Source organism: Oncorhynchus gorbuscha, linkage group LG09, assembly GCF_021184085.1.
Source record: "Oncorhynchus gorbuscha isolate QuinsamMale2020 ecotype Even-year linkage group LG09, OgorEven_v1.0, whole genome shotgun sequence".
Classification (NCBI taxonomy): domain Eukaryota; kingdom Metazoa; phylum Chordata; class Actinopteri; order Salmoniformes; family Salmonidae; genus Oncorhynchus; species Oncorhynchus gorbuscha.
In genome coordinates, this window is record NC_060181.1 from 46,150,572 (window position 1) to 46,417,855 (window position 267,284).

The 267,284-nt window shown below is 43.6% G+C and overlaps 1 protein-coding gene and 1 pseudogene across 1 annotated transcript; both read right to left on the reverse strand.

Moving 5' to 3' along the window:
• Positions 1-34,784: 34,784 nt before the first annotated feature.
• eppk1 (epiplakin 1) lies at positions 34,785-58,668 on the reverse strand. The gene is given in 6 exon segments (XM_046364044.1): positions 34,785-37,149; positions 37,152-39,266; positions 39,269-39,356; positions 39,359-40,326; positions 40,329-57,158; positions 58,659-58,668. Coding segments are annotated over 6 exon segments (22,233 nt in total). The 3' UTR covers positions 34,785-34,927.
• Positions 58,669-83,653: 24,985 nt separating this feature from the next.
• LOC124044395 lies at positions 83,654-201,117 on the reverse strand (annotated as a pseudogene).
• Between the last annotated feature and the right edge of the window lie 66,167 nt (positions 201,118-267,284).

Sequence of the window (267,284 nt, forward strand, 5' to 3'; positions counted from 1 at the left end):
ATTCTCTCCCGGGAGGTTCCTTCAGATGTGGACTCTTTGATTGCTCTCGCCATCCGCATAGAACGACGGGTAGATCTTCGTCACCGGGCTCGTGGAAGAGAGCTCGCATCAACGGTGTTTCCCTGCTCCGCATCGCAACCATCTCCCTCCTCTGGCTTTGAGACTGAGCCCATGCAGCTGGGAGGGATTCGCATCTCGACTAAGGAGAGGGAACGGAGGATCACCAACCGCCTGTGCCTCTATTGCGGAGTTGCTGGACATTTTGTTAATTCATGTCCAGTAAAAGCCAGAGCTCATCTGTAAGCGGAGGGCTACAGGTGAGCGCAACTACTCAAGTCTCTCCATCAAAATCCTGTACTACTTTGTCGGTCCATCTACGCTGGACCGGTTCGGGTGCTACATGTAGTGCCTTGATAGACTCTGGGGCTGAGGGTTGTTTCATGGACGAAGCATGGGTTCGGAAACATGACATTCCTTTCAGAGAGTTAGAGAAGCCTACGCCCATGTTCGCCTTAGATGGTAGTCATCTTCCCAGTATCAGATTTGAGACACTACCTTTAACCCTCACAGTATCTGGTAACCACAGTGAGACTATTTCTTTTTTGATTTTCCGTTCACCGTTTACACCTGTTGTTTTGGGTCATCCCTGGCTAGTATGTCATAATCCTTCTATTAATTGGTCTAGTAATTCTATCCTATCCTGGAACGTTTCTTGTCATGTGAAGTGTTTAATGTCTGCCATCCCTCCCGTTTCTTCTGTCCCTACTTCTCAGGAGGAACCTGGCGATTTGACAGGAGTGCCGGAGGAATATCATGATCTGCGCACGGTCTTCAGTCGGTCCCGAGCCAACTCCCTTCCTCCTCACCGGTCGTATGATTGTAGTATTGATCTCCTTCCGGGGACCACTCCTCCTCGAGGTAGACTATACTCTCTGTCGGCTCCCGAACGTAAGGCTCTCGAGGATTATTTGTCTGTGTCTCTTGACGCCGGTACCATAGTGCCTTCTTCGTCTCCGGCCGGGCGGGGTTCTTTTTGTTAAGAAGAAGGACGGTACTCTGCGCCCCTGCGTGGATTATCGAGGGCTGAATGACATAACGGTTAAGAATCGTTATCCGCTTCCCCTTATGTCATCAGCCTTCGAGATTCTGCAGGGAGCCAGGTGCTTTACTAAGTTGGACCTTCGTAACGCTTACCATCTCGTGCGCATCAGAGAGGGGGACGAGTGGAAAACGGCGTTTAACACTCCGTTAGGGCATTTTGAGTACCGGGTTCTGCCGTTCGGTCTCGCCAATGCGCCAGCTGTTTTTCAGGCATTAGTTAATGATGTTCTGAGAGACATGCTGAACATCTTTGTTTTTGTCTATCTTGACGATATCCTGATTTTTTCTCCGTCACTCGAGATTCATGTTCAGCACGTTCGACGTGTTCTACAGCGCCTTTTAGAGAATTGTCTCTACGTAAAGGCTGAGAAGTGCTCTTTTCATGTCTCCTCCGTTACTTTTCTCGGTTCCGTTATTTCCGCTGAAGGCATTCAGATGGATTCCGCTAAGGTCCAAGCTGTCAGTGATTGGCCCGTTCCAAGGTCACGTGTCGAGTTGCAGCGCTTTTTAGGTTTCGCTAATTTCTATCGGCGTTTCATTCGTAATTTCGGTCAAGTTGCTGCCCCTCTCACAGCTCTTACTTCTGTCAAGACGTGTTTTAAGTGGTCCGGTTCCGCCCAGGGAGCTTTTGATCTTCTAAAAGAACGTTTTACGTCCGCTCCTATCCTCGTTACTCCTGACGTCACTAGACAATTCATTGTCGAGGTTGACGCTTCAGAGGTAGGCGTGGGAGCCATTCTATCCCAGCGCTTCCAGTCTGACGATAAGGTTCATCCTTGCGCTTATTTTTCTCATCGCCTGTCGCCATCTGAGCGCAACTATGATGTGGGTAACCGTGAACTGCTCGCCATCCGCTTAGCCCTAGGCGAATGGCGACAGTGGTTGGAGGGGGCGACCGTTCCTTTTGTCGTTTGGACAGACCATAAGAACCTTGAGTACATCCGTTCTGCCAAACGACTTAATGCCCGTCAAGCTCGTTGGGCGTTGTTTTTCGCTCGTTTCGAGTTTGTGATTTCTTACCGTCCGGGTAGCAAGAACACCAAGCCTGATGCCTTATCCCGTCTGTTTAGTTCTTCTGTGGCTTCTACTGATCCCGAGGGGATTCTTCCTTATGGGCGTGTTGTCGGGTTAACAGTCTGGGGAATTGAAAGACAGGTTAAGCAAGCACTCACGCACACTGCGTCGCCGCGCTTGTCCTAGTAACCTCCTTTTCGTTCCTGTTTCCACTCGTCTGGCTGTTCTTCAGTGGGCTCACTCTGCCAAGTTAGCTGGTCATCCCGGTGTTCGAGGCACTCTTGCGTCTATTCGCCAGCGCTTTTGGTGGCCGACTCAGGAGCGTGACACGCGCCGTTTCGTGGCTGCTTGTTCGGACTGCGCGCAGACTAAGTCGGGTAACTCTCCTCCTGCCGGTCGTCTCAGACCGCTCCCCATTCCTTCTCGACCATGGTCTCACATCGCCTTAGACTTCATTACCGGTCTGCCTTTGTCTGCGGGGAAGACTGTGATTCTTACGGTTGTCGATAGGTTCTCTAAGGCGGCACATTTCATTCCCCTCGCTAAACTTCCTTCCGCTAAGGAGACGGCACAAATCATTATTGAGAATGTATTCAGAATTCATGGCCTCCCGTTAGACGCCGTTTCAGACAGAGGCCCGCAATTCACGTCACAGTTTTGGAGGGAGTTCTGTCGTTTGATTGGTGCGTCCGTCAGTCTCTCTTCCGGGTTTCATCCCCAGTCTAACGGTCAAGCAGAGAGGGCCAATCAGACGATTGGTCGCATACTACGCAGCCTTTCTTTCAGAAACCCTGCGTCTTGGGCAGAACAGCTCCCCTGGGCAGAATACGCTCACAATTCGCTTCCTTCGTCTGCTACCGGGTTATCTCCGTTTCAGAGTAGTCTGGGTTACCAGCCTCCTCTGTTCTCATCCCAGCTTGCCGAGTCCAGCGTTCCCTCCGCTCAAGCGTTTGTCCAACGTTGTGAGCGCACCTGGAGGAGGGTGAGGTCTGCACTTTGCCGTTACAGGGCACAGACTGTGAGAGCCGCCAATAAACGCAGGATTAAGAGTCCAAGGTATTGTTGCGGCCAGAGAGTGTGGCTTTCCACTCGCAACCTTCCTCTTACGACAGCTTCTCGTAAGTTGACTCCGCGGTTCATTGGTCCGTTCCGTGTCTCCCAGGTCGTCAATCCTGTCGCTGTGCGACTGCTTCTTCCGCGACATCTTCGTCGCGTCCATCCTGTCTTCCATGTCTCCTGTGTTAAGCCCTTTCTTCGCACCCCGTTCGTCTTCCCTCCCCCCTCCCGTCCTTGTCGAGAGCGCACCTATTTACAAGGTACATAAGATCATGGACATGCGTTCTCGGGACGGGGTCACCAATACTTAGTGGATTGGGAGGGTTACGGTCCTGAGGAGAGGAGTTGGGTTCCGTCTCGGGACGTGCTGGACCGTTCACTCATTGATGATTTCCTCCGTTGCCGCCAGGATTCCTCCTCGAGTGCGCCAGGAGGCGCTCGGTGAGTGGGGGGGTACTGTCATGTTTGTCAATTATTATCATGTCTTGTCCCTGTGCTCCCCATTCTATTCGTTTCCCTCTGCTGGTCTTATTAGGTTCTTTCCCTCTTTCTATCCCTCTCTCTCCCCCTCCCTCTCTCACTCTCTCGCTCTCTCTTCTCTCTATCGTTCCGTTCCTGCTCCCAGCTGTTCCTATTCCCCTAATCAATCATTTAGTCTTCCCACACCTGTTCCCGATCCTTTCCCCTGATTAGAGTCCCTATTTCTTCCTTTGTGTTCCGTTCCTGTCCTGTCGGTTCCTTGTTTAGAATTCACCGTGCTGTGATTGTGTATCGCCCTGTCGTGTCGTGTTTTCCTCAGATGCTGCGTGGTGAGCAGGTGTCTGAGTCTGTCTGGTTCAAGTGCCTTCCCGAGGCAACCTGCTGTTCACCTGCTGTTCAAGATCGAGTCTCCAGTTTGTCCTCGTCATTTCGAGTGAAAGTTGTTTTTTTTGTTTGTATTTACTTTACTGGATTAAAGACTCTGTTTTCGCCAAGTCGCTTTTGGGTCCTCTTTCACCTGCATGACAATAACGGATTATTCTATTGAGTTTCGCACTCTTGCTGCCTCTAGTGAGTGGAACGAGCCGGCGCTGCTCGCTCGTTTTCTGGAGGGACTCCACGCAGTGGTTAAGGATGAGATTCTCTCCCGGGAGGTTCCTTCAGATGTGGACTCTTTGATTGCTCTCGCCATCCGCATAGAACGACGGGTAGATCTTCGTCACCGGGCTCGTGGAAGAGAGCTCGCATCAACGGTGTTTCCCTGCTCCGCATCGCAACCATCTCCCTCCTCTGGCTCAGAGACTGAGCCCATGCAGCTGGGAGGGATTCGCATCTCGACTAAGGAGAGAGAACGGAGGATCACCAACCGCCTGTGCCTCTATTGCGGAGTTGCTGGACATTTTGTTAATTCATGTCCAGTAAAAGCCAGAGCTCATCTGTAAGCGGAGGGCTACAGGTGAGCGCAACTACTCAAGTCTCTCCATCAAAATCCTGTACTACTTTGTCGGTCCATCTACGCTGGACCGGTTCGGGTGCTACATGTAGTGCCTTGATAGACTCTGGGGCTGAGGGTTGTTTCATGGACGAAGCATGGGTTCGGAAACATGACATTCCTTTCAGAGAGTTAGAGAAGCCTACGCCCATGTTCGCCTTAGATGGTAGTCATCTTCCCAGTATCAGATTTGAGACACTACCTTTAACCCTCACAGTATCTGGTAACCACAGTGAGACTATTTCTTTTTTGATTTTCCGTTCACCGTTTACACCTGTTGTTTTGGGTCATCCCTGGCTAGTATGTCATAATCCTTCTATTAATTGGTCTAGTAATTCTATCCTATCCTGGAACGTTTCTTGTCATGTGAAGTGTTTAATGTCTGCCATCCCTCCCGTTTCTTCTGTCCCTACTTCTCAGGAGGAACCTGGCGATTTGACAGGAGTGCCGGAGGAATATCATGATCTGCGCACGGTCTTCAGTCGGTCCCGAGCCAACTCCCTTCCTCCTCACCGGTCGTATGATTGTAGTATTGATCTCCTTCCGGGGACCACTCCTCCTCGGGGTAGACTATACTCTCTGTCGGCTCCCGAACGTAAGGCTCTCGAGGATTATTTGTCTGTGTCTCTTGACGCCGGTACCATAGTGCCTTCTTCCTCTCCGGCCGGGGCGGGGTTCTTTTTGTTAAAAAGAAGGACGGTACTCTGCGCCCCTGCGTGATTATCGAGGGCTGAATGACATAACGGTTAAGAATCGTTATCCGCTTCCCCTTATGTCATCAGCCTTCGAGATTCTGCAGGGAGCCAGGTGCTTTACTAAGTTGGACCTTCGTAACGCTTACCATCTCGTGCGCATCAGAGAGGGGGACGAGTGGAAAACGGCGTTTTACACTCCGTTAGGGCATTTTGAGTACCGGGTTCTGCCGTTCGGTCTCGCCAATGCGCCAGCTGTTTTTCAGGCATTAGTTAATGATGTTCTGAGAGACATGCTGAACATCTTTGTTTTTGTCTATCTTGACGATATCCTGATTTTTTCTCCGTCACTCGAGATTCATGTTCAGCACGTTCGACGTGTTCTACAGCGCCTTTTAGAGAATTGTCTCTACGTAAAGGCTGAGAAGTGCTCTTTTCATGTCTCCTCCGTTACTTTTCTCGGTTCCGTTATTTCCGCTGAAGGCATTCAGATGGATTCCGCTAAGGTCCAAGCTGTCAGTGATTGGCCCGTTCCAAGGTCACGTGTCGAGTTGCAGCGCTTTTTAGGTTTCGCTAATTTCTATCGGCGTTTCATTCGTAATTTCGGTCAAGTTGCTGCCCCTCTCACAGCTCTTACTTCTGTCAAGACGTGTTTTAAGTGGTCCGGTTCCGCCCAGGGAGCTTTTGATCTTCTAAAAGAACGTTTTACGTCCGCTCCTATCCTCGTTACTCCTGACGTCACTAGACAATTCATTGTCGAGGTTGACGCTTCAGAGGTAGGCGTGGGAGCCATTCTATCCCAGCGCTTCCAGTCTGACGATAAGGTTCATCCTTGCGCTTATTTTTCTCATCGCCTGTCGCCATCTGAGCGCAACTATGATGTGGGTAACCGTGAACTGCTCGCCATCCGCTTAGCCCTAGGCGAATGGCGACAGTGGTTGGAGGGGGCGACCGTTCCTTTTGTCGTTTGGACAGACCATAAGAACCTTGAGTACATCCGTTCTGCCAAACGACTTAATGCCCGTCAAGCTCGTTGGGCGTTGTTTTTCGCTCGTTTCGAGTTTGTGATTTCTTACCGTCCGGGTAGCAAGAACACCAAGCCTGATGCCTTATCCCGTCTGTTTAGTTCTTCTGTGGCTTCTACTGATCCCGAGGGGATTCTTCCTTATGGGCGTGTTGTCGGGTTAACAGTCTGGGGAATTGAAAGACAGGTTAAGCAAGCACTCACGCACACTGCGTCGCCGCGCGCTTGTCCTAGTAACCTCCTTTTCGTTCCTGTTTCCACTCGTCTGGCTGTTCTTCAGTGGGCTCACTCTGCCAAGTTAGCTGGTCATCCCGGTGTTCGAGGCACTCTTGCGTCTATTCGCCAGCGCTTTTGGTGGCCGACTCAGGAGCGTGACACGCGCCGTTTCGTGGCTGCTTGTTCGGACTGCGCGCAGACTAAGTCGGGTAACTCTCCTCCTGCCGGTCGTCTCAGACCGCTCCCCATTCCTTCTCGACCATGGTCTCACATCGCCTTAGACTTCATTACCGGTCTGCCTTTGTCTGCGGGGAAGACTGTGATTCTTACGGTTGTCGATAGGTTCTCTAAGGCGGCACATTTCATTCCCCTCGCTAAACTTCCTTCCGCTAAGGAGACGGCACAAATCATTATCGAGAATGTATTCAGAATTCATGGCCTCCCGTTAGACGCCGTTTCAGACAGAGGCCCGCAATTCACGTCACAGTTTTGGAGGGAGTTCTGTCGTTTGATTGGTGCGTCCGTCAGTCTCTCTTCCGGGTTTCATCCCCAGTCTAACGGTCAAGCAGAGAGGGCCAATCAGACGATTGGTCGCATACTACGCAGCCTTTCTTTCAGAAACCCTGCGTCTTGGGCAGAACAGCTCCCCTGGGCAGAATACGCTCACAATTCGCTTCCTTCGTCTGCTACCGGGTTATCTCCGTTTCAGAGTAGTCTGGGTTACCAGCCTCTCTGTTCTCATCCCAGCTTGCCGAGTCCAGCGTTCCCTCCGCTCAAGCGTTTGTCCAACGTTGTGAGCGCACCTGGAGGAGGGTGAGGTCTGCACTTTGCCGTTACAGGGCACAGACTGTGAGAGCCGCCAATAAACGCAGGATTAAGAGTCCAAGGTATTGTTGCGGCCAGAGAGTGTGGCTTTCCACTCGCAACCTTCCTCTTACGACAGCTTCTCGTAAGTTGACTCCGCGGTTCATTGGTCCGTTCCGTGTCTCCCAGGTCGTCAATCCTGTCGCTGTGCGACTGCTTCTTCCGCGACATCTTCGTCGCGTCCATCCTGTCTTCCATGTCTCCTGTGTTAAGCCCTTTCTTCGCACCCCCGTTCGTCTTCCCTCCCCCCTCCCGTCCTTGTCGAGAGCGCACCTATTTACAAGGTACATAAGATCATGGACATGCGTTCTCGGGGACGGGGTCACCAATACTTAGTGGATTGGGAGGGTTACGGTCCTGAGGAGAGGAGTTGGGTTCCGTCTCGGGACGTGCTGGACCGTTCACTCATTGATGATTTCCTCCGTTGCCGCCAGGATTCCTCCTCGAGTGCGCCAGGAGGCGCTCGGTGAGTGGGGGGTACTGTCATGTTTTGTCATTTATTATCATGTCTTGTCCCTGTGCTCCCCATTCTATTCGTTTCCCTCTGCTGGTCTTATTAGGTTCTTTCCCTCTTTCTATCCCTCTCTCTCCCCCTCCCTCTCTCACTCTCTCGCTCTCTCTTCTCTCTATCGTTCCGTTCCTGCTCCCAGCTGTTCCTATTCCCCTAATCATCATTTAGCCTTCCCACACCTGTTCCCGATCCTTTTCCCTGATTAGAGTCCCTATTTCTCTCCTTGTTATTCGTTTCTGCCCCGTCGGTTCCTTGTCTAGAATTCACCGTGCTGTGTTTGTGTATCGCCCTGTCGTGTCGTGTTTTCCTCAGATGCTGCGTGGTGAGCAGGTGTCTGAGTCTGTTTGGTTCAAGTGCCTTCCCGAGGCAACCTGCTGTTCACCTGCTGTTCAAGATCGAGTCTCCAGTTTGTCCTCGTCATTTCGAGTGAAAGTTGTGTTTTTTTGATTGTATTTACTTAACTGGATTAAAGACTCTGTTTTCGCCAAGTCGCTTTTGGGTCCTCTTTCACCAGCATGACAGCACTATAGCTAGACTGGATACATTAAACTTTTTCTTTTTGCTTTATACTTCCAGCTTTGATTGTATCTTTAGCTAGCACAAGTTCCCTTATTAGAACTGCATATGTTTATGTGTATTTATTTTAAGTCTTAATCCACAAACTTAAAAGCCATAGAGCCATGTTTACTGAAAAATGTATTATATTATTCAGATATGTAGATGAATTGTTCAAAGCTTTTTTTTGTGGGCTCCTATTCTGCTTCATGTACTGTCAATAAATTGTATTTTTTTAATTATACGACTATAGACTCAATTATTTGCATCAAATAATGTGCATTCGTGTAGTTTAGCTTTTACAAAGTTATATTTAGGTAATTCATTATGCACTCATAGTCATATTTAGTATACAGTACCAGTCAAAAGTTTGGACACACCTACTCATTCAAGGATTGTTCTTTATTTGTACTTTTTTCTACATTGTAGAATAATAATGAAGACATCAAACCTATGCAATAACACATATGGAATCATGTAGTAACCAAAAAAGTGAAATTGTACCTGCAAAACACAAGTCTCAATGTCAACAGTGAAGAGGCGACTCCGGGATGCTGGCCTTCTTGGCAAAGTTCCTCTGTCCAGTGTCTGTGTTCTTTTGCCCATCTTAATCTTTTATTTTTATTGGCCAGTCTGAGATATGTCTTTTTCTTTGCAACTCTACCTAGAAGGCCAGCATCCCGGAGTCGCCTCTTCACTGTTGACGTTGAGACTGGTGTTTTGCATGTACTATTTAATGAAGCTGCCAGTTGAGGACTTTTGAGGACAGTTGAGGGCATTTGTTTCTCAAACTAAACACTCTAGTGTACTTGTCCTCTTGCTCAATTGTGCAACGGGGCCTCCAACTCCTCTTTCTATACTACACAATGTTGCACGAGATCTTCAGTTTCTTGGAAATTTCTCGCATGGAAATGGCCATTTCTCAAAACAAGAATAGAAGGCCGTTTCTGGCCATTTTGAGCCTGAACCCACAAATGCTGATGCTCTAGATACTCTAAAGAATGCCAGTTTTATTGCTTCTTTAATCAGAACAACAGTTTTCAGCTGTTTTAACATAATTACCCCAAAGAATTCTAATGATTAATTAGTCTTTTTTAAATGATAAACTTTGATTAGCTAACACAACATGCTGTTGGAACAGGGAGTAATGGTTGCTGATAATGGGCATCTGTATGCCTTTGTACAGTAGATATCCCATAAAAATCAGATGTTTCCAGCTACAATAGTAATTTAGAACATTATCAATACACTGTATTTCTGATCAATTTGCTGTTGTTTAAATGTAGATTTTTTTTGTGCCTTTCTTTAAATAATAAGGAGATTTCTAAGTGACCCCAAACTTTTAAAGTGGGTTCGATCCCCGGGACCACCCATACGTAGAATGTATGCACACATGACTGTAAGTCGCTTTGGATAAAAGCGTCTGCTAAATGGCATATATTATTATTATTATTATTAAAAAGTTTGGACATCTGTTGCCTTGATGACAGCTTTGCACGCTCTTGGAATTCTCTCAACCAGATTTCCCAATAGTCTTGAATGAGTTCCCACATATGCTGAGCACTTTGGCTGTTGGCTGCTTTTCTTTCACTCTGTGGTCCAAGTCATCCCAAACCATCTCAATTGGGTTGAGGTCAGGTGTATGTGGAGGCCAGGTCATCTCATCCAGCACTCCACTCTCCTTGGTCAAATAGCCTTTACACAGCCTGGAGGTCTGTTTTGGTTCATTGTCCTGTTGAAAAACAAATGATAGTTGGACTAAGTGCAAACCAGATGGGATGGCGTATCGCTGCAGAATTCTGTTTAAGTGTGCCTTGAATTCAAAATAAATCACTTACAGTATCACCAACAAAGCACACCCACACTTTCACACCTCCTCCATGCTTCATGGTGTGAACCACACATGTGAAGATCATCCATTCACCTACTCTGCGTCTCACAAAGACACGGCCGTTGGAACCAAAGATCTCAAATTCAGGCTCCAAAGGACAGATGGTCCTCATAAGAGTCAGTTTCATCATAGCACTTGCTGTTTTTTGCCACTGCACTTGAATAAACTTTAAAAGCTCTTGAATTGTTCAGTATTGACTGACCTTCGTGTCTTAAAGTAATGATGGACTGTCGTTTCTCTTTGCTTATTTGAGCTGTTCTTGCCATAATAAGGACTTTGCCCTATTTGGTAAAAGACATCCAGTGGTGTAAAGTATTTAAAAATACTTTAAAGAACTTGTCATGCTGGCGAATGAGGACCCAAAAGCGACTTGGCGAAAACAGAGTATTTAATCCAGAATAAACTTTACAAAACAAAAAGCATAATACTACACGTAAAGACGAGAACAGACTGGAGACTTGATCGAGAACTGCAGGTTGCCTCGGGAAGGCACTTGAACCTAGCAGACTCAGACACCTGCTCACCACGCAGCATCTGAGGGAAACACGACACGACAGGGCAAAACATAGACACAGCACGGTGAATTATAAATGAGGATCCGACAGGGCAGGTACGGGAAACAAGGAGTGAAATAGGGACTCTAATCAGGGAAAAGGATCGGGAACAGGTGTGGGAAGACTAAATGATGATTAGGGGAATAGGAACAGCTGGGAGCAGGAACGGAACGATAGAGAGAAGAGAGAGCGAGAGAGTGAGAGAGGGAGGGGGAGAGAGAGGGATAGAAAGAGGGAAAGAACCTAATAAGACCAGCAGAGGGAAACGAATAGAATGGGAAGCACAGGGACAAGACAAGATAATAAATGACAAAACATGACAGAACTACTTAAGTAGTTTTTTGTGGCAGCTCTACTTTACTATTTAGATATTTTTATTTTTTATTTTACTCCGCTACATTCCCGAAGAAAATAATGTACTTTTTACTCCATACATTTTCACTGACACCCAAAAGTACTCGTTACATTTCGAATGCTTAGTAGGACAGGAAAATAGTAATTCACACACTTATCAAGAGAGCACCCCTGTTCATCCCTACTGGCTCTGATCTGGCGGACTTACTAAACACAAATGCTTCGCTTGGAAATTATGTCAGTGTTGCAATGTGTCCCTGGCTATCTGTACATTTAGAAAACAAGAAAAATGTTAAGTCTGGACTGCATATAAGGAATGAGAAAGTGTTTATTTTTGTACTTTTACTGTTCTGTATTGACTGACCTTCATGTCTTAAAGGGACCTTCATGACTGTTGTGTCTCTTTGCTCATTTGAGCTGTTCTTGACAGAATATGGACTTGGTCTTTTACCAAATAGGGCTATTTCTTGTACACACCCCTAGCTTGTCACAACACAACATATTGGCTCAAAAGCTTTAAGGAGGAAAGAAATTCCACAAATTAGCACATGCATTTCAAGGTGTCCTTCCAGGTGACTACCTCATGAATCTGTTTGAGAGGATGTCAAGAGTGTGCATGTGCAAAGCTGTCAAGGCAGTTTCATATTTTTTGGTTACTACGTGATTCCATATGTATTATTTCATAGTTTTGATGTATTCACTATTATTTTACAATGTAGAAAAATATAAAAAATATATAAAAACCATTGTGTCCAAAGTTGACTGGTACTGCATATAATATGTAGGCTATATTATCATGACACAAGGCGAGACCCAGATGCAGACACAGGAGGCAGATGGTTAGTCTTACAATATTTATTAATCCAATAGGGTAAAGCAAGAGAATGGTCGTAGACAGGCAAAAGTGTCAAATCCAGTACAGATACAAAAGGTACCGACAGGGCAGGCAGAATCAAGGTCAGAGTAGGCAGGATGATCAGGCAGGCAGGAAAGTATTTCAGAGTCATGCAGGGGTCAAAACCGGGAATTCTATCAAAAAGAGAACAGCAAAAGGAGTATGGGAAAAACACACTGGTTGACTTGACTAACATACAAGACGAACTGGCACAGAGAGACAGGAAACACAGGGAAAAATACACTGGGGAAAATAAGCGACACCTGGAGGGGTGGAGACAGTCAAAGGAACAGGTGAAACAGATCAGGGCGTGACATATATATATATATACAATTGAAGTCGAAAGTGACCATACACTTAGGTTGGAGTCATTAACTTCTTGATGCTACCCATCCCTTAAGCGGGATAATTGTCATCAGCAACCGCTGAATAGCATAGCGCTTCAGTCAAATAATATTACTAAAAATATTAATATTCATGAAATCACAAGTGCAATATTGCAAAACACAGCTTAGCCTTTTGTTAATCCACCTGTCGTCTCAGATTTTGAAATTATGCTTTACAGCGAAAGCAATCCAAGCGTTTGTGTAACTTTATCGATCGCATAACCAAACATTAAGTACACTTAGCATCACGTAGCTTGGTCATGAATATCAGAAAAGCAATCAAATTAATCGTTTACCTTTGATGATCTTCGGATGTTTTCACTCACGAGACTCCCAGTTACACAACAAATGTTCCTTTTGTTCCATAAAGATTATTTTTATATCCAAAATACCTCCGTTTGTTTGGCGCATTATGTTCAGAAATCCACAGGAAAGAGCGGTCACGACAACGCAGACAAATTCCAAATAATATCCGTAATGTCCACAGAAACATCTCAACTGTTTTTTATAATCAATCCTCAGGTTGTTTTTAAAATATTTAATCAATAATATATCAACCGCATATGTCTTTCACAGTAGGAGAGGGAAAAGCGATACCTATCCAACTCTGTTGCGCAAGCAAAACTCATGTGACCACTTGACGCGATGTTATCGTTCTGGCTCATTTTTCAAAATAAAAGCCTGAAACTATGTCTGAAGACTGTTGACACCTTGAGGAAGCGATAGGACAAGGAATCTTTAGTGCTTTAGTGGAAATCACTTTGAAATCATGCTTCTAATCCCGAAAGACATGCCCAAAATACTTTGTGGCTTAAAAGGATCCGTCTCTTTTTTTACATTTCACCTGAAATGACATATCCACATCTAACTGCATGTAACTCAGGACCTAAAGCAAGAATATGTATATTCTTGATACCATTTAAAAGGAAATGTTAAATGAATGTAGAAAAACATAACACATTTGAACTGGTAAAAGATAATACAAAGGAAAAAAAGTTTTTTGTTTTTGTTTTTGTTTGTACCATCATCTTTGAAATGCAAGAGATAGGCCATAACGTATTATTCCAGCCCAGGCACAATTTAGATTTTGGCCACTAGATGGCATCAGTGTATGTCTACAATTGTAGACTGAACCAATGAACCATTGCATTTCTGTTCAAAATGTTGTATCAAGACTGCCCAAATGTGCCGATTTGGTTTATTAATACATTTTCAAGTTCATAACTGTGCACTCATGGTAACCTTTCACTGTAATAGCTACTGGAAATTGGACAGTGCAGTTAGATTAACAATAATTTAAGCTTTCTGCCATTATCAGATATGTCTATGTCCTTGGAAATGTTCTTGTTACTTTCAACCTCATGCTAATCACATTAATAATAATAATAATAATATATGCCATTTAGCAGACGCTTTTATCCAAAGCGACTTACAGTCATGTGTGCATACATTCTACGATAACAACATTAGACCATTAGACCATAACAACATTAGACCATAACAACATTAGACCATTAGACCATAACAGCATTAGACCATTAGATCATAACAACATTAGATCATAACAACATTAGATCATAACAACATTAGACCATTAGACCATAACAACATTAGACCATAACAACATTAGACCATAACAACATTAGACCATTAGATCATAACAACATTAGACCATTAGACCATAACAACATTAGACAATTAGATCATAACAACATTAGATCGTAACAACATTAGATCATAACAGCATTAGACCATTAGATCATAACAGCATTAGACCATTAGACCATAACAACATTAGACCATAACAACATTAGACCATAACAACATTAGACCATAACAACATTAGACCATAACAACATTAGATCATAACAACATTAGACCATTAGACCATAACAACATTAGACCATTAGACCATAACAACATTAGATCATAACAACATTAGACCATAACAACATTAGACCATAACAACATTAGACCATAACAACATTAGACCATAACAACATTAGACCATTAGACCATAACACCATTAGACCATTAGACCATAACACCATTAGACCATTAGACCATAACAACATTAGACCATAACAACATTAGACCATTAGATCATAACAACATTAGACCATAACAACATTAGACCATTAGACCATAACAACATTAGAACATAACAACATTAGACCATAACAACATTAGACCATTAGACCATAACAACATTAGACCATTAGACCATAACAACATTAGACCATAACAACATTAGACCATTAGACCATAACAACATTAGACCATTAGACCATAACAACATTAGACCATTAGACCATAACAACATTAGACCATTAGATCATAACAACATTAGACCATAACAACATTAGACCATTAGACCATAACAACATTAGACCATTAGACCATAACAACATTAGAACATAACAACATTAGAACATAACAACATTAGACCATAACAACATTAGACCATTAGACCATTAGATCATAACAACATTAGACCATAACAACATTAGACCATTAGACCATAACAACATTAGAACATAACAACATTAGAACATAACAACATTAGAACATAACAACATTAGACCATTAGAACATTAGACCATTAGACCATAACAACATTAGACCATTAGACCATAACAACATTAGAACATAACAACATTAGACCATAACAATATTAGACCATTAGACCATAACAACATTAGACCATAACAACATTAGACCATAACAACATTAGACCATAACAACATTAGACCATTAGATCATAACAACATTAGACCATAACACCATTAGACCATAACAACATTAGACCATTAGACCATAACAACATTAGACCATTAGACCATTAGATCATAACAACATTAGACCATTAGACCATAACAACATTAGACCATTAGATCATAACAACATTAGACCATAACACCATTAGACCATAACAACATTAGACCATTAGACCATAACAACATTAGACCATTAGATCATAACAACATTAGACCATAACACCATTAGACCATAACAACATTAGACCATTAGACCATAACAACATTAGACCATTAGACCATTAGATCATAACAACATTAGATCATAACAACATTAGACCATAACAACATTAGACCATTAGACCATAACAACATTAGACCATAACAACATTAGACCATTAGACCATTAGATCATAACAACATTAGACCATAACAACATTAGACCATTAGACCATAACAACATTAGAACATAACAACATTAGAACATAACAACATTAGAACATAACAACATTAGACCATTAGAACATTAGACCATTAGACCATAACAACATTAGACCATAACAACATTAGACCATAACAACATTAGACCATAACAACATTAGACCATTAGACCATAACAACATTAGAACATAACAACATTAGAACATAACAACATTAGAACATAACACCATTAGACCATAACAACATTAGACCATTAGACCATAACAACATTAGACCATTAGACCATTAGATCATAACAACATTAGACCATTAGACCATAACAACATTAGACCATTAGATCATAACAACATTAGACCATAACACCATTAGACCATAACAACATTAGACCATTAGACCATAACAACATTAGACCATTAGATCATAACAACATTAGACCATAACACCATTAGACCATAACAACATTAGACCATTAGACCATAACAACATTAGACCATTAGACCATTAGATCATAACAACATTAGATCATAACAACATTAGACCATAACAACATTAGACCATTAGACCATAACAACATTAGACCATAACAACATTAGACCATTAGACCATTAGATCATAACAACATTAGACCATAACAACATTAGACCATTAGACCATAACAACATTAGAACATAACAACATTAGAACATAACAACATTAGAACATAACAACATTAGACCATTAGAACATTAGACCATTAGACCATAACAACATTAGACCATAACAACATTAGACCATAACAACATTAGACCATAACAACATTAGACCATTAGACCATAACAACATTAGAACATAACAACATTAGAACATAACAACATTAGAACATAACAACATTAGACCATAACAATATTAGACCATTAGACCATAACAACATTAGACCATAACAACATTAGACCATAACAACATTAGACCATAACAACATAACATTAGCCAACGTTAGCTCAACCATCCCACGGGGGACCCACCAAGCCTGTAGAGGTTCAAGTTAATTGTACACTGTCAGGGTTGCATTTCCTTACTTTACTTAAAATGTAACCATGAAGCTGCCAAAAGGCAACATTGGTTACTTATATAAGTATTGTATAACTACTATGAAAACATCTTAGCAGGATATTGTTCTTGCCAAGGAATCCAGTTTGCCGCAGAATGTCTGATCTGGAAAAAAACATTTATGGAAAACAATAGAAAATTCTACTCAAAAGTACAAAAAAACTACATCACACATATCGTATACGAAAAAGGACTTGACCATATGCATATATCATAATCAAAAATAAAAATACGTATTTCTAAATATATTCCATCTCTTTGAATTATATTTCACACCTTTGCATTGTGCTCAAAATAAATCATAAGAAAATAGATTGTGCACTTATTTTTTAAATTAACAGTAAGAAGAGGATAGCATGCATCTGTGCACATAGATGCATGCTGTGCACATAGACAGCAGGGAGTTCAGGTTCCGCAGAGCAGAGACACCAAAGTCCTATGTATGAGTCTTGCGGAGAGGGATTATTCTAAGGAAACCTGGGGATTATAGCCCCATGCCTTGATGGGTGTGCAATTGATAACCAACCAAGGCACATATTTCATCCACAGTGAATATGCACATTTGCGGACATCACATGTAATTCACAAGAATCACAACACCAACAATTTAAATGTTTCATTTCAACTTGTTATAGCTCAATCAACACATTCTTGTATGTAAACATCTCTGTAATTCTATCTAATGAGCTAAAGGGGACTAGCTAAACTGGAAGACTGACATTTAGTTTAGTTTTTCCATTCATTTCTCCAGAGCTCAAATTCGTTTTTTAAGTGGTTTGATCTTTAACTTTTGTTGAGGTAATACTTAATTACTTTACTCATTTCACTTTTTCTTTAGTTCACAAACTGCTTTGCAGAGGAAGTTCAATTGGTGATGGATCTTGAAATGTAATTCATAAACACATGTGAAAAATGTACCAAATCAATAAAGCAAGCCAGGCAGTGCTTTAACTTTATCTATATAGCGCTATCTCCTGGAATGTTGACTAAACTACACTAAGGACTAGGCAAAACTTTCCTGAATGTAGTAACAAAAGATCTAGAAAAGAAAATTCTTAGGAAAACATTATACATAGTGAATGACTCAAAGAAATATCATCAAGGAAAAAATACCATCCTGCTTAACTTGCACATGCAACATTTCATTCATATGATATCTTGATAACAACTCATCTGTAACATTTCCTAAGAATGCATAGCAACAACATAGTGAGACCTGTGCTTCGCATTAGGGCTTTGTTCACTCATGTCTAAGAAACAACAATGCAACTTTAGATCATAGAAGGAAACTCCTGTGGTGAGGAGTAATAATGAGTCTCAAGAAGCAACAGAAAGCCTGCTACCTCCACCCTTCCTGTCATCTGAGCCAAGTAATAACTACCATGCCATATGGTCAAAGCTTACAAAACAAGTAGCTACCGTAATTTCCGGACTATAAGCCGCTACTTTTTTTCCACGCTTTGAACCTCGCGTTTAGACAATGACGTGGCTAATTTATGGATTTTTCCCGCTTTCACAAGATTTATGCCGCCAAAAAACTGAGCACCATCACATAATGTGACGTAAAACGACCTCGCTCAAGCTTCTCATCATTCTGATTAAGGTAGTCATTTGGCAAAGACACAGAGAAATGCATATGATCCAGCTTTCAAGTTGAAGGCGATCAATCTGACTGTTGGAAAAGGAAATAGAGCTGCTGACAGCGTGGAGCATTGTCAAAAAATCCACTATCATCAATGGGTTTTGAAAGGCTGGACTGCTGCGTGTTAAAGAGGGCAGCAATTCTGAGGCTATTCAACTCCGACACCGAAGGAGATGGATAACTTCAGTGGTTTCAGTGCACAGGAGGAGGAAGATAGTGACCAATGACTTTCTTGGTAGGCTACTGTTTTCTGCAATTTTTAAACATTTTTTGTTGCAAGCCGTGTTTCGTTTAAAAGCCTATTTATTTTTGTTACAAGCCGTGTATCGTTTAAAGGCTGTGTAAAGGTCATTTGTTTCAATGTACCGGTAGGCACCTGCGGTTTATAGACATGTGCGGCTTATTTATGTACAAAAGACATATATTTTTTTAATTCAGTGGGTGCGGTTTATATTCAGGTGCGCTTAATAGTCCAGAAATTACGGTATTTATTGCAAGTTTCATAGAGAATGGGTGCAAATCTCATAGAAAAATAAACTAACCCCGATTATTCAATCTCAGAGTAGGTGACTTGCATTACAAGTGGTGATTCAACATCATATTTTGAGGAATAATAAGTAAAAATATAGATTTTGACACTCCTATCTTTTATGGGTTTTCCAAACATCCCAAACTTTTGATGTCAATTGATTTTGAATCACCATATCATTGGGAAAATATGGTTATTTAAAAAAAATCCTGAAATGTTTCTGTTTTGGAGATGAGGTCATCGTCAGACAGTGACAATATTAAACATGAGTAGAAAAAGTCCATTGAGCAGCACATTTTCCAATATGACAGTCACTGTAGGATGTACTAAGGCGTAGGACGAAAAAATATATTTTCCTTTATTCCCTCCAAAGATATATTTCTCGGTAATGATGCGTTTAATAGGCAAAGTTAGGTCGCATTTCCATGATCAGACTTTGCACCGGTGTTTGGCCTAAAAGACGCAGGCTTCAACATTACCAAAATGTAGTGCTGTTAAGAAGGTAGAGCAGCATTTTATTACGAACAGAATTCTCCCCATCTTAGCTACCGTGGTATCAATATCTTTTGACCATGACAGTTTACAATCCAGGGTGACTCCAAGCAGTTTAGTCACCTCAACTTACTCAATTTTCACATTATTTATTACAATATTTAGTTGAGGTTTAGGGGTTAGTGAATGATTTGTCCCAAATACAATGCATTTAGTTTTAGAAATATTTAGGGCTAACTTTTTGCAGTCATTTCAGTTACTGTAGTAGCTGATGTGTACAGTGTTGAGTCATCTGCATACATAGACACTGGCTTTCCTCAGAGCCAGTGGCATGTTGTTTGTAAAGCTTGAAAAAACTAAGGGGCCTAGACAGCTGCCCTGGGGAATTCCTGATTCTACCTGGATTATGTTGGAGAGGCTTCCATTAAAGAACAACCTCTGTGTTCTGTTAGACAGGTAACTCTTTATCCACAATATAACCGGGAGTGTAAAGCCATAACACGTTTTACCAGCAGCACACACATAATGTCAAAAGTCGCACTGAAGTCTAACAAAACAGCCCCCACAATATTTGATCATCCATTTCAATCAGTCAATCATCAGTCATTTGTCTAAGTATTTGTTGAATGTCTTTCACTATAAGCGTGAAAGTCTGTTGTCAATTTGTTACTGTAAAATATATCTGGTCAAACACCATTTTTCCCCAAAGTTTACTAAGGGTTGGTAACAGGATGATTGGTCGGCTATTTGAGCCAGTAAAGGGGGCATTATTTTAGCAGAATAAGGGGGCACACAATTTCCAGTTGGCTTAAATTGAAAATATGTCAAATAGGAGTTGCAATATTGTCCACTATTATCCTCAGTAATTTTCTATCCACGTTGTCAAACCCCACCTCTTCCACACTCACTTTACAGAATTGTCACGCCCTGGTCTAAGTATTTTGTGTTTTCTTTATTATTTTGGTCAGGCCAGGGTGTGACATGGGTTTATTATGTGGTGTGTTTTGTCTTGGGGTTTTAGTAGGTATTGGGATTGAGGTATAGTGGGGTTGTCTAGAAAAGTCTATGGTTGCCTGGAGTGGTTCTCAATCAGAGGCAGGTGTTTATCGTTGTCTCTGATTGGGAACCATATTTAGGCAGCCATATTCTTTGAGTGTTTTGTGGGTGATTGTTCCTGTCTCTGTGTTAGTTGTCACCAGATAGGCTCAGTCACTTTGGTTTTTATTTTTTCCTTGTTTTGGAAGAGAAGAGAACGAGCGCCATTCTCCTTGCGGAGATGGTGCAAAATACATCAACACGGTCGGTCCCTGGGATTGGGCTGGCCAACACGATTCGGTTTGCTTGGAAGGAAAAGGAGTTGGAGCCTTTAGGACGGGAAACTTTTGGAAGGTTAATATTGATGGGGATTCTAAAGCTGACGGTGAAGGACGTGTTTTGTTTCCAAGGCAACTCGTTGGAGGGAGCATACGACGTGGCACTATATACAGAGGAAAAACACGATGATATCCTGAGAAGGGCAAGAGCAGTGGGATGTGAGAGGCCGATGAGCCACTATGAAATAACAAGCCTGGCGAAGAATAACTTTAGGGTTGTAACTGTCAACATTTACAACCCTTACGTTAAGGACGAAGAGGTGAGGGCTTTTCTGGGGAGATACATGGATAACGTCTCCTCAGCAAGGCACCTCAAAGACTCCCTTGGGTTTTGGAATGGGAGGAGAGGCTTCCAGGCCCTCCTCAGAGAGGACCCAAAGGGACATGATGGCTACCTCCATCCTCTTGCTATGTTCTCCCTAGGGGCTGACAGGGGGGACGTTGTTTTATGCACGTCAGCCCCCATTTTGCAGGCGCTGTATGGCCTACGGACACAAAGTTATTCATTTCGCTACACTCGCATTTAACATCTGCTAACCATGTGTATGTGACAAATAAAATTTGATTTGATTTTGATATTCGCCTCGTGCAGCACAAGAAAATGCAGATTTTGTGGATCTGAGGAACACGAGGCGAGGGATTGTGACAAGCCTAAGGCGTGCCACGGGTGTGGCTCGTCAGCACACCTGTGGCGGGGGTGCCTGGCTCGTCTGAGGTCATATGTGTCTGCGGCTGGGGGGGAGAGCAGGAGCGGGGGATGGGGGAAGAAGAGGAGGGGAAGGAAGCACACCTCATGACCAGAGTACAGGTCCAGAGGGGAAGGCCGCAAGGAAGGAGGGGGAGCAAGAAGCGGTGGATGGAAACGGAAGGCACGGGAGTACGAGAACCAGGAAAAGCGGTGGAAGAAGGCAACCGAGTGGAGGAGCATGAGAGAGAAGAAAGCGAGGGAGGAGTGGTGGAGAAGGAGATGGTGGAAGAGCAAGTGGACTGGTGGGAAAGTGCCCTGGTGGAAGAGATGAGGGGTATGGTGGGAGAGCTGGCGGGGGGGGGGGGTGGTATCTCTCCACTGCCGCCATCACCAAAGAAGAGAATGAAGAGGAGGGTGCGATTGGCCGACAGTGAGAGGGAGGGGATGGCCAAGAGAGTGATGGGGGTGGGAGAAACCTCTGGGTTGCTGCTGGTTTCCCCAGGCCCTCAACTTCTGTTGGTTGGGGACACACCTAACAAGACTCAGGACTGGGTACAGGAGGAGGTGGGGAGTTTTTTGTTTGGGGACTCAGCCTCCCCGATTTTTTTTCCAAACCAGCTGCAGCACTGGGGAGGGGGGAGGAGTGTGGGGGTAGACCCAGGGTGCAGGGCACCCCGGAGCCAAACACTATTCCTGCATCCTGGGTTGGTGAGATGGAGGAAGAGGGGGGGGGGATGTCGGGAGTACAGATGGTGTTCTCATCGGTAGATATGGAGCAGGGGAGCATCGGGTGAGTCTCCTGTTTTTCTTTCTGTCTGGGTTTAGAATTTGAGTGTAATACATGTTTTTATTTTATTCTTTCGTGGTGTCTAATTTTACTTTTGTTAGTTTAAATGTAAGGGGTTTAAGGGATTTTGTTAAGAGGAGGGCGGTTTTTAGTTATTTGGAGGGTGTGGGGTTTGATTTTTGTTTTTTACAGGAGGTTCACCTGAGGGATGGAGGGGATGTTAGTAGGTTTAAGAGGGAGTGGGACAAGGGGGAGTTGGTTTGGGGTATTGAGGTGGTGCACTCATCGGGGGTAGGGATTTTGTGTGGGCACAGGGAGGTAAAAGTGGAGGATTCTTTTGTGGTAATGCAGGGGAGGGTTATAGGGGTGGATGTCACGATAAGGGATTGTAAATATAGATTAGTGGTGGTGTATGGGCCACAGGTGGTGGCAGACAGGAGGGAGATGGTGGACTGTCTGACACCCCTGTGTGTCACAAATAGGAAATTAGTGATAGGGGAGATTTTAATACAGATTTAGGAATAGGGGGGATAGCAGTGTTGTCACTCATATAAGAAGGGGGAAGTAACAGATCTTGGCAACTGGCGGCCGTTGACTGGCGGCCGTTGTAATCTACATATGCTGTGTGTAGATTACAAGCTACTTGCAAAGGTTTTAGCAGACCGGTTGCGCACAGCCCTTCCCTACGTCATCCATGAGGATCAGACGTGCGGGGTAGAGGGCCGCTCTATTCGATGGAACCTACAGTTAATCAGGGACTCCATCGCTTGGGTTGAGGATAGATCAGGCGAAAGCCTTTGATCGCGTGAATATATCCTTTTTATTCAGAGTGTTAGGTCGATTAGGATTTGGGGAGAAGTTCATAGGATGCATTCATACATTATATGTCGGAGTTGGGTGCCGAGTTAGTGTAAATAGTCACTTGGGTGATGTTTTTGACCTCTCGTCTGGGGTCAGGCAGGGGTGCCCACTCTCGGCTCTCCTCTTCGTTCTGTACATGGAGCCTCTGGGGGCTGCCATTAGGGCAGACACAGGGGTGGAAGGCTTGTTGATCCCTGGAAGTGGTGGGCTGCGTGTTAAGATGATGCAGTATGCCGACGACACTTCCTTGCTGCTGTGCAAGGACACGTGCCTGACAAGGTCCCTTGCCATCTTTGGGGATTTCACCCGAGCTTCGGGAGCAGTTCTGAACCAAGTCTTCCGTCAAGTTTTTCGGAAAATGGCGCGGTAGAACGGATTTGCCTGGGGGGGTATCTCTCTGTGAGGGGGCCCTGAGGATTCTCAGGGTCCATTTTGAGACCTCCGGCTCAGCGACGCTAAACTGGAACATGCGTATCGCAGTGGTACAGAGGAAGCTAGCAATGTGGAAGGCTAGGTATTTGTCTTTTATGGGCAAAGTCCTGGTCCTAAAGGTGGGTGTGTTGGCGTCTCTTTTGTATTTGGCATACATCTACCCATTGCCGGCTTGTCTGAGGAGGCCTCTAGGTGAGGCTTGTGTTTCAGTTTATGTGGAGTGGCTGGTACGATTGGGTCGCCAGGGCACGCATGATCTGTCCCATCGGGGACGGAGGTAGGGGGGTACCACATTTCCCCCTCAAGCTGGACACAATTTTTGTTTCTTTCTTGTTAACAGAGCTTGCTCAGCCAGTGATACACCCGTCCGGTTACCTCCTGCGGGTGTTCTTCTCGTATCAGGCGAGAAGCGTAATGGTGTGGTCTAACACGGGTCCTCGTGCGGAACATCTGCCGTGGCACTTTGGTCATGCGGCCAAGTGGCTGCGTGCGCACCCTGAGGTTGACGTTGCCTGAGTAGGTTTAGATCACAGGCACCTGTACGAGGAGGTCAGAAAGGCAGGGAGTCCGGCGCCTGTAGTGGCCATCTCGGAAGTGGTCTGGGAGGGAGTGCAGGCGCGGGGTCTGGACAACAGGCTCAAGGACCTGAATTGGTTGAGCCTCCATAAGTGCTTGCCGGTACATTCCATCATGTACCGGTATAGTTTGGTGCAATCCCCCACCTGTCCAAGATCCTCTTGTGGCAGGGAGGAGACTGTGCGCCATGTCATTTGGGACTGTGCCTTTGCCGGAGTAGTATGGGCTAGGGCACGGGTGTTGTTAGGTCTGGTAAGGGGGGATTTTGTATTGACGTGGGCCAGGTTAGAGAGAGGTGTAGGGAGAGCGAGAGGGACGGATAGGGACAGGTTTCTGCTCTGGCTTCTCATGAGTCTCTTTAAACGGGGGCTGTGGGAAGCAAGGCAGAACATGGTGAAGACAGGGAGAGATTGGGGGGTGGAAGGGATAGTGAGGAGGGTGGAAGGAGATTTGAGGGGGAGGATGAAGAGGGAGGAGAGGAAGTGGGGGCAGCATGCTGCTCGGGAGAGGTGGAAGGGGGGTTTAGGACTGGGTGTCATTTAGATTTGTAAGGGGATAGATTAGGGACGGGGAGATAGGGAAAGGTATTTTGTAGGGTGACGGGGAGGGAAGATGCTCCCCTGAGGTTTTGTTTGGGGTTTATGTTCAGTTAAATTAGTTTAATTAAAATACCATTATTTGAGTATGTATGAAAATTATGAGTTGTAAAGAATGAATGGTATTGAAGATAATAAATTATTTTTTATTTAAAAAAATAGGCTGGTTAGGTTTTCACGTTACGTTTATTGTTTTGTATTGTTTGTGTTTATCGTTTATGAAAGATGTATCGAAATAACCACGCTGAATTTTCGTCCTCCTCTCCTTCGACAAAAGAAAACCTTAACAAGAATTCAAAATTACAACGCTTGTCTTTCATAATCATAAATTGGTCAGATATATTTTGATGTGTAGTGTCATTTGTTGCTGGCAGAACATGCCTAAATTTGCTAATCTTGCATATAAAAAAAACATTAAATTAGTTGGCAGTTTTTTCAGTCGGTTTTGTGATGAATGAGCCATGTGATTCAATGAATGATGGAGCCTTTATTCCAAAAATGTCATTTAAGGTGCTTCAAAGTTTTTCACAATTTGTTTTACGTAATTTATCTTTGTTTCATAGTGTAGTGTCTTCTTTTTATTCAGTTTAGTCACATGATTTCTCAATTTGCAATATGTTTGCCAATCGGTTGTGTAACCAGACTTATTTGCCATTCCTTTTGCCTCATCCCTCTCAACCACACAATTTTCTCAATTTTCTCATCAATCCACGGGGATTTAATATACTTTGACATATGACAATGTTATGAGGTTGACTTAAAAATAATCTTTTAATGAAATATCTCCTACTGTAGATGTACATGTGGTGTCAGTTGACACAAGTTACTTCCCAAGTCACTTAACGACGTTGAAATGAGAGGGGCCCCTGAATATCTAATGACATGTCGGTAGGTGTCCACTAACAAAGTATACAAAATTCCAGACAATACTTCTTTAAAAAAAACTATTTTTTAAAACTATCACAATAGATAGGGAAACAAAATCACAGCAATAAGCTCACAAAACAAGTCAGTAAAAACATCAACACTGCACTCCAATCAAGAAGTGTAAAACTGCTTGAAGCTAAAAGTTAACTATGTAATGTTTATTCAGGCACTGCTGCTGCTCCGTCCTCATCCACAGTCGCTTCATCGAATTGCTCCCGGAAGTCACAAAAGCACAAATTGTTCACTATTTTCAGGAAACAAATAATCAAAATGCCAGTTTAACATACTGCATTCCTTTTGTACCAGCACAATAATTTATACTGACCGACTGAATTAAAGTGAAGTAAAAAAATGTATAAAGTCTTATTTTTAATCATACTCTTGAGCCGAGCTTGTACAAGTTTGAGAGTGTCTGCTATTTTGTCATCTAGCCTTGTGGTGTGCTTTCAGGAACGCTCCTATGTTGTGAATTGTTTTTTGACATGGTATATTCCATGTCATATCACTACTTTTCCACCTATGCTGTCTGAGACCGAGGTTGGGTATTGTCCTGCTCTTCCCTCATAGGCAGTTTTGGCCATGAGATCTCTCTCCTTTGTCCTCTCTCCGATCTTAACAGGTGGTAGGATTTCACATTTAGTTAGTAACTGCCTTGTTACTGATTTAATTCATTTGAAATTGTAATAAGTTCACATTTGACTTACCATCACTTGACCAATAATACTATGTACTAAATAATAATAAATAACTATCTAAACCTGTGCATTTACTTACTTTGATGGTTCGTCACATGGCATAGCAGGTGTCTTCACTGACATTTTCAACATGTGCCTGATTGAGTCTGTAATACCAACATGTTTCAAGCAGACCATCATAGTCCCTGTGCCCAAGAACACGAAGGCAACCTGTCTAAATGACTAAAGACACGTAGCACTCACGTCTGTAGATTTGCCTACTGCCAAAACAGATCCACAACCGCCCAAACCGCCCAAACAACCACCCAAACAGATGATGCAATCTCTATTGCACTCCACATTGCCCTTTCCCACCTGGACAAAATAAACACTTATGTGAGAATGCTATTCATTGACTACAGCTCAGCGTTCAACACCATAGTCCCCTCAAAGCTCATCACTAAGCTAAGGATCCTGGAACTAAACACCTAACCTCTGCAACTGGATCCTGGACTTCCTGGCAGGCCGCCCCCAGGTGGTGAGGGTCGGTAGCAACACATCTGCCACGCTAATCCTCAACACTGGAGCTCCCCAGGGGTGCGTGCTCAGTGCCCTCCTGTACTCCTGTTCACACACGACTGCATGGCCAGGCATTACTCGAACACCATCTTTAACATTTACATTTACATTTAAGTCATTTAGCAGACGCTCTTATCCAGAGCGACTTACAAATTGGTGCATTCACCTTATGACATCCAGTGGAACAGTCACTTTACAATAGTGCATCTAAATCTTAATGGGGGGGGGGGGGGGAATACTTATCCTATCCTAGGTATTCCTTAAAGAGGTGGGGTTTCAGGTGTCTCCGGAAGGTGGTGATTGACTCCGCTGTCCTGGCGTCGTGAGGGAGTTTGTTCCACCATTGGGGGGGCCAGAGCAGCGAACAGTTTTGACTGGGCTGAGCGGGAGCTGTACTCCTCAGTGGTAGGGAGGCGAGCAGGCCAGAGGTGGATGAACGCAGTGCCCTTGTTTGGATGTAGGGCCTGATCAGAGCCTGGAGGTACTGAGGTGCCGTTCCCCTCACAGCTCCGTAGGCAAGCACCATGGTCTTGTAGCGGATGCGGGCTTCAACTGGAAGCCAGTGGAGAGAACGGAGGAGCGGGGTGACGTGAGAGAACTTGGGAAGGTTGAACACCAGACGGGCTGCGGCGTTCTGGATGAGTTGAAGGGGTTTAATGGCACAGGCAGGGAGCCCAGCCAACAGCGAGTTGCAGTAATCCAGACGGGAGATGACAAGTGCCTGGATTAGGACCTGCGCCGCTTCCTGTGTGAGGCAGGGTCGTACTCTGCGGATGTTGTAGAGCATGAACCTACAGGAACGGGCCACCGCCTTGATGTTGGTTGAGAACGACAGGGTGTTGTCCAGGATCACGCCAAGGTTCTTAGCGCTCTGGGAGGAGGACACAATGGAGTTGTCAACCGTGATGGCGAGATCATGGAACGGGCAGTCCTTCCCCGGGAGGAAGAGCAGCTCCGTCTTGCCGAGGTTCAGCTTGAGGTGGTGATCCGTCATCCACACTGATATGTCTGCCAGACATGCAGAGATGCGATTCGCCACCTGGTCGTCAGAAGGGGGAAAGGAGAAGATTAGTTGTGTGTCGTCTGCATAGCAATGATAGGAGAGACCATGTGAGGTTATGACAGAGCCAAGTGACTTGGTGTATAGCGAGAATAGGAGAGGGCCTAGAACAGAGCCCTGGGGGACACCAGTGGTGAGAGCGCGTGGTGAGGAGACAGATTCTCGCCACGCCACCTGGTAGGAGCGACCTGTCAGGTAGGACGCAATCCAAGCGTGAGCCGCGCCGGAGATGCCCAACTCGGAGAGGGTGGAGAGGAGGACGACACAGACGACACAACAGTGGTAGGCCTGGTCACCGACAACAACAACGAGACAGGGGGGAGGTCAAAGACCTGGCCAGGTGGTGCCAGAATAACAACCTATTCCTCAACGTAACCAAGACTATGGAGATGATTGTGGACTACAGGAAAAGGAGGACCGAGCACACCCCCATTCTCACTGTAGTGGAGCAGGTTGAGAGCTTGAAGTTCTTTGGTGTCCACATCAACAACAAACTAGAATGGTCCAAACACACCAAGACAGCCGTGAAGAGGGTGCAACAAAGCCTATTACTCCTCAGGAAACAAAACTTTGGCATGGGTCCTGAGATCCTCAAAAGTTTCTACAGCTGCAACATCAAGATGATTGGTTGCATCACTGCCTGGTATGGCAATGCTCAGCCTCTGACCGCAAGGCACTACAGAGGGTAGTGCGTACGCCCCAGTACACCACTGGGGCTTAGCTGCCTGCCATCCAGGACCTCTACACTAGGCGGTGTCAGAGGAAGGTCCTAAAAATGGTCAAAGACCCCAGTCACTCCAGTCATAGACTGTTCTCTCTACTATCGCATGGCAAGCGCTACCGGAGTGCCAAGTCTAAGGACAAAAAGGTTTCTCAACAGTTTTTACCCCAAAGCCATAAGACTCCTGAACAGGTATTCAAATGGCTAACCAGACTATTTTAATTGTGTGTGTCCCTAACCCACCCATCCCCTCTTTTTACTCTGCTGCTACTCTCTGTTTATCATATAAGCATAGTCACTTTAACTATAGATTCATGTACATTCTACCTTAATTCGGCTGACCAACCAGTGCTCCCGCACATTGGCTAACCGGGCTATCTGCATTGTGTCCCACCCCCTCTTTTACGCTACTTTGTTATATATGCATAGTCACTTTAACCATATCTACATGTACATACTACCTTAATCAGCCTGACTAACCGTTGTACTGATAACAACAGGTGACATGAATACAGGTAACGAGTGGAGGACAGAGGAGCCTCTTAAAGGTCTTAAAGGACTCTTACAGGTCTGTGAGAGCCAGAAATCTTGCTTGTTTGTAGGTGACCAAATACTTATTTTCAACCATAATTTGCAAATAAATTCATAAAAAATCCTACAATGTGATTTTCTGGATTTTTTCCCCTCATTTTATCTGTCATGGTTGAAGTGCACCTTATGATGAAAATTACAGGCCTCGCTCATCTTTTTAAATGGGAGAACTGTCACAATTGGTGGCTGACTAAATACTTTTTTGCCCCACTGTATGTGATATACTGTAGATTTAAAAACAAATACAAACATTTTAAATGGCTATCCCAACCATTTTCTTTCGATAGTGGGAGTATTTTTATAATATAATGTATTATTTATTTTTATTTCACCTCTATTTAACCATGTAGGGCAGTTGAGGACAAGTTCTCATTTACAACTGCAACATGGCCAAGCACAGCAGTTTGACACATACAACAACACAGAGTTACATATGGAATAAACAAACAACACACAATAGAAGAAGTCTATATACAGTGAGTGCAAATGAGGTACGATGTGGGAGGTAAGGGAATAAATAGGCCATAGTGGCAAAATAATACAATATAGCAATTAAACACTGGAGTGATATATGTGCAGAAGATGAATGTGCAAGTAGAGATACTGGGGTGCAAAGGAGCAAAAAAAATAAAATTAACAGTATGAGAATGAGGTAGTTGGATGGGCTATTTACAGATGGGCTACGTACAGGTGCAGTAATATGTGAGCTTCTCTGACAGCTGGTGCTTAAAGGTAGAGAGAGAGAGATATGAGTCTCCAGCTTCAATGGTTTTTGCAATTTGTTCCAGTCATTGGCAGCAGAGAACTGGAAGGAAAGGCGGCCAAAAGAGGAATTAGTTTTGTGGGTGACCAGTGAAATGTACCTACTGGAGCGCGTGCTATGGGGAGTTGCTGCTATCGTGACCAGTGAGCTGAGATAAGGCGGGGCTTTACCTAGCAGAGACTTGTAAATGACCTGGAACCAATGGGTTTGTTGACAAATATGAAGCGAGGGCCAGACAATGAGAGCATACAGGTCGCAGTGGTGGGTAGTATATTGGGATTTGGTGACAAAACAGATGGCACAGCATCCAATGTGCTGAGTAGAGTGTGCTATTTTGTAAATGACATCGCAGAAGTCAAGGATTGCTAGGATAGTCAGTTTTACGAGGGGATTTTTGGCAGCATGAGTGTAGGATGCTGTTGCGAAATAGGAAGCCGATTCTAGATTTAATTTTGGATTGGAGATGCTTAATGTGAGTCTGGAAAGACAGTTAACAATCTAACCAGACACCTATGTATTTGTAGTTGTCCACATATTCTAAGTCAGAACTGTCCAGAGTAATGATGCTGGATGGGCAGGCAGGTGCTGGCAGCAATCGAGCACACATTTAGTTTAACTTGAATTTAAGAGCAGTTGGAGGCCACAGAAGGAGAGTTGAATGGCATTGAAGCTCATCTTGACATTAGTTAACAGAGTGTCCAAAGAAGGTACAAGGGCAGCAGGATAGCCTGGATTTGGGTGAATGAGAAATGGGGAGGCTTGGGCAATTTGCTGTGGGGGGTGCAGGACTGCTGACCTGGGGTAAGCCGTAAAAAAATTCTTACTGAAATTCACAATAATCGTGGAATTATCGGTGGTGACAGTGTTCCCTATTCTCAGTGCAGTTGGGAGGAGGTGCTCTCATTCTCCATGGACTTTACAATGTCCCAGAACCTTTTGGGGTTTTTGCTACAGGATGCAAATATCTGTTTGAAAAACTGCCTGTGTATATTGGTTCCTAACTTCCCTGAAAAGTTGCATATCGCAGGGGCTATTCAATGCTAATGCAATACACCACAGGATGTATTTGTGCTGGTCAATGCCAGTCAAGTCTGGAGTGAACCAAGGGCTATATCTGTTCCTGGTTCTAAATTTTTCTTGCTTATTTAAGATGGTGAGGACAGCACTTTTAAAGAATAACCAGGCATCCTCTACTGACGGAATTGAGGTCAATATCCTTCCAGGATACCCGGGCCAGGTTGATTAGAAAGGCCTGCTCTCTCAAGTCTTTTAGGGAGCGTTTGACCGTGATGAGAGGTGGACGTTTGACCGCAGACCCATTATTGACGCAGGCAATAAGGCAATGATCGCTGAGATCCTGGTTGAAGACAGCAGAGGTGTATTTGGAGGGCAGGTTGGTTAGGATGATATCTATGAGGGTGCCCGTGTTTACGGGTTTGGGGTTGCACCTGGTAGGTTCATTGATAATTTGTGTGAGATTGAGGGCATCTAGTTTAGATTGTAGGACGGCCGGAGTGTTAAGCATGTCCCAGTTCAGGTCACCTAACAGTACGAGCTTTGATGATAGATGGGGGGCAATCAATTCACATGTGGTTTCCAGGGCACAGCTGGGGGAAGAAGGTGGTCTACAGCAAGTGGCAACGGTTAGAGACTTGTTTCTGGAAAGGTGGATTTTTAAAAGTGTACGCTCAAATTGTTTGGGCACACACCTGGATAGTATGAAGGAACTTTTCAGGCAATCTCTGCTGTAGATTGCAACTTTTGGTGGCCTTCCTAAGCCAGGATTCAGACAAGGTCTAGGTCTAGGACATCCGGGTTGGCAGAGTGTGCTAAAACAGTAAATAAAACAAACTTAGGGAGGAGGCTTCTCTTGTTAACATACATGAAACCAAGGTTTTTACTGTTAACAGAAGTCAACAAACAAGAGCACCTGGAGAATGGAATTGGAGATAGGTGCTGCAGGGCCTTGATTCACCTCTACATCACCAGAGGAACAACGGATGAGTAGGGTATTGATGGGATTGATTGGAGCAGTGGCTATTGAAGCAGTGGCTTCTTCCTTGCTGAGCGGCCTTTCTGGTTATGTCGATATAGGGCTCGTTTTACTGTGGAAATAGATACTTTCATACCTGTTTCCTCCAGCATCTTCACAAGGTCCTTTGCTGTTGTTCTGCGATGGATTTTCACTTTTCACACCAAAGTACGTTTATCTCTAGGAGACAGCACGCGTCTCCTTCCTGAGCGGCATGACGGCTGCGTGGTCCCATGGTGTCTATACTTGCGTACTATTGTTTGTACAGATGAACGTGGTACCTTCAGGCGTTTGGAAATTGCTCCCAAGGATGAACCAGACTTGTGGACGTCTACAAATTTTTGCTTGGCTGATATCTTTTGATTTTCCCATGATGTCAAACAAAGAGGCACTGAGTTTGAAGGTTGGCCTTGAAATACATCCACAGGTACACCTCCAATTGACTCAAATGTTGTCAATTATCCTACCAGAAGCTTCTAAAGCCATGACAAAATTTTCTGGAATTATTCCAAGCTGTTTAAAGGCACATTCAACTTAGTGTATGTAAACTTCTGACCCACTGGAATTATGATACAGTGAAATAATCTGTCTGTTTACAATTGTTGGAAAAATTACTTGTGTCATGCTTTAAGTAGATGTCCTAACTGACTTGCCTTCAGAAATTTTTCCACATTTTGTTTTGTTATGCCTGAATTTAATATAGATTAAATTGAGATTATTTGTCACACAATACCTCATCATGTCAAAGTGCAATTTGGGTTTTAGAAATGCATAAACATTTATACAAAATTAAAAGCCGAAATGTCTGGAGTCAATAACAATTCACAACAATACACAAATCTAAAAGTCAAAGAATAGATTTAATAAATATATAAATATTAGGACGAGCAATGTCAGAGTCCGGAGTATAAATATAAATATACTGTATATCTATCTGTGATGGGATGTGTATAGATTGTCTATACATAGAATATTTATTATATCTGGAGGATAGAATATCATATATACAGCAATAGTTGAATAGGATGGCATTGACAAGAATACAGTATACAGTGCCTTCAGAAAGTAGTCAGACTTTTTGTTATGTTACAGCCTTATTCTAAAATTGATTAAATATGTTTTTTGGCAACAATCTACACATAATACCCCATAATGACAAGGCAAAAAAATATAAACAGAAATACCTTATTTACATAAATATTCAGACCCTTTGATAGAGATTCAAAATTGAGCTCAGATTCATACTGTTACCATTAATAATCCTTGTTTCTACAAATTGATTGGAGACCACATGTGGTATATCCAATTGATTGGACATGATTTGGAAAGGCACACACCTGTTTATATAAGGTCCCACAGTTGACAGTGCATGTCAGAGCAAAAACCAAGCAATGAGGTTCGAAGGAATTGTCCGTAGAGCTCCGAGACAGGATTGTGTAGAGGTACAGATCTGGGAAAGGGTACCAAAACATATCTGCAGCATTGAAAGTCGACGAGAACAAAGGGGCCTCCATCATTCTTAAATGGAAGAAGTTTGGAACCACCAAGACTCTTCCAAGAGCTGCCACCTAGCCAAACTGAGCAATCATGGGACTTGGGAGGTGACCAAGAACCCGAGGGTCACACTGACAGAGCTCTAGAGTTCCTCTGTGGAGATGGGAGAACCTTCCAGAATGACAACCATCTCTGCAGCACTCCACCAATCAGGCCTTTATGGTGGAGTGTCCAGACGGAAACCACTCCTCAGTAAAAGGCACATGACAGCCCGCTTGGAGTTTGCCAAAAGGCACCTAAAGACTCTAAGACCATGAGAAACAAGATTCGCTGGTCTAATAAAACCAAGATTGAGCACTTTGGCCTGAATGCCAAGCGTCACGTCTAGAGGACACCTGGCATCATTTCTACGGTGAAGCATGGTGGTGGCAGCATCATGATGTGGGGATGTTCTTCAGTGGCAGGGACTGGGAGACGAGTCAGGATCAAGGCGATGATGAACGGAGCATAGTATAGAGAGCTCCTTGATGAAAACCTGCTCCAGTTTGCTCAGGACCTCAGACTGGGGTGACGGTTCACCTTCCAACAGGACAACAACCCTAAGCACATACCCAGGCAACTCAGGAGTGGCTTCGGGAAAAATCTTTGAATGTCCTTGAGTTGCCCAGCCAGAACCTGGACTTGAACCCATTCGAACGTCTTTGGAGAGACCTGAAAATAGCTGTGAAGCAACGCTCGCCATCCAACCTTACAGATCTTGAGAAGATTTAAAGAGAAGAATGGGAGACACTCCCTAAATACATATGTGCCAAGCTTGTAGCGTCATAACAAAAAAGACTGAAGGTTACAATCGCTGACAAAAGATCTTCAAAAAAGTATTGAGTATAGGGTCTGAAAATTTATTGAAATGTTATTTTTAAGTTTTATGTTATTTTTAAGATGTAAAAAAATATTTTTGGCTATATTGGGTATTGGGTATATTGTGTATATATTTATGAGGGGAAAAATATTTAATACATTGTAGAATAAGCGTCAAGAGGTGTGAAAACTTTCCGAAGGCACTGTACAATATAATTGTTGATAACTTCACAATAACAAAATTCACTTAAAAAAATGGCTTTTTATTATATTCAATTCAGAATAATTCGCCAAACATCAACAAAGAAAGCATTTATATGTGATAAAATAAAGATAAAATATCTGCACATCTTTGATAACAATTTTAAAACAAATCCGTATAAGCTCATTTATTCAGAGACAGAAAGCTAAGACCAGTGTCTGGGTCCCTCACACACCTCTCCAGAAGCTGCAAGTAGGTGAGGTTCTCTTGTGTGTTGGGGTCAAAAAAGCCCTTGGTGTCATCATCAGGGTCTTTGAGGATATGGTTCATTTCCTCATCAAGGTATCCTCTCTGGTACGCCACCTCTACTGGCACTCTATGACTGTACACTGGATCGATGATTCCACCAGTTGCAATCTGAGCCTCAAGAAGGCGAATTCCATGGTCCTTGACAATTAGATCCTTTTTCAAGGCCTGGAACAAGGAAATTGTGTTTCCTGTGTAGGGATCTTTGTATCCAGTGACTGCCCTCTCTGCTGAAAGCAGTTTGTTCTTCCACTCGTTCCCAACCACACCTTGAGCGGCTGCCTCTTCTACAGAGAGCTTCTTGTTCTTCACTGGGTCAATGACAAATCCAGTGGCAGCTTGAGCCTCCAGCAGAACCAGAGAGGTTCCAGGAGTTAGAAGACCTTTGGATTTGGCCTCATAGATGCTCATGGTCTGTTTGGTGGACTGAACATATACACCTGCAATGCTATTAGTTCCCTCCAAGTACTTGTGTACTGAGTCCATTTCACTCACTTGGTTCACTGTGACTTTTCCTGTGTTGAGGTCTTCATAGAGTTTCTTGTCAATAATTTTTGAGGCAAGCAGCTCGCCAGCGGTGACATTCTTCCTGATACCATGGAAGCTTGTCTCTGTGGTTGTTGTGGTGATGGTTGTTTTCTCTGACTTTGTCTCAGGTGGTGGTGTGCATGTTGACACTGAAGATGTTGTGGTTATTGTGGTGGAAGTCTTTTGTTGAATACTGGCTAGGATAATCTCCATGAAGCGTTCAATAGTGATTGCTCCAGATTTATACTGCTGCACAAGCTCTCTCCTTCTCTCCTCTGTGATGTATTTTGAGTAGAGGAGATCCCATAGAGACACTTTCTGTCCTTGAAATTTGCCTCCGGCCTTAGTTGTTGTCATAGCCTTTAGAGTGTTCTTGGTTTGCTCATCAATGAAGAAGTAAAATTCTCCTTTTTTGACAATTACGAGTAAGCTAAGGCCAGTATCTGGGTCTGTCACACACCTCTCCACAAGCTGCAGGTAGGTGAGGTTTTCTTGTGTGTTGGGGTCAAAAAATCCCTTTGTGTCATCATCAGGGTCATCGAGGATCTGGTTCATTTCCTCATCAAAGTATCCTCTCTGGTACGCCACCTCTACTGGCACTCTATGACTGTACACTGGATCTATGATTCCACCAGTTGCAATCTGTGCCTCAAGAAGGCGAATTCCATGGTCCTTGACAATTAGATCCTTTTTCAAGGCCTGGAACAAGGAAATTGTGTTTCCTGTGTAGGGATCTTTGTATCCAGTGACTGCCCTCTCTGCTGAAAGCAGTTTGTTCTTCCACTCGTTCCCAACCACACCTTGAGCGGCTGCCTCTTCTACAGAGAGCTTCTTGTTCTTCACTGGGTCAATGACAAATCCAGTGGCAGCTTGAGCCTCCAGCAGAACCAGAGAGGTTCCAGGAGTTAGAAGACCTTTGGATTTGGCCTCGTAGATGCTCATGGTCTGTTTGGTGGACTGAACATATACACCTGCAATGCTATTAGTTCCCTCCAAGTACTTGTGTACTGAGTCCATTTCACTCACTTGGTTCACTGTGACTTTTCCTGTGTTGAGGTCTTCATAGAGTTTCTTGTCAATAATTTTTGAGGCAAGCAGCTCGCCAGCGGTGACATTCTTCCTGATACCATGGAAGCTTGTCTCTGTGGTTGTTGTGGTAATGGTTGTTTTCTCTGACTTTGTGTCAGGTGGTGGTGTGCATGTTGACACTGAAGATGTTGTGGTTATTGTGGTGGAAGTCTTTTGTTGAATACTGGCTAGGATAATCTCCATGAAGCGTTCAATAGTGATTGCTCCAGATTTATACTGCTGCACAAGCTCTCTCCTTCTCTCCTCTGTGATGTATTTTGAGTAGAGGAGATCCCATAGAGACACTTTCTGTCCTTGAAATTTGCCTCCGGCCTTAGTTGTTGTCATAGCCTTTAGAGTGTTCTTGGTTTGCTCATCAATGAAGAAGTAAAATTCTCCTTTTTTGACAATTACGAGTAAGCTAAGGCCAGTATCTGGGTCTGTCACACACCTCTCCACAAGCTGCAGGTAGGTGAGGTTTTCTTGTGTGTTGGGGTCAAAAAGCCCTTGGTGTCATCATCAGGGTCATCGAGGATCTGGTTCATTTCCTCATCAAAGTATCCTCTCTGGTACGCCACCTCTACTGGCACTCTATGACTGTACACTGGATCGATGATTCCACCAGTTGCAATCTGTGCCTCAAGAAGGCGAATTCCATGGTCCTTGACAATTAGATCCTTTTTCAAGGCCTGGAACAAGGAAATTGTGTTTCCTGTGTAGGGATCTTTGTATCCAGTGACTGCCCTCTCTGCTGAAAGCAGTTTGTTCTTCCACTCGTTCCCAACCACACCTTGAGCGGCTGCCTCTTCTACAGAGAGCTTCTTGTTCTTCACTGGGTCAATGACAAATCCAGTGGCAGCTTGAGCCTCCAGCAGAACCAGAGAGGTTCCAGGAGTTAGAAGACCTTTGGATTTGGCCTCATAGATGCTCATGGTCTGTTTGGTGGACTGAACATATACACCTGCAATGCTATTAGTTCCCTCCAAGTACTTGTGTACTGAGTCCATTTCACTCACTTGGTTCACTGTGACTTTTCCTGTGTTGAGGTCTTCATAAAGTTTCATGTCAATGATTTTTGAGGCAAGCAGCTCACCAGCGGTGACATTCTTCCTGATACCATGGAAGCTTGTCTCTGTGGTTGTTGTGGTAATGGTTGTTTTCTCTGACTTTGTCTCAGGTGGTGGTGTGCATGTTGACACTGAAGATGTTGTGGTTATTGTGGTGGAAGTCTTTTGTTGAATACTGGCTAGGATAATCTCCATGAAGCGTTCAATAGTGATTGCTCCAGATTTATACTGCTGCACAAGCTCTCTCCTTCTCTCCTCTGTGATGTATTTTGAGTAGAGGAGATCCCATAGAGACACTTTCTGTCCTTGAAATTTGCCTCCGGCCTTAGTTGTTGTCATAGCCTTTAGAGTATTCTTGGTTTGCTCATCAATGAAGAAGTAAAATTCTCCTTTTTTGACAATTACGAGTAAGCTAAGGCCAGTATCTGGGTCTGTCACACACCTCTCCACAAGCTGCAGGTAGGTGAGGTTTTCTTGTGTGTTGGGGTCAAAAAAGCCCTTGGTGTCATCATCAGGGTCATCGAGGATCTGGTTCATTTCCTCATCAAAGTATCCTCTCTGGTACGCCACCTCTACTGGCACTCTATGACTGTACACTGGATCGATGATTCCACCAGTTGCAATCTGTGCCTCAAGAAGGCGAATTCCATGGTCCTTGACAATTAGATCCTTTTTCAAGGCCTGGAACAAGGAAATTGTGTTTCCTGTGTAGGGATCTTTGTATCCAGTGACTGCCCTCTCTGCTGAAAGCAGTTTGTTCTTCCACTCGTTCCCAACCACACCTTGAGAGGCTGCCTCTTCTACAGAGAGCTTCTTGTTCTTCACTGGGTCAATGACAAATCCAGTGGCAGCTTGAGCCTCCAGCAGAACCAGAGAGGTTCCAGGAGTTAGAAGACCTTTGGATTTGGCCTCGTAGATGCTCATGGTCTGTTTGGTGGACTGAACATATATACCTGCAATGCTATTAGTTCCCTCCAAGTACTTGTGTACTGAGTCCATTTCACTCACTTGGTTGACTGTGACTTTTCCTGTGTTGAGGTCTTCATAGAGTTTCTTGTCAATAATTTTTGAGGCAAGCAGCTCGCCAGCGGTGACATTCTTCCTGATACCATGGAAGCTTGTCTCTGTGGTTGTTGTGGTGATGGTTGTTTTCTCTGACTTTGTCTCAGGTGGTGGGTTGTATGTTGACACTGAAGATGTTGTGGTTATTGTGGTGGAAGTCTTTTGTTGAATACTTGCTAGGATAATCTCCATGAAGCGTTCAATAGTGATTGCTCCAGATTTATACTGCTGCACAAGCTCTCTCCTTCTCTCCTCTGTGATGTATTTTGAGTAGAGGAGATCCCATAGAGACACTTTCTGTCCTTGAAATTTGCCTCCGGCCTTAGTTGTTGTCATAGCCTTTAGAGTGTTCTTGGTTTGCTCATCAATGAAGAAGTAAAATTCTCCTTTTTTGACAATTACGAGTAAGCTAAGGCCAGTGTCTGGGTCTGTCACACACCTCTCCACAAGCTGCAGGTAGGTGAGGTTTTCTTGTGTGTTGGGGTCAAAAAGCCCTTGGTGTCATCATCAGGGTCATCGAGGATCTGGTTCATTTCCTCATCAAAGTATCCTCTCTGGTACGCCACCTCTACTGGCACTCTCTATGACTGTACACTGGATCGATGATTCCACCAGTTGCAATCTGTGCCTCAAGAAGGCGAATTCCATGGTCCTTGACAATTAGATCCTTTTTCAAGGCCTGGAACAAGGAAATTGTGTTTCCTGTGTAGGGATCTTTGTATCCAGTGACTGCCCTCTCTGCTGAAAGCAGTTTGTTCTTCCACTCGTTCCCAACCACACCTTGAGAGGCTGCCTCTTCTACAGAGAGCTTCTTGTTCTTCACTGGGTCAATGACAAATCCAGTGGCAGCTTGAGCCTCCAGCAGAACCAGAGAGGTTCCAGGAGTTAGAAGACCTTTGGATTTGGCCTCGTAGATGCTCATGGTCTGTTTGGTGGACTGAACATATACACCTGCAATGCTATTAGTTCCCTCCAAGTACTTGTGTACGGAGTCCATTTCACTCACTTGGTTCACTGTGACTTTTCCTGTGTTGAGGTCTTCATAGAGTTTATTGTCAATAATTTTTGAGGCAAGCAGCTCGCCAGCGGTGACATTCTTCCTGATACCATGGAAGCTTGTCTCTGTGGTTGTTGTGGTAATGGTTGTTTTCTCTGACTTTATGTCAGGTGGTGGTGTGCATGTTGACACTGAAGATGTTGTGGTTATTGTGGTGGTAGTCTTTTGTTGAATACTTGCTAGGATAATCTCCATGAAGCATTCAATAGTGATTGCTCCAGATTTATACTGCTGCACAAGCTCTCTCCTTCTCTCCTCTGTGATGTATTTTGAGTAGAGGAGATCCCATAGAGACAATGTCTGTCCTTGAAATTTGCCTCCGGGCTTAGTTGTTGTCATAGCCTTTAGAGTGTTCTTGGTTTGCTCATCAATGAAGAAGTAAAATTCTCCTTTTTTGACAATTACGAGTAAGCTAAGGCCAGTATCTGGGTCTGTCACACACCTCTCCACAAGCTGCAGGTAGGTGAGGTTTTCTTGTGTGTTGGGGTCAAAAAGCCCTTGGTGTCATCATCAGGGTCATCGAGGATCTGGTTCATTTCCTCATCAAAGTATCCTCTCTGGTACGCCACCTCTACTGGCACTCTATGACTGTACACTGGATCGATGATTCCACCAGTTGCAATCTGTGCCTCAAGAAGGCGAATTCCATGGTCCTTGACAATTAGATCCTTTTTCAAGGCCTGGAACAAGGAAATTGTGTTTCCTGTGTAGGGATCTTTGTATCCAGTGACTGCCCTCTCTGCTGAAAGCAGTTTGTTCTTCCACTCGTTCCCAACCACACCTTGAGAGGCTGCCTCTTCTACAGAGAGCTTCTTGTTCTTCACTGGGTCAATGACAAATCCAGTGGCAGCTTGAGCCTCCAGCAGAACCAGAGAGGTTCCAGGAGTTAGAAGACCTTTGGATTTGGCCTCGTAGATGCTCATGGTCTGTTTGGTGGACTGAACATATACACCTGCAATGCTATTAGTTCCCTCCAAGTACTTGTGTACGGAGTCCATTTCACTCACTTGGTTCACTGTGACTTTTCCTGTGTTGAGGTCTTCATAGAGTTTATTGTCAATAATTTTTGAGGCAAGCAGCTCGCCAGCGGTGACATTCTTCCTGATACCATGGAAGCTTGTCTCTGTGGTTGTTGTGGTAATGGTTGTTTTCTCTGACTTTGTGTCAGGTGGTGGTGTGCATGTTGACACTGAAGATGTTGTGGTTATTGTGGTGGTAGTCTTTTGTTGAATACTTGCTAGGATAATCTCCATGAAGCGTTCAATAGTGATTGCTCCAGATTTATACTGCTGCACAAGCTCTCTCCTTCTCTCCTCTGTGATGTATTTTGAGTAGAGGAGATCCCATAGAGACACTTTCTGTCCTTGAAATTTGCCTCCGGCCTTAGTTGTTGTCATAGCCTTTAGAGTGTTCTTGGTTTGCTCATCAATGAAGAAGTAAAATTCTCCTTTTTTGACAATTACGAGTAAGCTAAGGCCAGTATCTGGGTCTGTCACACACCTCTCCACAAGCTGCAGGTAGGTGAGGTTTTCTTGTGTGTTGGGGTCAAAAAATCCCTTTGTGTCATCATCAGGGTCATCGAGGATCTGGTTCATTTCCTCATCAAAGTATCCTCTCTGGTACGCCACCTCTACTGGCACTCTATGACTGTACACTGGATCTATGATTCCACCAGTTGCAATCTGTGCCTCAAGAAGGCGAATTCCATGGTCCTTGACAATTAGATCCTTTTTCAAGGCCTGGAACAAGGAAATTGTGTTTCCTGTGTAGGGATCTTTGTATCCAGTGACTGCCCTCTCTGCTGAAAGCAGTTTGTTCTTCCACTCGTTCCCAACCACACCTTGAGAGGCTGCCTCTTCTACAGAGAGCTTCTTGTTCTTCACTGGGTCAATGACAAATCCAGTGGCAGCTTGAGCCTCCAGCAGAACCAGAGAGGTTCCAGGAGTTAGAAGACCTTTGGATTTGGCCTCATAGATGCTCATGGTCTGTTTGGTGGACTGAACATATATACCTGCAATGCTATTAGTTCCCTCCAAGTACTTGTGTACTGAGTCCATTTCACTCACTTGGTTGACTGTGACTTTTCCTGTGTTGAGGTCTTCATAGAGTTTCTTGTCAATAATTTTTGAGGCAAGCAGCTCACCAGCGGTGACATTCTTCCTGATACCATGGAAGCTTGTCTCTGTGGTTGTTGTGGTGATGGTTGTTTTCTCTGACTTTGTCTCAGGTGGTGGGTTGTATGTTGACACTGAAGATGTTGTGGTTATTGTGGTGGAAGTCTTTTGTTGAATACTTGCTAGGATAATCTCCATGAAGCGTTCAATAGTGATTGCTCCAGATTTATACTGCTGCACAAGCTCTCTCCTTCTCTCCTCTGTGATGTATTTTGAGTAGAGGAGATCCCATAGAGACACTTTCTGTCCTTGAAATTTGCCTCCGGCCTTAGTTGTTGTCATAGCCTTTAGAGTGTTCTTGGTTTGCTCATCAATGAAGAAGTAAAATTCTCCTTTTTTGACAATTACGAGTAAGCTAAGGCCAGTGTCTGGGTCTGTCACACACCTCTCCACAAGCTGCAGGTAGGTGAGGTTTTCTTGTGTGTTGGGGTCAAAAAAGCCCTTGGTGTCATCATCAGGGTCATCGAGGATCTGGTTCATTTCCTCATCAAAGTATCCTCTCTGGTACGCCACCTCTACTGGCACTCTATGACTGTACACTGGATCGATGATTCCACCAGTTGCAATCTGTGCCTCAAGAAGGCGAATTCCATGGTCCTTGACAATTAGATCCTTTTTCAAGGCCTGGAACAAGGAAATTGTGTTTCCTGTGTAGGGATCTTTGTATCCAGTGACTGCCCTCTCTGCTGAAAGCAGTTTGTTCTTCCACTCGTTCCCAACCACACCTTGAGAGGCTGCCTCTTCTACAGAGAGCTTCTTGTTCTTCACTGGGTCAATGACAAATCCAGTGGCAGCTTGAGCCTCCAGCAGAACCAGAGAGGTTCCAGGAGTTAGAAGACCTTTGGATTTGGCCTCGTAGATGCTCATGGTCTGTTTGGTGGACTGAACATATACACCTGCAATGCTATTAGTTCCCTCCAAGTACTTGTGTACGGAGTCCATTTCACTCACTTGGTTCACTGTGACTTTTCCTGTGTTGAGGTCTTCATAGAGTTTATTGTCAATAATTTTTGAGGCAAGCAGCTCGCCAGCGGTGACATTCTTCCTGATACCATGGAAGCTTGTCTCTGTGGTTGTTGTGGTAATGGTTGTTTTCTCTGACTTTATGTCAGGTGGTGGTGTGCATGTTGACACTGAAGATGTTGTGGTTATTGTGGTGGTAGTCTTTTGTTGAATACTTGCTAGGATAATCTCCATGAAGCATTCAATAGTGATTGCTCCAGATTTATACTGCTGCACAAGCTCTCTCCTTCTCTCCTCTGTGATGTATTTTGAGTAGAGGAGATCCCATAGAGACAATGTCTGTCCTTGAAATTTGCCTCCGGGCTTAGTTGTTGTCATAGCCTTTAGAGTGTTCTTGGTTTGCTCATCAATGAAGAAGTAAAATTCTCCTTTTTTGACAATTACGAGTAAGCTAAGGCCAGTATCTGGGTCTGTCACACACCTCTCCACAAGCTGCAGGTAGGTGAGGTTTTCTTGTGTGTTGGGGTCAAAAAAGCCCTTGGTGTCATCATCAGGGTCATCGAGGATCTGGTTCATTTCCTCATCAAAGTATCCTCTCTGGTACGCCACCTCTACTGGCACTCTATGACTGTACACTGGATCGATGATTCCACCAGTTGCAATCTGTGCCTCAAGAAGGCGAATTCCATGGTCCTTGACAATTAGATCCTTTTTCAAGGCCTGGAACAAGGAAATTGTGTTTCCTGTGTAGGGATCTTTGTATCCAGTGACTGCCCTCTCTGCTGAAAGCAGTTTGTTCTTCCACTCGTTCCCAACCACACCTTGAGAGGCTGCCTCTTCTACAGAGAGCTTCTTGTTCTTCACTGGGTCAATGACAAATCCAGTGGCAGCTTGAGCCTCCAGCAGAACCAGAGAGGTTCCAGGAGTTAGAAGACCTTTGGATTTGGCCTCGTAGATGCTCATGGTCTGTTTGGTGGACTGAACATATACACCTGCAATGCTATTAGTTCCCTCCAAGTACTTGTGTACGGAGTCCATTTCACTCACTTGGTTCACTGTGACTTTTCCTGTGTTGAGGTCTTCATAGAGTTTATTGTCAATAATTTTTGAGGCAAGCAGCTCGCCAGCGGTGACATTCTTCCTGATACCATGGAAGCTTGTCTCTGTGGTTGTTGTGGTAATGGTTGTTTTCTCTGACTTTGTGTCAGGTGGTGGTGTGCATGTTGACACTGAAGATGTTGTGGTTATTGTGGTGGTAGTCTTTTGTTGAATACTTGCTAGGATAATCTCCATGAAGCGTTCAATAGTGATTGCTCCAGATTTATACTGCTGCACAAGCTCTCTCCTTCTCTCCTCTGTGATGTATTTTGAGTAGAGGAGATCCCATAGAGACAATGTCTGTCCTTGAAATTTGCCTCCGGCCTTAGTTGTTGTCATAGCCTTTAGAGTGTTCTTGGTTTGCTCATCAATGAAGAAGTAAAATTCTCCTTTTTTGACAATTACGAGTAAGCTAAGGCCAGTATCTGGGTCTGTCACACACCTCTCCACAAGCTGCAGGTAGGTGAGGTTTTCTTGTGTGTTGGGGTCAAAAAAGCCCTTGGTGTCATCATCAGGGTCATCGAGGATCTGGTTAATTTCCTCATCAAAGTATCCTCTCTGGTACGCCACCTCTACTGGCACTCTATGACTGTACACTGGATCGATGATTCCACCAGTTGCAATCTGTGCCTCAAGAAGGCGAATTCCATGGTCCTTGACAATTAGATCCTTTTTCAAGGCCTGGAACAAGGAAATTGTGTTTCCTGTGTAGGGATCTTTGTATCCAGTGACTGCCCTCTCTGCTGAAAGCAGTTTGTTCTTCCACTCGTTCCCAACCACACCTTGAGAGGCTGCCTCTTCTACAGAGAGCTTCTTGTTCTTCACTGGGTCAATGACAAATCCAGTGGCAGCTTGAGCCTCCAGCAGAACCAGAGAGGTTCCAGGAGTTAGAAGACCTTTGGATTTGGCCTCGTAGATGCTCATGGTCTGTTTGGTGGACTGAACATATACACCTGCAATGCTATTAGTTCCCTCCAAGTACTTGTGTACTGAGTCCATTTCACTCACTTGGTTCACTGTGACTTTTCCTGTGTTGAGGTCTTCATAGAGTTTCATGTCAATGATTTTTGAGGCAAGCAGCTCACCAGCGGTGACATTCTTCCTGATACCATGGAAGCTTGTCTCTGTGGTTGTTGTGGTAATGGTTGTTTTCTCTGACTTTGTGTCAGGTGGTGGTGTGTATGTTGACACTGAAGATGTTGTGGTTATTGAGGTGGTAGTATTTTGTTGAATACATGCTAGGATAATCTCCATGAAGCGTTCAATAGTGATTGCTCCAGATTTATACTGCTGCACAAGCTCTCTCCTTCTCTCCTCTGTGATGTATTTTGAGTAGAGGAGATCCCATAGAGACACTTTCTGTCCTTGAAATTTGCCTCCGGCCTTAGTTGTTGTCATAGCCTTTAGAGTGTTCTTGGTTTGCTCATCAATGAAGAAGTAAAAATCTCCTTTTTTGACAATTACGAGTAAGCTAAGGCCAGTATCTGGGTCTGTCACACACCTCTCCACAAGCTGCAGGTAGGTGAGGTTTTCTTGTGTGTTGGGGTCAAAAAAGCCCTTGGTGTCATCATCAGGGTCATCGAGGATCTGGTTCATTTCCTCATCAAAGTATCCTCTCTGGTACGCCACCTCTACTGGCACTCTATGACTGTACACTGGATCGATGATTCCACCAGTTGCAATCTGTGCCTCAAGAAGGCGAATTCCATGGTCCTTGACAATTAGATCCTTTTTCAAGGCCTGGAACAAGGAAATTGTGTTTCCTGTGTAGGGATCTTTGTATCCAGTGACTGCCCTCTCTGCTGAAAGCAGTTTGTTCTTCCACTCGTTCCCAACCACACCTTGAGAGGCTGCCTCTTCTACAGAGAGCTTCTTGTTCTTCACTGGGTCAATGACAAATCCAGTGGCAGCTTGAGCCTCCAGCAGAACCAGAGAGGTTCCAGGAGTTAGAAGACCTTTGGATTTGGCCTCATAGATGCTCATGGTCTGTTTGGTGGACTGAACATATACACCTGCAATGCTATTAGTTCCCTCCAAGTACTTGTGTACTGAGTCCATTTCACTCACTTGGTTCACTGTGACTTTTCCTGTGTTGAGGTCTTCATAGAGTTTATTGTCAATAATTTTTGAGGCAAGCAGCTCACCAGCGGTGACATTCTTCCTGATACCATGGAAGCTTGTCTCTGTGGTTGTTGTGGTAATGGTTGTTTTCTCTGACTTTGTGTCAGGTGGTGGTGTGCATGTTGACACTGAAGATGTTGTGGTTATTGTGGTGGTAGTCTTTTGTTGAATACTTGCTAGGATAATCTCCATGAAGCGTTCAATAGTGATTGCTCCAGATTTATACTGCTGCACAAGCTCTCTCCTTCTCTCCTCTGTGATGTATTTTGAGTAGAGGAGATCCCATAGAGACAATGTCTGTCCTTGAAATTTGCCTCCGGCCTTAGTTGTTGTCATAGCCTTTAGAGTGTTCTTGGTTTGCTCATCAATGAAGAAGTAAAATTCTCCTTTTTTGACAATTACGAGTAAGCTAAGGCCAGTATCTGGGTCTGTCACACACCTCTCCACAAGCTGCAGGTAGGTGAGGTTTTCTTGTGTGTTGGGGTCAAAAAAGCCCTTGGTGTCATCATCAGGGTCATCGAGGATCTGGTTCATTTCCTCATCAAAGTATCCTCTCTGGTACGCCACCTCTACTGGCACTCTATGACTGTACACTGGATCGATGATTCCACCAGTTGCAATCTGTGCCTCAAGAAGGCGAATTCCATGGTCCTTGACAATTAGATCCTTTTTCAAGGCCTGGAACAAGGAAATTGTGTTTCCTGTGTAGGGATCTTTGTATCCAGTGACTGCCCTCTCTGCTGAAAGCAGTTTGTTCTTCCACTCGTTCCCAACCACACCTTGAGCGGCTGCCTCTTCTACAGAGAGCTTCTTGTTATTCACTGGGTCAATGACAAATCCAGTGGCAGCTTGAGCCTCCAGCAGAACCAGAGAGGTTCCAGGAGTTAGAAGACCTTTGGATTTGGCCTCATAGATGCTCATGGTCTGTTTGGTGGACTGAACATATACCCCTGCAATGCTATTAGTTCCCTCCAAGTACTTGTGTACTGAGTCCATTTCACTCACTTGGTTCACTGTGACTTTTCCTGTGTTGAGGTCTTCATAAAGTTTCATGTCAATGATTTTTGAGGCAAGCAGCTCACCAGCGGTGACATTCTTCCTGATACCATGGAAGCTTGTCTCTGTGGTTGTTGTGGTAATGGTTGTTTTCTCTGACTTTGTGTCAGGTGGTGGTGTGCATGTTGACACTGAAGATGTTGTGGTTATTGTGGTGGTAGTCTTTTGTTGAATACTTGCTAGGATAATCTCCATGAAGCGTTCAATAGTGATTGCTCCAGATTTATACTGCTGCACAAGCTCTCTCCTTCTCTCCTCTGTGATGTATTTTGAGTAGAGGAGATCCCATAGAGACAATGTCTGTCCTTGAAATTTGCCTCCGGCCTTAGTTGTTGTCATAGCCTTTAGAGTGTTCTTGGTTTGCTCATCAATGAAGAAGTAAAATTCTCCTTTTTTGACAATTACGAGTAAGCTAAGGCCAGTATCTGGGTCTGTCACACACCTCTCCACAAGCTGCAGGTAGGTGAGGTTTTCTTGTGTGTTGGGGTCAAAAAAGCCCTTGGTGTCATCATCAGGGTCATCGAGGATCTGGTTCATTTCCTCATCAAAGTATCCTCTCTGGTACGCCACCTCTACTGGCACTCTATGACTGTACACTGGATCGATGATTCCACCAGTTGCAATCTGTGCCTCAAGAAGGCGAATTCCATGGTCCTTGACAATTAGATCCTTTTTCAAGGCCTGGAACAAGGAAATTGTGTTTCCTGTGTAGGGATCTTTGTATCCAGTGACTGCCCTCTCTGCTGAAAGCAGTTTGTTCTTCCACTCGTTCCCAACCACACCTTGAGAGGCTGCCTCTTCTACAGAGAGCTTCTTGTTCTTCACTGGGTCAATGACAAATCCAGTGGCAGCTTGAGCCTCCAGCAGAACCAGAGAGGTTCCAGGAGTTAGAAGACCTTTGGATTTGGCCTCGTAGATGCTCATGGTCTGTTTGGTGGACTGAACATATACACCTGCAATGCTATTAGTTCCCTCCAAGTACTTGTGTACGGAGTCCATTTCACTCACTTGGTTCACTGTGACTTTTCCTGTGTTGAGGTCTTCATAGAGTTTATTGTCAATAATTTTTGAGGCAAGCAGCTCGCCAGCGGTGACATTCTTCCTGATACCATGGAAGCTTGTCTCTGTGGTTGTTGTGGTAATGGTTGTTTTCTCTGACTTTGTGTCAGGTGGTGGTGTGCATGTTGACACTGAAGATGTTGTGGTTATTGTGGTGGTAGTCTTTTGTTGAATACTTGCTAGGATAATCTCCATGAAGCGTTCAATAGTGATTGCTCCAGATTTATACTGCTGCACAAGCTCTCTCCTTCTCTCCTCTGTGATGTATTTTGAGTAGAGGAGATCCCATAGAGACAATGTCTGTCCTTGAAATTTGCCTCCGGCCTTAGTTGTTGTCATAGCCTTTAGAGTGTTCTTGGTTTGCTCATCAATGAAGAAGTAAAATTCTCCTTTTTTGACAATTACGAGTAAGCTAAGGCCAGTATCTGGGTCTGTCACACACCTCTCCACAAGCTGCAGGTAGGTGAGGTTTTCTTGTGTGTTGGGGTCAAAAAAGCCCTTGGTGTCATCATCAGGGTCATCGAGGATCTGGTTAATTTCCTCATCAAAGTATCCTCTCTGGTACGCCACCTCTACTGGCACTCTATGACTGTACACTGGATCGATGATTCCACCAGTTGCAATCTGTGCCTCAAGAAGGCGAATTCCATGGTCCTTGACAATTAGATCCTTTTTCAAGGCCTGGAACAAGGAAATTGTGTTTCCTGTGTAGGGATCTTTGTATCCAGTGACTGCCCTCTCTGCTGAAAGCAGTTTGTTCTTCCACTCGTTCCCAACCACACCTTGAGCGGCTGCCTCTTCTACAGAGAGCTTCTTGTTATTCACTGGGTCAATGACAAATCCAGTGGCAGCTTGAGCCTCCAGCAGAACCAGAGAGGTTCCAGGAGTTAGAAGACCTTTGGATTTGGCCTCATAGATGCTCATGGTCTGTTTGGTGGACTGAACATATACCCCTGCAATGCTATTAGTTCCCTCCAAGTACTTGTGTACTGAGTCCATTTCACTCACTTGGTTCACTGTGACTTTTCCTGTGTTGAGGTCTTCATAAAGTTTCATGTCAATGATTTTTGAGGCAAGCAGCTCACCAGCGGTGACATTCTTCCTGATACCATGGAAGCTTGTCTCTGTGGTTGTTGTGGTGATGGTTGTTTTCTCTGACTTTGTCTCAGGTGGTGGTGTGTATGTTGACACCGAAGATGTTGTGGTTATTGAGGTGGTAGTCTTTTGTTGAATACATGCTAGGATAATCTCCATGAAGCGTTCAATAGTGATTGCTCCAGATTTATACTGCTGCACAAGCTCTCTCCTTCTCTCCTCTGTGATGTATTTTGAGTAGAGGAGATCCCATAGAGACACTTTCTGTCCTTGAAATTTGCCTCCGGCCTTAGTTGTTGTCATAGCCTTTAGAGTATTCTTGGTTTGCTCATCAATGAAGAAGTAAAATTCTCCTTTTTTGACAATTACGAGTAAGCTAAGGCCAGTATCTGGGTCTGTCACACACCTCTCCACAAGCTGCAGGTAGGTGAGGTTTTCTTGTGTGTTGGGGTCAAAAAAGCCCTTGGTGTCATCATCAGGGTCATCGAGGATCTGGTTCATTTCCTCATCAAAGTATCCTCTCTGGTACGCCACCTCTACTGGCACTCTATGACTGTACACTGGATCGATGATTCCACCAGTTGCAATCTGTGCCTCAAGAAGGCGAATTCCATGGTCCTTGACAATTAGATCCTTTTTCAAGGCCTGGAACAAGGAAATTGTGTTTCCTGTGTAGGGATCTTTGTATCCAGTGACTGCCCTCTCTGCTGAAAGCAGTCTGTTCTTCCACTCGTTCCCAACCACACCTTGAGCGGCTGCCTCTTCTACAGAGAGCTTCTTGTTCTTCACTGGGTCAATGACAAATCCAGTGGCAGCTTGAGCCTCCAGCAGAACCAGAGAGGTTCCAGGAGTTAGAAGACCTTTGGATTTGGCCTCGTAGATGCTCATGGTCTGTTTTGTGGACTGAACATATACACCTGCAATGCTATTAGTTCCCTCCAAGTACTTGTGTACTGAGTCCATTTCACTCACTTGGTTCACTGTGACTTTTCCTGTGTTAAGGTCTTCATAGAGTTTCTTGTCAATAATTTTTGAGGCAAGCAGCTCGCCAGCGGTGACATTCTTCCTGATACCATGGAAGCTTGTCTCTGTGGTTGTTGTGGTGATGGTTGTTTTCTCTGACTTTGTCTCAGGTGGTGGGTTGTATGTTGACACTGAAGATGTTGTGGTTATTGTGGTGGAAGTCTTTTGTTGAATACTGGCTAGGATAATCTCCATGAAGCGTTCAATAGTGATTGCTCCAGATTTATACTGCTGCACAAGCTCTCTCCTTCTCTCCTCTGTGATGTATTTTGAGTAGAGGAGATCCCATAGAGACACTTTCTGTCCTTGAAATTTGCCTCCGGCCTTAGTTGTTGTCATAGCCTTTAGAGTGTTCTTGGTTTGCTCATCAATGAAGAAGTAAAATTCTCCTTTTTTGACAATTACGAGTAAGCTAAGGCCAGTGTCTGGGTCTGTCACACACCTCTCCACAAGCTGCAGGTAGGTGAGGTGTTCTTGTGTGTTGGGGTCAAAAAAGCCCTTGGTGTCATCATCAGGGTCATCGAGGATCTGGTTCATTTCCTCATCAAAGTATCCTCTCTGGTATGCCACCTCTACTGGCACTCTATGACTGTACACTGGATCGATGATTCCACCAGTTGCAATCTGTGCCTCAAGAAGGCGAATTCCATGGTCCTTGACAATTAGATCCTTTTTCAAGGCCTGGAACAAGGAAATTGTGTTTCCTGTGTAGGGATCTTTGTATCCAGTGACTGCCCTCTCTGCTGAAAGCAGTTTGTTCTTCCACTCGTTCCCAACCACACCTTGAGAGGCTGCCTCTTCTACAGAGAGCTTCTTGTTCTTCACTGGGTCAATGACAAATCCAGTGGCAGCTTGAGCCTCCAGCAGAACCAGAGAGGTTCCAGGAGTTAGAAGACCTTTGGATTTGGCCTCGTAGATGCTCATGGTCTGTTTGGTGGACTGAACATATACACCTGCAATGCTATTAGTTCCCTCCAAGTACTTGTGTACGGAGTCCATTTCACTCACTTGGTTCACTGTGACTTTTCCTGTGTTGAGGTCTTCATAGAGTTTATTGTCAATAATTTTTGAGGCAAGCAGCTCGCCAGCGGTGACATTCTTCCTGATACCATGGAAGCTTGTCTCTGTGGTTGTTGTGGTAATGGTTGTTTTCTCTGACTTTGTGTCAGGTGGTGGTGTGCATGTTGACACTGAAGATGTTGTGGTTATTGTGGTGGTAGTCTTTTGTTGAATACTTGCTAGGATAATCTCCATGAAGCGTTCAATAGTGATTGCTCCAGATTTATACTGCTGCACAAGCTCTCTCCTTCTCTCCTCTGTGATGTATTTTGAGTAGAGGAGATCCCATAGAGACAATGTCTGTCCTTGAAATTTGCCTCCGGCCTTAGTTGTTGTCATAGCCTTTAGAGTGTTCTTGGTTTGCTCATCAATGAAGAAGTAAAATTCTCCTTTTTTGACAATTACGAGTAAGCTAAGGCCAGTATCTGGGTCTGTCACACACCTCTCCACAAGCTGCAGGTAGGTGAGGTTTTCTTGTGTGTTGGGGTCAAAAAAGCCCTTGGTGTCATCATCAGGGTCATCGAGGATCTGGTTCATTTCCTCATCAAAGTATCCTCTCTGGTACGCCACCTCTACTGGCACTCTATGACTGTACACTGGATCGATGATTCCACCAGTTGCAATCTGTGCCTCAAGAAGGCGAATTCCATGGTCCTTGACAATTAGATCCTTTTTCAAGGCCTGGAACAAGGAAATTGTGTTTCCTGTGTAGGGATCTTTGTATCCAGTGACTGCCCTCTCTGCTGAAAGCAGTTTGTTCTTCCACTCGTTCCCAACCACACCTTGAGCGGCTGCCTCTTCTACAGAGAGCTTCTTGTTCTTCACTGGGTCAATGACAAATCCAGTGGCAGCTTGAGCCTCCAGCAGAACCAGAGAGGTTCCAGGAGTTAGAAGACCTTTGGATTTGGCCTCATAGATGCTCATTATCTCTTTGGTGGATTCAATTCTTACTCCTGCAATGGAATTTGTTGCCCCCCCAAGGTACTTTTGAATAGATTCCATTTCCCCTACAGTCTCTTCAGTAACTTCTCCATGGATAATCTGAGTGAAGAGTTCCTTTGATATGATTTGTGACTCATAAAGCTCACTTGCTGATACCTGCTTCCTCAGTCCTTTGAACTTTATTTGTTTTGATGTCACTTCCTGTATTATTATGATGACTATTTCTATTATCTCTTTCATTGTCAATGATCTTGTCTTGTACTGTTTCAAGAGCTGCCCTCTCTTCAGTTCTGAAATGTATTCAGAGATTAACACATCCCACATTGACACTTGTTTGTCTTCAAATTTACCTGCATTGATGACCACAATTTTGTCTTTGAATTCCTGCTCTGTTTGTTCATCTGTGTGAAAGTCACCTCCAGCTTCAACATGTAATGGTAGGAGTAAAAGTCCTGTATGAGAATCCTTTTCACATCTCTCTCTTAACTGAAGGTATGTTAGGTTTTCCTTGGTGTTGGGGTCAAAGAATCCTTTTGTGTCATCATTTGGATTAGACATTACTTCACTTGTTTCTTCATCAAGGTAGCCATTTTTCTTGGCGACATGAGAAGGTATCCTGTAGCTGTTGACTGGGTCAATTATTCCCCCTGTTGCAATTTGTGCTTCTAGCAGATGTATCCCATGGCCTTTCTCGATCAGATCTTTTTTCATTGCTTCAAATAAAGATATTGTGTCATCTGTGTATGGATCTACATATCCAGTGACTGCTCGTTCAGCTGAGAGTAGTTTTTCATGTATTTCTAGTCCAATTAGTCGTTCTCTTGCGGCCTCATCAACAGATAGATATTTGTTCTTGATTGGATCGATGACAAACCCTGTTGCAGCCTGAGCCTCAAGCAGTTTCAGTGCAGTACCAGGTGTTAGCAAACCTTGTGTCTTTGCCTCATAAATGCTCATTACTTTTTTGGATGGAAGAATCTGGACGCCAGCAACACTTCCTGTACCCCTTAGGTATTGTTTCACAGAATCCAGTTTGGTCACTTGTTCAAGAGTTACTTTTCCTTCCTCCAAACTCCTGAAGGTATCGGCATCGATTATGCTTGATTTCAATAGTTGTTTTGCAGAGACCGGCTTTCTCAAACCTATTGTTGTTTTCAGAGTTTTGTTCTCTTCCAGTTTTGTAATGGTGGAAATGACCAAAGTGATTATTACTTGTATGGTTATCTTCTTTGTTCTGTATTTTTCAAGGAACTGGAGTCTCTGATCATCAGTAAAGTATCCAGAGTGAATCAAATACCAAAGAGAGACCGTCTTTCCTGAATAACGCCCTACTGATAGGCTAACAGTTGTCTTTTCAAACTCCTGTTTAATCTCAGCGTCTGAGTACATTTTGTCAGTTTCATTCTGTGTTTTTGTTTTGTCCATCAGTGGCAGAAGAAACAGACCCGTCTCTGGGTCCTTTATGCACTGCTCCATCATTTCCATGTAGGTCAAGTTTGCTTGTGTCCTTGGGTCAAAAAATCCCTTGGTGTCTTCACTGGGATCTGTCAGGATTTGATTAAGCTCTACATCAAAGTATCCCTTTCTGTAAGCAACTTCAAGGGGCAAATGCAGACACTTCAATGGGTCAATGATGCCACCTGTTGCAATCTGGGCTTCAAGTAAACGAATGCCATGCTGCTGCAGGATCAGATCTTTCTTCATGGCTTGAAAGAGTGAGATCTTTTTGTCAGTGTAGGGGTCTGTGTAGCCAGTTACTGCCTTCTCTGCTGATAAGAGCTTTTCGTACAGTTCTGGGCCAATTATCTTCTCTTTCAGAGCATGATCCACAGTCAGTTTCTGGTTATGGAGAGGGTCAATGATAAAGCCTGTGGCAGCTTGTGCTTCCAGAAGAGATAGCGCAGTACCAGGAGTCAGGATGCCCTTTTTCTTGGCCTCATAGATGCTCAGTTTTTGACTGGAGGGTTGGAGTATCACCCCGGCAACACAGCTGTTTCCTCTCAGATAGGTTCTAACTGTGTCTATCTTCAGTATATCCTTGTTGGTCAGTTTCCCTTCAATCAGACTTTTGTATGTCTTTTCATCCACAATTTCCAACCTCAAAAGGTCCACAACAGAAACATTCCCCCTCAGACCCTCAAAGTTAAGACCAGCTTGCCACTTTATCTCCTTGCATTCAATGATTTCCAGGATAATTACAATGATTTCATTGATTGTGATCATCCTTGACTTGTACAGTTTGAATAACTCCTGCCTTTTGTCCTCACACAGATATTCAGAGTTGATGAGATCCCAGAGTGTTACATGCTTGCAGCTGAACCTGCCATACTTAACAGTGACATTTGTAGCTTGGAATGTCTCCTTTATGTGATCTTGTATGTTGACTCTGTTGCTTTTGCCTTTGAGGGGCAGAAGACAAAGGCCTGTGCTTGGATCAGTGACACATCTAGCCATGAGCTTCAGGTATGTGAGGTTTTCATGAGTGTTGGGGTCAAAGAAGCCCTTAGTGTCATCACTTGGATCATCAAGAATCTGATTCATTTCCTCATTGAAATATCCCCTCTTGTATGCTACATGGACAGGAATACGATGGCTGTTAAGAGGGTCAATGATTCCTCCAGTGGCAATCTGTGCCTCCAGCAGACGAATTCCATGGTCTTGTAAGATGAGGTCTTTCTGCATGGCTTGGAACAGAGAGATGGTTTTGCCAGTGTATGGATCTTTGTAACCAGTCACTGCTTTCTCTGCTGAACGCAGCTTTCCATGAAGGTCAGGTCCCACTATGTTTGCCTTCACTGCCTCATCCACTGAAAACTTTCTATTGGCAATAGGGTCAATGATGAAGCCTGTTGCTGCTTGAGCTTCCAGTAGAATCAGTGCAGTTCCTGGCATTAGCTTTCCCTTTTGTCTGGCCTGGTAGATTGTCATGATCTGAGAATCAGGAAGCAAAACACCTGCAATGCTGTCTTTCCCTTGTAAGTACATTTGAACAGTTTCATCCTCTGTGACCTCCTTCACTGTCTTCTTCCCCTTGTTGAGTTCCTCCAGGATATTCTCACTAATGATATCTGCCTCTACCAGCTGCTTTGCTGTGACAGTCTCCCGGATTCCTTCAAAGACGACGTTGGTTCTTTTCACTGATTGCTCTATAACCTCCATAATTTTTCTGATCATCATCTTCATTGTAAGGTGTCCCTGTGTGTATTGCCGAATGATGTCTTGCCTCTGATGTTCGTTGAAGTATTCTGACATCAGCAATTCCCAAAGGGATACAATCATTCCCATGTACTTCCCACAAGTCACCCTCACTCTCACTTCTTTGAAGTTAAGTTTGGTTTGATAGTCGATGAAATTATGATTCCGACCACCTGACTGTTCCATAAGAGGAAGCAGGCAGAGTCCAGTGGCTGGGTCGATGACACATCGTCCCATCAGCTGAAGGTATGTCAGATTTTCCTTTGTGTTTGGATCAAAGAATCCTTTGGTGTCATCTCCTGAGTCTGCAAGTATTGCATTCATGTTTTCATCAAAGAAACCTCGCTTGTAGGCCACGTCCACAGGAAGTCTGTGACTGTTGATGGGATCAATTATTCCTCCTGTGGCGATTTGAGCTTCCAGTAAGCGAATTCCATGCTCCTTCACGATTAGGTCCTTTGACAATGCCTGAAACAGGGATATTGTTTCACTTGTGTAGGGGTCTTTGTATCCTGTGACTGCCCGCTCAGCCGAAAGCAGTTTAGCATGGTAGTCAGGGCCCACAACTTTGTTTTTAATAGCCTCGTCCACGCTGAATTTCTTGTTCTGAACAGGGTCAATCATAAAACCAGTGGCAGCCTGTGCCTCAAGAAGAACTAGAGCTGTTCCAGGCATAAGAATGCCCTGCTTCATGGCTTGATAGATACTCATTCTCTGATTGGACGAGAGCATAGCTACACCAGAGATACCTCCTTTACCTTCCAGGTACTCTTTCACAGTCTCCATGAGCATCACATCCTGAGTGGTTGTTTTGCCTTCCTGCAAGTCGTCATAGGTCTCTTTGTCAATGATGTTTGCTGCCAGGAGCTCAGTGGAGGACACCCCCCTTCGCAGGCCTTTGAAGGTGATGCATACTGGGAGCAGCAGTAAGCCAGTGTCAGGATCCACTATGCATTTCTCTATCAGATGTGAGTAGTTAAGATTTTCTTGTGAGTTTGGATCATAGAAAACTTTGAGGTCTTCCATCTGGTCAGAGAGTAAACCTTTTTCATAGTGTCCCTTCTCAATCGCTGAGTACACTGAAACATGTTTTTTTTCAACTGGGTCAAATAGGCCTTTTGTGGATATCTGTGCCTCAAGCAACCGGGATCCGTAATTTTTTGGAATCACATCCTTTTGTATGGCTTGGAATACAGACATTTTTTCATTTGTATAAGGATCTATGTAACCATCAATGGCTCTCTCAGCAACAAGGAGTTTTTCTCTCATCTCAGGTCCAATTATTCCTTCCTTGACAGCTTCTTCTATTGGAAGTTTCCGGTTGTTGATAAGGTCTATGATTCCCTCAGTGGCAGCCTGGGCCTCCAACAGGGCCAATGCTGTGCCAGGCTTCAGTAGACGTTTCTTCATGGCCTGATATATTGTTATCTTCTGCTTTGTCTTCTCCAGGAAGACTCCAGCTACTGCACCAGTGCCTTGTGCCTGGCCATTTTCATTCCCTTCCATATCTTTAGTGATCGGCTCAATCTTGACTTTCAAATCTGTGTAAAGATACAGAGAAAAACAAATGTAAATAGGAAAAGCACTTGCACATTTGAGTTTGCATGTTGCAGGTGAATGGGAATAATTGGATGAGGCCAAACAGCCAATACATAATCTTAAACAAAGTGATACTGTCAAGAGCAGGTTTTCCTTTTCTTTTACAATATCGGGTTGCAAAGGTTCATTTTCACTTGGAAATCTTTAGTAATAGTTTTATGTTTTATCAATGATTTACTCTGAAGAATGACTTCAATTTATTTGTTTGCTTGTGCTGTATTATTTCATATCAGTTTCATGGCATTAACTTTCAAAAAAAATCTTGCCTGGGCTCATATGCCTGATGTTGCAGTTGTTTGCAGGTATAAATAAACACAATTTTAAATCAGTTCAATCTAATGTAATTTCAGTAATGAAGTGAAAACAATTGTCTGGTTGATTGTGGATTTTAAGATGTAATATGATTTTATTTCATTTCCTGCAATAACTAGAAATGAAATGGACCACAACTACAGTCAGTGTAACATTGTGAAATGTATTTATTTGTTTAGGCATGTTAAAGCAACTGTTGGAAAGGTGTAGACTTAAAATGGAAATATGGGGGAACTATAAAACCTAAGAGCACTTAAATGTAACCTGAAACATTATTGTAACTCAACATATTTTTTAGAGAAGACACTGATCATGAATATATAATTCTTAATTACACTAGATTAGGTTTATATTGTTGAACTTTATCAATAAATGCGCTTGTGCATGTTAAGACATAAGACAACAATGGGTAAATGAGCCAGAAAAGCACACAGCTTGACTAAAACACATACACTTCATCTACAATGACATAATTCTTAAAAAGTATGGTGAAATATGGTGCATTCACTAGGACCCATGCTCATCAAAACATAAGATCAAACGTGTTTGGGGGAGCACAATAACGGTAGCTAGCAAACTCACATACATTGCAGTGTTTCATACACTTGACCTTATTTTAGCGCCCAAAACATTTCATATGAATACCATTGTAAAGCACTATTTCTCCCCTTTCCTGCAAAATCAATGATGAGGCCTTCATGCTGCCCGTCTCTGCATGATTGAAGAAAGCAATGGAGCTCACCCGTGTCTTTAAAAAAATCACCTATAAAATGTCAATAAAACACTATAAAGACTTTATATAATGTCTCATCACATACCAATAGTATTTGAAGGTTTGTGTCGAATTTGAATTTGAATAGGGTTTTTAGTCCGGAGCTAAAGTTATCTTCACAAGTAAACTGCGGCTGTCGCATTTGTCATGATGGCTCGCAGTGATGACGCAAAAAAATGTACTATTGTTTGAATTAACTTCTGATGAAGCCACGAGTAATTTTACATTACATTTACATTTAAGTCATTTAGCAGACGCTCTTATCCAGAGCGACTTACAAATTGGTACATTCACCTTATGACATCCAGTGGAACAGCCACTTTACAATAATGAACTTTGCACTCATTATTTCACTCACCATTGACCATTTCTTGTTTTTAATCTGCGGGAGAAGTGCTACCCCTGGTGGAAAGAGGCTGTACAACACACAATGAGTTGCAAAATGCAAAATGTAGTTTACAATCCGGATTTTGATGCCAACACAGTCGCTGCAGTCCTATTAGTTTTCATTACAGCCTCGTTTGAATGCCACAGTTGGGCAAAATGTGTACAAAACAGTGTTAGTTACCAGTATTTACCATCGATCTGATCAAAATCTGGACATTACTGTCTCATTGTTGGGAAGACATAATGTGGTTACAGGATCTTAACATCAAGCAAAGACTTGTCAGGCATGTTCTAAGTCATAAGGAAGTAAAAAAGATAGAAAGCAAAGGTATTTGGGCTTCATCCCAAATGGCACCCTATTCCCAATGTAGTGCACACATTATTTTGTGCACTATATAGGGCAGGGGTATTTAACTCTTACTCTACAAGGTCCGGAGCCTGCTGGTTTTCTGTTGTACCTGATAAGGAATTGCGCACACCTGGTGTTCCAGGTCTAAATCAGTCCCTGATTAGAGGGGAACAATGAAAAAATGCAGTGGAACTGGTTTCGAGGTCCAGAGTTGAGTTTAAAGGACAGGGATTAGGGTTCCATTTCGGACACACCCTTGACATACTGCAAGAAGTCTGTTTATCTCAAGATGGGTAGCTAGATTGTGTGCCGGATAACATCACTATAGCATGTGGGAGTAGAGAGGGTGTGATTATATTGTTTTTCATGCAGGGTGTGGATAAATATTTCAAATATAAAAAATGTGGTCTCCATGCTATTTTCATGAATGCATTAGACTACAAATTATTATCTACGATAATATTATCTATTACCTATTTACCAAAGCTGTGTCTTGCATGATTAAGCAGCAGGTTAACTGTTATGTAGTAGGCTCTGTAACATGAGGACACAATGGGTATTATTAAGTAAGTAAGTTTACTCGTCAAGCTTAACATGCCATCACAGCATACATCATCATCACACGCATACTCTTCTCCATATCTAAAGTCCTGTTTTCCTTGTAATTCCATTCTGTGTCAGAATCGGAGTATGTGAGCGGAGTGGAGCTGGAGCGGAGCGACAAGCGACTAGCAGGACATGCCCAATTTGACTGGAGCGTGTCAATTTCACTCCAGTAGCCATCATATCACGAGCTCAGGGTATGCCCGCCCCAGCATGCATTTGTAGTCTACTTGTATGCTGCTATAGCCCCTTGCTTTAGGAACTTTAATGGAGTTAAATAAAATATTTTCATAAAGAAACGGATAAAACACAGACAAAGAGGAAGAGAGGGAGAGAGGGATTGCGGTGATTTAGTGTCCACAACTAAACAATCATAAAAGACACATATCCCAAAAGCATGCTACGTACACATGCTAAAAGAAAGGAACGAGGTGGGTAGATAACTAAGTGTATCATTATAGCTAAGTATTTATAAACAAAAAAATCAGATCTCTTAAACATTTTGTTCATTTTCTTTCTATTATCTGTACAATAGGCCATAACTGATTTTGACCCAATAGGCTTGGCATTTAAGGAGCTTTCCGTTTTGATTGGGTTCTTTTGCCTAAAAACCTTTAGAACTACTAAAATGAAATTTTAAAAAACAACTCTGCATCTCTGCCTAGCCTGGCAAGAGTGGCCAAAAGGGTGTTTAGCATCCCCAGTGGTTTTGCAAGTGTGAAGAGGATATTCTCCGCTGCTGGCCGGCGCTCCAGGAGCCATCGCATGAGCCTGAAGACACAGACTGGTCAAACTCATATTTCTAAAAATGAAATCAAAGGCACTAATGAGTTTTTTGTTTAAATAAGTTTTTTGTTTCTAAATAAGTCACTGCCTATATGCACAATTTATAGAATATAATGATTTAATACAAGTAAATTTTGTTAAAACGCTGAGGGCTTTATGTCCATCCTATTGTGTCACATTCATAAATCCCTTGAAATAATTGAAATAATATAGCCTAAATAATTCATTTTTGTTCCTTCTTAGGCTCTCTGTCTGGCTCCTGACCTATTTGGAGTGTTTATATGCTGTTTAAAATTAAATGTAGTCTATTTGAGATTCAACTCTTTGGCCTGAATGACAAGCGTCACGTTTGGAGAAAACCTGGCACCATCAGTACGGTGAAGCATGGTGGTGGCAGCATCATGCTGTGCGGATGTTTTTCAGCGTCAGGGACTGGAAAACTAGTCAGGATCGAGGTAAAGATAAACAGAGCAAAGACTTGAACCTGATTTAACATCGGGTTTAACATAGCTGTGCAGCAACACTCCCCATTCAACCTGACAGAGCTTGAGTGGATCTGCAGAGAAGAATGGGAGAAACTCTCCAAAAACAGGTGTGCCAAGCTTGTAGCGTCATACCCAAGAAGACTCAAGGCTGTAATCGCTGCAAAACGTGCTTTGACAAAGTACTGAGTAAAGGGTCTGAATACTTATGTAAATATAATATAAAATATATGTTTTTTAAATACATACATTTCTAAAAACGTGTTTTTGCTTTGTCATTATTGGGCCTTGTTTGTAAATTGAGGAGGGGAAAAAATAGCAATACATTTTAAAATAAGGCGGTAAAGTTAACAATGTGGTAAAAGTAAAGGGGTCTGAACACTTTCTGAATGCTCTGTACTCTACTGTATTTTAGTCAATGCCACTCAGACCTTCGTTTCGAACCTATGCCGACACCCTAGATGTGTGTCAGAGGCTGTGTCATTACCACCAGATCAGCTAGGCCACTATATCTGTTATCTGAAGTAACTATGAGAAACACCTGATTGCAAAAACTGGTTGCAATAACATCATTGCAAACAGATTTCGACCATTTGTAATGACATCATTTCAACTAGCTTTGCCTGCTGGAACTTGTCTGACAGAAACCACAACACACTCTTATGTGTGAAATATAACCAGTAGCTACCAAAGTGAGGTTACATTTTATTGAATGGGCTCTTCATTGCAGCAATTATTTAAATTTGTTATCGCTCTTCATGCAAACAATTGAATTTGCCATACACTATTGGACGTTCAAAACCATTTTATTGCATTAGCTTATCATGCCATTAAGCAATACATCATAAAACTGTAATGTTTTATTTCAAGCCATACTCCTTGAAATAGGGATATTTAACACAAGTTAATGTTTAGTTTAGAGCAATCAATACAATGCTTAGCATATTTGTAGTTTCTGTAATACACCATTTCTATTTGTGATACTCAAGGTGCGGGTTAATTCCTATGAGGTAATTTGGTAAAAGGCTATTTGCATGTACTGTAGGTTGGAAATCTAAAGCATTGTCATTTCCTTCACTGTCCTGTTTTAAAATCATCCTAGTAGCACATGGAGGAAGTATACAATTGTGAATGTCCTGGGTTTTGGTTGGTCCCGTGTACAGTACTAGTCTAGACTCGTAATAATGTCACAAAGGATGGTTCCCTGAGTAGGTGTAATTAAAATGTTTGCACAGAACGTTTCAGTAACACTTTACTTGCCCAGTAATTAATGTTTATGTTTTAGGAATATCCTGTGTGATGCGATTTCCCCTGTTGTTGTGCACAATTTGTTTATTACTTGGCACAGAACTGCACATTTAGATATCAGGAAGGTGAGGATTATGTTTTGAAAGCAATCATTGCTCTGCTGCAAAAGTGACTAGTCCTTGTAAACTAAATTAAGGCTTCCATCATGTAAAACCAACACTATACTGCCCCACCATTGTTCTTATTGTTTTGACAGTTAAACAATGGCTTAGGTTGTGTTCATTAGGCACAAAACAGCAGAAAGTGGATTGAAACAGGGGAGGACTTCCTGGACCTGTCCAATAAGAAATGTTCATTTTCATTTTGAAATGTTTTTTTTTATTCAGTGAGCTAATAAACACGATCCTGGTTTCACTCTATAAATCCAACAAAGAAAAATCTATTTCCATTTATTACCAAATTACACACTTTGTGGTTATTGTTTTAAGTGAGCTTCTCTTTTTGCAATAATACAAAATTAAAAACTAAAATATATGTTTTTTTTGCCAGTAAAGTGTGTAAAAAGGTTCACTCTTGCTATAATTTTATTGTTCTTGGTAAACAGAATGGGATTTGATCATTGACACATTATACAGATTGTAGCCTACACTTCTTTTAAAGCTATCCGTTCACAGAACTCAATGCTGCAATAACCTCAGAGTCTCTGAACCAATAAAACATGTTATTGGTGACAATCCCCCTGGCTCCAATCCATCTACTGTGTTCCATACCAAGAAGTTCTGATCCAGACTTTGAATGCCTCCCCAGGCCCTGAGATATCTGAGCACACATTGAATAGTGTTACAGAGCGGTCAAAGGTGATATGTGTCTGGGAATGTTTGCTCTTCCACTTTATTTCAAGGAAGTTGTCTTGCAGTGCAGGATTTGCAGTGCTGTCTTTCTTTACACATCGCCTCCAGCAAATGAAAAACTATTACCTCTTAATAATTAAAAAGGAATTGAAACCATGTAGGCTCAGCCCTAATTTATGTGCTTTCTGTCACAACTGGAGAAGCATGGCAAATTATCCAGGAACAAGGAAAGCACAAAGGACAACGCCCAAGGACTAGTCAGCCCTTCCCCCTCTGAGGGGCCAAAATGTAACTCTCTCTAGTGTCCAGAGGACTGACTATTGAATGTGTGATAGAATAATGCTCTAGTATCCATGTTTGGTATCTATCTGAAACTTGATCACTGATGATAACTCTGATGCTCTCTATATGGATGTAGGATCTCTGTGGTAACTTAGGGTGAACTCTGAATTACTCTATGCAAAGGGTTTTAAGGTCGTCTCAGGAATTCTGTCTTATTTACATTGGTCGAATCCTCCTCACAAGCCTTTAAATGCGATATAGACAATTCTCAAATAAATTCTTGCTAGTCAACTCATTGCCTAATGCTTGCTTGCATATTTGTATTATATTTATGGATTGAGATCAATATTTGAATAGGTTAATTGTGTAGTCTTATTGTGGAGCGCATGTAAGGTAATATGCATATACATATCAAATTTTACCCAACTACAACCATAGTCAATTAGATGTGCATATTTAGACTTATTTTCCCTGAAACCACACTAACCCACTAATAGTACAGCATAGATGACAGCCTGCAAAAAACAGTATATTCATGAGAGTTGTACTTACTAAGCCTCCTGGATATGCGAGGCACCACTGTGTGTCAGGCAGAAGAGTAGAGGCAGACGTGAGGATCACTGTGTGCTGCTAACTCCTCAGGATCGGAGCCACACTCCTCTTATTCATATACAGGTCCAACAAGACAAGCCACACCCATTACTCTGGAAAATATCTTACTGTTGCTGAGCCGAGATGTCAGGAATTACACCAAATTACCTCAAATTGGTTCCCATTGGACATTACCTAACAATCAGTTGCGATTTTTTGGATTGATTGAACCACAATGTCATCTAATTTATTGTGAAGTGTATTCACACCTTATATATGGTGAGTTGCTGTAATTTGCTTTTCAAGAGCGTTGCATGTATGCATACATACGTTAGCTAAACCAACTCAGATGATTATTTTCAAACACGCAACGGTCCCCCTTTAAGCCCTTTCTGTTATTAATTTGACAAGCATATACCTATTGACAGTGTACATACTGTAAATAAACTGTAAGCAAAGGGTTATTAAGTTTCCAGGTTGTGCCCGGAAATGCCCCCTCCCCTAAGCGTAAAGCATTGTCTTTGTGTGGGAGCGAGCGGCAAACACCCAAATGTGCATAACTGAGTATACCAGATAAGGCGGTTTCGTGACACGGATTTTCACAGTCACAGTCAATTGCATCACTAAAGAGAGACACTCCTTTTAGAAACATCTGTCTGTCTGTTACATGTGTGCAAAAAAACTGATTGTGAAAGACTACTTATTGCTAAGACACATTAAATGTAATGATGTTAAATTACTGAGTGATGATGGTCACAGGATGTTGGGCTTGATACTACAAGTTAGCAATGTGCTTATGCAAAACAGCAATGGGTTTGCGCAAAACATTAAAGAAAATATTTAAACCAGGTAATTTGGAAGATGGTAATGTATATACAGTGCATTCGGAAAGAATTCAGACCCATTCCCTTTTTACATATTTTGTTGCGTTACATCCTTATTCTAAAATTGACTAAATAGAAGAAAGTATTCATCAATCTATACACAATACCCCATAATGACAAAGTGATAACACATTTTTTTTTATTTTAGCAAATGCATTAAAAATGTAAAATTGAAATACATTACTTACATAAGTATTCAGACCCTTGGCTTTATTACTCGAAATTGAGCTCAGGTGCATCCTGTTTCTATTGATCATCCTTGAGATGTTTCTACAACTTGATTGGAGTCCACCTGTGGTAAATTCAATTGATTGGATATAATTTGGAAAGGTACACAACTGATATTTTTCAGCGGCAGGGACTGGGAGACTGGTCGGGATCAAGGCAAAGATGAACGGAGCAAAGCACAGAGAGATCCTTGATGAAAACCAGCTCCAGAGCGCTCAGGACCTCAGACTGGGGCAAAGGTTCACCTTCCAACAGGACAACGACCCTAAGTACACAGCCAAGACAACACAGGAGTGGCTTCGGAACAAGTCTCTGAATGTCCTTGAGTGGCCCAGCCAGAGCCCGGTTGAACATCTCTTGAGAGACCTGAAAATATCTGTGCAGCAATACTCCCCATTCAACCTGACAGAGCTTGAGTGGATCTGCAGAGAAGAATGAGAGAACTCCAAATACAGATGTGCCAAGCTTGTATCGTCATACAAGAAGACTCGAGGCTGTTATCGCAGCCAAAGGTGCTTCAACAAAGTATTGAGTAAAGGGTCTGAATACTTATTTAAATGTGATAAAAAAAAATGTTTTGATACATTTGCAAACATTTCTAAGAACCTGTTTTTGCTTTGTCATTATAGGGTTGTTATGCTGGTGAATGAGGACCCAAAAGCGACTTAACGGAAACAGAGTCTTTATTCACGTCTTAAACAAAAGCGATAATCCTAATGCAAAAACAGAAAAACTGAAATCCACTCGTCAGTAGAGAGGAATGACTGGAGACGCGACCACAGACTGCAGGTCGCTTCGGGAAGGCACCGGCCGTAACAGACATTGACACCTGCTCACACGCAGCATCTGAAGAAGGCAAAACACGACAGGGCGGAACAAGGACACAGAACAGCGAACATCAAGCAAGGATCCGACAAGGACAGAAGCGGAAAACAGAGGGAGAAATAGGGACTCTAATCAGAGAGCAAAATAGGGGACAGGTGTGAAAAGAGTAAATGAGGTAGTTAGGAGAATGAGGAACAGCTGGGGGCAGGAACGGAACGATAGAGAGAGAGAGCGAGAGAGGGAGAGAGGGAGGGGGAGAGAGGGATAGAAAGAGGGAAAGAACCTAAGAAGACCAGCAGAGGGAAACGAATAGAAGGGAAGCACAGAGACAAGACATGATAACCAATGACAAAACATGACATTACCCCCCCACTCACCGAGCGCCTCCTGGTGCACTCGAGGAGGAACCCTGGCGGCAACAGAGGAAATCATCAATCAACGAACGGTCCAGCACGTCCCGAGATGGAACCCAACTCCTCTCCTCAGGACCGTAACCCTCCCAATCCACTAAGTACTGGTGACCACGTCCCCGAGAACACATGTCCATGATCTTCCGTACCTTGTAAATAGGTGCGCCCTCGACAAGGACGGGGGGGGAGGGAAGACGAACGGGAGCGCGAAGAAAAGGCTTGACACAGGAGACATGGAAGACAGGGTGGACGCGACGAAGATGTCGCGGAAGAAGCAGTCGCACAGCGACAGGATTGACGACCTGAGAGACACGGAACGGACCAATGAACCGCGGAGTCAACTTGCGAGAACTGTCGTAAGGGGAAGGTTACGAGTGGAAAGCCACACTCTCTGACCGCGACAATACCTAGGACTCTTAATCCTACGTTTATTGGCGGCTCTCACAGTCTGCGCCCTGTAACGGCAAAGTGCAGACCTGACCCTCCTCCAGGTGCGCTCACAACGTTGGACAAAAGCCTGAGCGGAGGGAACGCTGGACTCGGCGAGCTGGGACGAGAACAGAGGAGGCTGGTACCCAAGACTACTCTGAAACGGAGATAGCCCGGTAGCAGACGAAGGAAGCGAGTTGTGAGCGTATTCTGCCCAGGGGAGCTGTTCTGCCCCAGACGCAGGGTTTCTAAAAGAAAGGCTGCGTAATATGCAACCAATCGTCTGATTGGCCCTTTCTGCTTGACCGTTAGACTGGGGATGAAAACCGGAAGAGAGACTGACGGAAGCACCAATCAAACGACAGAACTCCCTCCAAAACTGTGACGTGAATTGCTGACCTCTGTCTGAAACGGCGTCTAACGGGAGGCCATGAATTCTGAACACATTCTCAATGATGATTTGTGCCGTCTCCTTGGCGGAAGGAAGCTTAGCTTAGCGAGGGGAATGAAACGCTCCTGCTTAGCGAGGGGAATGTCACGCTCCTGAGTAGGCCACCAAAACCGCTGGCGAATAGAAGCAAGCGTGCCCCGAACGCCGGGGTGGCCAGCTAACTTGGCAGAGTGAGCCCACTGAAGAACAGCCAGACGAGTAGATACAGGAACGAAAAGAAGGTTACTAGGACAAGCGCGCGGCGACGCAGTGTGAGTGAGTGCTTGCTTTACCTGTCTCTCAATTCCCCAGACAGTCAACCCGACAACACGCCCTTCAGGGAGAATCCCCTCGGGGTCGGTAGAAGCCACAGAAGAACTAAAGAGACGGGATAAGGCATCAGGCTTGGTGTTCTTGCTACCCGGATGGTAAGAAATCACAAACTCGAAACGAGCGAAAAACAACGCCCAACGAGCTTGACGGGCATTAAGTCGTTTGGCAGAACGGATGTACTCAAGGTTCTTATGGTTAGTCCAAACGACAAAAGGAACGGTCGCCCCCTCCAACCACTGTCGCCATTCGCCTAGGGTTAAGCGGATGGCGAGCAGTTCGCGGTTACCCACATCATAGTTGCGTTCCGATGGCGACAGGCGATGAGAAAAATAAGCGCAAGGATGGACCTTATCGTCAGAATGGAAGCGCTGGGATAGAATGGCTCCCACGCCCACCTCTGAAGCGTCAACCTCGACAATGAATTGTTTAGTGACGTCAGGAGTAACAAGGATAGGAGCGGATGTAAAACGCTTCTTGAGGAGATCAAAAGCTCCCTGGGCGGAACCGGACCACTTAAAGCACGTCTTGACAGAAGTAAGAGCTGTGAGAGGGGCAGCAACTTGACCGAAATTACGAATGAAACGCCGATAGAAATTAGCGAAACCTAGAAAGCGCTGCAACTCGACACGTGACTTTGGAACGGGCCAATCACTGACAGCCTGGACCTTAGCGGGATCCATCTGAATGCCTTCAGCGGAAATAACAGAACCGAGAAATGTGACAGAGGAGACATGAAAGGCGCACTTCTCAGCCTTCACGTAGAGACAATTCTCTAAAAGGCGCTGGAGTACACGTCGAACGTGCTGAACATGAATCTCGAGTGACGGTGAAAAAATCAGGATATCGTCAAGGTAGACGAAAACAAAGATGTTCAGCATGTCTCTCAGTACATCATTAACTAATGCCTGAAAGACAGCTGGAGCATTAGCGAGACCGAACGGCAGAACCCGGTATTCAAAATGCCCTAACGGAGTGTTAAACGCTGTTTTCCACTCGTCCCCCTCTCTGATGCGCACGAGATGGTAAGCGTTACGAAGGTCCAACTTAGTAAAGAACCTGGCTCCCTGCAGAATTTCGAAGGCTGACGACATAAGGGGAAGCGGATAACGATTCTTAACCGTTATGTCATTCAGCCCTCGATAATCCACGCAGGGGCGCAGAGTACCGTCCTTCTTCTTAACAAAAAAAACCCCGCTCCGGCGGGAGAGGAAGAAGGCACCACGGTACCGGTGTCGAGAGAAACAGACAAATAATCCTCGAGAGCCTTACGTTCGGGAGCCGACAGAGAGTATAGTCTACCCCGAGGGGGAGTAGTCCCCGGAAGGAGATCAATACAACAATCATACGACCGGTGAGGAGGAAGGGAGTTGGCTCTGGACCGACTGAAGACCGTGCGCAGATCATGATATTCCTCCGGCACTCCTGTCGAATCACCAGGTTCCTCCTGAGAAGAGGGGACAGAAGAAACAGGAGGGATAGCAGACATTAAACACTTCACATGACAAGAAACATTCCAGGATAGGATAGAATTACTAGACCAATTAATAGAAGGATTATGACATACTAGCCAGGGATGACCCAAAACAACAGGTGTAAAAGGTGAACGAAAAATCAAAAAGGAAATGGTCTCACTGTGGTTACCAGATACTGTGAGGGTTAAAGGTAGTGTCTCACATCTGATACTGGGGAGAAGACTACCATCTAAGGCGAACATGGGCATGGGCTTCCCTAACTGTCTGAGAGGAATGTCATGTTTCCGAGCCCATGCTTCGTCCATAAAACAACCCTCAGCCCCAGAGTCTATCAAGGCACTGCAGGAAGCAGCCGAACCGGTCCAGTGTAGATGGACCGACAAGGTAGTACAGGATCTAGATGGAGAGACCTGAGTAGTAGCGCTCGCCAGTAGCCCTCCGCTTAAAGCTCTGGCTTTTACTGGACATGAAATGACAAAATGTCCAGCAGAACCGCAATAGAGGCAAAGGCGGTTGGTGATCCTCCGTTCCCTCTCCTTAGTCGAGATGTGAATACCTCTCAGCTGCATGGGCTCAGTCTCTGAGCCGGAGGGAGGAGATGGTTGAGATGCGGAGAGGGGGAACACCGTTAACGCGAGCTCTCTTCCACGAGCTCGGTGACGAAGATCTACCCGTCGTTCTATGCGGATGGCGAGTGCAATCAAAGAGTCCACGCTGGAAGGAACCTCCCGGGAGAGAATCTCATCTTTAACCTCAGCGTGGAGTCCCTCCAGAAAACGAGCGAGCAACGCCGGCTCGTTCCAGTCACTGGAGGCAGCAAGAGTGCGAAACTCTATAGAGTAATCCGTTATGGATCGATCACCTTGACATAGGGAAGCCAGGGCCCTAGAAGCCTCCTTACCAAAAACTGAACGATCAAAAACCCGTATCATCTCCTCTTTAAAGTTCAGATAATTGTTAGAACACTCAGCTCTTGCCTCCCAGATAGCTGTGCCCCACTCCCGAGCCGGACCAGTAAGGAGTGAAATGACATAAGCAATCCGAGATCTCTCTCTTGAGTATGTGTTGGGTTGGAGAGAGAACACAATATCACACTGGGTGAGAAAGGAGCGGCACTCAGTGGGCTGCCCAGAGTAACATGGTGGGTTATTAACCCTGGGTTCCGGAGACTCTGAAGACCAGGAAGTAGCTGGTGGCACGAGACGAAGACTCTGAAACTGTCCTGAGAGGTCGGAAACCTGAGCGGCCAGGGTCTCAACGGCATGACGAGCAGCAGACAATTCCTGCTCGTGTCTGCCGAGCATTGCTCCCTGGATCTCGATGGCAGTGTTGCGAGAATCCGTAGTCGCTGGGTTCATTCTTGGTCGGATCCTTCTGTTATGCTGGTGAATGAGGACCCAAAAGCGACTTAACGGAAACAGAGTCTTTATTCACGTCTTAAACAAAAGCGATAATCCTAATGCAAAAACAGAAAAACTGAAATCCACTCGTCAGTAGAGAGGAATGACTGGAGACGCGACCACAGACTGCAGGTCGCTTCGGGAAGGCACCGGCCGTAATAGACATTGACACCTGCTCACACGCAGCATCTGAAGAAGGCAAAACACGACAGGGCGGAACAAGGACACAGAACAGCGAACATCAAGCAAGGATCCGACAAGGACAGAAGCGGAAAACAGAGGGAGAAATAGGGACTCTAATCAGAGAGCAAAATAGGGGACAGGTGTGAAAAGAGTAAATGAGGTAGTTAGGAGATTGAGGAACAGCTGGGGGCAGGAACGGAACGATAGAGAGAGAGAGCGAGAGAGGGAGAGAGGGAGGGGGAGAGAGGGATAGAAAGAGGGAAAGAACCTAATAAGACCAGCAGAGGGAAACGAATAGAAGGGAAGCACAGAGACAAGACATGATAACCAATGACAAAACATGACAAGGGTATTGTGTGTAAATTGATGAGGGAAAAAACAACAATTTAGTACATTTTAGAATAAGGCTGTAATGTAACAAAATGTGGAAAAGGTAAAGGGGTCTGAACACTATCCGAATGCCCTGAATATACTGTACTCTACTGTATTTTAGTCAACGCCATTCAGACATTGCTCATCCTAATATTGATATATTTCTTAATTCCATTTGTTTACTTTTAGATGTGTGTATTGTTGTGAATTGTTAGATACTACTGTACTGTTAGAGCTAGGAACACAAGCATTTAGCTTCACCCGCAATAACATCTGCTAAATATATGTATGTGACCAATAAAATTTGATTTGATAAAAAAAAAAAGACAAAATAAGTATTTCCTGATTTACTGAACAGCTAGAGAGTGGATGACAGTGGGAAAAGATGTAGAGAGGCTGAGTCAAAAGGCAGTAGATTTGTTTCAAACCTATGCCGACAACCTAGATGTGTGCCAGAGGCTGTGGCATTACCACCAGACCTGCCAGGCCACTATATCTGTTATCTGATAAGAAACAATGGGAACCACCTATCTGAAGTTGTCTTTCAAAAGCCGTAGTATCTGCAAGACACCAGCGGGAAAAACTGGTTGCAATAACATCACTACAAACAGATTTCGACCACTGGTAAATGACCTAATTTCAACTAGTTTTGCCTTCTGGGACTAGTCTGACAGAAACCACAACCCACTCTTATGTGTGAAAAATAACCTGCAGCAACTAAAGGGAGGTTACATTTTATTGAATGGGCTCTTCATTGTGGCAAATGATTAAATTGGTTATCGCTCTTTATGCAAACATTTGAATGTACCATACACTATCGGACATTCAAAACCATTTTATTGCATTGGCTTAGCCAAATAAGTAATACATTATAAAACTGTAATGTTTTATATCAAGCCGTACTCCTTGTTGAAATAGGGATATTTAACACAAGTTAATGTTTAGTTTAGAGTAATCAATACAATGCTTAGCATATTTGTAGTTTCTGTAATACACATCATTTCTATTTGCGATACTCAAGGGTTCATTCCTGTGGGGTAATTTGGTAAAAGGCTATTTGCATGTACTGTAGGTTGGAAATCTAAAGCATTGCTATGTCATTTCCTTCACTGTGCTGTTTTGAAATCATCCTAGTGGCACACCGAAGGAAGCATACGATTGTGAATGTCTGGGTTTTGGTTTGTCCCGTGTACAGTACTAATCTAGACCCGTAATAATATCACAAAGGATGGTTCCCTGAGTAGGTGTAATTAAAATGTTTGCACAGAACATTTCGGTAACCCTTTACTTGCAATGCCATTCATGGTTATGTTTTAGGAATATCCTGTGTGATGTTATTTACTCCAATGTTGTGCACAATGTGTTTATTACTTGAAACACAACTGCACATTTAGATATCAGGACGATGATGATGAAGTTTTGAAAGCAATCAGTGCTCTGTTTCAAGTGACTAGGCCTTGTAAACTAAATTAAGGCTTCCATCATGTAAAACCAACACCAACCCCCCACCATTGTTCGTAATGTTTTGACAGTTAAACAATGGCTTAGGTTGTGTTCATTAGGCACAAAACAGAAGAAAGTGGACTGAAACAGGAGAGGACTTCCTGGACTTGTCCAATGAGAAATGCTCATTTTCTTTTGCAAATGTTTTAATTTTTTTTATTCAGTGAACCAATAAACACAATTCCATTACAGGACATTTCTGTTTATCACCAAATTACACACTTTGTGGTTATAGTTTTAGGTAAGCTTCTCTTTTTGCAATAATACAAAATTAAAATGTATATTTTTTGTCAGTAAGTGTGTAAAAAGGTTTTGCTATTAAACTTTGTCCTTTTGTAAACAGAATGGGATTTTGTCATTGACACATTGTACAGATTGTAGCCTACACTTATTATAATATCGTTATAGAGTGGTCAAGGATGTGTCTGTGAATGTTTGCTCTTCCCCTTTATTTCAAGGAAGTTGCCTTGCAGTGCAGGATCTGCAGTGCTGCCTGTTTCTTTACACACAACATTTTTGCAGAATTGAAGGTCCCCTAGAACACAGTGGCCTCCATCATTCTTAAATGGAAAAGGTTTGGAACCACCAAGATAACTCTGAAGGAGCTGCAGGGTTATCTTTGGTCTCTTTAAATGCCCTCCTTGCCTGGTCCATGAGTTTTTGTGGGCGGGCGGCCCTCACTTGGCAGGTTTGTTGTGGTGCCATATTCTTTACATTTTTTTTATCATGGATTTAATGGTGCTCCGTGGGATGTTCTAAGTTTCAGATATTTTTTTATAACCCAACCCTGATCTGTACTTCTCCATAAGTTTGTCCCTGACCTGTTTGAAGAGCTCCTTGGTCTTTATAGTGCCTCTGGCTTGGTGGTGCCCCTTGCTTTGTGGTGTTGCCGACTGGGGCCTTTCAGAACAGGTGTATATATACTGAGATCATGTGACAGATCATGTGACACTTAGATTGCACACAGTGTGACTTCTGAAGGTAATTGGTTGCACCAGATCTTTTTTAGGGGCTTCATAGCAAATGGGGTGAATACATGTGCACGCACCACTTTTCCGTTTCAGTATTTTCATTTCACTTCACCAATTTTGACTATTTCGTTCATGTCCATTACATGAAATTCAAATTAAAAATCTATTTAAATAAAAGGTTGGAAAAATAAGAAAAATGCCAAGTGGGTTTGGAATGATGGAATGAATGCTGGATGTTCTTTAGAAGTTGGGTGTGGACTAGTTTTGGGGGAGGAAGTGACAGACCACAGGCGAACAAAAAGTAAAGATTTCTTCGGAAGAGCTCCCCACTTCCTAGTCACAGATGAATTCTAATGAAAATTACAGCGCTGAGAGATCACACTTTAGCAAGGCAGTCTCTCTGATCTGACGGTAGGAACACCCTTGTTTTACATTGACACATCAGCTCCACTGGTGCACAGACTTTCACAAGAATACCACAGATCGTAAAATCTCTATGATTTGGCTCCGAGTTCGAGTCCAAATTGTGTTATTCTCTGACATCCATAAACCTCAGCAGTTATGTGAAAGGGAAATTGCGTAATATTATAGAAGGGAGATAAAAGTTGCCCCTGAAAATTAGAGGTTATTGCACAACTATTAAAGACTCCTTAGATCCAAGTACAGTGAAAGATTATAACTTCCAAACGCTACAGTCCAACTCGAGCTGTGGTATCTGGTGGAAATCGCTCTGTCATTTCCTGGTTGCAAAAATTCTACACTGTTCTTTCAATTCCAGATTAGGTTAGAAAATAAACACTAAATGGTTAAGGAAATCATTGTACATCGACGTGATATATTTTCAATAACACATTTTAGCAACCAGGAAATGACAGAGCAATTTTCACTAGATAACACAGCCACAAAGTCAGAACATTTTGACAACAGATGCCAACTTGTAAAATCAATAGGCAAATATCACAGCCAATCACAACACTAGCGGGTAAGTAATACTGTGGAACACTATCATTCTGCCAGATATATTATGAACATTTTCTAAACTTACAATGCATAAATACATTTTTTAAAAGTTCTCATTACATACATTTACTAATTCCAAATAGGATAATCAACAATTACAGAAATACATGTTTTTTTTACACTTACACCCCTATGGAGGTACATTTGTGTATTTTTGTGTTCTTCCTCCAACGTCTACATAGCTAGTAGTTAGCTCCTACGATTCAGTGTCGGTTCTTACATTCTACTACATTACATACATACATACATACTGTAGAATGATAAATCATGCAATTTTTATTCTCAAGCTTACCAAAAGCATTTAGCTATGAATGCCTGTCCCCTTCATTTTCAGCTGAATTCATCTCTTTCTTTCATGGCAACTCATACTGTAAGCGAGCCATGTCCTATTTGTTTCATAGTCCATATATAATCATATTTCATGAGTGTATCGTTTAGCTTTTTTTCAGAAAAATATTACTATGTTTTAGCTAGTGATACATAGGCCTACTTTAAAACACACACTTGCACTCAGTGTTGTCATATGCATTGTTTTAAATCATATAACATGAACTAATTGGGATATTGTTTCATTGCATGGAAGAATAGCTCAGCAGCTATTGATCAGGTGGAGGGATACGTTAAGATCTATCATGAGCAGATTACCCATTGATTTTTTATATCTCCTGTTTGTGTGCACACGAGTTACAGTTTGTTCGAGCTGAGGTAAATTATATTGATATTCCCACGGAGGTGGTAGATGGTCTGCAACAGTTTATTGAAGTTTTCACCACCTATCTCACACACAATGTTGTACCTTCACTCTTTAATTAAGTTCTAATCAGTTCTTATAGTGGGACTGAGGGATGGCCAAAACTAGAAATTACTCGTGACCCCCTTCAAGGTATGCTGGATACTGCATTTCCACTGACTAACTTGGCATGACGTTTCACGGTCGAACCATTTACAGAAAGATGAAAGAACATGTGAAAGAACATGTCGGTCAGGGAATGCTATTCTGATATGTCAGATGAAGAGTTAGACCAGAAAGTCAGGGCCAATAAGGCAAGGATGCCCATTATGGGCTTTAGAGTGGTCAAAGGAAGTCTCCAAGTAATGGGCCATTGTGTACAATGGCGAAAAGTTAGGGAGTCTTTGCAATGTGTAATAGTGCAGGTATCATTACCACAATGATCCAACTTCGTTGCATTGCTCAGCGAAGATACTCTGTTCCTGCTCCCCTGTCTCTTGTCCACATTGATACAAATCCTAAATTGATAAGGTACTACGATGTATAATGTCTCCATCAAATCTAAGAGGTTATTATCTTTTTTACTCTTACTTATTCGTAGATGTCACAGATCCCTACGGAACTGTCATTACGTACCCCTGGTCGCTATAATTCCCTGTTGATTAGTAATTGTATAATTGTGTCTTTGTTCACCATGCTCTTGTTGATTTTTGTTACAATGTCCGTTAGTTCGCGTGAGTACCTGTGCTATGTTGTTTTGGCTTTCCTGCCATGTATATTGTGCAGATGATTACGGGTCTCGTCCAGTGTGATAATCATTTTGTGATTGTGTATTTATTCAAGGTACTCCTCATTCTTTTGTTTGGGTTTCTACCCTGTGTTTTGTATTATGTGTTTGTTTGGTCTTTGCCCCTGTGCCTTTACACGGCACCCTGTAATTTGGGGAATAGAACCCCCTATTACCATTCATATGCCTATTACCATTCCTGATCCTTCATACCGACGTGACAGTAGACACATTTTCAATGATGTATGAAATTGGAGTTGTTCTTCGTCAACTGGTAATACATAAATAATGAAGCAGGTTAATAGGTTAAACATTTCACTTTTATTTCCAATGCTTTTTTCAAGATACAAACTAGTAATCTTTGGTGGTAAAGATGGGTTTTCAAGGAAGGTAAGTATATTATTTTGTATGCATATCGCATATTTCTCATTACCTAATGAACAACCACAATACCAGTCTGGTGTTAAGCGTAGGCTACCTCTTGTAAAGATGTTCTATCTGGACACTTTGGAAGGAAGAAATTGATGGCTTTCAAGGTAAATATTGATATATTAGAATGAAAAAAATATTACCTGTATTATGCATATGCATCCTAACCACTAATAGTGGTCTCCACAAGTTTGTCCCTGACCTGTTTGAAGAGCTCCTTGGTCTTCATGGTGCCTCTTGCTGGGTGGTGCCCCTTGCTTTGTGGTGTTTCAGACTCTGGGGCCTTTCAGAACAGGTGTATATATACTGAGATCATGTAACAGATCATGAAACACTTAGATTGCATACAGGTGGACTTTATTTAACTAATTATGCGACATCTGAAGGTAATTGGTTGCACCAGATCTTTTGTAGGGTCTTCATAGCAAACGGGGTGAATACATGTGCACGCACCACTTTTCCATTTCAGTTTTTTCATTTTACTTCACCAATTTGGACTATTTATAGACTATTTATAAGCACTATTGTAACATCTTGTGGGGAGTAACTTTCTGTATAAAAACCTTTGCATTCTTCCTCATCAAACCTCCTAAGATTGCTTTCTGTGATGCATTGACATATTCTAAAAATGACATCTACTGCTTTAGATTGAATGGTCATTTCTCAGTTATCGTTCTCATATCTACAAAAAATAGAAAATGTTCTTTACTTTCAGGGTGCTGGCTGATCAAGGGGCCGAAAATGTAGATATTGCCAGATGTATGTTCACTGTCCGAGGAACAGGCCGTGGAAGCTTTATTGCTGGCATAAATGTCCATAACCAGAGGTAATTAAAACACTGTTCTGTGTTCTTTTTCTCTCCTCCTCTCTGCCTGTCTTGTTGTACGTGGAACCTGTCTCACATGCGTTAATTAAAAAACCTTTAAGATGTACAGCGGCGAACCTGACACCTCACCAGCTGTGGCATATCGGAATGCTCCAAACACCTGTGTCTGAGCCAGACTATGCAGAGGTATGTGTCTGTGTGATATGTTAATGGCTTTACAGATCTTCCTTTAAATGTATCTTCTCTAATACAGATTGTTTCTTTTGAGCATTCCAGATTTAGCAGGTGGAGGACCTGCTTTATCAGGAGGATAATTTGGAATCTGGAAACACTGACAAGGGGGTCATTGTGTCACGGGTGTTGTTGGAAGTAGACCAAGGTGCAGAGTGGTGAGAGTGAATTTGATTTAATTTAAATAAAATGTCACCAACAAAACAAGAAATAACAAAACAATCATGAAGCTTAACAGGCCTAAGTGCCACAACACCCTAACCCTAACCCTAACCCTAACCCTAACAAAGTTAACTACCCACACTGAAGGATGGAAAAAGGGCTACCTAAGGGCTACCTATGATTCCCAATCAGAGACAATGATAGACAGCTGTCCCTGATTAATTGGCAGACCCTAAAAACGCTGAACAAAACAAATTGTTGGAAGATATATAGATCATATAGATCATGCTCCAACAGGCGACCAAGCACCCTGCGCACCAGGGACACATGCTCGGCGCGTGTAGCGGAGTATATCAGAATATCATCGATATACACCACTACACCCTACCCGTGCAGGTCCCTGAAGATCTCATCTACAAATGATTGGAAGACTGATGGAGCATTCATCAACCCATATGGCATGACAAGGTACTCATAATGACCTGAGGTGGTGCTAAATGCCGTCTTCCACTCATCAGCCTTCCGAATGAACGCACTCCTGAGATCCAATTTTGTGAAGAAGCGTGCCCCGTGCATTTACTCAATAACCGTATTTATCAGAGGTAGCGGGTAACTATATTTCACCGTGATTTTATTTCGACCTCGATAATCAATGCACGGGTGTAAACCGCCATCCTTTCTTTTCACAAAAAAAGAAACTCAAAGAGATGGGTGAAATGGATGGCTGAATGTACCACTGATGCAGGGATTCAGAGACATACAAAATACTTATTTTCCACCATAATTTGCAAATAAATTCATTAAAAATCCTACAATGTGATTTTCTGCATTTTTTCTCATGTTGTCTGTCATAGTTGAAGTGTACCTACGAAGAAAATTACAGGCCTCTCTCATGTTTTTAAGTGGGAGAACTTGCACAATTGGTGGCTGACTAAATACTTTTTTGCCCCACTGTAAGTTTTCATGTACCGAATAAAAATATAAAGTTCAATGTGTTTTCATCACATTTTCAACTGATAGTTCTGTCACAAACTGTTGCGTTAAATAGCAAATGTGCCTACTCTACTCTTGGCACATACGCTCTAGACAACAGTTAGCTGAAACAGACCTTAACATCCATCACCCAATTACACAACAACCCAGGCATTGTGTGGTTGCAGTCATGCATGTCAGAGAGATGGGTGGGGAGACAAGTCAAACTTGCCATCTTTTCCAGGTCAGTTACACCTTTCATTATACGATTTATTGGGTGCCTGAAGCATATATTTATTTACTTATCTCTGACAATGACATGTTCTATCATGTTTCTGACTCTGAGCCATTTAGACATCCCTGAAATAATGGTTTCTCTTATGTCTTCTCTCATTTTATAAGAAAATAATTCTGACATTTCAGCACCAGTCTTCTTAATCCAAGTACAAGCTAAACTGAGGACGGTTGAACATAACCACTTGTGGAATGTTTTAACAGCAGTTGCAAGTGGTGAAGGTTGTGATTGATTGCCTGGCACAAAGGAGAGAAAGTTTCATCCCACATGGGTGTGTGGGAGGGACTGGTGGAAACTAGTGTTCACTTCTGATGTGAAAGACCTCTCCGTGACAACACTTATGAGCCACTCTAAGTCTTTCATTTCGAAGGGAATCAGCACCAGACTGATGTCATTGCCTAGATTCATGGCACTCTCTGGGTGCAGACGTGGTGTGTTGGCCATGCGCCTGACATTTTTCTCATACGAATCGTGCCACACATTTACTGTAGGACTACTGTATTTCTCAGACCATTATGACTATAATGTCCATTATTTAGGTACATTCAATGTACAAGTTGTAAGTGTAGTTTAGGTATACAATAGCTATACTAGGATATATTAGTGTATATTTGTCACGTTCTGACCTTTATTTCCTTTGTTTTGTCTTTATTTAGTATGGTCAGGGCGTGAGTTGGGGTGGGCAGTCTATGTTTGTTTTTCTATGTTTGGCTTCTGTTTCGGCCTAGTATGGTTCTCAATCAGAGGCAGGTGTTGTTAGTTGTCTCTGATTGAGAATCATACTTAGGTAGCCTGGGTTTCACTGTTGTTTTTTGGGGTGTTTGTTTCCTTGTGTGTGTTTGTCGTCACACGGTACTGTTTCGGTTTTTGTAGATTTCACGTTATCGTTTATTGTTTTTGTTCGAGTGTTCATTCGTCTTTATTAAAATTATTATGGACACTTACCACGCTGCATCTTGGTCCGATCCTTACTTCTCTTCAGACAAAGAGGAGATCTGCCGTTACAATATTGATATTAATTTGTTTCAAATGTATATTCAATACGCACCAGTCACTGAACTTGCACCACTTGAGGGTCTCTGTTGACATTGCTTTCGGATAGCAACATATGGATAGAATAGTTAAAGTGCTTATCAAACCATTCAGAGATGTTAGTCTGGGTTACACCGTGTCTGCAGGCCGTGTCTGGTAATAGATTCCGCTAGTGTGGTCCAACTGAGTATGTTCTCGACTTTGAATAAATACTGTTTATTGCAAACATCATACAGCAACAAACCAATAGGACAATGACCAATAGGCATTTCAGTATATAATATTTTTCTCAATATGAGCTGCATTGCTAGACCTCAAGCAGTTGATGAGTGTCCTGAGAATTGTTTTGGGGTGGAAATGTTGAGTCTTATGATTTTAGGTACGATGTACAACTACATGAATAGTTGATATTTCAATATCCAAAATAATAACTGTGATATGTATTTCCCGATGTGCAGAGATGATACCTATAGCTCCCTGTAAACAAGAAATTGTGAAAAATATAGTTTAGATCAAGAGTCATTTCTAAATTTAAAAAGTCAAAAATGCAATGGAAATAGATTGAACTTTAAATTGTCCTCCTCCCAGAGCGCCAAGAACCTTGGCGTGATCCTGGACAACACCCTGTCGTTCTCAACTAACATCAAGGCGGTGGCCCGTTCCTGTAGGTTCATGCTCTACAACATCCGCAGAGTACGACCCTGCCTCACACAGGAAGCGGCGCAGGTCCTAATCCAGGCACTTGTCATCTCCCGTCTGGATTACTGCAACTCGCTGTTGGCTGGGCTCCCTGCCTGTGCCATTAAACCCCTTCAACTCATCCAGAACGCCGCAGCCCGTCTGGTGTTCAACCTTCCCAAGTTCTCTCACGTCACCCCGCTCCTCCGTTCTCTCCACTGGCTTCCAGTTGAAGCTCGCATCCGCTACAAGACCATGGTGCTTGCCTACGGAGCTGTGAGGGGAACGGCACCTCAGTACCTCCAGGCTCTGATCAGGCCCTACACCCAAACAAGGGCACTGCGTTCATCCACCTCTGGCCTGCTCGCCTCCCTACCACTGAGGAAGTACAGCTCCCGCTCAGCCCAGTCAAAACTGTTCGCTGCCCTGGCCCCCCAATGGTGGAACAAACTCCCTCACGACGCCAGGACAGCGGAGTCAATCACCACCTTCCGGAGACACCTGAAACCCCACCTCTTTAAGGAATACCTAGGATAGGTTAAGTAATCCCTCTCACCCCACCCCCCCTAAGTTTTAGATGCACTATTGTTAAGTGACTGTCCCACTGGATGTCATAAGGTGAATGCACCAATTTGTAAGTCGCTCTGGATAAGAGCGTCTGCTAAATGACTTAAATGTAAATGTTAAATGTAAATGTATTTCCCGATGTGCAGAGATGATACCTATAGCTCCCTGTAAACAAGAAATTGTGAAAAATATAGTTTAGATCAAGAGTCATTTCTAAATTTAAAAAGTCAAAAATGCAATGGAAATAGATTGAACTTTAAATTTTTATTTGGTACATGAAAATGAAGTGAAAAGCTACATTTTGTGTGCATATGTCAACATGCACTGATTTTTAACTGCAAGAAGTCCATTTGGTGGAAACACCACTGGTGGGAAAACACACATATTTTCTGAATGCGGATTTCTTAATATTCACATGAGAATCTGTCACCAATTGGATGGAATATTCTAACACCTCATTTGACACTTAAAACTGTGGCTCAATTTCACTTGTGCTGATGTGAAGATAGAGTTCCACACCTTTTGTATTGTATTATTGTCTGTGTCATTAAATCATTCAGAAGAATTAGAAAGCTATTAAGAGCAAGTGAGTTGTGAATAGTGTTTTGTGAGTACAAAAAATTACTGGAGGTGACAACTGTCTAAGAGCAATGCATTCAAACCTTAACATACTGATTCTCCAATTACGTCCATAAAGCCCTTATTCTTGTGTTGAATTCCACTGAATTAAAGCTACAGTTATTGGGCGAGCTGACAAAATACACATAGAAATGTGAGTTATATATCTATCATTCTCATTGAAAGCAAGTATAAGAAGCGTTAGATCTGTTCAATGTGTGCTATTTCTATGCTACCCGTTCTAAAGTTTATTTTTTGCATCTTTTACTTTCGGTTTTGTACGCCGGCTTCAAATAGCTGAAAATACAATATTTTTGGTTGTGAAAAATATATTTTGCAGCAGTTTACATGGTACAATGATTTTCTATACAAAACTTACTTGTTTGGTTAAATAAACTGAAATTAGACAAATAATTATACATTTTAGCAACCAGGTTATGGTGGAGCGATTTCTGCATAGTGCATCTTTACATAAAGATTTGTTTGGAGTGCAAAAATCTTCACTCGAACATAAAAAAAAATGTAAATACTCAAAAGACATATAATTTCGTATTGATACCTCATAAGTTTATTTACATTCTTAAGGTCTTAACATTAAAATACAATGTCACCCTTTCAATACACCATTTTAACCATGCCTGATAACCCAACTTTAAAGTACATCCTTCAAACCATTTTAAAGGCTTCACAACGAAAAAATGGATACAACTATTTATTTTATATTTTCAACCAGGTTTGTACAACATGCAAAGCAAAAATAAAATGTATCATATGAAAATATAATGAATATTGAGATAGAACATGATGATTTACAAAGGAAAGTACTTCTAAGGAAGAAAAAAAAACAAGCAATTGTCTTGGGAAATATGAACACTGGTTCACGAGGCAACAATGTCATGTTTGTCATTTATTATCATGTCTTGTCCCTGTGCTCCCCATTCTATTCGTTTCCCTCTGCTGGTCTTATTAGGTTCTTTCCCTCTTTCTATCCCTCTCTCTCCCCCTCCCTCTCTCACTCTCTCGCTCTCTCTTCTCTCTATCGTTCCGTTCCTGCTCCCAGCTGTTCCTATTCCCCTAATCATCATTTAGTCTTCCCACACCTGTTCCCGATCCTTTCCCCTGATTAGAGTCCCTATTTCTTCCTTTGTGTTCCGTTCCTGTCCTGTCGGTTCCTTGTTTAGAATTCACCGTGCTGTGATTGTGTATCGCCCTGTCCTGTCGTGTTTTTGCCTTCATCAGATGCTGCGTGTGAGCAGGTGTCTCTGTCAGCTACGGCCTGCGCCTACCCGAAGCGACCTGCAGTCTGTGGCCGCTTCTCCTGTTATTCCCCTCTACAGACTAGAGGATTTCTGTTATTCCCTGTTTGGACATTTCCTGTTAAGGATTCAGGATTTGTCGTTTTCTGTTTGGACTTGAATAAACTCTGTTTCTGTTAAGTCGCTTTTGGGTCCTCTTTCACCTGCATGACAGAAATTCCTTGGTCGGTTCCTTCTGTCATGCAGGTGAAAGAGGACCCAAAAGCGACTTAACAGAAACAGAGTTTATTCAAGTCCAAACAGAAAACGACAAATCCTGAATCCTTAACAGGAAATGTCCAAACAGGGAATAACAGAAATCCTCTAGTCTGTAGAGGGGAATAACAGGAGAAGCGGCCACAGACTGCAGGTCGCTTCGGGTAGGCGCAGGCCGTAGCTGACAGAGACACCTGCTCACACGCAGCATCTGATGAAGGCAAAAACACGACAGGACAGGGCGATACACAATCACAGCACGGTGAATTCTAAACAAGGAACCGACAGGACAGGAACGGAACACAAAGGAAGAAATAGGGACTCTAATCAGGGGAAAGGATCGGGAACAGGTGTGGGAAGACTAAATGATGATTAGGGGAATAGGAACAGCTGGGAGCAGGAACGGAACGATAGAGAGAAGAGAGAGCGAGAGAGTGAGAGAGGGAGGGGGAGAGAGAGGGATAGAAAGAGGGAAAGAACCTAATAAGACCAGCAGAGGGAAACGAATAGAATGGGGAGCACAGGGACAAGACATGATAATAAATGACAAACATGACAAACAAGTGACGAAGCTAAAATATATTTTCAAAATATGTAGAATACAGTCAGTAAAGATTGTCTTATACATTTCAAAACTGAATCATTTTTGTGATAAACATTTATTTAAATCTTAGCCTTGTACAAATGTTCTTAGTTGAATCTAGTGAAATAAAAGGGTGTTGATGCGGTATGAAAATATTAAGAACATTTGTATGACTGCCATGAATTTGGGAAATACCTGATGATAACCATATTATTTTTCCAGTTCTGAATCACTCAATTTACAGTATTATTCACACCTTGTAGTCTGTGAAACCCTTTCATGCATTGAATATGCAGGCACTAACAAAAACATTACAACACAGCAATTGTGATTCATGTGGTGGTGGTTAGGGCTGTTACCATATTAGATCAGATATATTAGTAGGCAGGTGTAGGGTAGAAGCAAGGCAGTACAATGAGAGAGTTATTTGTTAATAATTATCTGAAAAATAAAAAGGCTAAACTGAATTATGTAAACGTATCTCGGTGTAGTCTTAAGTGTTAACGCTAACGTTTATTTCAGCTAAGTTCTTCGTTTTGACTTGACGGTCTCAGGAAAACATAGGCTTCAACAAAATGAAGAAAAAAATACTTGAATAATACAGAATTGATTTAAGATTTGTGTCTGGCAAAACGATTTCTGCTGAGAAGTTATTGCAGCTTGAGATGAGACCAGGGGTGTCCAATGGTGTTTCATGGTGATGTGAGGCATCTTTTACTTCAAGTGTGTTGGTCCATGTTTTATTATGTTGGGATTGCCATCCTTGGAATGCTCTCTCCAGAAGGATGCTTAACTGTATAAAGACTGCATAGTTTTAACTGTTTGATAGTCCCTTGTATATCACAAGCAGGGGATAGGTATAATCCAGACATTGGCACAGTATTAGGGACAGTACAGCAGAGATAAGAAAAGATTTTGAGGCTTGGTTTTCTTGAAGCATTTGCTCCAGTGTTATAATAAATCATTGTTTTGTGACTATTTACTCTGCTCTGCAGATTGGAAGTTTTGTATCTATTTCTAGATATTCTAAATGTCCTCCTACCAAATAGTTTAACAGCTTTCACATCTAATTTGGTTTGCTATAAAAATGGATGCTTTAACCAAGATACTTTCTTTGATGGAATTTAATAGAATCCAAATATAATTTTAACCCAAGTCAGAAAAGGTTAATTACAATTAATAACAAGCTGACTTAAAAATATAACATTTTCAATATGTCTAATATTGAAAAGGTTATTAGCAATATCATTATAGTTGCTAAAAATAAAAAGATAGTTTGAATACAGTCAGCTCTTCTGTATTTAAGCATATAAATAATGCAACAAAAATGGACTTCTCAGACACAATACAAAAGAGAGCAACCTAAAATGTACTTTGAAAATGTAAAACTGAATCAAATTTTGACCAAATTAACTTAAAGCCAGCAAAAATAATTACAATATATTGCTGAAAAGCCCCATAATAACCACATGCAGAGCAGAATAAAGGTCGACTATTTTTCTAATAAGAATTAGGCAACTGGTTGGTTTGGTTTGGTTTGTATTGTGGTAAAACTTCTCTCTTCAGAATTGCAGTTCCTGCCCATTGCTAATGATGTCAGGGCCTGTGCTAGCGCATCCATGCTAAATCCGCTGTGTGATCCTGCATCATATCTGCGCCCATAGCTTGTGGAGCTGAAGGATGAGGAAGATAAATTAGTGGAGAAGCCAGAGCCTGTGGCATCAAAGCTCCCTCGTCTGGAGCCTGACCTGGAGCCCGTTCTTGAGTCGGGCTGGGAACCGGATGCTGACCCAGAACTGCTAACACTGTAAAGGCCTTTACTTGACTGAGAAGACCCTTCCAACAGACGCAGACCAGAACCCTCCTCAATCATGCTTCTATCCATGGCATCCTTGTATGAGATCTTAAGCTTTGTCTTGGGGCAGGTGAGGTATTTGGAGTATCGACTGATATCCCGTAGCTTCTGTGCAGTACGTGCATCTAGGGTGCCCTTGTTGATAGCAACATCCAGTGGAACTCTGCCATTGACATCTGGTTCGATCAAACCACCAGTTAGATATTGTACTTCTAGGAATCTCTGTCCCGCTTCATAATACAACCACCCCTTTTTTAATGCTTGTGCAGCAGACATTTTTGTTTTGGTTCGGGGATCCTCAAATCCATTGAAGGCCTTCTGTGCCAGGTTGATTCGGTCAACCATGATCTTATCCACAAGTCCCATGTTCACTGCATCTGCAACTGAGAATTTCTCTCCAGTATTTGGATCAATGCCACCAGTGCCTGAGCCTCCAGCAATCTTTGACCTGTGATATTGTCCACAAGATTTCTGTGCATGGCTTCTGTCACTGACACCTTATCCAATGTGTCAGTATCTAGTATTCCAGCCACAGGGCCCGATTCTTCTGTTGGGTCATTCCATATTGTTGCTGGGGGTTTGATAGAGGGGGCTGAACTATTGGAGTAAGATGATGCGGACCCAAAGGAGGATGACCTAGATCTGGTGCCACTTACGTTTCCGGACAGCATGTCCGCAAACTCTGTGATGGACAGAGTGCCAGCACGGTACTGATCCAGAGCAGGCTGGTCAATGAGGCCTTTTGTGGTGGCATCATCAATATCATACTGTTGGCCAGACCTTCTATCAATGATCATGGACTTCACAACACCATCAGATGAGGATATAGTAATCTCCTCCCACTCACACTCCTGCTCTGCAAGCTCCATGTAGGTCTGGTGATCAATAAGTCCTTTGTGATATGCCTCATAAACAGACATCTCTTTGCCTGTCTCTGGGTCAACAATGACTACTCTACGTTTACGCACAGACGATTTGGAGGATGTCTTCCTCTCACGTTTCTTTTCTTTTAACAGCAAAAGTGCAAGTCCAGTTTCCGGGTCAATCAGGCATCGCTCCATCAGCTGCAGGTAAGGGAGGTTCTCCTCAGTGTTAGGGTCAAAGAAGCCTTTAGTGTCATCAGATGGGTCTGTAAGAATGCCATTCATCTCCTCATCAAACAGACCACGTGTGTAGGCCATCTCAACTGGCAAGCGGTGACTCTCTTCTGGATCAACGATCCCACCAGTGGCAATTTGGGCTTCCAATAGTCGAATGCCATGGTCTTTCAGAATGAGACCCTTTTTCATAGCCTGGAATAGAGAGATGTTCTTGCCAGAGTACGGATCCTTGTAGCCTGTAACGGCACGCTCAGCAGAGATGAGCTTGTCTTTGAACTCTGAACCAATGACTCCCATTTTAACAGCTTCACCAACATTCAGCTTCAGGTTCTGTATTGGGTCAATTATATATCCTGTTGCTGCTTGAGCCTCAAGAAGTTCAAAGGCTGTCCCGGGTCTTATCATGTTCTTTTTCATTGCTTGGTAGATTGACAGACGATCTTTGCTAGATTCTACATATACTCCGGCAATGCAGCTTGTGCCCTCAAGGTACTTCTTCACTTCTCTGCTGACCTCTTCCACTGAGATAAGGCCTTCAGTGAGATTATTGTATGTCTTTTGGTCAATAATCTGTGAACAAAGCAGCTCATCCAAGGTAACTTACTTTCTGAGACCCTTGAAAAGCAACCTTCTGTCTTCCATCGAAAGTAATCGCAGACCACTCTCTTTATCAACTTTGCATCTCTTCAGCAGTTGGGCATAAGTCTGTCTCTCCTCTGTGGTTGGATCAACATAACCTTGTATATCACAATTTGGATCAGTGATCCTGTCAAATGTTTCCTTATTGATGTACCCGCGTTGCATGGCAACATCTGTGGGAAGGTGGAAGTAGTATTCTGGATCCATAAGGCCTCCAGTGGAAGCCTGGGCTTCAAGGAGCCTCAGTGCATAATCCTCAGGAACAAGGTATTTTTTCATTGCTTGGAAGAGAGATATTACTTTTCCACTGTAAGGATCCTTGTAGCCAGTGACTGCCCTCTCGGCAGAAAGAAGTTTGTCATGGATTTCAGGGCCGACTATCCCTTTGCGCACAGCCTCGTCAACAGTTAGCAATTCATCTTTCACAGGGTCAATTATGAATCCTGTTGCTGCTTGGGCCTCCAGGAGACTGATAGCAACATCAGGCTTAATGAGACCTCTCTTCAATGCCTGGTAAATACTGACCTTAGAGGGGGAGTCTGAGAGGATTCCAGCAATACTGCCAGTGCCAAACAGATACTGCTTTACAGATGGCATTTCCATAACCTCACGGATAGTTTTCTTCTCTTGCTTCAACAGATTGTATGTTTGAAGATCGATAATGCGAGAACTGTAGAGCTCCTCAATAGTGACTCTTCGTCTGATCACGTCACAGAACATGCTCTGCTCTACTTTCAGTATGTCCCTTTGTTCAATGATTTCAATGACGATGATGATCATTCTCTCCTTTGTGATTTGCCCACGGCGATACTGTTCCAGGAGCCTTAGCTTTTCCTCATCAGGGAGCAGGTTTGACATCATGACATCCCATAGGGTCATTACCTTCCCTCCATAGGTCTGATGAGGGATATCCACTTGACTGTTAGTCAAGTATGTCTGTGCCTGTTCTTCTGTGTATACGTAGGACTTATCCACTGGACTTTGAGCTTCAGCTTTTGATAGTGGCAGGAAGCACAGACCAGTATCTGGATCCCTTATGCATTTCTCTTGCAGTTGTTTATATGTGTAACTTTCATTAGTGTTGGGGTCAACGAAGGCTTTGATATCCCCTGATGGGTCAGTAAAGGTCTTAGCCATCTGCTTATTGAAATAGCCACGTTGGAAGGCCACATCATTTGGGACACGGTGACTGCTGACTGGGTCAATAATCCCTCCTGTGGCCATCTGAGCTTCCAAAAGGGGAATGGCATGTTCTCGTAGCACAAGCTCCTTCTTCATGGCTTGGAAGAGGGAAATAATGTTGCCTGTGTATGGATCTCTGAAACCAGTCACTGCTTTCTCAGCTGAAAGAAGTTTCTCGTGAACCTCAGGACCAACAACTCCTGCTTTCACAGCATCATCCACAGTGTACCGCTGGTTTTTGACAGGATCGAGAATGAAACCAGTTGCTGCTTGTACCTCGAGTAATGCAAGACCTGTATTTTGTCTCAATATATTCTTCCTCATTGCTTGATAAATGCTAACCTTTTTCTTTGAGTCACCCATATAGATGCCTGCAATCTGTCCATCTGTTCCTTGCAAGTATTTCCTGACTGCGTCCATGTCACTGATTTCTTTCGGTTTCTTTTCGCCCTGTTGGAGTTGATCATATGTAGCTTCATCAATTATTTTGGATTCAAACAATGAGTTGGCAGTGACAGGTGCTCTAAGACCTTCAAAGCTGGCCTGTTCTTTTTCCTGTTTCCTGGTCTCCTTTTTATCAACCATTGTGACAAGGATTGTAATAATGTGTTCAATAGTCACTGTTCCAGTTCTGTACTGTTGAATTACCTCGATTCTTTGTTCCTCTGTAATATATTAAGAGTTTATGATCTCCCAAATAGTGACTTTCCTTCCTTTGAAAGGTCCATACTGCAGCTCCATTGTTGCCTGATTCAAGGCATCTTTGATCTGGAGCTCAGTGTATTGATGATCCTCTTTTGACTTTTGTTTCTCTTTTGACTTTTGAATTGCATTCTCTGAGAGCGGAAGAAATGGAAAACCAGTCTCTTTGTCAGTGACACATTTTTTCATGAGTTGTACATAAGATGCATTCTCCCACATGTTAGGATCAAAGAATACTTTAGTTTCATCAGTGTGGTTGCTCAAGGTCTTGTTAATTTCTTCTTCAAAATATCCACGTTTACAGGCAACATCATGTGGGATGCGATAACTTTTGACTGGATCAATTATACCTCCAGTTGCAAGCTGAGCCTCTAGCAGACGGATACCCTGGTCTTTCTTAATAAGGTCTTTCAACATTGCCTGAAATATGGATACATTCTTTCCAGTGTAGGGATCTTTGTAGCCATTAACAGCTCTCTCTGCAGACAGAAGTTTTTCATGCATCTCTGGGCCAACAAGACCTGATTTAACAGCCTCATCCACAGTGAGCTTCTGATTTTTGACAGGGTCAATTATAAATCCAGTCCCAGCTTGAGCCTCAAGAAGAGTCAATGCAGTCTCGGGAGAGAGCATCTGTTTCTTTACAGCTTGATAGAATGGTATTTTCTCCTTGGTTGACTCAACGATCACTCCAGCAATGCTAGGTGTTCCTCTTAAGGCTTTCTTAACACACTCCATCTCAGAGATTTCAATGACAGTTGTTTTGCCATTATGCAATTTGTTGAACAAGTCTTTATTGATGATCTTTGATTCTAGAAGTTCAGCTGCAGTGACAGGAGTCCTCAGACCATCAAACACAATTTCATTCTTCTTCGCTTTGTCTTCCACAACACTAATGACAATTTTGATACATTTTTCCATTGTGATTTTTCCAGTCTTATACTGATGAATCAGATCCTTCCTCTGTAGCTCTGTAAAATACTCTGAGTTAATGATTTCCCAAATGGTCACAGTCTTTCCTTGGAATCTTCCAACTAGAACAGAGATATTTGCTTTAGTGAGTACATCTTTAGTCTCTTCAGTTGTGTAGGTCTTGTCACTTTGTGCAGCGTTCTCTGTGATTGGTAACACAAGTAGGCCTGTCTCTGCATCTGATGTGCACCTCTCCAATAGTTGCTGATAAGTGAGGCTCTCCTGAGTGCTTGGGTCAAGGAATAACTTTGAGTCAGCAGTAGGGTTTGATAAAGTTCTGTTCATCTCAGAATCCAATTGGCCCTGCTTATAGGCTGTCTGGAGTGGTACACGGTGACTATTGACAGGGTCAATTATTCCACCAGTTGCAATCTGAGCATCCAGAAGTCTAACGGCCTGGTCTTGTTCAATCAAACCCTTTTTCATTGCCTCAAAGAGTGAGATTTTGTCTCCAGTATAAGGATCTTTGTAACCAGTAGCTGCTTTTTCTGCAGAAAGCATTTTGATATGGAGTTCTGGACCTATTAATTCCTCCTTTACAGCTTCATCCACAGAGAGCATTCTGTTTTTCACTGGATCAATGAGGTACCCAGATGCTGCCTGAGCTTCAAGAAGCATTGGGGCAGCACCAGGAGAAAGTTTATTCTCTTTCATGGCCTGATACACACTCATTTTCTGCTTGGCTGGGGTCAAGACTCCGCCAACACTATTCTTGCCTTTGAGACATTTCACTTTCTCGGTCTTGCTCAGGTCTTGCACTGTGGTTTTCCCTGTTTTCAGCTTGTCAAAGTCCATTTTGTTCATTATACCAATGTCATGGAGCCTGCTGGCGGGAACCTTGTCCCTAATCCCATCAAAAGCAAATGGTGAATCTTTGTTTGTTTTTGCACCATCTACTACTTCAGACCCATTGAATACTTTATTTGTAGTCCCCACCATTGTCATTGCAATTAGCTGGTCTCCAGGGACCTCCTCAGTTTGAATCTCCCTTTCTTTAGTGTGGGGTGTTACTGATTTTGTAGGTGTAGAAAGTTGCTGCAGCTTCTCACGAAGCTTTTTATTCTCCTCACCCAACAAATTCTCTTGTTTAAGCCTTTTATTTTCGAGATCCTGCATCTCTTTCTGCTTATTGCACATCTCCTCCTCAGCATCCTTCTGCTTTTTCAAAACGGCATCCATGGTAGCCTGGAGTTTCTTCTTCTCCTGTTCCATCTGCTTCATTTGATGATCCTGCTCATCTTTGAGGGCTTTGGCCTTCTTAACCTCATCTTCAAACTGTTTCTCAAGCTTATTTCTCTCTTCCTCAATGAGCTTTTCTTTTTTCAGCAACATTTGTTTTTCTGTCAGGATAGTCTGCTCAATAATGATCTTTTCCTTTTTAATTTGTTTTTGTTGGGCATTGGCCATCTAATTTGGAGAGAAACAAATAAAGATAAAATTAATACAACTTTAAAGACATTTTTGCACATGATTATGATTATAGTTAACTGCTACATAATATAATCAAAATATTAATATATAAATATGATATATTATATACGACATGTAATATTCTGAAATGTATTTGAAATCGGTTTCATTTGAAATGCATTTGCTAGAAAATACAATTTAATTTACAAAACGCTGCAACATTCAGTTCATGAGCTGGACACTTAGTATTGATGACAGTCTCTCCAATTCACGTGAATAGGACATTTGGATCTCCTTTATGTGTTAGTGTTTTTGAGAAGCTTATGGTTATTTGCAAATGGATTTTCACAAGATTATTTGACATTGCACAATACCTCTTTAGACTTAGTCTGTAGATCTGCAGCCTCTTTTTGTAATTTCTCCTTTTCTTTCTCAAGGTCAGCTATGGTTTTACATAAATCATCAGACTGTTTTCTTCTCTGTAATCTCTGCCCCTCCAGTTCATCTACAATTACTTTTTCTGAAGCATTTTGCTCTTTCTCTTGGAGACAAACTCTTATCTCATCAGCTTGTTTCTTGAATTTCATGGCCTCCTCCTCTGCTTTGGACTGAGCATCACTGAGCTGTGTCACCCTAAGCTTCAATTTCTCTGCTTCTGCAGTTGTTTCACGCTGCCTCTTGCGCTCAGCCTCTAGAGATTTTTGGAAGCCCTTTGTCTCCTCATCAAGACACTGCTGCATTTGCTGCTTGTCCTCCAGCAGTTTTTGGGCCTGCTCCTGAGCTTTGTCCTTTTGTTTCTGGAACTTCTCTGCCTCAGCTTTCAGTTTAGTTGCTTCTTGGATAGCCTGCATATTCTCCTTCAGCATTTTGTCAGCAAGAGCCCTCTGTTTGGCAAGCTCGGACTCTGCAATCTGTCTCTCTTGGGCTGCCTCCTGAGCTTCTAAGCTTAGCCTGGCAGCATCCTCTGCTAACTTCTTCATGTTCTCGGCTTCCTCTTCCAGGAATTTCTGAGCATTAGCTTTGTCTTTATTCATGAGACTCTGATTCTCATTCTCAATTCTAAGCTTAAGTTTGACCAGCTCCTCCATCTGGACCTTGACCTTAAATAGCTCATCCTCAACTTTAACTTTCTGCTTGACAGCATTGCTAACTTCATCCTTTTGGCGCTGAAGCTCCTCATCTAAAACATATTTCTGCTTATCAGTCTCATCCAGTCGCATTTTTACCTTTGCTAGCTCCTGCTCAACTTGTGTCTTCTGCTTCAATGTTTGTTGAGCTAGCTCTTTGTGCCTGGCCTTCTCTGCGTCTGCCTGCTGCTTCTGTTTCAGAGCAAGCCTCAGCTTCTGCTCGCTTTGCAGCCTCCTGCTCTGCTTCCTTCTTCAGTCTCTCAGCATCCCCCTGAGCCTTGGCCTGTTTGGCAGCCTCAGCTTCAGCTGCCTTCTTCTGTTTCTCAGCATTCTCTGCTTTTTTGACGAAGTAAAGCAGCCTCTTTCTCAGCTTTCTCCTTGGCCTTCTCAGCTTCTTGTGCAAGTTTCTTAGCTATGTCAAACTCCTCTTTGAGCTTGGCCTGGGAAAGATTGTCCTCTTTCTGCTTGACCAGAACATCCTGTGCTCTCTTTTCTGCATCACTACATTTCTGTGCAGCCTCTTTGGCTAGAATAATCTGTCTCTCTGTTTCTTTGTCAGCATTGTCCTTCAGCTTGTTAGCATCGGCAGCAATCGTTTTGAGGCGCTCAACTTCTTTCTGAGCTACATGGCATTGTTGCGCTGCTTCTTCCTCTGCAGCAGTGATCTTTTTAACTTTCTCTTCAGCTTGCTTTCTTTTATTCTCCTCCTCTAAAGCAAGATTTCTGAGTTTCTCTGCCTCTTCCTCAGCCTTGACTCTGTTCTTATGCGTCTCATCTGCAATGCCTTTAAGCTTGTTCAACTCCAACTCAAGATCCAACTTGCCTGTTGATGTCGTCTCAAAGTTTAGTTTTAGGATGCAAATCTCCTCCTCGACCACCCTCCTCTGCTTAAGAGTTTCCTCTACAATCTTCTTTCTCTCCAATTCAGAATCAGAAGTCTTCATAAGCTGGGTGATCTTTTCATCAATGTCTTGCTTGTGCTGTTTTGCTTGGTCTTCTAAGACCTTTCTCTGATAACCCTCATCTTCGGCTTTTCTCCTAAGTCTCTCATTTTCTGCCTCTTTATCCTTCAGGGCAATCTCAGCTTCAGTTTTCAGGCCAGTTGCTTCATTAATGGCTGCCAGTTTTTCCTTGAGTATCTTCTCAGCCTCTGCTCTTTGCTGAGTGTCATGTTTTGTCATATATTGTCATGTCTTGTCTTTGTGCTTTCCCTGCTGTTCGTTTCCCCCTGCTGGTCTTATTAGGTTTGTTCTCTCTTTCTCTCCCTCTCTCGCTCTCTCTCTCTATCGTTCCGTTCCTGCTCCCAGCTGTTCCTCATTCTCCCTACTACCTCATTTACTCTTTTCACACTTGTCCCCTATTTTGCCCTCTGATTATAGTCACTATTTCTCCCTCTGTTTTCCGCTTCTGTCCTTGTCGGATCCTTGTATGATGTTCGCTGTTCTGTGTCCTGGTCTCGCCCTGTCGTGTTTTGTCTTCTTCAGATGCTGCGTGTGAGCAGGTGTCTTAGTCTGCTACGGTCGGTGCCTTCCCTAAGCAACCTGCAGTCTATGGTCGAGTCTCCAGTCAGTCCTCGCTACTACGAGTGGATTTAAGTTTTTCCTGTTTTGTTTTCTCCTTGTTATATCCGGATTTAAGTTTTTCCTGTTTTGTTTTCTCCTTGTTATATCCAGGATTATTACTTTTGTCTTATACTGGAATAAAGACTCTGTTTTCGTTAAGTCGCTTTTGGGTCCTCATTCACCAGCATAACAGAAGGATCCGACCAAGAATGGACCCAGCGACTATGGATTCTCTCTACTCTACTCTCGAGTTCCAGGGAGCGATGCTCGGCAGACACGAGCAGGAATTGTCTGCTGCTCGGCATGCCGTTGAGACCCTGGCCGCTCAGGTCGCCGACCTCTCAGGACAGTATCAGTCTTCGTCTCGTGCCACCAGCTACTTCCTGGTCTTCCGAGTCTCCGGAACCTAGGGTTAATAACCCACCATGTTACTCTGGGCAGCCCACTGAGTGCCGCTCCTTTCTCACCCAGTGTGATATTGTGTTCTCTCTCCAGCCCAACACATACTCAAGAGAGAGAGCTCGGATTGCCTACGTCATATCACTCCTTACTGGTCGGGCTCGGCAGTGGGGCACAGCTATCTGGGAGGCAAGCGCTGAGTGTACTAACGATTATCTGAACTTTAAAGAGGAGATGATAAGGGTTTTTGATCGTTCTGTTTTTGGGAAAGAAGCTTCCTGGTCCCTGTCTTCCCTATGTCAAGGTAATCTGCTTATCCATAACGGATTACTCTATAGAGTTCCGCACTCTTGCTGCCTCCAGTAACTGGAACGAGCAGGCGTTGCTCGCTCGTTTTCTGGAGGGACTCCACGCTAAGGTTAAGGATGAGATTCTCTCTCGGGAGGTTCCATCCAGCGTGGATTCTTTGATTGAACTCGCTATTCGCATTGAACGACGGGTAGATCTTCGTCACCGAGCTCATAGAAGAGAGCTCGCGTTAACTGTGTCCCCCCTCTCTCCGACACTACCATCTTTCCCCACTGACTCAGGTGTTGAGCCCATGCAGCTGGAGGGTATTTGCATCTCGACTAAGGAGAGGGAACGGAGAATCACCAACCGCCTCTGTCTCTATTGCGGTTCCGCTGGTCATTTTGTCATTTCATGTCCAGTTAAAGGCCAGAGCTCATCAGTAAGCGGAGGGCGACTGATAAGCGCTACTAGACTGTCCTCTCCGTCAAGTACCTGTACTACCTTGCCGGTCCATCTACGCTGGCCCGGATCGGCAGCTTCCTGCAGTGCATTAATAGACTCTGGGGCGGAGGGCTGTTTTATGGACGAAGCCTGGGCTCGGGAACATGACATTCCTCTCAGACAGTTAGGGGAGCCCACGGTCATGTTCGCCTTGGATGGTAGTCCTCTCCCCAGTATATTATGTGAAACACTACCTTTAACCCTCACAGTATTTGGTAACCATAGTGAGACCATTTCTTTTTTGATTTTTTGTTCACCTTTTACACCTGTTGTTTTGGGTCATCCCTGGCTAGCGTGTCATAATCCTTCTTTTGATTGGTCTAGTAATTCTATCCTTTCCTGGAACGTTTCTTGTCATGTGAAGTGTTTAATGTCTGCTATTCCTCCTGTTTCTTCTGCTCCCTCTTCACAGGAGGAACCTGGTGATTTGACAGGAGTGCCGGAGGAATATCATGATCTGCGCACGGTCTTCAGTCGGTCCAGAACCAACTCCCTTCCTCCTCACCGGTCGTATGATTGTTGTTCTGATCTCCTCAAGAAGCGTTTTGCATCCGCTCCTATCCTTGTTGCACCTGACGTCACTAAACAGTTCATTGTCGAGGTTGACGCGTCGGGGGTGGGCGTGGGAGCCATTCTGTCCCAGCGCTCCGATACTGACGATGGGGTCCATCCTTGCGCGTATTTTTCTCATCGCCTGTCGCCGTCGGAACGTAACTATGATGTGGCTAACCGCAAACTGCTCGCCATCCGTTTAGCCCTAGGCGAATGGCGACAGTGGTTGGAGGGGGCGACCGTTCCTTTTGTCGTTTGGACTGACCAAAAGAACCTTGAGTACATCCGTTCTGCCAAACGACTGAATGCGCGTCATGCTCGTTGGGCGTTGTTTTTCGCTCGTTTCGAGTTCGTTATTCCTTATTGCCCGGGTACTAAGAACACCAAGCCTGATGCCTTATCCCGTCTCTTTAGTTCTTCTGTGGCTTCTACCGACCCCGAGGGGATTCTCCCTGAAGGGCGTGTTGTCGGGTTGACTGTCTGGGGAATTGAGAGACAGGTAAAGCAAGCACTCACTCACACTGCGTCGCCGCGCGCTTGTCCTAGTAACCTTCTTTTCGTTCCTGTATCTACTCGTCTGGCTGTTCTTCAGTGGGCTCACTCTGCCAAGTTAGCTGGCCACCCCGGCGTTCGGGGTACGCTTGCTTCTATTCGCCAGCGGTTTTGGTGGCCTACTCAGGAGCGTGACACGCGCCGTTTCGTGGCTGCTTGTTCGGACTGCGCGCAGAATAAGTCTGGTAACTTTTTTTCTGCTTCTGCTCCTGGTCTTGCTGGGTCTCAGGCTGTCCCCAGCCACCGCATCTCTCCTGGTCCTGCTCCTGCACTTGCTGTGTCTCAGTCTGTCCACAGCCACCGCCTCTCTCCTGTTCCTGGTCTTAGCCTTGCTGTGTCTCAGTCTGTCCCTAGTTGTTACTCTCCTGGCCTGTTTGGTCCTGATTGCTCTAACGCTTACAGTTTTCTACCCGTGTCTCATTTTTTTTAGAGTAGTAGCCCTAGATTCCCTCTTCATCGTCTTCCGTTACGGTCCTGAGGAGAGGAGTTGGGTTCTTTCTCGGGACGTGCTGGACCGTTTGGGATCTATGATTTCCTCCGTTGCCGCCAGTGTTCCTCCTCGAGTGCGCCAGGAGGCGCTCGGTGAGTGGGGGGGTACTGTCATGTTTTGTCATATATTGTCATGTCTTGTCTTTGTGCTTTCCCTGCTGTTCGTTTCCCCCTGCTGGTCTTATTAGGTTTGTTCTCTCTTTCTCTCCCTCTCTCGCTCTCTCTCTCTATCGTTCCGTTCCTGCTCCCAGCTGTTCCTCATTCTCCCTACTACCTCATTTACTCTTTTCACACCTGTCCCCTATTTTGCCCTCTGATTAGAGCCACTATTTCTCCCTCTGTTTTCCGCTTCTGTCCTTGTCGGATCCTTGTATGATGTTCGCTGTTCTGTGTCCTGGTCTCGCCCTGTCGTGTTTTGTCTTCTTCAGATGCTGCATGTGAGCAGGTGTCTTAGTCTGCTACGGTCGGTGCCTTCCCTAAGCAACCTGCAGTCTATGGTCGAGTCTCCAGTCAGTCCTCGCTACTACGAGTGGATTTAAGTTTTTCCTGTTTTGTTTTCTCCTTGTTATATCCGGATTTAAGTTTTTCCTGTTTTGTTTTCTCCTTGTTATATCCAGGATTATTACTTTTGTCTTATACTGGAATAAAGACTCTGTTTTCGTTAAGTCGCTTTTGGGTCCTCATTCACCAGCATAACACTGAGCCGCATTATTCTCCGCTACCTGCCTCTGCTTCTTTGCCTCTTCAGCGATTGATCTCACCTTAGTCGCCTCTTCAGCTAGATGCCTCATTTTTGATGCCTCAGACTCGAGGAGATTTCTGCTTTTCTCTGTTGTAGACATGGTCTCCTTCTCAGCTTTCAACTTCAACTGAAGAAGAACTTCCATTTCACTTCTCACTTTAGCCAGTTCGTCTTCTAGCTGTTTCCTTTCTTTTACTGCAGCATTCACCTCATTTTTCAGGCACTGGAGCTCTTCATCCAATAAAGACCTCTGTTGCTTACCATGGTCAAAATCAGACCTTAGGCGAATTATCTCTTGTTCTGCAGAGAGTTTCTGCTGTGCTGTTCCCTCTGCCAATTTCCTCTGTTTATCCAGCTCATTCTCTGCCATTTCCTTTTGCTTAAGAGCAGCCTTTTCAGCCTTAGCCCTTTTCTTTGCCTCTTGCTCAGCTTCCTCTTTCTGTTTCTCTGTTTCCTCCTGAGCCTGGCTCTTCATGTGGGCTTCTTCCTCAGCCTGGAGCCTCAAACGGAGTGCCTCATTGGCTTTCTGCCTCCACTTCTCAAGCTCCTTCTCTGCTTCCTCCCTGGCTTTGTTGGCTTCTTCTTGTTGCTTCTTGAGATACTCTGCCTCTTCCTGCAACTGAATAACAGTGTCCTGTTCTTGTTTCAGCGATGCCTCAAGCTTTACTACCTTCTCATTAAAGGACAAGCGTTTGGTCTGCAGTTCGGTTGTGGCACTCTTCTGTGCCACCTCCTCTGCAACAATGACCTGCCTATGCTTCTCCACTTCTGCCTGTTTCATGCGCCTCTCTGCCTCTTCAGCTTGCATCTTGAACTTCTGCAACTCATCAAGGACCTTCTGCTTTTGCTTGGCAGCTTCTTGTTCTGCCTCTGTTTTGCGATTCAGCTCCTCCTCTGCGTTGCACTTTTTCTGAGTCTCTTCATTCACCTGCTTGCGAAGCTTCTCTGCCTCCTCCTGAGTAACTTTCCTCAGTCTCTCAGCCTCGGCAGCCATGTCCCTGAGCTGCTGAAGTTGGGCCTCAGCTGTGGCCTTTTGCTTTATGGTAGTCTCTAATTGGATTAATGATTGATGATAAGGATCTCCTCCTCCATCTTGGTACGACTATACAGTGCCTCCTCAACCTGCTGGCTCTTGGTTTGGATCTCCTGCTCTGACAGGATCTTGAGTTTGTGCAGCTCCTGCTGTATGTTGTGCTTCTGTTTCTCAGAATCTACTTTCACAACCTCTCTCCTGCAGACCTCTTCTTTCATTTTCAACTTGAGTACCTGGGCTTCTTGTTCCGCTTTAGTGATAGCTTTGATGTGTGCCTCAGCTAACTGCCTTTGTTTGTCTAATTCAGCCTGCATCTCAGCCAACTTTTTTCTCTCCTCCTTCTTTAGTATTTCAGTAGCTGTCTGTATGAGTGGAAGCAAACAGAAAAGGGTAAAACAATGTTAAGTATTACAGTGTTAGAATATAAATGTTTGAGCTGTTTGAAATACTCAAAACAGTTAAATGTTTAAGTGCATGTAGGTAGACAGAGTGGGGTCCACAATTATTGACACCCTTGATAAAAGATGAGCAAAAATGACTGTATAAAATACATAGTTCAAATACTGATAGCTACAGTGCATTCGGAAAGTATTCAGACCCCTTCACTTTTTCCACATTTGGATTCCACCTGGATTTGGTCTTATGTAGCAAAAGCTGAAATTGTGTTTTTTTACATTGGATGAATTAGAGGCTCAGAGCTACACAATGGTATATCATACACTGCATTTGAGGAAGAATGGGAAAGTAATTCTGCTTTGAAAGTTGATCAACTTGTAAACTCACTTTTGAGAAAATCACCTTCAAATGTTTTGATATCAAGTGATGAGCTCTTCTTTGTCTACACCGATTCAGCATCATTCACACCCTCTTAAGCTTTAGCCCCACCCATCTCGTTTCGCTCTTGGAGCGCACACTTGACGCTCTGGCTGATGATTTGTTTACCTAAATCAAATCAAATCAAATGTATTTGTCACATACACATGGTTAGCAGATGTTAATGCGAGTGTAGCGAAATGCTTGTGCTTCTAGTTCCGACAATGCAGTAATAACCAACAAGTAATCTAACTAACAATTCCAAAACTACTGTCTTATGCACAGTGTAAGGGGATAAGAATATGTACATAAAGATATATGAATGAGTGATGGTACAGAGCAGCATAGGCAAGATACAGTAGATGGTATTGAGTACAGTATATAGATATGAGATGAGTATGTAAACAAAGTGGCATAGTTAAAGTGGCTAGTGATACATGTATTAAATAAGGATGCAGTAGATGATATAGAGTACAGTATATACATATTCATATGAGATGAATAATGTAGGTGTATGTAAACATTCTATTAGGTAGCATTGTTTAAAGTGGCTAGTGATATGTTTTACATCATTTCCCATCAATTCCCATTATTAAAGTGGCTGGAGTTGAGTCAGTGTGTTGGCAGCGGCCACTCAGTGTTAGTGGTTGCTGTTTAACAGTCTGATGGCCTTGAGATAGAAGCTGTTTTTCAGTCTCTCGGTCCCAGCTTTGATGCACCTGTACTGACCTCGCCTTCTGGATGATAGCGGGGTGAACAGGCAGTGGCTCGGGTGGTTGTTGTCCTTGATGATCTTTATGGCCTTCCTGTAACATCGGGTGGTGTAGGTGTCCTGGAGGGCAGATAGTTTGCCCCCGGTGATGCGTTGTGCAGACCTCACTACCCTCTGGAGAGCCTTACGGTTGTGGGCGGAGCAGTTGCCGTACCAGGCGGTGATACAGCCCGCCAGGATGCTCTCGATTGTGCATCTGTAGAAGTTTGTGAGTGCTTTTGGTGATCAGCCGAATTTCTTCAGCCTCCTGAGGTTGAAGAGGCGCTGCTGCGCCTTCTTCACGATGCTGTCTGTGTGAGTGAACCAATTGAGTTTGTCTGTGATGTGTATGCCGAGGAACTTAAAACTTACTACCCTCTCCCCTATTGTTCCATCGATGTGGTTAGGGGGGTGTTCCCTCTGCTGTTTCCTGAAGTCCACAATCATCTCCTTAGTTTTGTTAGGTATTCCTCTTCTCCAGATGAGTTAGGGCAGTGTGCAGTGTGGTTGAGATTGCATCGTCTGTGGACCTATTTGGGCGTTAAGCAAATTGGAGTGGGTCTAGGGTGTCAGGTAGGGTGGAGGTGATATGGTCCTTGACTAGTCTCTCAAAGCACTTCATGATGACGGAAGTGAGTGCTACGGGGCGGTAATTGTTTAGCTCAGTTACCTTAGCTTTCTTGGGAACAGGAACAATGGTGGCCCTCTTGAAGCATGTGGGAACAGCAGACTGGTATAGGGATTGATTGAATATGTCCGTAAACACACCAGCCAGCTGGTCTGCGCATGCTCTGAGGGCGCGGCTGGGGATGCCGTCTGGGCCTGCAGCCTCGCGAGGGTTAACACATTTAAATGTTTTACTCACCTCGGCCGCAGTGAAGGAGAGGCCGCATGTTTTCGTTGCAGGCCTGTCAGTGGCACTGTATTGTCCTCAAAGCGGGCCAAAAAGTTATTTAGACATCCTGGTCCGTAACTGGGCTGGTTTTCTTCCTGTAGTCCGTAATTGACTGTAGACCCAGGCCACATACCTCTTGTGTCTGAGCCGTTGAATTGAGATTCTACTTTGTCTCTATAATGACGCCTAGCTTGTTAGATAGCCTTGCGGAGGGAATAACTGCACTGTTTGTATTCAGTCATGTTACCAGTCACCTTGCCCTGATTAAAAGCATTGGTTCGCGCTTTCAGTTTCACGCGAATGCTGCCATCAATCCACGGTTTCTGGTTAGGGAATGTTTTAATCGTTGCTATGGGAACGACATCTTCAACGCACGTTCTAATGAACTCGCACACCGAATCAGCGTATTTGTCAATGTTGCTGTCTGACGCAATACGAAACATGTCCCAGTCCACGTGATGGAAGCAGTCTTGGAGTGTGGAATCAGCTTGGTCGGACCAGCGTTGGACAGACCTCAACCTGGGAGCTTCTTGTTTTAGCTTCTGTTTGTAGGCAGGGATCAGCAAAATGGAGTCGTGGTCAGCTTTTCCGAAAGGAGGGCGGGGCAGGGCCTTATATGCGTCGCGGAAGTTAGAGTAACAATGATCCAAGGTTTTTCCCGCCCTGGTTGCGCAGTTCAGATTAGCCTTGTTAAAATCCCCAGCTACAATGAATGCAGCCTCCGGATAAATGGATTCCAGTTTGCAAAGAGTCAAATAAAGTTTGTTCAGAGCCATCGATGTGTCTGCATGGGGGGGAATATATACGGCTGTGATTATAATCGAAGAGAATTCTCTTGGTAGATAATGCGGTCTACATTTGATTGTGAGGAATTCTAAATCAGGTGAACAGAAGGATTTGAGTTCCTGTATGTTTCTGTCATCACACCACGTCTCGTTAGCCATAAGGCATACGCCCCCGCCCCTCTTCTTACCAGAAAGTTGTTTGTTTCTGTCGGCGCGATGCGTGGAGAAACCCGCTGGCTGCACCGCCTCCGATAGCGTCTCTCCAGTGAGCCATGTTTCCGTGAAGCAAAGAATGTTACAGTCTCTGATGTCCCTCTGGAATGCTACCCTTGCTCGGATTTCATCAACCTTGTTGTCAAGAGACTGGACATTGGCGAGAAGAATGCTGGGGAGTGGTGCACGATGTGCCCGTCTCCGGAGTCTGACCAGAAGACCGCCTCGTTTCCCTCTTTTACGGAGTCGTTTTTTTGGGTCGCCGAATGGGATCCATTCCGTTGTCCTGGTTGAAAGGCAGAACACCGGGTCCACTTCGTGAAAGTCATATTCTTGGTCGTACTGATGGTGAGTTGACGCTGATCTTATATTCAGTAGTTCCTCTCGACTGTATGTAATGAAACCTAAGATGACCTGGGGTACTAATGTAAGAAATAACACGTAAAAAAACAAAAAACTGCATAGTTTCCTAGGAACGCGAAGCGAGGCGGCCATCTCTGTCGGCGCCGGAAGTAGAGACATTATACCTCTGGATAACATGAAAACAGTCGTTACTGACACCGGCCATATTCAACTGGTGATATACACACGTCACGTAATGTTTGCTAACGAGCCAGCCAGCTAACATTAGCTAGTTAAGCAACAATGAACAAAGTGGCAACAACGAACAAAGTGCCAACATTAATAAAAAAATACATATATTTAACTAGGCAACAAACTAAGAACAAATTCTTATTTACAATGACGGCCTACACCGGCCAAACCCAGACAACACTGGGCCAATTGTGTGCCATCCTATGGGACTCCCAATCACATCTGGTTGTGATACAGCCTGGATTCGAACCAGGGTGTCTGTAGTGATGCCTCTAGTACTGAGATGCAGTGACTTAGACCGCTGCCCCACTTGGGAGCCACATTAGGATCAAACTAGAAAAGAAAACAGCTCTGGGAAATGAATAATAACGTCCGCTAGGGAGCCAGCCAGCTAACGTTAGCTAGTTAGCTAACAGTACACCTTAGCTTAAGACATATACAGTGGGGCAAAAAAAGTATTTAGTCAGCCACAAATTGTGCAAGTAATTTTCATCATAGTTACACTTCAACTATGACAGACAAAATGAGAGAAAAAAATCCAGAAAATCACATTGTAGGATGTTTAATGAATTTATTTGCAAATTATGTTGGAAAATAAGTATTTGGTCCCCTACAAACAAGCAAGATTTCTGGCTCTCACAGACCTGTAACTTCTTCTTTAAGAGGCTCCTCTGTCCTCCACTTGTTACCTGTATTAATGGCACCTGTTTGAACTTGTTATCAGTATAAAAAACACCTGTCCACAACCTCAAACAGTCACACTCCAAACTCCACTATGGCCAAGACCAAAGAGCTGTCAAACAAAATTGTAGACCTGCACCACTTGGTTTGAAGAAATCAACTGTGGAAGCAATTATTAGGAAATGAAGACATACAAGACCACTGATAATTTCCCTCGATCTGGGGCTCCATGCAAGATCTCACCCCGTGGGGTCAAAATTATCACAAGAATGGTGAGCAAAAATCCCAGAACCACACGGGGGGACCTAGTGATTGACCTGTAGAGAGCTGGGACCAAAGTAACAAAGCCTACCATCAGTAACACATTACGCCGCCAGGGACTCAAATCCTGCAGTGCCAGACGTGTCCCCCTGCTTAAGCCAGTACATGTCTAGGCCTGTCTGAAGTTTGCTAGAGAGCATTTGGATGATCCAGAAGAAGATTGGGAGAATGTCATAAATGTCAGATGAAACCAAAATATAACTTTTTGGTAAAAACTCAACTCGTCGTGTTTGGAGGACAAAGAATGCTTAGTTGCAGGAGCATTCTTTAACCCATAGCTAGCTAGCTAGCTAGATAAACAATGCACCTAATGCACCTAGCTAGCTCGCAACATTAAAGATCACATACATCACATAACGTTAACTAACAAAGCCAGCCAGGTAACGTTAGCTGGTTAAACAACAACAAACAAAGTGCCAACAATGGCACAGTGCTGGGAGCTAACCAACCAGGGTCAATGTTAGCTAGCTTCATTAGGCTTTAACTAGAAAAGAAAATGCCTCTGGGAAACAAATAATAACGTCAGCTAGGGAGCCAGCCAGCTAACGTTAGCCAGCTAGCTAACAGTACACTTTAGCTTGAAATGAAACCACTTTCTGTCAAAATTACAAACGTGTAATATCTGAAAATGTAGCTAGCTATCGCTAGACTATCTCACCTGTATACATCATCATGCCTGATGGACGCGTCTCCCTGTCAGGAATGCCATACCACAGTTGCCCTTAGTTTGAAAATGTAATCTGGAGACAGCTGTTTTCTCCATCTCTTTAGCTATCATACTCTAATTCCACTGATTTCAAAACTTGATCCTCCAGAAAGTGGAAAGCAACACTTATGCAGCTCCACTACACAATACCTATAAAAAAAGGCTGCGTTCGACAGGATTACCAACACATACTGATGAGCTCAAATAGACAGAAGCCTTCAATATGGCAGACCAATCCAAACTCCTCTCTCGGCATGTCCAGCCCACTTATTATCTCAGTCAATCATGGCTAGTGGTAAAGTTTGCCTCCTTTTTCTGTGGCTTAACTAACAAGGCTCATCATTTAACAATTGTTTTCTTATTTACAAGTTTGTTTGGCACATGAAAGTTCACATGTTCAAGAAGGCATTTCTGCCAAAAAAACACATTTAGTTGAGCTTAGTTCCCTGAATCGGGTCAAATTTTGTTGCGTTACAGCCTTATTTAAAAAATAATAATAATAATTAAACTCAGCAATCTACAACCACAATACCCCATAATGACAAAGCGTGAACAGGTTTTTAGAAACTTGATTGATTCAATGGATTGGACATGATTTGGAAAGGCAGACACCTGTCTATATACAGTCCCACAGTTGTCAGAGCAAAAACCAAGCCATGAGGTCAAAGGAATTGTCTGTAGAGTTCAGAGACAGGATTGTGTCAAGGCACAGCTAAGGGGAAGGGTACCAAAACATTTCTGCAGCATTGAAGGTTTCCAAGAACTGAGCAATCGTGGGAGAAGGGTCTTGGTCAGAGAGGTGACCAAGAACCCGATGGCCACTCTGAAAGAGCTCCAGAGTTCCTCTGTGGAGATGGGAGAACCTTTCAGAATGACAACCATCTCTGCAGCACTCCACCAATCATGCCTTTATGCTAGAGCGGCCAGATGGAAGCCACTTCCACAGTAAAAAGCACATGACAGCCGCTTTGAGTTTTCCAAAAGGCATCTAAAGGACTTTTGGACCATGAGAAACAAGATTCTCTGGTCTGATGAAACCAAGATTGAACTCTTTGGCCTGAATGCCAACCTTCACGTCTGGAGGAAACCAGGCACCACACATCACCTGCCCAATACCATCCCTACGGTGAAGTATGGTGATGGCAGCATCATGCTGAGGGCTTGTTTTTCAGCGGCAGGGACTGGGAAACTAGTCAGGATCGAGGGAAAGATGAACAGAGCAAAGAGAGATCCTTGAAAATCTGCTCCCTTGCGCTCAGGACCTCAGACTGGGTTAAAAGGTTCACTTTCCAACAGGACAACAACCCTAAAAACACACAGCCAAGACAACACAGGAGTGGCTTGAATGTCTCTGAATGTCCTTCAGTGGCCCAGCTAGAGCCCAGACTTGAACCCGATTTAACATCTCTGGAGAGACCTGAAAATAGCTGTACAGCGATGCTCCCCATCCAACCTGACAGAGGTTGAGAGGATCTGCAGAGAAGAATTGGAGAAACTCTCCAAATACAGGTGTGCCAAGATTGTAGCGTCATACCCAAGAAGACACGAGGCTGTAATCGCTGCCAAAGGTGCTTCAACAAAGTACTGAGTAAAGGTTCTGAATACTTATGTAAATGTTAAATTTCCATTAAAAAAAAAATACATATGCAAACTTTCTAAAAACATGTTTGAACTTTGTTATTATGGAGTATTGTGTGTCGATTTATGAGTAAACATTTTTTTTTAATACATTTTAGAATAAGGCTGTAACGTAACAAAATTGTATGCTAAAAAAGTTCTAATGTTTTTGAGCACACAATTTATTTTATACAGTCATTTTTGCTCATCTTTATCATGGTTGTCAATAATGTCGGAACCTAAATGTATTTCAAATGAATAAATATCCGTTAACAGAAATGTTTGCTATTTGCTTTGAGAAAATAATCCCATACCTAATGTATGGCTCACATAGTGAGACTTTACATTGCAACAACACTATTGAGATCTTGAATAGCATAATGCAGTTGAGGTATTTTTCCTTGTTTTCTCTTGTAGTAACCATTTCATCTTTCATTACTAAAATCAAATAAGAATCAATCAAAGAACACGTTCAATGTACTAACTACTGGCTACTACTCTTGAACTTTACCTTGGACTAAGATTGTATTATATTTTACCTTCTTCAAATTCAATCCACCATGTTTTAAAATTGGAAATAAACTTGAAAGGACAGAAGCAGAGAAATAATAATGTGCAAAGATCATGCAAAGTGTATTACCCACAGAGGCTAAGTTTAAATCAAGTTGATCAGTATTTTTTTATTATTAGGAAAAATTCGGAGCACCTACACGGCCATGTACAGAAGTTTGTAAAATGTCAAAGCTACTGTACGTAAACAAGCCAATCCCAATTACTGACATTTACTACATAATCTAATCCTACTTTTATGCAAGATATTGTGGAAGATATATTATTTGATTAATAAGAGATAAGGTCCAAAAATGGGGATTTGATGTCTTCACTATTATTGTACAATGTAGAAAATAGTAAAGAATTAAGAAAAACTGGTGAACTGGTGTTCTGACTGGTACTATATACTGACAAGGATATATTTGATTTTCCATAAAGAGAGTGTTTTATAGTAACTGTTGTTATAGCCTGCGTATGCGAGTCTGTTCGTGCCATCATGCCACTCCTTGACATGCCACAAAATGTTTGGCATGGAACAGAGTTGACATGATATAGCACAAACAGATCTTGGACCAGGATATTGTTGTTATGGTTAGTGGATAAGCAGGGAGCTGCTGCCTATTTTCAATCTGTCCCTCAATTACCTCCTCATCCTCAAGTCGGTGCTGTGTCTCCATTATAAACTTGATGTACTGGCTGGTCAGAGTCATCAATTCACTGTAGCGGGTTCTCAGAGTCACATACTGAAAGACAATTCCAGATGTTTAAAGTCCTGAAACAATTGTGAATAATGATCATACCTCCCAAGACATGTTAGCCTCTCACCACAACAATAACAGGAGAGGTTAGCATTTTTGGGGGGTATGATATTTATGCCTGCATTCATCATTATTCACGACTAATTCAAGATTATCCATATTAATGTAGAAGTGTTAGAAACATTCTTATTCTTATTTACAATAAAAGTTATTCCAAAATGACACGAGACATTATTTACCATTAATTTCTATTGGGCAAAAAATAAGCTGAAACACAACTAAAACAAACAGCAAATGCATCCAACAAGTTTGTAGAGTCACTAGCTTGATGTAATTATTGTGTGCTAGGAATATGTGGCCAAATACTAAATTTCTGACTGTTGATGATGGACTACTTTAATACACATATAATTTCTCCCAATACCTTTGGTCCCCTAAAACTATGTACAAACCTGCTGCCATTTCTAAACGGTTCATCCAATATGGATGACAATAAACTCATATTAAAGCTGTCAGTCTGCACCTATATCTCATAATCATTGTTTAATTAAAACTGTCCCAATACTTTTGCAGCTCACTGTAATTGTAAACAACTTTAAAGCTACTTGAAGCTGTAAAAGACTATTAAATAAATTCCCCATCATGTCTATATGTCTACCTCTTGGATGATATTGTCAGATGCACACTCCATTTTGGTTTTCTTTAGGGGCGAAGCCAGAGGTGTCATCAGAGCTTTGTACGTCAACAACTGAAGCTCATAGTCCTGGGGAAAACACATTGACATAATATACAAATATCATTGATGCAACAAATCTGCATTTGCATAATCTTATTTTAAGTGACATCTGATCTGCATACGCACCTTGACCGCATCAATATATGACCTTGCATGTTTTTGACACTCCTCAACCTTATCTTTGTTTTTCTCGATCTCTTCTAGGAGTTTCTGCAATAATAAAAGATTGTAAAACTGAAAAACCGAGTCTTGATAACGTAACATTACATTACATTCCATCATCGAGCTAAGAATCTTCAGCTCCCCTATTTGTAATGGAAGCCTCCTAGTCCTGGGTGCCTCACATCGATGGTGGATTAGGTGAGTTTCCCTGTTACTATATAAAACACTGAGCATCTTGGTAGAATTATTATTTTTATTATCAGTTGTACAGTACCTTCTCCTGTGCAACTGCTGCTTGAGGGCCTCGCTGTCACCGATGGGCACAGCCTGGATTTTCTCCTGCCTCTGCTTGGCATCATTGAGCCATCTGATGAGCCAGTCATAGCTCTCGCGGTAGGAGCGCATCTGCCTCCCCAGCAAGTCCGGCGCAGGTCTATCTGGACGAACACGGCCTGCCAGTGCTCCTCTAGCACAGCCACTACTTGGCGAAAGTGTTCCAGCTCGGCATCGTGCTCGCTGTGGACCTGCGTCATCTGCTCGTTTACGACCATCGCCTTCTGCAGCTTTTCCTGGAGAGTATCGAACGTATTCTGGTCATCCTCGGCCTCGTCAAGCATTGTCTACCAGAGAGAGAGAGGGAGAGAAAGAGAAAAAGAGGGAGACAGAGAGCGAGTGAGAGAGTTAGAGAAAAAGAGAGAGAGAGTAGACAGAGAGAGAAAGCGAGAGATATATAATATAAAGAGAGTATATATATATATATATATATATAAAGAGAGAGAGAGAGAGAGAGAGAGAGAGAGAGAGAGAGAGAGAGAGAGAGAGAGAGAGAGAGAGAGAGAGAGAGAGAGAGAGAGAGCAAGAAAGAGGGGGGGAGAGAGAGCAAGAAAGAGGGGGAGAGAGAGGAACATTGCTAGAAATGCATAGAAATCATTAAGTCATATGAAAGCATTGTCTACACACCAACGGATAGAATACAGTTAATTCTAACAGAGATACTGTACCTTTAGCTGGGTGCGGTAGTTCTCCACCTCTTTTTCGTCTGTTGGCATCTTGTTGACATCTCGTAAATGGGCTTCGTACTTTTTGAGGGTGTCCTCTACACCCTTTGTGCTGCGGATCACTATGTCGATGGTTTGCAGTCTAAACAAGGAGTGGTGTATAGTGTTAGCTGTGTGTGTATTATGATTCAGATAAACTATTTAGATTGAAGATGTTACTTATTGGTCTTATGGTTTTGATATGCATGTAGTAACAATCAGAGTTAGCGAGGGACTCACTTGTCCAGGTACACGGAGGACAGGCTGTAGATGTGCTCCATCTACTTCAGCGTAATATCCAGCTCAGAACACAGTACTAGGGCGGAGCTGGACTGCTGAGCGGATGTCAGTACCTTCTGTGTCTTCTCAGCCACATTGGTCAGGTCTTTCTTCAAGTCCTCCAACTCTGACTGGACTTTCTATGAGCAGAAAAGTGAATAATGGACCATAACTAGCCATTCCACCTGCAGTCCTTTTTTCATGGAGTTGCTAACAAGCAAAATAGGAATACAAAGGTCTTCTGAAATAATTACGACAAGAATCGAGCAGATGTAACATACTACACAGCATGTCTGATCTAAAAACGTTAGTTTGCCCTTCTACTGTCTAACTTAATTTACTTGACACAAGGGAACTTGAAATAGTTTCCTAAACAATAACCCTCTGTTGAATGTGGCCTGGCTCTGTTTCAAATAAGCATGTTATCTATTTTGGGCTGACAATTCATCACAGATCTACCATTAACTTCAGTCTGTTTACTTTGGGATTGGATGTGTGATTTACGGTAACCAGTGCAGTGGCATGGTGACCCCCTGAATCTAAATTAGATACAGTCATGTGAAAAAGTAAGTACACCCCCTGCAAAGTGTTTTTTATTTTGTTTTACATATTTGGACACCTGGATATTTGAGCTAAATTCCAACCAAAGGTAAACCAATTAACAAATCACACACAACAAAGTTAACTTTTATTGGAAAAAAGTCAGTATACCCCTATGACATAAAATGGCAAAGATTTGAATCAGGTGCACCACAACAAGTGCAAATAATTAGAAAATCATTAGAGAGTAACTTGGGAAGGTCCAGAAACTTGGTCTGGTTTGGTAACACATCATGCCAAAATCAAAAGACCTATCAAAGGCACTTAGAAGAAGGATTATTGATGCCCATGAGTCTGGGAGGGGTTAGATATCATTTTCCAAGCAATTCGAAGTACATCATTCCACTGTCAAACAGATCATCTACAAATGGAGAAAATTCCAGACCACTGGCAATCTACCTAGGGCAGGTAGTCCCACAAAATTCAGCCCAAGAGCTGACCGAAAGATGCTCATGGAAGTCTCAAATAACCCCAGGGTAACATCAAGAGATTTACAGGCTTCTCTAGCCACAATCTATGACAACTGTCAGAAAGAGACTAACTTGGCCTACATGGGTGGTCAGGAAGGAAGAAACCTCTGGCAAGACTTGAAAATGGCTGTCTAGCAATGATCAACAATCAACTTGACAGAGCTTGAAGTATTTAAAAAACAATAATGGGAATATATATATACAGTGCCTTGCGAAAGTATTCGGCCCCCTTGAACTTTGCGACCTTTTGCCACATTTCAGGCTTCAAACATAAAGATATAAAACTATTTTTTTGTGAAGAATCAACAACAAGTGGGACACAATCATGAAGTGGAACGACATTTATTGGATATTTCAAACTTTTTTAACAAATCAAAAACGGAAAAATTGGGCGTGCAAAATTATTCAGCCCCCTTAAGTTAATACTTTGTAGCGCCACCTTTTGCTGCGATTACAGCTGTATGTCGCTTGGGGTATGTCTCTATCAGTTTTGCACATCGAGAGACTGACATTTTTTCCCATTCCTCCTTGCAAAACAGCTCGAGGCCGAATACTTTCGCAAGGCACTATATATATATATATATATTGTAAAATCCAGGTGTGCAAAGCTCTTACGCAAAAAGACTTACAGCTGTAATCACTGCCTGTAACATCTGTTTCCAACTCACACCCTCAAAAACGTAGATGCCCTGAACGCAGCTCACTTTCCAGCTCACACTCTCAAACCCCTAGATTCCCATGAACGCAGCTCACGCTCCAGATCCCAATCAATGTAATTTTACTCACCTGTTCACACACCAAAATGTCATTATCACACACTATTTAGATCAGTTTTTTGCACCCAATCACTGTGAAGTATTGTTTGTTTTTGTGACACGCGTCTTTGCATGTCTGGCAGACATATCAGTGTGGATGACGGATCAACACCTCAAGCTGAACTTCGGCAAGACGGAGCTGCTCTTCCTCCCGGGGAAGGACTGCCCGTTCCATGATCTCGCCATCACGGTTGACAACTCCATTGTGTCCTCCTCCCAGAGCGCTAAGAACCTTGGCGTGATCCTGGACAACACCCTGTCGTTCTCAACTAACATCAAGGCGGTGGCCCGTTCCTGTAGGTTCATGCTCTACAACATCCGCAGAGTACGACCCTGCCTCACACAGGAAGCGGCGCAGGTCCTAATCCAGGCACGTGTCATCTCCCGTCTGGATTACTGCAACTCGCTGTTGGCTGGGCTCCCTGCCTGTGCCATTAAACCCCTACAACTCATCCAGAACGCCGCAGCCCGTCTAGTGTTCAACCTTCCCAAGTTCTCTCACGTCACCCCGCTCCTCCGCTCTCTCCACTGGCTTCCAGTTGAAGCTCGCATCCGCTACAAGACCATGGTGCTTGCCTACGGAGCTGTGGGGGGAACGGCACCTCAGTACCTCCAGGCTCTGATCAGGCCCTACACCCAAATAAGGGCACTGCGTTCATCCACCTCTGGCCTGCTCGCCTCCCTACCACTGAGGAAGTACAATTCCCGCTCAGCCCAGTTAAAACTGTTCGCTGCTCTGGCTCCCCAATGGTGGAACAAACTCCCTCACGACGCCAGGACAGCGGAGTCAATCACCACCTTCCGGAGACACCTGAAACCCCACCTCTTTAAGGAATACCTAGGATAGGATAAAGTAATCCTTCTCACCCCCCTTAAAAGATTTAGATGCACTATTGTAAAGTGGCTGTTCCACTGGATGTCATAAGGTGAATGCACCAATTTGTAAGTCGCTCTGGATAAGAGCGTCTGCTAAATGACTTAAATGTAATGTAAATGTAAATGTCTTTCGGAGCGCTGGTTTCCCTGTGATTTACTCCTCCATGTATGATAGTTTTTGCCTGACTCACTAACAACGCCTTTTGCTATTCCCTGCCTGTAGTTTAGCCTATCGGATTTCCTGTTATCTACCTATTGCCTGATCTTACTAGCCTTTTCCCTGCCTGTACTGTTGCCCTTTTGGACCCCCTGTGTATGACCTTCTGCCTGCCCCTGGACCCAGCTATCTGCCTCCTCCTGTGGCCCTTTGCAATAAACATCGCCCTGCGCTTGAAACCAGCTCTGTCTCCCCTCGTGTTCATTAGACCACCAAAGGTGCTTCTACAAAGTAGTGACTCAGGGTGTGAATATTTTACTTTTGGTGGGAAAATATATACTGTACACTACCGGTCAAAAGATTTAGAACACCTACTCATTCAAGGTTCTTTTTTTTTTTTTTTTTTTTACTATTTCCCACATTGTAAAATACTGAAGACAACAAAACCATGAAATATCACATATGGAATTATGTAATCAAAAAAGTGTGAAACAAATCCAAATATATATTTGAGAATTAAAAGTAGCCACCCTTTGCCTTGATGACAGCTTTGCACACTCTTGCCATTCTCTCAATCAACTTCATCAGGTAGTCACATGGAATGCATTTCAATTAACAGGTGTGCTTTAAGATCATTTGTGGAATTTCTTTCCTTCTTAATTTGTTTGAGCCAATCAGTTGTGTTGTGACAAGGTAGGGGGGGGTATACAGAAGAAAGACCTATTTGGTAAAAGACCATGACCATAAAATGGCAAGAACAGCTCCAATTAGCAAAGAGAAACGACAGTCCAGCATTACTTTAAGACATGAAGGTCAGTCGATACGGAACATTTCAAGAACTTTGAAAGTTTCTTCAAGTGAGGTCGCAAAAACCATCAAGCGCTATTATGAAACCATTTTATTTGTAAACTACACGGTAATGTAAAAGTTTTTTTTTTAAGTATCGAGATCCTCTGATGGTGTGGAGGGATTCTAATTGTGGATTTAAAAGAAAACATCAATCGAACAATAACACCTTTGTTTTTAAGCCCTGCATTTCCAATCCCTTCATATTGTTGTTGGATCTGATTTTAACACCTAACATGAATAATAAATAGATCTGCTGATATTTGACAAACTTACTTTACTCTTGACAGTTTTAAACTTTCTGAGATTGTAGCCATTATTTACTATTTTACACCTATTTTACACATAACTTTAACCAATTTTATGTGAGATTCTCAAATTGAAATATTCCAGGTATTTATACACTGCTCAAAAAAATGAAGGGAACACTTAAACAACACAATGTAACTCCAAGTCAATCACACTTCTGTGAAATCAAACTGTCCACTTAGGGAGCAACACTGATTGACAATACATTTCACATGCTGTTGTGCAAATGGAATAGACAACAGGTGGAAATTATAGGTAATTAGCAAGACACCTCCAATAAAGGAATGGTTTTCCAGACCACTTCTCAGTTCCTATGCTTCCTGGCTGATGTTTTGGACACTTTTGGATGCTGGCGGTGCTTTCACTCTAGTGGTAGCATGAGACGGAGTCTACTACAACCCACACAAGTGGCTCAGGTAGTGCAGCTCTTCCAGGATGGCACATCAATACGAGCTGTGGCAAGAAGGTTTGCTGTGTCTGTCAGCGTAGTGTCCAGAGCATGGAGGCGCTACCAGGAGACAGGCCAGTACATCAGGAGACGGGGAGGAGGCCATGGTCCTGCTGCTGGCAACAACCCAGCAGCAGGACCACTACCTCCGCCTTTATACAAGGAGGAGCAGGAGGAACACTGCCAGAGCCCTGCAAAAGGACCTCCAGCTGGCCACAAATGTGCATGTGTCTGCTCAAATGGTCAGAAACAGACTCCATGAGGGTGGTATGAGGGCCTGACGTCCACAGGTGGGGGTTGTGCTTACAGCCCAACACTGTGCAGGACGTTTGGCATTTGCCAGAGAACACCAAGATTGGCAAATTCACCACTGGCTACCCTGCCACCCCAGGAAGTATAATGAAGTACACGTTTCAAATCTATTTATCATTCAGAGGGGTTGGGTTAAATGTGGAAGACACATTTCAGTTGAATGCATGCAGATGTACAACTGACTAGGTATCCCCCTTTCCCTTTCCGTTTAATATATGTTTGTAAACTCACCATTAAATGTACCACAGTGATTGAGTGTCCATATAGCTATACCATGATATTTGCATTGCTACTAAATTAACCTCCAATTGTTCCTCACTATTCCACCCGCTAAAACCCCTCCCCATCCCAAGTTGGGTTGTCATCTCAGTGACCGGCAGACCACCCCTGTCCCCCCGGATACCAAGGCCCCGAAAGATCAGGGCCAATCCTTCGAACAGAAGCAGAATCAGCCACCAAAAGCATTTCCATCGCCCTCACCTGTATTTGTATTATATATAGCTATTAAGAAATATATATAAAACATCCTGCTTATCTTAATTTTCATAAATAACAATTCATATTTGTAATAATGTAGGTGGTTCATGCAAAGGATTGTTACCTCTTATCAGGATTGACATTACAAAAATTACATTTTGGCAAGCAATTATTATCTTAGCAAACAGTTATTGTGATTCATCCTATATTGTTCCTAACATCTTTACTCCCTAGCAACAGTTGTGTGACACACACACACACACACACACACACACACACACACACACACACACACACACACACACACACACACACACACACACACACACACACACACACACACACACACACACACACACACACACACACAATCCCTTTCCCCCACAAACAACCATAAACACAGATGCTAAACTGTTGTTCCATCCCAGATCCCAAATCAAGAAGGGACTTGATTTATAAATACATATACAGTTGCAGTTGAGAGATTTAATGAACCAATGTCAAGTCCTAGGTGATGGAGATCAGATACACCCCCTTCCCCTGAAACACCCACACGCTGGTTCCCCGTTGTGATCCTATTCCAAAGCATCTCCGTGCAGTCAGACTGTTGATGATTTTGTGCCACCAGGGCCACAACAATATGCCCCCTCTCTGAATGTCCGAGTGTGACCCCCTCCCCATGGGTTACAGCAGCTAGTGTTGCCAGCACTGCCACTGCCTGGGTGGGGACCACCAACCGGCTAGGTACAAGGTTGTCAAGGTTTTCATTAGCAGCTTTCTGAATTTCCTTCTATGTTATGCTCTCGTATCAGTGGGCTTTGGCTTTGTAGGACCAATCCTGCCAGGCAGGCTCAGAATCTTGAGGGGGCGGTGCTGCTTTAGTAGGTCTCTGACCACATTCATCTTTCTGATTTGGCTGCGTATAGGCTACTTACAGTAGCCCCATAAAATACATAAGAACTTCTATTATCATTGCGTTTACTTGATAGCTACCTACACAAATAGCTAGCTAGAACAAAGTGTTAATAAGATAAATTCATTTAAAAAGATTAAAAGCAATACAAATAAGTTATCCAGTAGGCATCTACAGAGGGAGCTAAGAGCTGTGTTGTCAGTATGGGTCACTCATTTGGGTGTCTAGAGTATAGGGTTGTGGATCATTCCACCATGACAGTAAATACATCAAATATATTAATAATTCATTTTAAAATGTGTATCCCATATCTGCACAAAATTGAAAGCTCTCTCTCACAACCCCTGTTCACAAACACACATGGGCTCTGGGATTTGCTGCCACTATCCTTTTTCACTTAACTCCACACTTTTCCAAACACAAAAACACACCCCAACTTCCATCACAATACACATACCCACATACTGTGCCTTCTATGTCCTCTGTGTTTTATCTCTTCCATGTTGATTCAGTACTTTTGTGTTCCAGTTCCTTTATATTTCATGATGTATTATTTCACTAATTATCCTTTCTTCTAATGATGTCTTATCAATTTATTAAATACTGTAAATGGAATGTCTAAAACATTTTTTCCCCCAATATTCCCTAACTAGATGAGTAAAGTGTAGTTGTAGTTTATTTCTTTAACAATTGTTCAATTTTATTGCTTTTCTATATATATTTTTTCATTACAATCTCTATAATGGCTAGTTTTGGGTCTTCCATTATTCGACGACTCTATGGGAACTTTGAAATATTTAGAATAGCCTTGGAGTAGTTTTTGTGTCTCGGAACATTTGGTTATCAATATACAGTTTGTCGACGACGAGAGCTACACTTTTTCCTTTCAATCTATTTTCCTTGAAGATTGGGTACAGAACTTTGCGCCGTTCTGCAATTTCCTTCGGGAACTGATCATTCATGTCTATTTTCGTGCCAGCAAGCCTTTTACCCAGTCTTTTAACTATTATTTTATATTTAAAGAAAGCAAATTTGGCAACGATTGGCCGCTCATATCTCTGTCCGAAACGGTGTACACGTTCCAAGAACTTCTCCTTCTTTCTCTTGGATACCGAGTAGTTGTCTTTCTTGGCATTCATGTTGGTATTGCGTTCGCTCCAGTCATAGTTAACCTCCTCCTCCTCTTTCTCATTCAGCCACATCAACTCCTTGGTGGCTGCAGTGACAAAGGCATGAAGCTCATCCAGGCTGCACAGACGAGCCTTGGAAGAACTCTGAGGAGAAAAGAATCACAATGAGATTGGAGAAGCATTAGATAAATGGCAGATTGTTGAAAAGTTGTAGTTGTACGTTAATATTTTGAGTCAATAACTTACCAGAAGCTTGCTATAATGCAACTCCAGCTTGAGTAAGTAGTCTCTGTAGGCACATTTGCTGACAGGGGAGAGCTGACTCTGATGGGGAATAGAAAAATACTAAAGATTAGAGAAGAAGCATGGCTAAAAAAAAGAAGCGATCATTTTGGCAGTAACCAAAGAGGATCAATGATGGTATGACTCAGTCTAATTTTCCCCTAACTCCAATCCCATCCCAGGTAGTTTTTCACACTGTACCTCGTCTGCTTTTGCTTTGTTGATCTTAGCATGGAACTCCTCCACTGACTGGTGCAGGCCGCGGTGGCTGCCCAGCCGGGACTCCACGGTGTGCAGGTCCGAGCCCCATTCCCCCTGGTCCACCCACCTCTGGTTCTCCTCAACCCAAGCCAGCAGGTCCTGGATGTAGCACAGGGTCACCTCATCCAGCTCGGGATGCACCCTCATTGGAACCTGCTGAAGGGTCTGCATCTGGGACATGGATATTTGGGTGGTAGTCACTCCGGACTTCAGGCTCAGGTTGTACTCACTGCAAAGGTACACCAGCCGCTCGTGGAGACGGTACACTCTGGAGGTAAAACAGGAGAAACAATGCTGAATTGTTCAATGACAACAAAACAGGTATTTCAATCAATTAGATTTAACAAGTTCGTTTAACAATACAGTAAGGGCTTAGTTTTCATCGCGTGTCACACAAGGCCTCACAATATTACAGTAATGGATAAGTAGTGGATAAGACTGCGGAATAGCCAGACTGCTAAATAGTCAATTAATGGTACCCAAACTATCAGTACTGACTATCTTGCACTGACCCTACTCAAACTCACTAGACTATATAGACACACTCACTCACACACACTACATTGACACTCCAACACAAAAACCCACACACACATTCACATACACTACTAACACCCCCCCCCCCCCCCCACACACACACACACATTACAAACTCACACACTTTTACAGTCATGATTTGCGGCTGCTACTCTGTTCTTATTTTACTATTACTATTATCTATTCTGATGCCTAGTCACGTTACTCTGCCTTCATGTACAGTACATTTCTACCTCAAATACCTCTGCACATTGATCTGATACTGGTAACTGGTACCTCCTGTATATAGCTCCATTCTTGTGTATTTTATTTTATTTATTTTGTGTTACAATTACTATTATTTTTTAACCATCGTTGGGAAGGGCTCGTAAGCAGGCATTTCACGGTAAAGTCTACACCAGTTGTATTGTGACACAAAGTTAGATTTTATTTTGGTGGTTTTACTCAGTGGTTGTTCTGACCTGCGGTACATCTGTTCAGCTTGTAGATGGCGTCCGTTCTTCAGCAGCTGCACGTCATTGAAGAGGTACCGTATCATGCCCTCTGCCTTGTCCAGGTCTGTCTCTACCTCTGCTGTGTGCTTAGCAGGCTTTGCTGAGCTCAGCAAACGGAGATCCTAGAACATAGATACAGTATAAACACTATGACACCATGTGTTCCATCTTGAATACAGCATTAGTAGACATCAGTCCATGAGCCTGAGAATGCTTTTGAACATCCGAACACATCCAATCTCACATAACTGTGGGGTATTCAATCACTGTATCATTGACTACTCAGTCTAGCAGCATGGATTTGTGCTGACAAATCTGTAGGGCAACAGATTGTACATTATAAAGTCTACATTGGCTGTGACTGTCTGCCCCGGCAGGGTGTGAGACTCACCATCTGTAGCAAACCCTCAACCTGGTTGAGCTGCTCCTCACACAACCCAGACTCCATCTGGACCTTACTGACAATCCTCTGCAGCCGCTCCAGCCTGAGGGTCAAAGGTCAACACATCAGGTCAATGAGGTAATGAAATAACTAGATGATGGTACTGTAAATCATGACTGGTAATACTTTACTCAAAGACAACAGTGGCCCTTTGGCCAGATCCCTTGTGAAACAAGCATTTTGACCTCAATGGGACAACCTAGTAAAATAACGATAAAATAAAATAATAATGTTGGTATAAATTTAAATCCAATGGACATAAATTTCAATACATTTCAAGATCATCAATACAAATATCTGGAGAAAAAAAGACGTTAGGGAAATTAGAGCAAACATTACACAATCCTCTCAGAAACATTATGCAGGCAGGGGAAAACACTCACTCCTTCTTCTCCTTCTTCTTTCGAAGTAAATACTCTAAACCGTAGCTCTGACTGGCAAAGGCCATGATGGATTCTCTGATAGCTAGTCCTCCCCAGTTGCTATGATGACAGTCCATAGGATGTTGTAATGCGATAAGGTTTTGTGAGGTTAGCTGTGCTGTGACTCACAGCCCACAGTAGCTTCCCTGACTACTGCCCTGACTGCTTACTTTAAGACGGGAAGTCTTGTGATGAGGGACCAACCCTTAACAAAAATTACATATGCCCTGCTTTCTTGTGATTTGGTAAGGATGGTCCTGTAATAACTTACTTATGACGTAAATAATCACATTATTGAACGTTTTTGAACTCTTAGATCCAGACATAAGTTCTGGATCTTTCAGTGAATCATCATGTGGTTGTCCAGCTATCTTTATCTCTCAATGTCTTCTCACATCCATCAAACTGGTTATAATCCACATAGTTACAGTACCAGTCAAAAGTTTGGACACACCTACTCATTCAAGGGTTTTTCTTTATTGTTTACCATTTCTACATTATAAAATAATAGTGAAGACATCAAAACCATGAAATAACACATATGGAATCATGTAGTAACCAAAAAAGTATTAAACAAACCAAAATATATTTGAGATTTGAGATTCTTTAAAGTAGTCAGCATGTTACGGATACAGTTATCCTGTGTGTGTGTGTATCCTGTGTGTGTGTTCCTTTTCTCTCCTTCTCCCCTCCTAGGTGGAAATCATCACTCCCCAATCAGTCAACAATCAATCATCAATCAGAAGACACACCTCCTCCTATTTCCTGACCTATCACAGTTCCTTCCCCATGGTTTAAAAACCCCATCATTTGTTTGTTCTAAAGCTCAGCTCAGCTCAATCTCTAGCTCAATCTCTCTGTAGATGCCATGTCTGTAGGTCTCTGTGTTTCACTCTCGCTTTGTGTCTTAAACCTCTCTTTTGTTTAAAGCACCTCCATAGCACTTTCATCACCTGTGAGTATTGTTTTTGGTTATGGTGTTTGTTTGTTTGCTTGTGGGAAAAGGGGGAAACCAAGACAAGTTGCCCATGGGCATACACTACCCGTAGGTGAACTTTGTTAAATACACTAGTTAGAACTGGGCGGACCACCCACTGTATTTTTGGTTAGTTAGTTAGTTGTTGTTAAAGTAGGCTAGTCTAGCTTAGGGGTGTGTTTTTGTATATTTATTGTTTCTTTCCTTGGGTCCAGCTCAGCCCCTTTTCCTGCTCCCCCCATTACCGTGTGTTTATAAATAAACCTAGAGTTTGACGGTAGATTTCTGTTGTCGTGGTTATTTCGTTCACACTTTTACTTTGTCACAATAATAATTTGCATGAGTTATGTTACGGGTCTCATTACCATCCCCCAAAAGGGATTCGTAACACAGCATTTGCCTTGATGACAGCTTTGCACACGCTTGGCCTTCTCTCAACCAGCTTCATCAGGTAGTCACCTGGAATGCATTTCAATTAACAGGTGTGCCTTTTTAAATGTTCATTTCTGGAATTTCTTTCCTTAATGTGTTTGAGCCAATCAGTTGTGTTGTGACAAGGTAGGGGTGGTATACAGAAGATAGCCCTATTTGGTCCATATTATGGCAAGAACAGCTCAAATAAGCAAAGAGAAACACACGTCCATCATTACTTTAAGACATAGGTCAGTCAATCTGGAAAATGTCAAGAACTTTGAAAGTTACTTCCAAGTGCAGTCACAAAAACCAGCAAGTGCTATATGATGAAACTGGCTCTCATGAGGACCAACAGGAAAGGAAGACCCAGAATTACCTCTGCTGCAGAGGAGAAGTTCATTAGAGATAACTGCACCTCAGATTTCATCCCAAATAAATGCTTCAGAGTTCAAGTAACAGACACATCTCAACATCAGCTGTTCAGAGGAGACCTTGAAAAAGTGCGTGAAAAAGGCCTTCATGATCAAATTGCTGCAAAGAAACCACTACTAAAGGACACCAAAAAGAAGAAGAGACTTGCTTCGACCAAGAAACCCAAGCAATGGACATTAGACCGTTGGAAATCTGTCCTTTGGTCTGATGAGTCCAAATGTGTGTTTCCCACCATGATGCATGGAGGAGGAGGTGTGATGGTGATACTGTCAGTGATTTATTTAGAATTCAAAGCACACTTAACCAGCATGGTTACCACAGCATTCTGCAGCGATACGCCATCCCATCTGGTTTGCACTTTTTGGGACAATCATTTGTTTTACAACAGGACAATGAACCAAAACACACCTCAAGGCTATGTAAGGGCTATTTGACCAAGGAGATGTGATGGAGCGCTGCATCAGATGACCTGGCCTCACCCGATCTCAACCCTATTAAGATGGTTTGGGATAAGTTGGTCCTCAGAGTGAAGGAAAAGCAGCCAACAAGTGATTGGCATAAGTGGGAACTCCTTCAAGGCTGTTGGAAAAGCATTCCAGGTGAAGCTGGTTGAGAGAATGCCATGAGTGTGCAAAGCTGTCATCAAGGCAAATGGTGGCTACTTGAAGAATCTCAATATAAAATATATTTGGACTTGTACTTTTTGGTTACTACATGATCCCATATGTGTTATTTCATAGTTTTGATGTCTTCACTATTATCCTACAATGTAGAAAATAGTAAAACAATTAAGAAAAACCCTTGAATGAGAAGGTGTGTCCACACTTTTGACTGGTACTGTAGTTACAGAGGCCTTTGGGTGTGTATGCTCTTTTTGACAATGTTTTATGTCCTGTAGGCATTGAGCTTTTAATAGGCATTGAGCTTTTAATTTAACAACTGAAATACAACAGAAACACCACGTGACAGAGTTCCCAAATCAAGAATTTCTCCTCAGAACTGCATCTAACAAAAACATCTGTAACGGAATTCAGCATCATCTCAAAGATGAAGGTATAATCTCAAACATCAATGACCCTCCACAGTGTTGTACGTACATATAATGGCAGTCTCACCTCTCATATTCTGTCCTTAGAAGACACTCTCTCTCCAGTATGACTACATGGAGACGACCCCACTCCTTCTCCACATCAATAGGCTGGTACTCAGGGGGAACCTTGACATTACCCACCTGAACTGCACCCTACAAGGACAGACAACGACAGGCACAGGCGGGAACATTTTCAAAAAAGGGCCAGCATTTACTTGATGCATTTAGATTATTTAACTATTCTTCAGATGTGTCCCAACATTCATACTGGGCGTTGTGGTTTGCACCTTCTTCTCCTTTTAGTGGTTTAATTGCTAACCTCAAAAGACATATAGATGTGTTTGGATCGATTCTTGTCTGCTTCCTTTGCAGGCAGCTCTGTCTCCTTGAACTTCAGAAACTGGCGCCAAAGAACCTGTGGTTTTAAGATGTTGCTGAATTAATTCAACATGACAATTAAACATACAAACATTCATCACATCGCTCAGACAATTTTCAGAAATCAGAGACAATCAGAGACAAACAGGCTAGTACCCTTTACCAGTGACTTCTTTTCTCATTGCAGACCACTTCCATAACTGCTACCCCACTGGCCCCAATAGGAAAATATTATGCTAAATTAATTCACTCTTACAACTGAACATAGCCTTTGTCATACATCAAGTCTCTAAGACAATTATAACACATTTGGAGCAGACAGAATATTCACTTACATGTATCAAGAGATTCCCCTAATAGGTGAGGAGACTTACCTCAATCTCCTCATAGCTGGTAGGGAACTTCCTCTCCTCAAACACGATGATGTGGTGTCTGATCCACTGCAGCAGCAGGGTCACCAGCTCATAGTACTCCTGCCAGCGCAGCTCCAGCTCCTGAGGGACACACAGGAGACAGAAAAGGGTTCATTAGAGAAAGGTTGAATAGACTAAATCAGTTGTGGGTAGTCACCATATCACTGCATTAAACATCACTCCACTGGTTAAACATGGTGTAGGTTGAGGTTTCCTCTAGATGCTGATCTTGGGTCAGTTTTGCATTTACCCCTCTAATGGTTAATGTTAGTATTGGGGGAGGAGAAGCTGATCCTATACCTGTACTTAAGGGAAAATTCACTCCGGAGCATCAAAGACATCTTACATTTTGGGAAGATGTGATCTCAAAGGTGAGACCAGGAGGAATCCCCCTAGTGGTGATGGCCTATATGGTTCCAAGAAGACGACACTTACATTGGCTTTCACCTCATCCTGGACGTCAGGTACACGGGGCATGACGTCATACAGGGAGGAGACGTATGTGATGATGGACTTCTCGTCTGGGTGTGGCACATCCACATCTTAATAGAGGGGAGACAATGAACACCAGTTAAAAAGTGATTTAAAAAAAAGATAAATGCAAGTATTCATACAAATACGCCAATAATAGTATTGAGAGTAATTTGAAAACGATACAAGTGAGTTCCCTTACCTTCTGGGTCGAGCAGCCGAGTGACTCCCAGGTCTCTCTCTGCCACACTGAAGGCCTGCTCCAGGTTCTCTACATGGGTCTGTCGGTACACCTTACTCATGTCAATCAGAGTAGGGCTGGGGACAGAACATAGAAAAGACTATTAAAACTATCAAATTGCATCTCAGACACTGTATTTTCTTATAGGATATAGGACAAATGGTTGTATTATATTCATCTTTGCAACCCCAAAACATTCAGGTAAAACCAATAAATTGAGGTTATTTTCTAAAAACATGAGGATAAAACATAATATAATTATATAATAATATATATAATATTGTTATGGCCTACATCATTTTGCCCCTGTCAGGCATCTGTACAACAATCAAACCCATTGACTGATCCAGCAGCTTGTTGCTGTAGGCCAGGGATCATCAACTAGATTCAACCGCGGACCGTTTTTTTCTTCTTGAGCGAACGATCAGGGGCCCGGAACATAATTAGAATTAACTTGTAGCCTGAAAATTGACTGCAAGAAGCCGAAACAGATATAATATTTGACCAAAACACAATAATTTCAAACCTTGCTTGGATTTGTATACTATCACATATCTCTCTGTTATGCATGGGAATATTTGGGAACATATTTCCAAAATGAATATCCCTTGGAGCTGATTTCATGGTGTCTTTTATGTCCAACAATGAAAATTCCCCCCAAAATAACCGCCAGGTGGGGAACCCTGCTGTAGGCAGTTTAATTGTGATGGACTGACTGCATTAGATACTTATCGACATTCCTCTCTCAGAGGAATGTTTATACAGACAGGGGCAGGCAAAAACAAGAGCTCCTACTAACAACCAAATCTTTTGAAATTCCATGTACAACTTGTTCCATGTACACTGCCAATAAAGCTAATTGCAGTCAAATAGTGTGCAGATACAAGATTTGACTGCTTGGAATGAGCACAGGGCATCTCATATATTCCAATGGATTTAGCCTAGCGTGGTTAAACAAAATACAGGGACTTTGTAAACAATAGGCAAAAAATGCATAACTTATTATATTCCCTATTAGAAAATAACTCATGTCTAGAAGTAGCATAAAAAAGGAAACGGCTATCAAAATGTATCCCAACCACCACCTTAATGAAACAATGACATAAACTCTGCATACCCTTGCATGACTCTCTGCACATAGTAGTCTCCATGGCCCCTGGGGTAATGCTCCATATCAGAGTAGAGGACCTGTCTATAGGAGTGTCTGTCCCTGCTCAGGTGCACTATGCGTGGGTCTGATCTTGACCCAGACCCTGCCTCCTGCTCCCCGATCTGGGAACCTCGGCTGGAGGAGAACTCCCCCGGGTTCTGGAACCCCCGATTCGAGTCAAAAGTGCTACTCTCAGCTGAGATGTCCTCACACAGCATGACAACCCGGTCTTCCAGGTCACTGACAGAGCCCTGGGTGTTGCTGGAGGTGCTGTTTAACCGTCTCTTGGAGGAGCGGAACTTCTTCTTTAGACTGTGCATCATGTTGATGGTGTGTGTCCTCAACTGCAACAGTGTCCAAACTCTCCTCTTGCAGTTTTTCTTTTCAGTCTTACAAATCCATCCATGAATGAGACTATGACTGATGTTTTTCAGATTTAGCTCAGATGTAGCATCCCCTTTCCACGGCTAGATGATGTGCAAGCCTTGACTGTTGACGGTCATAGAATTGAGAGATTACTTTCTCATGCATTTCTCTCGTTCAATTAGTTGTACGTGAGTCCAGACTGCTTTGTTGCTTTGTCGTTCTGCAGAGTGTGCTTCTGTCTTGCTCTTGGTCTATGTGAAATTTGTATGGCAGACACACCTGAGACACCTGGGCATACCTGAGCTGTGCTGCTACTTGCTGAGACTTAAAAGCACAGCCCCTGTGGGCATCTTATTTTCAAATTCATGGCGCACACACCCTCAATCACAATCTTCTCTCTTTTCATGCAACTAAATAAAACCACAAAGCTGCCTCGCCTAGCCTAGCCACCTCCTGTGCCTTTCTCCTGAGTCCTGTGTGTAGTGTGTGAGCATACAGGGTGTGTGTTTGTACAGTATGTGCAAACATGAAAAGTCTCTTGTCAAACTCTATCCTGACCCCTTATGGTAGTTGTTATGCATATTCTTTTTACACAGACATTTAGCCAACTTTTTCATTGTAGATTGAATGTTACTGCTACGTGAGGTGTTGGATTTGCACCTACCTGCCTCGGTGGATGACCGTGGAAGATCTTTCACCCAGAACTGTCAATAGGCTAATTGAAATGTTGGGTTTTGTTGTTTCTTGCTGTAGTGAAAAGTCCTATACAAATTACATCTATTATTATTATTATTATTATTATTTATTATTATTGCTATGTACGTGAATGCATACCTGGTCATGCATGATTGCTACATCAAATGAAAACAAATAAAATAACGAGAAGTACTTGAAACTGACTGCATAACTGTAGCAGAAGAATGAGATAAGGTGATACTTGCGACTAGCGACTTGCAGGCGCTGAGAACCAGCGTGATGACTCAATCACGATTTATGCCATTTGGATGGTTGACCAATTGTGGGCTATCACAGGGGTCAAACAGAACTTATCTGTGGCTTTCTCTGGGGTGGGACATTCTCCCAAAACCCTGGGAGCATGGACACCGTTGGACAGATGAAATCAACTAAATGAATGTTACTATGAATTACATCACTGCAACTCTAAGTTCCGTGATGCATACAAAGCCCGCTCTCCCTCCGGAAAATCCGACCATCTACAGTTTTATAGGCAGAAACACAAACAGGATGTACCAGTGACGAGAACCATTCAACGCTGGTCCAACCAATTGGAAACCATGCTTCAAAATGGTTTTGATCACGCGGACTGAAATATGTTCCAGTCAGCCTCAGAGAACAACATCGACCTATACACTGACTCGGTGAGTGCGGTTATAAAGAAGTGCATTGGAGATGTTGTACCCACTGTGACTAATAAAACCTACCCTAACCAGAAACCGTGGATGGATAGCGGCATTTGTGCAAAACTGAAAGCGCGATTCACCTTCCATTTAACCATGGAAAGAGGTCTGGGAAAATGACTGAATATAAACCGTGTAGTTATTCCCTCCGCAAGGCAATCAAACAAGCGAAATGCCAGTACAGAGACAAGGTGGAGTCGAAATTCAACGGCTTAGACACGAGACGTATGTCTACTGAAAATCACGGACTACAAAAAGAAAACCACGACGTCACGCTCCTAGACAAACTAAACACCTTCTTTGCCCGCTTTGAGGGTAATACATTACCACCGCCGCAGCCCATTGACAAGGACTGCCCCCCCCCCTTCTTCGTTGCTGACGTGAGTAAAACCTTTAAACATGTTAACCCTCGCAAGGCTGCTGGCCCAGACGGCATCCCTAGCCGCGCCCACAGAGCATGCGCAGACAAGCTGTCTGGTGTGTTTACAGACATATTCAATCGCTCCCTATCCCAGACTGTTGTCCCCACATGCTTCAAGATGGCTACCATTGTTCCTGTACCAAAGAAGGTAAAAAATAACTGAACTAGATGACTACTGCCCTGAAGCACTCACTTCTGTCATCAAGTGCTTTGAGAGACTAGCCAAGGATCATATCACCTCCACCTTACAGGCCACCTTAGACCCACTTCAGTTTGCATACCGCCCCAACAGGTCCACAGACGATGCAATTGCAATCACACTGCACACTGCCGTATCCCATCTGGACAAAAGGAATACCTATGTTAGAATGCTGTTCATTGACTACAGCTCAGCATTCAACATCATAGTACCCTCCAAGCTCATCCTCATGCTGGAGGCCCTGGGACTAAACCCCGGCCTATGCAATTGGGTCCTGGACTTTCTGACGGGCCGCCCCCCAGGTGGTGAAGATAGAAAATAACATCTCCACTTCACTGACCCTCAACACTGGGGCCCGACAAGGGTGTGTGCTCAACCCCCTCCTGTACTCCCTGTTCACCCACTACTGCGTGGCCATGCACGCCTCCAATTCAATCATCAAGTTTGCAGACGACACAACAGTAGTGGGCTTGATTACCAATAACGATGAGACAGCTTACAGGGAGGAGGTGAGGGGACTCGGAGTGTGTCAGGAAAACAACCTCTCTCTCAACGTCAACAAAACAAAGGAGATGATCATGGGCCAAAGGACACAGCACTGGGAGCACCCTCCTATCCCCATCACAGGGACAGTAGTGGAGAAGGTGGAAAGTTTTTTAAGTTCCTCGGCGTACACATCACAGACGAACTGAAATGGTCCACCCACACAGACAGTGTGGTGATGGAGGCTTATCAGCGCCTCTTCAACCTCAGGAGGCTGAAGAAATTTGTCTTGTCACCCAACTTTTACAGATGCACAATCGAGAGCATCCTCTCGGGCTGTATCACAGCCTGGTACGGCAACTGCACCATCCTCAACCGTAAGGCTCTCCAGAGAGTGATGCGGTCTGCACAACGCATCACCCGGGGCAAACTGCCTGTCCTCCAGGACACATACACCACCCGATGTCACAGGAAGGTCTAAAAGATCATCAAGGACATCAACCACCCGAACCACTGCCTGTTCAAACCACAACCATCTAGAAGGTGATGTCAGTACAGGTGCATCAAAGCTGGGACCGAGAGACTGAAAAACAGCTTCTATCTCAGGGCAATCAGACTGCTAAACAGCAATCACTAACTCAGAGAGGCTGCTGCCCACATTGAGATCACTAGACACTTTATTTAATGACACTCTAAATAATGCCACTTTAATAATGTTTACATATCTTACATTACTAATATCACGTGTATATTGTATTTTATCATCTATCTATTGCATCGCTCATCCATTTACTTACATGTACATATTCTCATTCACCCCTTTAGATTTGTGTGTATTAGGTAGTTGTTGGGGAATTGTTAGATTACTTGTTAGATATTACTGCACTGTCGGAACTAGAAGCACAAGAATTTCGCTACACTCACATTAACATCTGCTAACCATGTGTATGTGACAAATACATTTTTATTTGATTTATGTTTGGATTGTTTCAAGTTCAAATGTTGATATACTTTATTGTACAGTAAGTGCTATGGATTTATTGTTACAGGGAAACTGTGTTATTTGTTCGGTGGACTGAGGAGATTTCAAAGAGGAGTGACACATGGGTGCTCTCCAATCATTTAAATTTAGTTGATTCGATTAGGATCTGGGTGTGTTGTTCCTGTCTATTGTTTTTCTAGCAAAGTGCAAAGAAATTTAAATTTGGCTTGAATTGGGAAAAAGGATGGTGAATTTAAGAACTTGTCAGAAAGCTCCATACGTTTTTCTCTTAGAGAATATTCTGAACTGAAGACGTGTCACCATCTTAGGTCTTAGCGATAATTACATTTTTTTTAAATTATGTAACCTTTATTTAATGACGACCTACCCCAGCCAAACCCTAACCTGGACGATGCTGAGCCAATTGTGCGCCGCCCTATGGTACTTCAAATCACGGCCAGGGTCTGTAGTGACGCCTCTAGCATCACTAAATGTACACTGTAATAGTTTGAGGGTTAAATCTTTCGTGGCTAATAAATTATATTAGTTGAATTGAGTAAATGCATTCTTCATTTTACAGAGTAATTATTTTATTGACTATACGCTAATAATTTAGTAGATCTATTGGTAGTTGTATTTACACTATACACATAGCATATGATTGGGTAACACCTTGACATCCCTGATCTGCTTGCCTCAATAAATTCATGCCAGAACATTGGCCACCAGGATTAGCTATTTGTATCTAGTCTCTTAATAATTGCGTAACGGTGCAAATTAGACACGTTCATTATAGTCATACTAAGTGGTGACGCAAGGCTCACTACCTTGACTAGATCCTCTAGGGAGGCATTAGGGCCTGTTGCATTTATTCACATAATATTGGAGTCAGATTGCTAAATGTAGTTTATTATTATATTCAACATTTCTACATAATTGTTGGATAATTTCCATCCAACTATAAATGGTGACCCCTCCTCAGTTGACAGGGATTTTTACACCCTTACATAACTACCTGAACAAGTCAGCCTTTCTGCAGTGCACATCAACTATGAATTTCACAATCCTCTCTTTGTGTGTACAGTAATAAAGAAAACATAACATGTATGTGGAAACTTGCAAGGATCACAGGGGTTCACTACGTCCAAAGGATGTATATAATAGCAAGTCCAGGCAAGCGCATGATCAGGCATAGCTAAAAAAAATGTTATTGCATGTCCATTTAGCCCCCTGGCACAACCTTCATCCGTGACCCCATAATTTCCTCAATCCCCAGTCAGATCACCTCAACAATACTTCTTCAAGGCTGCATCTCACCTGTGTTTGTGTATGACAGCGTTGAAGAGCTTGCCGTCCCTCCAGCTGGTGGTGAAGTTGTCGCAGCGCATTCCATGGTGTCCCTCCACCATTCGCTGGGACCACAGCAGCAGCTTCTCCTTCGCCGTCATGTCGTCTGACTGGCCATTCACCTGGATGTCTGAGATCTGGGGGGGGGGTATTGGTATTGGTAAGGCAGGCTATAGAGTATTCATTAATTGTGGGATCCATAGGGTATCCCAATAGTATTAACACATCCGATTTGAACTAGTTTGATGATTAGTACATTTTTTGAATCGGGTGTGTTGGTACTGGGCTTAATCAAAAACCTGCACAAATTGTAGGTCTGAATAACACTGTTATAGATGGTTCAAGGTGTGCTGGTTTGGCAAAAAGGCTGGCAAAAAGGGTTAAGGGCTGTGGATAAAGTGCACATACTGGAAGAGAACTGTACATGCTTTAGTCATTATGCATGGATTTAAAGTTCAAAGCCACTTGACTTGATCCAGGCAGATGATACATTTTCAACCTGAATAACCAACAGTCAGATGTAAAAAGCACATGGAATTCATTGCAGTTTACTGCTGTGAAACCCTCCTGAACAGCTTTATGTTCCTGGGTGCAGAATCCAACTTGTGAAAGTAAAAACATCCATGGGGTACAGAATTGAAGGTGAAGCAAATTACTGCAGTGAATTCCTGCTTGAAAGAAGATGGAAGAAAAAGCTATGAGTCACAGGTACATCCTTTTGAATCTCTCAGCAGTCCATTTCCCTCAGCAGTCTATGGTGGAGCTGTGTTTACTTTAGTGTTTTGTTTCTGATGCTCAACCGCTCAATACTATGTGTGCATTGCGTACTGTGTTCAATGCATTGTTAAATCATTTATGTTTTTTTTTACCTTTATTTAACCAGGCAAGTCAGTTAAGTACACATTCTTATTTTCAATGACGGCCTAGGAACAATGGGTTAACTGCCTGTTCAGGGGCAGAACAACATATTTGTACCTTGTCAGCTCAGGGATTTGAACTCGCAACCTTCCGGTTACTAGTCCAACGGTCTAACCACTAGGCTACCCTGCCGCCCCATGCCATGCTAGAAATACTATGCATAACTCAACCCCTCTCAACCACCAAAAATAAAACAATAACCAAAGAAAAAATAGATGATCAATGGAGTCATGGTTGATTTTAGTCATAGCAAGAGACTTTATTGGGCTTTATTAGAACAACTAAGATTTCTTTATGACCAATGTGACATTTCCAATGTGGCACACTGTCAGGCGTTCTAATATTACTTTCAGGTTTTTGTTATGGTAAGGGTGGAGAGCGAAAATATTTAGGACTTACCGTCTCATCCCTCTCGCTTCTTCTCTGTAGTGGGGGAACCCCACTACTATGTACACTCTCACGATGTGACTCACACCACATTGAAAGAGGCCCTCAATTCACCTTCATGAGAATCTAGAGAGATTCCTGCTTCCTTCCACTTCATCAAGGCATCATGTTTTGATGAGAGGACTCAAAGGACTAAAATAACATAGAGTCTGCATCTCAAATAGCCCCTATTCCCTATAAACTGTGCTACTTTTGACCAGAGACCTATGGGGTCCTCTCATCAAAAAATAAGTATAGCCAATAGTGGGACTAGAGCCGCTACCTGCCACACCCACCTCTCCTGCCTGTCAACGGGAAGCACTGAGTCCCCCTGAAGTGGACGGAATCCCACATGATGTTAGCATCAAAAAATATCCTTGTGCCCTTCTTTTTCCATATTTCAAAATATTCTCAACTGCTAAACAGATAACCAAATGCTCCTGGCGTCTTCCATTTGGGGAGAAATAAGTTCCATCCGAGTTATATTGAGGATGAAAACCTCACATGGTCTTCAAATAAGTGTTTCAATATGTTTTTTCAATGTTCAGTCTGAAATCCCTCAGACATATGGTAATCATGAGTAGTAGAGTTGTATATAGATAGTGGGTGCCAAATGCAAAAAGTTGCCGATTTGGAATAATTGAATTTTACTCAAATCTGCTCTGTCAACATAAGCGGTGGGCTTGGGAATTGATTAGTTGGCCAAGACAAGTCATACTGTAGCTTTTCCTACTGTTATAGGCAAGGATAACAAATTATCCTTCCAGGTGAAATATACCAAACAGGTTATAGGATGTTGTACCTGGATCCCATCACCCTGGCCAGGCTTATCATTTTAATGATAATAAACATATTGGTTGTTGTTATGCTATGAGTGAAGCATGATATACCTGGAAGTGAAGGATGATGGTCCATATCAGGCCCAGGGTCAGCTTGGGGTTTCCATCGGCGATGTCATCATTCCTGATGTTGACCAGTTTAACCTGTCACAAAGGGGACACAAGTATGTACAAGCATCTTAAAGAAAATTGTCCCTCTAGATTAAGTTATATCTAAATGGTTATCTAATGAATTATAAGGTATTGGGACTGTTCATTTACATTATGAGAATCAGTTCAAAGTGAAAAAAATATGTTAAAAAACACTGAGGGTACAAAACATTAGCAATACCTGCTCTTTTCATGACATAGACTGACCAGGTGAATCCAGGTCAAAGCTTTGTCACCTGTTAAATCAACTTCCGTATGGATGAAGGGAAGGACACAGGTTGAAGAAGGATTTTTAAGCCTTAAAACAACAGACACGGATTGCACCATTCAGAGGGCAAGACAAAATATTTAAGTGCCTTTGAACGGGGTATGTAAGTAAGTGCTAGGCACATCGGTATGAGTGTGTCAAGAACTGCAATGTTGCTGTTTTTTCACGCTCCAAAGTGTCCTGTGTGTATCAAGAATGTCCCACCACCCAAAGGACATCCAGCCAGCTTGACACAACTGTGGGAAGCATTGGAGTCAACATTGGCCAGCATCCCTGTGGAACGCTTTCGACACCTTGTAGAGTCCATGTCCTGAAGAACAGAGGCTGTTCTGATGGCAAAATGGGGAGCAACTCAGCGTTAGGAAGGTGTTCCTAGTTTTTTGTAGACTCAATTAATCATCACATTGTACCTGTCTGTGTTTGAGGAAGTCCAGTCCGATCTGAACGTTCTGCAGTTTGTGGAAGCGCATGCGCCCCTTCTCCCTGGGCTGTGAGGAGAGAACAAACTTTAGAGGGAGAAGAGACAGCACATACAATACCAATAGGGCAAGGAAGAGAAGGCCCAATGACTGCAGGCAAAGTATTTCAGATTGAGAAAACATTTTATATGGATAACAAGCAGCAGTCATGGTCCTATATAATCAACCACACTGAATGGACATTACAGAACAGTTCATAATAACAGAACAAATGGAATAACACCAAACACCTGAAAACCACGTGTTTGATGTATTTGATACCATCCCATCTATTCCGCTCCAGTCATTACCAAAAGCCCGTTCTCCCCAATTCAGGTACCACCAACTTCCTGTGATGGACATTGAATTTGAGATTTGACTCCAAATTTCATTGAGTTGTGGTCAGAGATGAACACAGTATCTCATGACTGTCCAGTCCCCCCTTCATTTTACACCTGGCTTTACATGGCCCTATTGAAAAGCATTGTAATACGATCCAGGCATGAACATTCTAAGGAAAATGGGTGAAGATGAGAATGTTAAACCTGGACCACATGCTACTGGATTCTTCCAATCATCAATCACTTCCATGTTCAATGCATCGATCTAAACATTACAAAATCAAAAAATGACATGAAAGCTACCCTTTAGCCCAGGAGTTGGACCCTGAGAGAAACTACAATTATTTTTGCAGATAAATGACACCTAAATTACATTATTACCATTTGATCTACAACACAATCCATTCTTACCTGAAGTTAAGCAGAGGTGCTAAGATACTTTATGCTTCTTAATCTCTAGATAATGGTCAAGTATGCAGGAGACCTCAAGCTCAACTAGTGTACAGGTCGATCTCTTATTGGCTTGCAGTATCACTCTGGCTTCTGTTTACAGTAAGTTGGGTCAAATGAACGGATGCCTGCATCTCACAAAGACTTGGAGGGAGGGCACAGACGAAACTAGAAGACTGAACATGAAATGATCTAGGGCTGAAACTGAAGGAAATATCCCAGCTTTATTCATAATGTTTTTTTTATACAACGGGTGGGTCTAATCCTGAATGCTGGGTGGTTAAAACCGCATTCTAGCTGGTGTCAATTCCACAAGTTACCACCAGCTAAATCTATGAAGTTAAAATGCATGTTTACTCTGTTCCTTCTGACTGCACAATCCACTGTCTCATCAGTCCAGCCAGACAATTTATAAACTTGATCTCCACTATAGAAAACTATTTAGACATTCTCACATTTATTTTAGACTAACATTTCATCTACAACAGCAGAGATTTGTTTAAACCTTGCTGTCTATCTCTCTAAAATATCTCTTTCAATATTCAAAATCGATCTTCAGCTGTCCCATAGTAAGTTGGGTCGAAAGCACATATTTCTTTGCCAGGCAATATCACGCCTCATTAGCTCATTGTTATGGATGTATTCAAATAAATGTCACTAGAAAACATCTTAAACAAATGCAAATGCAGCTACTTTGCTGTTATTCTGGCTAGATAGCAAGCAATTGATTAGAACATTGGAACATTTAGAATGAACCACATAGATACAGAACAAAAAGACTGGACGACTGGGTCGTGTCTCTGGCTACCGAACCGATAGAACGAATGCAACCCTAGAATTGTGTCGGGACTATATCTAGTTGAAGGATGAAATAGTGTGAATAAATTAATCAAATTAATGTGTTTAATGAAAATATGTCAATCATCATGAATATGTTGGTAACCAGTTGTATACAAGTGATAATGTCTCCAAAGCCGGTGTTTGGAGGATATATTGACTTGTCTCAGGCCTAACGACACCCGTGCCAATATATCCTACAAACACCAACTTCTCAGGCATTATAACTTAAATAAGTAAACAAGAAACCTTCTCCACTCACATAGCTTATCACAGCAAAATGACTAGGGACTACCAGTCATTTACCACACAATATCCCAAAATCGAACACAAAAAGGACAATCTCATATCTTCATTCCCTACTCAGTGATGCTCAGCTCAACCTTTTTGCAGAGTTGGGTTGGATTTCTTCTTGCAGAGTTGGGTTTCTGTGATGCATCCCAAATGGCACCCTGTTCCCTACATAGTGTACCACTTTTGACCAGGGCCCATAGGGAAAGTATTCAGACACCTTGACTTTTTCCACATTTTGTTATGTTACAGCCTTATTCTAAAGAGCATAAATAAATAAAATAAAAATCCCCATTAATCGACACACAATACCAGAAAATGACAAAGCAAAAATAGTTTTACCATTTTTATTTACCCCTTCTCCCCAATTTTGTGATATCCAATTGGTAGTTACAGTCTTGTCTCATCGCTGCAACTCCCGTTCGGACTCTGGAGAGGCGAAGGTCAAGAGCTGTGCGTCCTTTGAAACACAACCCAACCAACCTGCACTGCTTCTTGACACAATATCCACATAATCCAGAACCCAGCCATACCAACGTGTCGGAGGAAACTACGTACACCTGACGACCGTGTCAGCTTGCACTGTGCCCGGTCCACCACAGAAGTCGCTAGTGTGTGATGGGACAAGGACATCCCTGCCGGCCAAACCCTCCCTAACCCGGACAATGTTGGGCCAATTGTGCACCGCCTGATGAGTCTCCGGTCACGGCTGGCTGCGACAGAGCCTGGACTCCAACCCAGAATCTTTAGTGGCACAGCTAGCACTGGGATGCAGAGCCTTAGACCACTGAGCCACTTGGGAGGCCCCAATTTTTACAAACATTTTTAAATATGAAACAGAAATACCAGGTGCATCCTGTTTCCATTGATCATCCTTGAGATGTTTCGCACAACTTCATTGTGCATGTCAGAGCAAAAAAACAAGCCATGAGGTTGAAGGAATTGTCCGTAGAGCTCAGAGACATTATTGTGTCGAGGCACAGATCTGGGGAAAGGTACCAGAACATTTCTGCAGCTTTGAAGGTCCCCAAGAATACAGTGGCCTCCATCATTCTTAAATGGAAGTAGTTTGGAATCACCAAGACTCTTCCTAGAGCTGGCTGCCTGGCCAAACTGAGTAATCGGGGGAGAAGGGCGATGGTCACTCTAACAGAGCTCCAGAGTTCCTCTGTGGAGATAGGAGAACCTTCCAGAAGGACAACCATCTCTGCAGCACTCCATCAATCAGTCATTTGTGATAGAGTGGCCAGACAGAAGCCACTCCACAGTAAAAGGTACATGACAGCCCACTTGGAGTTTGCCAAAAGGCAACTAAAGGACTCTCAGACCATGAGAAACAAGATTCTCTGATCTGATGAAACCAAGATTCAACTCTTTGGCCTGAATGCCAAGTGTCACGTCTGGAGGAAACCTGGCACCATCCCTATGGTGAAGCATGGTAATCAAAGTTTTTTTAGTTTTTAGCGGCAGGGACTGAGAGACTAGCCAGGATCGAGGGAAAGATGAACGGAGCAAAGTATAGAGAGATCCTTGATGAAAACCTGCTCCAGAGGGCTCAGGACCTCAGACTGGGGTGAACGTTCACCTTCCAAAAGGACAATAACCCTAAGAACACAGCCAAGACAACACAGGAGTGGCTTCAGGACAAGTCTCAGAATGTCCTTGAGTGGCCTAGCCAGAGCCCGAACTTGAACCTGATCTAACATCTCTGGAGAGATCTGAAAATAGCTGTGCAACAATTCTCCCCATCCAACCTGACAGAGCTTGAGAGGATCTCCAGAGAAGAATGGGATAAACTCCCCAAATACATGTGTGCCAAGCTTGTAGCATCAAACCCAAGAAGACTCGAGGCTGTAATTGCTGATAAAGGTTCTTCAACAAAGTACTGAGTAAAGGGTCTGAATACTTATGTAAACATGATATTTCATGTATAAATTACAAAAAATGTGTAAAAACCTGTTTTTGCTTTGTCATTATGGGGTACTGTGTGTAGATTTATTAGGGGGATAAAACAATGTAATCAACTTTAGAATAAGGCTGTAACATAACATGTGGAAAACGTCATGGGGTCTGAATACTTTCTGAATGCACTGTATGTAGGGAATAGGGCGCCACTTGGGACACAGTCCTAGTCTCTACAAGCTCGTCGACAAATGGAAAAAGAGGACTACGTTGCATACACAGAGAGGACAAGACAAGGAGGTGACATCAACATGCACAACCCGGCAGCCACCTGGGGGAGTGACACATGCCACGCCTGAGGAGGCACTACACAGTCCACACCCACTCACCAACCGCAAGTTCCTGGCAATGTCACGCTCCCTCGGCTACCACAAGCAAGATCATCACAAGAGAAGAGGCAAAGGAAAAGGGGGCAAAGGTTAGGGCATGACAGGAGTTAGAAAAGGAAAAACAGGGGTCAAACAAGTGCAAAGGCAGAGAAATAGAGAGAGTGAGAGAGAGAGAAAGAGCGAGAGCGAGCGACAGAAAAAGACACGAAAATTATGAAATAAGTGTTAAATTAATGCTATGAGATATTATTTACAAAAACACCTTCAAATCAGTACTATGTATAGGCTAAATCAAATTGTGAGGAATTCTGAAACATGTAGTGTATTATTCGTGGACCACATACTGTATCTCTGCAGGTTTTAACACGAGGTGGTAAAGGTAAGAGGGTAAAAACAAAACCTACCAGCCTAGGTTGTGTATTACATGTGACGTCAAGTAGAGGAAAGATTACAAAATATATAATGCATAATCATTCTTTATAAACTCAGCAAAAAAAGAACTAAGGCAGGTCCTAACCAGACATCACGGTCAACAACGTTGCCTATGGGCACAAACCCACCGTCGCTGGACCAGACAGGACTGGCAAAAAGTGCTCTTCACTGACAAGTCGCGGTTTTGTCTCGCCAGGGGAGATGGTGGAATTCACGTTTATTGGCGAAGGATGAGGCCTGTACTCTGGAGCAAGAATCGGCAAGTCTGGTGCAGTCCATGAGGAGGAGATGCACTGCAGTACTTAATGCAACTGGTGGCCACACCAGATACTGACTGTTACTTTTTTGACCTCCCCTTTGTTCAGGGACACATTTTTCAATTTCTGTTAGACACATGTCTGTGGAACTTGTTCATATTGTCTCAGTTGTTGAATCTTGTTATGTTCATACAAATATTTACACATGTTAAATTTGCTGAAAATAAAACTCAGTTGACAGTGAGAGGAGGTTTCTTTTTTTGCTGAGTATACAGCATCATGACAGATTTTTAAAAAAAAGATAGTATAATGGACTGAAAAGTAGGATGGGGAAAAGGGACAGAAGGAAAGGAGAGTTTGGGAATGAAGGTTGGATAGGTTGTAGCAGAAGCAGAGGTCCTTCTTCTTCCAGTCAGAGTACAAAGGTCATATGGACTCACCAGTGTCTCTCCGGAGAGCACCTCCAGCAGGGAGATGAGGTTGTGTCCATCTCTGAGGTCCTCGTACAGATCAGTGATATGCCGCTGGGCCTGGGGAGGGGAGAGGTCAAGAGAGACAGTTTGAGACTATTCACAGAGATGCAACATGGGTTCATTATGACTCAATGCACGTGAAGTTAATGTATTTTCTCTGTATTCAATACACTGATCAGCTATGAGGAATGAATCATGTACTGTAAAACTCATGATCCAACAAGACCAGTGCTCAGAAAAGCTCTGTTAGGAACAGCACTGTTCCTGAGAATTGAATCTGGGATTTATGAGCCAATTTTCAGTAAACCACATTCGCAATCACCACTTTGACAGACTGGAGTGGCCATAGTATTTATAACTAAAGAAACCTCTAGTAATGCTATAGTAACTCTGTGTTGTCTGTTCACACTGCTATGCTTTATCTTGGCCAGGTCGCAGTTGCAAATGAGAACTTGTTCTCAACTAGCCTACCTGGTTAAATGAAGGTGAAATAAAAAAAATAAAAAAAATCTCTGTCCGTATATATCTTGATTGTAATCATACTCCACTACTCACACACGGCAAAATGATCACACAAAAATAATAATAATCAAATCAAATTGTATTTGTCACATGCGCCAAATACAACAGCTTTACAGTGAAATGCTTACTTACAAGCCCTTAATCAACATTGCTTTAAGAACTTAAGAAAAATAAATGTTAAGCACAAAAGAGAAAAAAATAAATTACAAATAATTAAACAGCAGCAGTAAAATAACAATAGCGAGGCTATATACAGGCAAGGGGTACCGGTACAGAGTCAATGTGCTGAGGCAACGGTTAGTCAAGGTAATTGAGGTAATATGTACATGTAGGTAGAGTAAAAGTGACTATGCATAGATAATAAACAGAGAGTAGCAGCAGTGTAAAAGAAAAGTCTAGGTAGTCCTTGGATTAGCTGTTCAGGAGTCTTATGGCCTGGGGGTAGAAGCTGTTAAGAAGCCTTTTGGACCTAGACTTGGCATTCCGGTACCGCTTGCCGTGTGGTAGTAAAGAGAACGGTGGCGGCAGCGTAGCCTAGTGGTTAGAGCGTTGGACTAGTAACCGAAAGGTTGCAAGATTGAATCCCGAGCTGACACAAATCTGTCGTTCTGCCCCTGAACAAGGCAGTTAACCCACTGGGCTGTCATTGAAAATAAGTATTTGTTCTTAACTGACTTGCCTAGTAAAATAAAAGAGAGAACAGTCTATAACTAGGGTGGCTGGAGTCTTGGACAATTTTTATGTCATGTTTTGTCATATATTGTCTTGTCCTTGTGCTTTCCCTTCTGTTCGTTTCCCCCTGCTGGTCTTATTAGGTTCGTTCCCTCTTTCTATCCCTCTCTCTCCCCCTCCCTCTCTCTCTTCTCTCTATCGTTCCGTTCCTGCTCCCAGCTGTTCCTCATTCTCCTAACTCACTCATTTACTCTTTTCACACCTGTCCCCTATTTTGCCCTCTGATTAGAGCCCCCATTTCTCCCCTTGTTTTCCGCTTCTGTCCTTGTCGGATCCTTGTATGATGTTCGCTGTTCTGTGTCCTGGTCTCGCCCTGTCGTGTTTTGTCTTCTTCAGATGCTGCGTGTGAGCAGGTGTCTTAGTCTGCTACGGTCGGTGCCTTCCCTAAGCAACCTGCAGTCTATGGTCGAGTCTCCAGTCAGTCCTCGCTACTACGAGTGGATTTAAGTTTTTCCTGTTTTGTTTTCTCCTTGTTATATCCAGGATTATTACTTTTGTCTTATACTGGAATAAAGACTCTGTTTTCGTTAAGTCGCTTTTGGGTCCTCATTCACCAGCATAACATTTTAGGGCATTCCTTTGACACCACCTGGTATCAAGGTACTGGGTGGCAGGAAGCTTGGCCCCAGTGATGTACTGGGCCATACGCACTACTCTCTGCAGTGCCTTGCGGTCGGAGGCAGAGCAGTTGCCATACCAGGCAGTGATGCAACCAGTCAGGATGCCCTCAAAAGTGCAGCTTTAGAACCGTTTGAGGATCTGAGGACCCATGCCGAATATTTTCAGTTTTCTGAGGGGGAATAGGTTTTGTTGTGCCCTTTCCTGTAGTCCACAATCATCTCCTTTGTCTTAACTATGTTGAGGTGGTTGTTGTCCTGGCACCACACGGCCAGGTCTCTGACCTCCTCCCTATAGGCTGTCTCATCGTTGACGGTGATCATCATTGTGTCATCGGAAAACTTGATGATGGTGTTGGAGTCGTGCCTGGCCATGCAGTCATGAGTGAATGGGGAACAGGAGGGGACTGAGCACGCACCACTGAGGGGCCCCCGTGTTGAGGATCAGTGTGGTGGATGTGTTGCTACCAACCCTTATCACCTTGGGGCGGCCCGTCAGGAAGTCCAGGATCCAGTTACAGAGGGAGGTGTTTAGTCCCAGGCTCCTTAGCTTAGTGATGAGCTTTGAGGGCACTATGGTGTTGAACACTGAGCTGTATTCAATGAATAGAGTTCTCACATAGGTGTTCCTTTTGTTCAGGTGTGGAAAAGGGCAGTGTTGATTGCAATAGAGATTGCATCATCTGTGGATCTGTTGGGGCGGTATGCAAATTGGAGTGGGTCTAGGGTTTCTGGGATAATGGTATTGATGTGAGCCATGACCAGCTTTTCAAAGGACTTCATGGCTACAGATGTGAGTGCTACAGGTCAGTAATGATTTAGGCAGGTTACCTTAATGTTCTTGGGCACAGGGACTATGGTGGTCTGCTTGAAACATGTTGGTAATACAGACACCGTCAGGGACAGGTTGAAAATGTCAGTGAAGATGCACGTCCTGGTAATCCGTCTGGCCCTGCGGCCTTGAGAATGTTGACCTGTTTAAAGGTCTTACTCACATTGGCTACGGCGAGTGTGATCACCCAGTTGTCCGAAAAGCTGATGCGCTCATGCATGTTTCAGTGTTACTTGCCTCGAAGCAAGCATAGAAGTAATTGAGCTCGTCTGGTAGGCTCTTGTCACTGGGCAGCCAGTGGTTGTGCTTCGCTTTGTAGCCTGTAATAGTTTGCAAGCCCTGCCACATCCGACGCGCATCGGAGCTGATGTAGTACGATTCAATCTTAACCCTGTGTTAACACTTTGCCTGTTTGATGGTTCATCGGAGGGCATAGTGGGATTTCTTATAAGCTTCCTGGTTAGAGTCCTGCTCCTTGAAAGCGGCAGCTCTGCCCTTTAGCTCAGTGCGGATCTTGCTTGTAATCCACTGTTTCTGGTTGGAGTATGTACATTCAGTCACTGTGGGAATGACGTCATCGATGCACTTATTGATGAAGCCAGTGACTGATGTGGTGTACTCTTCTTCCATTGGAAGAATGCCGGAACATATTCCGGTCTGTGCTAGCAGAACATTCCTGTAGCTCAGCATCTGCTTCATTTTCCCACTTTCTTATTGACCGAGTTACTGGTGCTTCCTGCTTTAGTTTTTGCTTGTAAGCCGGAATCAGGAGGATAGAATTACGGTCAGATTTGCCAAATGGAGGCCGAATGAGAGCATTGTACACTTCTCAGTGTGTGGAGTAAATGTGGTCTTGAGTTTTTTTTTTTTACCTCTGGTTGCACTTTTAACATACTGGTAGAAATGAGGTAAAACGGATTTATGTTTCCCTGCATTAAAGTTCCCGGCCACTTGGAGCGCCGCCTCTGGATGAGCGGTTTCCTGTTTGCTTATGGCCGTATACAGCTCATTGAGTGCGGTCTTAGTGCCAGCATTGGTTTGTGGTTGTAAATAGACAGCTATGAGGAATATAGATACACTCTCTTGGTAAATAGTGTGGTCTACACCGTATCATGAGATACTCTACCTTAGGCGAGCAAAACCTCGAGACTTCCTTAGATTTCGTGTACCAGCTGTTTTTTGTTTTTTGCAAATATAGATTGTGTGTGCTAAGCTGGCATCAAGGCAAAGGTTGGCTATTTGAAGAATATCACATATAAAATCTATTTTGATTTGCTTAACAATTGTTTGGCTACTACATGATTCCATATGTGTTATTTTATAGTTTTGATGTCTTCACTATTATTCTACAATGTAGAAAACAGTAAAATGAAGAAAAACCCTTGAATAAGTGTCACACCCTGACCATAGTTTTCTTTGTATGTTTCTATGTTTTGGTTGGTCAGGGTGTGATCTGAGTGGGCATTCTATGTTGGATGTCTTGTTTGTCTATTTCTATGTCTGGCCTGATATGCTTCTCAATCAGAGGCAGGTGTTAGTCATTGTCTCTGATTGGGAACCATATTTAGGTAGCCTGGGTTTCACTGTGTGTTTGTGGGTGATTGTTCCTGTCTCTGTGTTTGCACCAGATAGGGCTGTTTAGGTTTTCGCACGTTTATTGTTTTTGTTAGTTTATTCATGTATAGTGTCTTTATAAATTAAACATGAATAACCACCACACTGCGATTTGGTCCGCCTCTACTTCACCTAAGGAAAACCCTTACAATAAGTAGGAGTTCCAAAACATTTGACCGGGAGTGTATAGCTCAAACTATTTTGGGGAGGGTCGGGATAGCAGGCGTAATTGTTCATCCATACTGTTAGAGGCCCTTGCTAGGGGCCTCAGCATTTACTGAGAGTGACAGAAACATCTCTCTGCAAGCAGTGATTACTTATCAATGACACAAGTCATGTGAATGTGCATAGAGGCACTGCAGATAGTCCAGATGACTGGGAACTCGCCCCTAGTGATGAACTGGTCTGTCCACCCAAGCCCAGCTCAGTTAATGCCTACCATTGTGTCATTGAGTCGTCATAATACTTTAGCAAATGTATGTTATACCAGGGGCATTGGTAGACACAATGTAAGTAACCTAATGAATGTCCCTCTAACGTCTCTCTCTGCCTCTGCTGATCTTACAGTTATTGTATACAGCAATCATGTGTCTATGAATCCAGATTTATGCTGTTAACACTGAGGCGGTGTGCCCTAGTAGGAAGTCCACTGTGTGCAGCTCACCCTGCACTAACATGAGAATATCTAATTTTGCTAAGGTTCCCAGCAAAGCAATGAAAACAACCAAACATCCAGGAAAAGTCCTCAAAATAGCCCACGTTAACATATGTCGCTTAAGAAACAAAGTTCATGAAATGTATAACTTGCTAATAACAGATGACATTCATATTCTGACTATCTCTGAAACCCACTTAGATTTGATGGTACAGTGGTAGCAATACAGGGTTATGTCATTTTTACAGAAAATACAGAAATGCCAGTGGTGGAGGTGTTGCTGTTAATATTCAGAACACTTGTGTTCTGCTTGATAATGTATGTGATATCAACAGAGAGGTATATTTTCTGGGTGATTTAAATATTAACTGGCTTTCATCAAGCTGCCCACTCAAGAAAAAGCTTCAAACTGTAACCAGTGACTGCAACCTGGTTCAGGTTATCAGTCAACCTACCAGGGTAGTTACAAAACAGTACAGGAATTAAATCATCAACATGTATTGATCAGATCTTTACAATTGACGCAGAAATGTGCTTGAAAGCATATATTCGGATCCATTGGATATAGTGAAAGTAGCCATATCTAGGAAAACCAAAGTTCCAAAGGCTGGGCCTAATAGAGTGTACAAGAGGTCATAATATACGTTTTGTATCGATTCCTATGTTGTTGATATAAATTATTTTTGTTGGTCGGTGGTGTGTAATGAGGAGCAAACAGATGTTGTACTTGAAACATTCATGAAATTAATTATCACAGTTACGAATAAGCATGCACCCATTAAGAAAATGATTGTAAAAACGTACATCTCTGTGGCTTGATGAGGAATTGAAAAATGGTATGGTTGAGAGGGATGAGGCAAAATGAATGTCAATGGTGAAGGCTTGGTGAATGGTTGCTGAAGGAGATGGCTGCTGTTTTACGATCCCGTAAACAATTGTGCTAAACCCTAGACCCACTCCAATTTGTATATTGCTCCAACAGTTCCACAGATGATGCCATCTCTATTGCACTCCACACTGCCCTTTCACACCTGGACAAAAGGAACACCTATGTGAGAATGCTATTCCTTGACTACACTTCAGAGTTTAACAACATAGTGCCCTCAAAGCTCATCACTAAGCTAAGGACCCTGGGACTACACACCTCCCTCTTCAACTGGATCCTGGACTTCCTGACGGACCGCCCCCAGGTGGTAAGGGTAGGTAACGACACATCTGCCACGCTGATCCTCAAGACGGGGGTCCCTCAGGGTGCGTGCTCAGTACCCTCCTGTACTCCCTGTTCAGTCATGACTGCATGGCCAGGCACGACTTCAACACCATCATCAAGTTTGCAGATGACACAACAGTGGTAGGGCTGATCACCAACAACGATAAGATCAGAGGGCCTCCTCTGTGGGGGCACAGGACAACAACCTTTCCCTCAACATTATCAAGACAAACGAGATGATAGTGGACTACAGGAAAGGAGGGCTGAGCACGCCCCCATTCTCATCGATGGGGCTGTAGTGGAGCAGGTTAAGAGCTTCAAGTTTCTCCGTGTCCACATCACCAACAAACTATCATGGGCCAAAGACAGTCGTGAATAGGGTACAACAAAGCCTATTGTCATGCAGGTGAAAGAGGACCCAAACGCGACTTAACAGAAACAGAGTTTATTAAAGTCCAAAACGGAATAACAGAAATCCTCTAGACTTGTAGAGGGGAAACAACTGGAGAAGCGGCCACAGACTGCAGGTCGCTTCGGGTAGGCGCAGGCCGTAGTCGACTGAGACACCTGCTCACACGCAGCATCTGATGAAGGCACAAAACACGACAGGACAGGGTGATACACAATCACGGCAAAAACACGACAGGACAGGGCGAAACGCAATCACAGCATGGTGAATACAATACAAGGAAGCGACGGGACAGGAACGGATCACAAAGGAATAAATAGGGACTCTAATCAGGGGAAAGGATCGGGAACAGGTGTGGGAAGACTAAATGATGATTAGGGGAATAGGAACAGCTGGGAGCAGGAACGGAACGATAGAGAGAAGAGAGAGCGAGAGAGTGAGAGAGGGAGGGGGAGAGAGAGGGATAGAAGGAGGGAAAGAACCAAATAAGACCAGCAGAGGGAAACGAATAGCATGGGGAGCACAGGGACAAGACAAGATAATAAATGACAAACATGACAGTACCCCCCCACTCACCGAGCGCCTCCTGGCGCTCTCGAGGAGGAACACTGGCGGCAACGGAGGAAATCATAGATCAAACGGTCCAGCACGTCCCGAGAAAGAACCCAACTCCTCTCCTCAGGACCGTAACGAAAAACGATAAAAAGGGAAACTAGGGTACTACTCTAAAAAAAAAAAATGAGAACTAGGGACAGACTGAGACACAGCAAGGGCAGGGACAAGAACAGGAGAGATGCGATGGCAGGGAACAGACTGAGACCCAGCAAGACCAGGAGCAGAAGCAGAAAAAAAAATTACCAGACTTCTTCTGCGCGCAGTCTGAACACGCAGCCACGAAACGGCGCGTGTCACGCTCCTGAGTCGGCCACCAAAAGCGCTGGCGAATAGACGCAAGAGTGCCTCGAACACCGGGATGACCAGCTAACTTGGCAGAGTGAGCCCACTGAAGAACAGCCAGACGAGTGGAAACAGGAACGAAAAGGAGGTTACTAGGACAAGCGCGCGGCGACGCAGTGTGCGTGAGTGCTTGCTTAACCTGTCTTTCAATTCCCCAGACTGTCAACCCGACAACACGCCCATAAGGAAGAATCCCTCGAGATCAGTAGAAGCCACAGAAGAACTAAACAGACGGGATAAGGCATCAGGCTTGGTGTTCTTGCTACCCGGACGGTAAGAAATCACAAACTCGAAACGAGCGAAAAACAACGCCCAACGAGCTTGACGGGCATTAAGTCGTTTGGCAGAACGGATGTACTCAAGGTTCTTATGGTCTGTCCAAACGACAAAAGGAACGGTCGCCCCCTCCAACCACTGTCGCCATTCGCCTAGGGCTAAGCGGATGGCGAGCAGTTCACGGTTACCCACATCATAGTTGCGCTCAGATGGCGACAGGCGATGAGAAAAATAAGCGCAAGGATGAACCTTATCGTCAGACTGGAAGCGCTGGGATAGAATGGCTCCCACGCCTACCTCTGAAGCGTCAACCTCGACAATAAATTGTCTAGTGACGTCAGGAGTAACGAGGATAGGAGCGGACGTAAAACGTTCTTTTAGAAGATCAAAAGCTCCCTGGGCGGAACCGGACCACTTAAAACACGTCTTGACAGAAGTAAGAGCTGTGAGAGGGGCAGCAACTTGACCGAAATTACGAATGAAACGCCGATAGAAATTAGCGAAACCTAAAAAGCGCTGCAACTCGACACGTGACCTTGGAACGGGCCAATCACTGACAGCTTGGACCTTAGCGGAATCCATCTGAATGCCTTCAGCGGAAATAACGGAACCGAGAAAAGTAACGGAGGAGACATGAAAAGAGCACTTCTCAGCCTTTACGTAGAGACAATTCTCTAAAAGGCGCTGTAGAACACGTCGAACGTGCTGAACATGAATCTCGAGTGACGGAGAAAAAATCAGGATATCGTCAAGATAGACAAAAACAAAAATGTTCAGCATGTCTCTCAGAACATCATTAACTAATGCCTGAAAAACAGCTGGCGCATTGGCGAGACCGAACGGCAGAACCCGGTACTCAAAATGCCCTAACGGAGTGTTAAACGCCGTTTTCCACTCGTCCCCCTCTCTGATGCGCACGAGATGGTAAGCGTTACGAAGGTCCAACTTAGTAAAGCACCTGGCTCCCTGCAGAATCTCGAAGGCTGATGACATAAGGGGAAGCGGATAACGATTCTTAACCGTTATGTCATTCAGCCCTCGATAATCCACGCAGGGGCGCAGAGTACCGTCCTTCTTCTTAACAAAAAGAACCCCGCCCCGGCCGGAGAAGAAGAAGGCACTATGGTACCGGCGTCAAGAGACACAGACAAATAATCCTCGAGAGCCTTACGTTCGGGAGCCGACAGAGAGTATAGTCTACCTCGAGGAGGCGTGGTCCCTGGAAGGAGATCAATACTACAATCATACGACCGGTGAGGAGGAAGGGAGTTGGCTCGGGACCGACTGAAGACCGTGCGCAGATCATGATATTCCTCCGGCACTCCTGTCAAATCGCCAGGTTCCTCCTGAGAAGTAGGGAGAGAAGAAACGGGAGGGATGGCAGACATTAAACACTTCACATGACAAGAAACGTTCCAGGATAGGATAGAATTACTAGACCAATTAATAGAAGGATTATGACATACTAGCCAGGGATGACCCAAAACAACAGGTGTAAACGGTGAACGGAAAATCAAAAAGAAATAGTCTCACTGTGGTTACCAGATACTGTGAGAGTTAAAGGTAGTGTCTCAAATTTGATACTGGGAAGATGACTACCATCTAAGGCAAACATGGGCGTAGGCTTGTCTAACGGTCTGAAAGGAATGTTATGTTTCCGAACCCATGCTTCGTCCATGAAACAACCCTCAGCCCCTGAGTCAATCAAGGCACTGCATGTAGCACCCGAACCGGTCCAGCGTAGATGGACCGACATAGTAGTACAAGATCTAGATGAAGAGGACTGAGTAGTAGCGCTCACCAGTAGCCCTCCGCTTACTGATGGGCTCTGGCCTCTTACTGGACATGAATTAACAAAATGTCCAGCAACTCCGCAATAGAGGCACAGGCGGTTGGTGATCCTCCGTTCCCTCTCCTTATTCGAGATGCGAATCCCTCCCAGCTGCATGGGCTCAGTCTCAAAGCCAGAGGAGGGAGATGGTTGCGATGCGGAGCAGGGAAACACCGTTGATGCGAGCTCTCTTCCACGAGCCCGGTGACGAAGATCTACCCGTCGTTCTATGCGGATGGCGAGAGCAATCAAAGAGTCCACATCTGAAGGAACCTCCCGGGAGAGAATCTCATCCTTAACCACTGCGTGGAGTCCCTCCAGAAAACGAGCGAGCAGCGCCGGCTCGTTCCACTCACTAGAGGCAGCAAGAGTGCGAAACTCAATGGAATAATCCGTTATGGACCGTTCACCTTGGCATAAGGAAGCCAGGGCCCTAGAAGCCTCCCCACCAAAAACTGAACGGTCAAAAACCCGAATCATCTCCTCTTTAAAGTTCTGGAATTTGTTAGAGCAATCAGCCCTTGCCTCCCAGATAGCTGTGCCCCATTCTCGAGCCCGGCCAGTAAGGAGTGAAATGACGTAAGCAACCCGAGCTCTCTCTCTAGAGTATGTGTTGGGTTGGAGAGAGAACACAATCTCACACTGCGTGAGAAAGGAGCGGCACTCAGTGGGCTGCCCGGAGTAGCAAGGTGGGTTATTAACCCTAGGTTCTGGAGGCTCGGCAGGCCAGGAAGTAACAGGTGGCACGAGACGTAGACTCTGGAACTGTCCAGAGAGGTCGGAAACCTGAGCGGCCAGGTTCTCCACGGCATGGCGAGCAGCGGACAATTCCTGCTCGTGTCTGCCGAGCATGGCTCCTTGGATCTCGACGGCAGTGTAACGAGCGTCTGAAGTCGCTGGGTCCATTCCTTGTTCGCTTCCTTCTGTCATGCAGGTGAAAGAGGACCCAAACGCGACTTAACAGAAACAGAGTTTATTAAAGTCCAAAACGGAATAACAGAAATCCTCTAGACTTGTAGAGGGGAAACAACTGGAGAAGCGGCCACAGACTGCAGGTCGCTTCGGGTAGGCGCAGGCCGTAGTCGACTGAGACACCTGCTCACACGCAGCATCTGATGAAGGCACAAAACACGACAGGACAGGGTGATACACAATCACGGCAAAAACACGACAGGACAGGGCGAAACGCAATCACAGCATGGTGAATACAATACAAGGAAGCGACGGGACAGGAACGGATCACAAAGGAATAAATAGGGACTCTAATCAGGGGAAAGGATCGGGAACAGGTGTGGGAAGACTAAATGATGATTAGGGGAATAGGAACAGCTGGGAGCAGGAACGGAACGATAGAGAGAAGAGAGAGCGAGAGAGTGAGAGAGGGAGGGGGAGAGAGAGGGATAGAAGGAGGGAAAGAACCAAATAAGACCAGCAGAGGGAAACGAATAGCATGGGGAGCACAGGGACAAGACAAGATAATAAATGACAAACATGACACCTATTCCCGCTCAGGAGACTGAAAAGATTTGGCATGGGTCCTCAGATTCTCAAAAGGTTCTACAGCTGCACCATCAAGATCATATTGACTGGTTGCATCACTGCCTGGTATGGCAACTGCTTGGCCTAGTAGTGCGTACGGCCCAGTACATTACTGGGGCCAAGGTTCCAGTCTTCCAGGACCTCTATACCAGGCTGTGTCAGAGTAAGAACCTAAAAATTGTTGAAGACTCCAGCCACGCTAGTCATGGACTGTCCACTCTACAACCGCACGACAAGTGGTATCGGAGCGCCAAGTCTAGGTCCAAAAGGCTTCTTAACAGCTTCTACCCCCAAGCCATGACTTCTGAACAGCTAATTAAATGGCTACCCAGACCCCGCTTTTACTCTGCTGCTACTCTCTGTTTATTGTCTATGCATAATCACTCCCTACCATGTACATGATACCTCAATTACCTTGACTAAACGGTACACCTTGACCCCTGTATTTAGCCTTGCCATTGTTATTTTACTGCTGTTGTGAATAATTTGTTACTTTCTACTTTTTACAAAAAACACATGTATTTTTTACTTCTTAAAGTATTGTTGGTTAAATGCTTGTAAGTAAGCATTTCATTGTAAGGTCTACACCTGTTGTATTCGGCGCATGTACAAATAACATTTGATTTGATAAGTCTGGCTGTACAACCGATTGGCAAACATACTGCAAATTGAGAAATCATATGACTGAATGGAATAAAAAGAAACTACACAATGAAACTAAGTTAAATTACATAACGAATGATAGTAAAAATGTCACGATCGTCATAATGATTGGACCAAGATGCAGTTCCATCCCTTTAATTAGGAAGAGAAAACTCAAAGAACAAAAACAACAACGCGAACAAAACGAAACGTGAAGCTCAAAATAGTGCTAACAGGCAACTATACATAGTCAAGATCCCACAAAGCACAATGGGGAAATGGCTACCTAAATATGATCCCCAATCAGAGACAACGATAAACAGACATTTAATTGCCCTAGATAACCCACCCTTAATTGCGTGACAAAAAAGCTTTGGAACATCTTGAATTAAATTTTGGGAAAAAAGGCAAACTCAGCTCCATGATTCATTGACCAAACAGACTGACATTGCCAACTACTTTAATGATTTTTTCATTGGCAAGATTATCAAATTTAGGCATGACATGCCAGCAACAAATGCTGACATAACACATCCAAGTATATCTGACCAAATTAAGACCAAGACATGAATTGTTATTTTGAATTCCGTAAAGTGAGTGTGGAAGAGGTGAAAAAATTATTGTTGTCTACTAATAATGACAAGCCACCTGGGTCTGACAAATTGGATGGAAAATTAATGAGGATGCCTGGTCATTCTTTAAGAGTAACTTCCTCACCATTTTAGATAAGCATGCTCCGTTCAAAAAATGCAGAACTAAGAACAGATAGAGCCCTTGGTTCACTCCAGACCTGACTGCCCTCAACCAGCACAAAAACATCCTGTGGCGGACTGCAATAGCATCGAACAGTCCCCGCGATATGCAACTGTTCAGGGAAGTCAGGAACCAATACACGCAGTCAGTCAGGAAAGCTAAGGCCAGCTTCTTCAGGCAGAAGTTTGCATCCTGTAGCTCCAACTCCAAAAAGTTCTGGGACACTGTGAAGTCCATGGAGAACAAGAGCACCTCCTCCCAGCTGCCCACTGAGGCTAGGGAACACGGTCACCACCGACAAATCCATGATTATCGAAAACTTCAACAAGCATTTCTCAACGGCTGGCCATGCCTTCCGCCTGGCTACTCCTACCTCGGCCAACAGCTCCGGCCCCCCCGCAGCTCCTCGCCCAAGCCTCTCCAGGTTCTCCTTTACCCAAATCCAGATAGCAGTTGTTCTGAAAGAGCTGCAAAACCTGGACCCATATAAATCAGCTGGGCTTGACAATCTGGACCCTCTATTTCTGAAACTATCCGCCGCCATTGTCGCAACCCCTATTACCAGCCTGTTCAACCTCTCTTTCATATCGTCCGAGATCCCCAAGGATTGGAAAGCTGCCGCAGTTATCCCCCTCTTCAAATAGAACTGTTACAGATCTATATCCATTCTGCCCTGCCTATTTAAGGTCTTCGAAAGCCAAGTCAACAAACAGGTCACTGACCATCTCGAATCCTTCTCTGCTATGCAATCTGGTTTCCGAGCCGGTCATGGGTGCACCTCAGCCACACTCAAGGTACTAAACGACATCATAACCGCCATCGATAAAAGACAGTACTGTGCAGCCGTCTTCATCGACCTTGCCAAGGCTTTCGACTCTGTCAATCATGTCACGAACCGGCTCAAAGCCCGTAACAAAGGGAGGCAACGTGGAGATAAGGAGTAGCAAAATATATATTTATTAACTAAAGCAACTAAGGAAAATATCCAATGGTGTGTGTAATCAGTAGTGTAAGTGAGTGTTTTGCATGCATGAATGAATGTGATAATGCAGGGTGTTGAAAGGTGCCAAAGCAAACAAACAAAAGGCCACCAAGAACCACAACACAATCTACAACGGGTGTCTGCATGGAGAGAGTCTCCTCCATGAATGTGGAAGAGGTCTATTTATCCTGGGAGACACCTGGCCCAGGTGTTTCCCATGTAGCTGACGACCCTCTCAACTCCGCCCACCGGCATCCTAATAAGGAAACAAGAACAAAGACAGAATACGGCAGACAGAGTGGGAGGGTCGTCACAATCACCATATTCTTATCGGCAGACTCAGTAGCCTCGTTTTTCGGATGACTGCCTTGCCTGGTTCACCAATTACTTTGCAGACAGAGTTCAGTGTGTCAAATCGGAGGGCATGCTGTCCGGTCCTCTGGCAGTCTCTATGGGGGTGCCACAGGGTTCAATTCTCAGGCCGACTCTTTTCTCTGTATATATCAATGATGTTGCTCTTGCTGCGGGCGATTCCCTGATCCACCTCTACGCAGACGACACCATTCTATATACTTTCGGCCCGTCATTGGACACTGTGCTATCTAACCTCCAAACGAGCTTCAATGCCATACAACACTCCTTCCGTGGCCTCCAACTGCTCTTAAACGCTAGTAAAACCAAATGCATGCTCTTCAACCGATCGCTGCCTGCACCCGCATGCCCGACTAGCATCACCACACTGGATGGTTCCGACCTTGAATATGTGGACACCTATAAGTACCTAGGTGTCTGGCTAGACTGCAAACTCTCCTTCCAGACCCATATCAAACATCTCCAATCGAAAATCAAATCAAGAGTCGGCTCTAATCAAGCTTACCCTAGTAAAACTGACTATCCTACCGATCCTCGACTTCGGCGATGTCATCTACAAAATTGCTTCCAACACTCTACTCAGCAAACTGTATGCAGTTTATCACAGTGCCATCCGTTTTGTCACTAAAGCACCTTATACTACCCACCACTGCGACTTGTATGCTCTAGTCGGCTGGCCCTCGCTACATATTCGTCGCCAGACCCACTGGCTCCAGGTCATCTACAAGGCCATGCTAGGTAAATCTCCGCCTTATCTCAGTTCACTGGTCACGATGGCAACACCCATCCGTAGCACGCGATCCAGCAGGTGTATCTCACTGATCATCCATAAAGCCAACACCTCATTCGGCCGCCTTTCGTTCCAGTACTCTGCTGCCTGTGACTGGAACGAATTGCAAAAATCGCTGAAGTTGGAGACTTTTATTTCCCTCACCAACTTCAAACATCTGCTATCTGAGCAGCTAACCGATCGCTGCAGCTGTACATAGTCTATTGGTAAATAGCCCACCCATTTTCACCTACCTCATCCCCATACTGTTTTTATTTATTTACTTTTTTGTTCTTTTGCACACCAATATCTCTACCTGTACATGACCATCTGATCATTTATCACTCCAGTATTAATCTGCAAAATTGTAATTATTTGCCTACCTCCTCATGCCTTTTGCACACAATGTGTATAGACTCCCCTTTTTTTCTACTGTGTTATTGACTTGTTAATTGTTTACTCCATGTGTAACTCTGTGTTGTCTGTTCACACTGCTATGCTTTATCTTGGCCAGGTCGCAGTTGCAAATGAGAACTTGTTCTCAACTAGCCTACCTGGTTAAATAAAGGTGAAATAAATAAAAAAATAAAAAAATAAAAAAAGGATAATTGTGGATGATATTTACACTCCTATTTGCTATATTTCCTATCTTAAATTTAAGCCTACTAGAAAGTGTGTCCTCAGGCATGGAGGGAAGAAAAATTTATGTCGCACTACCACATCTGTGATGAAAGGTGACAGAGCTAGAGCGGTGTTTGTCAGACCCTGAGACATCCCAAAAATCGGTCTTCTCATAACAACGTTTGTAGCGTCCAAACGGTTTGACCTACAAACTAATGTGAACCCAATGTGGAAAGAAGAGATGGAACATGATGGTGTTCTCAATTTTGCTCTACGAATCCCACAAGTGTTACGAGACTCGTCTGAAGGTAACCAGTACTGGTTTCAAAAAATTAATGGAGGTATGAAGGCAGTCTTGTGCCCACACAAAAAAGGGGAATAAATATGTTTTTGGTATGTAGAAACTTTTTTTTGTTCATTAAAATAACATAAAATTGATCAGAAATACAGTTTAGACATTGTTAATGTTGTAAATTACTATTGTTGCTGGAAACGGCTGTTTTTTAATAATGGAATATCTACATAGGCATACAGAGGCCCATTATCAGCAACCATCACTCCTATGTTTAAATTGCATGTTTTGTTGGCTAATCCAAGTTTATAATTTTAAAAGGCTAATTGCTCATTAGAAAACCCCTTTTCAATTACGTTAGCACATAATCCCTGTTGTGCTCAGGGATAGGCGTCACGTAATATTAAATATTCATGAACATCTTATATCACTTAAAAGCTTAAATTCGTGTTAATCGAACTGTGTTGTCCGATTTAGAATAGGCTTTACCACGATGGCATACCATGCGATTGTCTGAGGACAGCGCCCCACATCAACATATTTTTCAACCAGCACAGTTCACTTACTTCTTCAAATCTTTCTTTGTTTGCAATCCCAAGGGTCCCAGCTACAACATGAATGGTCGTTTTGTTAGATAAAATCCGTCTTTATATGCCACAAAGTCAGTTTAATTGGCGCCATTGATTTCAGTAATCCACTCGTTCAACATGCAGACAAAGGAGTCCAAAAAGCTCCGGCTAAACTTCGTCCAAACAAGTCAAACAACATTTCTATTTAATCCTCAGGTATCCTACAATGTAAATAAACTATAATATTTCATACGGAAAGTAGTATGTTCAATAGGAAAGTAAAATTAGTAAGTGAGCGTCCTCTTCTACATGCGCCGAAAGACTGATATTGTCCTGGTGCTCTCTTCACCAGAACTCAAAATTCTTGCTTGATTTTCAAAAAACAAGCCTGAAACCTTGAATAAAGACTGGTTACATCTTAGTGGAAGCCATAGGAATTGCAATCTAGGAGTCGGAATTACATAGGACCCATAGCTTTCCATTGTAAGAGCCTGGGACCTAAATTTTTTTTTTAAAATCTGGTTGGTTTTTCTTTGGATTTTCAACTGCCAAATCAATACTGTTTTGTAGTCTTAGACATTATTTTAACAGTTTTAGAAACTTCAAAGTGTTTTCAACTATATGCATATCCTGGCTTCTGGGCCTGAGTAACAGGCAGGTTACTTTGGGCACATCAGTCAGGCGGAAATTCAGAGAACACATAACACATTTTAAAGAAGCAGTAAAACTGGCCTTCTTTAGACTAGTTGAGTATCTGGAGCATCGGCATTTGTGGGTTCGATTACAGGCTCAAAATGGCCAGAAACCAAAACTTCTTCCTGAAACTCGTCAGTCTATTCTTGTTCTGAGAAAGGAAGGCTATTCCATGCGAGAAATTGCAAAGACACTGAAGATCTCGTACAACGCTGTATACCATGGTCGCCTCTGTACGCCTACGTAGATATGCCATTAAAAATCAGTCATTTCCAGCTACAATAGTCATTTACAACATTAACAATGTCTACACTGCCCTCGCTAGAAGCATGTGTTTCAGACATAAGGAAGTGGATGGCTGCAAACGTTCTACTTTTAAACTCTGACAAAACAGAGATGCTTGCTTTCCGGGTACCCGGATAAAGCACAAAATAAACTTCAGTTAGTGCTAAATACGGCTGCTAGAATCCTGATTAGAACCAAAAAATGTGATCATATTACTCCAGTGCTAGCCTCCCTACACTGGCTTCCTGTCAAAGCAAGGGCTGATTTCAAGGTTTTACTGCTAAACTACAAAGCATTACATGGGCTTGCTCCTACCTATCTCTCTGATTTGGTCCTGCCGTACATACCTACACGTACGCTTCGGTCACAAGACGCAGGCCTCCTAATTGTCCCTAGAATTTCTAAACGAACAGCTGGAGGCAGGGCTTTCTCTTATAGAGCTCCATTTTTATGGAATTGTCTGCCTACCCATGTGAGCGACGCAAACTCGGTCTCAACCTTTAAGTCTTTACTGAAGACTCATCTCTTCAGTGGGTCATATGATTGAGTGTACTCTGGCCCAGGAGTGTGAAGGTGAACGGAAAGGCTCTGGAGCAACGAACCGCCCTTGCCGTCTCTGCCTGGCCGGGTCCCCTCTTTCCACTGGGATTATCTGCCTCTAACCCTATTACAGGGGCTGAGTCACTGGCTTACTAGGGCTCTTTCATACCGTCCCTAGGAGGGGTGCGTCACTTGAGTGGGTTGAGTCACTGATGTGATCTTCCTGTCTGGGTTGGCGCCCCCCCTTGGGTTGTGTCGTGGCGGAGATCTTTGTGGGCTATACTCGGCCTTGTCTCAGGATGGTAAGTTGGTGGTTGAAGATATCTCTCTAGTGGTGTGGGGGCTGTGCTTTGGCAAAGTGGGTGGGGTTATATCCTTCCTGTTTGGCCCTGTCCGGGGGTGTCCTCGGATGGGGCCACAGTGTCTCCTGACCCCTCCTGTCTCAGCCTCCAGTATTTATGCTGCAGTAGTTTGTGTCAGGGGGCTAGGGTCAGTTTGTCATATCTGGAGTACTTCTCCTGTCCTATTCTGTATCCTGTGTGAATTTAAGTATGCTGTCTCTAATTCTCTCTCTCAGAGACCTGAGCCCTAGGACCATGCCTCAGGACTTCCTGACATGATGACTCCTTGCTGTCCCCAGTCCACCTGGCCGTGCTGCTGCTCCAGTTTCAACTGTTCTGCTTGTGATTATTATTATTTAACCATGCTGGTCATTTATGAACATTTGAACATCTTGGCCATGTTCTGTTTATAATCTCCCCCCGGCACAGCAAGAAGAGGACTGGCCACCCCACATAGTCTGGTTCCTCTCTAGGTTTCTTCCTAGGTTTTTGCCTTTCTGGGGAGTTTTTCCTAACCACTGTGCTTCTACACCTTCATTGCTTGCTTTTTGGGGTTTTAGGCTGGGTTTCTGTACAGCACTTTGAGATATCAGCTGATGTATGAAGGGCTATATAAATTAATTTGATTTGATGGGAATAGTAAAGAACTCTCTCAGAAAATACTGGAAGCAGATCTTATGTTTGTAACCCACTTCTTGCCACCCTCTTTTCTCCAAGACGACTTCCTGCGATGCCTGCAATTCATCAATGCTACTGTCAACCACAAAATAAGAAAGGTTCTTACCAGCCTGACATCAGCATTTGGCTGGGTCTTTGTGCCATACAAGGGAGGACCTATGCATTGATGAGTCTCTGATGTTATGGAAGGGTAGACTGGCGTTCCATCAATATATTCCCTCCAGAGGCACATGTTTGGGGTCAAGTTCATTGTTATGTGCGACATGTAGCCATTTCTTAACTCTTTTTGAACTGCACTGTTGGTTATTGTCTTGTTAGTAAGCATTTCACGGTGAAGTCTACACCTGTTGTATTTGGAGCATGTGACAAATAAAGTTTGATTTGAGTCCAGTGGCAACACTGTAAACGATTTCACGCTTGCTTGCTTAGTGAGTACTGCTTCCCCCTGATTCTGCTGATATGGAGACTCAAACTCAGGTCTTCTGCCACGAACACACGTGTTAGTTTCAAGTCTCCGGCAAGGGTAGTCATTATAAGGTTAACACAAAATCTGGGGAGTGGCCAGCTGAGTATAAGACTGTATCATCTGCATATAAATGGATTAGAGAGCATCCTACTGCCTGAGCTATGTTGTTGATGTAAATTCAGAAGAGCGTGGGGACTAGGATCAAGCCTTGGGGTACTCCCTTGGTGACCGGCAGTGGTTGAGACAGCGGGTGTTCTGACATTATACACTGCACTCTTTGAGAGGTAGTTAGCAAACCAGGACAAAGACCTCTAAGAGACCAATACTCCTTAGCCGGCCCACAAGAATGGAATGGTCTACCGCAGTGGTTCCCAAACTTTTTATAGTCCCGTACCACCCGTACCACTTCAAACATTCAACCTCCAGCTGCGTACCCCGGCACCAGGTTCAGCGTACTCTCAAATGTTGGTTTTTGTCAAAACTCTGCTCATGGGAAGTGACAGAGAGCTCTTATAGGAACAGGGCACAACTAATAATACAATCATCAATAATTTTGCTCTTAGCCATCTTGCATATAAAACCTTAATTGTTCATAAACAGGTTAATGAGAAGGGTGTGCTTGAAAGGATGCCCTTAACTCTGTAATGTTGGGTTATATTGGAGAGAGTCTCAGTCTTATCATTTTCCACACACAGTCCATGCCTGTGTTCAGTTTTCATGACAGTGAGGACCGAGAATCCACACATATACAGTGGGGAGAACAAGTATTTGAAACACTGCCGATTTTGCAGGTTTTCCTACTTACAAAGCATGTAGAGGTCTGAAAGGTAGAAATCCAGAAAATCACTTTGTATGATTTGCATTTTAATGCATGACATAAGTATTTGTTCACCTACCAACCAGTAAGAATTCCAGCTCTCACAGACCTGTTAGTTTTTCTTTAAGAAGCCCTCCTGTTCTCCACTCATTACCTGTATTAACTGCACCTGTTTGAACTCGTTACCTGTATAAAATACACCTGTCCACACACTCAATCAAACAGACTCCAACCTCTCCACAATGGCCAAGACCAGAGAGCTGTGTAAGGACATCAGGGATACAATTGTAGACCTGCACAAGGCTGGGATGGGCTACAGGACAATAGGCAAGCAGCTTGGTGAGAAGAAAACAATTATTTTAAAATGGAAGAAGTTCAAGATGACGGTCAATCACCCTCAGTCTGGGGCTCCATGCAAGATCTCACCTCGTGGGGCATCAATGATCATGAGGAAGGTGAGGGATCAGCCCAGAACTACACGGCAGGACCTGGTCAATGACCTGAAGAGAGCTGGGACCACAGTCTCAAAGAAAACCATTTGTAACACACTATGCCAACATGGATTAAAATCCTGCAGCGCATGCAAGGTCCCCCTGCTCAAGCCAGCGCATGTCCAGGCCCGTCTGAAGTTTGCCAATGATGTGGTCTGATGAGACAAAAATAGCCAAATAGAGCTTTTTGGTCTAAACTCCACTCGCCGTGTTTGGAGGAAGAAGACGGATGAGTACAACCCCAAGAACACCATCCCAACCTTGAAGCATGGAGGTGGAAACATCGTTCTTTGGGGATGCTTTTCTGCAAAGGGGACAGGACGACTGCACTGTATTGAGGGAAGGATGTATCGCGAGATCCTGGCCAACAACCTCCTTCCCACAGTAAGAGCATTGAAGATGGGTCGTGGCTGGGTCTTCCAGCATGACAATGACCCGAAACACACAGCCAGGGCAACTAAGGAGTGGCTCCGTAAGAAGCATCTCAAGGTCCTGGAGTGGCCTAGCCAGTCTCCAGCCCTGAAGCCAATAGAACATCTTTGGAGGGATCTGAAAGTCCGTATTGCCCAGCAACAGCCCCGAAACCTAAAGGATCTGGAGAAGGTTTGTATGGAAGAGTGGGCCAAAATCCCTGCTGCAGTGTGTGCAAACCTGGTCAAGAACTACAGGAAACGTATGATCTCTGTAATTGCAAACAAAAGTTTCTGTACCAAATATTAAGTTCTGCTTTTCTGATGTATCAAATACTTATGTCATGCAATGGAAATTAATTACTTAATCATACAATGTGATTTTTATTTATTTTTGTTTTAGATTCCGTCTCTCACAGTTGAAGTGTACTACCTATGATAAAAATTACAGACCTCTACATGCTTTGTAAGTAGGAAAACCTGCAAAATCGGCAGTGTATCAAATACTTGTTCTCCCCACTGTAGGTACGTGGTTGCAAAGGGCGACTTAACAGCGCGATTTGATAAGGCAAGAAACTGAGCGCAGCACTATCCAGAAATCTGGCAGTGGCTTCTGATTAAATTCAATTTTCACAGAACCGCTTGTTGCAATTTCGATGAGGCTCTCTTGTTCAGATATCGGTAAGTGGACTGGAGGTATGGCATGAAAGGGATATCGAATCCAGTTGTTTGTGTCGCCTGTTTTGGGAAAGTACCTGGGTAATTGCGCACCAAGCTCACTTTGCTTTGTGCTTTGCTATATCACATATGACATCTTCTGTAAGCTTGAGTTCATTTGCGCACAAAAAAATCATACAATGATGAAAAGACCTGTGTGTTGTCCTTGTTAATGCAGACAGAAAAGAGCTCCAACTTCTTAATCATAGCCTCAATTTTGTCCCGCATGTTGAATACAGTTGCGAAGAGTCCCTGTAATCCTAGATTCAGATCATTCAAGCGAGAAAAAACACCACCCAGATAGACCAGTCGTGTGAGAAACTCGTCATCATGCAAGGGGTCAGACAAGTGAAAATTATGGACAGTAAAGAAAACTTTAAGCTCGTCTCTCAATTTAAAAAAACATGCCAATACTTTGCCCTTTGATAACCAGCGCACTTCTGTATGTTGTAAAAGCATCTCATGGCCGTTGCCCATATCATTGCATAATGCAGAAAATGCATGAGAGTTCATGGGCCTTGCTTTGGTTACATACGGACCGTTGGTGGAATTTCCGCGAGAGTAATGGTTAATGTGGTTGGATGTTAATTATTTGAGTAGGCTACCTGTATTTGTGTTGTTATTTTGCTGAAACACTAGATAGTTTAAAATGTATAGCCCCGTTGGAAAATATAAATGTGAAGATTCACTTATTTTTAAAATTTATTTATGTGAATCACATTTTATTTGGCATACACGTACCCCAGTTTGGGAATACCTGGTCTACTGTATCAAAAGCTTTGGGCAAGTCAATGGGTGACACCCTCCAGGTGTCACCCATCTTTCCCACTTATCCCCTGGATATTTATACCTGTGTTTTCTGTCTGTCTGTGCCAGTTCGTCTTGTTTGTCAAGTCAACCAGTGTTTTGTCTCAGCTCCTGTTTTTCTCTAGTCTCTCTTTTCCTCGCTCTCCTGGTTTTGACCATTGCCTGTCCTGACTCTGAGCCGCCTGCCTGACCACTCTGCTTGACTCTGACCCTGAGCCTGCCTGCCATCCTGTGCCTTTGACACTACTCTGGATTATTGACACCTGTCATTTGCCTGCCACTGTTGCTGTAATAATCAGTTTCTGCATTTGGGTCTTACCTGAAACTTGATACCTATAAGAGTTAGGATCAGCTTGATCTCCCCCTTTAAATAAATGACAAACCGTGGCTGCCTTCCAAAGCAATGGGAACATCCCCAGAGGGGAGAGACAGGTTAAAAAGATCAGAGATAGGCTTGGCGATTATATGGGTATCAACCTTTTAAAGAAGAAAGTGTCTAAACCATCTGATCCAGATGTTTTTTTGGGGTCAAGTTTAAGGAGCTCCTTTAGTGCCTCGGACTCAGTGACTGGCTGCAGGAAGAAACTTTGTAGCAGGGCAGCTTCCAAAAAGCTCCAAATCATATTTGGGAGTCACAATGGAATTATACAGTGCAAATCCATCTTTTTATGCAAACCAAGCTTCTGTTGAGTAATATCGGATGATTCATAATACTAAGGCAGCACCACAGGCCAGGGTTTTCCTTTTCTTACCATAGACACTTACACAACAGGCAGTGATAATAGTAGTACCAGTTATGTGTTATGACCCGCAGGCTGGATAGACTATAGTACCACACAGAAATTGCTGCAGCAATTAAGCTGAGGAGCTGAGGGATGTGCTAAAGAGTGAGGTGTTGTATATGTCCTCATCTCACCTTCATCAAGTGCTTGTTGACCCATTTTGTGAAGGTCTTTTTCTGTACCCGGTCCCGTTCATCTATGCTAGAGAGAGAAAGTGATGGTTAATATCAACAGCATGCAGACACTCAACTTCAACTAAGACCAAGAGTTATATACAGGGTAGATATAGAATTCTGGGGTGTTTGAGGTAATATCTATTGGGATCACAAACATGGGAATATTTCATACAGTCAAGTGGGGTGGTATGTTTACATCCATAAAACTGGATCAGAAAGGATAATAATGTTTAAAAAGTTTAATCTAACAGTTCTTACAGTGCCTTGACAACACACACTTTATATATAAAAGTATGTGGAACCCCCTTCAAATTAGTGGATTTGGCTATTTCAGCAAGTCCATGTAGGAATGTTACAACATCTAGTGGAAAGCCTTCCCAGAAGAGTGAAGACTGTCCTGATATCGCACTCAATCTACCAGCAGCAGGCGTGAGTTGTGCAATGTTTTCCACACAGTCTAACAACCAGGAACCTGATCCAAGCCTGGCAAGACTAATACCAAGGCAACCAAATTCAAATTCTAACTTCCCTATTCGGTCTCATTCTGTACAGTAGTTTAACGCAGCATTAAGATAAGAACATATAGCCAGCTACCGTATTATCTAAGCTTGAAATATAGAGACGGTTTAAGAGAGTGAGAATTGAGTACAGTTCATCTGCATCAAAGCAAAGCCTAGCATGGGAGTTGAAGCTATAATTCATTCATAAGTCATCTGTGACTTGATAAATAGAGTTTGATTTCATCCTCAGAATAAGCTATTAGATCAAACCAGATCTCATGTGACAATAAGAAAGAACAGAGCAATATCACGGGAGTCATGGGGCAGGGCAAAAGAGGAGAAGATGTGCCCCACCAGTGCCAAATCCCTTTACTGGTACTGCCTGTGTAACAACACAGAAGTGGCTACGTGAGGTGCCTTTCAGGTTGTGCCAATGCAGCAACCTCGTGGTAGGCAGCTAAGTCAAATCCCCCTCAGATATGTCTTCAACAGTAAAACTGTGTACGCAATGGAACTCTATTCCCTATAGCGCACTACATTTGACCAGCACCCCATATGACTGTATCGTGCACTATACAGGGAATAGGGTGCAATATGCGACAGAGCTTAAGAGTCCCCCTGCTGTGACACTGACTATGATCTACAGAAGCAAAAGTCAAGGGGTACCTGAAACAAACACTTATCATTCCAACCCCAAATTATAGGCAATTAGCAAGACACCCCCAATAAAGGAGACCACTTCTCAGTTCCTATGCTTCCTGGCTAATGTTTTGGTCACTTTTGAATGCTGGCGGTGCTTTCACTCTAGTGGTAGCGTGAGACGGAGTCTCAGCTCATCCAGGATGGCACATCAATGTGAGCTGTGGCAAGAAGGTTTGCTGTGTCTGTCAGCGTAGTATCCAGAGCATGGAGGCACTACCAGGAGACAGAACAGTACATCAGGAGACGTGGAGGAGGCCGTAGGAGGGCAACAACCCAGCAGCAGGACCGCTACCTCCGCCTTTGTGCAAGGAGGAGCAGGAGGAGCACTGCCAGAGCCCTGCAAACTGACCTCCAGCAGGCCACAAATGTGCATGTGTCTGCTCAAACGGTCAGAAACAGACTCCATGAGGGTGGTAGGGGGGTTGTGGGGGTTGTGCTTACACCCCAACACCGTGCAGGACGTTTGGCATTTGCCAGAGAACACCAAGATTGGCAAATTCGCCACTGGCGCCCTGTGCTCTTCACAGATGAAAGCAGGTTCACACTGAGCACATGTGACAGACATGACAGTCTGGAGACGCATGGAGAACATTCTGTTGCCTGCAACATCCTCCAGCATGACCGTTTTGGAGGTGGGTCAGTCATGGTGTGGGGTGGCATTTCTTTGGGGGGGCCACACAGCCCTCCATGTGCTCGCCAGAGGTAGCCTGACTGTCATTAGGTACCGAGATGAGATCCTCAGACCCCTTGTGAGACCATATGCTGGTGCGGTTGGCCCTGGGATCCTCCTAACGCAAAACAATGCTAGACCTCATGTGGCTGGAGTGTGTCAGCAGTTCCTGCAAGAGGAAGGCATTGATACTATGGACTGGCCCGCCCGTTCCCCAGACCTGAATCCAATTGAGCACATCTGGGACATCATGTCTTGCTCCATCCACCAACGTCACATTGCACCACAGACTGTCCAGGAGTTGGCGGATGCTTTAGTCCAGGTCTGGGAGGAGATCCCTCAGGAGACCATCCGCCACCTCATCCGGAGCATGCGCAGGCGTTGTAGGGAGGTCATACAGGCACGTGGAGGCCACACACACTACTGAGCCTCATTTTGACTTGTTTTAAGGACATTACATCAAAGTTGGATCAGCCTGTAGAGTGGTTTTCCACTTAAATTTTGAGTGTGACTCCAAATCTAGACCTCCATGGGTTGATAAATTTGAATTCCATTGATAATTTTTGTGTGATTTTGTTGTCAGCACATTCAACTATGTAAAAAAAAAGTATTTAATAAGAATATTTCATTCATTCAGATATAGGATGTGTTATTTTAGTGTTCCCTTTATTTTTTTGAGCAGTGTATAAATATTAGATTGAGGCAATGTCGTAGTGGCATTGACTAAAATACATTAGAATATATTTTTTTATTTAACTCGGCAAATCAGGTAAGAACAAACTCATTTACAATGGCGGCCTACTGGGGAACAGTGGGTTAACTGCCTTGTTCAGGGACAGAACGATAGATTTCTACCTTGTCAGCTAGGGGATTCAACCTTTCGGTAACTGGACCAACGCTCTAACCACTAGGCTATATGAGATGAGTGAAGTAGTATGTAATCATTCAGTGACTAGTATTCCATTATTATCATCATTATTAATTCCATTATTCCAGGGCAGCAGGCACCAAGGTGCAAGGTTGCGTAACAGGGTGGAAGGTGGCTAGTGATAGCTATTTAATTTAACAACATTAACCCTAAAATCAAACTAACTATGGAGTACAGCAAGGATAACATTCATTTTTTTGGACCTCGACATTAGTCAAAATGACAAAAGTTGTTTGCACACATCAATCTTTAGGAAGCCTACAGATGGAAATACCATTCTGAGGACAGACAGCTTTCACCCCAAAAGGCTAAAAGAGATTATTCCATATGGCCAATTCCAAAGAGTCCGCAGAATTTGCGATCAGGAAACATACTACAATGTAAAATCTGCTGAATTAGAGAATCGCTTCTTGAATCGAGGATACAACGTTCAGGTCCTGAAAGATGCAGGTAAAAGGGCTGGATTACTTGACAGAGAGAGCTTGTTGTGAAGGGGAGTGCCTCGTGACACATCAGAGAGTGTATTTTGTTGCAAAATATAGCACTGAAGCAGAGAACATTAAAATAATCATTAAAAATAATTGGGGAATCATCCAAAGTGATATGCTTCTACGCCAAGTCTTTCCTGAGCCACCAGTCATAAGCTTTGAGATGTCCTACCCTAAATGACAAATTAGTCCACAGTTATCTTCCGGGTGACTCTCAAAAAACTTGGCTTGACCACAAACCCAAGGGCTCTTTTAAATGTAACCATTGCAACCATTGCAGAAATATAGCAAAGAAGAAGTATTTTGTTCACACAGCTTCCAAAATGTAGTATTACGTCAAGCATTTCATTAACTGCAAAACCACTCATGTCATTTATAGATTTGAATGTCCACAGTGCAAGATTTCTACATTGAGACGGACGAAGAGACACCTTCAAGACCGCTTAGCGGAAACACAAGTACACCATACGGATAAGCAATGAAGACTACCCCATGGCAAGGCACTACAAGTCCCTACACCATGGCAACCCTGCCAAGCTATGGGTATTGATCATGTTCCGGCCTCTATTAGAAAAGGGGACCCGCTTAAACAGTTTAACGAAAGGGAAGGTTTTTGGATTTACAAACTACAGGCCACTAAATACCCTGGTTTAAATGAAGATATGGATTTATCACCCTTCCTGTAGGGTCGTGATGGGTCCATTTGCTGTCACCTAGTGGACATTTTGGTCAATTGCCCTCAGCTATGTTCAGACTGTTGTTGTTCATGTTTTGCTGTGTTCTAGTGTACTGGGGAATATATTTCTTTCTTATTTTGACACTTCTCCCAGTCATATTTAAGGTTAGAACAACCTCTCTAAGTGTTCTGATAGTTCTAGCTTGGAGTTGTATCTTTATGATAACATAGCTACATCATTTCACCATATAATGTGTATATTATTGCTTACTAGGTGTGTCCAATCAATCTTGTGACCACTCCTTCTTTCAATTAGGGCTAATTGGAAAAGCTGTTCAAAAGAGGACATTGTATTCCTTCTTTTTTGTACTTCCTGATGAAGGCCATGCAGCCGAAACACGTTGTTTTAAAAAAAATATTGTTTCTATTGAAATGCCATACTAATAAAGGCATTTTAATTCATTATATGAAGAGTGCCTTGGTCCTCCTTTCTTTTTGATGACCAATTTACCCCTTTTACCAAAGAGCACCTTCTACCAAAATGTACTATTGTGTACCTTAGTAGCGCTTCCCTCCCTCCTCTTTCTACAAATACAAGTTCATCTAACTCTGGGGGAAGTAGATAAAGGGCCTCATTGCCAAAATCCCTTTAATAGTTTCAGTAGACTATATGGATGCAGATACTGATGTGCTTCACCTGCAAGACAGTAAATTCTGCTTCAATCCTATTCCAACGACTTGACAAACGTTCACAGGACAGCTAAAAGAGCAGTTCAATTTTTTTGGAAACATTCATCAAGTTTGCAAACAGGAGCAGGAAAAAAGTCACAAAAAACAAGAAAAAAAAGGCTAGTTGAGTAGACATCCCCTCTTCTTACTCATGTTGGAAAGGTTTAGCCATACAACCATACAGTAAAGTTTCACTAGAATCTGCTTTAGCTACGTGTTCTGGCTAGTGATTCCAAGTGTGTGGTGAGAGATAGAGGAAGAATGTACATGCAGCTAAAACGATCACAGCCAGACCACACTGAATGAAAGGCCTGTATTATAGCAGACCAGACCAGACTAGGGGGTATGGTACAAAGCAATAGAAATTAGTTATTCCACCACATGGCACAATCACAAAATAACCCTTTTCACGGAGCATTTGTTTCCATCAGCACTCAATTTGAGGGAAACCTCCATCAATAAGTGTTTCCATACAGTGTACACTGTCCCAAATAACGCCCTATTCCCTACATAGTGCTTTTGACCAGAGCGGAATGGGACGCAACCCAAGACAGGAGATAATGAATCAGTTGCAGACAGATACAAAGTGCTGATCAGTTCCCATGTTTGAAAGGAGTGGTTAATGTTATTAAGCATTTGTTTTGGATGTTTTTCCAAACTTATGTCACATCTAATTTGGTTTGCCAAACTACCCACACTGCTTAAAAAAAAGGGAATCCATTGTGTCTGAATTGAATGGAGAACATCAAAACAAGACTGATTTGATGCTATGAGTGTGTCTCACTTGATAAAATGTTTCCATATGTCCACAACTAATGCAAAAAAAATGATGTGGGGTGAAAGTTGAAACTGGACTTGAAATTATGAACTGTGTGTGATTTGGAGGGGTCAAGGTCATAGCACAAGCACAGACAGACATGATAGCTGGCGGCAGTAAGCCCCCTTCTCCCTTCAAAGGTCACCACAGGTGTGTTACATAGCACCCAAATACCTCTTACACTTTTAACCTTCAAGATCATACATCTTTCTCTTTAAAAGGGGACATTCACGTATTATCATGAAGAAGAGCAGACTTGGATGACTGCTTAGGGCTTGTTTGGGCTTGAGCAGTGGAGAGTGACACTACTCTTCTGCCAGGCCCTGTATCTCCGCAAGGCAGGTAAAGTTAGAGAGCATGGAAAGTCCATGTTTAACACTTTTCTGGTTACTAGACGATTCCATATGTCATTTCATCGTTTTGACATCTTCCCTACTATTTTACAATGTAGAAAATAGTACAAATAAAATAAAAAATCCTGGAATGAGTAGGTGTGTCATGTTTGTCATTTATTGTCATGTCTTGTCCCTGTGCTCCCCATGCTATTCGTTTCCCTCTGCTGGTCTTGTTTGGTTCTATCCCTCTCTCTCCCCCTCCCTCTCTCACTCTCTCGCTCTCTCTTCTCTCTGTCGTTCCGTTCCTGCTCCCAGCTGTTCCTATTCCCCTAATCATCATTTAGTCTTCCCACACCTGTTCCCGATCCTTTCCCCTGATTAGAGTCCCTATTTATTCCTTTGTGATCCGTTCCTGTGCCGTCGGTTCCTTGTATTGTATTCACCATGCTGTGATTGCGTTTCGCCCTGTCCTGTCGTGTTTTTGCCGTGATTGTGTATCACCCTGTCCTGTCGTGTTTTGTGCCTTCATCAGATGCTGCGTGTGAGCAGGTGTCTCAGTCGACTACGGCCTGCGCCTACCCGAAGCGACCTGCAGTCTGTGGCCGCTTCTCCAGTTGTTTTCCCCTCTACAAATCTAGAGGATTTCTGTTATTCCGTTTTGGACTTTAATAAACTCTGTTTCTGTTAAGTCGCGTTTGGGTCCTCTTTCACCTGCATGACAGAAGGAACCGACCAAGGAATGGACCCAGCGACTTCAGACGCTCGTTACACTGCCGTCGAGATCCAAGGAGCCATGCTCGGCAGACACGAGCAGGAATTGTCTGCTGCTCGCCATGCCGTGGAGAACCTGGCCGCTCAGGTTTCCGACCTCTCTGGACAGTTCCAGAGTCTACGTCTCGTGCCACCTGTTACTCCCTGGCCTGCCGAGCCTCCAGAACCCAGGGTTAATAACCCACCTTGCTACTCCGGGCAGCCCACTGAGTGCCGCTCCTTTCTCACGCAGTGTGAGATTGTGTTCTCTCTCCAACCCCACACATACTCTAGAGAGAGAGCTCGGGTTGCTTACGTCATTTCACTCCTTACTGGCCGGGCTCGAGAATGGGGCACAGCTATCTGGGAGGCAAGGGCTGATTGCTCTAACAGATTCCAGAACTTTAAAGAGGAGATGATTCGGGTTTTTGACCGTTCAGTTTTTGGTGGGGAGGCTTCTAGGGCCCTGGCTTCCTTATGCCAAGGTGAACGGTCCATAACGGATTATTCCATTGAGTTTCGCACTCTTGCTGCCTCTAGTGAGTGGAACGAGCCGGCGCTGCTCGCTCGTTTTCTGGAGGGACTCCACGCAGTGGTTAAGGATGAGATTCTCTCCCGGGAGGTTCCATCAGATGTGGATTCTTTGATTGCTCTCGCCATCCGCATAGAACGACGGGTAGATCTTCGTCACCGGGCTCGTGGAAGAGAGCTCGCATCAACGGTGTTTCCCTGCTCCGCATCGCAACCATCTCCCTCCTCTGGCTTTGAGACTGAGCCCATGCAGCTGGGAGGGATTCGCATCTCGAATAAGGAGAGGGAACGGAGGATCACCAACCGCCTGTGCCTCTATTGCGGAGTTGCTGGACATTTTGTTAATTCATGTCCAGTAAGAGGCCAGAGTCCATCAGTAAGCGGAGGGCTACTGGTGAGCGCTACTACTCAGGTCCCTTCATCTAGATCTTGTACTACTATGTCGGTCCATCTACGCTGGACCGGTTCGGGTGCTACATGCAGTGCTTTGATTGACTCTGGGGCTGAGGGTTGTTTCATGGACGAAGCATGGGTTCGGAAACATAACATTCCTTTCAGACCGTTAGACAGGCCTACGCCCATGTTTGCCTTAGATGGTAGTCATCTTCCCAGTATCAAATTTGAGACACTACCTTTAACTCTCACAGTATCTGGTAACCACAGTGAGACTATTTCTTTTTGATTTTCCGTTCACCGTTTACACCTGTTGTTTTGGGTCATCCCTGGCTAGTATGTCATAATCCTTCTATTAATTGGTCTAGTAATTCTATCCTATCCTGGAACGTTTCTTGTCATGTGAAGTGTTTAATGTCTGCCATCCCTCCCGTTTCTTCTGTTCCTACTTCTCAGGAGGAACCTGGCGATTTGACAGGAGTGCCGGAGGAATATCATGATCTGCGCACGGTCTTCAGTCGGTCCCGAGCCAACTCCCTTCCTCCTCACCGGTCGTATGATTGTAGTATTGATCTCCTTCCGGGGACCACTCCTCCTCGAGGTAGACTATACTCTCTGTCGGCTCCCGAACGTAAGGCTCTCGAGGATTATTTGTCTGTGTCTCTTGACGCCGGTACCATAGTGCCTTCTTCTTCTCCGGCCGGGGCGGGGTTCTTTTTGTTAAAAAGAAGGACGGTACTCTGCGCCCCTGCGTGGATTATCGAGGGCTGAATGACATAACGGTTAAGAATCGTTATCCGCTTCCCCTTATGTCATCAGCCTTCGAGATTCTGCAGGGAGCCAGGTGCTTTACTAAGTTGGACCTTCGTAACGCTTACCATCTCGTGCGCATCAGAGAGGGGGACGAGTGGAAAACGGCGTTTAACACTCCGTTAGGGCATTTTGAGTACCGGGTTCTGCCGTTCGGTCTCGCCAATGCGCCAGCTGTTTTTCAGGCATTAGTTAATGATGTTCTGAGAGACATGCTGAACATTTTTGTTTTTGTCTATCTTGACGATATCCTGATTTTTTCTCCGTCACTCGAGATTCATGTTCAGCACGTTCGACGTGTTCTACAGCGCCTTTTAGAGAATTGTCTCTACGTAAAGGCTGAGAAGTGCTCTTTTCATGTCTCCTCCGTTACTTTTCTCGGTTCCGTTATTTCCGCTGAAGGCATTCAGATGGATTCCGCTAAGGTCCAAGCTGTCAGTGATTGGCCCGTTCCAAGGTCACGTGTCGAGTTGCAGCGCTTTTTAGGTTTCGCTAATTTCTATCGGCGTTTCATTCGTAATTTCGGTCAAGTTGCTGCCCCTCTCACAGCTCTTACTTCTGTTAAGACGTGTTTTAAGTGGTCCGGTTCCGCCCAGGGAGCTTTTGATCTTCTAAAAGAACGTTTTACGTCCGCTCCTATCCTCGTTACTCCTGACGTCACTAGACAATTCATTGTCGAGGTTGACGCTTCAGAGGTAGGCGTGGGAGCCATCCTATCCCAGCGCTTCCAGTCTGACGATAAGGTTCATCCTTGCGCTTATTTTTCTCATCGCCTGTCGCCATCTGAGCGCAACTATGATGTGGGTAACCGTGAACTGCTCGCCATCCGCTTAGCCCTAGGCGAATGGCGACAGTGGTTGGAGGGGGCGACCGTTCCTTTTGTCGTTTGGACAGACCATAAGAACCTTGAGTACATCCGTTCTGCCAAACGACTTAATGCCCGTCAAGCTCGTTGGGCGTTGTTTTTCGCTCGTTTCGAGTTTGTGATTTCTTACCGTCCGGGTAGCAAGAACACCAAGCCTGATGCCTTATCCCGTCTGTTTAGTTCTTCTGTGGCTTCTACTGATCCCGAGGGGATTCTTCCTTATGGGCGTGTTGTCGGGTTAACAGTCTGGGGAATTGAAAGACAGGTTAAGCAAGCACTCACGCACACTGCGTCGCCGCGCGCTTGCCCTAGTAACCTCCTTTTCGTTCCTGTTTCCACTCGTCTGGCTGTTCTTCAGTGGGCTCACTCTGCCAAGTTAGCTGGTCATCCCGGTGTTCGAGGCACTCTTGCGTCTATTCGCCAGCGCTTTTGGTGGCCGACTCAGGAGCGTGACACGCGCCGTTTCGTGGCTGCTTGTTCGGACTGCGCGCAGACTAAGTCGGGTAACTCTCCTCCTGCCGGTCGTCTCAGACCGCTCCCCATTCCTTCTCGACCATGGTCTCACATTGCCTTAGACTTCATTACCGGTCTGCCTTTGTCTGCGGGGAAGACTGTGATTCTGACGGTTGTCGATAGGTTCTCTAAGGCGGCACATTTCATTCCCCTCGCTAAACTTCCTTCCGCTAAGGAGACGGCACAAATCATTATTGAGAATGTATTCAGAATTCATGGCCTCCCGTTAGACGCCGTTTCAGACAGAGGCCCGCAATTCACGTCACAGTTTTGGAGGGAGTTCTGTCGTTTGATTGGTGCGTCCGTCAGTCTCTCTTCCGGGTTTCATCCCCAGTCTAACGGTCAAGCAGAGAGGGCCAATCAGACGATTGGTCGCATACTACGCAGCCTTTCTTTCAGAAACCCTGCGTCTTGGGCAGAACAGCTCCCCTGGGCAGAATACGCTCACAATTCGCTTCCTTCGTCTGCTACCGGGTTATCTCCGTTTCAGAGTAGTCTGGGTTACCAGCCCCTCTGTTCTCATCCCAGCTTGCCGAGTCCAGCGTTCCCTCCGCTCAAGCGTTTGTCCAACGTTGTGAGCGCACCTGGAGGAGGGTGAGGTCTGCACTTTGCCGTTACAGGGCACAGACGGTGAGAGCCGCCAATAAACGCAGGATTAAGAGTCCAAGGTATTGTTGCGGCCAGAGAGTGTGGCTTTCCACTCGCAACCTTCCTCTTACGACAGCTTCTCGTAAGTTGACTCCGCGGTTCATTGGTCCGTTCCGTGTCTCCCAGGTCGTCAATCCTGTCGCTGTGCGACTGCTTCTTCCGCGACATCTTCGTCGCGTCCATCCTGTCTTCCATGTCTCCTGTGTTAAGCCCTTTCTTCGCACCCCCGTTCGTCTTCCCTCCCCCTCCCGTCCTTGTCGAGAGCGCACCTATTTACAAGGTACATAAGATTATGGACATGCGTTCTCGGGGACGGGGTCACCAATACCTAGTGGATTGGGAGGGTTACGGTCCTGAGGAGAGGAGTTGGGTTCCGTCTCGGGACGTGCTGGACCGTTCGCTCATCGATGATTTCCTCCGTTGCCGCCAGGATTCCTCCTCGAGTGCGCCAGGAGGCGCTCGGTGAGTGGGGGGTACTGTCATGTTTGTCATTTATTGTCATGTCTTGTCCCTGTGCTCCCCATGCTATTCGTTTCCCTCTGCTGGTCTTGTTTGGTTCTATCCCTCTCTCTCCCCCTCCCTCTCTCACTCTCTCGCTCTCTCTTCTCTCTGTCGTTCCGTTCCTGCTCCCAGCTGTTCCTATTCCCCTAATCATCATTTAGTCTTCCCACACCTGTTCCCGATCCTTTCCCCTGATTAGAGTCCCTATTTATTCCTTTGTGATCCGTTCCTGTGCCGTCGGTTCCTTGTATTGTATTCACCATGCTGTGATTGCGTTTCGCCCTGTCCTGTCGTGTTTTTGCCGTGATTGTGTATCACCCTGTCCTGTCGTGTTTTGTGCCTTCATCAGATGCTGCGTGTGAGCAGGTGTCTCAGTCGACTACGGCCTGCGCCTACCCGAAGCGACCTGCAGTCTGTGGCCGCTTCTCCAGTTGTTTTCCCCTCTACAAATCTAGAGGATTTCTGTTATTCCGTTTTGGACTTTAATAAACTCTGTTTCTGTTAAGTCGCGTTTGGGTCCTCTTTCACCTGCATGACAGGTGTGTCCAAACTTTTGATTGGTACTGTATATGAGAATTCAAATAGGAAATGTAACCCTATGCAAAACTGATAGATACATTTATGCTTGGAGGGTCTAAGTCGATGAACAACAACCACTGTCAATCATTAACAAATATGATAAAACTGTCAGCTTTGGTGGAGAAGCCTGTCACTATACAGTACATTCGTGCTGGGGTTGTAAAAGTGCGGTACCCACCCTTCCTACAGACGGGGAGCCTCCTCCTCATGATAACACACCAATGGCTACATCTTCGACTCTGCCAACCCACCAAATATCTCTGCATGTGCGAGCATGTGATGGCCATTGCATAATGAAGATAGGAATTCTAACAAAACACAATAAATAATATGGCTTACACACGTGCACAGCAGGTTCTTATTTATGATGTATGTAGGAATACAATGAATCTCGAGCTCCCTAAAGCAAGACCTGTGGGCATCGGAAGGCAAAAATACTAGCTACTCAAATTCACTACTGTCATCGTTAATGCAGCAGCATGTCTCTCGGCTTGGGAATATTTTAGTTGGAATGTATTCTTCAAGCACATACAGTGCCTTCAGAAAGTATTCATACCCCTTGACTTATTCCACATTTTGTTGTGTTACAGCCTGAATTCAAAGGATTAAATAGATTTTATACACACTATGAAAACATGATGAAATTAAAACATGTTTTTAGACATTTTTGCAAATGTGTAAAAAATGAATTACATAAAATATCTTATTTGCGTAAGTATTCACACCCATGAGTCAATACTTTGTAGAAGCACCTTTGACAGTGATTACAGCTGTGAGTCTTTCTGGGTAGGAGCTTTCACACCTCGATTGTGAAACATTTGTCCATTATTATTTTCAAAATTCTTGAAGCGCAGTCAAATTGGTTGTTGATCATCGATAGACAACCATTTTCAGGACGCCATAGATTTTCAAGTAGATTTAACTCAAAACTGTAACTCGGCCACTCAGGAACATTCACGGTCTTCTTGGTAAGTAACTCCCGTGTAGATTTGGCCTTGTGTTTTAGGTTATTGTCCTGCTGAAAGGTCAATTAATCTCCTAGTGTCTGGTGGAAAGCAGACCACGTTTTCCTCTAGAATTTTTTCCTGTGCTTAGCTCTATTCTGTTTCTATTCATCCATAGTCCTTGCCTATGACAAGCATACCCATAACATGATGCAGCCACCACAATGCTTGAAATTATGAAGAGTGGTACTCAGTGATGTGTTGTGTTGGATTTGCCCCAAACATAACAGTTTGTATTCAGTTCATAATGTGTATTTCATTGCCACATATTTTGGCAGTTTTTCTTTAGTGCCTTATTGCAAACAGGATGCATGCATGTTTGGAATAATTTTTATTCTGTACAGGCTTCCTTCTTTTCATCATCAGTTTTCTCCATCACAGCCATTAAACTCTGTAACTGTTTTAAAGTCACCATTGATACATTGCCGCAGGAAGTTTTTTATTGTGAAAAATATTAAATCAGACCCCCCCCCTCACCCCCCCCCCCACCCCAACCCCCTCAACGAAAAAAAGAATTGCAGCACCCCCAAACTACTTTCCACGGCTAAGTATCGGCCTCTAGCTAAAATCCATGTGTGGTTTCCTTCCTTTCCGACAACTGAGTTAGGAAGGACACCTGTATCTTTGTAGTGACTGGGTGTATTGATAAGCCATCCAAAGTGTAATTAATAACTTCACCATGCTCAAAAGGATAATTAATGTCTGCTTTTTTTTAACCCATTTAACAACAGGTGCCCTTCTTTGTGAGGCATTGGAAAACCTGTTTTTGTGGTTGAATCTGTGTTTGAAATTCACTTCTCGACTGAGGGACCTTACAGATAGTTGTATGTGTGGGGTACAGAGATGAGGTAGTCATTCAAAAATCATGTTAAGCACTATTATTGCACACAGAGAAATGCAACTTATTATGTGACTTAAGAAAGTTTTTACTTGTGAACTTATTTAGGCTTGCAATAACAAAGGGGTTGAATACTTATTGACTCAAGACATTTCAGCTTTTCATTTTTTATTAATTTGTAACAATTTCGAAAAACATAATTCAAATCAAATTATATTTGTCACATACACATGGTTAGCAGATGTTAATGCGAGTGTAGTGAAATGCTTGTGCTTCTAGTTACGAATTCCACTCTGGAATTATGGGATATCGTTTGTAGGCCAGTGGCAACAAAATCTCTATTTAATAAATGTTCAATTCAGGCTGTAACACAACAAAATGTGGACAAAGTCAAGTGGTGTGAATAGTTTGTGAAGGCAGTGTATGTGCCCCTGTTTTTTCCAGAGGTCCAAATTATAATCTCATGTCATATATTATGCATGTGTTTTTGCATCCAAAACTATCGCACAATCTTGTGACTCAAAAATGACACGTGACATTGATCAGCCCACATACATATACCATAGTGTCACACCCTGACCATAGTTTGCTTTGTATGTTTCTATGTTTTGGTTGGTCAGGGTGTGATCTGGGTGGGCATTCTATGTTACATGTCTAGTTTGTCTAGTTTGTCTAGTTTGTCTAGTTTGTCTAGTTCTATGTTTGGCCTGATATGGTTCTCAATCAGAGGCAGGTGTTCGTCATTGTCTCTGATTGGGAACCATATTTAGGTAGCCTGTTTGGTGTTGGGTTTTGTGGGTGATTGTCCTCAGTGTCTTGATGGCCTTGGTCTGTGTGTATGTGCACCAGTATTAGGCTGTTTCGGTTTTCGTTACGTTTTGTAGTGTTTGTATTTAGATTCGTGTTGCTTCAGTTGAATAAACATGGATCGCAATCTACATGCCGCATTTTGGTCCGACTCTTTCCCATACAGAAAACCGTTACACATATGTTGTGTACGTATGCTGTATACATAAATCAGATGGGATGCATGTCGTGCATAAATTGCTCACTTCAAAAATGCAATAACTACCTTCTTAAAAAATACTGCAAGGAACAGATCTCATTGGTATGGAAAATGTATTATAATATTATTTCAACACTGAAGATGGGGCCAAATTGTAAGTATCCCAGGCATAAATTTGTGGTTGTCTCCCTCTTCTGTTGAAAACAAGGCACTACAGAAACATGCCACTGTTGATCAAAAATGTTAATTGACACCCTGAAGAATTTATATACAAAATCAGCAAGTTAATCAGGGTCAACTAAACTTGAACTAAACTCCCCCTCCTCACTTTATTTCAATAGTTGATAGTTGAGTAGTTGAAAAGATAGTTGAGTCGTCAAAAGACAGTTTATCCTTACACCATAAAGGAACCTTTGATGTCTCGCTTATCACCGAAACCTTTTCCTCTGCACATCTACTCTACCTCATCAGCATTTTGACTACTAACATCCAAGGTCAACATTTAATGGGGTTCTGAAATGTTAGTTGACCGTCATGTAAAACTGTGTAAAAAATGAAATGCGAAGGCCATTTGTTTCCAAGACAACAGACCAAAACACACAGGAGCCAGGAGCCCATTAACTAGTATTTATAGATGTGTGGTTTTGGCCAGAAACCTCTCTGGAGCACCAAAAAGTCTATTAGAGCCTGAGTCAGAGGGAAAGGGGGGTTGGGGGTTGGGGGTGTGCTCACTTTTCTGGGAAGTAGAACAGTTTTGTCAGCGAGGGCTGCCCTTTAATTCCACAAGATCCACTACATGCATCACACTGTGCTTGGCTACAATTACAGTACTGTTATGCATTGGTCTAATTGGAAGGACATCATATAAATCAACCTACTACTTCAGACACACTAGTGGTGGAAGTCACATACAATAAACCACACACAATATAGGTCTTAATAAGATAAGATAAGATTTGCTGTGGGTTTTTGTTCTCAAAATAATATAGCACACATTTTTTTAACCATAGTAGGCTAAAACCACAATGATAACAATACAGTCTCTATAACTTCTATTTTAATATTACTGCAGAGATGACTTACACGTCTCATTTGACAGTTTTGCTACCCTGGGCGAACAGTCCTTTACAGTCTTGTTTACAGGTGCTGGCATGGAATAGGTTAATGTTATCTGCCCACACCAACGCCTGCCTCCCTGCCAGAACTCCTCCTCTCCAGTGTTATATGGACGGAGTGTTGGACACTGTCGTGCTTACCTGCGCAACACATTATGTTGTACAGATGGGACCCCACCTTTCCGCAGCTCATTTCATGGATGTAATTTGTACGTCCTTAAAAAAATTCCCTGTTTGGAGCCGACATACCGGGAAGACATAGCAGCCTTCCGTAGTTGTATTCTACTGTACATTCCCCGCCGCAGCGGGACATTGCGTTCCTATTGGAATGCAATTCTAAAGGACATTCCCAATATAGCAGTCTGTCTGGACTGTTTCAGTCCACAGGCGATGTTTCTTTTTTTTGCTAGTATGCAGGCCTAATGTGTTTCTTACAACCATTAGGCTACATAATGCACCTTGGAATGGTGTCAACAGCACTAGTCACCAAATGCACATAACACAGGTGTTACACTTCTTGCATTTTAAACTGCCTTTTGGCACTATTTATTTTGATACATTTATTCTATAATTTAGCAGATGCTCTTATCCAGTATCCTTTTTGTACTGGTCCCCTGTGGCAATCAATCATTGCAAGGGCCATGCTCTACCAGCTGAGCCACACAGTACACTTTTCACATATATAATCTAATTACATATTATTAGACAGGCTTACACTTCTGAGATTGAATAGAAACTTCAGTGTAATTCTCAATCTGAGTTGTGAGGAGTTGTTGGGAGTTCTGATGATATCCTCTACCCATGCATTATAGGCTATTACATCTGTTAGTCATAAATTGTTTCAGCAGAACCAACTGGTTTTCATTGCCATGGCACAGAATCCTCAAGTGCTCCACAGTTATCACACACAATTGTTTTCTCTTTCACAATCTTCAAATGATGAGAAATGAACATGAAAGGAAAGGGTGATAACAAAATGTACATTTCAGTTCGAGAAAAATAAACATGCATTGAGCCATAAATAATGTGTTCGACTGCATTCAATTATTAAAATAATAACACTAAATAATTTACGCATAGAGAGATGGAAGTAAAGGATATTGGGAGATTCATAGGAGTCTGCCCTTTCAGGTCACCTCCCTTGCACTTATCTGATTGTCTGATAGGATCAAGAGATTGAATACAATTGTATAGCACACTCATTTTAATAGAAAGCTACAAACTATTTTTATGATAGAAAAAGTTTCATTTTTCAAAAAAGTCCTAATCCCTAGTCACATAATGTAGACATTTATTGTCAATGCTGACTACAAATGTATTTTGTAGTCTATGAGACGGAAACCGGTTTGTCAGCATGAACTGGATTTCTTTATTACCCCCTATTGCTATTAGGAGAAGCCATTGCCAACATCAACTTAAAACCCACGCCAAAGCTCTTAATTTGGCCAACGATTTATAAAAACCAACTGTTTTTCATTTCTGGCCTGGGCAACGTTGAGTAAAAGCTATACAAATAATACACCCATTCACTCAGCAGAGACGTTAAAACCTTGCGCTGTGCTAATGGATCTTTGATTATTGTAGTGCACACCAAATGGCGAATAGGGCCGAATAGGGCCAATAGGGCTATGGCCAAAAGTAGTGCACTATGAAACGAATAGGGTTCCATTTGGGACTGTGCCAGTGAATAGCACACATGCCTTCAAATCCACTGAGCCATTCTGGGACCCTGAGGACAAGTCAAGGGGAACTTCCAGTATGTTATGGTTGTATCTAACAGCCGGTTCTTTATTTAAACTTGTCGGGGGAAACCTCCCCTATAACTGAACTAGGTCGAAGGTCTACATGTCAATCAAAGTACTGCCTAACATAAGTGCTCTCTGCCAGGCCATGTTTGTCCCTCCCCTCCTCATCCAACATGTGACCTATATAATATATATGTATATATGTTAATCAAACATAAAAGCCATCCAATACTCTGCTAAAAGAAGTCCAATACGGTATGGCAAGAGTGAAAACAGTGCACTGACATAAGGTAGCATTAGCCATGAAACCACAAACGTGATAGACTTCTGCAGTTCCTTATGCATTGTCTGTAGTGCAACAGCTGCAATGCTGAAAGGAGACCAGGTCAAATGTAAAGCAGCTGAATATTAACACGCAGAGTTAGAGATAACCCACTGCCTAGTTTTACAAAGCAATGTTAGTCATTTCACAGTCAAACCAACATTATTGGTTAGTATGTCTAGTGGTGGATTCAATAAAATGCAGTAGCATATATGTCGTCTTCAATAAAGATGTGGTTCATGCAGTAAGGATATTACTTAACAAAACAAGTAGGACTCACTTGAAAAAGGGATATCAATGTGACTTCCCTGTTTAAATAAAGAATAAATAAAGTAGACAGCTGTAGAAATCTCCTTATCTAAATAGGCGGTTCCTCTGTGAGACTGATCTAGTCTGCAGTCTACCAGCGAGAACACTGGGAGAGATATGGATAGGCTGGCTGGCTGGCTGGCTGGCTGGCTGCCTGCCTGCCTGCAGCCTTTCACTCAGGCATCCTGTAATTTGCCTCTGGGTGTGACTGTCCCACTGTCTGCAGAGGAGAGCCTGACAGGTTCACTGTAACAAGCTGTGTCAACAGGAAATTGCATTTGAAACAAAGAGGTGTATCAGGTAAGTGCCACATACATAGAGTAGTAGCTAGCTAACCTTTATGAGGTTATCGGAGTAGAATAGTGTGTGATCTATTCTCCAGAGACCAGAAGGCCCAAGTATAGCCCATGTATAACTATTAACACTGTGAACATTCCATATAGGAGCACTGTGAAAGCCTATTGAACAGGCTCATAAACAATAGAAGACTTGTTGCATAACTCAGTTATGTTTAGAAGGGGAAAGCCAAGAAGGGGGGAAAAAATCAAGACTTTTGAGTTCACCTTGTAAGCAAGTCTATTCTACACAAGATCAATCAATCAAATGTATTTATAAAGCCCTTTTTTACACCAGCCGAGGTCACAAAGTGCTGTACAGAAAAATAATTCAGATTTACCATGTAACAGATTAAACATTATTATGTTATCATACAGTTCTCTAACCCACTACCCACTAAAACTGCTCCACTCTCACAAAAATAACAAATGATCTTTAAGTGAATCAAAATGATAATATCTGTCATAAGGCCCCATGCAGTATCAAATCATTTCTGGGTAACAATTAAGTACCTTACTGTAACAGATTTCCATTAACCCCTTACACTCATGGAAATTGACCTATATGAATAGGGACACATATTTCTAACAGAATAACTATAAAAAGCATATGCATGACCATGTTAGCAATTGAAATAGAACACTTGGATATTATGGGGAAATTATCAGACCAAAGGTGAAGACACAACAATCCAAACATCACGCTGTTGATATTCTGTGTATTTTTTAATGTAGTTTTCACAGCATTTGTTAATAAAGAAATCTGAAAATACTCTTTCAATGATATTCATTGAAATTTGGGAGTATGTGCAAGATAAGAAAAAACTATTACAAGGGTTTGAGTGAGAGGTCTAACTGGTGCACTGAGAGGCCACACACATCTCTAAACTGTGCACACCTCTCCAAACTGTGCACAGTTTCTAAGTCATTTCAATGCACTATTATGACTCACAGAAAGAGCCTTCAACTATAAGGTGCTTGTTTTTGCTCTCCTAGCTTTGCCATTGAGGAACCAAAGCAAGCACACTTGTAGTTTTTTTTGGAACCCTGTGTTCCCACCATCACGCAATTACGGTTCATGTTTACGCAATCCAAAAACATTCAATTATAAATTGCATTTTGGATCATCAAATGATGCCCACCTGATTATTGCCAAGATGCTAGCTAAGTTAGCTAGCTAAGTTATGAAATACGATCTTACAGTGTTAGGCTTTGAAAAGGTCCTTCACACAAACTACTTGTAATTTTGGTGTGCATAGAATGGAGTCATGAATGCATTCAAGTGCATGTTCCGTGGCAAATTTCCTTCACAATCTGATAAACATAGAAGATAGGCTCATTCTATTCAGGACAACCCAGGGTATAAAGCATGCCATCCTCGTAACTGTGGATCAAACATAACAATCATAATCGTTTATATTGTAAATTACATGAGTTTTCAAATATGGAAATGTGAAGTGCACATTTGGACTCATGGGTGTGTGGTTTGTTTTTATGACATGAAGTATTTATTATAATCCTTAATGTCTGATCTTTCAGAACACATGGACTCCTCTCGATGTTCAGCATTTCCTTCACTCGGACACCAATAATGTGCAAAAGTAGCCCAATTATTAGGATACAATAGTATGTGGACACCCCTTCAGATGAGTGGATTCTGCCATTTCAGCCACACCTGTTTCTGACAGGTGTATAAAATTGAGCACACAGCCATGCAATCTCCATAAACAAACAGTGACAGTAGAATGGCCTTACTGAAGAGCTGAATGCCACCTTTCCAACAAGTCAGTTCATCAAATTTCTGCCCTGCATTAGCTTCCCCTAATTTCTCCTAACTGTAGATTTTCCCTGTCCATCTGCTCATTTGAATTCAATGCTGTCACTTGTCCACTCAAGCTTAATATTGTTGTCATCTATCATCCTCAATGAGCTTGACACATTGATAAGCAAATTTCCTGACGACGGCTTACCACTCGTCGTACTTGCCGACTTCAACCTCCTGACGTCTGCCTTCGATTAATTTATTTCCAACTCTTTCCCCTCTTTGCCTCACCCTTTCCCAATCCCCTTCAACTCACAAAGCAGGCAATACGCTTGACCTCTTCTTTACTAGAGGCTGTTCGCCTACTAATTTCACTGCAACCCCCTCCAGGTCTCTCATCATTACTTTGTTTCCTTTACTGTCTCCCTTTCCTCCAACCCTAGCCACTCAGCCCCTATCCAGATGGTCATGTGCCGTTGCAATCTACGCTCTCCCATTACTCTCTCCTCTTCCATCCTATCATCTCTTCCTTCTGCTAAATCCCTCTCCCTCAGGTCCTGATTCTGACTCTTTGACCCTACTCTCCTTGGATTGTATCCACATTGTTGGATTGTATCCTACTACCAGGTGACATGGAGAGGATCTGTCTGCAGCAAACTCTCACTACTGGTGTCCCCAGGGCTCGGTTCTAGGCCCTCTCCTCTTCTCTCTGTACACCAAGTCACTCTGCTCTGTCATATCCTCACATGGTCTCTCCTATCAATACTATGAGGATGATACTCAACTACTTTTATCCTTCCACCCTTCTGTCACCCAGTTAGCGAATTGCAATTCTGCGTGCCTGGCAGATATCTCAGCTTGGATATCGGCCCACCACCTCAACCTAGACAAGATGGAGCTGCTCTTCATGTTAAGTGTTAAGTAAAAAATAAAAGTAACAAATAATTAAACAGCAGCAGTAAAATAACAATAGCGATGCTATATACATGGCGTACCGGTACAGAGTCAGTGTGCTAGGGCACCAGTTAGTCGAGGTAATTGAGGTAATATGTACATGTAGGTAGAGTTAAAGTGACTATGCATAGATAATTAACAGAGAGTAGCTGCAGCGTAAAAGACGGGGGTCAACGCAAATAGTCTGGGTGCCATTTGATGTTCAGGAGTCTTATGACTTGGGGGTAGAAGCTGTTAAGAAGTCTTTTGGACCTAGACTTGGTGCTCCGGTACCACTTGCCGTGTGGTGGCAGTCAGAACAGTCTGCGACTTGGGTGGTTGGAGTCTTTGACAATGTTTATTTTAGGGCCTTCCTCTGACCCCACCTGGTAGAGAGGTCCTGGATAGCAGGAAGCTTGGCTCCAGTGATGCACTGGGCCGTACGCACTACCTTCTGTAGTGCCTTGCGGTCAGAGGCCGAGCAGTTGTCATACCAGGCAGTGAATCAACCATGTTCTCAATGGTACAGCTGTATAATATTTTGAGGATCTGAGGACCCATGCCAATCTTTTCAGTCTCCTGAGGGGGAATAGGATTGCTCGTGCCCTCTTCACAACTGTCTCGGTGTGTTTGGACCATGATAGTTTGTTGTTGATGTGGACACCAAGGAACTAGAAGCTTTCAACATGCTCCACTACTGCCCCGTCGATGAGAATAGGGGCTTGCTCAGTCCTCATTTTCCTATAGTCCACAATCATCTCCTTTGTCTTGATCACGTTGTTGTCCTGGCACCACACGGCCAGGTCTCTGTTCTCCGCCCTATAGGCTGTGGTAGGGCGGGGCTCCCGTCCATTACAAGACCATGGCGCTTGCCTACAGAGCAGAAAGAGGAGCTGCCCCGCCCTACCTTCAGTCTATGTTCAAACCCTACACCACAACCCGAGCACTCTGTTCTGCCCTCTGTTCTGCCACCTCCGGTCTCTTGACCCTCCCTCCCCTCAGCTCCCGCTCAGCCCAGTCCAATTTGTTCCATTTCCGTGCATCCCAATGGTGGAACCAGCAATCCCTGAAGCTAGGACAGCGGAGTCCCTACCCATCTTCCGAAAGCACCTGAAACCCTACCTCTTCAAAGAGTTGCTTAATAATCCCCCCTCCCACAAAAAAAACTCTCGACTCCCCCCTTTCTGACTCTAACTTTGCTGATAGCTACTTTATTGAGGAACATTGTACATACTATGCCTGTGATATGTAGCTTTCTTAAGATTAAATCACTAACTGTGAATTGCTCTCGATAAGAGCATCTGCTAAATGACTAAAATGTAAATGTCACAATGGAAAGCCGAAACTCCCACCCATGCAAACCTGCTAGTTAGAAGGCCCTGTGTAGATTGTATTTTCAACCAGCAACTACCAAGAAATAAAGCTGGTAAAAATGTTAGTTAGTTCAGCTGCTGTATAATATGAGATGAAACACAGGAAAACTTAATTTTGACTGCACTGGGCCTTTAAGGTTATTTTGTAATCATAGGGAATCATTCATTTCTCCTTAGCGCATGTAAATCCATAACAACACAAGAAAAGTCAGACAAGGCTGAGGCGGAACTAGAAGTCTTGAGTCCAACTGTGAAGCAACGCTAGTCAACAACAATACCACTGCTCCTATGTCATCATATTACAACCAGCATTTGCAGGGTTAAACCCATCTTCTTGACACATCAGGAAATCTAGCTGGATAGGAGAAAAACGAGGGGAAGCAGTGTGAAACACAAAAGCACAGAGGGAATTTGTAAGTCGCTCTGGATAAGAGCGTCTGCTAAATGACTTAAATGTAATGATGTAAATGGAAGAGAGAGCAGACCATTTAAGACGACGAATGGTGAAGACTAGAGACCGGACCCGTTCACACAGCAGCAAACTTCTAATCTCTCCTCATGTGCGCCAAAGACGTACAGTAGCATCACCTTTCCTGAACGACAGTAAGCCTCATAACAAGATTGTTACCCAGCTGGTCTTACCTTCTCTTAACTGCCTCCTATGTTGCCTCCACTGCCAAACAGCGATCAAAGTGACAACATGTCCTACAACCACCAGGGTTGGGAACACGTTTCCAGGGGGGCTTGCAGACATCAGACCTTGGACAGAGTGAGAAATCGCAGGCTCCAGAGATAAGTGGGAGGGCCTAGGGTGAAATGTGATGGGGGAGTGTAGGACGGGGAGGTCAGCCAGGGGTGTGGTGCCACCGTCACGGACTTTAAACCAAAGAGGCAGCCAACTTTCGCGACTTACGAGAGAGCAGAGCAAAATAGCAGCTCTTCCACCTTTTTTCTCTCTGTCCGATTCAGACTGCTGGCAAAAGTGGCTGAGCTCCCTCCCTCTCGCTCTTTCCCTCTCGCCATTCCCTCTCGCCATTCCCTCTCGCCAATCTCTGGTCTCTGCTTCTCGTTTGTACACTCATACCTACATTCTTCTCTTCTTCATTTAGCCTGGTACATTTAAGTCTATTCACGTTAGCTTTCAGGAAACAAATGAAAAACCCCTAACATAGTTAGAATAGTTTCCTCATCTTTTGTTTGCTATTCATACACCAACTGGTTTGCTTTGTTTCCAGTCAAGGGCTGTCTCACTGCAGCCTATCTGGCAGCAGTTAATAATACATGAGACCTTTTTTTGTGACGCACACACTTAGGCCAGCCCTGATAAGGAAAGTAAGTGCAGAGCATTGAGATTGAGATTGAGATGTAACCCTGTCATGCTCATAATTATTCAATACAGGTTTCTCCTCACAAACCTCTAGTCGTAAGCTACTCATTATTTCCCACCTTCCCAATGAGTCATGACAAAAGGATCCTACTTTTTACACTATTTATACAAAACTATGTGGACACCTCTTAAAATTTGTGGATTTGGCTAGTTCAGTCCCACCCGTTGCTGACAGGTGTATAAAATTGAGCACGCCACCATGCAATCTCCATAGACAAACATTGTCAGTGGAATGGCCATACAGAAGAGCTCAGTAACTTTCAACGTGGCACCGTCATTGGATGCCACCTTTCCAACATGACATGTCGTCAAATTTCTGCCCTGCTAGAGCTGCCCCGATCAACTGTAAGTGCTGCTATTGTGAAGTAAAAACATCTAGGAGCAACAACCACTCAGTCGTGAAGTCGTAGTCCACATAAGCTCACAGAACGGGACCGCCGTGTACTGAAGCGTGTACAAATCATCTGTCCTCCGTTGCAACAGTCATTACCGAGTTCAAAACTGCCTCTGGAAGCAACGTCCGCATAATAATTGTTTGTGGGGAGCTTCATAAAATGCGTTTCTATGGCCGAGTAGCCACACACAGGGCTTGAACATCAGTGCTCGACCTCACTAATACTCGTGGCGGAATGGAAGCAATGTTCCAACATCTTTTGGAAAGTCTTCCCAGAAGAGTGGAGGCTAGCAGAAGTGAATAGTGTTTATAGCAGCAAAAGGGGGACCAACTCCATATTAATGCCCATGATTCTGGAATGAGATGTTGGTTGAGCAGGCGTCCACATATTTTTGGTAATGTAGTGTATCATAGAGATCCTGTGATGATGCTGTCTTTGCAGAGCCCCACAATGCATAAGTCCTCCGAGTGTATTCCCCATCATTTCGCTACACTCGCATTAACATCTGCTAATCATGTGTATGTGACAAATACATTTTGATCACTAAATAAATCATGACTTGTCACTCTTCCCAAAGCCTCGGAAGAGGCAAGAGTGTTGCTTCCAAATCAAATCAAATAAAATAAAATAAAATTTTATTTGTCACATACACATGGTTAGCAGATGTTAATGCGAGTGTAGCGAAATGCTTGTGCTTCTAGTTCCGACAATGCAGTAATAACCAACAAGTAATCTAACTAACAATTCCAAAACTACTGTCTTATACACAGTGTAAGGGGATAAAGAATATGTATATAAGGATATATGAGTGAGTGATGGTACAGAACAGCATAGGCAAGATACAGTAGATGGTATCGAGTACAGTATATACATATGAGATGAGTATGTAAACAAAGTGGCAGTGTTTTCTGTAAGCAAAACGCAGTGAGGTGAACTTTAGATGGGGCAGAGAGTGTCACTTACAACTCAAATGACACATGGTAACCCAACACCACGATCAGTGTCTCTGCTCCCATAGAGGAAGAAGGACCATGCCAAACGCACCGGCCCATTAAGAAGAGACCAAAATAGACATTGCGACAGACCACAAGTCGCCTACAGTATGTCCTATGGCACAGTCAATAACAATTTATATATGGTAGACAATCTACAGAGGTACGTAAGGCTACAAACATACAGTATGCTCTAACTGAATTAGTAAGCATGCCCAGTAGCCTCTGCCAAAGGAGCGAAGCAACACACAGGCACACTTCTATCAACCTACCAGGCATGATCATCTATAGAAGATTGTAAGAGGGATATTTATTCTAAGAGAAGCAGCTCTTCAGGATGTCAAACAGAGCTGTGTTCGAATACTGATACTAACCGCATTAACCGTACTATTGGTGACATAAATTTAGTATGTAGTATGTGAATGGGTCATTGTATGGATATAGTTAGTACGCCAAAATAGTATACAAGCAGTGGACACTATTTCCGTGATTTTAGGGCCTATAATACAATTCTTCAAAAAATGGTTGTAGCTTCACAACGTTTTCAGTTTTGAAGAAAATCCGAAAAGCCGAAATCCGAGAGAGCAGATACAAATTCATTGCTTTAACTAATTATATGACAAATGTTAAGAAAATGTTGAGCAATGTAATAAAGTATGGACTTTTATATAAGTTACGTTACACATTATGTTGGCAGACAATTTGTTAGCTACACTATCCTTACGAACCACATAGCATACAGCAGTATGTACCGGATGTTTGCTAGCTACCTAAAGTTAGTTGGCTATTAATACATCAAACTTGCCAGTATATTATATGCTATCTAACTAACTACCCAACTGTGTGTTCATAAACGCTCTGGGCATTCCTAAATTAAGAGCTTTGTCAGATTGTCTGTTTGTAAATTTGGAGCATTCCGCTCTGAACCATTGCGCACACTGGTTTCTCTGGCCGTGGAGTAGGGTTGATCCGAGTGTTCTGTCCTCCCAATGGCAGTCAAGCACCCAAGCTAACTGGATAACGTTGGCTAGCTTACTAGCTACTTGCAGACACAACTAAGAGAACACCTCACTGACCATTTTACTCGCCCTAGCAGAACTGGTTAGGCTGTTTTCATGTTATCCAGAGTGTTGGTGACGAACTGTGCTGCTGGCAAAAGTTTTATCATGCTTCTTTGCTGATGTTTACTGACACCGGCCATATTCAACAGGTGTTGATCGTTTGTAAATTCGTAATTTATTCTGCGCCCTTGCACACTCAGACGAGAGTGCTCTGAAATCGGAGTAGATAGCCAGAGTGAATTTACGAACACCTATTGACTTGATTATTCATGTCATTCTTAGCTTAGCTAAGTGGTATAGTCGTTGTGAGTTCCAAATGGACATTGTTAATGAAGTTGTAAGATGTCTAGCTAGTAATTTGTTACGCTAACAAGCTAGCAAGAAGTTGAATAGCAACATCATCAACTTTCAGTAGACAGGCGAAGCGCTAGTACGCTCAACTGAAAGTATACCGTTTGTTTACAGGTAGTAAACACACTCATTAAGTATATAGTATACATTATGTTAGTATGGATATTCCAACAAAGCTCTGGTCTTTTACACTATTTTGAGGGGTGCCTGTTTTATCCCTGCAGGTAAATGTCAACCAAAACCCTGGTGACCAAAACAATTGTCCAGGGGATATGGAGAAGGCTTATGCATTACAATTAAAATTGGACACTGAATGGGCAATATGGTCATTATGATAGGGTTAGAATCAGACAGAGCAAAAGAGATGTCTAGCTTTCTGATGTCACATCACCACTCCTCCATATGGCTGGAGTCTGCCCCCATCTTTGATACATTTCCAACAGCTAGCTGGAAACTGTACCAACATTTTTTCTGCAGGTGCCTCCTCTTTCGAAAACATAAATTGAGGAGTCACCTTAAGCTTGAGAGGAATAGGAGATGGAGTGGAGGAATGCAGTGCTGAGGCAGAGGGCTCATTGTGAGGACGACTGACTAGCTATTACTCTGAACTGTGTGTGGTGAGCTTTGGGGTGCCTAGACCTGCAGAGGCATCACCCTAGTGGGTGCCACACATTGTGAAGGCGGATAACTCCAGTGGTTACATGACAGGCTGGTTCTCAGAGTAGCCCTCTACAAGGTCATCCACCATCTCCCTGACCACCTTCATCTGATCAAGCCATGAACTGACCTTCTCCATTTTTGGAGGATGCATGCACTCAAAGGCTCTATTGGTTGACCTAGCTAGCTTTTGAAGTGCTTTGAGATTTATTTATGTTATGAAAACACTGTAGAAGTTGAATAAATTGATATTTATAATTACTTTTAAACAGCATGGACCGGAGTGATTCGCAAGACATATGGCACAACAGGCCTCAAATATTATCGCTTATACTTTGTATTTATAATACAAATTGAACAATTGAAATAAGTGAGAAAGTAATCACATAAATCAAATTATGTTATAGTTACTTTAGGTTATATTTACATAGACTACCTGCTTAGATGTCACTTCCTAGACTATATCAATACCTTATTGAACTTGACATCTTTCTAAAACATACAATTGCTTAACCAACTAAACAAAATATTTCAGCTACCTTTAAATCACCTAAATCATCACTACTTCTTGCAGTAAAATATGTTGTTTCAGTTGGGAGGGCAAAGGCCAAAGATAGCATCATGCATCACCAGGGAATGGGATAACACATTCCTACAGTACCAGTGTATCCCTCACAAAAGAGCTAACAGTGCTTCACTGCCAATCAGCATCCTTTATTCAACATACTCTACAAAATAATTTTCCAACCTACCGTCAGATCGACTGACACACAGACACCATATGTCCACCTCAATTCACTGCGGTCCATATTTTAGACAAAATACTGACTAACACCCGCTGCAATGTATGCTGATCAAAACCAGAAGGAAGTGCTCATGCCCAAAAAAGGAAAATAATAGTGGGAAACCCCCAAAAAACAAGTGAGCCACAAGTTTGATTTATTTTGAGTGACCTTCTGCAGAGAAAACACAGCATCCCTAGTGTGGCGGTCGGTCTGGGACGTTGGCAACTGGATGGCTTCCATGTATCAACAACAGAGAACACATTTCTTTTCTTACAGGAATGGGAGACAAAGCATGGAAAACATTATTTTTCAGCCCAGCTACCCCAACAAAGGTCTCTCTGTTTGGAGATGGGAATCTCGAGCAATGCTATGATTATGAACCCAAGTCGAATTACAGTACCTGATCAATTATCACCAGCGCAATGGATCTCTTGTACAATACAACTCTGTGACAATATTCACATGTCAACAAAAGCAAATGACAATGTACTGAACATGTTTGTCATACAAGATCACTGTACAGTACACTGTCCCATAACACCCTAGAGCAGCTGACTGCCATTGGAAGAGAGGGGTCAGGGAGTAGCCACTCAGAGGAGTTCACCCAGGCTCACACCCCTGTATTTAGCCTAGCTCTGGGGAACCCGAACCCAGCGAGAACCTGACTGTGTGAGTTGGAGGGAGCCTGCCCTACAAATATTCGTCTTGACTATAAAGTTTGAGCTACAACTCTGCTTCACAGTATTATTATCAAGATAAATCAGTAAATCCAAATATATAGAATGTAGGCTATGGATTGTTGGCTAACAATTTATTGACCATAAATCTGAACTTTCAACAGTGACCACTAGTTTACCACCGAATCACTATCAAAGTCAAATGGAATATAAATAAATATGAACCATTTGTCACAGGTATGAAATGTAGAGATGGAATGCCACTACTGTTATCTGATACACTGGCAGCATTAAATCCCAGCTTTATCAATGTAAATCTAATGCTGACACCTCTTGGTAAGAATACTGTACTGTACCAGTAGTTAAAATGTCCTATCTTGGCCCTGTTGAATCAGATCTTCCATGAAGGATCTACCATTATCAACCTCCATAATTGCGTTTTGTTTTACCCTATTCACAATAATAGAGAAAACGTTTAAAAAAACATCTACCACTAGCTACTAGAATCTAGTCTGTTTGCATTTATTATATTTTAATACGTCCAGCAGCAACAGCTTTGGCTGAAACAGGGAGTAAAGGCCAGATTTAAGGTGGCAGCTGCCACATGTTCTCATCTGAGCTCGATTATATAGGAGCCGAGGCTTCGTCCCATTCAGCAGGATAAAGGGAAGGAAAAGCTCAGTGTTCCGTTTTTGGACTCTCATTTCCTAATTACTTGCTGAGTCATTTATCAGCCTGCAGAGAATGGAAAGTTCTCAGGCTGCATGGGTGTAGAAGTCTGAAACAGGCCATGTGGTTTCATGTGTTTTGGTGGAGTTTAAAATGGTGACTGGTGGTGAGAAGGAACTGTGGTTGTAAGAAACAAACATCTAATAAAGCAAAGATAAATTAGTTTGTTTATTTTCTGTAAATAAATACAATTTCAATGAATCTTGCTTTTGCTAATTATAAAAAGTCAGTTTTAGCTTGCTGAGCTGATTTCAGTTGAGATTAGAGATTTATTTAAAAGTCTGTTGCATTCAAAAACATGATTTTACTGTGTTTTATATATATTTTCACATTATGTAGTTGGAATAAAACTGTGAAAATGAAAATTGAAAATGAAAATTCCCTCAATTAGCTAGCTGCATTTTTTGTGAATTTTGAAGCATTTATGACATTTTTTCTTTTAAATCAAAAAAGCACATAAAAGGCTTCATAATTCATTATGGTCATGTTAACAGTTAACTGACTGCTTTTATTTCATAGAACAAACTGTTTAAGATCTCCTAAGCCTGTATTAACCTCAGACCTTATTTTTGGCATTTATCCCAAAATCCTATTCTTTCCCCATTCATTTTCCCCTTAGGAATGGCTGAACGAACCAGAGGTAACTAATTTCCAGTTTTTAGGACTACAAACTGACGAGCTCTATTGGATCTTTAATCAGACTCACTTTGACTTCATATAGTGCTCCAAGAGATCTTCTTTTGCTTACGTCCATACCAGATCTCGTCAGATGTCAGAAGCTAAGCAGGGTTGGGCCTGACTAGTACTTGGATGGGAGACTGCCTGAGAAGACCAGGTGCTGTAAAGCTTTTTGTCCACTAGGGGGTGGTCTTGAATAATTTCATCAGCAACACAGCCTTCTAGTATCAATTTGATGCTGAATGTTTCTTTGACTAAATGCATCTTGTATGGGCTAGTCTCCCCGCTCCTATTAATAGAATCATTGATCCTTTTGTTGTCAGGGAGCAACTGCCTTTAAACTAAAATGTGTGCATCTCTGAGTTACCCAGTGATCTTACTGTACTGTACATTCAGTGTGACTGAAAGATCCACAGGCCAGGATTGAAAGAATCAGCCATACCTTTAAATTTTATTTTATCTTTATCTAACTAGGCAAGTCAGTTAAGAACTAATTCTTATTAACAATGATGTGACAGATGAAAATCTGTTAGAAACTTAGAAACAGGGGGAATATAATAGTAACTACTATGATGGGTTGCTAATATGACTGGGATTGTGCCGTTGGCTTCTGGACAATGAAAGAAAGTTGATATGAAAACCAACAGAACGGGAGAGAAATGCTGGTTAATGGCATGAGGCCATCTTTATAAAATAATTGCCTCCACTTTTCTATGGATAGATTTTCTAAGGGCTACTTTGAAAGAAGGTAAGACGTGCCTCATTATTTGAAGTAAAGTCAAATGTTCAGGTTTCAAACAATTATGCTGCCTCAAACTCGCATTGCAAAGTAGTGGGTGACTCGCTGATAGTCAAAGGTAGTCAGGCTATAGTATGGAGTGAGATAGCTGTCACGCCCTGATCTGTTTCACCTGTTCCTGTGACTGTCTCCACCCCCTCTAGGTGTTGCTTATTTTCCCCAGTGTATTTATCCCTGTGTTTCCTGTCTCTCTGTGCCAGTTCATCTTGTATGTTTAGTCAAGTCAACCAGCGTGTTTCTCCCCGTAAGCCTTTTACTATTCTCTTTTTCTAGTCCTCCAGGTTTTGACCTTTGCCTGTTTCTGGACTATGTACCCGCCTGCCTGACCATTCTGCCTGCCTTGACCACGAGCCTGTCTGCCACTCTGTACCTCCTGGACTCTGATCTGGTTTTGACTTTGTTGCTTGTCCACAACCATTCTCTTGCCTACCCCTTTGGATGATTAAACATTGTAAGACTCCAAACATCTGCCTCCGTCTCCATTTGGATCTCGCCTTGATAGTTAGGATCGTAAGAAAAGCCAATGTGTGAAACATGAAATGTAAATGTTAATTAGGTCTGTAAATGTGCAAACCCTATGTTACAACTATGAATTAACATTTTACACATTAAATTCCTACTTTATGTCTAACTTTACTCGGTTACAAACCTTTGTCAGTAATGTGGCATCTGCAAAGGACAAGAACTGAACGTAGCTAGTCAATCAAGCAACTCTAGCCGAGACTTTAGTTGTTTGCAGCTTCTGGTTTCCAAAATAAAAGTCTAGAGCTGGTTTTAGAATAACAACGACGTTACACAAGTAGATGGCGTACTATAGGCTTGGGCCTTCAGCAAATGGCTTATGAGAACGAAAGACCCAGAAGAGCCTTGTCTAGAATAACTGCCTAAGCTGCAAAGTAGAAAGTAAATATGATTTAGGCCTATTCCACTCTCTAAATATGCTGTTGTGTATAATTCAATGGTCATATAATTGCATAATACATTTATATACCCTTTGTTGGCAATGACAGAGGTCAAACATTTTCTGTAAGTCTTCACAAGGTTTTCACACACTGTTGATGGTATTTTGGCCCATTCCTCCATGCAAATCTCCTCTAGAGCAATGATGTGTTGGGGCTGTTGCTGGGCAACACAGCCTTTCAACTCCATCCAAAGATTTTCTATGGGGTTGAGATCTGGAGACTGGCTAGTCCACTCCAGGACCTTGAAATGCTTCTTACGAAGTCACTCCTTCATTGCACGGGCAGTGTGTTTGGGATCATTGTCATGCTGAAAGACCCAGCCACGTTTCATCTTCAATGCCCTTGCTGATGGAAGGAGGTTTTCACTCAAAATCTCACAATACATGGCTCCATTCATTCTTTCCTTTACACGGATCAGTCGTCCTGGTCCCTTTGCTAATGTCAGCTGGCTGACTCGCTAGCTAACTTTACGGGTATGATCTTATTATTCGTATCTCAGAGCCATTTGCTTGGCGAGTTATAGCCTAATGTTAGCTAGCTAACTGTTATGCAGGTGAATGAGGACCCAAAAGCGACTTGGCGAAAACAGAGTCTTTATTCCAGTAAAGGATAAAAGCAATACTCCTGGACAATCAAAGCAGAAAACAAATCATGAAAAAACTTAAATCCACTCGTAGTGACGAGGACAGACTGGAGACTCGACCATTGACTGCAGGTTGCCTTGGGAAGGCACCGACCGTAGCAGACTCAGACACCTGCTCACACGCAGCATCTGAAGGAGACAAGACACGACAGGGCGAGACACTGACACAGCACAGCGAACATCATACAAGGATCCGACAAGGACAGAAGCGGAAAACAAGGGGAGAAATAGGGACTCTAATCAGACGACAAAATAGGGGACAGGTGTGAAAAGACTAAATGAGTGAGTTAGGAGAATGAGGAACAGCTGGGAGCAGGAACGGAACGATAGAGAGAGGAGAGAGAGGGAGGGGGAGAGAGAGGGATAGAAAAAGGGAACGAACCTAATAAGACCAGCAGGGGGAAACGAACAGAAGGGAAAGCATAATGACAAGACAATATAAGATAAAACATGACACTAACATTGAACCTGGTTGGTTATCTACCTGCAGATTCATGCACGGTAGCAACGTCGTGAGTTGGGATTATAGTTTATTGTTTAGCTAGCTAGCTACATGTCTTAACAAAAGAGGTACCAAAAGTAGGTACCAAATCATTCAAATGCATTTTCTCAAAAGTGAGGTTACAAGTTTATTAACTTTCAAAGCAGAATTACTTTCCCATTGTTCCTCAAATGCCGTGTATGATATACAATTTTCTAGATCTGAATCTCTACTATTATCCACCACCTGAATCCAGGTGGTGGGTCACATGTGTTCATGACCTGATTCATAAAAATCATGTACAATTATTTTAAATCCGTATTAACCCCTCCTTCAGAATATCCTTTGGCAAGATTTTGAGTGATGAAATAAGTATAAAAATATTAAATAAAAACATATTTTGAGTGGTCTCTGTCATACATAATTCACAGATTCACCAAACATCTATTATTATTCTATGTTTCATTATTCCTGGTATATACTACTGGTTATGATTGCAGACAAAGCCCAGAGAACGGCATGGTGCAATATTGAATTGGTCATATTTTGATAAGGTGTATGCATGGGGATGTCCACATCACCCAGAGATATGTTCATGCTGTAGAGATAAACTTAGCGGACTGAAACTTCCCTGTTGTAGGTATAATACAGCTAGTGCTATCTAGGCTTGCGCTGTCAAACAAATCCATTAAATTAGCTACCTAGCTACCTAAATGTGAAGTAAACTCAACTGAGGAGTAAAAGAGAATGGAGACATTTAACTAGAAAACGTGCAGGATACCTCTTTCCGGTTTCCCTAACATCTGTGTTTTTTATTCTGTGTTAGCATTAGCACTCATCACAGGCAGATTGGTGTACATTTTTTTTGTTGGTAAGATGAAACTGCCAAAACTCTAAAATGCATTATTGTATGTCAGAATTTGGGGGCTCCCGAGTAGCGCAGCGGTCTAAAGCACTGCATCGCAGTGCTAGAGGCATCACTACAGACCCCGGTTCGACCTCAGGCTGTATCACAACCGGCCGTGATCAGGAGTCCCATAGGGCGGCATAAAATTGGCCCAGCATCGTCTGTCATTGTAAATAAGAATTTGTTCTTAACTGACTTGCCTCGTTAAATATAGGTTAAATAAATTAAAATAGCAGCAAGATTTATTCAAGTCTAAAATGTTGATCGGTTATCGTAACCTGGTCTTTGTATGTTCACAGATTAAATATCACATTTATGTTTCATGTTCCAGAGCGTTTGTTCTTACGATCATAACAATTTACGTAAGGATTTGTGTATGTACATTCAACCTTTTGGCAGGTATCTCCCTCAATAATATATAGTCTATGCTTGGGTAGTCCTACAGTTGTCCAATCGTCCAACATCAGTTGATTGACGCCATTTCCGGTCACAACTTGCAGACATGTTTACGTGTTGCTGTGCGTTTTGTTGCCAACCTTACTTTGCTACCTGACAACTTTACGGTTTTTACTTTTTAATTACCGTTTATATTTTTGGTTTTTCCCTCACTCAACTTTTTTTCCCTCAACTTTTTCACTCCGGACGCTTTATCTGGACATCGTTTGTCAGGACCTCCAACAGCTGAAGCTAAGTAGTAACATTAACATGATGCCTTCTAATTGCAGTCACTCTACTCATAATATACAGGAGAACGATTGCCTTACGGCGAGGATAGCTGTGCTTCAAGCCCAGCTTCAGACGCAATCGTTAGGCAAGGGTAATTTCAATGTAGGAAAGGATGAAACAGCATCTGTGCCACCAGTAAGTACAGATAGTAACAGTAGTATAAATCCCCTCGCACGGTTCCCTGAAACAGTCAGAGATCACCAAGCGCAACGTCAGAGTGTAAATCAGCTAGAAAGATGTCGGCATCGAGTAATTGTCTCTGGCCCCCTCCCAGTTAGGGGGAGTGATAAGCTCTACAGCAGAGTCTCACAACTCCATCGCTGGTTGAACTGTTTTCTGGTCCTCCCAAAAGATATAATTTGTAGATAATTGGCCCTCTTTCTGGGACTCACCAACAAACAGGACCAAGCCTGGCCTGCTGAAGAGTGACGGACTCCATCCTAGCTGGAGGGGTGCTCTCATCTTATCTACCAACATAGACAGGGCTCTAACTCCTCTAGCTCCACAATGAAATAGAGTGAAGGCCAGGCAGCAGGCTGTTAGCCGGCCTGCCAGCATAGTGGATTCTGCCACTAGCACAGTCAGTGTAGTCAGCTCAGCTATCCCCATTGAGACCGTGTCTGTGCCTCGACCTAAGTTGGGCAAAACTAAACATGGCGGTGTTCGCCTTAGCAATCTCACTAGGATAAAGACCTCCTCCATTCCTGTCATTATTGAAAGAGATTGTGATACCTCACATCTCAAAATAGGGCTACTTAATGTTAGATCGGACAAGTACAAGGTCGTCAAGGTTCTCATTAGCAGCTTTAAGAATTTCCTTGTGTATTATGCTCTCCCATATCAAGGGGCTTTGGCTTTGTAGGACCAACCCGCCAGGCAGTCTCTGAATCTAGATGGGGCGGTGCTGCTTTAGTAGGTCTCTGACCACATTCATCTTTCTGATTTGGCTGCGTATAGGCTACTTGCTGCGTATAGGCCCATAAAACAGATATGGACTTCTCCTTAGTGTATGTGTCTCCCAGGTGGGTGTATAGGGTTGGGGACCCTTCCATCATGATAAGACAGTAAATAAATGAATATCAATTTATTTTAAAATGTATATCCCATATCTGCACACAATTGAAAGCTGGCTTTCATAACCGCTGCTCACAAACATACATGTGCTCTGGGATTTGCAATGCACACTCTTTTACACTCACTTAACACCACACTTTTCCAAACACAAACCCACACCCACCTTCCATCACAATACATGCACACATACCCTTCTATGTCCTCCGTGTTTTATATCTTCCATTTTGATTCAGTACTTTTGTGTTCCAGTTCCTTATGTTGATGATGTATTCTTTCGTTAATTATGCTTTCTTCTAAGACATCATGTGACCACTCGCCCTATATGGTCTCTTACAGCCATTCTCCAATGGAAATGTCTAAAAAGACATCACAATGCTGTAGACACCTTGGGGAAAACGTGGAAAACGTAAGCTGACTCCTAGCTCCTCCACAGCCATATAAGGAGTCATTGGCATGAGGCGGTTTTAAAAAATGCGGCACTTCCTGATTGGATTTGTATCTGGGTTTCACCTGTACCATCAGTTCTGTGGCACTCACAGACAATATCTTTGCAGTTTTGGAAACGTCAGAGTGTTTTCTTTCCAAAGCTGTCAATTATATGCATTGTCGAGCATCTTTTCGTGACAAAATATCTTGTTTAATACGGGAATGTTTTTCACCCAAAAATCCAAAGTTTACGACCGGTTGATAAAGTCCTAATACCGGCACACTTCCTACCCTTCTCTGGTTGGAGAAAGGGGGGTGTCTCTTTGATCCTCACCCAGGAGGGAAAGGCATGACAATGTTTAATAATAAAATACCTATCAAAAAGAGAACATGGATGTGGTTTATTTCTGTGCAGGTTAAAAAGTAAAATAAGTAGCATATCTGGATGTGATTTATAGTATATCTGTCAACAGTCATTCACATGACGTATAATCCTGTAATACGATTCTGGCCCGCGATGGCAAAAAATATTTTATATTGTGTCCCTCCATGGAAAATAATAAGAACACCCTCAATTTGAGAGGTTTCCCAATTTGTTCATTTTGCTGTTGGACTACTAAATGCAATGTAAATTGTATCAGTATACAGTACCAGTCAAAGTTTTGGACACACCTAGTTAAACCACTTGCTCCTACCTGGCACGCAGGCGTCCCATCTAGAGCTCTGGAAATGCAAATGCGCTACGCTAAATGCTAATAGTATTAGTTAAAACTCAAACGTTCATTAAAATACACATGCAGAGTATTGAATTAAAGCTACACTTGTTGTGAATCCAGGCAACAAGTCAGATTTTTAAAATTCTTTTTGACGAAAGCATGAGAAGCTATTATCTGATAGCATGTAACACCACAAAAGACCCGCAGGGGACGTAAACAAAATAATTAGCATATTCGGCGCTACACAAACCGCACAATAAAATATAAAACATTCATTACCTTTGACCATCTTCTTTGTTGGCACTCCTAGATGTGCTATTCACTATTGGGTCTTTTTTTGATTAAATCGGTCCATATATAGCCTAGATATCGTTCTATGTAGACTGTATGATAAACTAAAAAAAAAGAGCGTTTCATAACGTAACGTCATTTTTTTAAATTCAAAAAGTCGACGATAAACTTTCACAAAACACTTCGAAATACTTTTGTAATGCAACTTTAGGTATTAGTACACGTTAATAAGCAATCAAATTCATCAGGAGGCGATGTAACTTCTATAGGTGTCGTCTGAAAAAAAACATGGCCGAGAGAGCTCGACCAAAACATCCGGTCGGAGAACGGAGGGAAGGAGTTCCCTTGAACCGGTTAGACCAAGAATCAATTGCGAATCAAATGACAAGACTCTAGACAACGTGTGGTAGCTGTAGGCGCTGAAATCTCGGTCTCATGTAATTCGGTTCACTTTGAACAATTCCTGGAAGTAAGCGCAAGGATATTTATTTCCATTTTCAGTGATCAGGTTTTCCTGCGCTATTCGATGAAACTCACGCTCTGTTAAAGTCACAGCCGTGATTTAACCAGTTTTAGAAACGTCAGAGTGTTTGCTATCCACACATACTAATAATATGCATATACTATATTCCTGGCATGAGTAGCAGGGCGCTGAAATGTTGCGCGATTTTTAACAGAATGTTCGAAAAAGTAGAGGGTCGACTTAACAGGTTAATCAAAGGTTTTTCTTTATTTTACTATTTTCTACATTGTAGAATAATAGTGAACACATCAACATTATGAAATAACACATTTGGAATCATGTAGTAACCAAAAGGTGTTATATATATAACAAATATATATAATAGTATATTTTATATTTGAGATTCTTCAAAGTAGCCACCCTTTGCCTTGATGACAGCTTTGCACACTCTTGGCATTCTCTCAACCAGCTTCAATAAGGTATGCTTTTCCAACAGGCTTGAAGGAGTTCCCACATATTCTGAGCTCTCGTTGGCTGCTTTTCCTCCACTCTCCGGTCCAACCCAACCAAAACCATCTCAACTGGGTTGAGGTAGGCTGGTTGTGGAGGCCAGGTCATCTGATGCAGCACTCCATCACTCTCCTTCTTGGTCAAATAGCCCTTTCAGAGTCTGGAGGTGTGTTTTGGGTCATTGTCCTATTGAAAAACAAATGATAGTCCCACCAAGCACAAACCAGATGGGATGGTGTATTGCTGCAGAATGCTGTGGTAGCCATGCTGGTTAAGTGTGCCTTGAATTCTAAATCAATCACAGACAGTGTCACCAGCAAGGCACCCCCAGACCAGCACACCTCCTCCTCCATGTATCACAGTGGGAACCATACATGCGGAGATCATCCGTTCACCTACTCCGCATCTCAGAAAGACAAATTTGGACTCATCAGACCAAAGGACAAGTGTCCACTGGTCTAATGTCCATTGCTTGTGTTTTTTGGCCAAAGCAAGTCTCTTCTTATTGGTGTCCTTTTAGTCGTTTTTTATTTGCAGCAATTCGATCATGAAGGCCTGATTTACGTCTACTCTGAACAGTTGATGTTAAGATGTGTCTGTTACTGTGTCTGTTACTTGAACTCTGTGAAGCTTATATTTGGCCTGCACTCTAATGCACTTTGGGTCTTCCTTTCCTATGTCGTTCCTCATGTGAGCCAGTTTAATCATAGTGCTTGATGTTTTTTTTCGACTAGCATATTGTTGGAGTTCCGACGGGGGCTGTGCCGGCCAGCCATTGGCTACATATTCCAGCAAGGCTGTGAAGATGGGGTTGTCGGCTGATTCTTGGGTCAGCTCCTTGTGCAACACTGTGTCTTGGAGAGGTGAGTGCAGGAGCTGGATGAGGACCTCCTCGGAGTCAACCTGGGGGCAGGTGGAGTCTGGGGTAACTGAGCGTGAAAGGAGGTCAGCCACCACATTGTCCCTGTCCGGCGTAAAATGCAGCCTAAAGTTATACTGCTGGAGGCAGTTTGACCAGCGGTACATGCGGAGTGGCTTGTGACCCGACCCGGAGGTAGACATCAAGTCTGTTAGGGCCTGGTGCTCGGTGCACAAGGTGAACGAACATCCGTAGAGGTAAATGTGTCACCGCTCACAGGCCCAGATGCATGCTAGAGCCTCCCTCTCTCCAACGGAGTACTTCTGTTCGGTGGGTTCAATACAATGCAAGGGATGCGAAAGCCACTGGCATCTCAACACCGTCCTAAAGCGGAGAGAGGACCACTCCCACTGCTGTGGCTGACGCATCACAAGTGAGTTGGGCTGGACAGGTGACGTGGTCAGCAGTTCTTTGAGAGAGTGAGCAGCCTGTGCACAATCAATTTTCCAGACCCAGTACACCACCTTCTTCAAAAGATGATGCCATGGGGAAGTGACGGCTGAGTACTGGAGCAGAAAGTGCATGTAGTAACCCATCCATCCCAGAAATTAGGCAAGTTGTTAGCAGATGTCGGTTCTGCGACAAGATGGACGGCCGAAAGTCGATCTCTGGCACTGAGAACAAGCACTTCTCAATGTTGAGTGGACTTCCTGACAGGCCACCCCCAGGTGGCAAGGGTAGATAACAACACATCCGCCGTGCTGATCCTCAACACTGGGGCCCCTCAGGGGCGCTCAGTCACCTCCTGTACTCCCTGTTCACTCATGACTGCATGGCCAGACACGACTCCAACACCGTCGTTAAGTTTGCCGATGACACAATAGTGGAAAGCTTAATCACCAACAACGATTAGACGTACCACATGGTCAGAGACCTGGCCATGTGGTGCCAGGATAACAACCTCTCCCTCAACGTGATCAAGACAAAGGAGATGATTGTGGACTACAGAAAAAGGAGGACTGAGTAAGCCCCCATTCTCATCGATGGGGAGCAGTGGAGCAAGTAGAGAGCTTCAAGTTCCTTGGTGTCTACATCACCAACAAACTATCATGGTCCAAACACATCAAGACAGTCATGAAGAGGGCACGACAAAGCCTATTCCCCCTCAGGAAACTAAAAAGATTTTGCATGGGTCTTGAGATCCTCAAAAGGTTCTACAGCTGCAACATCGAGAGCATGGTAGCATCACTGCCTGGTACGGCAATTGCTCAGCCTCTGACCGCAAGGCACGACAGAGGGTAGTGCGTATGGCCCAGTACATCACTGAGGCTAAGCTTGCTTCCATCCAGGACCTCTACACCAGGCGGTGTCAGAGGAAGGCCCTAAAAATGTCAAAGACCCCAGCCACCCCAGTCATAGACTTCTCTCTACTACCGGATAGCAAGCGGTACCGGAGACACCTGAAACCCCACCTCTTTAAGGAATACCTAGGATAGGATAAGTAATCCCTCTCACCCCCCCCCCCCCCCCTTTAAGATTTAGATGCACTATTGTAAAGTGACTGTTCCACTGGATGTCATAAGGTGAATGCACCAATTTGTAAGTCGCTCTGGATAAGAGCGTCTGCTAAATGACTTAAATGTAAATGTAAATGTAGTGCAAAGTCTAGGACAAAAAGGCTTCTCAACAGTTTTTACCCCCAAGCCATAAGACTCCTGAACAGGTAATCAAATGGCTACCTGGACTATTTGCATTGTGTGCCCCCCCCAACCCCTCTTTTATGCTACTGCTACTCTCTGTTCATCATATATGCATAGTCACTTTAATCATATCTACATGAACATACTACCTCAATCAGCCTGACTAACCGGTGTTTGTATGTAGCCTCGCTACTTTTATAGCCTCACTACTGTACTATTTACTTGCATATTGCTCACATAACACCTTTTTTGCACTTTTTGCACTATTGGCCTTAAGTAAGCATTTCACTGTTGTATTCGGCGCACGTGACAAATAAACTTTGATTTGAATTGCAGTCGCTGTACTCATAATATACAGGAGAACGATCGCCTTCTGGCGAGTATAGCTGTGCTGCAAGCCCAGCTTCAGACGCAATCGTTAGGCAAGGTTCATAACATAATAAACGGCTCTCTATCCGTCGGATGTGTACCAAACTCACTAAAAGTGGAAATATTAAAGTCTCTCTTGAAAAAGCCAAACCTTGACCCGGTAAATATGAAAAACTTTCAGCCTATATCGAATCTCCCATTCCTCTACAGACAAAATTAAAAAGCCATTGCACAGCAACTCACTGTTTTCCTGGAGAGAGACAATGTATACGAAACGCTTCAGTCTGGTTTTAGACCCCATACAGCACTGACACTGCACTTGTGAAGGTAGTAAATTACATTTTATTAGCGTCAGACCGAGGCTCTGCATCTGTCCTCGTGCTACTAGACCTTAGTACTGCTTTTGATACCATCGATCAACACATTCTTTTTTTGGAGAGATTGGAAACCCAAATTGTTCTACACGGACAAATTCAGCACGAGTTTAGATCTTATCTGTTGGAAAGATATCAGTTTGTCTGGCCCAGGAGTGTGAAGGTGAACGGAAGGGCACTGGAGCAACGAACCGCCCTTGCGGTCTCTGTAGACTTCTGTACACTTCAGTTAGTGCTGAACATGGCTGATAGAATCTTGACTAGAACCACATTTTTAAATCATATTACTGCAGTGCTAGCCTCTCTACACTAGCATCCTGTTAAGGCTAGGGCTTATTTCAAAGTTTTACTGCTAACCTACAAAGCATTACATGGGTTACATGGTTTTGCTCCTACGTATCTTTCCGATTTGGTTTTGCCGATTTCGCCCTGCCGTATAAACCTACACGTACGCTACAGTCACAAGCCTCCTCCTCCTTACTGTCCCTGTAATCTCTAAGCAAACAGCTGGAGGCAGGGCTTTCTCCTATAGAGCTCCATTTTTATGGAATGGTCTGCCTATCCATGTTAGAGACGCAGACTCGGTCTCGACCTTTAAGTCTTTATCGAAGACTCATCTCTTCAGTAGGTCCTATGATTGAGTGTAGTCTGGCCCAGGAGTGTGAAGGTGAACGGAAAGGCTCTGGAGCAACGAAACGCCCTTGCTGTCTCTGACTGGCTGGTTCCCCTCTCTCCACTGGAATTTTCTGCCTCAAACTCTATTACAGGGGCTGAGTCACTGGTTTACTGGTGCTCTTGTATGTCGTCCCTAGGAGGGGTGCGTCACTTGAGTGGGTTGACTCACTGACGTGATCTTCCTATCCGGTTGGTTGCCCCCCTTTGGGTTCGTGCCATGGGGGAGATTTTCGTGGGCTATACTCGGCCTCGTCTCAGGATGGTAAGTTGGTGGTTGAAGATATCCCTCTCGTGGTGTGCGTGGGGTGGGGTTATATCCTGCCTGTTTGGCCCTGTCCGGGTGTATCGTTGTCAGTCTCTCCCGACCACTCATGTCTCGTCCTCCAGTATTTATGCTGCAATAGTTTGTGTCTGGGTGCTAGAGTCCGTCTGTTATATCTGCAGTATTTATCCTGTCTTATCCTGTGTCCTGTGTGAATTTAAGTATGTTCTCTCTTTTTCTCTCTCTCTCGGAGGACCTGAGCCCTATGACCATGCCTCAGGACTACCTGGTCTGATGACTCCTTGCTGTCCTGTCCACCTGGTCGTGCTGCTGCTCCAGTTTAAACTGTTCTGCCTCCGGCTATGGAACCCAGAACTGTTCACCGGATGTGCTACCTTGTCCCAGACCTGCTGTTTTCAACTCTCTAGAGACAGCAGGAGCAGTAGAGATACTCTGAATGATCGGCTATGAAAAGCCAAATGACATTTACTCCTGAGGTGCTGACCTGTTGCACCCTCTACAATCACAGTGAATATTATTATTTGACCATGCTGGTCATCTATGAACATTTGAACATCTTGGCCATGTTCTGTTATAATCTCCACCCGGCAGAGCCAGAAGAGGACTGGCCACCCCTCATAGCCTGGTTCCTCTCTAGGTTTCTTCCTAGGTTCCTGACTTTCTATGGAATTTTTCCCAGCCACCGTGCTTCTACATCTGCATTGCTTACTGTTTGGGGTTTTAGGCTGGATTTCTGTGAAGCACTTCGTGACCTCAGCTTATGTAAGAAGGGCTTTATGAATACATTTGATTGATAACTCTTCCTGGAAGCGAGTGTCATGTTTGTCATTTATTATCATGTCTTGTCCCTGTGCTCCCCATGCTATTCGTTTCCCTCTGCTGGTCTTATTTGGTTCTTTCCCTCCTTCTATCCCTCTCTCTCCCCCTCCCTCTCTCACTCTCTCGCTCTCTCTTCTCTCTATCGTTCCGTTCCTGCTCCCAGCTGTTCCTATTCCCCTAATCATCATTTAGTCTTCCCACACCTGTTCCCGATCCTTTCCCCTGATTAGAGTCCCTATTTATTCCTTTGTGATCCGTTCCTGTCCCGTCGGTTCCTTGTATTGTATTCACCATGCTGTGATTGCGTTTCGCCCTGTCCTGTCGTGTTTTTGCTGTGATTGTGTATCGCCCTGTCCTGTCGTGTTTTTTTGCCTTCATCAGATGCTGCGTGTGAGCAGGTGTCTCTGTCGACTACGGCCTGCGCCTACCCGAAGCGACCTGCAGTCTGTGGCCGCTTCTCCAGTTATTTCCCCTCTACAAGTCTAGAGGATTTCTGTTATTCCCTGTTTGGACTTAAATAAACTCTGTTTCTGTTAAGTCGCTTTTGGGTCCTCTTTCACCTGCATGACAGAAGGAACCGACCAAGGAATGGACCCAGCGACTTCAGACGCTCGTTATACTGCCGTTGAGATCCAAGGAGCCATGCTCGGCAGACACGAGCAGGAATTGTCCGCTGCTCGCCATGCCGTGGAGAACCTGGCCGCTCAGGTTTCCGACCTCTCTGGACAGTTCCAGAGTCTACGTCTCGTGCCACCTGTTACTTCCTGGCCTGCCGAGCCTCCAGAACCTAGGGTTAATAACCCACCTTGCTACTCCGGGCAGCCCACTGAGTGCCGCTCCTTTCTCACGCAGTGTGAGATTGTGTTCTCTCTCCAACCCAACACATACTCTAGAGAGAGAGCTCGGGTTGCTTACGTCATTTCACTCCTTACTGGCCGTGCTCGAGAATGGGGCACAGCTATCTGGGAGGCAAGGGCTGATTGCTCTAACAAATTCCAGAACTTTAAAGAGGAGATGATTCGGGTTTTTGACCGTTCAGTTTTTGGTGGGGAGGCTTCTAGGGCCCTGGCTTCCTTATGCCAAGGTGAACGGTCCATAACGGATTATTCCATTGAGTTTCGCACTCTTGCTGCCTCTAGTGAGTGGAACGAGCCGGCGCTGCTCGCTCGTTTTCTGGAGGGACTCCACGCAGTGGTTAAGGATGAGATTCTCTCCCGGGAGGTTCCTTCAGATGTGGACTCTTTGATTGCTCTCGCCATCCGCATAGAACGACGGGTAGATCTTCGTCACCGGGCTCGTGGAAGAGAGCTCGCATCAACGGTGTTTCCCTGCTCCGCATCGCAACCATCTCCCTCCTCTGGCTTTGAGACTGAGCCCATGCAGCTGGGAGGGATTCGCATCTCGAATAAGGAGAGGGAACGGAGGATCACCAACCGCCTGTGCCTCTATTGCGGAGTTGCTGGACATTTTGTTAATTCATGTCCAGTAAAAGCCAGAGCTCATCTGTAAGCGGAGGGCTACAGGTGAGCGCAACTACTCAAGTCTCTCCATCAAGGTCCTGTACTACTTTGTCGGTCCACCTACGCTGGACCGGTTCGGGTGCTACATGTAGTGCCTTGATAGACTCTGGGGCTGAGGGTTGTTTCATGGACGAAGCATGGGTTCGGAAACATGACATTCCTTTCAGAGAGTTAGATAAGCCTACGCCCATGTTCGCCTTAGATGGTAGTCATCTTCCCAGTATCAGATTTGAGACACTACCTTTAACCCTCACAGTATCTGGTAACCACAGTGAGACTATTTCTTTTTTGATTTTCCGTTCACCGTTTACACCTGTTGTTTTGGGTCATCCCTGGCTAGTATGTCATAATCCTTCTATTAATTGGTCTAGTAATTCTATCCTATCCTGGAACGTTTCTTGTCATGTGAAGTGTTTAATGTCTGCCATCCCTCCCGTTTCTTCTGTCCCTACTTCTCAGGAGGAACCTGGCGATTTGACAGGAGTGCCGGAGGAATATCATGATCTGCGCACGGTCTTCAGTCGGTCCCGAGCCAACTCCCTTCCTCCTCACCGGTCGTATGATTGTAGTATTGATCTCCTTCCGGGGACCACTCCTCCTCGAGGTAGACTATACTCTCTGTCGGCTCCCGAACGTAAGGCTCTCGAGGATTATTTGTCTGTGTCTCTTGACGCCGGTACCATAGTGCCTTCTTCTTCTCCGGCCGGGGCGGGGTTCTTTTTGTTAAGAAGAAGGACGGTACTCTGCGCCCCTGCGTGGATTATCGAGGGCTGAATGACATAACGGTTAAGAATCGTTATCCGCTTCCCCTTATGTCATCAGCCTTCGAGATTCTGCAGGGAGCCAGGTGCTTTACTAAGTTGGACCTTCGTAACGCTTACCATCTCGTGCGCATCAGAGAGGGGGACGAGTGGAAAACGGCGTTTAACACTCCGTTAGGGCATTTTGAGTACCGGGTTCTGCCGTTCGGTCTCGCCAATGCGCCAGCTGTTTTTCAGGCATTAGTTAATGATGTTCTGAGAGACATGCTGAACATTTTTGTTTTTGTCTATCTTGACGATATCCTGATTTTTTCTCCGTCACTCGAGATTCATGTTCAGCACGTTCGACGTGTTCTACAGCGCCTTTTAGAGAATTGTCTCTACGTAAAGGCTGAGAAGTGCTCTTTTCATGTCTCCTCCGTTACTTTTCTCGGTTCCGTTATTTCCGCTGAAGGCATTCAGATGGATTCCGCTAAGGTCCAAGCTGTCAGTGATTGGCCCGTTCCAAGGTCACGTGTCGAGTTGCAGCGCTTTTTAGGTTTCGCTAATTTCTATCGGCGTTTCATTCGTAATTTCGGTCAAGTTGCTGCCCCTCTCACAGCTCTTACTTCTGTCAAGACGTGTTTTAAGTGGTCCGGTTCCGCCCAGGGAGCTTTTGATCTTCTAAAAGAACGTTTTACGTCCGCTCCTATCCTCGTTACTCCTGACGTCACTAGACAATTCATTGTCGAGGTTGACGCTTCAGAGGTAGGCGTGGGAGCCATTCTATCCCAGCGCTTCCAGTCTGACGATAAGGTTCATCCTTGCGCTTATTTTTCTCATCGCCTGTCGCCATCTGAGCGCAACTATGATGTGGGTAACCGTGAACTGCTCGCCATCCGCTTAGCCCTAGGCGAATGGCGACAGTGGTTGGAGGGGGCGACCGTTCCTTTTGTCGTTTGGACAGACCATAAGAACCTTGAGTACATCCGTTCTGCCAAACGACTTAATGCCCGTCAAGCTCGTTGGGCGTTGTTTTTCGCTCGTTTCGAGTTTGTGATTTCTTACCGTCCGGGTAGCAAGAACACCAAGCCTGATGCCTTATCCCGTCTGTTTAGTTCTTCTGTGGCTTCTACTGATCCCGAGGGGATTCTTCCTTATGGGCGTGTTGTCGGGTTAACAGTCTGGGGAATTGAAAGACAGGTTAAGCAAGCACTCACGCACACTGCGTCGCGCGCTTGTCCTAGTAACCTCCTTTTCGTTCCTGTTTCCACTCGTCTGGCTGTTCTTCAGTGGGCTCACTCTGCCAAGTTAGCTGGTCATCCCGGTGTTCGAGGCACTCTTGCGTCTATTCGCCAGCGCTTTTGGTGGCCGACTCAGGAGCGTGACACGCGCCGTTTCGTGGCTGCTTGTTCGGACTGCGCGCAGACTAAGTCGGGTAACTCTCCTCCTGCCGGTCGTCTCAGACCGCTCCCCATTCCTTCTCGACCATGGTCTCACATTGCCTTAGACTTCATTACCGGTCTGCCTTTGTCTGCGGGGAAGACTGTGATTCTGACGGTTGTCGATAGGTTCTCTAAGGCGGCACATTTCATTCCCTCGCTAAACTTCCTTCCGCTAAGGAGACGGCACAAATCATTATTGAGAATGTATTCAGAATTCATGGCCTCCCGTTAGACGCCGTTTCAGACAGAGGCCCGCAATTCACGTCACAGTTTTGGAGGGAGTTCTGTCGTTTGATTGGTGCGTCCGTCAGTCTCTCTTCCGGGTTTCATCCCCAGTCTAACGGTCAAGCAGAGAGGGCCAATCAGACGATTGGTCGCATACTACGCAGCCTTTCTTTCAGAAACCCTGCGTCTTGGGCAGAACAGCTCCCCTGGGCAGAATACGCTCACAATTCGCTTCCTTCGTCTGCTACCGGGTTATCTCCGTTTCAGAGTAGTCTGGGTTACCAGCCTCCTCTGTTCTCATCCCAGCTTGCCGAGTCCAGCGTTCCCTCCGCTCAAGCGTTTGTCCAACGTTGTGAGCGCACCTGGAGGAGGGTGAGGTCTGCACTTTGCCGTTACAGGGCACAGACGGTGAGAGCCGCCAATAAACGCAGGATTAAGAGTCCAAGGTATTGTTGCGGCCAGAGAGTGTGGCTTTCCACTCGCAACCTTCCTCTTACGACAGCTTCTCGTAAGTTGACTCCGCGGTTCATTGGTCCGTTCCGTGTCTCCCAGGTCGTCAATCCTGTCGCTGTGCGACTGCTTCTTCCGCGACATCTTCGTCGCGTCCATCCTGTCTTCCATGTCTCCTGTGTTAAGCCCTTTCTTCGCACCCCCGTTCGTCTTCCCTCCCCCTCCCGTCCTTGTCGAGAGCGCACCTATTTACAAGGTACATAAGATCATGGACATGCGTTCTCGGGGACGGGGTCACCAATACCTAGTGGATTGGGAGGGTTACGGTCCTGAGGAGAGGAGTTGGGTTCCGTCTCGGGACGTGCTGGACCGTTCACTCATCGATGATTTCCTCCGTTGCCGCCAGGATTCCTCCTCGAGTGCGCCAGGAGGCGCTCGGTGAGTGGGGGGTACTGTCATGTTTGTCATTTATTATCATGTCTTGTCCCTGTGCTCCCCATGCTATTCGTTTCCCTCTGCTGGTCTTATTTGGTTCTTTCCCTCCTTCTATCCCTCTCTCTCCCCTCCCTCTCTCACTCTCTCGCTCTCTCTTCTCTCTATCGTTCCGTTCCTGTTCCCAGCTGTTCCTATTCCCCTAATCATCATTTAGTCTTCCCACACCTGTTCCCGATCCTTTCCCCTGATTAGAGTCCCTATTTATTCCTTTGTGATCCGTTCCTGTCCCGTCGGTTCCTTGTATTGTATTCACCATGCTGTGATTGCGTTTCGCCCTGTCCTGTCGTGTTTTTGCTGTGATTGTGTATCGCCCTGTCCTGTCGTGTTTTTTTGCCTTCATCAGATGCTGCGTGTGAGCAGGTGTCTCTGTCGACTACGGCCTGCGCCTACCCGAAGCGACCTGCAGTCTGTGGCCGCTTCTCCAGTTATTTCCCCTCTACAAGTCTAGAGGATTTCTGTTATTCCCTGTTTGGACTTAAATAAACTCTGTTTCTGTTAAGTCGCTTTTGGGTCCTCTTTCACCTGCATGACAGCGAGCATGGCTAAGATCTCATCCTGTGATGTGATCCTAATGATTAATAGCCATCTATGTCCTTTTATTGGGATATATCATATCGTAAAAGCCTGAGGATTGGTATATTGTCAGTGCCAACAGGATCTGGCACATACAATCTGGTTTCATGATGGTTATGAAAACAAAAAGTATTTACTTTTGCAAGCCCCCTCACCCTGAGCTGTGGTCGGGAACGTTTTCCTAAATTATTGAATCTGCTTCCTCGTTACCGAAGTTGGCACGATTTTAGCCATACCACATTGTGACAAGCCAGCATTGAAATGAACAAATGCTTTAGTTTAGAGACAGCAAAGATCAACAACCTGGTGGTCCATCCATTCCATAATCATCTGACAAGGAAGCTGTCTGTGTGGTCTTACTACTGACCAGTGACTGAGCCATAGGGTACTGTGTACAGTAAGCATGCTCTATACAACCCTCAAGTCTATCTCTCTCAAACATGTTTGCAAAAACCAAACCCAAATAAAAGACTGACCAAGAAGAATATGCCTTCTTCAAACAAGAAACACAAACATTTGAGGAAATCCTCTGGCCTTCATGGTTTGTTGGCTTTGAAGTTGAGGTCTTTCCCCAGTGACACTAGCAGGTTTTGCTTTGTAAAGACCACACTAAATAGCTGGGGAGCCAATAGGCTTGCTCCAGTCCAGAAGAGCTCAACCAATAGAAGCACACTTGAAGAAAGCCCCCTTAGCAGTACACATTCAATCATAATAGCACTGCTCCTTGGCAAGAGTCCAACAAAGTCACTGTAACAGGGTGAGAAAAGCAACAAATGACGGAGTACAGTAGTTGTCAAGTTCACCTGGCTTCGACTGAGCTTTAGTTTGTTCACAGAGTTAAACTTGGTATGTATTTTATCCATGACTGCTCTGGGGCCTTCAAAATCCACCTCCTTCCTCTCTCTGTTCTCACAGCTGGGAATGCAGGGCCTAGTTACAGCCCATTAAAGGTTACGGATATCATTACTCTTTGTGGTGGGATGGACATCATCACTGTCTGACAAACAAAGCAGAAAGGACACACAAAGGACATATGTTTCATCAACAGTGGCTGCTCCACTCATGCTGAATATGTGATAGGTGGTCTTTTTAATATATAATATATAATATAATATAATAATATAATAAAAATAATAATAATAAAATCTTTTTCTTGGCTCTTCATGGATAGAGGGCCATTAGCAGGGTCATATATAAAGCCTTTCCCACCTTGTAAACCCAGCTTTTGACAGTGAGAGAGCCCACTGCTAACAAAAAACTTTTCTGTCTGATCCCTGTCTACCAGAACCCATAGACCACCACCACCCGTCCCCTCCACGGTCTGAGCTGCATTTGCAGTCTGAGCTGAGGGCCACTAGACTTAACACCCCTATGAGAGAAATGCTGGATACCGTCAGGCACCTCACAGTGTACAAAAAATGGGCAATCTTCCCATGAGGCCCTTCCCACTCCTCTCCTATGTTCTGGAAGGAAGATTGCCCATTTTTTGTACACTGTGAGGTGCCTCCCTGGCCCTCTCTCTGAGAGGGTTTATAATAATCAGCTCGAGCAATGACAATGGTGAAGGACGGAAAGGTATATAACTCAAAAGATAAATGTCAGTGGGAGAAAAATTAAAAACATGTGAGTTACTGCAAATAAGTGGAGGCAGAAGCAAAAAGCAGCCTTACATAAGAGTGGAAGGGGTATATAAAATATGCAGAGGAAGTTGTCAAATTGTCACATAGGGCTCTGGTCAAAAGTGCACTATGGTGTCATTTGGGACGCAGTCAATGCTTAAAACTTCTCCAGAGACAAGCTATTTTACAGAGTGACCACTTGAATGGCCCGTAAGTGGATTCAGTGACTGAGTTATCCTGCCCCTTCACTCAGGCGTAACATCACAGCATGGAAATGACTGCTTGCTTCCATTCCTGGTGGGCAGAACCATTGAGACGCAGGGTAAATCTGATTGAGTTATGACTCAACGTGTCGTATTTGTGTATGACATGGTGACATGTGTTTAATCATGGTACGTTAGTGCACAGGTTTGCCAATCATTATTATTAGAGGTGAAGTTCAAACAAAATGGCAGTCATTTTTTGAGGATGACATTAATCCATAATGGTAGGCTTCGAACCAAATGGCACCCTATTCCCTATGTATTTGGGACGCAGACGTAAAGTATGCTGACTCAGTGCAATGAATAGACAAATAAAAAGGATGAAAGACACAGCATTAGTACAGGGTCTTGTTTTCGACTCTGAGAAATCAAGCTGTGTGCATATCAACCAATGGGCAATAGACGTACAGTATACAGTGCGTTTAAGGATCTTGATAAATGGGCATAATCATACAGTCTGACAAGACCACATAGAGATTCCTTACTCCCAGCCTTTGGGGGAAACAACATGATATGCGTTCTTTATTTCTGTATTAGAGAGACAGGTTGATGTAATAATCTTTCTCAAGGCACACTTCTGCACTTCTGGTCCTGACAAAGACACATTTTTTTATATTTTCACATACACCAGATAGGTGCAGTGAAATGTGTTGTTTTACAGGATCAGCCATAGTAGTACAGCACCCCGGAAACATTGTCAATTTCTCATTAAACACTTTGGGAGCAGTATATACGTTTTGTTTTTATGTGCCCATTTCACCATTCATTACATTACATTTACATTTAACTCATTTAGCAGACGCTCTTATCCAGAGCGACTTACAAATTGGTGCATTCACCTTATGACATCCAGTGGAACAGTCACTTTACAATAGTGCATCTAAATCTTAAAGGGGGGGGGTGAGAGGGATTACTTATCCTATCCTAGGTATTCCTTAAAGAGGTGGGGTTTCAGGTGTCTCCGGAAGGTGGTGATTGACTCCGCTGTCCTGGCGTCGTGAGGGAGTTTGTTCCACCATTGGGGGGCCAGAGCAGTGAACAGTTTTGACTGGGCTGAGCGGGAGCTGTACTTCCTCAGTGGTAGGGAGGCGAGCAGGCCAGAGGTGGATGAACGCAGTGCCCTTGTTTGGGTGTAGGGCCTGATCAGAGCCTAGAGGTACTGAGGTGCCGTTCCCCTCACAGCTCCGTAGGCAAGCACCATGGTCTTGTAGCGGATGCGAGCTTCAACTGGAAGCCAGTGGAGAGAACGGAGGAGCGGGGTGACGTGAGAGAACTTGGGAAGGTTGAACACCAGACGGGCTGCGGCGTTCTGGATGAGTTGAAGGGGTTTAATGGCACAGGCAGGGAGCCCAGCCAACAGTGAGTTGCAGTAATCCAGACGGGAGATGACAAGTGCCTGGATTAGGACCTGCGCCGCTTCCTGTGTGAGGCAGGGTCGTACTCTGCGGATGTTGTAGAGCATGAACCTACAGGAACGGGCCACCGCCTTGATGTTGGTTGAGAACGACAGGGTGTTGTCCAGGATCACGCCAAGGTTCTTAGCGCTCTGGGAGGAGGACACAATGGAGTTGTCAACCGTGATGGCGAGATCATGGAACGGGCAGTCCTTCCCGGGAGGAAGAGCAGCTCCGTCTTGGCGAGGTTCAGCTTGAGGTGGTGATCCGTCATCCACACTGATATGTCTGCCAGACATGCAGAGATGCGATTCGCCACCTGGTCATCAGAAGGGGAAAGGAGAAGATTAATTGTGTGTCGTCTGCATAGCAATGATAGGAGAGACCATGTGAGGTTATGACAGAGCCAAGTGACTTGGTGTATAGCGAGAATAGGATAGGGCCTAGAACAGAGCCCTGGGGGACACCAGTGGTGAGAGCGCGTGGTGAGGAGACAGATTCTCGCCACGCCACCTGGTAGGAGCGACCTGTCAGGTAGGACGCAATCCAAGCGTGGGCCGCGCCGGAGATGCCCAACTCGGAGAGGGTGGAGAGGAGGATCTGATGGTTCACAGTATCGAAGGCAGCCGATAGATCTAGAAGGATGAGAGCAGAGGAGAGAGAGTTAGCTTTAGCAGTGCGGAGCGCCTCCGTGATACAGAGGAGAGCAGTCTCAGTTGAATGACTAGTCTTGAAACCTGACTGATTTGGATCAAGAAGGTCATTCAGAGAGAGATAGCGGGAGAGCTGGCCAAGGACGGCACGTTCAAGAGTTTTGGAGAGAAAAGAAAGAAGGGATACTGGTCTGTAATTGTTGACATCGGAGGGATCGAGTGTAGGTTTTTTCAGAAGGGGTGCAACTCTCGCTCTCTTGAAGACGGAAGGGACGTAGCCAGCGGTCAGGGATGAGTTGATGAGCGAGGTGAGGTAAGGGAGAAGGTCTCCGGAAATGGTCTGGAGAAGAGAGGAGGGGATAGGGTCAAGCGGGCAGGTTGTTGGGCGGCCGGCCGTCACAAGACGCGAGATTTCATCTGGAGAGAGAGGGGAGAAAGAGGTCAGAGCACAGGGTAGGGCAGTGTGAGCAGAACCAGCGGTGTCGTTTGACTTAGCAAACGAGGATCGGATGTCGTCGACCTTCTTTTCAAAATGGTTGACGAAGTCATCTGCAGAGAGGGAGGAGGGGGGGGTGATTCAGGAGGGAGGAGAAGGTGGCAAAGAGCTTCCTAGGGTTAGAGGCAGATGCTTGGAATTTAGCGTGGTAGAAAGTGGCTTTAGCAGCAGAGACAGAGGAGGAAAATGTAGAGAGGAGGGAGTGAAAGGATGCAAGGTCCGCAGGGAGGCGAGTTTTCCTCCATTTCCGCTCGGCTGCCCGGAGCCCTGTTCTGTGAGCTCGCAATGAGTCATCGAGCCACGGAGCGGGAGGGGAGGACCGAGCCGGCCTGGAGGATAGGGGACATAGAGAGTCAAAGGATGCAGAGAGGGAGGAGAGGAGGGTTGAGGAGGCAGAATCAGGAGATAGGTTGGAGAAGGTTTGAGCAGAGGGAAGAGATGATAGGTTGGAAGAGGAGAGAGTAGCGGGGGAGAGAGAGCGAAGGTTGGGACGGCGCGATACCATCCGAGTAGGGGCAGTGTGGGAGGTGTTGGATGAGAGCGAGAGGGAAAAGGATACAAGGTAGTGGTCGGAGACTTGGAGGGGAGTTGCAATGAGGTTAGTGGAAGAACAGCATCCTGCACTTTACCCTCTCTCTGCCCTTCTTCATTACCTGGCTCCAAGTTGACACTGGCACACCCACAACCATACAACAAGACTGGAACAGCAACTTACCTGCAAAAGACAAGAAACAAGAACACACAGACAGAATGAACATTACTGAAATAGAATGAAACCGTATGCAGTTTTCTTCACGACCACAGCCCAAGGGCATAAAAAACTAAGAACAAAACACCTACTCCCAAATGTTACGTGTTATTGTGTAAGTTAACACATTAAATGCTGCTCGGGTTATAGTATGAAAAAAATGTTTAGGACATGAGACATTAAATGTGCAAACTATTATTATTATTTTTAAGTCACCTCAGGAGGACATTGCAGTGAATGTACCATGGAGAACCTGGACAGGAAATGGTTATCCACTTCATAACACTTAATCTCTAAAAAATAACTTGAAACCATAGTCTTAAAAAGAGGCCTCGGCAGTGCCTGGGTAGGTAGCATATGGTGAACTGGGAAGCAAACCAGAACGGTATGCAGTTGCCTTAGTAACAGTGCCACCTTCTGGTTGGTTCAGCTAACGTTTCCTGAGAGGCATTGCAGTCCATTACAGGATGTCTTGTGAGCTTCGGACTTATGTTTCCCCTTTGTGCTGGTCTAGGATCAGCAAATGCAAAACTGACCCAAGATCAGCATCTCGAGGAAACTTCACCATATTGCCGCCTACTGCCTGACAAAATACAATTATTCCACATTTTGTTGTGTTACAGCCTGAATTCTAAATGGATTTAATATATATTTATTTTGTCACCCATCAACAAACAATACCCCATAATGACAAGGTTGTTTTATGCTAAATATATTTCAAATGAAATACAGAAATGTCTAATTTATATAAGTACCTACCCCCCTGAGGCAATAGATGCTAGAATCACCTTTGGCAGGGATTACAGCTGTGAGTCTTTCTGGATAAGTCTCTAAGAGCTTTGCACGCCTGGATTGTACAATATTTGCACAATATTATTAAAACAATTATTTAAGATTTGATAGAAAGCCATTCATCAACACCAACACATCAAAACCTCTATCCCAGAAACCCTAAACCCACTCCAATTTGCATACCGCCCCAACAGATCCACAGATGATTCAATCTCTATTGTACTCCACACTGCCTGGCAGTCTTGGTGTGTTTGGACCATGATGTGTTAGTGATGTGGACACCAAGGAACTTGAAACTCTCGACCCGCTCCACTGCAGCCCTGTTGCTGTTAATGGGGACCTGTCTGGACCTACTTTTCCTGTAGTCCACGATCAGCTCCTTTGTCTTGCTCACATTGAGGGAGAGGTTGTTGTTCTGGCACCACACTGCCAGGTCTCTGACCTCTGCTTGGCCACACAGTCGTAGGTGAACAGGGAGAAAAGGAGGGTTCTAAGCAAGCACACCTGAGGGGCCCCCGTGTTGAGGATCAGCAGGGCATATGTGTTGTTGTCTACCCTTACCACCTGGGGACGGCCTGTCAGGAAGTCTAGGATCCAGTTGCAGAGGGAGGTGTTTAGTCCCAGTGTCCTTAGCGTCTTAGCTTAGTGATGAGCTTTGAGGGTACTATGGTGTTGAACGCTGAGCTGTAATCAATGAATAGCATTCTCACACAGGTGTCCCAGGTGGGAAAGGGCAGTGTGGAGTGCAATAGATTGAATCATCTGTGGATCTGTTTGGGTGGTATGCAAATTTGTGTGGGTCTAGGGTTTCTGGGATAATGGTGTTGATGTGAGCCATTAGCATCTTTCAAAGCACTTCATGGCTATGGACGTGAGTGCTACGGGTCTATAGTCATTTAGGCAGGTTGCCTTCGTGTTCTTGGGCACAGGGACTATGGTGGTCTGCTTGAAATATGTTGGTATTACAGACTCAATCAGGGACATGTTGAAAATGTCAGTGAAGACACCTGCCAGTTGGTCAGCACACGTCCTGGTAATCTGTCTGGCCCCGCAGCTTTCTGAATGTTGACCTGTTTAAAGGTCTTACGTTGGCTACGGAGAGCGTGACCACACAGTCGTTCGGGACAGCTGATGCTCTCATGCATGCCTCAGTGTTGTTTGCCTAGAAGCGAGCATAGAAGTGATTTAGCTCGTCTGGTAGGCTCGTGTCACTGGGCAGCTCCCGGCTGTGCATCCCTTTGTAGTCTGTAATAGTTTGTAAGCCCTGCCACATAAGACGAGCGTCGGAGTGGGTGTCGTATGATTCAATCTTAGCCCTATATTGACGATTTGCCTGTTTGATGGTTCGTCGCAGGGTATAGCAGGATTTGTTATAGGCTTCTGGGTTAGAGTCCCACACCTTGAAAGCGTCAGCTCTACCCTCTAGCTCAGTGTGAATGTTGCCTGTAATCCATGGCTTCTGGTTGGGGTATGTACATACAATCACTGTGGGGACGACGTCCTCAATGCACTTATTGATAAAGCCAGTGACTGATGTGTACTCCTCAATGCCATCGGAAGAATCCGGGAACATGTTCCAGTCTGTGATAGCAAAACAGTCCTGTAGTTTAGCATCTGCTTCATCTGACCACTTTTTTTATAGACCGAGTCACTGGTGCTTCCTGCTTTAAATTTTGTTGTGGTCGGATTTACCAAATGGAGGGCGAGGGAGAGCTTTGTACGCATCTCTGTGTGTGGAGTACAGGTGATCTAGAAATGTTTCCCTCTGGTTGCACATTTAACATGTTGAAGTTTCCCTGCATTAAAGTCTTCAGCCACTAGGAGTGTCGCCTCTGGGTGAGTGGTTTCCTGTTTGCTTATTTCCTTATAGAGCTGACTGAGTGCAGTCTTAGTGCCAGCATCTGTCTGTGGTGGTAAATAAATAGCCACGAAAAGTATAGCTGAAACTCTCTAGGCAAGTAAGTAGTGTGGCCTGCAATTTATCACAATATACTCTACTTCAGGCGATCAAAATCTAGAGACTTCCTTAGATTTCGTGCACCAGCTGTTGTTTACAAATATGCACAGACCGCCCTCCCTCGTCTTACCAGAGTGTGCTGCTCTATCTTGCCGGTGCAGTGTATATCCCACTGACTGAATATCCATGTCATCATTCAGCCACGATTCTGTGAAACATAGGGTATTACAGCTTTTGATGTCCCGTTGGTAGGATATCCATGATCGTACCTCGTCTAATTTATTGTCCAATGATTGCATGTTGGTAGTAATATTGACGGTAACGACAGCTTTCCCACTCGCCTTCTGCGGATCCTCACGAGGCATCCCACTCTGTGTCCTCTGTACCTGCGTCTCTTCCTATTGCAAATAACTGGGATGTTGGCCTTGTCGGGTGTTGGTAGAATGTCCTGTGAGTCCTGCTTGTTTTTAGAAAAAAACTCTTTGTCTAATCCGAGGTGAGTGATCGCTGTCCTGATATACAGCTCTTTTTTACCGTAAGATATACGGTTGCAGAAACATTATGTACAAAATAAGCTACAAATAAGGCGAAAAACCAACATAATAGCACAATTGGTTGGGCACCCGTAAAACTGCTGCCATTTCTTCCGGCACCATTTTAATAAGTGGAACGCAACCTGTACGGAGTGTAATCAGCTTGTTCAAGCAGAGAGTGTGACCATGACTGGTTGAATTTTGCCAACAGGATTGTGGCTCAAAGCAAGAGCAAAAGTAGGATTTATTTTCATACTTCTCAGGGCTTGACATTAACCTTATTAGCCACTAGTAGGATGGTTTTTCACCTGTCCGAAAACTTCTTAAATTGACATACCGGTATTGATAATACCAGTCAAACTAAATCAACTTTCAAACACGTGAGAACAGGGTAAAATAATCACATTTAAAAAAAATATTTATGAATACTGCAAAAACAGAATGCAGCTGTTTCTTTAAGTTCCAGAGCTAGCGTCTGATACAGATGTCACAAATACCCCTCTTCAAAACAATGGTGTAATGCTCATCATCAACATTAACGATCCCTCTATTTCCCTGTGTTCCAAATGGCACCCTATTCCCTACATAGTGCACTACTTTGGATAAGGAACTAGAGGGCTCTGGTCAAAAGTAGTACACTATATAGGGAACAGGGTGCCATTGGCATGACCTCTGGAGAGGAAACTGAGACACCTGATGACCCCAATTCTCCACCGACTTATGACACCATTCTATAGGGCTGTAGCCCTCTCAGCACTCTGGATTCATATCCATTGTTTGGTGTCCTGAATGACACCCTACTCCCTATATAGTGCATTTCTTTTGACCTGAACCTACGGACCCTGGTCAAAAGTTGTGCCCTACATAGGGAATAGGGTGCCATTTGGAACACACCCAATGTCACTGTGAGCCCAGACACCGTCTATCTATTATAACTACTCCCACCTACACTCAGGGAAACAACAAAGGGTCGTCTCAGGAGGACGCATAGGCTAAATACAACCTGGAGTTTTTCCTCAATCAGATAAACTCTTGAAACTGAGGTTTAAGTATCATGTACCTGTTTTCTGAATCAATTAAACCCGTCTCCATTTTCTCAACACTGTGACGATCAATGCTGGAGACAGGAACAGGGAGAACAATTTAATAGACAACAGACTTGAAACAGGACACGAATAACATCTTGACATGAATGCCAGAGGGGGAGAGCGGGAGCAGGCCTGACATTACCCTCCCCCCAGATGCTCCACCCGGCGTCCCACCTGGGTGAGCCTGGCGGGCCGGCTGAGGCATGGGCACTGGACAAGTTGGCTGGGGCGTAGAAGCCCGACGAACCGACAGAGGCGTGGGAGCCAGGTGAACCGGCTGAGGCGTGGGAGCCAGGTGAACCGGCTGAGGCGTGGGAGCCTGATGATCCCGCTGAGATGTGGGAGCCTGATGGCTGGCTGAAGCATGACGTGGGGTGGGCGCCTGACGAGCCCACCGGAGCAAGAAAAAGCTCACGAGCTTGCTGAGGCACCCCAGGTTCCTTCGGTGACGGCACCAGGACCCAACGTCACCAACAAAAAAACAAGGCCTCCCTGATGCTTCCAATTTTGGTGTCAGCATTCTGTGAGGATCGACGCTGGAGACAGGAAGCAGGTATAGGGTGAAAACTTTATAGATAACGGACATGAAACAGGACAGGAACAGAGCATGGACAGGGGACAAAATAACATAAGTGCAGACACAGGGAAGACATGGGGGAGCAGACAACTATAGACGGGGCAAACAACAAAGGGAAGGAGTCCAGATGAGTCCAATGAGCGCTGCTGCGCGTAATGATGGTGACAGGTGTGTGTAATGAAGGGCAGCCTGGCGCAAAACGACATTACGACAATAATGTTGACACAGGGAACCAACTGAGGAACAGACAGATAGAGAGGGGGCAATCAACAAAATTAAGGAGTCCAGGTGAGTCCAATGAGCGCTGATGCACGTAATGATGGTAACCGGTGAGCACAGTGAAGGGCAGTATTTGGTTTTAAATATACTTAAGTATCAAAAATACATGTAATTGCTAAAATATACTTAAGTATCAAAAGTAAAAGTATAAATCATATAACATTCCTTATAATTAGCAAAGCAGTCGGCACCATTTTCTTGTTTTTGAAATGTTCAGATATCCAGGGGCACACTCCAACACTCTGACATTATTTACAAAATATGCATTTGTGTTTAGTGACTCCACCAGCCCTGAGGCAGAAGGGAAGCCCAAGTGTTATCTTGATAAGTGCGGGAATTTGACAATTTTTCCATTTCAAAATGTAACGAGTACTGGTCTGCTCCTGATCCCCGGGATCGTCATTTTGGTCGGCGTCCTGTCTCTGGAGCCGCGAGTCGGAGAGCGGGTAATGTCACGTGTGTTCCCTCTCCGGGCTCTACCACTAGGCTGCTTGTTATGGCACACACCTGTCACCATAGTTACACGCACCTGCGCGTCATCAGACTCACCTGGACTCCATCACTTTCCTGATTACCTTCCCTATATATGTCACTCCCTTTGGTTCCTTCCCCAGGCATTATTGTTTCTGTTCCAGTGTTAAGTCTGTGCGTTGTTCATGTTTCTTGTTTTGTTTCATTTTATGTTGTGTTTATTTATTAACCTGTTGCGACGAGCAATCCCATATGCGGGAGCGTAATTATAGCCTCAAGCTCATTACCATAACGCAACGTTAACTATTCATGAAAATCGCAAATGAAATGAAATAAATATATTGGCTCACAAGCTTAGCCTTTTGTTAACAACACTGTCATCTCAGATTTTCAAAAAATGCTTTTCAACCATAGCTACACAAGCATTTGTGTAAGAGTATTGATAGCTAGCATAGCATTAAGCCTAGCATTCAGCAGGCAACATTTTCACAAAAACAAGAAAAGCATTCAAATTAAATAATTTACCTTTGAAGAACTTCAGATGTTTTCAATGAGGAGACTCTCAGTTAGATAGCAAATGTTCAGTTTTTCCAAAAATATTATTTGTGTAGGAGAAATCGCTTCGTTTGGTTCTTCACGTTTGGCTAAGAAAAAACCCAGAAAATTACAACGCAAACTTTTTTCCAAATTAACTCCATAATATTGACAGAAACATGGCAAACGTTGTTTAGAATCAATCCTCAAGGTGTTTTTCACATATCTATTCGATGATAAATCACTCGTTGCAGTTTGGTTTCTCCTCTGTTCAAAATGGAAAAATGCACGCACCTGGAGATTACGCAATAGTTTCGACGGAGGACACCGAGCGGACACCTGGTAAATGTTGTCTCTTATGGTCAATTTCCCAATGATATGCCTACAAATACGTCACAATGCTGCAAACACCTTGGGGAAACGACAGAAAGTGTAGGCTCATTCCTTGCGCATTCACAGCCATACAAGGAGACATTGGAACACAGCGCCTCCAAAATCTGGCTCACTTCCTGTATGAAATTTCATCCTGGTTTCGCCTGTAGCATTAGTTCTGTGGCACTCACAGATAATATCTTTACAGTTTTGGAAACGTCAGGGTGTTTTCTTTCCGCAGCTGTCAATTATATGCATAGTCAAGCATCTTTTCGTGACAAAATATCTTGTTTAAAACGGGAACGTTTTTCATCCAAAAATGAAATACTGCCCCCAGAGGTTCAAGAGGTTAAAACACTCACTCCCTGAACTTGCTTCCCAACTCTCAGCGCACATTGTTACACATACCCCCAAAACACGACTTAAGTAGTACTTTAAAGTATTTTTACTTAAGTACATTACACCACTTTTTTTCTCAAACTGATAGAGGCTAGACTGGACACTGGAGTGGTGGTTTGTTTTCATACCAGACCCACTGGGATAGACAAAGCATTGCAGGGCCAAACAAAGGTCAAAGGTTAAGAGTTTTTGCAGGCTAACAGATTAGTTTACTGTAAATGGAGTGTGGCATCACCTCAGTAAGCAATCGTAGAGGCAGAAAAGAGGTTACGCTGCATTTCCATGATCAGGCTTTGCACCAGTGTTTGGTAGACCAGTGCTGACACCATTACTGCAGTGGTGTCAGCACTATTAAAAGTACCCATTCCCTCATCTGGACATTTTGGGCCTTATGCACTTGATTCAGCATCTCACCATCTTTCACAGTAGTTTGTGGTCTGTCCATGCAAATTACATAATGACAGCCTTTGTATCTAGTAAACAACTGATTTGTCAACCCTGTAAAAAGTGAAAGTGAAAGGGGGATACCTAGTCAGTTGTACAACTGAAATATGTCTTCCGCATTTAATCCAACCCCTCTGAATCAGAGAAGTGCGGGAGGCTGACTTAATCGACATCCAAGTAATCGGCGCCCGCAGTACAGTGGGTTAACTTCACCCTAAATTCCTGTACCCTCCCACAGTTTCTATGGTCACATACAAATTCTGATCTTAAAAAGCCTGTTACCTAGGCTAATTAGAGAGCTGCACTAAGCTCAGAGAATGTAGGTCAAGACCCTGAACTGGGCATGACAGAGGTACTGTATGAGTGGGGCAAAGCTGAGAGGAATCTGATGCCATTCTAATTGGCACTCAGACATGTCAGAGCCAGATTGTGTCTGAAATGGCACCGTATTCCCTATATAGTGCACTACTTCTGACCAAGCCCCATAGGAAAGAGGGTGTCAATTGGGACGCACCCTCGGTTTCTATGATGTTTACCCCCACTATGACGAATGTGAACACATCCCCAATATAAGACTTATTAGGTGGATTATCTAAGTCTAACTGCACAGGCTACATAACATCTTAAAAAGCTGACCCTCAGGCCAGCAGCTGTGTATTGAACTCTCCTTGGAAAACATGCTTACAAATGAACCAACTGAGCAATCAATATCAAACCTATTATGTAACTCCAATGGGCAGCGTTTAATAGGGTGAGCAAGCTTTCGCCTCTTATCCTCTTGGCACACTGTTCTCTATATAGTGGACTACTTTTGACCAGCACCCAAAGGGTTTGCTCAAAGTAGTGAACTATGTAGGGAACGGGGGGTCATTTAGGACACATCCATTCTCAGCGAGTTCAAGTGCTTGGACCCGCTGAGTCATCTCTCGTTGAATGACAACAAACACTTAATCCCGTCCATAGTTCCCACTCTTAGTGTTGACCAATCAGAGACAAAGGGGCGTAGACTTCAGCTACCGAACTTTGACTTGCCTCGAGAAACCATGTTTGTGCGACAGGCTTTAGCACTAGTTCAAACACCGCTCCTTCGCCACACCGAACAAAAACATGTGCAGTGCGCCTCAGACTCTTGAGACAGTTTGGCAGCCTCTGGTGCTCTTTCGGGTGAACGATGCCTCTTTTTCATGCAGCGTGCCAGAGCAATTCTTCCACTGTTGGGAGAAATGGTAATGCATGTGAATATATATTAATTGCATGGAAATAAAGGTTGTTTCGCTCCTACACCCACAACGGAAGCACAATCATAGCCTGGGATTTGCAGGTGAACGCATTAAAACAGACCCAGTATCTCATTCTGTGGCTGCAGAAATGCTAAAAGGCTCATGGGTGGTGTCCTTTTTGCTACTAATTGAAACCAGCAACTGACGGTAAAAACAAAACTTCGTAACACAGAGTTTGAAACATTCATAACCAATGGGCACAACATACAAATCTTTTTGCAAGCTCAGGATAAAATGTCTACATTGCACAGTAATATCGCTATTGCTAACATAGCTCATTGTTTATTATAGAAAGTATAGAACCAACAGGACCTTAAACAGCTTTTACCCCAAAGCCATAAGACTGCTAAATAGTTAACCTAACAGCTACATGGACTATCTGCATGGACCCTTTTTGCACTATCTCTTTTGACTCTATGCACACACACTGGGCTCTACCCACACATACACACTTGAATATAGCCAAGTTATTGTTACTCATTGTGTATTTATTCCTCATGTTACTGGAATCGAACCAGGGTCTGTAGTGCTTTAGACCGCTGCTCCACTTGGGAGCTCATCTTCTCTGCATTGTTAACCAGTTGGATTAGGGGGCGCTCTTTTAATTTTTGGATGAAAAACGTTCCCGTTTTAAACCAGATATTTTGTCACAAAAAGATGCTCGACTATGCATATAATTGACAGCTTTGGAAAGAAAACACTCTGACGTTTCCAGAACTGCAAAGATATTGTCTGTGAGTGCCACAGAACTGATGTTACAGGCGAAACCCAGATAAAAATCCAATCAGGAAGTGCCGCATGAAACCGCCTCATGCCAATGACTCCTTATATGGCTGTGAAGGAGCTAGGAGTCAGCTTACGATTTCCACGTTTTCCCCAAGGTGTCTACAGCATTGTGACGTCTTTTTAGGCATTTCCATTGGAGAATGGCTGGAAGAGACCATATAGGGCGAGTGGTTGCATGGTGTCTCCCGGACAAAAACCTTGCGTAAAATACTGAGGTAGCCATTTTTCCAATAGTTTCTTATGAGAAACCAACTGCCTCGACAGATATATTATCAAATACATATGTTAAAAACACCTTGAGGATGATGAACAAACGGGAACTATTTCGCCAACAAAAATAATATTTTTGGAAAAAAGGAACATTTGCTATCTAAATGGGAGTCTCCTGAGTGAAAGCATCCGAAGTTCTTCAAAGGTAAATGATTTAATTTGGTTGCTTTTCTTATTTTCGTGAAAATGTTGCCTTCTGCCAGCAGAGCTAGCATAGGATTATGCCATGATAAACTTACACAAATGCTTGTCTAGCGTAGGCTGTAACGCATATTTTGAAAACCTGAGATGACAGTGTTGTTAACAAAAGGCTAAGCTTGTGTTTGAATATATTTATTTCATTTCATTTGCAATTTTCATGAATAGGAAAAGTTGCGTTATGGTAATGTGCTTGAGGCTATGATTACGCTCCCGGATACGGGATTGCTCGACGCTAGAGGTTAAGGGCCCCGTAAGTAAGCATTTCACTCTTAAATTGATAGCAATTTACAAATTGTTGTTTACGAAGCATGTGACAGATAACATTTTATTTAATGTAGATTTTAGGGATGATGAGAATCTTCATGATTCCTTAAGGGAGTTATGAAATCTGAAGACCTGTTACGTTAACCAAGACACATTAAAAAGTTAATATTCACTATTTCAAACATTAATTTCCACTCTGCACAGGTGTGCCAACTGTCTTGCTTTCCCTTTTTAGTGCAATAATCTGTTTTGCCTGAACTTAGACCCAAAACCAATGAGGAAGTCTGCAGTCTTGAAAGTGGTTGCATGAAACCAATCGCTACATCAAGAAAAGGTCTCAACCGTGCCAGCCCGCTCTTAATTTAATGTATATTCAGTTTGACTCACCATAAATTTGTGCGTTAGATCTGTCACCAGCAAAATTTCAATGGCTATGCCTCCGGAAACTGAATTAAAAGACCTTCTGCAAAGTTTGCCTAAAAAAGCTCAAATTACAAACAATTTTCACACAAGGGCTTTAACCAGAAGGGGACTAGGGTTCCAATTTTGGAACACCCCCCCCATGTTCAGCAGGATGTGGAGCATGGAACGCAAATATATTCCTAAAAATATTTAACCTCCACACATTTGCAAGTCCAATGGCTCAAATGAAAGATAAACACCTTGTTTATCTACCCAGCTAGTCAGATTTCTAAAATGTTTTACGGCAAAAACATAGCACATATTTATGTCAAACCACCACCGAAGACACAGCTAATTTGCATAGCCAAGTTGAAACAAATATGCAATCAACAAACGCAGGATTAAAAGAAAACTAATGCACTAACCTTTTGAAATCTTCATCAGATGACAGTAATATAACATGTAAAACAGTACATTTATGTGTTTTTCATTAATATGCTATATATATCCATAAATCTCTGTTTACAATGATGCATCGTTCAAAAAATGCTACTCAAATGTCCTGAGAAATGACGATAGCTCTGGCAGATAACGTCAGCTAACAAGGAATACACATCATAAACTTTGACTAAATATGCATGTTCTACATATATATAGTTAGATACACTTCTTCTGAATGCAATCGCTGTGTTACATTTATTTTTAACGTTACAGGTTTCGTTCACTAGGCTATACTATGACGGCGCTCAAAAAGTAGCATTATGGCTCCTCTATCTTGGAGTCCACAGAAACCAAATTCCCTTACCTTTGCTGTTCTTCCATCAGAAGACCTGGAAGGAATTATACTTACCAAAAACAGCGTTTAGTTTTGCAGTCTGTGTCTTTCGGTTCTCAAACACGACACATTTCGATTGAAATGTAGCCAAAGGTCAAGTGGATGCGCACCAAAACGTCTAACTTACATATTATATGTCGACTAAACTTATCAAACTAAGGTCATAATCAAGCTTTAACATGTTATAAAGGTGTACAGCAATCGTGAGGACGAACAGAAACGCATGCATTGTACAATCGATCTTGGAAAAAAGACAGGACCGGAGCAGAGCGCGCATGAATGTGACCTTGTGAGCGCGCGATTCTCACAATGAGAATCCCCATTGAAAGCTGAGATCGCGCTGAAGACAGAGAGACTGTTCCCAGACCTGTAAGTGCTTGGGGGGGTGGGAAAGATGACGTCAAAGTTGGGCCAACTTTTCTGATGACAAGAGATAGTTTGGGAGAATGACTGCCCTGGGAGTTCTGCTTTACATACAGACATAATTTAAACTGTTTTAGAAGCTTTAGAGTGTTTTCTATTCAATAATATTTTTTATTTGCATATATTAGCAACTTTTGACAAAATAAATGATGTTTACTATGGGCACGCAATTACTCCAGCGGGGGCAGTAAACAGCCCTGTCCCCAAGAGGTTTTAAATGGAGACTACAGTTAAAGGTCATGGAGGATCTTGGGGGACCTTTTCTTTACAGTCTGCGATTCGGAAAAACAACAAAATGGCAGCCCCACCACTTGTTTTGAGGGATGGCGCTGGAACATTTTTACCACCCTAAAATTCAAATCTATGACTGCAAGGACCATCCTTGAAATCAAATTATAGTTTTCAAAACCATTTCTTGAAGATATAGTGTTTGCAATTACATTTTTTACAAACATTAGAGAAAACAAGCTTATACTTTGGATTCTGGGGTACGACAATTGAACTAAACCTATGAGACATTTACATTAAGTTATATTCTTCAAGAATCAATGACTATACAGTGGGGCAAAAAAGTATTTAGTCAGCCACCAATTGTGCAAGTTCTCCAACTTAAAAAGATGAGAGAGGCCTGTAATTTTCATCATAGGTACACTTCAACTATGACAGACAAAATGAGAAAAAAAATCCAGAAAATCACATTGTAGGATTTTTAATGAATTTATTTGCAAAATATGGTGGAAAATAAGTATTTGGTAACCTACAAACAAGCTAGATTTCTGGCTGTCACAGACCTGTAACTTCTTCTTTAAGAGGCTCCTCTGTCCTCCACTCGTTACCTGTATTAATGGCACCTGTTTGAACTTGTTATCAGTATACAATACACCTGTCCACAACCTCAAATTGTCACACTCCAAACTCCACCTTGGGCCAGACCAAAGAGCTGTCCTTACAAGACCAGAGAGACATGTAAGGACATCAGGGATAAAATTGTAGATCTGCACAAGGCTGGGATGGGCTACAGGACAATAGGCAAGTAGCTTGGTGAGAAGGCAACTGTTGGCGCAATTTTTAGAAAATGGAAGAAGTTCAAGATGACGTCAATCACATCGTGGGGCATCAATGATCATAAGGAAGGTAAGGGATCAGCCCAAAACTACACGGCAGGATCTGGTGAATGAACCTGAAGAGAGCTGGGACCACAGTTTCAAAGAAAAACATTAGTAAAACACTATGACTTCATGGATTAAAATCCTGCAGCGCACACAAGGTCCCCCTGCTCAAGTCAGCGCATGTCCAGGCCCGTCTGAAGTTTGCCAATGAGCATCTGGATGATCCAGAGGAGGAATGGGAGAAGGTCATGTAGTCTGATGAGACAAAAATAGAGCTTTTTCGTCTAAACTCCACTCGCTGTGTTTGGAGGAAGAAGGATGAGTACAAAACCAAGAACTCCATCCCAACCGTGAAGCATGGAGGTGGAAACATCATTTTTTGGGGATGATTTTCTGCAAACGGGACAGGACGACTGCACCGTAATGAGGGGAGGATGGATGGGGCCATGTATCGCGAGATCTTGGCCAACAACCTCCTTCCCTCAGTAAGAGCATTGAAGATGGGTCGTGGCTGGGTCTTCTAGCATGACAACGACCCGAAACACACAGCCAGGGCAACTGAGGAGTGGCTCCGTAAGAAGCATCTCAAGGTCCTGGAGTGACCTAGCCAGTCTCCAAACCTGAACCCAATAGAAAATCTTTGGAGGGAGCTGAAATTCCATATTGCCCAGCGACAGCCCCGAAACCTGAAGGATCTGGAGAAGGTCTGTATGGAAGAGGTGGCCAAAATCCATTTACATTACATTTACATTTAAGTCATTTAGCAGACGCTCTTATCCAGAGCGACTTACAAATTGGTGCATTCACCTTATGACATCCAGTGGAACAGCCACTTTACAATAGTGCATCTAAATATTTTAAGGGGAGGGAGGGGGGGTGAGAAGGATTACTTTATCCTATCCTAGGTATTCCTTAAAGAGGTGGGGTTTCAGGTGTCTCCGGAAGGTGGTGATTGACTCCGCTGTCCTGGCGTCGTGAGGGAGTTTGTTCCACCATTGGGGAGCCAGAGCAGCGAACAGTTTTGACTGGGCTGAGCGGGAACTGTACTTCCTCAGTGGTAGGGAGGCGAGCAGGCCAGAGGTGGATGAACGCAGTGCCCTTATTTGGGTGTAGGGCCTGATCAGAGCCTGGAGGTACTGAGGTGCCGTTCCCCTCACAGCTCCGTAGGCAAGCACCATGGTCTTGTAGCGGATGCAAGCTTCAACTGGAAGCCAGTGGAGAGAGCGGAGGAGCGGGGTGACGTGAGAGAACATGGGAAGGTTGAACACTAGACGGGCTGCGGCGTTCTGGATGAGTTGTAGGGGTTTAATGGCACAGGCAGGGAGCCCAGCCAACAGCGAGTTGCAGTAATCCAGACGGGAGATGACAAGTGCCTGGATTAGGACCTGCGCCACTTCCTGTGTGAGGCAGGGTCGTACTCTGCGGATGTTGTAAAGCATGAACCTACAGGAACGGGCCACCGCCTTGATGTTAGTTGAGAACGACAGGGTGTTGTCCAGGATCACGCCAAGGTTCTTAGCGCTCTGGGAGGAGGACACAATGGAGTTGTCAACCGTGATGGCGAGATCATGGAACGGGCAGTCCTTCCCCGGGAGGAAGAGCAGCTCCGTCTTGCCGAAGTTCAGCTTGAGGTGGTGATCCGTCACATCCACACTGATATGTCTGCCAGACATGCAGAGATGCGATTCGCCACCTGGTCATCAGAAGGGGGAAAGGAGAAGATTAATTGTGTGTCGTCTGCATAGCAATGATAGGAGAGACCATGTGAGGTTATGACAGAGCCAAGTGACTTGGTGTATAGTGAGAATAGGAGAGGGCCTAGAACAGAGCCCTGGGGGACACCAGTGGTGAGAGCGCGTGTTGAGGAGACAGATTCTCGCCACGCCACCTGGTAGGAGCGACCTGTCAGGTAGGACGCAATCCAAGCGTGGGCCGCGCCGGAGATGCCCAACTCGGAGAGGGTGGAGAGGAGGATCTGATGGTTCACAGTATCGAAGGCAGCCGATAGGTCTAGAAGGATGAGAGCAGAGGAGAGAGAGTTAGCTTTAGCGGTGCGGAGCGCCTCCGTGATACAGAGAAGAGCAGTCTCAGTTGAATGACTAGTCTTGAAACCTGACTGATTTGGATCAAGAAGGTCATTCTGAGAGAGATAGCGGGAGAGCTGACCAAGGACGGCACGTTCAAGAGTTTTGGAGAGAAAAGAAAGAAGGGATACTGGTCTGTAGTTGTTGACATCGGAGGGATCGAGTGTAGGTTTTTTCAGAAGGGGTGCAACTCTCGCTCTCTTGAAGACGGAAGGGACGTAGCCAGCGGTCAGGGATAAGTTGATGAGCGAGGTGAGGTAAGGGAGAAGGTCTCCGGAAATGGTCTGGAGAAGAGAGGAGGGGATAGGGTCGAGCGGGCAGGTTGTTGGGCGGCCGGCCGTCACAAGACGCGAGATTTCATCTGGAGAGAGAGGGGAGAAAGAGGTCAGAGCACAGGGTAGGGCAGTGTGAGCAGAACCAGCGGTGTCGTTTGACTTAGCAAACGAGGATCGGATGTCGTCGACCTTCTTTTCAAAATGGTTGACGAAGTCATCTGCAGAGAGGGAGGAGGGGGGAGGAGGATTCAGGAGGGAGGAGAAGGTGGCAAAGAGCTTCCTAGGGTTAGAGGCAGATGCTTGGAATTTAGAATGGTAGAAAGTGGCTTTAGCAGCAGAGACAGAGGAGGAAAATGTAGAGAGGAGGGAGTGAAAGGATGCCAGGTCCGCAGGGAGGCGAGTTTTCCTCCATTTCCGCTCGGCTGCCCGGAGCCCTGTTCTGTGAGCTCGCAATGAGTCGTCAAGCCACGGAGCGGGAGGGGAGGACCGAGCCGGCCTGGAAGATAGGGGACATAGAGAGTCAAAGGATGCAGAAAGGGAGGAGAGGAGGGTTGAGGAGGCAGAATCAGGAGATAGGTTGGAGAAGGTTTGAGCAGAGGGAAGAGATGATAGGATGGAAGAGGAGAGAGTAGCGGGGGAGAGAGAGCGAAGGTTGGGACGGCACGATACCATCCGAGTAGGGGCAGTGTGGGAAGTGTTGGATGAGAGCGAGAGGGAAAAGGATACAAGGTAGTGGTCGGAGACTTGGAGGGGAGTTGCAATGAGGTTAGTGGAAAAACAGCATCTAGTAAAGATGAGGTCGAGCGTATTGCCTGCCTTGTGAGTAGGGGGGGAAGGTGAGAGGGTGAGGTCAAAAGAGGAGAGGAGTGGAAAGAAGGAGGCAGAGAGGAATGAGTCAAAGGTAGACGTGGGGAGGTTAAAATCCCTGCTGCAGTGTGTGCAAACCTGGTCAAGAACTACAGGAAATGTATGATCTCTGTAATTGCAAACAAAGGCTTCTGTACCAAATATTAATTCTGCTTTTCTGATGTATCAAATACTTATGTCATGCAATAAAATGCAAATGAATTAATTACAAATCATACAATATGATTTTCTGGATTTTTGTTTTAGATTCTGTCTCTCACAGTTGAAGTGTACCTATGATAAAAATTACGGACATCTACATGCTTTGTAAGTAGGAAAAGCTGCAGTGTATCAAATACTTGTTCTCCCCACTGTATGGGCTGAGTAGTAGCATTGCACTGATACACATAATCACCAGCCAAATAGCAGTACCTCCAGGAAATAGGCACAACGTCCTGTCTAGAGTAGTGAGGGGAGGAGAAGTCACTGCAAGGTTCAATCTGGGACACAAACTCCATAATGCACTCTTAAGACTGGGGTGGATGCCATTTACAAATTGCACTCGGCATTTTTATTGAAACTATAGCCTAAACAGTCTAAATCCAGACTTCTTTCTTGTGCCTAACTAACATGTCCAGGTGATAGCATTAGCCTTGTGTTCTGAACTTGTTCAATTAGTGTAACTGGAACCCCCACTCAACATGATAATGTTCTGCTCTTGCACTGCACAGACAATCGATTGCTGTGCTAGGCTAGCAACAAATCACACACGGTTACACCAGGGCTGGATTGATTCAAACCTAATAGAGTCTCTAGAGAGTCTGTCGAGACCCGAGTGAAAACACTATCATTATCAGCATTTTTAGATCATGAGATTAAAAAGAGATTAAAATTAGTTTTACATCGTCAGTATCCCATAATTATACCATCATTACTCTATCACTACATATTTCACAGGTAAACAAAAGCACTGTGTTACAAAAAGGCATATCGTGCATTTCTTAACATGTCTTGTAACAGTATTATTTCCATCCCAGAGTGGTTGATGATCAGTAACAGTGAGATAATCATAAAGTAGCAGTCGTGTGGGAGGGGGGTACAGTGGTGACACCTATAGGATGTAAACAAATGCAATAAGAAGTGAGCTGCTCCATGACACACTGCAGTGGATGAAGTCATAATCAACTGAGTTGAAGAAGCCAAGAAGAACCCCGTTTCCCTACATTCATTTTTGTTTATTTATTTTTATTTTTTTACAATTTAATGGCGTCTGCTTTTATGTTTCCTGTCCAGTGTTGCTCTGGATCTCCAGTCAAAGGGCAGTGTCGTGGTTGGTCTGTTTGTAGTATTGCCCCGACGATGCAGCATCTCTTTGCAGACCCAAGCATGGCGCAGATGCACTCAGCCTGCCGCATGCAGCAGCGGAAAGCTCCCACCACTCAAAACTCCGGTGCGTTCACGCCATCACACATGCGAACACAAACACACATGAGGGCAGCTCCAATACACCATCACCAATACTATCCAGTCAAGCTTGAACACAAAAGCCATTCTCTCCCTTGACTCTCAACAATTGCAGAGCGAGAGAGGGGAAAGGGGTGCATAAAGAGACAGAATTCCTCCATTTAGATTGCACAGATCCTTTGATAAAACTTTCTCCACATAATCAGAAGATGCAAGGGATTGTGAGGAAATGAGGGAGACAGAGAGGAGAGTACCTTTGAGAGAAGTGATCTCATGCTGGATAGACCTTGCAGTGTCCATGCTCTCTCTCCCACTGCTCCTTCAATCCCAGTCCTAATGAAGCTCTGAGGTTGCTTGCCCCTTTGGTAGTGCTCCTGCTCCGTCTGGGAGGTTGTGAACTGCAAGGTCAGTTCAATACGGCACAGCACTCTGCTTGAGGAGGAGGTGAAGGATTTTTCTCTATAGTACCAGTTTCTCTCTCCCTGTCCCTGAAGTGGAGCTGCTGCTGCTAGCTGGCTGGGCTGCTTAGCTGCTGTGTTTTGATGATCTCTATTGCTCTCCCTCTATCGTTCTCTCGCTCTCTCAATTCCAGTCTGCAGGGAAACTGAAAGAAAAGTACACCTCCCTCCTCCCCTTCTACCCCATCCCATCCAGCCAATTACAGCTCAACTCAGCCATCACATCTCATTGATGTGCGAGTTGGCTCCAGTTAGTCAATGCAGAAACTGTAAAGTAAAAAGTGTCTTCTGAGTGATAGACAAGCGACTGAGATGAATTTACTGTACACTACATGGCTACAAATGTACAACAAAAGTATGTGGACACCTGCTTGTCGAACATCTCATTCCAAAATCATGGGCATTAATATGGAGTTGGTCTCCCCTTTGCTGCTATAATGGCCTCCACTCTTCTGGGAAGCCTTTCTACTAGATCAAATCAAATCAAAGTTTATTTGATAAACATGTGCTCCGAATACAACAGGTGTAGACCATACAGTCAAACACTTACTTGCAGGCTCTAACCAACAGTGCAAAAAATGTATTAGGTGAACAATAGGTAAGTAAAGAAATAAAAACAACAGTAAAAAGACTGAAAACTAACAGTAGTGAGGCTATAAAAGTAGCGAGGCTATATACAGGCACCGGTTAGTCAGGTAGTATGTACATGCAGATATGGTTAAAGTGACTATGCATGTATGATTAACAGAGAGTAGCAGTAGTGTAAAAGAGGGGTTGGCGGGTGGTGGGTGGTGGGACACAATGCAGATAGCCCAGTTAGCCAATGTGCGGGAGCACTGGTTGGTTGGCCCAATTGAGGTAGTATGTACATGAATGTATAGTTAAAGTGACTATGCATATATGATAAACAGAGAGTAGCAGCAGTGTAAAAAGAGGGGTTGAGTGGGGGGGGGGGGGGGGGGGGGGGCAAATGCAAATAGTCAGGGTAGCCATTTGATTACCTGTTCAGGAGTCTTATGGCCAGGGGGGTAGAAACTGATGAGAAGCCTTTATGTCCTAGACTTGGCACTCCGGTACCGCTTGCCATGCAGTAGTAGAGAGAAGTCTATGACTGGGGTGTTTGACAATTTTTAGGGCCTTCCTCTGACATCGCCTGGTGTAGAGGTTGTGGATGGCCGGCAGCTTAGCCCCAGTGACATACTGGGCCATACGCACTACTCTCTGTAGTGCCTTGAGGTCAGAGGCCTGAGCAATTGCCATACCAGGCAGTGATGGAACCAGATGCTCTCGATGTTGCAGCTGTAGAACCTTTTGAGGATCTCAGGACCAATGCCAATCCTTTCAGTTTCCTGAGGGGGAATAGGCTTTGTCGTGCCCTCTCCACGACTGTCTTGGTGTGTTTGGACCATTCTAGTTTGTTGGTGATGTGGACACCAAGGAACTTGAAGCTCTCAACCTGCTCCACTACCGCCCCGTCGATGAGAATGGGGGCTTGCTCGGTCCTCCTTTTCCTGTAGTCCACAATAATCTCCAAATCCACTCATTTGAAGGGGTGTCCACATACTTTTGTAGTGTATATAGGCCTATATACATGTAGCCTATATATCGGTTTGTTCTTTGTCAATGGAGGTCTGATGAAGACCTGAGTGGTAGAAACATTGTCACCAATAAATCACATGGGAGCAAAGATTTCAGTGTGCAGTCTCTTTTCACCCTGTCCCTCCCTTGCCTCTACGTTCTCTTACAGAAAAGTGTGCAGTCACTCAAGAATAGCCTATAATTAATGCCAGGGCTGCAGAGGGACTGGGAACTACAATACTGTAGGATAACGCAGCACTTTTTAGTGGGTGTGTTCATATAACAGATCCCAAATTCGAACCAAGCAAATGGTCTTTAGGGCCATAAAATGTATTTAGCTCTAACCAATAAATAAATTGTGCAGTTAGGGGTACGTCTTATTTTGTGAATGCAATAAAGTAAAATGATCTATTCACAAATCAAAACAAATATCAATTAAAATCGTATTTGTCACATGCGCCAAATGCAACAGTTGTAGAAATTACCATGAAATGCTAACTTACAAGCCCTTTCCCAACAATGCAGAGATAAAAGTGAGAGAAATGTACTAAATTAAAAAAGGAAATAGTAACACAATAAAATAACAACAATAAAGCTACATACAAGAAGTACCAGTACAGAGTCAATGTGCAGAGGCACAAGGTAGTTGAGGTAATATGTTCATGTAGGTAGGGGTAAAAGTGACTAGGTAATCAGGATAGATAATAAACAGAGTAGTAGCAGCGTATGTGAAGAGTGTGAAAGTGTGTCTATTTGTGAGTGTGTGTGGCGTCAACATGCATGTGTGTTTTGTGGATGTGAGCGTATGTAGAGTGTGTGTATGTGAGTTACCAGAAGACCTTACAAGGATATTAAAAGAAGGAAATTGTTGACATTTTGCCGGTCCTCATAAGGAAATAAGCAATTTGAGGTTTAGGGTTACAATTAGGGTTAGCATTAGGGTTATGATCAGGAGTTAAGTTTAGGTGTTTTTTTTATGGTTTGGCGTTAAGGTTAAGGTTTAGTTTAAGGTTAAGCTTAAGCTTAGGTTAAGAGTTTAAGGTTAGATTTAGGGGTTATGGAAAATAGGATTTTGGATGTGAATCAATTCTTTGGTCCCCACAAGGATAGCAATACAAAACGGTTTGTTTTGCTGTGTGTGTGTGTGTGTGTGTGTGTGTGTGTGTGTGTGTGTGTGTGTGTGTGTGTGTGTGTGTGTGTGTGTGTGTGTGTGTGTGTGTGTGTGTGTGTGTGTGTGTGTGTGTGTGTGTGTGTGTGTGTGTGTGTGTGTGTGTGTGTGTGTGTGTGTGTTGGATTGTCAGTGTGTCAGTGAGTGTGTGGGGAGAGTCCAGTGAATGTTGTTATTTTATTTCACATTTACTTAACCAGGTAGGCCAGTTGAGAGCAAGTTCTCATTTACAACTGCGACCTGGCCAAGATAAAGCAAAGCAGTGTGACAAAAAACAACACAGAGTTACACATAGGACAAAAGTACAGTCAATAATACAGTAGAAAAATCTATATACAGTGTGTGCAAATGGAGTAAGGAGGTAAGGCAATTAATAGGCCATAGTGGCGAAGTATTTACAATTTTGCAAATTAACACTGGAGTGATAGATGTGCAGATGATGATGTGCAAGTAGAAATACTGGTGTGCAAAAGAGCAAAAATAGTTAAGAAAAACAATATGGGGATGAGGTAGGTAGTAGCGTGGGCTATTTACAGATGGGCTATGTACAGCTGCAGCAATCAGTAAGCTGCTCAGATAGCTGATGCTTAATAAAGTTAGTGAGGGAGATATAAGTCTCCAACTTCAGAGATTTTTGCAATTTGTTCCAGTCATTGGAAGCAGAGAACGTGACCAAAGGAGATGATGGTTTTGGGGATAACCAGTGAAATATACCTGCTATAGAGCGCGTGCTACGGGTGGGTGTTGTTATGGTGACCAGTGAGCTGAGATATTTTGGGGCTTTTACCTAGCAGAGACTTATAGATGACCTGGAGCCAGTGGGTTTGGCGACGAATATGTAGCGAGGGCCAGCCGACGAGAGCATACAGGTCGCAATGGTGGGTGGTATATGTGGCTTTGGTTACAAAACGGATGGCACTGTGATAGACTGCATCCAGTTTGCTGAGTAGAGTGTTGGAGGCTATTTTGTAAATGACATAGCCGAAGTCGAGGATCGGTAGGATAGTCAGTTTTACGAGGGTATGTTTGGCAGCATGAGTGAAGGAGGAATTTTTGTGAAATAGGAAGCCGATTCTAGATTTAATTTTGGATTGGAGATGCTTAATATGAGTCTGGAAGGAGAGTTTACAGTCTAGCCAGACATCTATGTATTTGTAGTTGTCCACATATTCTAAGTCAGAACCGTCCAGAGTAGTGATGCTAGTCGGGCGGGCGGGTGCGGGCAGCGATCGGTTGAAGAGCTTGCATTTAGTTTTACTAGCGTTTAAGAGTAGTTGGAGGCCACGGAAGGAGTGTTATATGGCATTGGAGCTCGTTTGGAGGTTTGTTTACAAAGAAGGGCCAGATGTATACAGAATGGTGTCGTCTGCATAGAGGTGGATCAAGGAATCACCCGCATAATTGATATATATGGAGAATTTATCCCTGTGGTACCCCCATAGAGACTGCCAGAGGTCCGGACAACAGGCCCTCCGATTTGACACACTGAACTCTATCTGAGAAGTAGTCCATGAACCAGGCGAGGCAGTCATTTGAAGAACCAAGGCTGTTGAGTCTGCTGATAAGAAAACGGTGATTGACAGAGTCAAAAGCCTTGACCAGGTCTATGAAGACAGCTGCACAGTACTGTCTTTTATGGATGGCAGTAATGATAGTACCTTGAGCGTGGCTGAGCTGCACCCGTAACCAGCTCGGAAACCAGATTGCACCACAGATTGCACCATTGATAATGGTCAGTGATCTGTTTGTTAACTTGGCTGTCGAAGACTTTAGAAAGGCAGGGCAGGATGGATATAGGTCGATAACAGTTTGGGTCTAGAGTGTTACCACCTTTGAAGAGGGGGATGACCGCGGCAGCTTTCCAATCTTTAGGAATCTCGGACGATACGAAAGAGAGGATGAACAGACTAGTAATAGGGGTTGCAACAATGGCGGCGGCTAATTTGGAGTGGGTCCAGATTGTCTAGCCTTGCTGATTTGTACAGGTCCAGGTTTTGCAGCTCTTTCAGAACATCTGCTATCTGGATTTGGGTGAAGGAGAAGCTGGGGAGGCTTGGGCAAGTAGCTGTGGGGGTTGGGGTAGTCAGGAGGAAAGCATGGCCAGCCTTAGAGAAATGTTTATTGAAATTCTCAATTATTGTGGATTCATCGTAGCCTCAGTGCAATGGGCAGCTGGGAGGAGGTGCTCTTATTCTCCATGGACTTTAGTGTCCAAAAACATGGATGCAAATTTCTGTTTGAAAAAGCTAGCCTTTGCATTCCTAACTGACAGTGTGTGTTTTTTCCTGACTTCCCTGGAAAGTTGCATATCGCAGGGACTATTCGATGCTAGTGCAGTACGCCACAGGATGTTTTTCTGCTGGTCGAGGGCAGATAGCCCTTGGTTCACTCCAGACCTATATCTGCTCTTATTTGTAAAAATGTTTGAAAGGGGAATGCTTATTTAAGATGGTTAGGAAAATACTTTCAAAGAAAAACCAGGCATCCTCAACTGACGGAATGAGGTCAATATCCTTCCAGGATACCGCGGCCAGGTTGATTAGAAAGGCCTGCTCGCAGAGGTGTTTAGGGAGCGTTTGACAGTGATGAGGGGTGGTAATTTGACCGCGGACCCATAACGGATGCAGGCAATGAGGCAGTGATCGCTGAGATCCTGATTGAAAACAGCAGAGGTGTATTTGGAGGGCATGTTGGCCAGGATAATATCTATGAGGGTGCCCATGGATTTAGGGTTGTAGATGGGGGGCAATCAGATGGGGGGCAATCAATTCACATATGGTTAACATGCATGAAACCAAGGCTTTTATGGTTTCATAAGTCAACAATGAGAGCGCCTGGGGACACACAGAGCCTGGGTTTACCTCTACACCACCCGAGGAACAGAAGAGGAGAAGGATGAGGGTACAGCTAAAGACTATCAAAACTGGTCATCTGGTGCTTTGGGGACTTGAATCAACATTTTGAACTGTAATAAAATGGTTATTTAGAACAGTCTAAAACATTGCACATACACTGCTGCCATCTAATGGCCTAAATCTAAGTTGTGCCTGAACTGCAATAATACATTGTGGCCTTTCTCTTGCATTTCAAACATTTTTTTTGTTTGTATTATATTTTACCAGATCTAATGTGTTATATTATCCTACATTAATTTTACATTTCCACAAACTTCAAAGATTCTCCTTTCAAATGTTATCAAGAATATACATATTCTTACTACAGGCAGTTAGATTTGGGTTTGTAATTTTAGAAAATTGGCATGCATTGTTTTGCATTGTCAGGTATTACTGCACTGTTGGAGCTAGAAACATAAGCAGTTTGCCACACCCACGATAACAACTGCTAAATATGTGTACGTGACCAGTAAAATTATATTTGTACAGCGAAATTCTTAACCTCCGAGCTCCAAAGTGTGCAGGTGTGAATGAAACGGGTGAATGAAATAATCAAAAATAATAAATATATATACAGTGGGGAGAACAAGTATTTGATACACTGCCAATTTTGCAGGTTTTCTTACTTACAAAGCATGTAGAGGCCGGTCATTTCTATCATAGGTACACTTCAACTGTGAGAGACGGAATCTAAAAAAAAAAACAGAAAATCACATTGTAGGATTTTTTATGAATTTATTTGCAAATTATGGTGGAAAATAAGTATTTGGTCACCTACAAACAAGCAAGACATCTGGCTCTCACTGACCTGTAACTTCTTCTTTAAGAGGCTCCTCTGTCCTCCACTCATTACATGTATTAATGGCACCTGTTTGAACTTGTTATCAAACAGTCACACTCCAAACTCCACTATGGCCAAGACCAAAGAGCTGTCAAAGGACACCAGAACACCAGAAACAAAATTGTAGACCTGCACCAGGCTGGGAAGACTGAATCTGCAATAGTTAAGCAGCTTGGTTTGAAGAAAACAACTGTGGGAGCAATTATTAGGAAATGGAAGACATACAAGACCACTGACAATCTCCCTCGATCTGGGGCTTCACGCAAGATCTCACCCCGTGGGGTCAAAATGATCACAAGAACGGTGAGCAAAAATCCCAGAACCACCCGGGGGGACCTAGTGAATGACCTGCAGAGAGCCGGGACCAAAGTAACAAAGCCTACCATCAGCAAGGGCATTGAAGATGAAACGTGGCTGGGTCTTTCAGCATGACAATGACCCCAAACACACCGCCCGGGCAATGAAGGAGTGGCTTCGTAAGAAGCATTTCAAGGTCCTGGAGTGGCCTAGCCAGTCTCCAGATCTCAACCCCATAGAAAATCTTTGGAGGGAGTTGAAAGGCCGTGTTGCCCAGCAACAACCCCAAAACATCACTGCTCTAGAAGAGATCTGCATGGAGGAATGGGCCAAAATACCAGCGACAGTGTGTGAAAACCTTGTGAAGACTTACAGAAAACGTTTGACCTCTGTCATTGCCAACAAAGGGTATATAACAGAGTATTGAGATAAACTTTTGTTATTGACCAAATACTTATTTTCCACCATCATTTGCAAATAAATTCATAAAAAATCCTACAATGTGATTTTCTGGATTCTCATTTTGTCTGCCATAGTTGAAGTGTACCTATGATGAAAATTACAGGCCTCTCATATTTTTAAGTTGGAGAACTTGCACAATTGGTGGCTGACTAAATACTTTTTTGCCCCACTGTAAGTATGTGATCAGAAAAGCAGAACTTAATATTTGGTACAGAAACCTTTGTTTGCAATTACAAAGATCATACGTTTCCTGTAGTTCTTGACCAGGTTTGCACACACTGCAGCAGGGATTTTGGCCCACTCCTCCATACAGACCTTCTCCAGATCCTTCAGGTTTCGGGGCTGTCGCTGGGCAATACGGAATTTCAGCTCCCTCCAAAGATGTTCTATTGGATTCAGGTCTGGAGACTAGCTAGGCCACTCCAGGACCTTGAGATGCTTCTTACGGAGCCACTCCTTAGTTGCCCTGGCTGTGTGTTTCGGGTCGTTGTCATGCTGGAAGAACACGCTAACAACAAGTGCCTATTTGGACATAAATGATGGAACTGTATGGAACAAATCAGTCATTTATTGTCGAACTGGGATTCCTGGGAGTGCCTTCTGATGAAGATCATCAAAGGTAAGTGAATATTTATGGTGTTGCTTCAAACTTTGTTGATTCCAAAATGGCGGCAATTCATCTGGCTGTTTTAGGTTCTGAGCACCGTTCTCAGATTATGCTTTTTCCGTAAAGTTTTTTTGAAATCTGACACAGCGGTTGCATTAACCAGTTGAAGCTAGGGGGGCACTATTTCATTATTGGATAAAAAAACGTGCCCGTTTTAAGCGCAATATTTTGTCACAAAAAGATGCTCGACTATGCATATAATTGCCAGCTTTGGAAAGAAAACACTGACGTTTTCAAAACTGCAAATATATTATCTGTGGGTGCCCCAGAACTGATTTTACAGGCGAAACCAAGATGCAACTTCAAACAGGAAATGAGCAGGATTTTTGAGGCTCTGTTTTCCATTGTCTCCTTATATGGCTGTGAAAGCGCCACGAATTAGCCTGCCCTTTCTATCGTTTCTCCAAGTTGTCTGCAGCATTGTGACGTATTTGTAGGCATATCATTAGAAGATTGGCCATAAGAGACTACATTTACCAGGGGTCCACCCAGTGTCCTTTGTTGAAATTGTTACGTAATCTCCAAGCTGCTCGCATTCATCCATGTGATTGAGACAGAAAGGAGACTTGCTGGAATGATATATCATGAAGAGATTTGTGAAAAACACCTTGAGGATTGATTCTAAACAACGTTTACCATGTTTCAGTCGATATTATGGAGTTCATGTGGAAGAAAGTTTGGCGTTTGGATGAATTAATTTTCGTTTTTTTTTGGTAGCCAAACATGATGCAGATAATGGACCGATTTCTCCTGCACAACTAATCTTTCAGGAAAACTGAACATTTGCTATCTAACTGAGAGTCTCCTCATTGAAAACATCCGAAGTTCTTCAAATGTAAATGATTTATTGAATGTTTTTGCTGGTTTTTGTGAAAATGTTGCCTGCTAATGCTAACGCTAAATGCTAATGCTAAATGCTAACGCTAAATGCTAACACTAAACGCTAAATGCTAGTTTGCTATGGTTGAGAAGCATATTTTGAAAATCTGAGATGATAGTGTTGTTAACAAAAGGCTAAGCTTGAGAGCAAATAGATTAATTTCATTTCATTTGCGATTTTCATGAATAGTTAACGTTGCGTTATGTTAATGAGCTTGAGGCTGTATTCACGATCCCGGATTCGGGATGGCTCGACGCAAGAAGTTAAACTTGGAACATTCCATTGTTCCAGTATAGTATCTGAGGAGTGAAAGACTGTTTTTTACATCAGAAGATAATGGTTATCTGTAGGAGCCAGATGGCTTTGGAAAGTGTTGGGTGGAAGGGAGGAAGTCACAGGATTGCTATAGGGGATATGACCCATCTTCAATGCTCTTACTGAGGGAAGGAGGTTGTTGGCCAAGATCTCGCGATACATGGCCCCATCCATCCTCCCCTCAATACGGTGCAGTCGTCCTGTCCCCTTTGCAGAAAAGCATCCCCAAAGAATGATGTTTCCACCTCCATGCTTCACAGCTGGGATGGTGCTCTTGGTTTTGTACTCATCCTTCTTCTTCCTCCAAACACGGCGAGTGGAGTTTAGGCCAAAAAGCTCTATTTTTGTCTCATCTCCCATTCCTTCTCTGGATCATCCAGATGGTCATTGGCAAACTTTAGATGGGCCTGGACATGCGATGGATTGAGCAGGGGGACCTTGCGTGCGCTGCAGGATTTTAATCCATGACGGCGTAGTGTGTTACTAATGGTTTTCTTTGAGACTGTGGTCCCAGCTCTCTTCAGGTCATTGACCAGGTCCTGCCATGTAGTTCTGGGCTCATCCCTCACCTTCCTCATGATCATTGATGACCCACGAGGTGAGATCTTGCATGGAGCCCCAGACTGAGGGTGATTGACCGTCATCTTGAACTTCTTCCATTTTCTAATAATTGCACCAACAGTTGTTGCCTTCTCACCAAGCTGCTTGCCTATTGCCCTGTAGCCCATCCCAGCCTTGTGCAGGTCTACAATTTTATCCCTTACACAGCTCTCTGGTCTTGGCCAATGTGGAGAGGTTGGAGTCTGTTTGATTGAGTGTGTGGACAGGTATCTTTTATACAGGTAACGAGTTTAAACAGGTGCAGTTAATACTCCACAATGAGTGGAGAACACGAGGGCTTCTTAAAGAAAAACTAACAGGTCTGTGAGAGCCGGAATTCTTACTGGTTGGTAGGTGATCAAATACTTATGTCATGCAATAAAATGAAAATGAATTACTTAAAAATCATAGTGTGATTTTCTGGATTTTTGTTTTAGATTCCGTCTCTCAAAGTTGAAGTGTACCTATGATGAAAATTGCAGACCTCTACATGCTTTGTAAGTAGGAAAACCTGCAAAATCGGCAGTGTATCAAATACTTGTTCTCCCCACTGTATATTGATGTCCTAGCCTAGCTCTTTCAGGTAATAAATTAAATTCAGTATTAGCCTTATAATTAGCTAATTAATGATGGGTTATGCATAAATACCTTATAACTTATAGCCTCTGTCTCTTGCGCAATATGCAAGCACCTGTGTTCCCGCTGGCCTCTCCTTAAAAAAAGTTTAGCTCTTGGAGTCCCATGTAGTAAAAGCAAGACTAGAATAGCTCTAAAATAGCTTGCTGTACCTTATTACTTTTTTTTGTTGCATTTCTTATACCAATTGACTATTCGAAGAGGAACTTAACCTCTTTTCTGAATGTTCAATATAGCAGCCAATAGAACTCACGGGCAGTTTGAAAGAAGTGTGAACACACTATGGGGGTAAGCTATACATAGCAGTTATTTATTCAGACCCATAACCACTCAATCAATCTTTGGGAAGACAAGTGAACGTATTCTGCATCTAAATCTAGTCCTTTATTACTCAAGGGTATCATTAGAATGATGAAGATAAGGAAAACTAAACGTATTTTGTTGAACGCGAAGAAGGAATGAAGCAACAAGAGAGAGAAAGAAGAGGTACACTAATAACATTAGGGGAAATATACACTATATTTGGAAAGTATTCAGACCCTTGGATTTTTCCACATTTTGTTACGTTACAGCCATAATCCAAAATGGATTACAATGTTTGTTTTCCTCATCAATTTACAAACAATACCCCCATAATGACAAAGCATAAACAGATTTTTTGAAATTTTTGCAAATATATTAAAATAAAAAAACAAATACCTTATTTACATAAGTAGAAATTGAGCAAACACCAAGCCATGAGATCAAAGGAATTGTCCGGAGAGCTCCGAGACAGGATTGTGCCGAGGCACAGATCTGGGGAAGGGTACCAAAACATTTCTGCAGCACTCTGATAGAGCTCTAGAGTTCCCCTGTGGAGATGGGAGAACTTTACAGAAGAACAACCATCTCTGCAGCAATCTACCAATTAGGCCTTTATGGTAGAGTGGCCAGATGGAAGCCACTCCTCAGTAAAAGGCGCATGACAGCCCACTTAAGAGTTTGCCAAAAGCCACCTAAAGACTCACAGAACATAAGAAACAAGGTTCTCTGGTCTGATGAAACCAAGATTGAACTCTTTGGCCTGAATGCCAATCGTCATGTCTGTAGGAAACCTGGCACCATTCTTACAGTGAACCATGGTGGTGACAGCATCATGCTGTGGGGATGTTTTTCAGCGGCAGGGACTGGGAGACTAGCCAGGATCGAGGGAAAGATGAGCGGAGCAAAGTAGAGAGATCCTTGATGAAAACCTGCTCCTGCGCACTCAAGATCTCAAACTGGGGCGAAGGTTCACCTTCCAACAGTTCAACAACCCTAAGCACAAAGCCAAGACAACGCAGGAGTGGCTTTGGGTCAAGTCTCTGAATTTCCTTGAGTTGCCTAGCCAGAGCCTGGACTTGATCCCGATAGAACATCTTTGAAGAGACCTGTGCAGCAACCGTGTTACGCCGGGTTCTTGAATCATACATTGAGAATGCCGCAGAAGGTGCACTGAAAATAACAGCACCGGCCTGCCTACAAATCTAAATCACAAGGGATAGAGTACCACATTATGAGTCATAATAACCATAAAGCCTAGGGGTCAAACAAGGAAATGGCTCCAATCGCTTTTCCACCGCACATATGGGGATTTTAGAAATACTTAAAATAAGGGCTGTTTTAAAATAAGGACTGGCATGACATTTTGATAACTGTGTAAATCTCTCTAGGACAAGGGGACTTTTATCAATATATTCGACTGTATTTACTCCCTAAAAATTGAATGCTAACTAGCTGCTAATGTGGCTTTCATAAAGAACTACAAATGCCTTGATGATCTGGACAAGACTGCCGAAACGAGGCAAAGGTTAAGACTCTGGATCTAATGTTAGCTAAATGTATTAATTAATTAATTGGCTGCATTTCTTTAAATTTACAATTCTGTGAACTGTCTTGTGCAAGTTTTAAATTGCCACAAGCAAGAAATGATGTGCAGGAACTAACAGCCTTACATGTCTACTTTGATGTGAATTAGCATTATCAGATTTGAGAGTAAATAGAGCTGAATATGTTGATGAAGCCACCTTGTCCGATAGAGATTTACATGGTTATCAAAACGTCACGCCAGGGAAAGCCTACACGAAACACAGCCCTTATTTTAAGTGTTTCTAAAATTTACTATGGGAAAAATGAATGGTGGAAAACCATTGGAACCATTTCCCTGTTTGACCGCTAGGTTTTATGGGTATTATGACACCTCCACTGGGACTCTATTGCTCTTATACTGTATCATTCATTGTACTTTGTCACCCTATCAACAACTAATATGTTTGTCCAGGTCAGAGTCATCAGTGCGTGTCCACTTTCCACCAAGATATTACAAGTACCCCTCTCGGGAAAACATCCCCAAATTAGTTCCATATCCCTAAATTACATTATTCTATTTAGAGCAGCAATGCCTTCTGCCTGGATTGCACCCAAGCATGTCTAAGGTGAAGGCAACTGTTTGAGTTCCTAGGCAAAACCTTGAAGAGTTTTACAGGTTATGCTACTCCTGAAAGTTCTCTGGATGTAAAATAAACACGGAAAATCAATCAGGTCCATTTGAATACATTTAAAAAAAATGGAATGTATTTATATACCCCTTCGTACATCAGCTGATATCTCAAAGTGCTGTACAGAAACCCAGCCTAAAACCCCAAACAGCAAGCAATGCAGGTGTAGAAGCACGGTGGCTAGGAAAAACTCCCTACAAAGGCCAAAACCTAGGAAGAAACCTAGAGAGGAACCAGGCTATGTGGGGTGGCCAGTCCTCTTCTGGCTGTGCCGGGTGGAGATTATAACAGAACATGGCCAAGATGTTAAAATGTTCATAAATGACCAGCACGGTCGAATAATAATGAGGCAGAACAGTTGAAACTGGAGCAGCAGCACGGCCAGGTGGACTGGGGACAGCAAGGAGTCATCATGCCAGGTAGTCCTGAGGCATGGTCCTAGGGCTCAGGTCCTCCGAGAGAGAGAAAGAAAGAGGGAAAGAGAGAATTAGAGAGAGCACACTTAAATTCACACGGGACACCGAATAGGACAGGAGAAGTACTCCAGATATAACAAACTGACCCTAGCCCCCGACACATGAACTACTGCAGCATAGATACTGGAGGCTGAGACAGGAGGGGTCAGGAGACACTGTGGCCCCATCCAAGGACACCCCCGGACAGGGCCAAACAGGAAGGATATAACCCCACCCACTTTGCCAAAGCACAGCCCCCACACCACTAGAGGGATATCTTCAACCACCAACTTACCATCCTGAGACAAGGCAGAGTATAGCCCACAAAGATCTCCGCCACGGCACAACCCAAGGGGGGGGGGGGGGGCGCCAACCCAGACAGGAAGATCACATCAGTGACTCAACCCACCCCTGATGCACCCCTCCTAGGGACGGTATGAAAGAGCCCCAGTAAGCCAGTGACTCAGCCACTGTAATAGGTTTAGAGGCAGAGAATCCCAGTGGAATAACTTTGGCAGTGCACGAATCACTCTCAGATCATTGAGTGAGGCCAAAAAGTGTAGAAAGTATGCGTGGATGGATGTCTCAATAGTCTTTGACAACTCCTGTTCCTCCTCTAATTTTCTTTATGCTACAAATGACAGAGCAAATAATTGGATAATGTAAACACAGTTTGTAGCGGTCCTTGACAGGGGAAAGGATAGCACCATATTTTATCACCTATGCAGTATGATAACAGAGGTCGCGGAAACGGTCCTACTATTCTATTAAAATCTTGAGAAGCCCACTGATCTAATTGTCTTCTGAGGGGAACTACTGCACCACAACTATCTGTTGGCTCTATCTGCACAGATTTACATTGGTAGTGGTTTGTGTTTTCTTAATCTTCCTCTTTCCCATAACTTTATGACTCCTTAAACTATTTCAAAGACAGCACTAAAATGTATTACATTTCTCCTAAACAGTCGCAGGACATTCATGCAAAAAGCATTCGTGTTTTCTTCATACTGTGTGTACCATTAGCGAAATTACATGCTAGATTATTATTGTACACCTGCTATGACTTTTGATGCTAATACTATTGCATGATCAAAGTCATGCTCCAAAAACGCAAATGATAGCTTGTTGTCGACAATATGGGAAAAGTCATAACAGTTTCGATGACACAAGCCCACAGTATAGCCTACTAAGCCGCATCGATGATGCGGCAAGATGTCCCCACCATATGAGTCATTCGGTAAAACAGTGGATGTTTTTATACTCACGTTAACAACCTTGACTGCACTGGTCCAACCGCGGTACCTCTCCACGACTTGTTATACATCCATAAATACCGCTACTGTTGATAATGGGATATGTAGATAGGGCGAGTCGGTCAAGGATCGATTCGGACAAGGTGGTCAATTATGTGACAAGCGACAGTTTATTCAGAGTAAAGATATCTGGTACAACGTATACGGGCTCATTCATTTGGCTCACAATCACAAGGAACCAGCAGAAAGAAGCCCCGATAACAGATTGCAAGCATGTTATGTACAGTACAGAAAGTAGGTTGAGTCTGGAAGTCACGGCCTTTTGGTTGGCCACAGTTGAGGTGTTGTCTTCTTGGATTGGTCCTGTTGAGCCGTCCGTCGTTCCTCCGGGTCTCGTCGGGCTGTTCTCAGTCACACAATGTTCGGCTAGGAAGGAGATTGTGTGTGTGTGCTTGTGTCTGCAAGTCAAGGCTGTGTCTCTTCCTCCCAATGTGTGGGTGTATGTCTTATCTGTGTGTCCTCGGCAGTTAGTGTGTGTATGTGCGTCGTCCCTGTCTTCAGAGGAGTTATGGCCGAACTCCCGGCCAGCACCTGTGGCTAGGAGTATCCTGTATGGGGCCCAACCTGTTTTACTGTGAAAATACGTTGCTATGTGTTGTCTCAGTTATAACAATGCAATAGCAGTAATGTCACCTACATAAGAATTAGCAGTCCTCTACAAATCCCTCTCTTCACGTCTCCCCAGAGATGTGACACAACCTAACTAGATTCTGATACAAAAGAAAACTTTTCCCAAAGGGGCTATGAAATAAGGCACAACATTAAAAATAAATGGATGTATATGTATTCCCACCATGTTCCCAACTCAATCCCACTATGTACTAAGTTGGCTACCAGCCACCTAGGAACTTACAACCCTCATGTAACAGAGCGGAGAAGAACAGCTCAAAATGAAAGGAAAAATGATATTCTACATAAGCCGACTTTTTCCAGCCGGAAAAAGTTGTGATACCCTCTCTTCACATCTCCAAAGAGATGTGACACTCTCTAAAGGGTATTCTCCACCTCATCCTCAAACTCTGGCAGGTCATTAGCAAGCAGAGGATACATCTGGGAAGGGGAGGCAGGGTCAATAGCTTTAGAGATAACTCTAGTAGTAAGGGACCGTGTACATGGAATGCAACAGCATCCGCACAACACTAAAATGGCTGCAAAAACTGAAAGATGGGTCTCATGCTCCATACCGTTATCTCCCACCTGGCTCCTGTTATCTAACAAAAGACCGCTTGTTCTCGCAACACCCCGCTCTGAATGTTCCCTCCCTTCTAACTCATTTGAACAGTTCCTGCTACTCTGTATTTTTCCATCATGAGAAAGTCCCATGGCCCTGATACTTTTAACAATGTTTCAAATCAGCTAGGTAGCATAACACATACATACATCCACACAAGGCAACAGCAGATAATATTCAATCTTATATATGGTAATGGCTATAATGTAAAATAACCCCAAGGGTGTGAACACAAATTCAGCAATGAATCATATAACAGTTACAAAGTTTAAACTACCTTCATGTCAAAAGAGAACAGCTCATTCAAAAACTGAACAAAAGAAAATAGTGTGAAATTTAAGTCCCCCTTTTGACACCCGCTAGGGTGTCACTCATTATCCTCTATTTCAGCAGTCATAGCATTTCATGAAAATAATAAAACGTTTATTATTAATAACAAGTGATATATGCCTTTGTTGTATGCTCTTGTTTCCCCCTTTTGTCACCCACAAGGGTGTCACTTATCAAAAACAGGATAAAACTTTATTGTTATTGACATGTAAGATAAAACTTTGGTCATGGAAAACAGAGTAAAGAATTATTAGAAACCATCTGGTCCTCTCAGCTACTCCTATCCTGTACCAGGTGGGCTCCTTGCCACCCAGGGACTCCAAACCTTCACAATAGGGAGAACAAACATACTGGAAAGAAAACCTATCATAAAAATGTATAACAAGGAACTGTGGTGGTGTAAAATCATTCTACTACCTCAGCCACAGCATACCATGTGTCATCCTCAGTCAGTCCCATCCTCCCTGAAGCCTTCATCACATCTGTAACAGACTTCTTAAAACACAGTATGATGCAAGCAGCATATCACATCAATAACAAATAATACAAGAATTAGGGTCAGAAATCCAGTAACCATCATACCAGTGTACTTACCAAACCAGGCCAAGAGAACAGACTCCTCCACCCCCTCCGTGGACCTCATCTTAGCAGATAGTGCATCAAGCCCGCCTTAGATATACCCCCATCTGGACTGGTATTATTAGGAATATACGTGCAACATTGTTTACCAAACATCTTGCAAACGTCCCCCTGACTGGCAAGAAGCATATCCAAGGCAAGTCTATTCTGTCTGGAAACCCCAAATGTGGCCTCAAGCTGTTCAGACATACCAGTGAGTGCATCACAGGAGTAATTCACCAAACGCTGTTGATTATAGTAGATATAATTAATCCATGCAGTCTGTCTAGCATCCACTATGGCTGGACCCATAATAGGTAGTAAGTGCCAGAGTCCATCATTCCTACCCAAGGCCTGAAACTCATGAGGAACCCCCACTGGCACTCCCAACAGGTTAGTGTATGTCAACTACATCCTCTGTCCATGGAGCACTACATCTATGTCTCCCATGGGATGGAATGTTTTCAGGTCCCCTGGTTACAGAACTCAGCAGCTGTTCAGCAGCAACATCAACAATGGTCAGTGGAATTATCACTGGTCAGACCACACGTATCTTGCCATTCTCCTCTAAGAATGGGTCTCAGCACTCTTTTTGGCTCCACACATCCACCTCACATCAGCCAGACCACTAGTTTGGTTTAGGCCTGTAACTGGCCAAGTGGAATTAATGGTTATGTTACTACAGCAATCAGCTTCAGGCAATCTCGCATAATCAAAACCAGTCCCAGTTCCTAATTGATCAATAGCAGAATAGTCTCTAACATTAATTACCTGAATGGTATTTTTAACACAGTGGTGGTAGAGGAGTGTGTCCGGCCAACTCTGGTCTTGGCAGTACCTTAATAGAAAACACACCCAGCATGTCTGTCCTCGTCCTTTGTAGTCCGAGGGTGTGAGTGCCTGCATCAGAGAGCTTAATATTTTTTATGGTTAGTAGGATTTCATCACCTTTACAAAGTTCAACATTGCTCCCAGGTTTCCCCATATCATGGAAAACCTATCTACCTTTGTGGGATCCCCCCCCCCGAAGTCGGTTATCATGTAATCTCTACTCTAACTTCCTGTCTACCCAGATCTAGGGATCTCTTATGTTCATTTTGGAACAAAATACACATCACTTAGCCAGAGCCAGACACATCCTCACTTCTATGGACAAAAACAGGGGTGATAGGACAGGTAGGGTTTACTTCATTCGAGAGTTAGCCCCCGGAATTCTGTTAATTCCAGTTCTTCTCCCGAACTCTGTTTATTGTCCGACAGTGAAAAAGTGTCTTACCCTTCCGCCGTGCGATATGAATCTGGGTAGCTCTTTCAGCTAGCTGTCACCAGGGGTCTTCTATGGTCCCCAAGCCTCTGGGACTGGATTGAGTGACTTCACCTGTAGTTCACCTGTAATGCATAAAATCCTGGACATACAGGCTTGGTTAACAAAAAATTTCTCATATGTTTTATCTGATTATATCTTTAACTTCTATGCCCAATTGTTAGCTTACATTTTTTAAATTATTAGTTTCTTATCCAATAGTCCCCATCCTATCCTAGACCACAATTTACCCATCCCCCTTTTGATACTTGGCTTTGCCCAGGTATCAACCTTACCTACTCTAAATAATGACTTAGGTAAGATTAGTATAGTATCCTTATGTTCTGACATCATCATGAAGGAGCGCCCCCTACATTTTCTACATGTCCAACTCTCCCCCCTGTCTCCACTCAGCAACTGCTATCTTTGCCTGTCCTGGCCCCCTTCCAAAACTCTCCTCACTTCTCTCCAACTTTCAAGGTCTTTGCAGTGCGGGGGAGGGCCCCTCCGTCTGCCTTCTCCCCTATCTGTAAAATACCATGTCTCTGGGAACGTGAAAATCCCCTTAACCCAAACGTTTACTACAAAAACAAAACCTAATAATTATGATAATCCCCTCAAACTCAAATAATTTGTCTCGGTGTTTCATGTTTTATTCGTGTTTCTCCAAATTGTCTCCCCAAAAATACTTCTTAAATCCCCAGCCATTAGACACACACACAACTGTGTTAAATGTGCACTGTCCCTTTAACATAAAAACCTCAGCCTGCAATCCCCTCTGCGGGCCTTTCATTGTTCCCCATAATGAATACAGATTCTAATGTTAGTCTACCTTAACCTCCTGTTTAATTTCAGTGGTTTTATCTGAACAATCAAACCAAAATCAATAACCGGGAAGAACTTGTGTAAACTAATTAAAAGAACAAAATAAATCTACCTTATTTCTCAGCACTTGGTTAGAACACCACTCCCGTCTTACATCGACCACACCCGTCGCCCCGTACCTAGTGTATATCTTATCTATTACTCAGTGGCTCAATTAATGTTTAACGTAAGTATGTTCAGATGTTGATTATGTAATTCCACAATATTAGTATAGTTCAAACCTCATAATATAACTCTACACACAGAATTTTACGTTAATAGAGTTTAACACCTTTTCCAACAGTCATGCACACCCCCCAATATTCTATGATATAACTCTCATCAGCAAGCCTGCGACTTTTTCAACATTCTCACCGTTACCAGCTCCAACTGAAATACCTAATGTACTACACTCGCTTGGTCCCCGACCTCATTCATACCGATATTAGTCCCCGACTGAATATCAAACATATTTCATGCACACGATTTGAGTCTCACAAATCTTCATTTACGCCAGTAAACTTCAATTTACACCAGACACACACAAATCTTCATTCTCCCCAGCAAGCAGACCAGTAGGAGATGCAATAGCCCCACCTTCTGTCCATACTCTGTACAGCTTCTCACCCAGTCTCCTCCACTCCTTGCCCTCTCTGCCTTTATTTAAATCTAGAGTGGACTTCAGCGTTCTCAACACCTTTTCCATTTCCAACGATATTCCATGTACACTACAATACTGCCAACAACCCATGCCTTTACTGAAACCCAAGTCATACCCTTTCCCTACGGCTAAATCGGTCTCAAGTCTGAGTATTCAATTTAAATATCCGTCATTCACACTTGGCCCTGCCTAATGCATCACGTTCGCATCATATGACTTTCTATTTGCACTTTGGCGATCACTCGTTGCTCACCACTCATACATGTAGTCCCAGACTATCCATTTAAGCTTTGGTGGCCACCCGTTACCCATCATTCATACATGTGGTAAGTGTTCTCTGTTACCACCTACCAACCAGGCATACTAGTACATCCCATACACAATGCACCATTAAGTATGGTTGATCAATAATAAAATTGCAGTTGCCAATGGAGATATTACTTTCTCAACTATTTTCCAATCTCACACATCATAATAGTTTAAATTTATTAACTTACATCAAACAGGTATCTCACAAAACTAAATTTGTATAACTCCAATGTGCAGAACTTTAGTTTTTCACAACAGGTGTCTGCTTACCCTTTTTAGTTGACCGGTCAGGATTTGTGAGACACACCGTCCGACGACAGTACTGGCCAATCGGCTGGCACACAAATGTCCAGCGATATCTTTTTTCCAGACCACGTCGGGGTCACCATTTGTCATGTATTGTATGTTTTAGTAAATATATATGTATATTTTGACCAATTGAAATATATATTCAGTTGTACCCTGCGTGTCTCTTCGATAGCCCAAGTGTCCATTTTTAACTTCACTCTTCTGCTCTCTCTGTCTCTCAAACCATCAACAATCTTAATGGAGACGATTACAAACACATTACATTTTAATATAAACAGTTACAAATAGACAAAACAAGACAGAACAACACGTTATATCTCTGACCCCTGAAAGCCGATCCTTATCAGAGAATCTCTCATCAGACTGGCCTAGACCGGGCCACAGGACAAAATTACAATTTGTCCCCCTCGGCGCCAGGTTTAATGAATAGTAGTTAGCTATCCCCTACTGATCTCTATTCCTGATCCATATCGAGCTAACCCCTATCAGAGTTATTGTATGTTTTAGTAAATATATCAAACGTATCTAAAAACCCAAAACAGGGTACGCGGCAGTAATACAAAACAGGTTACCTATTAATGTTTACACACGGGACACACAGCTCCTCCGTGGAATAAAATGATTTAATTTACCTCCTTGACCGTACACAACGCGTCAACAGGACACACGGGGCACACATCTCTTCCGTGGAATCAAATGATTAAAAAAAAATTAAATACAGGGCACACAGCTCTTCCGTATTCTCTAATTATTCGACACGGGGTACACAACTCTTCCGTGGAAATTTAATTTTTAAATACAGGGCACACAGCTCTTCCGTATTCTCTAATTATTCGACACGGGGTACACAACTCTTCCGTGGAAATTTAATTTTTAAATACAGGGCACACAGCTCTTCCGTATTCTCTAATTATTCTACACGGGGTACACAACTCTTCCGTGGAAATTTAATTTTTAAATACAGGGCACACAGCTCTTCCGTATTCTCTAATTATTCTACACGGGGTACACAACTCTTCCGTGGAAATTTAATTTTTAAATACAGGGCACACAGCTCTTCCGTATTCTCTAATTATTCGACACGGGGTACACAACTCTTCCGTGGAAATTTAATTTTTAAATACAGGGCACACAGCTCTTCCGTATTCTCTAATTATTCTACACGGGGTACACAACTCTTCCGTGGAATTTAAAAAAATATATATCCCCTACTGTATTACGGCCGCTACCGGCTTTAATGGATAGATTTTAATACCACATATCTTTACTTCACTATCGTTAACTTGTCATTCGTGTATATAAATTTAGTCAAGAATTCATACTCACTCGGTCATACTGATCAAAATTTAGATAGACTATACGACAATATGCAAAGTTTGATTTAACAGGTTTTGCTTACCTTGTTTAAGGTCGACCCTTGTGATCAGTTTCCCGAGTTGAGCAGAATTGTTGTCCTCCCCCCGAATGTCTTCACCTGTCCTCCGGGAACCGTCCCTTCACCAACTCACCCCCCCACACCCACATCAACCACTCTGGAGTTAACCATCCTCTTGCTACCATTTTTGTTGATAATGGGATATGTAGATAGGGCGAGTCGGTCAAGGATCGATTCGGACAAGGTGGTCAATTATGTGACAAGCGACAGTTTATTCAGAGTAAAGATATCTGGTACAACGTATACGGGCTCATTCATTTGGCTCACAAGGAACCAGCAGAAAGAAGCCCCGATAACAGATTGCAAGCATGTTATGTACAGTACAGAAAGTAGGTTGAGTCTGGAAGTCACGGTCTTTTGGTTGGCCACAGTTGAGGTGTTGTCTTCTTGGATTGGTCCTGTTGAGCCGTCCGTCGTTCCTCCGGGTCTCGTCGGGCTGTTCTCAGTCACACAATGTTCGGCTAGGAAGGAGATTGTGTGTGTGTGTGCTTGTGTCTGCAAGTCAAGGCTGTGTCTCTTCCTCCCAATGTGTGGGTGTATGTCTTATCTGTGTGTCCTCGGCAGTTAGTGTGTGTATGTGTGTGTGTGTGTAGGAGCTATCCTGTAGGGGACCCAACATGCTTTACTGTGAAAATACGTTGCTATGTGTTGTCTCAGTTATAACAATGCAATAGCAGTAATGTCACCTACATAAGAATTAGCAGTCCTCTACACTACCTGGTTGACTTGCGAATGTCCGCCGGCCCATTTCACAAAATCCCTGTTTAAATTGAAAGAGCCTTCGAAAGGCAGCGCCTTGGTCTGTATCCGGCGTTGGGATGTTTAAAAAGCTGGTGAGTCGAGAGGCTCGGTGAAGATGACCTGCTTTGCTGAATCTGCACTGCTAGCGGAAGTCTGAGGCTGCCACACACCACCCGCCAAGTGATGATTGAATCAAGCCATGTAAAGTATATAGGTTCAATTTTATTAGTAGTAGTATTAGTAGTATACAAGAGATATACATGGCATAGCATACACTGTCGAACGAAATATTCTTTGCAGGTTATTTTTGGATCGCAGAGGCACATGGGCAAAATTATGAGATCAGACTGTATAGCTAATTCTAGAAGCACTATGGAATGCAGTTAGCGGGATGATGAATATGATTAGGAAAAAATTGCAAACAATGCTAAATATTCCACTTTACTGCACAGGACACTATATGCATTTTATTTCTTATTGGTCTACACCATCTACATCATCAACTGGTATGTTCTCAGTGGGAATAACAGTGTACAATCTTCTTCCTGAATTCTCTTTATTCTCTTTATAGTGTTGGGCTCTGGTCGAAAGTAGTGCACTATATAGGGAATAGGGTGCCACTATATAGGGAATAGGGTGCCACTTGGTATGTTACCCATGTAGATAAGATGGTTCAGCTGCACTGCCAGACCCATTCTTTCTGACCTCAGCTAAATCAGCATCTATACACTATATTCATGCCACTTCGATAAGGAAGTAACTTTTTTTCACTACCTCTCGAAGTGTCATGAAAAGAGTGTGGCCATACCAGAAGAGGGACTATTCAGGTTATCTTTCCCATACACCTGACCTGGGATACAATGCACATAACTTGGAATTATCATAGTGCATTACTGATATGGCTATAGGTCTATATTGTAAAAAAAAATTGATTGAAAATAATTATGTAACCGTCTCCAATTACTTTTCAAACAATTGAATCCCTAGACGGTAGAGGTTTGTTTATTAACATTCTGGTCAGACGTTAACCTCCCTAGCCAGCTGAATCTGGTTTACACTTAACTCAAAGTCCCCCTGAATTCAGAGTCTGGAAAAGCTATTTTGATGTTGTTGGCATGATGCGTTGATAATGAAAGGGATGGGATTTTTTATTGATTGGTTCCCCTCTGTGTCTTTCTCACTAAAACCCAGGTGAACAACCACACCACAGCCCGAGGGCCAATCCAAACAAGGTGAGTTCTCAACCCCCCCAGGAAAGAAAAAGATAACCAATGAGATAACCAATCAAAGCGCACAACTCTGCGTGCATACTTCATTTAGCGGGGCTATAACAGTAGCGGGGCTATATACAGTAGCGGGGCTATATACAGTAGCGAGGCTATAAACAGTAGCGAGGCTATAAACAGTAGCGGGGCTATATACAGTAGCGGGGCTATATACAGTAGCGGGGCTATATACAGTAGCGGGGCTATATACAGTAGCGAGGCTATATACAGTAGCGGGGCTATATACAGTAGCGGGGCTATATACAGTAGCGAGGCTATATACAGTAGCGAGGCTATAACAGTGGCGAGGCTATATACAGTAGCGGGGCTATAACAGTAGCGGGGCTATATACAGTAGCGAGGCTATAACAGTAGCGGGGCTATATACAGTGGCGAGGCTATATACAGTAGCGGGGCTATAACAGTAGCGGGGCTATAACAGTAGCGGGGCTATATACAGTAGCGAGGCTATAACAGTAGCGGGCTATATACAGTGGCGAGGCTATATACAGTAATAATATAATAATAATAATATATGCCATTTAGCAGACGCTTTTATCCAAAGCGACTTACAGTCATGTGTGCATACATTCTACGTATGGGTGGTCCCGGGGATCGAACCCACTACCCTGGCGTTACAAGCGCCATGCTCTACCAACTGAGCTACAGAAGGACCTATATACAGTAGCGAGGCTATATACAGTGGCGAGGCTATATACAGTAGCGAGGCTATATACAGTAGCGGGGCTATAACAGTAGCGAGGCTATATACAGTAGCGAGGCTATAACAGTAGCGGGGCTATATACAGTAGCGAGGCTATAACAGTAGCGGGGCTATATACAGTAGCGGGGCTATATACAGTAGCGGGGCTATATACAGTAGCGAGGCTATAAACAGTAGCGAGGCTATAAACAGTAGCGGGGCTATATACAGTAGCGGGGCTATATACAGTAGCGGGGCTATATACAGTAGCGGGGCTATAACAGTAGCGAGGCTATATACAGTAGCGGGGCTATATACAGTAGCGGGGCTATAACAGTGGCGAGGCTATAACAGTGGCGAGGCTATATACAGTAGCGAGGCTATATACAGTAGCGGGGCTATAACAGTAGCGAGGCTATATAGAGTAGCGAGGCTATAACAGTAGCGGGGCTATATACAGTAGCGGGGCTATATACAGTAGCGGGGCTATAACAGTAGCGAGGCTATAACAGTGGCGAGGCTATAACAGTGGCGAGGCTATATACAGTAGCGAAGATATAACAGTAGCGGGGCTTTATACAGTAGCGGGGCTATAACAGTAGCGAGGCTATATACAGTAGCGAGGCTATAACAGTGGCGGGCTATATACAGTAGCGAGGCTATATACAGTGGCGAGGCTATAACAGTGGCGAGGCTATATACAGTGGTGAGGCTATATACAGTGGCGAGGCTATATACAGTAGCGAGGCTATATACAGTGGCGAGGCTATATACAGTAGCGAGGCTATAACAGTGGCGAGGCTATATACAGTGGCGAGGCTATAACAGTGGCAGGGCTATATACAGTAGCGAGGCTATATACAGTAGCGAGGCTATAACAGTAGCGGGGCTATATACAGTAGCGGGGCTATATACAGTAGCGGGGCTATATACAGTAGCGGGGCTATAACTGTAGCGGGGCTATATACAGTAGCGGGGCTATATACAGTAGCGGGGCTATATACAGTAGCGAGGCTATAAACAGTAGCGGGGCTATATACAGTAGCGGGGCTATATACAGTAGCGGGGCTATATACAGTAGCGAGGCTATATACAGTAGCGGGGCTATATACAGTAGCGGGGCTATATACAGTAGCGAGGCTATATACAGTGGCGAGGCTATAACAGTGGCGAGGCTATATACAGTAGCGGGGCTATAACAGTAGCGGGGCTATATACAGTAGCGAGGCTATAACAGTGGCGAGGCTATATACAGTAGCGGGGCTATATACAGTGGCGAGGCTATATACAGTAGCGAGGCTATAACACAGTAGCGAGGCTATAACACAGTAGCGAGGCTATAACAGTAGCGGGGCTATATACAGTGGCGAGGCTATAACAGTGGCGGGGCTATATACAGTGGCGAGGCTATATACAGTGGCGAGGCTATAACAGTGGCGAGGCTATATACAGTAGCGAGGCTATATACAGTAGCGAGGCTATATACAGTGGCGAGGCTATATACAGTAGCGAGGCTATATACAGTGGCGAGGCTATAACAGTGGCGAGGCTATATACAGTAGCGAGGCTATATACAGTAGCGAGGCTATAACAGTAGCGGGGCTATATACAGGCACCGGTTAGTTGGGCTAATTGAGGTAGTATTAACATGTAGGTATGGTTAAAGTGTCTATGCATGTATGATAAAGAGTAGCAGTAGCGTAAAAGAGGGGTTGGCGGGTGGTGGGACACAATGCAGATAGTCCGGGTAGCCAATATGCGGGGGTAGTAGGTACATGAATGTATAGTTAAAGTGCCTATGCATATATGACAAACAGAGAGCAGCAGCAAGCAGAGAAGAGGGGTTGGGGGGAGAAACAATGCAAATAGTCCGGGTAGCCATTTGATGACCTGTTCAGGAGTCTTATGGCTAGGGGGTAAAAGCTGTTCAGAAGCCTTTTGGTCATATACTTGGCGCTCTGGTACCGCTTGCCATGTGGTAGTAGCGAGAATTGTCTATGACTGGGGTGGCTGGGGTCGTTGACAATTTTTAGGGCCTTCCTCTGACATTGCCTGGTGTAGAGGTCCTGGATGGCAGGCAGCTTAGTGATGCACTGGGCAGTACGCACTTCCCTCTGTAGTGCCTTGCTGTCGGAGGCCGAGCAGTTGCCGTAACAGGCAATGATTCAACCATGTTGCAGCTATAGAACCTTTTGAGGATGTGAGGACCCATGACAAATATTTTTAATTTCCTGAGGGGGAATAGGCTTTGTCGTGCCCTCTCCACGACTGTCTTGGTGTGTTTGGACCATTCTAGTTTGTTGGTGATGTGGACACCAAGGAACTTGAAGCTCTCAACCTGCTCCACTACAGCCCCGTCGATGAGAATGGGAGCGTGCTCGGTCCTCCTTTTCCTGTAGTCCACAATCACATCCTTAGTCTTGGTTACGTTGAGGGATAGGTTGTTGTTGTTCTGGCACCACCCGGCCAAGTCTCTGACCTCCTCCCTATAGGCTGTCTCATTGTTGTCGGTGATCAGGCATACCACTGTTGTGTCGTCTGCAAACCTACCGTAATTGCTGGACTATTAAGCGCACCCAAATATAAACCGCACCCACTGAATTATTAAAAAATATGTATTTTGTACATAAATAAGCCGCAGGTGCCTACCGGTACATTGAAACAAATGAACTTTACACAGCCTTTAAACTACACACGGCTTGTAACAAAAATAAATAGGTAGGCTTTAACGAAACACGGCTTGTAACAAAAATAAATAGGCTTTAACGAAACACGGCTTGTAACAAAAATTAAACAGTAGCCTACCAGTAAAGTAATTGGTCACTATCTTCCTCCTCCTGTGCACTGAAACCACTGAAGTCATCTCCTTCGGTGTCGGAGTTGAATAGCCTCAGAATTGCTTAATCCGATTTTGGATCGTTTTCATTGTCGCTCTCGTCACTTTCATCCGGAGGCAAATACCCCACTGAGCTCATGCTGCCCCTTCAACACGCAGCAGTCCAGCCTTTCAAAACCCGTTGATGATAGTGGATTTTTTGACAGTGCTCCACGCTGTCAGGACCCACTGGCAGACTTGACCATAAGTTGCTCTTCGCATGCGGCCCGTTTTAGTGAAGGATTTCTCCCCACTTGTCATCCAAGCCTCCCACTGAACACGGAGCGCCAACTTAAATGCACGATTTGCACTGATGTCGAGTGGCTGCAAATACTTTGGGCCATCTGCTTTTCTTCCCTCTGAAAGGTTTGTTGTCTTTTTGCACTGAGTCAGTTCCTCACGCTGCTGTTTACAAAGTCTTATAATCGACTCATTAAGGCCAAGCTCCCATGCAGCAGCTCTATTTCCTTTTCCAACAGCCAGATCGATCGCCTTCAACTTGAAAGCTGCATCATATGCATTTCTCTGTGTCTTTGCCTTGATGAGGGTGACAAAATTACTACCGTAATTAGAATGATGGGAAGTTTGAGTGCGCTCGATTTATGTCACATTATGTGACGGTGCTCAGTTTTTTGGCGGCATGAATCTTGTGAAAGTGGGAAAAATCCATAAATTAGCCGTGTCATTGTATAAACCGTGAGGTTCAAAGTGTGGGAATAAAGTAGCGGCTTATAGTCCGGAAATTATGGTAATGATGGTGTTGGAGTCGTGCCTGGCCACACAGTTGTGGGTGAACAGGGAGTACAGGAGGGTAATGAGCATGCACCCCTGAGGGGCTCCAGTGTTGAGGATCAGCGTAGCCGATGTGTTGTTACCTACCCTTACCACCTGGAGGCAGCCCGTTAGGAAGTCCAGGATCCAGTTGCAGAGGGAGGTGTTTAGTGTCCTTAGCTTAATGATGAGCTTAGAGGGTACCATGGTGTTGAATGCTGAGTATGTAGTCAATGAATAGCATTCTCACATAGGTGTTCCTTTTGTCCAGGTGGGAAAAGGCAGTGTTGAGTGCAATAGAGATCTGTGGATCTGTTGGGGCGGTATGCAAATTGGAGTGGGTCTAGGGTTTCTGAGATAATGGTGTTCATGTGAGCCAAGACCAGCCTTTTAAAGCACTTCATGGCTGCAGATGTGAGTGCTACGGATCGGTAGTTATTTAGGCAACTTACCGTAGTGTTTTGTGCACAGTGGTCTGTTTTAAACATGTTGGGATTACATAGTCAGGGACAGGTTGAAAATGTCAGTGAAGACACTTGACAGTTGGTCAACACATGTTCGGAGTACATGTCCTAGTAATCCGTCTGGCCCTGCTGCCTTGTGAACGTTGAACAGTTTAATGGTCTTACTCTCATCGGCTACGGAGAGCATGATCACACAGTAGTCCGGAACAGCTGATGCTCTCATGCCTGCTTCAGTGTTACTTACCTCGAAGTGAGTATAGAAGTAATTTTGCTCATCTGATAGGCTTGTGTCACTGGGCAGCTAGCAGCTGTGCTTCCCTTTGTAGTCTGTAACAGTTTGCAAGCCCTGCCACATCCGACGAGCATCGGAGACGGTGTAGTATGATTCAATCTTAGTCCTGTATTGACGCTTTGCCTGTTCGATGATTCGTCAGAGGGTGTAGCAGGATTTCTTATAAGCTTCCGGATTAGAGACCAGCTCCTTGAAAGCGGCAGCTCTACCCTTTAGCTCAGTGTTGATGTTGCCTTTAATCCATTGCTTCTGGTTTGGGTATGTACATACGGTCATTGTGGAGACAACGTCATTGATGTACATATTTATGAAGCCAATGACAGATGTGGTGTACTCCTCGATGGAATCGGAAGAATCCCGGAACATATTCCAGTCCGTGCTAGCAAAACAGTCCTGTAGCTTAGCATCTGCTTCATCTGACCACTTTCTTATTGACCGAGTCACTGGTGCTTCCTGCTTTAGTTTTTGTTTGCAAGCACGAATCAGGAGGATAAAACTATGGTCAGATTTGCCAAATGGATGGCGAGGGACAGCTTTGTACACATCTCTCTGTGTGGAGTAAAGGTGGTCTAGAGTTTTCCCCTCTGGTTGCACATTTAACATGCTGGTAGAAATTAGGTTAGAGTTTTCCTGCATTAAAGTCCCCGGCCACTAGGAGCGCTTTCTGGTTTACATATGACCATATTCAACTCATTGAGTGTGGTCTTAGTGCCAGCATCGGTTTGTGGTGGAATGTAGACAGCTCTGAAAATCTATAGCTAGGTCTATAGCTTCCTCTTCCTCAGGTGAGCAAAACCTCGAGACTTCCTTAGATTTCGTACACCAGCTGTTGTTTACAAATATACATAGACCGCCACCCCGTCTTACCAGAGGCCACCTGTTCTATCCTACCGAAAAAGATGAAAACCCGCCAGCTGTATGTTAATGTCGTCGATCAGCCACGACTCGGTGAAACATAAGATATTATCATTTTTAATGTCCCGTTGTTAGTATATACGTGATTGTAGTTCGTCTATTTTATTATCGATTGATTGTATGTTGGCTAATAGGACCGATGGTAAAGGTAGATTACCTTCTCGGCGTCAGATCTTAATAAGGCACCCAGATCTTTGTCCATGATACCTCCCTCACTTTCTCCTGCGAATTACGGGAATGAGGGTTTTGTTATGTGTCTGAAGTAAATCCTTCCTGTCTGACTCATTGAAGAAAAAGTATTCCTCTAGTATGGGGTGAGTAATAGCTGTCCTGATATCTAGAAGCTATTTTCAGTGGTAGAAACATTATGTAAAAAATAACATACACAAAATGTTTCTACCACCAGCCCACCTGGTTGTGCTGCTGCTCCAGTTTCAACTGTTCTGCCTGCAGCTACGGTAACCTGACTTGTTCACTGGAAGTGCTACCGTGTCCCCGGACCTGTTGTTATCGAATCTCTCTCTCTCTGCTGTCTCGACCTCAATGCTAGGATATGAAAAGCCAACTGACAGTTACTCCTGGAGGTAACTGACCTGTTCCACACATCCTCAATCCAGAGTTTTTCTAAAAAAATGTATACATTGTAGAATAATAGTGAAGACTTCAAAACTATGAAGTAACACATATGGAAACATGTAGGAACCAAAAAAGTGTTAAACTAATCAAAATATATTTTACATTCCTCAAAGTAGCCACCCTTTGGCTTGATGGCAGCTTTGCACACTCTTGGCACTCTCCCAACCAGCTTCTTGAGAAGTCTTGAATAGTCTTGAAGGAGTTCCCACATATGCTGAGTGCTTGTTGGCTGCTTTTCCTTCACTCTGCGGTCCAACTCATCCCAAACCATCTCAACTGGGTTGAGGTCGGGTGATTGTGGAGTCCAGGTAATTTGATGCAGCACTCCATCACACTCCTTGGAGTCCTTACACAGCCTGGAGGTGTGTTTGGGGTCATTGTCCTGTTGAAAAACAAATGAAAGTCCCACTAAGCGCAAACCAGATGGGATGGCACATCGCTGCAGAATGCTGTGGTAGCCATGCTGGTTAAGTGTGCCTTGAATTCAAAATAAAATCACAAATAGTGTCACCAGCAAAGCACAAATCCTCCATGATTCATGGTGGGAACCACAGATGCGTTGATCATCCGTTCACCTACTCTGCGTCTAACAAAGACACGGTGGTTGGAAAAAAAATCTAAAATTTGGACTCATCAGACCAAAGGACAGATTTCCAACTGTCTAACATTGCTCGTGTTTCTTGGCCCAAGCAAGTCTCTTCTTATTATTGGTGTCCTTTAGTAGTGGTTTCTTTGTAGGTATTTGACCATGAAGTCCTGATTCACGCAGTCTCCTCTGAACAGTTGATGTTGAGATGTCTGTTACTTGAACTCTGTGAAGCATTTATTTGGGCCGCAATCTGAGATGCAGTTAACTCTAATGAACTTATCCTCTGCAGCATAGGTAACTCTTGGTCTTCCTTTCCTGTGGCGGTCCTCATGAGAGCCAGTTTCATCACAGCGCTTGATAGTTTTTGCGACTGTACTTGAACTCTTTGAGAAAGTTCTTGAAATGTTCTGGATTTACTGACCTTCATGTAATGATGGCCTGTTGTTTCTCTTTGCTTATTTGAGATGTTCTTTCCATAATATGGACTTGGTCTTTAACCAAATAGGGCTATCTTCTGTATACCACCCCTACAACTGATTGGCTCAAACGCATTTAGAAATAAAGAAATTCCACAAATGTACTTTTAACAAGTCACACCTGTTAAATGAAATGCATTACAGGTGACTACCTCATGAAGCTGGTTGAGAGAAGGCCAAGAATGTGCAAAGCTTCATCAAGGCAAAGGTTGGCCACTTTGAAGAATCTAAAATATTTTTGCTTACTAAATGATTCCATATGTGTTATTTCCTAGTTTTGGTGGTTTCACTATTATTCTACAATGTAGAAAATAGTCAAAACAAAGAAAACCCTGGAATGAGTAGGTGTGTCCAAAGTTTTGACTGGTACTGTAGATCATGAAGGAACGCAACCAACAGCTCAAATATTTTGGGGCAAGAGAAAGCATGATGCCACACAGGTCTTACATAAATAAACTTTTAAAAAAGAGGGAGGGGTGGCTATCACATTCAACACCATAAATGGCAACGTCCTTATCCATAATCAAATTATTCAGCCAGATCTCTGAGATAACCAGAACGTCTGGCCTAGTGTCATGCACCCAAACATCCAGAAAGTCCAGTTTAGAGATTAGGCTTTTCACATTTAATGGAACAGTCCATGCCCTCTGCGAGATTTGAAAACATCAGGAGTATCCATGGTGACACAGGAGTCAATAGAACTGGATGAGCTTGCCAGGGCACAGGGCCAGCGAGGGCACAGGGCCAGAAATTAAAGGACGTTTTTAGTTATCCAGCAGAGACCCAATCAGTTATTCAAAGTCCTGTTTCAGCAGCCATTCAGAGCTACCATTCCTAATGTCATTAAATCCCACATGGACTACCACAGGATCAATTTCTGTGTGCTGACGTAGAACAGTGGGGAGCAGTCTAGTAATATCCTGTACACAATCCCAGGGGTAGCACAGGGTTTTTGCTCCAGAAACCAAGGCGTTTCTTACCATAGAGCTGCTTAAGACAACGGCCGGCGAGATGAAAGAGGAAATCTGCCCATTCTCACGCCTGGCATGATGATTTGGGAGGACCTGCGAGAGGCGGAATCTCGCACGCCCGCAACTCTTGGCACACGGTTCGAGCCTCCCATAAACAACAAAACCTAATTTACCATAGCAGCAACAGGGAAGCATCCGAACCCAACGTGGAAGCCCCCAGGGGTGAAGGCACCGGAACCTCTGTATCCAGGGCGGCGAAGCTGTTTGAAGTTTGTATCCTGCCAAATGCTGCTTTCTATGGTGAGTGATGTGCCTCCCTGGCTGGTTGGCAGGGTCATGAATCGGAACATCCACTAACTCATCAAAAAGGATTCCATTTTCCAGGGAAGGGAGAGACCCCTTCGGGGAGGGATCCCTGCAGAGCACCAGCCGGTCTGTTACGGAGAGACGACGCGGCAGCGACGCTCCCATCATCAGGTCAGATCGGCGTTCAGCTACCTGAGCAGACGAGAAAGTAGGCGGAAGTGGATTCCCCAGTAACTTGTGTAAGTTTGCTAAGAGTAGCCACTTCACCTCTATGTCTCCTCTGCGAGCAAACATTTGCCACATTGAAAGTCCGGAAGGTCCACATTGTCCCGTAATAAATATGTAAATATCACACCCACGTGTTGTATGATATTTCCATCCTAGTGTGAAGTCACTCCAGGGTGTGATATTAAAAACCTTGGCGGAAGTCCCGCCCCCCTTATAAATAACAAGATATGATTGACAGTTTGACAGAAGCCATCCGATATAAACTTAATTAAACTTACTAATGCTGTTCTGCACATCACTGTTGTATTGCGCAGTTATTTGCACAAATCTTGCCATTCTCCTTCGACCTCTTATCACAAGCCTTTTTCGCCCACAGGACAGCCTCTAACTGGATGTTTTATTTGCCGCATCATTCTCAGTGAACCTTACACACTGTTGTGTGTGAAAAGCCCAGGAGGACGGTCGTTTCTGA